This window comes from Ranitomeya imitator, chromosome 1, assembly GCF_032444005.1.
Source record: "Ranitomeya imitator isolate aRanImi1 chromosome 1, aRanImi1.pri, whole genome shotgun sequence".
Classification (NCBI taxonomy): Eukaryota; Metazoa; Chordata; class Amphibia; order Anura; family Dendrobatidae; genus Ranitomeya; species Ranitomeya imitator.
The window spans coordinates 1,245,170,692-1,245,459,049 of NC_091282.1; the positions used below are offsets into that span (position 1 = coordinate 1,245,170,692).

A 288,358-nucleotide genomic window follows, 5' to 3' on the forward strand; every position below is an offset into this window, starting at 1 on the left:
TCATGGCCAATCCCCAGAGTTGGATAAAACCCTGCTTCCTTTAGCCTTTAAAAGTGCTTACAGTAAGTCCCAGATTTGCCTAAAACAAGAAACTGCCTCCGCTTAAGATTTCTTGCTGAGACTTGCTCTTTTTCTTTGTCTTGGCTGCCATCCAATAATGGCAGCCTTCATCTGAAGGTATATTTTCTTGCCTCACTCACTATCAACTAACTCTCAAGAACTAACACACAGGTCCCTATTACTCCTCTGAAAACTTTTAACCGGCCCTTCAGTTAACCCTGTTACCCCTGACTAACAGGAACTGCAGCCTCCAGGAGGATCTCACACAAAACAGTACATTTTCATACTTTTAAAATAACAGGAGTCTTCAAAGAGGTGTTACATCATATTGCTGACATTCACAAATAGACAAGACAGAGTGCCAGGTTACTGAGGGTTCAGATTTAAATTACCTAACAATGTCTGTGGTAAGAAAAAAGTGGAAAAAGGAGAGAAGAGCTGAGCAAAATAGAGAGGCAGAGAGACTCTCACAGATGGTGCTACCCTGATCAGTACTCCAATATAGCATCCCTGCTGCTGCCTCTAGACATATGTTATATAGAGACAGGAGAGCGGAAATCCCTTGTGTCTGTGAGTAGTATCAATGGAAGACCTCATAGCAGCTAGTTTCCTCCTAGTTTCCTCCTACAAGCTCTGAAAACACTGAAAATTAGAGCTCAGTCACGTGCGCAAATAATACAGCTGACTGCTATCCCATGTTTTACCAGACAGCACTCAGACCAATGTTATACTATGGGGCAGTGCAGTTTTGCATGAGAAAAGATTTGCAGCATGCCGCGAGCGCATCTGATAATTGGACCTTGCACACCCATAGAAGTCTATGGCTGAGTGTTAAACATCGGAACTGCATTGGGATGTTATCTGAGTGCAATCCAATTTACGCTCACAGATTCAATGGAGAAGATGGAGAAATTTACTTCTCCGTCTTCTCCGCATTTCTGCTCTGATTCGGTCATAGGAGATAAATGGATCATACTAACAGGACACTTGCATCAAATTCTAGCAGTGTCATTAGCATATAACGGCCAGATTCTCTGGCATAAGACAGCATACAGTCATCTGACCACAGTTTTAAGGTACCTTCACACTGAGCAACTTTAGAACGATAACGATAGCGATCCGTGACGTTGCAGTGTCCTGGATAGCGATATCATTGTGTTTGACACGCAGCAGCAATCATAGTTAGTAAGGCCGAAAAAAGACATTTGTCCATCCAGTTCAGCCTATATTCCATCATAATAAATCCCCAGATCTACGTCCTTCTACAGAACCTAATAATTGTATGATACAATATTGTTCTGCTCCAGGAAGACATCCAGGCCTCTCTTGAACCCCTCGACTGAGTTCGCCATCACCACCTCCTCAGGCAAGCAATTCCAGATTCTCACTGCCCTAACAGTAAACAATCCTCTTCTATGTTGGTGGAAAAACCTTCTCTCCTCCAGACGCAAAGAATGCCCCCTTGTGCCCGTCACCTTCCTTGGTATAAACAGATCCTCAGCGAGATATTTGTATTGTCCCCTTATATACTTATACATGGTTATTAGATCGCCCCTCAGTCGTCTTTTTTCTAGACTAAATAATCCTAATTTCGCTAATCTATCTGGGTATTGTAGTTCTCCCATCCCCTTTATTAATTTTGTTGCCCTCCTTTGTACTCTCTCTAGTTCCATTATATCCTTCCTGAGCACCGGTGCCCAAAACTGGACACAGTACTCCATGTGCGGTCTAACTAGGGATTTGTACAGAGGCAGTATAATGCTCTCATCATGTGTATCCAGACCTCTTTTAATGCACCCCATGATCCTGTTTGCCTTGGCAGCTGCTGCCTGGCACTGGCTGCTCCAGGTAAGTTTATCATTAACTAGGATCCCCAAGTCCTTCTCCCTGTCAGATTTACCCAGTGGTTTCCCATTCAGTGTGTAATGGTGACATTGATTCCTTCTTCCCATGTGTATAACCTTACATTTATCATTGTTAAACCTCATCTGCCACCTTTCAGCCCAAGTTTCCAACTTATCCAGATCCATCTGTAGCAGAATACTATCTTCTCTTGTATTAACTGCTTTACATAGTTTTGTATCATCTGCAAATATCGATATTTTACTGTGTAAACCTTCTACCAGATCATTAATGAATATGTTGAAGAGAACAGGTCCCAATACTGACCCCTGCGGTACCCCACTGGTCACAGCGACCCAGTTAGAGACTATACCATTTATAACCACCCTCTGCTTTCTATCACTAAGCCAGTTACTAACCCATTTACACACATTTTCCCCCAGACCAAGCATTCTCATTTTGTGTACCAACCTCTTGTGCGGCACGGTATCAAACGCTTTGGAAAAATCGAGATATACCACGTCCAATGACTCACCGTGGTCCAGCCTATAGCTTACCTCTTCATAAAAACTGATTAGATTGGTTTGACAGGAGCGATTTCTCATAAACCCATGCTGATATGGAGTTAAACAGTTATTCTCATTGAGATAATCCAGAATAACATCCCTCAGAAACCCTTCAAATATTTTACCAACAATAGAGGTTAGACTTACTGGCCTATAATTTCCAGGTTCACTTTTAGAGCCCTTTTTGAATATTGGCACCACATTTGCTATGCGCCAATCCTGCGGAACAGACCCTGTCGCTATAGAGTCCCTAAAAATAAGAAATAATGGTTTATCTATTACATTACTTAGTTCTCTTAGTACTCGTGGGTGTATGCCATCCGGACCCGGAGATTTATCTATTTTAATCTTATTTAGCCGGTTTCGCACCTCTTCTTGGGTTAGATTGGTAACCCTTAATATAGGGTTTTCATTGTTTCTTGGGATTTCACCTAGCATTTCATTTTCCACCGTGAATACCGTGGAGAAGAAGGTGTTTAATATGTTAGCTTTTTCCTCGTCATCTACAACCATTCTTTCCTCACTATTTTTTAAGGGGCCTACATTTTCAGTTTTTATTCTTTTACTATTGATATAGTTGAAGAACAGTTTGGGATTAGTTTTACTCTCCTTAGCAATGTGCTTCTCTGTTTCCTTTTTGGCAGCTTTAATTAGTTTTTTAGATAAAGTATTTTTCTCCCTATAGTTTTTTAGAGCTTCAATGGTGCCATCCTGCTTTAGTAGTGCAAATGCTTTCTTTTTACTGTTAATTGCCTGTCTTACTTCTTTGTTTAGCCACATTGGGTTTTTCCTATTTCTAGTCCTTTTATTCCCACAAGGTATAAACCGCTTACACTGCCTATTTAGGATGTTCTTAAACATTTCCCATTTATTATCTGTATTCTTATTTCTGAGGATATTGTCCCAGTCTACCAGATTAAGGGCATCTCTAAGCTGGTCAAACTTTGCCTTCCTAAAGTTCAATGTTTTTGTGACTCCCTGACAAGTCCCCCTAGTGAAAGACAGGTGAAACTGCACAATATTGTGGTCGCTATTTCCTAGATGCCCAACCACCTGCAGATTTGTTATTCTGTCAGGTCTATTAGATAGTATTAGGTCTAAAAGTGCTGCTCCTCTGGTTGGATTCTGCACCAATTGTGAAAGATAATTTTTCTTGGTTATTAGCAGAAACCTGTTGCCTTTATGGGTTTCACAGGTTTCTGTTTCCCAGTTAATATCCGGGTAGTTAAAGTCCCCCATAACCAGGACCTCATTATGGGTTGCAGCTTCATCTATCTGCTTTAGAAGTAGACTTTCCATGGTTTCTGTTATATTTGGGGGTTTGTAACAGACCCCAATGAGAATTTTGTTACCATTTTTCCCTCCATTAATTTCGACCCATATGGACTCGACATCCTCATTTCCTTCGCTAATATCCTCCCTTAAAGTGGACTTTAGACAAGACTTTACATAGAGACAAACCCCTCCTCCTCTCCGATTTTTACGATCCTTTCTAAACAGACTGTAACCCTGTAAATCAGGATCCTGCTGTGACATCGCTGGTCGAAGCTAGAAGGCCAGAACTTTATTTCGTCGCTGGATCATCTGCTGACATCGCCGAATCGACGTGTGTGACGCCGATCCAGCGATGTCTTCACTTGTAACCAGGGTAAACATTGGGTTACTAAGCACAGGGCTGCGCTTAGTAACCCGATATTTACCCTGGTTACCATTGTAAATGTAAAAAAAAAACACTACATACTTACATTCTGGTGTCTGTTGCATCCCCCGGCATCAGCTTCCCTGCACTGTGTCAGCGCCGGCCAGCCGTAAAGCAGAGCACAGCGGTGACATCACCGCTCTGCTTTACGGCCGGCGCTTACACAGTGCAGGGAAGCTGACGCCGGGGAACGCAACAGACACCGGAATGTAAGTATGTAGTGTTTTTTTTTTACATTTACAATGGTAACCAGGGTAAACATCGGGTTACTAAGCGCGGCCCTGCGCTTAGTAACCCGATGTTTACCCTGGTTACCCGGGGACTTCGGCATCGTTGGTCACTGGAGAGCTGTCTGTGTGACAGCTCTCCAGCAACCACACAACGACTAAATAGCAACGCTGCAACGATCAGCATCGTTGACTATATCACTGCAGCGTCGCTTAATGTGACGGTACCTTTAGAGATAGAACATGGAAAAGGGAAAACTGGTGAAAATGCAGGATACATATCATGAAACACACAATTAAGGTTGTTCTTCATGTTCACATGTGCAGCAGTTTATTCTGTGATGTATAGTGAAATGAGGTCAAACACTGTGACCTTTTAATTACCACCATTTGGCTATTTAACCCTTCAATAATTTATGATGAAAATGTACTAGAGATGAGCTTATCAGGCAACATTGCCTGTTTGTGCAGATTGTCCCGAAAGATTCAATTTCCAAAGAAGTTATTCTCCGCAAATATGTCTCTCACACCACAGAACGTAATAAACAAAAGATGTAAAAAGTAAAAAAAAAATGCTCCAGCTCAGCTGCTCCTCATTGTCACCTGTCCGGTCTTCATTGCATCTTCTTATCACCACCACGAGCACTGAATCTCCGGACCTCCTCACAATAGGCCGGATTTTCCATCTCTGATGTGGACCAGAAGCGTTCGGCACAAGCAAGGTCATGACATCATGGAGTCATGCGACATGGCCTTGTGTGCACATATGTGGACATTAGTGCTCATGATACGAAGATATGTTGAAAACTGGATGGGTGATGGTGAGGTGCAGAGGAGTCAGAGAGGTAAGCAATAAGGTGCTAGTAAGGAGTGGTGTTAATAATTTTTTTCTGACTTTTTCAAGGCCCTTTACCGTTTAGAAAAATGAATGTCAGTGGCTACCACTTTGCTGAGTCTCCAAGGAAGAGAATTGCAAAATATCTCTGTTTTGGCTGAATATGGGTTTTTCTAAATGATGAGCGAATATACTCGTTACTCGAGATTTCCTGAGCATGCTTGGGTGACCTGCGAGTATTTTTTAGTGCTCGGAGATTTAGTTTTTCTTGCCCCAGCTGAATGATTTACATCTGTTAGCCAGCATAAGTACATGTGGGGGTTGCTTAGTTGCTAGGGAATCCCCACATGTACTTATGCTGGCTAACAGATGTAAAATCATTCAGCTGCGGCAAGAAAAACTAAATCTCCGAGCACTAAAAAATACTCGGAGGTCACCCGAGCATGCTCGAGAAATCTCGAGTAACGAGTATATTCGCTCATCACTAGTTTTTTATCAAACTCAAGTTGAATTCAATACCTTTCAATATATTTGCTCACCACTAATATTTACCAAATTTTTCAGTCTATAAGACTCGCTTTTGAAGGAGAATGCAGTAAATGGGGGGTATTTTACAGTCCAGATGTACCTGCTGTGGTTGTGAATGAGAGGGGTGGGAGATTAGCAGGTCACAGGAGGCAGGAGCCTGTTGTTAAAGAAAAAATTATATTCACTGATCCCCACACCCATTATGCCTCCCACGTCTATACATTGAAGCCAGCGCCGAGAGGTGAGAGGGACTATGGGCTTGTGGAGCAGTGAATATTAATTTCTCTTTAATAGCGGGCTCTTAGCCGCTTCCGCAGGCTTCCTGCAGCGGCTGGCGATCATGTGCTTGGAGTTTGTTACAATTTCTGTGTTTTTGTTTGTTCATTTGCTTTTGGCCTTCATTGTGTACAAGTAATATACTGGCTGTGTTACACTGCTAACATCTGCTTCCATAAGCAGCAATTGGAGTTTGTTCTTATAGAACAGTAGCTGTTAAACCCTTAAATACCAATATGAATCTCTGACAGCAGAATTTTAAGTATGCAGTCATGAATGTACTTTTCCATATGCCCATTAACTCCCTCTTTTACATACTTGTCCTGTCCATCTGGTCTATTCTCGTGGCCTTGTGGACTCTAGTGTGTCGAAGTCCTCAGACTTTTGCTTACCTTCCAGCCAACTGTCCCAGCGCACTGGGTCCATGTGTTCACCCTAACCTGCACCTGTGTGAATACACATCAACATGTTACCTTAACACCCACAATATGATTTCAGGGTGCCAATGGTAGTTAGGGACCTTCCTTGTTGCCACACCTGTGATGATGAGATGCAAGTGAAGGCTTCAAAGGAGTCCATTATTTTTACATCATACAGTGCTGATGAAATGTTGGTGAACTCTTCAGAATTGTCCATATTTCAGCATAAATTTGACATTAAACTGCATTAGATTATCCCATAAATCCTAATTGTAGATAAAAAGAACCAACTCAATAAATGATTCAAGGATGCTGGACTTTATTATATCCAAATTCCAATATTATATGTCTGTGATTGGTAAAAGTATGTGAACCTTAAGAATTAACAATAATAATTTTAATGTGAAATAAGAATCTGGTATTTTCAATATGTTGACAAACAGGTGTAAGTGGGCACCCTGTTTTCTCTCAAGAATAGAGATCAAAGTCTAATCTTCCGAGCTCATGTCTGTGTAAGTGTAGCAAGACAGGAGCAAAGGAGATTTCTGAGGGCCTCAGAAGAAGAGTTGTTGATGATTATCAGGCCAGCAAAGTTGATAAAACCATCTCTAAAGACTTTGAAATCTATTAACCACAGCCAGGACTAGGCAAGCAAAAAATGATAACTCCAATAGCAAGTCAAGTAATAGTCATCAGTCTCACAAAGTAACCAAAGGTAACCTCAAAGCAAATAAAGGCCTCTCTCTCTCATTGGTTTATGTTTATGACTCCACTTTTAGGAGGACACTGAACAACAATGGGTTGCATGGCAGTAATGCAGACACAACATTTCTGAAGATTGCTAAAGAGCACCTGGGCAAACAAGAAGGCTATTTAAGCATTGTTTTGTGGATGGATGAGAACAAGTAGAGCTTTCTAATTTAAAAGAAAAGAATTATATTTGGAGAAAGAATAATACTGCAATATTGGATGAAAAGTTTAATACCATCTGTGGAAAACGGTGGTGATAGTTAGGGTTGAGCGACCTTGACTTTTTTAGAGTCGAGTCGGGTTTCACGAAACCCGACTATCTCAAAAGTCGAGTCGAGTGGAATCGGCCGATTATCGCGAAAAGTCAGGGATCGACCGAAACACGAAACCCAATGCAAGTCAATGGGGGAGCATAGTCGGCAGTGAGTGGAGGCCAGGAAAACACCTACAGTGCCCATTTTAATGGCAAAAAACATAGATTCTTGTTACTGAAGCTTGTCAATCTTAATTTACCTTATAATAATAGTATGGCATTGGAAATTGGGGGTCATTTGGCTAAAGTTGTGGGGAGTAGGGCTGGTTCAAGTAATTAGTGGGCCCAGTAAATCTGGACCACGTCACGGCAGTGGAGCAGGGAGAGGTAAGTATTTCAACTTTGCAAGTGCTGTGATCCTGAGCAAGCAGGGGGGGCCCACTCGTTGGCATTGGCACTTGAACAGGGCCCCTCAAAGTACGGCGGTGTGTTTGCACGGCGGAGGCGCCTCCCACCGGCAGCGACACTTTTGCATACTATGAGGGGCCCTGTGCCAGTGACGTCGCCAACGAGTATTCCTCACCCCACCTGATGAAGGAACCTGCACCTTCATCTGCACCTTCCTCTTTGTCCCCATGTAAGGTGGTATGGTATGCGGGAAGGGGAACCTGACTTTCAGCAGGGTCACAATCTTGCAGTGTAGCATGCACGGGGAATGTTGCGTTATGGGTCAATGTACCAGCAGACTCATCTTTCACTGGCTGGGCAATGGGCAGGATGAGGGGGAAACAGATATGGGCCCAAAGAAGGAATCAATATCACCATTACACACTGAATGGGAAACCACTGGGTAAATCTGACAGGGAGAAGGACTTGGGGATCCTAGTTAATGATAAACTTACCTGGAGCAGCCAGTGCCAGGCAGCAGCTGCCAAGGCAAACAGGATCATGGGGTGCATTAAAAGAGGTCTGGATACACATGATGAGAGCATTATACTGCCTCTGTACAAATCCCTAGTTAGACAGCACATGGAGTACTGTGTCCAGTTTTGGGCACCGGTGCTCATGAAGGATATAATGGAACTAGAGAGAGTACAAAGGAGGGCAACAAAATTAATAAAGGGGATGGGAGAACTACAATACCCAGATAGATTAGCGAAATTAGGATTATTTAGTCTAGAAAAAAGACGACTGAGGGGCGATCTAATAACCATGTATAAGTATATAAGGGGACAATACAAATATCTCGCTGAGGATCTGTTTATACCAAGGAAGGTGACGGGCACAAGGGGGCATTCTTTGCGTCTGGAGGAGAGAAGGTTTTTCCACCAACATAGAAGAGGATTCTTTACTGTTAGGGCAGTGAGAATCTGGAATTGCTTGCCTGAGGAGGTGGTGATGGCGAACTCAGTCGAGGGGTTCAAGAGAGGCCTGGATGTCTTCCTGGAGCAGAACAATATTGTATCATACAATTATTAGGTTCTGTAGAAGGACGTAGATCTGGGGATTTATTATGATGGAATATAGGCTGAACTGGATGGACAAATGTCTTTTTTCGGCCTTACTAACTATGTTACTATGTTACTATGTAAATGCAGTTCAAAATTGGTAACAGGACTAACCAGGGGGCATTGCTTTGTTCAGTGGAGGACAACTGGAATGAGAGGCTGACACGGAGAGTAGGCCCAAATCAGTAAGTAGTCTAAATGCAGTTCAAAATTGGCAACAGTAGTAAACAGGCGGCACAGCTTTGTTCACTGGAGGAGAACAGCAACGAGCGGCAGACACCGATAGAAGGCCCAAACTGAACTAGTAGGCCCACTGCAGTTTTAAAATTCCGATAGGCTGAAAACCAGATAATTGTAGGTCATTTTTTGTAAAGAAGACAGCTGTATTGAGTGGCGCAGCCAGACACTACAAGTAGGCCTTACACCACAAAGTTGGCTCGACGCAGGTTTAAAAAAGGTTATATGGGTACACGGTCTGCATTGGTGTGCTCAGTGGAGGACAATTGGAAGGAGGGACCGCAGAAAGACTTAGTAGGTGTAAAATAACAAAATAGGCTCTATGCGGCTTCGACTATGTGGCAACCTGGAGAACACCTTGGAGCGGCAGACACCGTCTCTACGACCCAGACCCAACTTGGAGGCCTAATGTAGTGTTGTTTCAACAACTACTTAACACGAGCATGAAGATTGAAGCTATGGAGAGGCAACCTGTAGAACACCTTGGAGCGGAAGACACCGTCTCTACAACCCAGACCCAACTTGTAGGCCTAATGCAGTGTTGTTTTCAACAACTACTAAACGAGAGCTAGAAGATCGAAGCTATGGAGAGGCAACCTGGAGAATACCTTGGAGCGGAAGACACCGTCTCTACAACCCAGACCCAACTTGTGGGCCTAATGCAGTGTTGTGTTCAACAACTACTAAACGAGAGCTAGAAGATCGAAGCTATGGAGAGGCAACCTGGAGAACACCTTGGAGCGGAAGACACCGTCTCTACAACCCAGACCCAACTTGTAGGCCTAATGCAGTGTTGTTTTCAACAACTACTAAACGAGAGCTAGAAGATCGAAGCTATGGAGAGGCAACCTGGAAAACACCTTGGAGCGGAAGACACCATCTCTACAACCCAGACCAAACTGGTAGGCCTAATGCAGTGTTGTTTTCAACAACTACTAAACGAGAGCTAGAAGTTCGAAGCTATGGAGAGGCAACATGGAGAACACCTTGGAACGGAAGACACCGTCTCTACAACCCAGACCCAACTTGTAGGCCTAATGCAGTGTTGTGTTCAACAACTACTAAATGAGAGTTAGATGATCGCAGCTATGGAGAGGCAACCTGGAGAACACTTTGGAGCGGAAGACACCGTCTCTACAACCCAGACCCAACTTGTAGGCCTAATGCAGTGTTGTTTTCAACAACTACTAAACGAGAGCTAGAAGATCGAAGCTATGGAGAGGCAACCTGGAGAACAACTTGGAGTGGAAGACACCGTCTCTACAACCCAGACTCAACTTGTTGGCCTAATGTAGTGTTGCTTCAACAACTACTAAACGAGAGCTAGAAGATCGAAGCTATGGAGAGGCAACCTGGAGAACACATTGGAGCGGAAGACACAGTCTCTACAACCACGACCCAACTTGCAGGCCTAATGCAGTGTTGTTTTCAACAACTACTAAACGAGAGCTAGAAGATTGAAGCTATGGAGAGGCAACCTGGAAAACACCTTGGAGCGGAAGACACCGTCTCTACAACCCAAACCCAACTTGTAGGCCTAATGCAGTGTTGTTTTCAACAACTACTAAATGAGAGCTAGAAGATTGAAGCTATGGAGAGGCAACCTGGAGAACACCTTGGAGCGGAAGACACCGTCTCTACAACCCAGACCCAACTTGTAGGCCTAATGCAGTGTTGTTCTCAACAACTACTAAACGAGAGCTAGAAGATCGAAGCAATGGAGAGGCAACCTGGAGAACACCTTGGAGTGGAAGACACCGTCTCTACAACCCAGACCCAACTTGTAGGCCTAATGCAGTGTTTTGTTCAACAACTACTAAACGAGAGCTAGAAGATCGAAGCTATGGAGAGGCAACCTGGAGAACACCTTGGAGCGGAAGACACCGTCTCTACAACCCAGACCCAACTTGTAGGCCTAATGCAGTGTTGTTTTCAACAACTACTAAACGAGAGCTAGAAGATCGAAGCTATGGAGAGGCAACCTGGAGAACACCTTGGAGCGGAAGACACCGTCTCTGCAACCCAGACCCAACTTGTAGGCCTAATGCAGTGTTGTTTTCAACAACTACTAAACGAGAGCTAGAAGATCGAAGCTATGGAGAGGCAACCTGGAGAACACCTTGGAGTGGAAGACAACGTCTCTACAACCCAGACCCAACGTGTGGGCCTAATGCAGTGTTGTTTTCAACAACTACTAAACGAGAGCTAGAAGATCGAAGTTATGGAGAGGCAACCTGGAGAACACCTTGGAGCGGAAGACACCGTCTCTACAACCCAGACTCAACGTGTGGGCCTAATGCAGTGTTGTTTTCAACAACTACTAAACGAGAGCTAGAAGATCGAAGCTATGGAGAGGCAACCAGGAGAACACCTTGGAGCAGCAGACACCTTTAGTAGGCCATACCGAAGTAGTAGCCCCAATGCAGTTTTCAAATTCCTATAGGCTGAAAACCAGACTATTGACGCTCAGCTTTTTTCAGAGGAGGACAGCTGTATTGAGTGGCGCAGACATACACAGGTAGCAGGCCTTAAACAAAAAATTTGGCTCAATGCAGTTTAAAAAAGGTTACAGGGGTACACAGGCAGCATTGCTCTGGTCAGTGGAGGACAATTTCAATTATGGACCGCAGACAGACTTAGTACACCAACAATTAAAAAAAGGATGCTCTATGCAATTTAAAATAGGTTCCAGGGGTACACGGGCAGCAGTGGTCAGGTTAGTGGAGGACTATTGGAAGGAGGGACCGCAGACAGGCTTAGCAGGCCTAAGATAACAAAAGTTGGCTGTAGGCACTTTAAAATAGGTTCCAGGGGTACACGGGCAGCAGTGGTGTGGTCAGTGGAGGACTAGTGGAAGGAGGGACCGCAGACAGGCTTAGTAGGCCTAACATAACAAAAGTTGGCTGTAGGCACTTTAAAAAAGGTTCCAGGGGTACACGGGTAGCAGTGGTGTGGTCAGTGAAGGACAATTTCTATAATGGACCGCAGACAGGCTTAGTAGGCCTAACATAACAAAAGTTGGCTGGAGGCACTTTAAAAAAGGTTCCAGGGGTACACCGGCAGCAGTGGTCTGGTCAGTGGAGGACTAGTGGAAGGAGGGACTGCAGACAGGCTTAGTAGGCCTAACATAACAAAAGTTGGCTGTAGGCACTTTAAAAAAGGTTCCAGGGGTACACGGGCAGCAGTGGTCTGGTCAGTGGAGGACTAGTAGAAGGAGGGACCGCAGACAGGCTTAGTAGGCCTAACATAACAAAAGTTGGCTGTAGGCACTTTAAAAAAGGTTCCAGGGGTACACGGGCAGCAGTGGTCTGGTCAGTGGAGGACTAGTGGAAGGAGGGACCGCAGACAGGCTTACTAGACCTAAACTAACAAAAGTAGGCTGTAGGCACTTTAAAAAAGGTTCCAGGGGTACACGGGCAGCAGTGGTGTGGTCAGTGAAAGACAGTTTCTATAATGGACCGCAGACAGGCTTAGTAGGCCTAACATAACAAAAGTAGGCTGTAGACACTTGGAATTATCTTGCAGGGGTACACAGGCAGCATTGGTGTTGTCAGCGGAGGCCGATTGTAAGGAGTGTCTGACAGTTAGTACTCACCAAAAATAAATAGATGTTAATGTCTCGCAATACAATGAAACCAAAAGACAAAAGGGTGTCATACTTTGGTTCAGGGGTGGGCTCCTCTGCTGAGTTTCAGACCTAGTAATTTGGCGCAAAGTATTTACTGGTGTAAATATAGGACACTGCCCCTGACTATTTTAAGTAGCATCATACATGTCAACACATTGGTATTGTCAGTGCCAGGCATTGAAGGATGTCAGCGCATAGACTAAACATTGGTGGAGCTGTGAGAGATAATTTTGCAAGTGGTAGAGCACTGTTTGAGCTGGGGGGAACTCTCTTGTGGCCGGCGGTACAGGCCCAGGGCCCCTCATGTTACAACGGTGTGTCTGATGTTGGGTGTGCACCACCACCGCCAGAGACACTTTATTGTACAATGAGGGACCCAGTGGCCATGCCATCGACCAAAAGTGTGCACACCCACCTCTTCAGACAAACGGCACTCTCACGGGTGCTTGCGCCAAGTGGCGAGACCATGGCCCCGTGGGGGGAGTTTGGCCTTTTGGGAGGTGTAAACATGTCATATGCTGGACAAACAGCTGCTGCAAATTACGAGATTGGAAAAGTCAGTCAGAGCAGTCCACAAGCAAGACCTTTTCATAGGAAAGCTAGGTGCCAGTCGGGAAAGTTGGGGCAAAAGAATTAGAAATCCAGTTGTGGTTCATTTTAATGAAGGTTAGATCATCAACATTTTGGGTAGCCAGACGAGTCCTTTTTTCGGTTAATATTGAACCTGCAGCACTGAATACTCTTTCTGATAGGACACTAGCTGCTGGGCAAGCAAGCTCCTGTAATGCATATTCTGCCAATTCTGGCCAGGTGTCTAATTTGGATGCCCAGTAATCAAATGGGAATGACGGTTGAGGGAGAACATCGATAAGGGATGAAAAATAGTTTGTAACCATACTGGACAAATGTTGTCTCCTGTCACTTTGAATTGATGCTGCAGTACCTGTCCTGTCTGCGGTCATAGCAAAATCACTCCACAACCTGGTCAGAAAACCACTCTGTCCATCGCCACTTCTGATTTGTGCACCTCTAACACCTCTGGCCTGCTGCCCCCTGCAGCTTGTGTGATAACGCTCACCATCGCTGTGTGCTGAGAATGCCTGAAGCAAACGGTCAACAAGAGTTGATTGTTTGGTTGCTAATATTTGTTCCAGGTTCTCATGTGGCATAATATTTTGCAATTTGCTTTTATAGCGAGGATCGAGGAGGCAGGCCAACCAGTAATCGTCATCAGTCATCATTTTAATAATGCGTGGGTCCCTTTTGAGGATACGTAAGGCATAATCTGCCATGTGGGCCAAAGTCCCCATCATCCTCCTCTTCGCCCGCTACCTCGTCCTGTACACTGCCCTGACCAGACAATGGCTGACTGTCATCAAGGCTTTCCTCTTCCTCTGCTGCGGACGCCTGCTCCTTTATGTGCGTCAAACTTTGCATCAGCAGACGCATTAGGGGGATGCTCATGCTTATTATGGCGTTGTCTGCACTAACCAGCCGTGTGCATTCCTCAAAACACTGAAGGACTTGAAACATGTCTTGTACCTTCGACCACTGCACACCTGACAACTCCATGTCTGCCATCCTACTGCCTGCCCGTATATGTGTATCCTCCCACAAAAACATAACAGCACGCCTCTGTTCGCACAGTCTCTGAAGCATGTGCAGTGTTGAGTTCCACCTTGTTGCAACGTCTATGATTAGGCAATGCTGGGGAAGGTTCAAAGACCGCTGCATACGGCTGGAGTGTACGGGCGAACGGCGGATATGCGAGCAAAGTCCGCGCAATTTGAGGAGCAGGTCGGATAACCCCAGATAACTTTTCAGGAAGCACTGCACCACCAGGTTTAAGGTGTGAGCCAGGCAAGGAATGTGTTACAGTTGAGAAAGTGAGATGGCAGCCATGAAATTCCTTCCGTTATCACTCACTACCTTGCCTGCCTCAAGATCTACAGTGCCCAGCCACGACTGCGTTTCTTTCTGCAAAAACTCGGACAGAACTTCCGCGGTGTGTCTGCTGTCGCCCAAACACTTCATAGCCAATACAGCCTGCTGACGCTTGCCAGTAGCTGCCCCATAATGGGACACCTGGTGTGCAACAGTGGCAGCTGCGGATGGAGTGGTTGTGCGACTGCGTTCTGTGGACGAGCTCTCGCTTCTGCAGGAGGACAAGGAGGAGGGGGTGCGAACGGCTACAGCCAACTGTTTCCTAGACCGTGGGCTAGGCAGAACTGTCCCAAAATTGCTGTCCCTGTGGACCCTGCATCCACCACATTCACCCAGTGTGCCGTGATGGACACGTAACGTCCCTGGCCATGCCTACTGGTCCATGCATCTGTTGTCAGGTGCACCTTTGTACTCACAGATTGTCTGAGTGCATGGACGATGCGGTCTTTTACATGCTGGTGGAGGACTGGGATGGCTTTTCTCGAAAAGAAGTGTCGACTGGGTAGCTCGTAGCGTGGTACAGCCTAGTCCATCAGGGCTTTGAAAGCTTCGCTTTCAACTAACCGGTAGGGCATCATCTCTAACGAGATTAGTCTAGCTATGTGGGCGTTCAAACCCTGTGTACGCGGATGCGAGGCTAATTACTTCCTTTTTCTAATGAGAGTCTCATGTAGGGTGAGCTGGACTGGAGAGCTGGAGATCGTGGAACTAGCGGGGTTGCCGGTGGACATGGCAGACTGAGAGACGGTGGGAGACGGTATTCTTGCCGGTGCCCTAGATGCAGTGTTTCCTACTACGAAACTGGTGATTCCCTGACCCTGACTGCTTTGGCCTGGCAACGAATCCTGCACAGATACTGCAGGTGGTGCAGAAAATGGTGGCCTTACAGTGACGGAAGGGATGTAGCGTTGCTGACTAGCTTCATTGGCCGAGGGTGCTACAACCTTAAGGGACGTTTGGTAGTTAGTCCAGGCTTGCAAATGCATGGTGGTTAAATGTCTATGCATGCAACTGGTATTTAGACTTTTCAGATTCTGACCTCTGCTTAAGGTAGTTGAACATTTTTGACAGATGACTTTGCGCTGATCAATTGGATGTTGTTTAAAAAAATGCCAGACTGCACTCTTTCGAGCCTCGGATCCCTTTTCAGGCATTGCAGACTGAGCTTTAACCGGATGGCCACGCTGTCCTCCAACAGGTTTTGGCTTTGCTACGCGTTTTGTCCCATCTACGTGCCCGGCAGATGGAACCTGTTGCGATGTTGATGCCTGCTGCGGCCCATCCTCCTCCGCTTCAGAACTACTGCCGCCTGCACCCTGTTCCCCCAATGGCTGCCAATCGGGGTCAACAACTGGGTCATCTATGACCTCCTCTTCTATCTCGTGTGCAACTTCGTCTGCGTCACCGTGTAAGCCGGTGGTATAGTGTTCGTGACGGGGCACCATAGTCTCATCAGGGTCTGATTCTGGATCAGTACACTGCGAGGGCAATGTTGTGGTCTGAGTCAAAGGAACAGCATAGTAATCTGGCTGTGGCTGTGCATCTGTGCACTCCATGTCCGATTCAACTTGTAATGGGCATGGCCTGTTAACTGTTTCACTTTCTAATCCAGGAACGGTATGTGTAAAGAGCTCCATGGAGTAACCCGTTGTGTCGCCTGACGCATCCTTCTCTGTTGTTGTTTTTGCTGAAAAGGACAATGGAGCGACTTGTCCCTGAGCGTGAACATCCACTAACGACGCGCTGCTTTTACATTTACCAGTTTCAGAAGAGGAGGCAAAAGAGCTAGAGGCTGAGTCAGCAAGGAAAGCCAAAACTTGCTGTTGCTGCTCCGGCTTTAAAAGCGGTTTTCCTACTCCCAGAAAAGGGAGCATTCGAGGCTTTGTGTAGCCAGACGACGAACCTGGCTCCACAGCTCGAGACTTAGGTGCTATATTGTTTTTCCCACGACCACCTGATGCTCCACCACCACTACCATCATTACCAGCTGGCAATGAACGCCCACGGCCACGACCTCTTCCACCAGACTTCCTCATTGTTTTAAAAATGTAACCAAAGTAACGGTATTTGTTACTGTTAAACAACTTACAAGGTGAACTCAAACTTCTGTAGGATTTAGATATCCCTTTATATGTGGGTGAGACTGCAAGGAAAATCAGGCACAATGTTACACACTCGGTTTTCTGTGGCACAAAATGAGAGAGATGCCACACATGCAGGACTGTCACTCAAGCACAAATGCCAATATTAATCTCCCACTATTTCTTTTTTTTTTTCAGGGAGAATTTAAAAACCAAAATAAAAAAAAACAGACACTAGGCTTTCTGTGGCCCATAATTTTAGGGAGATGGCACAGACAGGACGGGCACAGAAGCACAAAGGCCAATATTAATCTCCCACTATTTTTTTTTTTTTTTCAGGGAGAATTTAAATACCAAAATAAAAAAAAACAGACACTAGGCTTTCTGTGGCCTACAATTTGAGAGAGATGGCACAGACAGGACGGGCACAGAAGCACAAAGGCCAATATTAATCTCCCACTATTTTTTTTTTTTTCAGGGAGAATTTAAAAACCAAAAAAAAAAAAAAAACAGACACTAGTTTTTCTGTGGCCCACAATTTGAGAGAGATGGCACAGACAGGACGGGCACAGAAGCACAAAGGCCAATATTAATCTCCCACTATTTTTTTTTTTTCAGGGAGAATTTAAATACCAAAATAAAGAAACAGACACTAGGCTTTCTGTGGCCCACAATTTGAGAGAGATGGCACAGACAGGACGGGCACAGAAGCACAAAGGCCAATATTAATCTCCCACTGTTTATTTTTTTTCCAGGGAGAATTTAAAAACCAAAATAAAAAAAAACAGACACCTGGCTTTCTGTGCCCCAAAATTGGAGAGAGATGGCACACACAGGACTGGCACTCTAGCAGAAATGCCAATCCTAATCTCCCACTACTTTTTTTGGTTAGGGAGAATTGCCAAGAAATCAGGGCCAATGTTACACACTAGGCTTTCTGTGCCCAAAAATTGGAGAGAGATGGCACACACAGGACTGGCACTCTAGCAGAAATGCCAATCTTAATCTCCCACTACTTTTTTTGGTTAGGGAGAATTGCCAAGAAATCAGGGCCAGTATTACACACTTGGCTTTCTGTGCCCCAAAATTGGAGAGAGATGGCACACACAGGACTGGCACTCTAGCAGAAATGCCAATCCTAATCTCCCACTACTTTTTTTGGTTAGGGAGAATTGCCAAGAAATCAGGGCCAATGTTACACACTAGGCTTTCTGTGCCCAAAAATTGGAGAGAGATGGCACACACAGGACTGGCACTCTAGCAGAAATGCCAATCTTAATCTCCCACTACTTTTTTTGGTTAGGGAGAATTGCCAAGAAATCAGGGCCAGTATTACACACTTGGCTTTCTGTGCCCCAAAATTGGAGAGAGATGGCACACACAGGACTGGCACTCTAGCAGAAATGCCAATCCTAATCTCCCACTACTTTTTTTGGTTAGGGAGAATTGCCAAGAAATCAGGGCCAATATTACACACTAGGCTTTCTGTGCCCCAAAATTGGAGAGAGATGGCACACACAGGACTGGCACTCTAGCAGAAATGCCAATCTTAATCTCCCACTACTTTTTTTGGTTAGGGAGAATTGCCAAGAAATCAGGGCCAGTATTACACACTAGGCTTTCTGTGCCCCAAAATTGGAGAGAGATGGCACACACAGGACTGGCACTCTAGCAGAAATGCCAATCTTAATCTCCCACTATTTTTTTATTAGGGAGAATTAAAAAAACAAACAAACAAACAAACAAAAAAAAAACAATTATAGACACTAGGCTTTCTGTGCCCCAGAATTGGAGAGAGATGGCACACACAGGACTGGCACTCTAGCAGAAATGCCAATCTTAATCTCCCATTATTTTTTTTATTAGGGAGAATTAAAAAAATAAATAAAAAAAAATCAGGGACTGTCCTACAATTACTATCTCCCTGCAGTAATCTCAGCCAGGTATGGCAGGCAGCAATAACAAGGAGTGGACTGCTGCACAAATTACATCAAAAGTGTGGACAAACAAACAAGATAGCTGTGCAGAAAGGAAGGAACAGCAGGATTTGTGCTTTGAAAAAAGCAGTTGGTTTGCACAGCGGCGTACACACAGGAATGCAGCTATCAGGGAGCCTTCTAGGGCAGCCCAATGAGCTACAGCGCTGAGGAAAAAAAATGTAGCTTCCACTGTCCCTGCAAACAAAAGGTGGTGTTGGACAGTGGAAATTGCTACAGCACAAGCGGTTTGGGGGTTAATTGACCCTGCCTAACGCTATCCCTGCTTCTGACGAAGCGGCAGCAACCTCTCCCTATGCTCAGATCAGCAGCAGTAACATGACGGTCGGCGGGAATGCCCCTTTATAGCCCCTGTGACGCCGCAGACAGCAAGCCAATCACTGCAATGCCCTTCTCTAAGATGGCGGGGACCAGGACTTATGTCATCACGCTGCCCACACTCTGCATCCACCTTCATTGGCTGAGAAATGGCGCTTTTCGCATCATTGAAATGTGACTTTGGCGCGAAAGTCGCGTACCGCATGGCCGACCCCACACAGGGATCGGGTCGGGTTTCATGAAACCTGACTGTGCCAAAAGTCGGCGACTTTTGAAAATGAACAATCCGTTTCGCTCAACCCTAGTGATAGTATCAAGGTTTTGGCCATAGAAAAATAAATTTTGAATTGTATTGGCAAATTCTAAAGGATTATATCAAGCAATCAGTCCATGAGCTGATTCTCAATAGAATATGGGTCACGCAGCAAGATAACCGCTCAAATCTCAAAAGCCATTTTACAAAAGAATGCTTAAAGAAGAATAAAGATAAAGTTTTGAGATGATCAATCTAAGCCCAGTACTGAATTCTTTAGAAATATTGTTGATGGACCTGAAGCTTTCTGTTCATGGGAGGATGCTCACCAATACAACAGGGTTGTAGATGTTTTGATAGGGAGGAATAGGCTAAAATTCCTCAAAGCTGATGTAAACCTACGTAATTAAAAACTACCAGAAATGTTTATATGCTGCAGAATTTTGCACCAAATACTAAAGGCAAAAGTTCAGATAAAGAGTTATATCTAGGGGTTCAGCTCAGGGGGCAAGATGTCTGAGTGGCCTTTAACCAGTAATCCTGACTACAACTATGGTGCACACTGATGTTACCTCCATAAGGTGACGTATCGCAATAGATACCTATCCTGGAGGACAAACAAGTGATTACAGTACAGCTACAGTCATGGCCGAAAGTGTTGGCACCATTGAAATTGTTCCAGAAAATGAAGTATTTTTCCCCAAAAAATATTTTTCAGTTACACACATTTTGTTATACACATGTTTATTTCCTTTGCGTGTATTGAAACAATGCAACAGATTTAAAAAAAGCAGACAAATTGAACATAATTTCACACAAAACCCCCAAAATGGGCTGGACAAAATTGTTTGCACCCTCATCTTCGTATTTGGTTGCACACACTTTTGAATAAAGAACTGCAATCAATTGCTTCATGTAACCATCAACAAACTTCTTAAACCTCTCTACTGCAATTTTGGACCATTCTTCTTATGCAAACTGCTACAGATTTTATGCAAAGTCTGATGTCCCCACAGCTCATGGTGGGCCCCTCTGACCATCTGAACCCCTTGTAGCTAATCTACTGTATACATACCTTTTCCACTCAGACGAGATATTGGATAATTTCCTCTATTAAAACATAATTTCTAATATATTTGACAAAATTGTTTGATTTGGTTTTCTTAATCTACTTTCAGGATCTATATAAAAATTGTTATGCACTTTTATTTCAGTTTTAATAAAAAATATGGAAAATTGTGAATGGTTCAAAAACGTTGAAACACCATTGTATATTGATCAAGTGATCAACTGGTCACAGATTCAAGTACCTATGATAAAAAAAATGAAAACAAAAAACAAAGCTTTTGAATACAATGGTGACCGATGGGTTGGCATGACAACCAGAGGTCTCCAGCAGACATTTATGGCTGTCATAGCCGGATTGGTATGAGTGCCGCCCCATGGTTGGCGCTCATCACATGTGAGCATTTCTGCTACACACAGGCGATTTGACCATCGCCTTTGTGTAGCAGGGCCGATCAGGTTATGGCAGCTTCTAGCCTCCTATGGAGACTATTAAAGCATGCAAAAAGTAAAAAAAAATATTAAAAAAATATAAAATTTCAAATCACCCCCCTTTTGCCCCATTCAAAAATAAAACAATAAAAAAAAAATCACACATACACATATTTGGTATCGCAACATTCAGAATCGCCTGATCTATCAATGTAAAATAATTAACCTGAACGATAAATGGCGTAACAAGAAAAAAAATAAAAACACCAGAATTAAGTTTTTTTGGTCAAAAGATCATATCTCCTCCAAAATGGTATCAATAAAAACATCAGCAGCACAAAAAATAAGCCCTCACCCAGCCCCAAATTCCGAAAAATGGAGATGCTACGGGTATCGGAATATGGTGCCATTTTTTTTTTTACCAAAGTTTGGATTTTTTATTCACCACTTAAATAAAAAAGTACCTAAACATGTTTGGTATTTATGAACTCGTAATGACCTGTAGAATCATAATGGCAGCTCAGTTTTATCATTTGGTGAACATGGTAAAAAAAACTACCCAAAAAACAACTATGGGATTGCACTTTTTTTGCAATTTCACCGCATTTGGAATTTTTTTCCCATTTTCCAGCACAAAATATGTTAAAACTAGTGTTGAGCGATACCGTCCGATATTTGAAAGTATCGGTATCGGATGGTATCGGCCGATATCCGAAAAATATCGGATATCGCCGATACCGATATCCGATACCAATACAAGTCAATGGGACACAAATATCGGAAGGTATCCTCTATGGTTCCCAGGGTCTGAAGGAGAGGAAACTCTCCTTCAGGCCCTGGGATCCATATTAATGTGTAAAATAAAGAATAAAAATAAAAAATATTGATATACTTACCCTCGGACGGGCCCTGGTTGTCACCGCTGCAATCGCCATGCTTTTCTTCCTAAGAATGAGCGTTTTAATGACCTTCGATGACGTCGCGGCTTGTGATTGGTCGCTGAGCGGTCATGTGACCACTCACGCGACCAATGACAAGCCGCAACGTCATCGAAGGTCCTTAAGAACCTCATTCATAGGAAGGAAAACATGGCGATTGCAGCGGTGACAACCAGGGCCCGTCCGAGGGTAAGTATATCAATATTTTTTATTTGTATTCTTTATTTTACACATTAATCTAAATTCCAATACCGATTCCCGATATCACAAAAATATCGGAACTCGGTATCGGAATTCCGATACCGCAAATATCGGCCGATACCCGATACTTGCGGTATCGGAATGCTCAACACTAGTTAAAACCAATGTTGTCGTTCAAAAGTACAACTTGTGCCGCAAAAACAAGCCCTCGCATGGCCATTTTGACTGAAAAATAAAATAGTTATGGCTATGAAAAGATGGGGTGCAAAAAATGAAAATACGAAAACGGAACATGGCCCAAGGATTAACCCCTTTCTGACCTCGGACGGGATAGTACGTCTGAGGTCAGATCCCCTGCTTTGATGCAGGGCTCCGCGGTGAGCCCGCATCAAAGCCGGGACATGTCAGCTGTTTTGAACAGCTGACATGTGCCCGTAATAGGCGCGGGCAGAATCGTGATCTGCCCACACCTATTAACTAGTTAAATGCCGCTGTCAAACGCAGACAGCGGCATTTAACTACCGCTTCCGGCCGGGCGGCCGGAAATGACGTCATCGCCGACCCCCGTCACATGATCGGGGTTCGGCGATGCATCAGGATGGTAACCATAGAGGTCCTAGAGACCTCTATGGTTACTGATCACCGGTGGCTGTGAGCGACACCCTGTGGTCGGCGCTCACAGCACACCTCCATTTCTGCTACATAGCAGCGATCAGCAGATCGCTGCTATGTAGCAGAGGCGATTGTGCTGTGCCTGCTTCTAACCTCCCATGGAGGCTATTGAAGCATGGCAAAAGTAAAAAAAAAAAGTAAAAAAAAAATATAAAAGTTTAAATCACCCCCCTTTCGCCCCAATCATAATAAATCAATAAAAAAAAAATCAAATCTACACATATTGGGTATTGCCGTGCTCAGAATCGCCCGATCTATCAATGAAAAAAAAACATTAACCTGATCGCTAAACGGCGTAGCAAGAAAAAAATTTGAAACGCCAGAATTAAGTTTTTTAGATCGCCGGAACATTGCGCTAAAATGCAATAACGGGTGATCAAAAGAACGTATCTGCACCATATTTTTTTCCTGTTTTCTAGTACATGATATGCTAAAACCAATGATGTCGTTCAAAAGTACAACTCATCCCGCAAAAAATAAGCCCTCACATGGCCAAATTGATGGAAAAATAAAAAAGTTATGGCTCTGGGAAGGAGGGGAGTGAAAAACGAACACAGAAAAACGAAAAATCCCAAGGTCATGAAGGGGTTAAAGGGTTATATTTCTAGGCTTTTAGCCCAAGAGAGGCATGTTTGATAAATGTTAGGCTTAGGGTCGCTTCAAGGAAAGGTCGCCTTGTTCTGTCTTGTGAGCTCTTGCGAAATGGCCAATTTGTGAGCTAAATGTCTTCATTTTATAACTGGGTTTTGCTGAGCAGTAATGTAATCCAAATTTGATGTATTTAATGTTTTCATACATCTTAGCACTTACAGCAGTCACACAGGCTTTAAGCTTACGATTGTCTATCAATTGCCCATTGATTCACAATAGTATTGTATTATAGATATTTTCATTGTATATAATCTTCATCTTGTACACAGTGCTGTATTTGATATTCACTGGTTCTGGATGGATTTTTTTTAGATGAATTTACATTTTTTCTGATAGATAGAAAAATAGATTCTGATAGGTAGATCGACTTTGTCGCAACTGGTGGGCTCTCACGGGTAGGCCAATTTATGCGCTAGGTACCTAACTTAATTCTTTAAGTACCGTAGATACTCGAGTATAAGCCGAGAATTTGAGCCCATTTTTTTAGGCTGAAATTGCCCTTCTCGGCTTATACTCGAGTCAAACCCAGGGGTTGGCAGGGGAGGGGGAGCAGCAGCTGTGTGATAATACACACCTGCTGCTGACGCGATCCCTGGTTCCCCCGGCGCTGCAGCTTCTTCCTGTAGTGAGCGGTCACATGGTACCGCTCATTACAATAATGATATGGACCCCACTCCACTCCCATAGGGGTGGAGCCACATATTCATTACTGTAATGAGAGGCACCATGTGACCGCTCAGTACAGGAAGAAGCTGTGGCGCAAGGGGAACCAGGGACTGGGCCAGGAGCAGGTGATTATAAGCAGTGCTTGATATTCACCTTCTCCTCGTTCCACCGCCGCCGGGAGCCGCCATGTCTTCCCCGTCCTCTGCACTGACACTCAGGTCAGAGGGCGTGGTGACGCGAATAGTGCACGCCGCCCTCTGCCTGATCGTCATTACAGAGGATGGAAGACACAGCGATGCCTGGTGGTGGTGGAACCAGGAGCAGGTGAGTATAGCAAGTGCCGGGGGCCTGAGAGGTGAGTATGTGATTTTTTTTTATCGCAGCAACAGCATATGGGCCAAATGACTGTATGGATCATGTTATGGGGCCATAAGCAACGTTTGTGGAGCGTTAGATGGGGCAAATGACTGTATAGAGCATCTTATGGGGCAATAAGCAACGTTTGTGGAGCATTATATAGAGCAAATATCTGTATGGAGCATCTTATGGGGCCATAATCAACTTTTGTGGAGCTTTATATGGGGCAAATATCTTTATGGAGCATCTTATGGGGCCATAATCCGCATTTGTGCAGCATTATATGGGACATATTTTAATATGGAGCATCTTATCTACTATATAATTGTCTAAGGGTCACTTCCGTCTGTCTGTCTTTCTGTCTGTCTGTCTCGAATATTCATTGGTCGCGGCCTCTGTCTGTCATGGAATCCAAGTCGCTGATTGTTATGGCAAAACGCCCATGGACCATTGCCACGACCAATCAGCGACAGGCACAGTCCGGAAGAAAATGGCCGCTCCTTACTCCCCGCAGTCAGTGCCCGGCATCCGCATACTCCCCTCCCGGTCACCGCTCACACAGGGTTAATGGATCGCGTTATGCCGCAAGTAATGCACTCCGTTACCGCTGCTATTAACCCTGTGTGTCCCCAACTTTTTACTATTGATGCTGCCTATGTGGCATCAATAGCAAAAAAAAGTATTGTTAAAAATAATAATAAAAAAAACCTGCTATACTCACCCTTCGTAGTCTGACAAGCCGCTCGCGTCGGCCGCCATCTTCCTTTCCTAGCGATGCATTGTGAAATTACCCAGAAGACTTAGCGGTTTTGTGAGACTGCTAAGTCATCTGGGAAATTTCGCAATGCATCCTGGTAACGGAAGATGGCGGCCGACACACGCGTATCGCCGGAGCTTCAGTGGATCCCAGTGGGTGAGTATATCACTATTTTTTATTTTAAATATTTTTTTAACAGGGATATGAGCCCACACTGCTGTATACTACGTGGGCTGTGTTAGATACCGCGTGGCTCTGTGCTGTATACTACGTCACTGTGTAATATACTACATGGCTGTGCAATATACTACGTGACTATGCAATATACTACATGGCTGGGCAATATACTACATGGCTGGGCAATATACTACGTGACTATGCAATATACTACATGGCTGGGCAATATACTACATGGCTGGGCAATATACTACGTGACTATGCAATATACTACATGGCAGGGCAATATACTATGTGGCTGGGAAATATACTATGTGGCTGGGCAATATACTACATGACTGGGCAGTATACTACGTGTCTGTTCTGTATACTGCGTCGCTGTGCAGTATACTATGTGGTTGGGCAATATACTACGTGGCTGGGCAATATACTATGTGACTGGGCAATATACTACGTGGCTGGGCAATATACTACGTGGCTGGGCAATATACTACGTGACTGGGCAATATACTACGTGACTGGGCAATATACTATGTGACTGGGCAATATACTACGTCGCTGGGCAATCTACTACGTGGCTGGGCAATGTACTACGTGACTGGGCAATATACTAAGTGGCTGGGCAATATACTACGTGGCTGGGCAATATACTACGTGGCTGGGCAATATACTACGTGGCTGGGCAATATACTATGTGACTGGGCAATATACTACATCACTGGGCAATATACTACATCACTGGGCAATATACTATGTGATTGGGCAATATACTCTGTGGCTGGGCAATATACTACGTGGGCTATACAATATACTATGTGGACATGCATATTCTAGAATACCCGATGCATTAGAATTGGGCCACCATCTAGTGGGGTCATAATCAGCATTTGTGCAGCATTATATAGGGCAAATGTCTGGATGGAGCATCTTATGGGGCCATAATCAACGTTTGTGGAGCTTTATATGAAAATATTATAATGTAGAGCATCTTATGGAGCCATCATAAACTGTATGGAGCATTATATGGGACGTATTTTGTATGGAGCATCTTATGGGGCCCATCATAAACTTTATGGAGCATTATATGGGGCTCCTGATTCAGTATGGATATTCAAAAACACTTAACCTACTGATGTCTCAATTAATTTTACTTTTATTGATATCTATTTGTATTTTTGACATTTACCAGTAGCTGCTGCATTTTCCACCCTAGGGGGTCGGCTTATACTCGGGTCGGCTTATACTCGATTATATACGGTATATTGCATATAGCAGACATGCAGTTGAAATTTCATATACGGTCCATGGCCCAAAGTGTTGGCACCCTTGAAATTATTCCATAAAATAAATGTCTTTATTTCCTTTCTGTGATCTGGAATAACAAAATTAAAAACAGAAAAAAGGCAAATTAGACATAATTTCAAACAAAACCACCAAAATGGTGTGTACAAAATAGTTGGCTTAATATTTGGTTGAACGCTCATTAGAATAAATTACTGCAATCAATCACTTCCTATAACCATCAACAAGCAGATAAATGTCCTACAAAAACCTGATTGATCTTCAGCTTGTGAACGTACTCTTATATGTCTGCAATCAGGTAAAACAGAAGTAAACGTATTTGCCCATGAGCTGTCGATTTCCTATTGTGTGGATGATGAGCGTTCCTGGTCTGTGTATTGTAGATCTATGAAGTGTCTGTATAGGGCTTCGACCGGCAGCGCTAGCACACACTCACCACGATACGTGCAGCAAAGTCCACTTAAACAGAGCGGCGTCACTCACGGGAAATTGTGTGTGATCCAGATTCTATCATCAACGCATTTCAAAAGAAACATCATTCTTCATCAGTCAGATTTAGGTAGGACATTGATCTGCATACTTACCAACATTACACATGCAGGATTCATTGCAGAAGTATTGTACAATTTGGTTTTAGTTTAGAAGAAAGAAAGAAAGAAAGAAAGAAAGAAAGAAAGAAAGAAAGAAAGAAAGAAAGAAAGAAAGAAAGAAAGAAAGAAAGAAAGAAAGAAAGAAAGAAAGAGAAAAGAAAGAAAAGAAAGAAAGAAAGATGATACCAAATGGAGGCAGCACACCAGTTAAATGGAACCTGGAATAAATATATAAATGGAGGGCACCGCAAAAATACAACAAAGATTGGAAGGTTCACTGTGGGCTTGTGATTAAACATGAAGAAAGAGCAAGAAAAAGATCATGCCCACATAGACAGGAACACCTCCATATATATACATCAGTATCAAAAATAGTTTTTATTAAATTGGCAAAAAACTCAAGATTGCACATAAGTACACACACAAAACAACAACACAAAACCCATTAAAAACACTTAAAAAATGCAAACATGCAAGAAAACATGCCTATATATATATGTCATATCCTAGAATGAGGAAAATGACAGCCCACAAAACATGTGCTTCCCACAATAATGTTATCACAAGAATCTGCCTGCACAAGCGAAGATAATGCAAGGATAAATGACCACTCCATGAAATGGGTGTGAAGATGTTAATATTGCAATACCATACATCCCTATAATAAGGCACATAATATGCGTGCAGGATACTTCAATAATATAGAAACTTTAGTCATATGGCAAAAAGAAAAAATGTAACTGATGAAAAAAGGCGTACAACATAAAATGGTGATGAATGAGACAGTAGAAAAAATAGAAAAGCATAAAAGATGTTAATATATGAAGTGTCTCAGTAATAGTACGCATAGGACCTGCGGGAGGGGGAGGGAGAGGGGGAACTAGACTATGCAAGAGCCCAAAACCTCAATCCCATGGGAAAAATAAAAAAAACAAAAAAACCTTGTCATACCCACAGTCCAAAGCCATAGAGAGAGATCTTGTGAAGTGGGGAAGCAGAATGTGGGATAGGCTCCCACGCGTATCGCCGCCTGACTAGCGGCTTCCTCAGGGAAAAGATATCATGTAGTGTGAGGCGTCCCATGTGGTAACATATATACATATCCCTAATGGTACTAAAGGTATTCACCTGTGTGGAGAGATCTCAAGGAGCACATGCATGCAATACAGCATGGTCGCGGCCATCTTGTTTGTGTTAAAATCCTGAATGAAGCAATAAAGTTTGATCACATAGCCAGTGCGCATACATAGAGGCGATGTGCACCGAAAACTCAGATATAAAGCGTCTAGCCATTGCTGCGCAAACCCAAGGGGGAAGTATCTGCGCATGCACACTGCATGGCACTGCCTAAGTATCACAGTACACGCTACAATTATTCTGCACATACCAAGTAGCCAATGTACCTGCGAAAATTAATGTACACAGTTCCCACTAAGTAAACAAAGCATGACCCAATTTTGTAACATTGATGGGGGGAAAAAAAAAAGAAAACAGCTTATGCTTGTGCGCATAGACATGGATGTCATATGCCAGTAACATGAAGCTGACCGACATGGTGATTGCTGCACAGACAAATGGAGATGGTACCAACGCTTGCGCTATGTGCCACACAACACCCATGCAAGACCACTCGCTGTGGGTATAGGCGCAAAAGATGCTGAGGCTTATTGGTGTAATAGAGAGAATATCAACATATATAGAAGCACATGCACAGCATCCAAGAGGATAAATGAATGAAAACACGCTCATTACATGGGGCTAAGTAGCCTGTACTGAAAATGAAAAAAGAAAAAGGTAAGTAAATGAAGAAATAATAATAAATAAATAAAAAAAAAAATGTTTGCTCAAAATATGGAAGCTATTAATCAACTATATTTGTAACAAATACTGTTGTAATACCACCATGCCCGACACAAGATACAGATGTTTCTGCGCCGTTGCGATCCTTTGTGCCTAAAGTACATAGTACAATTAAGGTGCATGCAATAGACTTAAGCGTATGGTACTGCATTATCAAGAAATGAAAAATCAAAAAATCTCTGAAAAACAGGCATAAACGAGACAGAGTAAAAAAAGGGGGAGTGGGGGGTTGTTGTCATCAGACCTAACTCGAAAATATATATGTATATCCAGTTGCAAACAATGCACACGCAAATAGGTTTCACACCATATATGTACATTTATACAACACGGCAATCCAGGCATCAACAGGATAACTATGACTATTATACAGATAGGCCCCCACATGAATATTTTGACAATGGTCCAATCTGGGATGCAAAATAAGGTCCAAATCAGCCATAAAATCCAGAGAACAAGAGTTCTTCATTTAGTCCGTTGGGCGATAAGCTTTTTAAATTGAAAATCCAACGGGATTCTCGACGCAATAATTCCTTAGTCCGATCTATTATTATTATTATTTCTTCATTTACTTACCTTTTTCTTTTTTCATTTTCAGTACAGGCTACTTAGCCCCATGTAATGAGCGTGTTTTCATTCATTTATCCTCTTGGATGCTGTGCATGTGCTTCTATATATGTTGATATTCTCTCTATTACACCAATAAGCCTCAGCATCTTTTGCGCCTATACCCACAGCGAGTGGTCTTGCATGGGTGTTGTGTGGCACATAGCGCAAGCGTTGGTACCATCTCCATTTGTCTGTGCAGCAATCACCATGTCGGTCAGCTTCATGTTACTGGCATATGACATCCATGTCTATGCGCACAAGCATAAGCTGTTTTCTTTTTTTTTTTTTTCTTTTTTTTTTCCCCCCATCAATGTTACAAAATTGGGTCATGCTTTGTTTACTTAGTGGGAACTGTGTACATTAATTTTCGCAGGTACATTGGCTACTTGGTATGTGCAGAATAATTGTAGCGTGTACTGTGATACTTAGGCAGTGCCATGCAGTGTGCATGCGCAGATACTTCCCCCTTGGGTTTGCGCAGCAATGGCTAGACGCTTTATATCTGAGTTTTCGGTGCACATCGCCTCTATGTATGTGCACTAGCTATGTGATCAAACTTTATTGCTTCATTCAGGATTTTAACACAAACAAGATGGCCGCAACCATGCTGTATTGCATGCATGTGCTCCTTGAGATCTCTCCACACAGGTGAATACCTTTAGTACCATTAGGGATATGTATATATGTTACCACATGGGATGCCTCACACTACATGATATCTTTTCCCTGAGGAAGCCGCTACTCAGGCGGCGATACGCGTGGGAGCCTATCCCACATTCTGCTTCCCCACTTCACAAGATCTCTCTCTATGGCTTTGGACTGTGGGTATGACAAGGTTTTTTTGTTTTTTTTATTTTTCCCATGGGATTGAGGTTTTGGGCTCTTGCATTGTCTAGTTCCCCCTCTCCCTCCCCTCCCGCAGGTCCTATGCGTACTATTACTGAGACATTTCATATATTAACATCTTTTATGCTTTTCTATTTTTTCTACTGTCTCATTCATCACCATTTTTGTTGTAGGCCTTTTTTCATCAGTTACATTTTTTCTTTTTGCCATATGACTAAAGTTTCTATATTATTGAAGTATCCTGCACGCATATTATGTGCCTTATTATAGGGATGTATGGTATTGCAATATTAACATCTTTACACCCATTTCATGGAGTGGTGATTTATCCTTGCATTATCTTCGCTTGTGCAGGCAGATTCTTGTGATAACATTATTGTGGGAAGCACATGTTTTGTGGGCTGTCATTTTCCTCATTCTAGGATATGACATATATATATAGGCATGTTTTGTTGCATGTTTGCATTTTTTAAGTGTTTTTAATGGGTTTTGTGTTGTTGTTTTGTGTGTGTACTTATGTGCAATCTTGAGTTTTTTGCCAATTTAATAAAAACTATTTTTGATACTGATGTATATATATGGAGGTGTTCCTGTCTATGTGGGCATAGTTAAATGGATCCTGTCATCAGGTTTGGCCAATACAAGTAATGGCCTCTGCCTTTCAGGGCTGATATACAGCATTCTGTAATGCTGTGTATCTGTCCCCAACCCAACCTGGAAGAACTGAGAAAAAACTTTTATTATACTCACCTGCTGGGCGATCCGAGGGGTGTCACTCTTCTTGGTCCAGCACCTCCCACCTTCTTGGGATTCCGTCCTCCTTCTTGGTTCGTGTGGATGACGCATCCCTGCATCATCCACACAGTCTCCCAGGCTTCGTGCTCCTGTGCAGGCATACTTATCTGCCCTGTTGAGTATAATAAAAGTTATTTTTCAGTTCTTACAGGTCAAGTTGGGGGCGGATATACAGCATTATAGAATGCTGTATATCAGCTCTGAAAGGTGGTGGCCATAACTTGTATTGGCCAAAACTGGTGACAGGTTCCTTTTAAAGGTGAAAAAGGTCCTGTTCAACAGCCCAAAATGTCGACATTTTGGCTCAGGGTTATGAGCCTTTTTGAAGCTCACAACCCCGAGCCGAAACATTGCCACTTTGGACTATAAAATAGCACCTTTTTTAAACTTTAAAAGGTTTGGTTGTTGCTTTGGAGGCACGGTACCCAGGTACGCTTTTGCCTGTTGCTTCTTTTCGCTCTTTTTCTCGATAGATAGATAGAAAGATAGATAGATAGAATATAAATGGAAAAGATTGGTTCAAACCACCCATACGTGTCATTAGAACCTCTTGCATACAAAACTCCCAAAAATTGGGACAGAACTCGAAAACTAGATTATGAAAAAAGGATTTTAATCATCCTGAGCATAAGTGAAGTTTTGGCAAGGTTTTACCTTTTTCTGAGCTTTTAGGTAAATACTCTAGATAAATATAAGTAGATTTAAACTATATATAAAATATGAATTTAAAAATAATCTCGATTCCAAGAAGTCTGATTCCATCTCTCTTATAAAGGAAGAGTAAAAATCACTTCAATAAACGTGATGCCATCCAGACACATCTTTCCCTCCTAATACACACTATTAATATTTAACAGTTAAAGGAGTGTAAAGTATTAGAAAGCCCTGTGGGCTGTTGATGTGAGAAATTGCAAGGGTACGGACTATGGAACCATATTCTTTATGTTTCACATAAATGGAAAAGCTGAGACAATCACCTTATGTTTTATTCTGTGATGAAGGTGACTGGGAAGAATATTCTAAATGCAAACGTCTTTATGCATAAAAGATCAAGGGACTGAATCTCGGGGCTGTAAAACACTGTTCTTGGAAGCCACATTTAAGACAATTATTTCTTCTCTATGGTGACATGTAATGAATATGATCCGTTCTTAAAGTTCCAGCTAGTACATAAACAGTACTTTTATTACAACATTATTCAACGTGGTCAACACTGAGTGCAGAATATTCAGAAATTCAAGGACTGTCTAATAATAAGGCCGGGGTCACACTCAGGGTAGGGAAATACGGTCCGTTTTTTCCAGGCGTAATACGCAGAAATTATCCCAAAACAGTGTTCCGTATGTCATCCGTAGGCAGGGTGTGGCTGCGTATTTTGCACATGTAAACCTCCATATGTAATCTGTATGGCATCCGTAATTCGTATTTTTCACGCAACCTTACAAAATGGACATTTAATGGTTTTGAGGCCTTAAATTAATTTAAATCATCAGCATAATCCTATTTAAGGCCTCTCCATCAGGTAGAACCCTCCCATATGGCCATTTTGTTGCTGTGCTTGTGTCGGTGTTTTGGTGGTACTTGGGCAACATGTGTGACCTCCTGCATTTCACACCAACTCAGCGGGTGTTATTTAATTGGGTCTTGTCATGCCACTTTTGGCAGCCATACCCCATGATACTTGACCACAAAGAAGGAGAAGAAGAATGTGGGTGCATCCACTTTTGCGCCAACACCTCACTAAAGGGCATTTTCACAGGCTCTATTCATCTCTGCGGACACATCCGGACAAATTCTTTCAGTACTGTCACATGACAATACCCACATTTGATATCTTGTTGGAGACAAGTACGTCCAGGAATAACGTATCAGGATACCAGGATGCGGAAATGCATATCTGCAGAGGAGCGTCTTCTCCTTACTTTACGGTATGTATTCACCATCCTCACATACTGTATGTTGATGATGTTTTTTCCCTATTTTGATTTTCCAAGCACCAGATTTAAATTATATTATTAATTTTAACAAAACCAGATACAAATATGTAGTTAACCCCTTCCCGACCTTTGACGCCACGTAGGCGTCATGAAAGTCGGTGCCATTCCGACCCATGACGCCTATGCGGCGTCATGGAAAGATCGCGTCCCTGCAGATCGGGTGAAAGGGTTAACTCCCATTTCACCCGATCTGCAGGGACAGGGGGAGTGGTAGTTTAGCCCAGGGGGGGTGGCTTCACCCCCTCGTGGCTACGATCGCTCTGATTGGCTGTTGAAAGTGAAACTGCCAATCAGAGCGATTTGTAATATTTCACCCATTATAACGGGTGAAATATTACAATCCAGCCATGGCCGATGCTGAAATATCATCGGCCATGGCTGGAAATACTAGTGTGCCCCCACCCCACCCCTCCGATCGCCCCCCCACCCCCCCGATCTGGCCGGTACACTGCTCCGGCTCCCCTCCGTCCAGTGCTCCGCTCCCCCCCGTGCTCGTGTCCGCTCCCCCCGTGCTCCAATCACCCCCCCGTGCTCCAATCACCCCCCCTGCACTCCGATCCACCCCCCCGTGCTCCGTTCAACCCCCCCGTGCTCCATTCCAGCCCCCCCGTGCTCCGTTCCACGCCCCCGCGCTCCGTTCCACCCCTCCCGCGCTCCGATTCCCCCCCCCGTGCTCCGATCCCCCCCCCCGTGGTCCCCCCCCACCCTATCATACTTACCGATCCAGCCGTGGTCCCGTCCGTCTTCTCCCGGGCGCCGCCATCTTCCAAAATGGCGGGCGCATGCGCAGTGCGCCCGCCGAATCTGCCGGCCGGCAGATTCGTTCCAAAGTGCATTTTGATCACTGAGATATAATCTATCTCAGTGATCAAAATAAAAAAAATAATAAATGACCCCCCCCCTTTGTCACCCCTATAGGGACAATAAAAAAATAAAGAATTTTTTTTTTTCCACTAATGTTAGAATAGGGTTAGGGTTAGGGGTAGGGTTAGGGTTAGGGGTAGGGTTAGGGTTAAGGTTAGGGCTAGGGGTAGGGGTAGGGTTAGGGTTAGGGGTAGGGTTAGGGGTAGGGTTAGGGGTAGGGTTAGGGGTAGGGTTAGGGGTAGGCTTAGGGTTAGGGCTAGGGTTAGGGCTAGGGTTAGGGTTAGGAATGTGCACACGTATTCTGGTCCTCTGCGGATTTTTCCGCTGCGGATTTGATAAATCCGCAGTGCTAAACCGCTGCGGATTTATGGCGGATTTACCGCGTTTTTTTCTGCGCATTTCACTGCGGTTTTACAATTGCGATTTTCTATTGGAGCAGTTGTAAAACCGCTGCGGAATCCGCACAAAGAAGTGACATGCTGCGGAATGTAAACCGCTGCGTTTCCGTGCAGTTTTTCCGCAGCATGTGTGCAGCGATTTTTGTTTCCCATAGGTTTACATTGAACTGTACACTCATGGGAAACTGCTGCGGATCCGCAGCGTGTGCACATACCTTTAGAATTAGGCTATGTGCACATGGTGCGGATTTGGCTGAGGATTCGTAGCAGTTTTCCATCACGTTTACAGTACCATGTAAACATATGAAAAACCAAATCCGCTGTGCCCATGGTGCGGAAAATACCGCGCGGGAACGCTGCGTTGTATTTTCCGCAGCATGTCAATTCTTTGTGCGGATTCCGCAGCGTTTTACACCTGTTCCTCAATAGGAATCCGCAGGTGAAATCCGCACAAAAAACACTGGAAATCCGCGGAAAATCCGCAGGTAAAACACAGTGCCTTTTACCCGCAGATTTTTCAAAAATGGTGCGGAAATATCTCACACGAATCCGCAACGTGGGCACATAGCCTTAGGGTTAGGGTTGGAATTAGGGTTGTGGTTAGGGTTAGGGGTGTGTTGGGGTTAGTGTTGTGGTTAGGGGTGTGTTGGGGTTAGGGTTGTGATTAGGATTATGGCTACAGTTGGGATTAGGGTTAGGGGTGTGTTGGGGTTAGTGTTGGAGTTAGAATTGAGGGGTTACCACTGTTTAGGCACATCAGGGGTCTCCAAACGCAACATGGCGCCACCATTGATTCCAGCCAATCTCGTATTCAAAAAGTCAAATGGTGCTCCCTCACTTCCGAGCCCTGACGTGTGCCCAAACAGTGGTTTACCCCCACATATGGGGTACCAGCATACTCAGGACAAACTGCGCAACAATTACTGGGGTCCAATTTCTCCTGTTACCCTTGTGAATCTAAAAAAATGCTTGCTAAAACATAATTTTTGAGGAAAGAAAAATGATTTTTTATTTTCACGGCTCTGCGTTGTAAACGTCTGTGAAGCACTTGGGGGTTCAAAGTGCTCACCACATATCTAGATAAGTTCCTTGGGGGGTCTAGTTTCTAAAATGGGGTCACTTGTGGGGGGTCTCTACTGTTTAGGCACACCAGGGGCTCTGCAAACGCAACGTGACACCCGCAGACCATTCCATCAAAGTCTGCATTTCAAAAGTCACTACTTCCCTTCTGAGCCCCGACGTGTGCCCAAACAGTGGTTTACCCCCACATATGGGGTATCAGCGTACTCAGGAGAAACTGGACAACAACCTTTGGGGTCCAATTTCTCCTGTAACCCTTGGGAAAATAAAAAATTCTGGGCTAAATAATTATTTTTGAGGAAAGAAAACGTATTTATTATTTTCACGGCTCTGCATTATAAACTTCTATGAAGCACTTGGGGGTTCAAAGTGCTCACCACACATCTAGATAAGTTCCTTTCAGGGTCTAGTTTCTAAAATGGGGTCACTTGTGGGGGGTTTCTACTGTTTAGGCACATCAGGGGCTCTGCAAACGCAACGTGACGCCCGCAGAGCATTCCATCAAAGTCTGCATTTCAAAACGTCACTACTTCAATTCCAAGCCCCGGCATGTGCCCAAACAGTAGTTTACCCCCACATATGGGGTATCACCGTACTCAGGAGAAACTGGACAACAACTTTTGGGGTCAAATTTCTCCTGTTACCCTTGGGAAAATTAAAAAATTCTGGGCTAAATAATTATTTTTGAGGAAAGAAAACGTATTTATTATTTTCACGGCTCTGCATTATAAACTTCTATGAAGCACTTGGGGGTTCAAAGTGCTCACCACACATCTAGATAAGTTCCTTTGGGGGTCTAGTTTCCAAAATGGGGTCACTTGTGGGGGGTTTCTACTGTTAAGCCACATCAGGGGCTCTGCAAACGCAACGTGACGCCCACAGAGCATTCCATCAAAGTCTGCATTTCAAAACGTCACTACTTCACTTCCGAGCCCCGGCATGTGCCCAAACAGTGATTTACCCCCACATATGGGGTATCAGCGTACTCAGGAGAAACTGGACAACAACTTTTGGGGTCAAATTTCTCCTGTTACCCTTGGGAAAATAAAAAATTGCAGGCTAAAAGATCATTTTTGAGAAAATAATTTTTTTTTTTATTTTCATGGCTCTGCGTTATAAACTTCTGTGAAGCACTTGGGGGTTCAAAGTCCTCACCACACATCTAGATTAGTTCCTTTGGGGGTCTAGTTTCCAAAATGGTGTCATTTCTGGGGGATCTCCAATGTTTAAGCACACAGGGGCTCTCCAAACGTGACATGGTGTCCGCTAATGATTGGAGCTAATTTTCCATTTAAAAAGCCAAATGGCGTGCCATCCCTTCCGAGCCCTGCCGTGCGCCCAAACAGTGGTTTACCCCCACATATGGGGTATCAGCGTACTCAGGACAAACTGGACAACAATATTTGGGGTCCAATTTCTCCCATTATCCTTGGCAAAATAGGAAATTCCAGGCTAAAAAATCATTTTTGAGGAAAGAAAAATTATTTTTTATTTTCATGGCTCTGCGTTATAAACTTCTGTGAAGCACCTGGGGGTTTAAAGTGCTCAATATGCATCTAGATAAGTTCCTTGGGGGGTCTAGTTTCCAAAATGGGGTCACTTGTGGGGGAGCTCCAATGTTTAGGCACACAGGGGGCTCTCCAAACGCGACATGGTGTCCGCTAACAATTGGAGCTAATTTTCCATTCAAAAAGTCAAATGGCGCGCCTTCCCTTCCGAGCCCTGCCGTGTGCCCAAACAGTGGTTTACCCCCACATATGAGGTATCGGCGTACTCGGGAGAAATTGCCCAACAAATTTTATGATCCATTTTATCCTACTGCCCATGTGAAAATGAAAAAATTGAGGCGAAAATAATTTTTTTGTGAAAAAAAAGTACTTTTTCATTTTTACAGATCAATTTGTGAAGCACCTGAGGGTTTAAAGTGCTCACTAGGCATCTAAATAAGTTCCTTGGGGGGTCTAGTTTCCAAAATGGGGTCACTTGTGGGGGAGCGCCAATGTTTAGGCACACAGGAGCTATCCAAACGCGACATGGTGTCCGCTAACGATGGAAATAATTTTTCATTCAAAAAGTCAAATGGCGCTCCTTCCCTTCCGAGCCTTACCATGTGCCCAAACAGTGGTTTACCCCCACATGTGAGGTATTGGTGTACTCAGGAGAAATTGCCCAACACATTTTAGGATCCATTTTATCCTGTTGCCCATGTGAAAATGAAAAAATTGAGGCTAAAAGAATTTTTTTGTGAAAAAAAAGTACTTTTTCATTTTTACGGATCAATTTGTGAAGCACCTGGGGGTTCAAAGTGCTCACTATGCATCTAGATAAGTTCCTTGGGGCGTCTAGTTTCCAAAATGGGGTCACTTGTGGGGGAGCTCCAATTTTTAGGCACACGGGGGCTCTCCAAACGTGACATGGTGTCCGCTAAAGAGTGGAGCCAATTTTTGATTCAAAAAGTCAAATGGCGCTCCTTCCCTTCCAAGCCCTGCCGTGCGCCCAAACAGTGGTTTACCCCCACATATGAGGTATCAGCGTACTCAGGACAAATTGGACAACAACTTTCGTGGTTCAGTTTCTCCTTTTACCATTGGGAAAATAAAAAAATTGTTGCTAAAAGATAATTTTTGTGACTAAAAAGTTAAATGTTCATTTTTTCCTTCCATGTTGCTTCTGCTGCTGTGAAGCACCTGAAGGGTTAATAAACTTCTTGAATGTGGTTTTGAGTACCTTGAGGGGTGCAGTTTTTAGAATGGTGTCACTTTTGGGTATTTTCAGCCATATAGACCCCTCAAACTGACTTCAAATGTGAGGTGGTCCCTAAAAAAAATGGTTTTGTAAATTTCGTTGTAAAAATGACAAATCGCTGGTCAAATTTTAACCCTTATAACTTCCTAACAAAAAAAAATTTTGTTTCCAAAATTGTGCTGATGTAAAGTAAACATGTGGGAAATGTTATTTATTAACTATTTTGTGTCACATATCTCTCTGGTTTAACAGAATAAAAATTCAAAATGTGAAAATTGCGAAATTTTCAAAATTTTCGCCAAATTTCCGTGTTTATCACAAATAAATGCAGAATTTATTGACCTAAATTTACCACTAACATGAAGCCCAATATGTCACGAAAAAACAATCTCAGAACCGCTAGGATCCGTTGAAGCGTTCCTGAGTTATTACCTCATAAAGGGACACTGGTCAGAATTGCAAAAAACGGCAAGGTCTTTAAGGTCAAAATAGGCTGGGTCTTGAAGGGGTTAATGTAAAATGTAAGAAGCCAGTGTACATTTTGTAAGGTACACTGGTATCCTGCCTTTTTATATCCTCATATTACTTTCCTTTACTATGGATTTTAACAAGCATTGTAACATTGCTAATATTTTATTTTTGTTGTGTGCTTTCAGATTCCTATCAACTGTAATGTCTTATGCCGGAATACATCTGGAATTTCTGATTGGGAGGTCCACTAATTCCGGCATTGTGCGTGATACATGTGTTCAAATATGGGACAAACTACATGAACTTGTGATGCCAGAGCCCAAAAGGGAGGATTGGCTGAAAATAGCTAGTGGATTTTATGACTCTTGTGATTTTCCTCACTGTATTAGAGACCTGGATGGGAAACTTATCAGGGTGCGTAAGCCGCCAAACTCGGGCTCCCTATTCTACAATTATAAGCAGTTTTTCTCTGTAGTTCTGTTAGCTGTAGTTGACATTAACAACAGATTTATAATTGTAGATATTGGGGCCTATGGGTGAACTGGAGACTCTAGACTCTTCAATGCGTCCATTATGGGTCGGCGACTACGTGAAAACCTGTTGGACCTCCCACCACCACCACAACTCCCAGGCTCCAATGCTGAAGCAGTCCCTTATGTACTTGTGGCAGATGAGGCCTTCCAGTTGACCAGGCATGTCATGAGGCCTTATCCCCGGAGCAACCTGGACCACCGGCGGCGGGTGTTTAACCCCTTCATGACCCAGCCTATTTTGACCTTAAAGACCTTGCCGTTTTTTGCAATTCTGACCAGTGTCCCTTTATGAGGTAATAACTCAGGAACGCTTCAACGGATCCTAGCGGTTCTGAGATTGTTTTTTCGTGACATATTGGGCTTCATGTTAATGGTAAATTTAGGTTAATAAATTCTGCGTTTATTTGTGATAAAGATGGAAATTTGGCGAAAATTTTGAAAATTTCGCAATTTTCACATTTTGAATTTTTATTCTGTTAAACCAGAGAGTTATGTGACACAAAATAGTTAATAAATAACATTTCCCACATGTATACTTTACATCAGCACAATTTTGGAAAAAAAAATTTTTTTTGGCTAGGAAGTTATAAGGGTTAAAATTTGACCAGCGATTTCTCATTTTTACAACGAAATTTACAAAACCATTTTTTTTAGGGACCACCTCACATTTGAAGTCAGTTTGAGGGGTCTTAATGGCTGAAAATACCCAAAAGTGACACCATTCTAAAAACTGCACCCCTCAAGGTACTCAAAACCACATTCAAGAAGTTTATTAACCCTTCAGGTGCTTCACAGCAGCAGAAGCAACATGGAAGGAAAAAATGAACATTTAACTTTTTAGTCACAAAAATGATATTTTAGCAACAATTTTTTTATTTTCCCAATGGTAAAAGGAGAATCTGAACCACGAAAGTTGTTGTCCAATTTGTCCTGAGTACGCTGATACCTCACATGTGGGGGGAAACCACTGTTTGGGCGCATGGCAGGGCTTGGAAGGGAAGGAGCGCCATTTGACTTTTTGAATGAAAAATTGGCTCCACTCTTTAGCGGACATCATGTCACGTTTGGAGAGCCCTCGTGTGCCTAAAAATTGGAGCTCCCCCACATGTGACCCCATTTTGGAAACTAGACGCCCCAAGGAACTTATCTAGATGCCTAGTGAGCACTTTAAACCCTCAGGTGCTTCACAAATTGATCTGTAAAAATGAAAAAGTACTTTTTTTTCACAAAAAAATTTTTCGCCTCAATTTTTTCATTTTCACATGGGCAATAAGATAAAATGGATCATAAAATTTGTTGGGCAATTTCTCCCGAGTACGCCGATACCTCATATGTGGGGGTAAACCACTGTTTGGGCACACGGCAGGGCTCGGAAGGGAAGGCGCGCCATTTGACTTTTTGAATGGAAAATTAGCTCCAATTGTTAGCGGACACCATGTCGCGTTTGGAGAGCCCCTGTGTGCCTAAACATTGGAGCTCCCCCACAAGTGACCCCATTTTGGAAACTAGACCCCCCAAGGAACTTATCGAGATGCATATTGAGCACTTTAAACCCCCAGGTGCTTCACAGAAGTTTATAACGCAGAGCCATGAAAATAAAAAATAATTTTTCTTTCCTCAAAAATTATTTTTTAGCCTGGAATTTCCTATTTTGCCAAGGGTAATAGGAGAAATTGGACCCCAAATGTTGTTGTCCAGTTTGTCCTGAGTACGCTGATACCCCATATGTGGGGGTAAACCACTGTTTGGGCGCACGGCAGGGCTTGGAAGGGAAGGCACGGCATTTGGCTTTTTAAATGGAAAATTAGCTCCAATCATTAGCGGACACCATGTCACGTTTGGAGAGCCCCTGTGTGTCTAAACATTGGAGATCCCCCAGAAATGACCCCATTTTGGAAACGATACCCCCAAAGGAACTAATCTAGATGTGTTGTGAGGACTTTGAACCCCCAAGTGCTTCACAGAAGTTTATAACGCAGAGCCATGAAAATAAAAAATAAAAATTATTTTCTCAAAAATGATCTTTTAGCCTGCAATTTTTTATTTTCCCAAGGGTAACAGGAGAAATTTGACCCCAAAAGTTGTTGTCCAGTTTCTCCTGAGTACGCTGATACCCCATATGTGGGGGTAAACCACTGTTTGGGCACATGTCGGGGCTCGGAAGTGAAGTAGTGACGTTTTGAAATGCAGACTTTGATGGAATGCTCTGTGGGCGTCACGTTGCGTTTGCAGAGCCCCTGATGTGGCTTAACAGTAGAAACCCCCCACAAGTGACCCCATTTTGGAAACTAGACCCCGAAAGGAACTTATCTAGATGTGTGGTGAGCACTTTGAACCCCCAAGTGCTTCATAGAAGTTCATAACACAAAGCAGTGAAAATAATAAATACGTTTTCTTTCCTCAAAAATAATTATTTAGCCCAGAATTTTTTAATTTTCCCAAGGGTAACAGGAGAAATTTGACCCCAATATTTGTTGTCCAGTTTCTCCTGAGTACGGTGATACCCCATATGTTGGGGTAAACTACTGTTTGGGCACATGCCGGGGCTCGGAATTGAAGTAGTGACGTTTTGAAATGCAGACTTTGATGGAATGCTCTGCGGGCGTCACGTTGCTTTTGCAGAGCCCCTGATGTGGCTAAACAGTAGAAACCCCCCACAAGTGACCCCATTTTTGAAACTAGACCCCGAAAGGAACTTATCTTGATGTGTGGTGAGCACTTTGAACCCCCAAGTGCTTCACAGAAGTTTATAATGAAGAGCCGTGAAAATAATAAATACGTTTTCTTTCCTCAAAAATAATTATTTAGCCCAGAATTTTTTAATTTTCCCAAGGGTAACAGGAGAAATTTGACCCCAATATTTGTTGTCCAGTTTCTCCTGAGTACGGTGATACCCCATATGTTGGGGTAAACTACTGTTTGGGCACATGCCGGGGCTCGGAATTGAAGTAGTGACGTTTTGAAATGCAGACTTTGATGGAATGCTCTGCGGGCGTCACGTTGCTTTTGCAGAGCCCCTGATGTGGCTAAACAGTAGAAACCCCCCACAAGTGACCCCATTTTTGAAACTAGACCCCGAAAGGAACTTATCTAGATGTGTGGTGAGCACTTTGAACCCCCAAGTGCTTCATAGAAGTTTATAATGCAGAGCCGTGAAAATAATAAATATGTTTTCTTTCCTCAAAAATAATTATTTAGCCCAGAATTTTTTATTTTCCCAAGGGTTACAGGAGAATATGGACCCCAAAAGTTGTTGTCCAGTTTCTCCTGAGTATGCTGATACCCCATGTGTGGAGGTAAACCACTGTTTGGGCACACGTCGGGGCTCAGAAGGGAAGTAGTGACTTTTGAAATGCAGACTTTGATGGAATGGTCTGCGGGTGTCACGTTGAGTTTGCAGAGCCCCTGGTGTGCCTAAACAGTAGAAACCCCCCACAAGTGACCCCATTTTAGAAACTAGACCCCCCAAGGAACTTATCTAGATATGTGGTGAGCACTTTGAACCCCCAAGTGCTTCACAGACGTTTACAACGCAGAGCCGTGAAAATAAAAAATCATTTTTCTTTCCTCAAAAATGATGTTTTAGCAAGCATTTTTTTATTTTCACAAGGGTACCAGGAGAAATTGGACCACAGAAATTGTTGCGCAGTTTATCCTGAGTATGCTGGTACCCCATATGTGGGGGTAAACCACTGTTTGGGCACACGTCGGGGCTTGGAATTGAGGGAGCACCATTTGACTTTTTGAATACGAGATTGGCTGGAATCAATGGTGGCGCCATGTTGCGTTTGGAGACCCCTGATGTGCCTAAACAGTGGTAACCCCTCAATTCTACCTCCAACACTAACCCCAACACACCCATAACTCTAATCCCAACTGTAGCCATAACCCTAATCACACCCCTAACCACAACCCTAATTCCAACCCTAACCCTAAGGCTATGTGCCCACGTTGCGGATTCGTGTGAGATTTTTCAGCATCATTTTTGAAAAATCCGCGGGTAAAAGGCACTGCGTTTTACCTGCAGATTTTCCACGGATTTCCAGTGTTTTTTGTGCGGATTTCACCTGCGGATTCCTATTGAGGAACAGGTGTAAAACGCTGCGGAATCCGCACAAAGAATTGACATGCTGCGGAAAATACAACGTAGCGTTTCCGCGCAGTATTTTCCGCACCATGGGCACAGCGGATTTGGTTTTCCATAGGTTTACATGGTACTGTAAACGTGATGGAAAACTGCTGCGAATCCGCAGCGGCCAATCCGCTGCGGATCCGCAGCCAAATCCGCACCGTGTGCACATAGCCTAATTCTAAAGGTATGTGCACTGTTGTGAATTCTGTGGCAGAGCTCCCTCCTGTGGTCACAAGTGGTACTTCGGCTGATTCTCTCTGGGAGCTTCCGTTTGTGGAGGAAACTGGTACTGCTGCTTCTGAGTTTCCTCCCTCAGGTGATCTGGTGAGGTCGTTAGGTGCTTCTCTACTTAACCCCACCTAATGCTTTTATTCATGCTTCCTGTCTATGATCCAGTGTTGGACTTGTGTTTCTCTGGATCATTCCTGTGGCCTGCTGCTCTGCATAGCTAAGTGCTTCTTTGCTATTTGTTGCTATTTTTTCTGTCCAGCTTGTCTATTTGTTTTGCTGGAAGCTCTGGGACGCAAAGGGTGTACCTCCGTGCCGTTAGTTCGGTACGGAGGGTCTTTTTGCCCCTTTGCGTGGTTTTCTTTAGGGTTTTGTGTAGACCGCAAAGTTATCTTTCCTATCCTCGTTCTGTCTAGAATATCGGGCCTCACTTTGCTGAATCTATTTCATCCCTACGTTTGTCTTTTCATCTTACTCACAGTCATTATATGTGGGGGGCTGCCTTTTCCTTTGGGGTATTTCTCTGAGGCAAGGTAGGCTTATTTTTTCTATCTTCAGGCTAGTTAGTTTCTCAGGCTGTGCCGAGTTGCATAGGTAGCGTTAGGCGCAATCCACGACTGCCTCTAGTTGTGTTTGGAGAGGATCAGGGATTGCGGTCTGCAGAGTTCCCACGTCTCAGAGCTCGTTCTATTATTTTGGGTTATTGTCAGATCACTGTATGTGCTCTGACCTCCATGTCCATTGTGATACTGAATTGCCTTTCAGAACAGTGCACACGCTGCGGAAAACGCTGCGGATCCGTAGCAGTTTCCCATGAGTTTACAGTTCAATGTAAACCTATGGGAAACAAAAATCGCTGTACACATGCTGCGGAAAAACTGTACGGAAATGCAGGGGTTTAAATTCTGCAGCATGTCACTTCTTTGTGCGCATTCCGCAGCGGTTTTACAACTGCTCAAATAGAAAATCGCAGTTGTAAAACCGCAGTGAAATGCGCAGAAAAAACGCGGTAAATCCACCATAAATCCGCAGCGGTTTAGCACTGCGGATTTATCAAATCCGCAGCGGAAAAATCCGCAGAGGAACAGAATACGTGTGCACATACCGAAACCCTAACCCTAACCCTAACCCTAGCCCTAACCCTAGACCTAACCCTAACCCTAGCCCTAACCCTAGACCTAACCCTAGCCCTAACCCTAACCCTACCCCTAACCCTACCCCTAACCCTACCCCTAACCCTACCCCTAACCCTACCCCTAACCCTACCCCTAACCCTAACCCTAACCCTATTCTAACATTAGTGGGAAAAATAATTCTTTATTTTTTTATTGTCCCTACCTATGGGGGTGACAAAGGGGGGGGTCATTTATTATTTTTTTTATTTTGATCACTGAGATATAATCTATCTCAGTGATCAAAATGCACTTTGGAACGAATCTGCCGGCCGGCAGATTCGGCGGGCGCACTGCGCATGCGCCCGCCATTTAGGAAGATGGTGGCGCCCAGGGAGAAGACGGACGGACCCCGGCAGGATCGGTAAGTATGATGGGGTGGGGGGGAGCACGGGGGGGATCGGAGCATGGGGGGGTGGATCAGAGCGCGGGAGGGGTGGAACGGAGCACGGGGGGTGGAACGGAGCATGGGGGAGGTGGAACGGAGCATGGGGAGGTGGAACGGAGCACGGGGGGTGGATCGGAGTGCAGGGGGGGTGATTGGAGCACGGGGAGGGTGATTGGAGCACGGGGGGAGCGGACACAAGCACGGGGGGAGCGGAGAACAGGACGGAGGGGAGCCGGAGCAGTGTACCGGACAGATCGGAGGGCTGGGGGGGCGATCGGTGGGGTGGGGTGGGGGCACATTAGTGTTTCCAGCCATGGCCGATGGTATTGCAGCATCGGCCATGGCTGGATTGTAATATTTCACCAGTTATAATAGGTGAAATATTACAAATCGCTCTGATTGGCAGTTTCACTTTCAACAGCCAATCAGAGCGATCGTAGCCATGGGGGGGTGAAGCCACCCCCCCTGGGCTGTACTACCACTCCTCCTGTCCCTGCAGGCCGGGTGAAATGGGAGTTAACCCTTTCACCCGATCTGCAGGGACGCGATCTTTCCATGACGCCACATAGGCGTCATGGGTCGGATTGGCACCGACTTTCATGACGCCTACGTGGCGTCATGGGTCGGGAAGGGGTTAATGTCAAACTTTCAAGGGCGCGGCGAATGGTGGAGTGCGCCTTTGGCATTATGGCATCCAAATGGCGTGTCCTCCTGTCTGCCATTCAGCTGAATGAGGCAAATGGTAATGAAGTCATAAAAGCTTGTGTTGTTTTACACAGCTTCACAAGAATGCATGAGTGTTCCTCAGCTGACAGTGGTAAAGGCATGTTGGCCAATGTGGGTAGGCCTACACCACAAGTCCTTCCTCAGTGGCGTCCCCTTTCTGGCCTAAAAGTTAGGGATATTTATGCAAATTATTTTCTTTCTCCTCAGGGTGCTACTCCCTGGCAAGATAATGTTGTTTCTATGTTGTAATTTTTTTTAAATAGAATTAGCATTTGATATATTTCAAAATTTAACATTTGTTTATGGTGTAATAATGATTTGTCAAACACAAAGAAATTGGCTTGTTAATGTTTGTTTAGAAATTATATGATGAGGCAAAAAAATTTTGGAAAACAACCATATTTACTTCATATGGCTTTTGGGGCCATTTTAACTTGGCCAAAGTGTAAAATAAAAAAAAACACATTGCTATCACAGCAGATTAAATAATTTTGGGAGATAACACAAAATTATTAATAAGAAAATATTTTTTAAAGATTCTGATACGTTGGTGGAGGTGATGGATGTAGTTTGGGTTGCTGCTCTTGTGGCCTTTGTAGGCCCAATTGTCCTTCACCCTGTAGGTGACTTCTCTGCTGGGCCTGCTCCCAAATCTGCCCATGCTCAGATTGACCGTAAGAGTACTGGCCATAAGTGTGGGTACTATGGGCATCATGACTAGAGTACACCTCACGGGAGTCATAACCCCCACCAATATGTCCATGTCCTCCATACCCAGGTTGGAACCAGCCTCCAACACTGGGTGTAGACAAGTGGCCATATTGGTAAGGTTGCTGGAAGGGATCCATTTGGTATGGAGTAGGCATTGGTGTGTTGTGTTGTGGAAAAGGCTGAGGTGTAGGCATTGGTGGGTTATGTTGGGGAAAGGGCTGAGGTGTAGGCATATGTGGAGGAGATGCTTCAAATCCCTCTTGAGCATGCACTGGTTGATTTTTTGGCATAGGCAGGACATTACTTGTTGACAGCTGCCACCTCTCAATGTACTGGAACAAATCATAAGGGCTATTTGGGGGTGCAAGCATCAAGAAGGATTTGAAAGCACCCTCTCACAAGTAGCCTCACCTCACGGGGTATGGTACGGAGATATTGGGCCAGTCTTCGAGAAAATGCCTCCTACCATCATCATGAGCAGCCCTGGCCAAATAATTTAAGACACCAGTGCCCACATTTCTTCAGGTTTCCAATAGCTCTCTCCTTCTGCCGCCACGGCATGAGGTCACAGCATTCTGTGGGGAGGCCTTCAGCGGAACAGTGGGGCTGCTGCTGTGGCCATGATCTTCTGGCATCCCTGAAGCTGGTGCATCTGTGGGTGGGGCTGCATCATCTGGCCCAGGTGGATGTTGACCATGAGGGGCAGCCAAAGATGGATCCAGAGGGTTGAACGTAGTAGAAGCCATAGATGGTCCATCCACCTCTTCTTCTACTTCCTCAACAGGATCAATAAATGGCTCCGATTTCGACCCTGTTGCCTCCCTCTCATTGAGGTTGGATTGTGTTCTGTTATGAAAAATTAAAAATGTAATTTGAAAAATCATCTATGAGCATTCCAAACATATGTGTAATGTGGTGTGAGGTTTGTACTTACGGTCTGAGATCCATACTGGGATCCAGAAAGGACAGCCGGTCAAAATATATACAGTGGGGCAAAAAAGTATTTAGTCAGTCAGCAATAGTGCAAGTTCCACCACTTAAAAAGATGAGAGGCGTCTGTAATTTACATCATAGGTAGACCTCAACTATAGGAGACAAACTGAGAAAAAAAAATCCAGAAAATCACATTGTCTGTTTTTTTAACATTTTTTTTTGCATATTATGGTGGAAAATAAGTATTTGGTCAGAAACAAACAATCAAGATTTCTGGCTCTCACAGACCTGTAACTTCTTCTTTAAGAGTCTCCTCTTTCCTCCACTCATTACCTGTAGTAATGGCACCTGTTTAAACTTGTTATCAGTATAAAAAGACACCTGTGCACACCCTCAAACAGTCTGACTCCAAACTCCACTATGGTGAAAACCAAAGAGCTGTCAAAGGACACCAGAAACAAAATTGTAGCCCTGCACCAGGCTGGGAAGACTGAATCTGCAATAGCCAACCAGCTTGGAGTGAAGAAATCAACAGTGGGAGCAATAATTAGAAAATGGAAGACATACAAGACCACTGATAATCTCCCTCGATCTGGGGCTCCACGCAAAATCCCACCCCGTGGGGTCAGAATGATCACAAGAACGGTGAGCAAAAATCCCAGAACCACGCGGGGGGACCTAGTGAATCAACTGCAGAGAGCTGGGACCAATGTAACAAGGCCTACTATAAGTAACACACTACGCCACCATGGACTCAGATCCTGCAGTGCCAGACGTGTCCCACTGCTTAAGCCAGTACATGTCCGGGCCCGTCTGAAGTTTGCTAGAGAGCATTTGGATGATCCAGAGGAGTTTTGGGAGAATGTCCTATGGTCTGATGAAACCAAACTGGAACTGTTTGGTAGAAACACAACTTGTCGTGTTTGGAGGAAAAAGAATACTGAGTTGCATCCATCAAACACCATACCTATTGTAAAGCATGATGGTGGAAACATCATGCTTTGCGGCTGTTTCTCTGCAAAGGGGCCAGGACGACTGATCCGGGTACATGAAAGAATGAATGGGGCTTTGTATCATGAGATTTTGAGTGCAAACCTCCTTCCATCAGCAAGGGCATTGAAGATGAAACGTGGCTGGGTCTTTCAACATGACAATGATCCAAAGCACACCGCCAGGGCAACGAAGGAGTGGCTTCGTAAGAAGCATTTCAAGGTCCTGGAGTGGCCTAGCCAGTCTCCAGATCTCAACCCTATAGAAAACCTTTGGAGGGAGTTGAAAGTCCGTGTTGCCAAGCGAAAAGCCAAAAACATCACTGCTCTAGAGGAGATCTGCATGGAGGAATGGGCCAACATACCAACAACAGTGTGTGGCAACCTTGTGAAGACTTACAGAAAACGTTTGACCTCTGTCATTGCCAACAAAGGATATATTACAAAGTATTGAGATGAAATTTTGTTTCTGACCAAATACTTATTTTCCACCATAATATGCAAAAAAAATGTTAAAAAAACAGACAATGTGATTTTCTGGATTTTTTTTTCTCAGTTTGTCTCCCATAGTTGAGGTCTACTTATGATGTAAATTACAGACGCCTTTCATCTTTTTAAGTGGTGGAACTTGCACTATTGCTGACTGACTAAATACTTTTTTGCCCCACTGTATATATATATATATATATATATATATATATATATATTTCCTTTTTGCAGGAGCAGATGACCCACTTCTGGACCGCTGCTGCCTTTCTCTCTGGTACTGGTCCCGAATGCTGCGCCAACGTCTCATAACATCTTCTACTACAATGACAGAGAAGCAAATAATGTATAAGGCCATTGTGCACAGTGGTACCACAAGGTGTCTGAGATTTCCCAGATTGTAATATGCCCTAGTAAGCTGAATTTCTTACTAAATATCATCAATAATCAAATTTTACACACAAATCCCACAATACCATAAAAGGGTAACACCATAGAATGTAAGTACACAAGGACAGGATCCTCTCCCCTCTGTACTAGTCTGTCTTTGTAAATTTACTTAGTGTAAGCGACATCTATAAATGCTGTACATAACCCCTTTGTCATGTCCAGCACCATTAAATAAATGGTGCAATATACATACAAAATCAGAATAAGATAAATAATAATATTGGTAAAATATTGTTCTTACTGCAGTTTTCAAAATTAAATACTTGATAAACATGAGTGTACTTACTTATCTGCCTCTGTCCCTCACGTGGCCGCTGCTCATAATCTGGGAAAAGGATCCCACAGATGCTCCTCCAAGCAGCCTCTTTCCTTGCCCGGTTAGCGTAGTTGGAATCATGTTGGTCCCATATTTCGGGCCTTTCTTGGACCAGGACCAGGAGCATATCAACATTGATTATGTTGGCCATGCTGCTTGCAACTCCGTGGAGGCGTGCGCCAGACTCCCGGGATGTCTGTCTGGCTTTTTCAGCTAATTAGCATGTCTGAGCTTCCTGATCGAGGGCTTGGCACATTTCCTGTCACCTGAAGATGTCTGGCGTATTTCTCGCAAGTCACACTGATGGTCCGTGTGTAATCCATATTTTTCTCGCACCCATAGACTTGCATTGGTTGATTTTTTGCACAGTATGCTGACAAACGCAGCATGCTGCCATTTTCTACGGCCGTAAAATACGGCTGTGAAATATATGGCAGATAGAAGCTGCCCCATAGAGAATCATTGGTCCGTGTGCAATGCGTTGTTTTTGCGCCTCTCATACGTCTGTAAAACTCTCTAGTGTGACCCCGGCCTAATGCTTTGTTGACACTGAAACTCAAATTGATCATCATTTTGCAAGGTCGCAGTGGCGGAGCGTCCTGCCGCAATGGAACCATATTCTATTGTTCTATTAATATTATAGGACGTGTTTCTATCTGTAACAAAATGAAATCAGCTTTTATTATAGCCTAGTAATTACCGGTACCTCCATGATTTGCTGATTACCATTATTTTGGATTTTTTTTTTAATGCTATGTGTCCTATTTATCTATCGATTTATCGCTTCTAATAAAGAAGAACCCCTTTAATATATTACCATGTGTAACAGCAGCACATTACACATTACAACCACTAAACTTACATTTTTAGTCATTGTAGCAAAATAGTGCACAATCTTTTTCATTTAAAAAATAAAAGTGATAAACTTGACAAATACATTATGAACCCAGTGCATTGATGAGAAGTATGATTCTCCATCTTTTCAAGCTCTTAATCAAATTTATCACCAAATTTCACAAAATGTTTTCACCTGATTAGACTGGTGTTCATATTTTGAAAATCTATATCAGTATGGCGGTATAATTCAGATATTAAGATAAATATTTTATGAGTCCTGCTATAAAAGGAAATAGCTCATGAGCCAAAGTGTATTCAGTCTCTCCTCACCCAACCTAACGGCCAACTGCAGCTTATAATGGCCAGTGTGAGATCTTAGAAGCAACAGGGAGGTGGCACCCTGAGGATGTATCAATGCAACCAGATTGGTGGAGATTGAGTTAACCTTTCATACAGGATTATATTGCCATTGATTTTCAAAGTAAATACATCAGGTCTAAGAGATATATTTAATAAAGATCTGCTTTATTCCCAGTGCACAAGAGCTTGTCAGTTACTGCAAGAAGTGGCGAGGCGAGGGGAGTGTTCACTGTACAGATTCACAGGACTAATAAATTACGTGTCCACTGTATTCTTGAAAAGCTCCCGGAAGCTAAATAGTACAACAATTTTGGTCAATGCTGGCTACTAGGAGTCTGTAGGACACTGTAACAGCCCTTCAGATATCTGTAGACAGATTTCTATTGCTAAAGCGGAAATTGGAAATACGCCAAAATATTAAAATGTTGTATTTTAACATGATTTTGATTCAAAAAGTTGCTGCAAGATCAATAAACCAGAGGCTGATTCTTAATAAGGTTTACATCTCTCAAAACAAATTTTAACTCTAAAACTTTTGAATGAAAACTAAAATTTTCAATAAAAGAAAGACAGGGAATCACATATTGTTTTATTAAAGATGAAGAAAGTGAACAAAATCCTGCATGAAATAATAAAAGACATATTTACATCCCCAGAGGGAGCTAAAAATGATGTTGCTCTAAGATTCTTCAAAAAATATACTACTCAATGTACTCAAACTGCTGACTGTCTTTTCTTCCACTGTTGAGAACTCATTGTTCTCCCGGGACCGAACGTCAAAGAACAGCAAAAGCCACAAATACATAACCTCAAATCTTCCTTTATTGTACAGTTATTAAGTGATAAAAACACACTTAGAAAGATCTAAAATCATGTTATAGTAAATTAGAGGAAAAAAAGATTTCTGTTTTTTTTTGTTTGGTATGCAAGAACTTTTTATGGAATATTAGGAGGCTGTTGGCTCTGGGGAGTGATAGCCTAGACTTTGTTTAAAGTCCAGTTGTCAGCTTTTGCTTGTGAGAAATCATTGGCCCAGACATTATATGTTCTTCAAAGTGCAACTATCATTTAAGAACACTTACTGAAGTGAGGTTGAAGGTGCTGAGACCACCAATGATCGCCAAAATAAAGGGTTTATAGCACTTATTTGAGTATTCAAAGCAATAAATACTTGGCACTCAGACGAACTTTTTGCATGATCAGAAGTGAATAATTCATTTATTTAGTGCATCCAGCTTAATTGTTAAACGTTTTCGGTCTACAAAGACCTTCATCAGAAACAGTTATTGGATTACTGAAATACATATATCAAAATACAAAGAAATGTTGTTAGAATAGGTAACATGATGCACAGTCTCAATATAGGCATATTTATAATATACTTGAGAAAATCAAATACATCAATAGAGAAATGACAAACAACGACTGAGGCGGACTAGGTGGATCCGGCCTGGTGTTCCGTGAGTCGTGAGCCTTGTTCAGGAGATCTATGGACTGTGAACGTGTATAGGAGAAGGATATAAGCAGGTGATGACCTCCAGTCCCAGCTAAGGATTAACAAAGTGGGCCAAGAAATGACCACCCCCACTTAAAAATAAAGGATACTGCAAATAAGGTGAACTCCCAATACGCGGGACCAGGGGGCTAGAGTGCGAGATGAGGTGCCTATAACACAGAAGCAAAAACCATGAGTACATAAAAGGAGCATAAAGAACCACATCAAAAATGCCATATGACGAGAATAGTGTAGGAGAACTAGTGGTGAAGCCTGAAAGGGCATGCTATATGATAAGACTAGTCCCAGTATGTGACCATCAGGAGCCTGTATAAAGGGAAATCAGATCTACGGATGCAATAGCACAGAGTAGTGTGGACCAGCGACCCTGGCCAGGATAGGCAAGAAATAAAACCAAGCTCAAGAAAATAAAGCTCAAGAAAATAGGAAGGCCCCCCTCTACTTATTAGAAGTACCTGAATGCCACGAAGAGTAAATGTGGGCCCACAGGGGTGCCAACAAACGGCAGAGTCCGGGAGAATATGGCGCCTGAGTAAAATATAGTACAAGGTGTAATAAAAAGAGTGAGTGGCTTAAGGCAGAAGGGTCCCCAATAGGGTTGCGGCGGTTACCTTAAAGAGCCTGGAGAAGCGGGAGCAGGGCGCTGTAGAAAGGCGAGAAGCTCGCAATGGCACAAGCGCTGTGGACAAGGAAAGCAATAAAGAGGTAACTAGGCAGAAGAAAATGACAGAAGGCAAAGGGATAAGGAGAGGGAGGGGAGGAGAGGACAGAGTGAATAGGACAGTGTAGCAAGGACAGAGCGCTACTGTACCTAAGACCTCCAATGGCACCGGCGCCGAACCGCTAGAGACGCGCACTCCCGGGACTGCTGACCGGCAGAGGCACTTCCGGGTTTAAGTGCCCGCTGCCTGAAGGTCAGCTGACGCGCCGCGTCACCAGGTCACATGACCGGCGGGGCCGCGCATGCGTGGAGCAGGGGGAGAGGCCGGGGAGGGGAGCCGGGGAGAGATAGCGCCTGCGCAAAGGAATGAAGTACAATCAATGGAGACAAGAGGAAAAGAGGCCATATAAAGCCAGGGTCGCAGCGCAGAGGATATCAGGCAGGACACCGGATATAAGCAGGGTGCTGGGGTTGGTAAGAAGGCAAAACGCATGGTGGACCAGAGAGTCAAAGAGAGAAACAGGTCCATAAAGTGGTGGTCACATCGGAACACTATATAGAGAAAAAGATAATACTCTATATAGAGATGGCATTGTGAGGGAATACTATACCATGTGAGAAAAGGCCAGTGCTCAGTGCGTGGGGTGCAATTAACGGTTCTGAAAAGAAAAGAGCATGAAACAGTTAAAAGCAAGACAAAAACAGGTCAATATACAATGTAATTACAATAAAAACGTACACAGTATCTTTACAAAAAAGCTGATACATCATAGTCCCTATTTAATCGCTTTGGTTCAAGGGTCTGTAAGGTATAAATCCAATATGCTTCCCTTTTCTGGAGCATTTTGGTGCGGTTTTGGCCCCTTCTAGGGATGTCAACCTGTTCAAGGACCTGGAACCGAAGTTGAGCGATATTATGATTTTTGGCGGAGAAACGGAATGGAAGGGGGAGGTGTGTCTTATTACATCGGATCGTAGATTTGTGTTGGGCCACCCTATCCCTCACCGTTTGTGTGGTTTCCCCCACATAGGCCAAGCCGCAAGGGCATTTGATAAGATAGACTACAAATGTCGACTCGCAGGTATAGAAACCCTTAATGGGAATAGCCTTGCCAGTCTGTGGGTGAAAAACAGAGGGACCCTTTTGTACATTACTGCATTGTAGACAATTTAGGCAAGGGAATGTGCCTCTTCTCTGAGTTTGAAGAAAAACCTGTTTGGGAATCAGGGTACCTAGACCAACATCCGCCTTTACTAACCTATCCTTGAGATTCCTAGCTCGCTTGAAACATGACAGAAATGGCAATTTGAACTCCGCAATGTCAGGATAACTTTTGGTTAGGATATTCCAGTGCCTCCGAATGGTCGACTGTACTAGGTCAGAAAAAGGGTGAAAAGTAGTGTTGAGCATTCCGATACCGCAAGTATCGGGTATCGGCCGATACTTGCGGTATCGGAATTCCGATACCGAGATCCGATATTTTTGTGATATCGGGTATCGGTATCGGAAGTGTAAAATAAAGAATTAAAATAAAAAATATTGTTATATTCACCTCTCCGGCGGCCCCTGGACATCAGCGGGAGGATCCGGCGTCCGGCACGGCTTCTTTCTTCAAAATGCGCGCCTTCAGGACCTGTGGTATGACGTCCCGGCTTCTGATTGGTCGCGTGCCACCCATGTGACCGCCACGTGACCAATCAGAAGCCGCGACGTCATTCCTCAGCTAAAGTCCTAGAATGAGCGCCTTTTAGGACCTGAGGAATGACGTCGCGGCTTCTGATTGGTCGCGTGGCGGTCACATGGGCGGCACGCGACCAATCAGAAGCCGGGACGTCATTCCACAGGTCCTGAAGGCGCGCATTTTGAAGAATGAAGCCGTGCCGGACGCCGGATCCTCCCGCTGATGTCCAGGGGCCGCCGGAGAGGTGAATATAACAATATTTTTTATTTTAATTCTTTATTTTACACTTTAATATGGATCCCAGGGCCTGAAGGAGAGTTTCCTCTCCTTCAGACCCTGGGATCCATGAGGATACATTCCGATACTTGATGTCCCATTGACTTGTATTGGTATCGGATATCGGTATCGGCGATATCCGATATTTTTCGGGTATCGGCCGATACTATCCGATACCGATACTTTCAAGTATCGGACGGTATCGCTCAACACTAGTGAAAAGTCGAGACGAATGGGATTCTTTTGGGCTTGTCCTTGGGTTTACTAATTGACATGTAACGTTTAGCCTCTGTCAGTATCCCCTGAGGGTACCCCCTATCAGCAAATTTGTGTTCCATCTCGATGAGTCTGGTTTTTTTTAAATTCTCATCAGAGACTATCCTGTCGACCCTATGGAACTGTGATTTTGGAATAGAGTTCTTAATGGAGGGTGGGTGGCAACTGGTGAAGAATAGGAGGCCATTGCGATCTGTCGGTTTAGTGTATAAATCGATCGCCAACTGACCCCCCCTCTCCTTATAAATCAAAGTATCCAAAAAGCTAATCCTGTGTGTGTCATGTTGTAAAGAGAATTTTAATTCAGGCCAGATACCATTGATATGTTGATCAAAAGGCAGGAGTGATTCAATTGGACCGTCCCAGATGCAGAATATATCATCGATATATCTCCGCCAAACCTTGCAGTGACTCATAAATAGAGGATGATTGTACACAAAATCTTGTTCAAAAATCGCCATGTACGCTATGGCGTAAGGGGGCGCTACGTTCGCGCCCATCGCGGTGCCTTGCTGTTGGGCATAAAAGGTGTCCTGGAACAAGAAATAATTTTCTTTGAGTACCAGGCCCAATAGGTCGGCACAGAGATGACGGATTTTGATGTCTACTTTGTTATCATGTAGGAGTCTATCGGTAGCTGCTAAGCCTTTCTCGTGGACTATCGATGTATAGAGGCTGTTGACATCCCAGGTTATCAAGAGGGAAGAAGGGGATATGGGGCCCAAAGACTTAATGACCTGAATGAAATCATTAGTATCCAATAAGAAAGAGCGGGTAGTTTTAACTAGTGGTGTGAGAATTTTTTCCAATACCATGGATAAAGGTGACAGAACCGAGTCGGTTAGGGACACAATAGGCCGGCCAGGTGGTTTGACTAGTCTTTTGTGTATTTTAGGCAGGATATAAAATATAGGGGTAATAGGATCCTTTTTAATGAGAAAATCTCTCATTTTTTTGTCAATGGTGCCTGCTTGGAAGTGGAAGTCTACGACGGGTGCGATTTTTTTGATCAGTAGGTTCAGAGGGTTATGTGGTATTATTTTGTATACTGTGGTGTCCCCCAGTTGTCTAAACACCTCCTCAAGATAGTCAGACCTATCCATAATCACCGTTGCCCCGCCCTTATCTGCTGGTTTGATAATTAAGGATTTATCCGATGAAAGTTGATCCAATGAGAGTCTCTCGGCATGTGTGAGATTGGAATGGAACTGGAACCTCCCCCGGTCCATCTCCCTAGTCAATGTGTGGATGTCCCTCTCGACAAGGGAAACGAAAGTTTCCACTGGTGGGTTGGATCGTGGTGGCATGTAGGAGCTAGGAGTCCATAACCCCAAATCCTGGAGTTCAAGTAGAGTCTTATCCTGCCTGGAGGAATTCAGTACGGCAGGTTGTTCCGAGAAGTGTACACGCAATCTGATGTTGCGATAGAACCTCTGCAGGTCCATGTTGAGTTCAAACGAATTGAACTTATACATAGGGCAAAAGGATAAACCCTTCTGGAGTACAGCCAGTTGATATGTGTCCAGGTTCTTGGAAGAGATGTTGACTACCAGCGGGAGGTCCTTACCTGTGAGCGTGTCGCCATCTGATTTCGGGGTTCCCCGGCGGCATTGGCCCCCCCGCCTCGTTTTCCCTTTGAACGGCCGCGGTTGTTCCCTAAAAAAGAATGGGAGGAAGAAGAATTTGAGGTGCCGGGCCTGCTGTCGATGGAACCAGAAGAGCTTAGCGAGCTGTGACGCCTGGTGGAATGCCGAGTATCTCGCCATTGGTAAACCCGGTTCTGTAAGTAGTCCTCGGTGTCTCTCAGAAATTTGGATCTTTTCCTCTTTTCCAACTCTACTCTGTGTAATCGTAATAATTCCTGATTCTTTGACTTGAGTTCCTGGAATTCTTCTTGAGGTAGGGTACTGGTCAGCTGGCTCTCGATCGCGTTGATTTGGGCATTCACCGTCTCCAGGTTCTTTTGAAGGTAGGACAGGGTTAAGGTCATAAGGTCTGCTGAACATTTGTTTAAAATGTGTTCAAACTTCGTGCAGTAATCTTTATCCTCCCTGAAGAAGGTCGGTTGTAAGGGGACCCGCAATCCCCGTGGGATTCTCTGGACACGGAGGTATTCAGCTATTGTAATAATGTGCAATTCTAAGTTAACTGCTCTTCTAGACTCGCGTTCCAAGTCGCGATTCTTGAGTTCTTTAGCAGGAATCTGAAGAAAGTCGCTGGGCGCGGTAACTTTGGAAAGGATTTCCGCCGCCTCTGTTGCATTGAAGGAGAAGGTCTCGCTCGACATCATCCAAGGTGCTCGTGGAAGGAATGAACATGTAGCAATATAAAGCACGGCACTCTTGGCTTCTTGGGGGTGCACAAGTTAGGTTTCCAACCCGTCAAATCAAAGCAATAAATACTTGGCACTCAGACAAACTTTTTGCATGATCAGAAGTGAAAAATTCATTTATTTAGTGCACCCAGCTTAATTGTTAAACGTTTTCGGTCTACAAAGACCTTTATCAGAAACAGTTATTGGATTACTGAAATACATATATCAAAATACAAAGAAATGTTGTTAGAATAGGTAACATGATGCACAGTCTCAATATAGGCATATTTATAATATACTTGAGAAAATCAAATACATCAATAGAGAAATGACAAACAACGACTGAGGCGGACTAGGTGGATCCAGCCTGGTGTTCCGTGAGTCGTGAGCCTTGTTCAGGAGATCTATGGACTGTGAACGTGTATAGGAGAAGGATATAAGCAGGTGATGACCTCCAGTCCCAGCTAAGGATTAACAAAGTGGGCCAAGAAATGACCACCCCCACTTAAAAATAAAGGATACTGCAAATAAGGTGAACTCCCAATACGCGGGACCAGGGGGCTAGAGTGCGAGATGAGGTGCCTATAACACAGAAGCAAAAACCATGAGTACATAAAAGGAGCATAAAGAACCACATCAAAAATGCCATATGACGAGAATAGTGTAGGAGAACTAGTGGTGAAGCCTGAAAGGGCATGCTATATGATAAGACTAGTCCCAGTATGTGACCATCAGGAGCCTGTATAAAGGGAAATCAGATCTACGGATGCAATAGCACAGAGTAGTGTGGACCAGCGACCCTGGCCAGGATAGGCAAGAAATAAAACCAAGCTCAAGAAAATAAAGCTCAAGAAAATAGGAAGGCCCCCCTCTACTTATTAGAAGTACCTGAATGCCACGAAGAGTAAATGTGGGCCCACAGGGGTGCCAACAAACGGCAGAGTCCGGGAGAATATGGCGCCTGAGTAAAATATAGTACAAGGTGTAATAAAAAGAGTGAGTGGCTTAAGGCAGAAGGGTCCCCAATAGGGCTGCGGCGGTTACCTTAAAGAGCCTGGAGAAGCGGGAGCAGGGCGCTGTAGAAAGGCGAGAAGCTCGCAATGGCACAAGCGCTGTGGACAAGGAAAGCAATAAAGAGGTAACTAGGCAGCAGAAAATGACAGAAGGCAAAGGGATAAGGAGAGGGAGGGGAGGAGAGGACAGAGTGAATAGGACAGTGTAGCAAGGACAGAGCACTACTGTACCTAAGACCTCCAATGGCACCGGCGCCGAACCGCTAGAGACGCGCACTCCCGGGACTGCTGACCGGCAGAGGCACTTCCGGGTTTAAGTGCCCGCTGCCTGAAGGTCAGCTGACGCGCCGCTTCACCAGGTCACATGACCGGCGGGGCCGCGCATGCGTGGAGCAGGGGGAGAGGCCGGGGAGGGGAGCCGGGGAGAGATAGCGCCTGCGCAAAGGAATGAAGTACAATCAATGGAGACAAGAGGAAAAGAGGCCATATAAAGCCAGGGTCGCAGCGCAGAGGATATCAGGCAGGACACCGGATATAACAGGGTGCTGGGGTTGGTAAGAAGGCAAAACGCATGGTGGACCAGAGAGTCAAAGAGAGAAACAGGTCCATAAAGTGGTGGTCACATCGGAACACTATATAGAGAAAAAGATAATACTCTATATAGAGATGGCATTGTGAGGGAATACTATACCATGTGAGAAAAGGCCAGTGCTCAGTGCGTGGGGTGCAATTAACGGTTCTGAAAAGAAAAGAGCATGAAACAGTTAAAAGCAAGACAAAAACAGGTCAATATACAATGTAATTACAATAAAAACGTACACAGTATCTTTACAAAAAAGCTGATACATCATAGTCCCTATTTAATCCCTTTGGTTCAAGGGTCTGTAAGGTATAAATCCAATATGCTTCCCTTTTCTGGAGCATTTTGGTGCGGTTTTGGCCCCTTCTAGGGATGTCAACCTGTTCAAGGACCTGGAACCGAAGTTGAGCGATATTATGATTTTTGGCGGAGAAATGGAATGGAAGGGGGAGGTGTGTCTTATTACATCGGATCGTAGATTTGTGTTGGGCCACCCTATCCCTCACCGTTTGTGTGGTTTCCCCCACATAGGCCAAGCCGCAAGGGCATTTGATAAGATAGACTACAAATGTCGACTCGCAGGTATAGAAACCCTTAATGGGAATAGCCTTGCCAGTCTGTGGGTGAAAAACAGAGGGACCCTTTTGTACATTACTGCATTGTAGACAATTTAGGCAAGGGAATGTGCCTCTTCATGACTCCTACATGATAACAAAGTAGACATCAAAATCCGTCATCTCTGTGCCGACCTATTGGGCCTGGTACTCAAAGAAAATTATTTCTTGTTCCAGGACACCTTTTATGCCCAACAGCAAGGCACCGCGATGGGCGCGAACGTAGCGCCCCCCTACGCCATAGCGTACATGGCGATTTTTGAACAAGATTTTGTGTACAATCATCCTCTATTTATGAGTCACTGCAAGGTTTGGCGGAGATATATCGATGATATATTCTGCATCTGGGACGGTCCAATTGAATCACTCCTGCCTTTTGATCAACATATCAATGGTATCTGGCCTGAATTAAAATTCTCTTTACAACATGACACACACAGGATTAGCTTTTTGGATACTTTGATTTATAAGGAGAGGGGGGGTCACTTGGCGATCGATTTATACACTAAACCGACAGATCGCAATGGCCTCCTATTCTTCACCAGTTGCCACCCACCCTCCATTAAGAACTCTATTCCAAAATCACAGTTCCATAGGGTCGACAGGATAGTCTCTGATGAGAATTTAAAAAAAAACAGACTCATCGAGATGGAACACAAATTTGCTGATAGGGGGTACCCTCAGGGGATACTGACAGAGGCTAAACGTTACATGTCAATTAGTAAACCCAAGGACAAGCCCAAAAGAATCCCATTCGTCTCGACTTTTCACCCTTTTTCTGGCCTAGTACAGTCGACCATTCGGAGGCACTGGAATATCCTAACCAAAAGTTATCCTGACATTGCGGAGTTCAAATTGCCATTTCTGTCATGTTTCAAGCGAGCTAGGAATCTCAAGGATAGGTTAGTAAAGGCGGATGTTGGTCCAGGTACCCTGATTCCCAAACAGGTTTTTCTTCAAACTCAGAGAAGAGGCACATTCCCTTGCCTAAATTGTCTACAATGCAGTAATGTACAAAAGGGTCCCTCTGTTTTTCACCCACAGACTGGCAAGGCTATTCCCATTAAGGGTTTCTATACCTGCGAGTCGACATTTGTAGTCTATCTTATCAAATGCCCTTGCGGCTTGGCCTATGTGGGGGAAACCACACAAACGGTGAGGGATAGGGTGGCCCAACACAAATCTACGATCCGATGTAATAAGACACACCTCCCCCTTCCATTCCATTTCTCCGCCAAAAATCATAATATCGCTCAACTTCGGTTCCAGGTCCTTGAACAGGTTGACATCCCTAGAAGGGGCCAAAACCGCACCAAAATGCTCCAGAAAAGGGAAGCATATTGGATTTATACCTTACAGACCCTTGAACCAAAGGGATTAAATAGGGACTATGATGTATCAGCTTTTTTGTAAAGATACTGTGTACGTTTTTATTGTAATTACATTGTATATTGACGTGTTTTTGTCTTGCTTTTAACTGTTTCATGCTCTTTTCTTTTCAGAACCGTTAATTGCACCCCACGCACTGAGCACTGGCCTTTTCTCATATGGTATAGTATTCCCTCACAATGCCATCTCTATATAGAGTATTATCTTTTTCTCTATATAGTGTTCCGATGTGACCACCACTTTATGGACCTGTTTCTCTCTTTGACTCTCTGGTCCACCATGCGTTTTGCCTTCTTACCAACCCCAGCACCCTGCTTATATCCGGTGTCCTGCCTGATATCCTCTGCGCTGCGACCCTGGCTTTATATAGCCTCTTTTCCTCTTGTCTCCATTGATTGTACTTCATTCCTTTGCGCAGGCGCTATCTCTCCCCGGCTCCCCTCCCCGGCCTCTCCCCCTGCTCCACGCATGCGCGGCCCCGCCGGTCATGTGACCTGGTGACGCGGCGCGTCAGCTGACCTTCAGGCAGCGGGCACTTAAACCCGGAAGTGCCTCTGCCGGTCAGCAGTCCTGGGAGTGCGCATCTCTAGCGGTTCGGCGCCGGTGCCATTGGAGGTCTTAGGTACAGTAGCGCTCTGTCCTTGCTACACTGTCCTATTCACTCTGTCCTCTCCTCCCCTCCCTCTCCTTATCCCTTTGCCTTCTGTCATTTTCTGCTGCCTAGTTACCTCTTTATTGCTTTCCTTGTCCACAGCGCTTGGGCCATTGCGAGCTTCTCGCCTTTCTACAGCGCCCTGCTCCCGCTTCTCCAGGCTCTTTAAGATAACCGCCGCAGCCCTATTGGGGACCCTTCTGCCTTAAGCCACTCACTCTTTTTATTACACCTTGTACTATATTTTACTCAGGCACCATATTCTCCCGGACTCTGCCGTTTGTTGGCACCCCTGTGGGTCCACATTTACTCTTCGTGGCATTCAGGTACTTCTAATAAGTAGAGGGGGGCCTTCCTATTTTCTTGAGCTTTATTTTCTTGAGCTTGGTTTTATTTCTTGCCTATCCTGGCCAGGGTCGCTGGTCCACACTACTCTGTGCTATTGCATCCGTAGATCTGATTTCCCTTTATACAGGCTCCTGATGGTCACATACTGGGACTAGTCTTATCATATAGCATGCCCTTTCAGGCTTCACCACTAGTTCTCCTACACTATTCTCGTCATATGGCATTTTTGATGTGGTTCTTTATGCTCCTTTTATGTACTCATGGTTTTTGCTTCTGTGTTATAAGCACCTCATCTCGCACTCTAGCCCCCTGGTCCCGCGTATTGGGAGTTCACCTTATTTGCAGTATCCTTTATTTTTAAGTGGGGGTGGTCATTTCTTGGCCCACTTTGTTAATCCTTAGCTGGGACTGGAGGTCATCACCTGCTTATATCCTTCTCCTATACACGTTCACAGTCCATAGATCTCCTGAACAAGGCTCACGACTCACGGAACACCAGGCCGGATCCACCTAGTCCGCCTCAGTCGTTGTTTGTCATTTCTCTATTGATGTATTTGATTTTCTCAAGTATATTATAAATATAACTAGAGGTACAGTAATGTATACACTAGCGGCGCTTGTGAGATGGATAGAGGTAGCTGCAGGTACTGCTCCTCACCACACCGAGGAGAAGGGGGAAAAAAATTTTACGAGACACAAAACTGTATATAACAGTATATGTACCTGCGCTTGACCTTATAGAGAAACTATAGTACATAAACACGATAGGTAGTTACCTTCAAGGTGGGAAAACAGTAATGGATACGTTTAGGGTGCATAAATTAAGACTGGAGTAGCTGGTATGCAGGGACTGACTGAAATAATCGGTGTGCCGGGACTAGAATGGGGAAAAACAATGGCAATGTTGCAATAAATATGTAAATAAAATCATACGAGTAATAACTAAAAACCCCGAGCAGTAAACAGCCTCATATAAATAGTGCGTATATATATGTGGTCTTACAGGCGGTACCTCCAATATAGTAGAGATCAAGTACCTGTCTTATGGTAAGCCCCGGGGAGGAAGTTAGAAAAAATAACACTAAAAGAAATCCGCAACTTGTAGGTAATAGTCGCACTGTAGAAACGTTGCACTTAGCTCAATTGAGCGTAACAGTGTAGAAGTTAGGAGCGTTGTACTTAGCTCAATGAAGCGATGTGGTTGAAGTGTCCTCAGGCGGCTAATGCAGGCGCCGTCCCGGCCGGTGACGGGCGCTCGCGCGGCCTGTGTGAAGTCCTGTACGATGCTGTGCAGGACCTGCGGTGACGTTCGGGTCACGTGCTAAGGAGTCACGTGGTGCCCTGGATGATGCTACGGAGCGCTGTGGGAGCCAAACCAACGCGTTTCGGAAAAAACTTCGGTTTCCTTCATCAGGGTAGGCTCCCCCTGCGCGTGCGGATCCTTCATGGTACAACACAAGGGGTTATTTACGTTCTGGAATGCCCCTGTGGGAAACAATACGTGGGGCGCACTAAACGTCCCCTATAAATACGGATCAATGAGCACCTCAGGAATATACGTAATAGATACGATGCACATCCCCTATCTAAACACTTTCTTATGTACCATGAAGGATCCGTACAGGGCATTAAAGTCATGGGAATAAAAGTGGTTCAACAGGATTGGCGTAATGGGGACTTTATTAAGCAAATGTCTCGGGAGGAAACTAGATATATATTTGAACTTGATACATTAAAACCAAGGGGTCTGAATAATGAGGTGGAACTCTTTGCTTTTAATTGAACCAATGGGAGAGGAGACCATCGCTATAAATAGCCAGCATGCGCAGGGGGAGCCTACCCTGATGAAGGAAACCGAAGTTTTTTCCGAAACGCGTTGGTTTGGCTCCCACAGCGCTCCGTAGCATCATCCAGGGCACCACGTGACTCCTTAGCACGTGACCCGAACGTCACCGCAGGTCCTGCACAGCATCGTACAGGACTTCACACAGGCCGCGCGAGCGCCCGTCACCGGCCGGGACGGCGCCTGCATTAGCCGCCTGAGGACACTTCAACCACATCGCTTCATTGAGCTAAGTACAACGCTCCTAACTTCTACACTGTTACGCTCAATTGAGCTAAGTGCAACGTTTCTACAGTGCGACTATTACCTACAAGTTGCGGATTTCTTTTAGTGTTATTTTTTCTAACTTCCTCCCCGGGGCTTACCATAAGACAGGTACTTGATCTCTACTATATTGGAGGTACCGCCTGTAAGACCACATATATATACGCACTATTTATATGAGGCGGTTTACTGCTCGGGGTTTTTAGTTATTACTCGTATGATTTTATTTACATATTTATTGCAACATTGCCATTGTTTTTCCCCATTCTAGTCCCGGCACACCGATTATTTCAGTCAGTCCCTGCATACCAGCTACTCCAGTCTTACTTTATGCACCCTAAACGGATCCATTACTGTTTTCCCACCTTGAAGGTAACTACCTATCGTGTTTATGTACTATAGTTTCTCTATAAGGTCAAGCGCAGGTACATATACTGTTATATACAGTTTTGTGTCTCGTATATTATAAATATGCCTATATTGAGACTGTGCATCATGTTACCTATTCTAACAACATTTCTTTGTATTTTGATATATGTATTTCAGTAATCCAATAACTGTTTCTGATGAAGGTCTTTGTAGACCGAAAACGTTTAACAATTAAGCTGGATGCACTAAATAAATGAATTATTCACTTCTGATCATGCAAAAAGTTCGTCTGAGTGCCAAGTATTTATTGCTTTGATTTGACGGGTTGGAAACCTAACTTGTGCACCCACAAGAAGCCAAGAGTGCCGTGCTTTATATTGCTACATGTTCATTCCTTCCACGAGCACCTTGGATGATGTCGAGCGAGACCTTCTCCTTCAATGCAACAGAGGCGGCGGAAATCCTTTCCAAAGTTACCGCGCCCAGCGACTTTCTTCAGATTCCTGCTAAAGAACTCAAGAATCGCGACTTGGAACGCGAGTCTAGAAGAGCAGTTAACTTAGAATTGCACATTATTACAATAGCTGAATACCTCCGTGTCCAGAGAATCCCACGGGGATTGCGGGTCCCCTTACAACCGACCTTCTTCAGGGAGGATAAAGATTACTGCACGAAGTTTGAACACATTTTAAACAAATGTTCAGCAGACCTTATGACCTTAACCCTGTCCTACCTTCAAAAGAACCTGGAGACGGTGAATGCCCAAATCAACGCGATCGAGAGCCAGCTGACCAGTACCCTACCTCAAGAAGAATTCCAGGAACTCAAGTCAAAGAATCAGGAATTATTACGATTACACAGAGTAGAGTTGGAAAAGAGGAAAAGATCCAAATTTCTGAGAGACACCGAGGACTACTTACAGAACCGGGTCTACCAATGGCGAGATACTCGGCATTCCACCAGGCGTCACAGCTCGCTAAGCTCTTCTGGTTCCATCGACAGCAGGCCCGGCACCTCAAATTCTTCTTCCTCCCATTCTTTTTTAGGGAACAACCGCGGCCGTTCAAAGGGAAAACGAGGTGGGGGGGCCAATGCCGCCGGGGAACCCCGAAATCAGATGGCGACACGCTCACAGGTAAGGACCTCCCGCTGGTAGTCAACATCTCTTCCAAGAACCTGGACACATATCAACTGGCTGTACTCCAGAAGGGTTTATCCTTTTGCCCTATGTATAAGTTCAATTCGTTTGAACTCAACATGGACCTGCAGAGGTTCTATCGCAACATCAGATTGCGTGTACACTTCTCGGAACAACCTGCCGTACTGAATTCCTCCAGGCAGGATAAGACTCTACTTGAACTCCAGGATTTGGGGTTACGGACTCCTAGCTCCTACATGCCACCACGATCCAACCCACCAGTGGAAACTTTTGTTTCCCTTGTCGAGAGGGACATCCACACATTGACTAGGGAGATGGACCGGGGGAGGTTCCAGTTCCATTCCAATCTCACACATGCCGAGAGACTCTCATTGGATCAACTTTCATCGGATAAATCCTTAATTATCAAACCAGCAGATAAGGGCGGGGCAACGGTGATTATGGATAGGTCTGACTATCTTGAGGAGGTGTTTAGACAACTGGGGGACACCACAGTATACAAAATAATACCACATAACCCTCTGAACCTACTGATCAAAAAAATCGCACCCGTCGTAGACTTCCACTTCCAAGCAGGCACCATTGACAAAAAAATGAGAGATTTTCTCATTAAAAAGGATCCTATTACCCCTATATTTTATATCCTGCCTAAAATACACAAATGACTAGTCAAACCACCTGGCCGGCCTATTGTGTCCCTAACCGACTCGGTTCTGTCACCTTTATCCATGGTATTGGAAAAAATTCTCACACCACTAGTTAAAACTACCCGCTCTTTCTTATTGGATACTAATGATTTCATTCAGGTCATTAAGTCTTTGGGCCCCATATCCCCTTCTTCCCTCTTGATAACCTGGGATGTCAACAGCCTCTATACATCGATAGTCCACGAGAAAGGCTTAGCAGCTACCGATAGACTCCTACATGATAACAAAGTAGACATCAAAATCCGTCATCTCTGTGCCGACCTATTGGGCCTGGTACTCAAAGAAAATTATTTCTTGTTCCAGGACACCTTTTATGCCCAACAGCAAGGCACCGCGATGGGCGCGAACGTAGCGCCCCCTTACGCCATAGCGTACATGGCGATTTTTGAACAAGATTTTGTGTACAATCATCCTCTATTTATGAGTCACTGCAAGGTTTGGCGGAGATATATCGATGATATATTCTGCATCTGGGACGGTCCAATTGAATCACTCCTGCCTTTTGATCAACATATCAATGGTATCTGGCCTGAATTAAAATTCTCTTTACAACATGACACACACAGGATTAGCTTTTTGGATACTTTGATTTATAAGGAGAGGGGGGGTCACTTGGAGATCGATTTATACACTAAACCGACAGATCGCAATGGCCTCCTATTCTTCACCAGTTGCCACCCACCCTCCATTAAGAACTCTATTCCAAAATCACAGTTCCATAGGGTCGACAGGATAGTCTCTGATGAGAATTTAAAAAAAAACAGACTCATCGAGATGGAACACAAATTTGCTGATAGGGGGTACCCTCAGGGGATACTGACAGAGGCTAAACGTTACATGTCAATTAGTAAACCCAAGGACAAGCCCAAAAGAATCCCATTCGTCTCGACTTTTCACCCTTTTTCTGGCCTAGTACAGTCGACCATTCGGAGGCACTGGAATATCCTAACCAAAAGTTATCCTGACATTGCGGAGTTCAAATTGCCATTTCTGTCATGTTTCAAGCGAGCTAGGAATCTCAAGGATAGGTTAGTAAAGGCGGATGTTGGTCCAGGTACCCTGATTCCCAAACAGGTTTTTCTTCAAACTCAGAGAAGAGGCACATTCCCTTGCCTAAATTGTCTACAATGCAGTAATGTACAAAAGGGTCCCTCTGTTTTTCACCCACAGACTGGCAAGGCTATTCCCATTAAGGGTTTCTATACCTGCGAGTCGACATTTGTAGTCTATCTTATCAAATGCCCTTGCGGCTTGGCCTATGTGGGGGAAACCACACAAACGGTGAGGGATAGGGTGGCCCAACACAAATCTACGATCCGATGTAATAAGACACACCTCCCCCTTCCATTCCATTTCTCCGCCAAAAATCATAATATCGCTCAACTTCGGTTCCAGGTCCTTGAACAGGTTGACATCCCTAGAAGGGGCCAAAACCGCACCAAAATGCTCCAGAAAAGGGAAGCATATTGGATTTATACCTTACAGACCCTTGAACCAAAGGGATTAAATAGGGACTATGATGTATCAGCTTTTTTGTAAAGATACTGTGTACATTTTTATTGTAATTACATTGTATATTGACGTGTTTTTGTCTTGCTTTTAACTGTTTCATGCTCTTTTCTTTTCAGAACCGTTAATTGCACCCCACGCACTGAGCACTGGCCTTTTCTCACATGGTATAGTATTCCCTCACAATGCCATCTCTATATAGAGTATTATCTTTTTCTCTATATAGTGTTCCGATGTGACCACCACTTTATGGACCTGTTTCTCTCTTTGACTCTCTGGTCCACCATGCGTTTTGCCTTCTTACCAACCCCAGCACCCTGCTTATATCCGGTGTCCTGCCTGATATCCTCTGCGCTGCGACCCTGGCTTTATATGGCCTCTTTTCCTCTTGTCTCCATTGATTGTACTTCATTCCTTTGCGCAGGCGCTATCTCTCCCCGGCTCCCCTCCCCGGCCTCTCCCCCTGCTTCACGCATGCGCGGCCCCGCCGGTCATGTGACCTGGTGACGCGGCGCGTCAGCTGACCTTCAGGCAGCGGGCACTTAAACCCGGAAGTGCCTCTGCCGGTCAGCAGTCCCGGGAGTGCGCGTCTCTAGCGGTTCGGCGCCGGTGCCATTGGAGGTCTTAGGTACAGTAGCGCTCTGTCCTTGCTACACTGTCCTATTCACTCTGTCCTCTCCTCCCCTCCCTCTCCTTATCCCTTTGCCTTCTGTCATTTTCTGCTGCCTAGTTACCTCTTTATTGCTTTCCTTGTCCACAGCGCTTGGGCCATTGCGAGCTTCTCGCCTTTCTACAGCGCCCTGCTCCCGCTTCTCCAGGCTCTTTAAGGTAACCGCCGCAGCCCTATTGGGGACCCTTCTGCCTTAAGCCACTCACTCTTTTTATTACACCTTGTACTATATTTTACTCAGGCGCCATATTTTCCCGGACTCTGCCGTTTGTTGGCACCCCTGTGGGCCCACATTTACTCTTCGTGGCATTCAGGTACTTCTAATAAGTGGAGGGGGGCCTTCCTATTTTCTTGAGCTTTATTTTCTTGAGCTTGGTTTTATTTCTTGCCTATCCTGGCCAGGGTCGCTGGTCCACACTACTCTGTGCTATTGCATCCGTAGATCTGATTTCCCTTTATACAGGCTCCTGATGGTCACATACTGGGACTAGTCTTATCATATAGCATGCCCTTTCAGGCTTCACCACTAGTTCTCCTACACTATTCTCGTCATATGGCATTTTTGATGTGGTTCTTTATGCTCCTTTTATGTACTCATGGTTTTTGCTTCTGTGTTATAGGCACCTCATCTCGCACTCTAGCCCCCTGGTCCCGCGTATTGGGAGTTCACCTTATTTGCAGTATCCTTTATTTTTAAGTTGGGGTGGTCATTTCTTGGCCCACTTTGTTAATCCTTAGCTGGGACTGGAGGTCATCACCTGCTTATATCCTTCTCCTATACACGTTCACAGTCCATAGATCTCCTGAACAAGGCTCACGACTCACGGAACACCAGGCCGGATCCACCTAGTCCGCCTCAGTCGTTGTTTGTCATTTCTCTATTGATGTATTTGATTTTCTCAAGTATATTATAAATATGCCTATATTGAGACTGTGCATCATGTTACCTATTCTAACAACATTTCTTTGTATTTTGATATATGTATTTCAGTAATCCAATAACTGTTTCTGATGAAGGTCTTTGTAGACCGAAAACGTTTAACAATTAAGCTGGATGCACTAAATAAATGAATTATTCACTTCTGATCATGCAAAAAGTTCGTCTGAGTGCCAAGTATCTATTGCTTTGATTTGACGGGTTGGAAACCTAACTTGTGCACCCCCAAGAAGCCAAGAGTGCCGTGCTTTATATTGCTACTTATTTGAGTATTGTCATAAATGTAATAGCAGAATAAGACCAATTTCATAGACAATCTCTTGATAGGGGATGTGACACCTCATTTTGAGCATTGAAGCATGGATTGTTAGGACTGGTGGAACGCACCAAATATAAATTAGAGGCGATATTGGTTGTGTTCGCAGTCCGGGGTCCACCGTGCAGAAAAGACACCTGCTGCTCGGTAATGATGGACTCTATGGCAGTGTTAAGAGAATACACACGTGTTAGCTTCACCTGGTATGAAGGAAGCGAACCCTGTTGCATCGTAGGGCCGCCACACCGCACAGAGAGTGCAAGAAAGAAGTCACAGAACTGTGCCCCGAGACTCAGGATGGAGTCCTTCTAGACTTCTTGCGCTCGACACCACAACAGATGTGCCAGGGAAAACTACACTAAAGATTTATTGCACAAGAATACGTGCAGAGCAGATCTGGCGGATGCCACTAACCACTCTAACTCAGGCCAGGAAGGCGCACTATTTGCGTATGGCGCGGCACTGGTGGTCGCTGCTAATAGATGCAGTCTCTTGTGCTAAATGTGTGGGATAGCACTGTCAGTCGCTAGGTAGCTCCACCATTCGCGAGCAGTCATCAACACTAGGAAGGGGAATGATTAGGAGCTTTCATACACTGACAGGCATACATCTACACACACATGTAACAGGTTTGCACTAGCGCATGGCCGAGTGGCCATGCAAACCTTTTATAGTAGTACTGCTCCGGGACCTTCCTGATGGTCCAATAGGAGCTGAAACAGGACCTGAGTATGTGACCCCCGACCTCCAATGTGAGGTCATCCAGTGGGCATGTTCAATATGGAAAAAGCAGGACCAAGTCCCTGCAACACCTGCTTGCTGCTGATCAGTGCTGGCTACAAAGGCAGAGCCTGGAAAGACAGCAGTAACCAAGCGCACAGTATCAGCTTGAGTCAGATGCTGGAATCGACGTCTCTGCTGAGCAGGTTCCACTGCGGCTGGAGGAGCATGGGAGACCGCAGTGGACATGGTTTGAGATTCCCAATGTGCAGCGGCAGGAACTCGACACCTAACATGGATTCATCAGAAACTGCTAGAGTAAAGAGAGCTAACATATCATTGCAATTCTTTATGGTACATCCTCCCATTGTGGACTGGTACTTGAAGTGGGTTATCAGATGGAGAGCAGACACAAAGTCTGTAGAAAAGGCTGGGAGGTTATACTTATCGCCTGAGGAGATTCCTGTATTTGAAATAATGATAGTCAGACATTCTGTCACCCATGTTCTGTTATGAATATGGAAGTGCATGTGGCAGACATAGATCCTGTAGTTATAGGATGCAAATTTTCGGCGTCGTGATGAAGTGACAAACATAATGCATTTACTTACATCACTGCGCAGTCTGCACATCAGCCCCAAATTTATATCGGCCAGATGGACAAGTTGAATATGCCATGTCTTCTATCGAAAGAAAGCTAAATCATTATAAGAAACATGTCATTAATATCTCTCGCCTGTTTCCTCCAGATGGCAAATATTCTAAAGGTTGGAGATCTTCTAATTTTTTGGAACCTAGTTCCATCCCAATTACGTGCCTTCAGCTAAGATCATCACAGTAGATAAAAGTAGATTCTGAATTATTATCATGGTCCAGTGCTGTGCAATATATCCTGCTGTAGGATGGTTCCATTTCCAACTGGAGAGCTCACCCTCCATAAAGATCTGGCGGCATCTCCATGACATCACGTCTAGTAATTTTCTTTTGAATACCCCTTTTATTTTATGTCATTGTATATATTGCATTGTTTTGTCCCCTTTTGTAGCATCTTTTGTATCTTTTTTTATAAACACTGTTTACCTGTCAGACTAAATTTATTAAATTCAATAGTTTTGTTCCTCTTGTTCTATAAACCACATCTCTGAAACCTTGTAAGACCTGTTAGGAGTCGAGTTTCCTCTGCTGCACAGGGGGAATCTCGATCCATCTCTGCTGCGGTCTCCCATCCTGCATCGGCTGCAGTGGGGTCTGCTCAGTGGAGGCGTCACTCCCAGCGTCTCGCTGGGACTGATTCTGTGCAAAGGGTTACTACTGCCTTTTCTGGCCCTCCTGTTGTACCATGCACTGATCTGCGGCGAGCGGGCTTCTCTGGGACTAAGTCCTAATTTACACACACTGAGCATGCCCAGGGCAAGATCTTCCGTTAGAGATTGAGGGTCTCATGCTCAGGTACTGCAGCACATCCCATTGGTCCTCCAGGAAGGTCCTGAAAGGGCAAAACTTTGGTAGCAGCTTCCTGTGCTGCAACTATATAAACTGCGCATGACCGCACGGCCATGCGCTAGTATTGTCTTGATATTATGTGTGTGTGTATGTTGAAGGATGAAAGCTCCTAAATATCCCATTCCTAGTGTTGTTGTCTGTTTGTTAATGGAGGTAGCTATCTAGCACCCGACTAGCCATCAGCACGTAACACACATTACAGCGTCCAGTTGCTGTGTCCGCCAGTACGGCGCCGTGCGCTTTCTCTGCGCTTTCCTGACCCAAGCCTGGGTGGTTAGTGGCGTCCGTCAGTGCGGCGCCGCACGCACTCTCGTGCCTTTATATATTATTATTTATGTTTCTCTGACACCCCAGTTGCGGTGTCGAGCGCATGAGGTCTTCTAAACTCAAATCTCCAGTCTGGGGTTTGAGATTAGAGACTCCTTTCTTGCGCTCTATGTATGGTACCGCGGTCCTGTGACGCAACAGGGTCGCTTCCTTAACACAGGGTGAAGTTAACCCATGTGTGTATTCTTATAGTACCGCCATATAGTCCGTCTCTACTAGCAGCAGGGTTTTTAACTGCACGGTGGACCTCGGACTGCGAACGCACCTAGTACCATATCATCTTATACTTGGTGCGTTCCGCCAGTCCTTAACATAATACTAGCGCCAGGGTCTGGCTAGTAAATGGCGGACATTCAGCAATCTTTGCGGTATATCCAGCAGCTGGAGGGTAGGTTGGCGGCTCTCGAGCCGTTTTCCAAGACTTTGTGAACGACATCTTCCGGGATATGCTCACCACCTCGGTCGTAGTCTATCTGGATGATATTCTCATCTACTCTCCAGATATTGACTCCCATCGGAGAGATGTTCGCAAAGTCTTCGACCTCTTATGGGCAAACTTCCTCTACGCCAAGTTGGAGAAGTGTGTGTTTGAGCAGGAGTCCTTGCCTTTCCTTGGTTATATCGTCTCTGCCCAGGGTTTGGCTATGGATCCTGCCAAGCTACAGGCTGTAATGGACTGGCAGGAACCCCATTCTCTTAAAGCGGTGCAGCGCTTTATGGGGTTCATTAATTACTATCGCCAGTTCATTCCACACTTCTCAACTTTGGTAGCTCCCTTGGTTGCCCTCACCAAGAAGGGAGCAAATCCCAAGTTGTGGTCAGAGGAGGTCTCCAAAGCCTTTCTCTCGATCAAGTCACACTTCGCTAGCGCTCCCATCCTACATCGCCCCGATGTAGATAAACCATTTATCTTGGAGATGGATGCCTCATCCGTTGGTGCTGGAGCAGCCCTTTTCCAAAAGGATGCTCAAGGTCGGAAGCATCCTTGCTTCTTCTTCTCCAAGACCTTCACACCAGCGGAGATGAATTATTGGATCGGGGATAGGGATTTGCTAGCCATGAAGTTGGCTTTTTCAGAGTGGAGGCACCTCTTGGAGGGAGCTCGCTTTCCCTTCCAAGTCTTCACTGACCACAAGAACTTGGTATATCTACAAACGGCCCAGCGGCTGAATTCTCGCCAGGCTAGATGGTCCCTGTTCTTCTCCCGGTTCCATTTTACTCTCCATTTCTCCATCGTCTCATTGGGGGACACAGGACTATTGCCGCCAGGAGGCTGACACTAAGTAGACAAAAAAAAAGTTAGCTCCTCCTCCATAGTATACACCTTGACACTGGCCCTGACAGCTCCAGTTTATGCTTAGTGTCTGTAGGAGGCACATCTCTGGGTTTTCCCAGATTCATTCTACCTTGAGGATAAGACAGGGGTGACGGACCTTTTTGAAGGGGTCCGATCTCCCCAAACCAACAACGGGCGAGCACGTGTGAGTGTCGCCTCTACGTATCCTTTCCCACGACGTGGGATTGCCGGACTTAAAACCTGACCACCCTGAGGTAACAAAACCCTAGGTTGTACAGGCATTCATGCATTGTCCGTGCAGCCTCCACTTCAATCACCAATGCATTGGACTACGGTGCTTAAAGGAGGCAGACGGTCCCTCTCCTCACCTTCTGAAAGGTGAAGGAGTTAGGGTGCCTGCACCGTCTTTTCCCATATGTATCTATGTATATATATATTTCTTTATATGGGATTTACGTGTATGCCTCTTTTCTAACCTTGTGTGTTGTCAGAGGCTGCGGGGGGGGCTCCTGCTTCATCGCGCGGTCTCAGGTGGTAAATCGCCATGCTGCACTCAGTGCAGTGCCGGATCCATCGTCTCTCCATAGCTAAAGCACGGGCGGAAGTCCCACCCCTAGCATCTTTCTTCCAGCGGCCCGCTGCATCATGGTCGCTGTAGTTTCCTGCAGGATCATGGGCGGAAGTTCCGCCCCTAGCGACTTTCCTCCGGCGGCCCGCTGCATCATGGTCCCTGCAGTTTCTTGCAGGGTTGTGGGCGGAAGTTCCACCCCCTTCGGCGGCGCGTACTTCCGATTTCGCGCTCCCAGCGTTTCTAGGAGAGCGCAGGTATGGGGAAAATCAAGTCCCCTGTTTTGGCCTTTTGCACGACCCTTATGGTGGCTCCTCCCCCTTTCATGATCTTCATAAGGAAGGTTTTCTCTGCTCAGAGCTCGGTTAGTGTGGTGCTCAGAACCGACGGGGACACAGGACTGGGGTAAGTGCTACTTCCCTCAGCCTGACAGCAGTCTTTTGCTCTAGACACAGTAGCTCATAAGGCGTTTCATAGCAGCAACAGCAGCAATAGTCATCATGTCTAGAAGGACTAAGTCTCACACCGTCCTGTATTCCTCATGCATTACTTGCCGGGCTTCTTTTCCGCATGCGCAAACTAGCCATTTCTGTGAAGCTTGCGACTCCGAACGCGTTCAGGAGCCCCCGCCTGCTACCCCGCCTGCTATTCTGCCGGGTATGCCTGTATCTGAGACTGCGGCATCTCCCCCTGAGTGGGTCGTATCCTTAACGCAATATATGGCGTCTCTAACGAAGGCGGTTGAGTCCCTTCAAGCCCCTGTCGGGGACGTTCATCTATCTGCTTTGGAAAGATTCTCCGATTCTCAGGACCCTCCGTCCTGCAGGGGCCGTACTCACTCTAGGCAGACGCGGGGGAAGCGTACCCATACAGCGTCTCCCGGTCCATCGGGTACATCTGCATCTGTGAATTCCGTCTCTCGGTCTCCCTCACCTGTGGGAGTGAGTGGACATGGTTCAGACGTTGACTCTGAAGGGTCTTTTGATTTAGAAGCTCCTGATTAGCAGGAATCAGTTGACAGTCTCATTGAGGCCGTTAACCAGTCTTTGGGAGTAGAGGATGAAGCCACCTTACCTTCAGGTCATAAGTAGTGTTGAGCGATACCTTCCGATATCGGAAAGTATCGGTATCGGATAGGATCGGCCGATATTCAAAAAATATCGGATATCGCCGATACCGATACCCGATCCCAATGCAAGTCAATGGGACCAAAATATCGGAATTAAAATAAACCCTTTCTTTCCTTGTAGGTTCATTCTACATGAAGGAAAACAACTAAGAATAATGCAGGATGTATTTGGGGAGGTGGCGGAGACATTAAAGTCATAGAGGTTTAGCCCAATCAAATAGAATAGCATGTTTTTTTTTTTTTTTAAAGACGTTCGGAGTGACAAAGATATTGACTATGTAAATTTTTTTTTTATTTTGTCAGATATTGATGTTTCACTATTCCACGCCCTTCCCCTTCTTTTTTTTTTACTTTTCCCACACTTTCATCTTCATCATCATCAGCATCTTTGACATCAACTTCTTCTTCACCTTATCCATCTTCTTCTTCATCCTTTACCATTTTTTTTTTTTTATTACATTCTTCATATTCATTTTATTCAACTATTATTATTCTTCCTATTCTACATATTCATTTTATTCAACTGTTATTATTCTTCCTATTCTACTTCTTCATCATATTCTCATTTGTGACAGGCATTCCCGTAGTTGTTATCTATAAAAGTTGGAAGATTACACCTTCCGTTCTGCAAGTCACAAAAGTTACATTTGTCCGCGTTCAGTTTGGCCTGCAGCATCAGGCTTTATCCAGGGGCACCACGAGGAGGAACGGACTCACCCCCATACACTGCTTAGTCTTCTTCTGCATATAATTTAGATAATATCTTTTGCTCTGATATTAAGTGTTATGCTTAATGTTCTTCTGCTCTTTGTTCTGCAGCCTCTTGTTCTTCTGCTTCTCGGTCTTCCATGTCGTCGTCTCCAGGGTCGTCGTCTCCAGTGTCGTCGTCTCCGCCGTCGTCGTCTCCGCCGTCGTCGTCTCCGCCGTCGTCATCTCCGCCGTCGTCGTCGTCGTCATCGGGGTGGTCTTCCGGGTCGTCGACGTTAGGGTCTTCAACTTGTAAATGTAGCAGAAGGTACAAGAAGGCTGAGAAAATGCCAAGAACCAGCTGATGGAACTGGAACTCGGATGGCTACCCGAAGGTTCAAGACAAGAGCATATGGAACTACCGAGGACCAGCTGATGTTACTGGAACCCGGTTACTAAGCAGGAGGTACCCGTGCTAAAAAGCACTACCAAGGACCGCCTGACGTTGGCGGAACTCGGATACCCAGAAGGAGGCACCTAAGCCAAAGGCTCTGCCCGGAACCAGCTGACGGTACTGGAACCAGGATGGGGAGCAGAAGGTACAAGAGCAAAAGACACTGCCGAGAACCAGCTGACAGTGCTGGAACCAGGTGGTGGACCCGAAGGCCCACAGGAGAGGAGAGAACAGCTAGGCCGCGAGGCAGCCGCAGTTACCGAACCCCAACAGTCCTACAGGGGGAGCTTGGCCTACTGGAACTACAGAACCAGCCTTGACTACCAATTCATGCAGCCCAAATAGGAAGCTCCTAAACTGGAGGCACCCTGGAGTTGGCTAACTCGACCGCAACACGACGGGGCAACGCAAAGGTGTCTCAGTGAGTTTGACAGTACCCAGAAACAGCTGACGGTGCTGGAACCAGGCTGGGCACGAGGGAGTACCCGTGACAAAAACACTGCCGAGAACCAGCTGGCGGTGCTGGAACCCAGATGCGTTGCCTCAGTGTGCAAGAGCCAACCCGGTTACTAAGCAGGAGGTACCCGTGCTAAAAAGCACTACCAAGGACCGCCTGACGTTGGCGGAACTCGGATACCCAGGAGGAGGCACCTAAGCCAAAGGCTCGGCCCGGAACCAGCTGACGGTGCTGGAACCAGGAGGTGGACCCGAAGGCCCACAGGAGAGGAGAGAACAGCTAGGCCGCGAGGCAGCCGCAGTTACCGAACCCCAACAGTCCTACAGGGGGAGCTGGGCCTACTGGCACTACAGAACCAGCCTTGACTACCAGGTCACGCAGCCCACATGGGAAGCTCCTAAACTGGAGGCACCCTGGAGTTGGCTAACCTGACCGCACCACGACGGGGCAAGCAAAGGCGTCTCAGTGAGCTTGTCACAACCCAGAAACAGCTGACGGTGCTGAAACCAGGCTTGGCACGAGGGAGTACCTGTGACAAAAACACTGCCGAGAACCAGCTGGCGGTGCTGGAACCCGGATGCGTTGCCCCAGTGTGCAAGAGCCAATGGCACGACCGAGGACCAGCTGACGGTGCTGGAACCCGGTTACTAAGCTGTAGGTGCCTGCGCTTAAAAGCACTAACAAGGACCGCCTGACGTTGGCGGAACTCGGATACCCAGGAGGAGGCACCTAAGCTAAAGGCTCGGCCCGGAACCAGCTGACGGTGCTGGAACCAGGAGGTGGACCAGAAGACCCACAGGAGAGGAGAGAACAGCTAGGCCGCGAGGCAGCCGCAGTTACCGAACCCCAACACTCCTACAGGGGGAGCTGGGCCTACTGGCACTACAGAACCAGCCTTGACTACCAGTTCACGCAGCCCACATAGGAGGCTCCTAAATTGGAGGCACCCTGGAGTTGGCTAACTCGACCGCAACACGACGGGGCAACGCATAGGTGTCTCAGTGAGTTTGACAGTACCCGGAAACAGCTGACGGTGCTGGAACCAGGCTGGGCACAAGGGAGTACCCGTGACAAAAACACTGCCGAGAACCAGCTGGCGGTGCTGGAACCCGGATGCGTTGCCCCAGTGTGCAAGAGCCAATGGCACGACCGAGGACCAGCTGACGGTGCTGGAACCCGGTTACTAAGCTGTAGGTGCCTGCGCTTAAAAGCACTACCAAGGACCGCCTGACGTTGGCGGAACTCGGATACCCAGGAGGAGGCACCTAAGCCAAAGGCTCGGCCCGGGACCAGCTGACGGTGCTGGAACCAGGAGGTGGACCGAAGGCCCACAGGAGAGGAGAGAACAGCTAGGCCGCGAGGCAGCCGCAGTTACCGAACCCCAACAGTCCTACAGGGGGAGCTGGGCCTACTGGCACTACAGAACCAGCCTTGACTACCAGTTCACGCAGCCCACATAGGAAGCTCCTAAACTGGAGGCACCCTGGAGTTGGCTAACCCGACCGCACCACGACGGGGCAAGCATAGGCGTCTCAGTTAGCTTGACACAACCCGGAAACAGCTGACGGTGCTGAAACCAGGCTTGGCACGAGGGAGTACCTGTGACAAAAACACAGCCGAGAACCAGCTGGCGGTGCTGGAACCCAGATGCGTTGCCTATTAAAGATTGTCTTCCTAGAGCCCCAACTAGCGGTGTTGGAGCAAAGGGTAAGCAGGGGGAGCAGAGTGTAGGCCGAAGCCTGCACTGGAGGCAGCTTTGTGTCTGCGTTGCGTTTGCAGGACACTTTGCCGGCTACACAGTGGGGGAACAGCTGGCGGTGCTGAACCCAACTAACACATTGGCTGGTGTTTTTCTCTGTGCAGCTAGCACTTCAGGGCAAAAACTAGCGGTGTTAGAGCCCAGGGTCAGCAGGAGGAGGAGAGGAGCAGAGTGTAGGCCGAAGCCTAGTTGAACCAATTTCAAAGGTATTCCTCAGGTGTTGCAAGGTACAAGAGCCACACCTTGAACAGCATTAATGCTGCACAAGTCAAAGGTTGCTCTCTTAATTTTGCTCCTTTCACACGCTGAATAAAACACGTACACTATTTAGCCCATTATACTGTCAAACAGTAGTGGAGGCGTGACTTGTCTTTTTAAGGAGACGCAGCACAGGTGTCAAAATTTACACCTAGGTACTGGGCGCAGATTCCTGAGCGTTGTTATTTGCAGTACAGGAGACTGCGCTCTTGTGTTATCCCTTGGCAATACCCTGTTAGTGCAGGCCGTCTTATGACCTCATTTCATGTTGGCCGGTGCGGTTAACGATGGCCATAAATCCCAGACCCACAGTGCCTTTTCATAAAGTCACACTGCGGTGCTGGGATTCGTGGCCTTGTGCAGTAAATATGTTCGCCGCTCACACATGTCCTTACACCTGCTTCAGACTGGGCGGCCTCAGCTGATCCCTTATCGCATGCCGCGGCCATGAGGCCGCACAGTCTGAAGAAGGTAAAAGCAAAGCAATATAACAGGGACCAAAAAAGAAGAAAAACATACACGGCAAAGAACTATTAAAAATATGGCTTTATTAAAGGAAATGCCAATGATTTACTCAAATAAAAACAGAAAAACCCCCTGACGAAGGTTTAATACCGAAACGCGCGTCGGGTACGCGCCGGCACAGGAGAGAGCCCCCACAGGTAGAGAGATCTTATAACTTTGTTTGTACAGCCGCACTTTATTCCATGCACATTCAGACAGGTGCTATTACTATGTTTGTCTGATAGTGATTTGCAGGAGTGCACTTTAACTATTTCTGAGTGGTGTGTCAGCACATTATCACTTTAATAATTTTTGCACCTTACTGGAGCTTTGGTGGTTATAGTATTGGGTTTTATTAACCCCCTGTTTTATTAAACCCCCCCTTTTTTTCTTGGTTTACACATTGTTTTTTTCACTTGGTTTTTTATGATGCATTATAAATGTATGGGATTTTTTGCAGTCAGGTGAAGAAATTATCTTCACTTTATTTTATTTTGTACACGACAATTTTCATATAAACATACTTTTTAACACACATATATAATTTATATATATATTTTTTTATATAATTTCACATTGAGAGATTTTATCCTTACATGCTATAGTGTTTGGTGTACAACTTGTTAACTATATATATTTTATATTGTGGGGGCCATATTGCTTTTTAATTTTTATAATCCTGTTGCCTCGCGGATGTGGTTTTACTGTTTTTATTTGAGTAAATCATTGGCATTTCCTTTAATAAAGCCATATTTTTAATAGTTCTTTGCCGTGTATGTTTTTCTTCTTTTTTGGTCCCTGTTATATTGCTTTGCTTTTACCTTCTTAAGCAGTGGTTTCACTGCAATCGGGCACAGCGCACCCTGGTGGTTGATTCTATATATTTATATATATCACTTTTGTGGATAATAGTATATTAGTGCAACTTATACACACCAATTTTGGGTATACTGTGTCATTTATCCAACAATCTGAAGAAGGCGGAAGGAGGGGAGTGAAGACATTCGAACATATGCACTGCTCGTGCCCATCAATCACACCCTCGCAGTCAAAATATATGAGACAACGAGGGGCGTTGTGTCGGGCAGGGCGGACGCACAGGCACAGCCAGCCAACCAATGATGTCAGAAGACGAGCAGCGCTAACAATGGGGGTGCTGCGTGTCATTAAAAAGGAAAGTCATACCTCTGGGACATTGTAATGGTCTCTAATGAGACACATTTTGTATGTGTTGAGTTCCACGTGGGCAAGGAGAAAAAGTCAGCCACCTTGTACAAATGCAGCAGTACTGCTGTACTAGGTGGCTGTTATACATAGAAACACCTGGGGGTGGGGGGCAGGCTCCCTTCAATTTCAGTTCATGTGCCTGCGTGGCGTTTTCAGGACACGTTGCCGGCTACACAGCAGGGGAACAGCTGGCGGTGCTGAACCCCACTAACACATTTTCTGGTGTTTTTCTCTGTGCAGCTAGCACTTCCGGGCAAAAACTAGCGGTGTTTGAGCCCAGGGTCAGCAGGAGGAGGAGAGGAGCAAAGTGTAGGCCGAAGCCTGCACTGGTGGCAGCTTTTGTTCTGTTGTGCCAGCGTGGCTTGTGCTGGACACGTTGCCGACTACACAGCAGGGGAACAGCTGGCGGTGCTGAACCCCACTGACACATCAGCTAGTGTTTTTTCTGTGTAGACAACACTTCCAGGTGGCAACTGACAGTGTTGAAACCCAGGGAATCAAAGAGGAGCAGAGTGTAGGCTGAAGCCTGCAGTGGAGCAAGTTGAAAGGGAACCTTTAACCCCCCCCAGGCATTTGTTGCTGAAAGAGCCATCTTGTACAGCAGTAATACTGCACATGGAAAATGGTGGCTCCGAAAACTATGCTCCTTGCAAACGCTGAAGTACACACTTATATAATGTGTCCCCTCACACCATCAAACCGTCCCGGAAGTGGGACTTTCCTTTGTAATGTGACACAGCACAGCCGTCATTCCAACCCCCTTGGTGCCGTGCGCCACCTCCTCAACGTTGTTTGGTTCTGTCACGGAGCCCGCGCTGTAATGTTATCCCTTGGCCATGCACAGTTAGCGGTGCCCGTCTTCTGACATCATTTAGGTGTCAGGCTGGCAGTGCCTGTGCGTCCAAGCTGCCCGAGATCCAACCTCGCAGTGTCATCTAATGTAATCCCACTGCGGGCCAGGGATCCATGGGCATGCGCAGTGCATATCATCGCCTCTCACTCACCTCCTTCCTGCTTCTTCAGACTGTGCGGCGTCACGGCCGTGGCATGCTATTAGGGTTCAGCTGACGTCGCCTAGTCTGAAGAAGCGTGGAGAAGGGGAGTGAGAGGCTAGTATATGCACTGCACATGGCCATGGATACCAGGCCCACTGTGGGATCACATTAGACGACACTGCGAGGTGGGATTTCGGGCAGCGTGGGCGCACAGGCGCAGCCAGGACGACAACAAATGATGTCAGAGGATGGGCAGCGCAAACTGTGCATGGCCAAGGAAAAACATAACAGCGCAGGGTCCATGACGGAATCAAACAACGCTAAGGAGGCAGCGCACGGTGCCAAGGGGGTAGCAATGACGGCTGTGCTGCGTCACATTACAAAGGAAAGTCCCACCTCCGGGACGGTTGGACGGTGTGAGGGGACACATTACATGAGTGTGTAGTTCAGCGTTTGCAAGGAGCATAATTTCAAGAGCGACCTTTTCCTTGTGCAGTATTAGTGCTGCACAAGGTGGCTCTTTCAGTAACAAACGCCTGGGGGGGGGACAGGTCCCCTTACATTTTAGTTGTGCCAGCGTGGCGGTCACATGACACGTTGCTGGATACACAGCTGGGGATCAGCTGACATTACTGAACCCCAATAACAGAGGAGCGACTGTTGACTGTGCAGACAGCACTTCCAGGCACCAACTGGCGGTGTTAGAGCCCAGGGACAGCAGGAGGAGCAGATTGGAGGTATTGCCGCACACACAGCTGGGGATCAGCTGACGTTACTGAACCCCAATAACAGAGGAGCGACTGTTGACTGTGCACACAGCACTTCCAGGCACCAACTGGCGGTGTTAGAGCCCAGGGACAGCAGGAGGAGCAGATTGGAGGTATTGCCGCACACACAGCTGGGGATCAGCTGACGTTACTGAACCCCAATAACAGAGGAGCGACTGTTGACTGTGCACACAGCACTTCCAGGCACCAACTGGCGGTGTTAGAGCCCAGGGACAGCAGGAGGAGCAGATTGGAGGTATTGCCGCACACACAGCTGGGGATCAGCTGACGTTACTGAACCCCAATAACAGAGGAGCGACTGTTGACTGTGCAGACAGCACTTCCAGGCACCAACTGGCGGTGTTAGAGCCCAGGGACAGCAGGAGGAGCAGAGGAACAGAGTGTAGGCCGAAGCCTGATTGGAGCAAGTTGAAAGGGAACCTTTAACCCCCCCCAAGACGTTTGTAGCTGAAAGAGCCATCTTGTGCAGCACTAAGGATGCAAAAGGAAAAGGTTGCTCTTTTAATTATGCTCCTTGCAAACACAGAAGTAAACACTAAAAATGTGTCCCCTTATACCGTTAAACCGTCCCGGAGGTGCGAATTTCCTTCGTAATGGGACACAGCACAGCTGTCATTCCTATCCCCTTGGTGCCGTGCGCTGCCTCCTCAGCGTTGTTTTAAGCTGTCACGGAGCCTGCGCTGTTCTGTTATCCCTTGGCCATGCCCAATTAGCGCTGCCTGTCTTCTGACATAATTTGGTGTCAGGCTGTCAGTGCCTGTGCGTCCACGCTGCTCCAGATCCCACCTCGCAGTGTCGTGTAACGTAATCCCACTGCGGGCCTTGGATCCATGGGCATGCACAGTGCATATCCTCGACTCTCACTCCCCTCCTTCCCTCTTCTTCAGACTGTGCGGTGTCACGGCCGTGGCATGCTATTAGGGATCAGCTGACGGCGCACAGTCTAAAGATGGCGGAGGGAGATGAGCGAGAGCCCGAGGGGAAGATATGCACTGCGCATGCCCATGGATCCCAGGCCCGCAGTGTGATTCAATCAGAAGACACTGCGAGGCGGGATCTCGGGCAGCGCGGCCGCACAGGCGCAGCCAGCCTGACACCAAATTATGTCAGAAGACAGGCAGCGCAGGCTCCGTGACAGCTTAAAACAACGCTGAGGAGGCAGCGCATGGCACCAAGGGGGTAGGAATGACGGCTGTGCTGCGTCACATTATGAAGGAAAGTCCCAGCTCCGGGACGGTATAACGGTATCAGTGAAAACATTTTATAAGTGTTAAGTTCTGCGTGTGCAAGGAGCTAAACTAAAAGAGCTACCTTTTCCTTGTGCAGCATTACTGCTGCACAAGGTGGCTCTTTCAGTAACAAACGACGGGGGGGGGACAGGTTCCCTTACATTTAGGTTGTTGTGCCAGCGTGGCGGTCGCAGGACACATTGCCGGCTACACAGCTGGGGATCAGCTGATGTTACTGAAACCCAATAACACTGGGTCGTATGTTTTTACTGTGCAGCCTGCACTTCTGAGCCGCAACTGGCGGTGTTGGAGCCCAGGAATAGCAGTTCAGGTGGTAGAAAGATGAACACAGCAGGAGACCTGGATGACACCCAATTACTTAATCAGGCAGAGGAGTGGCAAATTCCTGCGAGATCCAGGCCTGGTTCATTTTCAGGAAAGTAAGCCGGTCAACGTTATCGGAGGATAGTCGCATGCGACGGTCTGTTAGTACACCACCTGCGGCACTAAAGACACGTTCCGATAAGACACTAGCCGCAGGGCAAGCCAGCACCTCCAATGCATACTGGCTTAGCTCTGGCCATGTATCCAGCTTAGAGACCCAAAACTTGAACGGGGAAGAGCCGTCTGGGAGTACAGTAAGAGGGCAAGCCATGTAGTCTGTCACCATCTGACGGAACCGTTGCCTCCTGCTGACTGGAGCCGCCGGTGATGGTGTAGACATTTGGGGCGGGCACACAAAAGTGTGCCAGAGTTGTGCCGTACTGGGCTTGCCTTGGGCAGAGGCACTGCTTCTGCTCCCTCTTTGGGCAGAGCCTCCCCCACTGCCTCGACGCACTGAGCTGCTTTGTAAAGCACTAGCAGCACTCCTCTCAGTTGGACAGGAGAAGATGATGGAATTCACCAGTGTGTTGTGGTACTCCCGCAATTTACGCTCCCGGGTCAACGCTAGGATGAGGTTTTGGACGTTGTCCCGGTAGCGAGGATCGAGGAGGGTGAACACCCAATAATCAGGCATGTTGAGAATGTGGTCGATGCGGCGGTCGTTTCTCAGGCACTGCAGCATGAAATCCACCATGTGCTGCAGACTGCCAACTGGCCCAGAAACGCTGTCCCCTGCTTGAGACATGATCTCTGCCCGCTCGTCGTCACCCCACCCTCGCTGTACACACTGACCACTGGACAATTGTGTCGCTCCCTCCTCTGGACGGAGCTCTTCCTCCTCATCCTCCTCACAAATTGGCCCCTACGTACCCCTTTGTGAGGAACCACGTGGCGCTGACTCTCCAGAAGCTGATGGAAAAGGTGACTCCTCATCCTCCACCTCTTCCACAACATCATCCCTTAACCCTTGCAAAGTTTGCTGAAGCAGGCAGATAAGGGGGACAGTCATGCTGACTAGTGCATCATCTGCACTTGCCATCCGCGTGGAATAATCAAAAGGACGCAAAACCTGGCAGACGTCCTTCATAGTGGCCCACTCTGTGGTTGTGAAGTCTGATCGGCGCTGACTGCGACTTCTTTTTTTCACCTGATGCAGCTGGTACTCCATAACTGCTTGCTGCTGCTCACACAACCGCTCCAACATATGTAACGTGGAATTCCACCGGGTAGGTAGGTCACATATGATGCGGTGTTCCGGAAGGCGGAATCGGCGCTGCAGAGCAGCAATGCGGGATCTTGCCAAGCTGGAACGCCGCAAGTGAGCACACTCTAGGCGGACCTTGTGCAGCAGGGCATCAAGATCCGGATCGTCCCTCAGAAAACTCTGCACAACCAAATTGAGCACATGTGCCAGACATGGGATGTGAGTGAGGTTGCCAAGGGCCAAAGCTGCCACCAGATTTCGGCCATTGTCACACACTACCATGCCTGGCTGGAGATTCGCTGGCAGTAACCACACATCGCTCTCCTGCTTGATGACATTCCAGAGCTCCTGCACTGTGTGGCTTCGATTCCCCAATGAAACTAGTTTCAAGACGGCCTGCTGACGTTTGGCCACGGCTGTGCTCATGTCGGTCATAGGTAAACGTTCACGGGTCCATGTGGAGGTGGACTGTGACGGCTCCTGCAGAGATGATTCTGAGGAACTTGTGTAAGAGGAGGAGTCAATGCGTACAGACTGGATTCCTGCAATCCTTGGAGTGGGCAGGACACGTCCTGCGCCACTCGCACGATCTGTACCTGGCTCAACAACATTAACCCAATGGGCAGTGAGGGAAACGTATCGCCCCTGTCCATGCTGACTGGTCCACGCATCGGTGGTGAGGTGGACCTTGCTACTGACGGCGTTCAGTAGCGCATGTTTTATGTTTCCCTCAACATGCCTGTGCAGGGCAGGGACAGCTTGCCTGCTGAAGTAAAAGCGGCTGGGCACCTTGTACTGTGGGACTGCCAATGCCATCAAGTCACGGAAGCTGTCAGTCTCCACCAGCCTGAATGAGAGCATTTCCAGGGACAACAGTTTGGCAATGCCTGCATTCAGAGCCTGTGCTCGGGGGTGGTTGGCCGAGAATGCCCGCCTTTCCTCCCATGCCTGTACTACCGATGGCTGTAGAGTAGACTGGGAGTGTGAGGATGACTGGGAAGGTGGTGCTGTGGGTGGAATTACACAAGGTCTCTGGACAACAGTGCCAGAGGTTCTTCCATGGCAATCCTGGGAAGAAGCCAAACCAGCTGTGCGTGAGCTGGAGGAAGAGGCAACACGAGCTGAAGAGGTGGTGGCTGCCGCTGTTGGTTGGCCTACATCTTCAGTGTGTTTCTGTAACTCCCCGCGTGCCTGGTCCGCACATGTTTCCACATATTTGTGGTATTGAGGTTGCTGACATTTTTCCCTCTTTTTACTTTCTGATGACACAGCTTGCATTTGACAAAACAAATGTCATCTGCAACTGTGTCAAAAAAGGACCAGGCACTGCAAGTCTTGGGAGCGCCCTTTTTGGCTTTGGAAAGAGACTGGCTCCTAACAGGTGCCAAAGTGGAGGCTACAGGCTCCGCAGTCTTCCCCCTCCCTCTCCCTCTTTGGCCCATAAGGGGAATCTCTTCCTCAGAGCTGCTCCCACCACCTTCCTGTTCCTCACGCCACGATGGGTCAACGACCTCATCATCTCCACTACCCTCTGCCACCAACTGCTCCTCCTGGGTAGTCTCGGCAGCACAGTACACACCAGAAAGCGGCACCTGAGTTTCATCATCAGATGCGTACTGCGCTGTGGTCACCGGAGGCAGTGGCCCACCCGCCTCTTCAGAGTCAGAGAGACAAAGCTGTTGGGCATCACTGCACACTGCCTCTTCTTCCATTTCTCCAATGCTGCTTGGCTGGCCCCCAGTTTCCAAGCCAAGAGATTCAGAGAACAGAAGTAGAGACGGCTCCTGTCCTGGGCTCTCTGACTGCCTGGCCAATTTGGCAGGTGGTGAAGAGACAGATGGCTGCTCTCCAGTGCTCTGTGCCTGAGAGGATGTGGCACTAACTGAAGTCGATGCCGAGGCGTTAGCTGCCATCCACCCGACAACGGCTTCAATTTGGTCTTCACGCAGCAGCGGTGCACGGCGCTCTCCGACAAAGCTGCGCATGAAGGACTGTTCCCTGCTGAAACTGAGTGATGACGAGTCACCGGTGCCCGCAGCAGGCACAGAATCACCACGTCCTCTCCCTGCTCCTCTCCCTGCTCCGCGCCCACGCCCACGTGCCTTACTCCCTGCCCTCTTCATCTTGGTTGACAGATAAAGATAAGCAGAAAAGTACTAAGGCCTTAGTGTGCTTATTCCTGAAATGCTCCTCCTAACAGGTGTAAGAAACACTAATGTTGTAAAGTGTGGACTAAACTTTATTATTTTTCAAATGTGGCCTACACAAGTGTTGAGTTGTGTTTGGTGAACTTTCCTTTTTTTTTTTCTGCAGATCGGACTACAGAGCAAGTTTAACTCACACGGGGACCGTGCAGACAGCCGTAAACGGCGCTGCAAGGCCCAAAAACCCTCCTCTAGGTTATCCTATGTAGTGTTTTTCCACTATTTAGCTGGAGACGGGTGGAAAGACACTAATAGGAATTTTTTTTTTTTTATTTTAAACAGGCTGCACTATTTGAAAAAAAGGAAATTGTTTTTCAAGGTATGAGGCAGTAACGCACCCTGAGCTGAATCCAACCGGCTATGGCTGCACACAGACTACAGGGCGAGCTGCGCTCACACAGAGACCGTGCAGACAGCCGTAAACGGCGCTGCAAGGCCCAAAAAACCCCCTCTAGGTTATCCTATGTAGTGTTTTTCCACAATTTAGCTGGAGACGGGTGGAAAAACACCAATAGGACATTTTTTAAAAAAATTTTAAACAGGCTGCACTATTTGAAAAAAAGGAAAAATTTTTTCAAGGTATGAGGCAGTAACGAACCCTGAGCTGAATCCAACCGGCTATGGCTGCACACAGACTACAGGGCGAGCTGGGCTCACACGGAGACCGTGCAGACAGCCGTAAACGGCGCTGCAAGGCACAAAAACCCCCCTCTAGGTTATCCTATGTAGTGTTTTTCCACAATTTAGCTGGAGACGGGTGGAAAAACACTAATAGGAAATTTGAGAAAAAATGTGCAGCAGGCTGCACTATGAGCAAAAAAGGACAACTGTGTGAGGCAGTGTGAACCCCCCCTGAGCTGAATACAACCTGGTATATGGTTGCACACAGACTACAGAGTGAGCTGCACACACACACACACAGAGACCTTGCAGAACGCTGTTAAAACAGCGCTGCAAGGCAAGAGCAAGGTGAACAGTGAAGAACACACAGCGTTTTGCTAAATTAGCCTTGGGAAAGGAAAATAAAGCAATTAGCTATCTCAACTGGCCCTCAGTTAGAACACAGCGTCCTGTCCCTAACTGAAATCACAGCAGAGTGAGCGCAAAATGGCGGCAGCGCTTTTTATAGTGCAAAGTGACATCATTTCAGCAGCCAATCACAGCCTTGCCAGTACTTACATGCCCACCATGCTAAATAGGATGTGCCCACACTTCCAATCATTCCTCATTGGCTGCTGCGTTCAGTTTGAATTCTGGGAACTTCCGATTCCGGTATCCGATACGCGGGAAGTATCGGAATTCGGTATCGGAATTCTGATACCGCAAATATCGGCCGATACCCGATACTTGCGGTATCGGAATGCTCAACACTAGTCATAAGGTGTCTTTTAAAAGATTCAAGCAACCTCATAAGGTGTTTTCTTTTCATCCTGAGTTTGAGGATCTAGTTCAACGTCACATGGAGCGACCGGATAAAAGTTTCTTAGGCCAGAAGGCCCTGGGTACCAGGTATCCTTTTGCTCCCGAAATTTGTAAAAAATGGGCAGAATCTCCTTCTGTGGATCCTCCCGTGTCCCGTTTGGCCTCTAACACACTGCTGTCTCTTCCTAATGGGTCTGCTATTAAAGATCCAACTGATCGGCTCTTAGAGAGTCTAGCTCGGTCGGTGTTTGAGGCTTCAGGGTCAGCCCTCGCGCCGTCTTTTGCGGCGACATGGGTTGCCAAAGCTATGATAGTTTGGTCAGAGTCCGTCACTAAGGCTCTTCAGGATAGGGAGTCTCCTGTAGAAGTGATAGAGATGTCTAATCAGATATCCTTGGCTGGGAATTATTTGATTAATTCATCTTTGGATGCGGCAAATTGTTCAGCATTGGCAGCTGCAAATGCTATCGCTATCAGAAGGGCTCTATGGCTGAGAAATTGGCGGGCGGACTCTACTTCAAAAAAGTCCCTTACATCCCTTCCTTATCAAGGTGGCCGATTATTTGGCGCAAAGTTGGATCAACTTATATCTGATACCACAGGGGGAAAGAGTAATTTCATTCCACAACAAAAGGTTAAGCAACCTTTTCGTCGCCAATTTCAAGCAAGGTTTAAATCCTTTCGTAACACCCGGTGGTCTGCAGCACCAAGCTCAGGTCCTCCAAGTCGGTCTAACCAAGACAAGGAGCACCAGGTCTCATATAGAGCCAATCCATTCGCAAGAATGCGATATCAACCATCAAGATCTAGGGGATCTAGATATCCTCGGTCTTCGGCTAAATGACTGGAGGCAGCCTCATGTCGTCTTCAACAGAGTAGGCGGTCGCCTACTTCTGTTCCATCAGTCCTGGCTGTCAGTCGTGTCTGACAGATGGGTGAGAGAACTGGTGGTTTCAGGGTACAAAATAGAGTTTCTCTCCCTCCAAGCCGGTTTTTTCCGTCCAGTCTTCCCAGTTCAAGATCCCGTCTAAGGGCTTTATTCAAAGCAGTCGAGTCTCTTCAGTCCAACGGGGTCATTGTTCCCGTTCCAGGGGTAGAAAGGTTTCAAGGATTCTATTCCAATCTGTTTACGGTCCCCAAAAAAGACGGGACTGTAAGACCCATTCTGGACCTAAAGTGTTTGAACAAGTTCGTCAGCACTCGTCACTTCCGTATGGAGTCGCTCCGCTCGGTTATTGCGGCTATGGAAAAGGGAGAATTCCTAGCTTCCATAGATATCCAAGATGCCTATCTGCATGTTCCCATATTTCTTCCGCATCAAAGGTTTCTACGGTTTTCCATAGGCGAACATCACTTCCAATTCACAGCATTACCTTTCGGTCTCGCCTCTGCTCCCAGGGTGTTCACAAAGGTGATGTCAACAGTTGTGTCCATCCTGCACTCCCGGGGCATAGTCATTTTGCTATACTTGGACGATCTCTTGGTCAAGGGACCAACTTTTCAAGCATGCAAAGAAAACGTCAGCATCACTTTGGACACTCTGTCCCGACTAGGGTGGCTGGTCAATCTAAAAAAGTAATCTCTAGTCCCATCTCGAGAGATTTCTTTTTTAGGAATGATCTTCGATACTTCTCGGGGTCTGACTATCCTACCCCAGGACAAGGTACTCTGCCTTCGGCAGGAAGTGAAAATGCTGCAGCAGCCGAGTTTTCACTCAATCCGGTTTTGAATGAGGGTCTTGGGCAGAGTGGTGGCGGCCATGGAAGCAGTACCGTTCGCCCAATTTCATCTTCGCCCTCTCCAGCAGGCAATTTTGTCAGCCTGGAACAGGAGTCATGCTTCTCTCAACCTCCGGTGCCGTCTGTCTCCCCGGGTCAGGCAATCTCTCATATGGTGGATGAGGATCTTCTCTCTGCGGCAGGGGAAAGCTTTTTCTCCAGTCCATTGGCTGGTAGTCTCTACAGACGCCAGTCTTCTCGGTTGGGGAGCAGTGTTTCACCAACACACAGCACAAGGTTTTTGGTCTCCAGGGGAGTCAACTCTTCCAATCAATCTGTTGGAGATAAGGGCAATTTGGCTGGCTTTGCAGCACATTCACTATCTTCTGGCGGGTCACCCGGTCTGGATCCAATCGGACAATGCCACGGCTGTGGCTTACGTAAATCATCAAGGGGGCACCCGCAGCAGGTCAGCCATGTGCGAGGTAGGGCAAATCCTCCGCTGGGCCGAGAACAACCACTCCGTGATCTCTGCAGTTTACATCCCGCGCAAGGAGAACTGGGCAGCGGACTTTCTGAGCCGTCAGGGTCTTGCGTCCGGGGAATGGTATCTCCACCCAGACGTTTTTCGGCAGATTTGCCAACGCTGGGGTATCCCGGACGTGGATCTAATGGCATCCGGGTGGAATGCCAAGGTCCCCAGGTTCGTAGCTCGTTATCGAGATCCAAGAGCTCTCGCCGTAGACGCACTGGTCCTTCCTTGGAACCAGTTTCGTCTTCCATATCTGTTTCCTCCTCTGGCGCTCCTCCCAAGGGTAGTCAGGAAGATCAAGATAGAGGAAGCTCCGGCAATTCTAGTCGCCCCAGATTGGCCTCGGAGGTCATGGTACGCGGACCTCGTTCAGCTGATTGCCGGGGTTCCTTGGCAGCTTCCAATGCGGCCAGATCTTCTGTCGCAGGGGCCGATATTCCACCAGAACTTAGGGGCCCTGCGTTTGACGGCTTGGCCGTTGAATCTTGGATTCTGACCCAGGCCGTTTTTTCTCAAAAGGTAGCTTCTACTATGATTAATGCTCAAAAGACGGTTTCTGCACGCATTTACCACCACACCTGGAAAGATTTTTCTCTTGTGGTGCAGGAAGAAGGGTCTTCCTCCTTTACGGTTCTCCGTTCCTAATATTTTAGCCTTTCTCCAAGCTGGTTTAGACTCAGGTCTCGCTCCAAGTACCCTTAGGAGGCAAATATCAGCCTTATCGGTTCTTTTCCAGCGCAGGATTGCTACCATTTCACAGGTCAAGACTTTTTTGCAGGGAGTCTCTCACATGGTCCCCCCTTACAGAGCCCCGCTAGAGGCTTGGGACCTTAATCTGGTCTTGAGCGGTCTTCAGGAAACCCCATTTGAGCCCCTCCAAGAAGTTTCTTTAACATATCTTTCTTGTAAGGTTTTGTTTTTGGTAGCCATAACCTCCATTAGGCAGGTGTCAGAATTGGCGGCCTTGTCCTGCCAGTCGCCATTTCTGCAATTTCATCAAGATAAGGTAGTATTAAGACCAGTTCCCTATTTTCTACCAAAGGTAGTTTCCTCGTTTCACATCAATGAGGACATAGTCTTGCCTTCTTTTTGTCCTGCTCCTTCTCACCGTGTGGAAAAAGCTCTCCATACACTGGACCTAGTGAGAGCGCTGAGAAGATATGGTTCTCGGACCGCTTCTTTTCGACAGACGGATGTCCTGTTCGTTCTTCCTGTGGGTCACAAGAAGGGATTCGCAGCCTCTAGGTCGACCTTAGCCAGATGGATACGAGCCACCATTCAGGAGGCCTACCGCATCAAGGGTGCAGCCATCCCGGCTGGGATCAGGGCACACTTTACTAGAGCAGTAGGGGCTTCCTGGGCATATCGGCACCAAGCTTCAGCAGAACAGGTTTGCAAAGCGGCAACTTGGTCCAGCCTGCACACCTTCTCTAAGCATTATAATATCCACACTCAGGCCTCTGCTGATGCAAGTTTGGGAAGAAAAATTCTTCAGGCTGCGGTATCGCACCTATAGGCGGTAAGTGCCTAAGGGTTTGTTCCAGTAAGTCTTTTTTCCCACCCTGGGACTGCTTTGGGACATCCCACAGTCCTGTGTCCCCCAATGAGACGATGGAGAAACAGGGATTTTTGTGTTACTCACCGTAAAATCCTTTTCTCCGAGTCATTCATTGGGGGACACAGCGCCCTCCCTATTTCTTCTTGTTATTTTTCTACGGAGTTGTTCAGACTGTAGTATTATTCTAGACATGTTGTCTTTGCTCTAATGCTGTTTTGTTTTCTCTATCTCCTACTGCTTGTGCACCAAACTGGAGCTGTCAGGGTCAGTGTCAAGGTGTATACTATGGAGGAGGAGCTAACTTTTTTTTGTCTACTTAGTGTCAGCCTCCTGGCGGCAATAGCATACACCCACAGTCCTGTGTCCCCCAATGAATGACTCGGAGAAAAGGATTTTACGGTGAGTAACACAAAAAACCCTGTTTTCTCTCCGGGGAGAAGAACGTTCGTGCCGACGCTCTCTCCCGCTCCGTAGTGTCATCTGAGGAGGAGGAGCCTCGGCTTATTGTCCCTTCTGAGAGCCTGAGAACTGTAGCTCCGGTTTTGCTAGAGTCTGTGCCCCGGGGCAAGACTTTCGTGCCAGCTAACTTGCGACCGGAGGTTCTCTCTTGGGCTCACTCCTCCAGAGTGGGTGGGCATTTTGGGACCAAGAGGACATCTGAGCTTTTGGCGAGAACATACTGGTGGCGGCATATGGCCCGAGATGTCAGGGACTATATTCAGGCGTGCGTTTCTTGCGCCCAGAATCGGTCTCCTCGGCGACGGCCTGCTGGGTTGCTTTACCCTCTACCGGTGGCAGACAGGCCCTGGGAGATGGTCGGTATGGACTTCGTGGTGGGCTTACCCAAGTCACGTGGCTGCTCCATTATTTGGGTTGTCACCGACCATTTCTCTAAGATGGTGCATTTGGTGCCGCTTCCTCGGTTACCTTCTGCACGGGCCTTGGCGGTGTTGTTCATTAAGCACATTTTCCGATTGCATGGTATGCCTGATAAGATTGTCAGCGATCGGGGTCCCCAGTTTGCGTCTCGGTTTTGGAGCGAGCTCTGCCGTTTACTCAGCATAGAGTTGAACCTCTCCTCTGCATACCATCCCGAGACGAATGGGTTGGTGAAGAGAACCAACCAGACTCTGGTGACATATTTGCGACATTTCGTCTCTGCTAGGCAGGATGACTGGGCATCTTTGCTACCTTGGGCGGAATTTTCCTTGAACAACGCCGTAGCCGATTCCACTGGTCAGACTCCTTTTCTCCTTAATTACGGCCAGCATCCGCGTGTCCCTGTGCCCATGCCCGTGCCATCCACCGATTCTAGGGTGGCAGACTGGGCGGTGGAGGCGCGTGACATCTGGGACCGCACACAGGATGCCATCCGGGCCTCCAAGGAGAGAATGAGGGTTTCGGCTGATACACACCGGCGCCCCGCTCCGATCTTTGCTCCTGGCGACATAGTGTGGCTCTCCGCCCGTAACATCAGGCTGCGAGTTGAGTCCACTAAGTTCGCTCCTCGCTACATTGGCCCGTTTAAGGTTCTGGAACAGGTCAACCCTGTGGTCTACCGTTTGGCTATTCCTCCACGCCTTGGTATCACCGACACTTTTCACGTTTCCCTCTTAAAGCCCGTTCATTTGTCCCGGTTTTCTGAGTCATATGCTGGGACATCGGGTTCATCCACGGATGAGTTTGAGGTGAATGCTATTGTGGGGTGCAAGGTGGTACGTGGCAAGAAATTTTATCTGGTGGACTGGAAGGGTCACGGCCCAGAGGATAGAACCTGGGAGCCTGTGGAGCACATTCGGGCTCCGCTGCTTATTGCAGCTTTTGAGCGTAGTGAGGCTCAAGGAGGGGGGGCCCTAGGAGGGGGGGTAATGTTAGGAGTCGAGTTTCCTCTGCTGCACAGGGGGAATCTTGATCCATGTCTGCTGCGGTCTCCCATTCTGCATCGGCCGCAGTGGGGTCTGCTCAGCGGAGGCGTCGCTCCCAGCGTCTCGCTGGGACTGATTCTGTGCAAAGGGTTACTACTGCCATTTCTGGCCCTCCTGTTGTACCCTGCACTGATCTGCGGCGAGCGGGCTTCTCTGGGACTAAGTCCTTATTTACCCACACTGAGCATGCCCAGGGCAATATCTCCCGTTAGAGATCGAGGGTCACATGCTCAGGTACTGCAGCACATCCTATTGGTCCTCCAGGAAGGTCCTGAAAGGGCAAAACTTCGGTAGCAGCTTCCTGTGCTGCAACTATATAAACTGCGCATGACCGCACGGCCATGCGCTAGTATTGTCTTGATATTATGTGTGTGTGTAGATGGATGTATGTTGAAGGATGAAAGCTCCTAAATATCCCATTCATAGTGTTGTTGTCTGTTTGTGAATGGAGGTAGCTATCTAGCGCCCGACTAGCCATCAGCACGTAACACATATTACAGCGTCCAGTTGATGTGTCCGCCAGTACGGCGCCGTGCGCTTTCTCTGCGCTTTCCTGACCCAAGCCTGGGTGGTTAGTGGCGTCCATCAGTGCGGCACCGCAAGCACTCTCGTGCCTTTATATATTATTATTTATGTTTCTCTGACACCCCAGTTGCGGTGTCGAGCGCATGAGGTCTTCTGAACTCAAATCTCCAGTCTGCGGTTTGAGATTAGAGACTCCTTGCTTGCGCTCTATGTGCGGTACCGCGGTCCTGTGACGCAACAGGGTCGCTTCCTTCACACAGGGTGAAGTTAACCCATGTGTGTATTCTTATAGTACCACCATATAGTCCGTCTCTACTAGCAGCAGGGTTTTTACCTGCACGGTGGACCTCGGACTGCGAACGCACCTAGTTCCATATCATCTTATACTTGGTGCGTTCCGCCAGTCCTTAACAAGACCTTACACTACCAGCCACCAGTGTCCAATTGGACTGAAAAACTGATTGCTGGTGGCAGCTAATCTATATTGTTTTACTGAACAGCTTGAGAGTGACACTATCAAAGTGTATACATACAACTCTGGCAAAAATTAAGAAACCACCACATCAAAACCCTGTCATGGACAGCCCACCTTCCAGACCTGAACCCCATAGAGAACCTCTGGAATATAATCAAGAGGATGATGGATAGTCACAACTACTGTTAACAGGAGACTTTGTGCAGCAGGCCTTCATGGTAAAATAGCTGATAGGAACCACTGCTAAGGACAGGCAACAAGCAGAAGAGACTTGTTTGGGCTAAAGAACACAAGGAATGGACATTAGACCAGTGGAAATTTGTGCTTTGGTCTGATGAGTCCAAATTTGAGATCTTTGGTTCTATCCACTATGTCTTTGTGCGACGCAGAAAAGGTGAATAGATAGACTCTACATGTCTGGTTCCCACCGTGAAGCATGGATGAGGAGGTGTGATGGTGTGGGGGTGCTTTGCTGGTGACACTGTTGGGGATTTATTCAAAATTGAAGGCATACTAAACCAGCATGGCTACCACAGCATCTTGCAGCGGCATGCTATTCCATCCGGTTTGCGTTTAGTTTGACCATAATTTATTTTTCAACAGGACAATGACACCAAACACACCTCCAGGTTGTGAAGGGCTATTTGATCAAGAAGAAAAGTGATGGGGTGCAACCCCAGATGACCTGGCCTCCACAGTCACCAGACCTGAACCTAATCGAGATGGTTTGGGGTGAACTGGACCGCAGAGTTAAAGCAAAAGGGCCAACAAGTGCTAAGCATCTCTGGGAACTCCTTCAAGATTGTTGGAAGACCATTCTTGGTGACTACCTCTTGAAGCTCATCAAAAGAATGCCAAGAGTGTGCAAAGCAGTCATCAAAGCTAAAGGTGGCTACTTTGAAGAACCTAGAATATAAGACATAATTTCATTTGTTTCACACTTTTTTGTTAAATATATTATTCCACATGTGTTAATTCATAGTTTTGATGCTTTCAGTGTGAATGTACAATTTTCATAGTCATGAAAATACAGAAAAATCTTTAACCCCTCTGTGACCTTAGACGTACTATCCCATCGAGGTGCCCTGGGCTTATCTGACCCTGGACGGGATAGTAAGTCATAGCCGATCGGCCGCGCTCACGGGGGGAGCGCGGCCGATCGCGGCCGGGTGTCAGCTGCTTATCGCAGCTGACATCCGGCACTATGTGCCAGGAGCGGTCACGGACCGCCCCCGGCACATTAACCCCTGGCACACCGCGATCAAAGATGATCGCGATGTGCCGGCGGTGCAGGGAAGCACCGCGCAGGGAGGGGGCTCCCGCGGGCTTCCCTGAGTCCCCCGGAGCAACGCGATGTGATCGCGTTGCTGCGAGGGTCTCACCTCCCTCCCTGCTCAGTCCAGCTCCGGATCCAAGATGGCCGCGGATCCGGGTCCTGCAGGGAGGGAGGTGGCTTCACAGAGCCTGCTCAGAGCAGGCACTGTGAAGCCTGCAGCGCTGCATATCAGATCAGTGATCTGACAGAGTGCTGTGCAAACTGTCAGATCACTGATCTGTGATGTCCCCCCTGGGACAAAGTAAAAAAGTTTAAAAAAAAATTTCCAAATGTGTAAAAAAAATAAAAAAAAATATTCCAAAATAATGAAAAAAAAATTAAAATATTATTCCCATAAATACATTTCTTCATCTAAATAAAAAACCCAATAAAAGTACACATATTTAGTATCGCCGCGTCCGTAACGACCCAACCTATAAAACTGTCCCACTAGTTAACCCCTTCAGTAAACACTGTAAGAAAAAAAAAAAAAAAAACGAGGCAAAAAACAACGCTTTATTATCATACCGCCGAACAAAAAGTGGAATAACACGCGATCAAAAGGACAGATATAAATAACCATGGTACCACTGAAAGCGTCATATTGTCCCGCAAAAAAAGAGCCGCCATACAGCATCATTAGCAAAAAAATAAAAAAGTTATAGTCCTGAGAACAAAGCGATGCAAAAATAATTATTTTTTCTGTAAAATAGTTTTTATCGTATAAAAGCGCCAAACCATAAAAAAATGATATAAATGAGGTATCGCTGTAATCGTACTGACCCGAAGAATAAAACTGATTTATCAATTTTACCAAACGCGGAACGGTATAAACGCCTCCCCCAATAGAAATTCATGAATAGCTGGCTTTTGGTCATTCTTCCTCACAAAAATCGGAATAAAAAGCGATCAAAAAATGTCACGTGCCCAAAAATGTTTTCAATAAAAACGTCAACTCGTCCCGCAAAAAACAAGACCTCACATGACTCTGTGGACCAAAATATGGAAAAATTATAGCTCTCAAAATGTGGTATTGCAAAAAATATTTTTTGCAATAAAAAGGGTCTTTCAGTGTGTGACGGCTGCCAATCATAAAAATCCGCTAAAAAACTCGCTATAAAAGTAAATCAAACCCCCCTTCATCACCCCCTTAGTTAGGGAAAAATAAAAAAAAATGTATTTATTTCCATTTTCCCATTAGGGCTAGGGTTAGGGCTAGGGCTAGGGCTAGGGTTAGGGCTAGGGTTAGGGCTAGGGTTAGGGCTAGGGTTAGGGCTAGGGTTAGGGCTAGGGTTAGGGTTAGGGCTAGGGTTAGGGCTAGGGTTAGGGCTAGGGTTAGGGTTAGGGTTAGGGCTAGGGTTAGGGCTAGGGCTAGGGTTAGGGCTAGGGTTAGGGCTAGGGTTAGGGTTAGGGCTAGGGTTAGGGTTAGGGCTAGGGTTAGGGTTAGGGTTGGGGCTACAGTTAGGGTTAGGGTTTAGATTACATTTACAGTTGGGAATAGGGTTGGGATTAGGGTTAGGGGTGTGTCAGGGTTAGAGGTGTGGTTAGGGTTACCGTTGGAATTAGGGTTAGGGGTGTGTTTAGATTAGGGTTTCAGTTATAATTAGGGGGTTTCCACTGTTTTGGCACATCAGGGGCTCTCCAAACACGACATGGCGTCCGATCTCAATTCCAGCCAATTCTGCGTTGAAAAAGTAAAACAGTGCTCCTTCCCTTCCGAGCTCTCCTGTGTGCCCAAACAGGGGTTTACCCCAACATATGGGGTATCAGCGTACTCAGGACAAATTGGACAACAACTTTTGTGGACCAATTTCTCCTGTTACCCTTGGGAAAATACAAAACTGGGGGCTAAAAAATAATTTTTGTGGGAAAACAAAAAGATTTTTTATTTTCACGGCTCTGCGTTATAAACTGTAGTGAAACACTTGGGGGTTCAAAGTTCTCACAACACATCTAGATAAGTTCATTGAGGGGTCTAGTTTCCAATATGGGGTCACTTGTGGGGGGTTTCTACTGTTTAGGTACATTAGGGGCTCTGCAAACGCAATGTGACGCCTGCAGACCAATCCATCTAAGTCTGCATTCCAAATGATGCTCCTTCCCTTCCGAGCCCTCCCATGCGCCCAAACGGTGGTTCCCCCCCACATATCCGGTATCAGCGTACTCAGGACAAATTGGACAACAACATTTAGGGTCCAATTTCTCCTGCTAACCTTGGAAAAATACAAAACTGGGGGCTAAAATATAATTTTTGTGGAAAAAAAATATTTTTTATTTGCATGGCTCTGCGTTATAAACTGTAGTGAAATACTTGGGGGTTCAAAGCTTTCACAACACATCAAGATGAGTTCCTTAGGGGGTCTACTTTCCAAAATGGTGTCACTTGTGGGGGGTTTCTACTGTTTAGGTACATTAGGGGCTCTGCAAACGCAATGTGACGCCTGCAGACCATTCCATCTAAGTCTGCATTCCAAATGGCGCTCCTTCCCTTCCGAGCCCTCCCATGCGCCCAAACGGTGGTTCCCCCCCACATATGGGGTATCAGCGTACTCAGGACAAATTGGACAACAACTTTTGGGGTCCAATTTCTCCTGTTACCCTAGGGAAAATACAAAACTGGGGGCAAAAATATAATTTTTGTGAAAAAATATGATTTTTTATTTTTACGGTTCTGCATTATCAACTTCTGTGAAGCACTTGGTGGGTCAAAGTGCTCACCACACCTCTAGATAAGTTCCTTAGGGGGTCTACTTTCCAAAATGGTGTCACTTGTGGGGGATTTCAATGTTTAGGCACATCAGTGGCTCTCCAAACGCAACATGGCGTCCCATCTCAATTTCTGTCAATTTTGCATTGAAAAGTCAAACTGCGCTCCTTCCCTTCCGAGCTCTCCCATGCGCCCAAACAGTGGTTTACTGCCACATATGGGGTATCAGCGTACTCAGGACAAATTGGACAACAACTTTTGAGGTCCAATTTCTTCTCTTACCCTTGGAAAAATAAAAAATTGGGGGCAAAAATATAATTTTTGTGAAAAAATATGATTTTTTATTTTTACGGTTCTGCATTATAAACTTCTGTGAAGCACTTGGTGGGTCAAAGTGCTCACCACACATCCAGATAAGTTCCTTAGGGGGTCTACTTTCCAAAATGGTGTCACTTGTGGGGGGTTTCAATGTTTAGGCACATCAGTGGCTCTCCAAACGCAACATGGCGTCCCATCTCAATTCCTGTCAATTTTGCATTGAAAAGTCAAATAGCGCTCCTTCCCTTCCGAGCTCTCCCATGCGCCCAAACAGTGGTTTACTGCCACATATGGGGTATCAGCGTACTCAGGACAAATTGGACAACAATGTTTTGGGTCCAATTTCTCCTGTTACCCTTTGTAAAATAAAACAAATTGGAGCTGAAGTAAATTTTTTGTGTAAAAAAGATAAATGTTCATTTTTATTTAAACATTCCAAAAATTCCTATTAAACACCTGAAGGGTTAATAAACTTCTTGAATGTGGTTTTGAGCACCTTGAGGGGTGCAGTTTTTAGAATGGTGTCACACTTGGGAATTTTCTATCATATAGACCCCTCAAAATGACTTCAAATGAGACGTGGTCCCTAAAAAAAAATGGTGTTGTAAAAATGAGAAATTGCTGGTCAACTTTTAACCCTTATAACTCCCTAACAAAAAAAAAAATTGGTTCCAAAATTATGCTGATGTAAAGGAGACATGTGGGAAATGTTACTTATTAAGTATTTTGTGTGACATATCTCTGTGATTTAATTGCATAAAAATTCAAAGTTTGAAAATTGCGAAATTTTCAAAATTTTCGCCAAATTTCCGTTTTTTTCACAAATAAACGCAGGTACTATCAAAGAAATTTTACCACTATCATGAAGTACAATATGTCACGAGAAAACAATGTCAGAATCACCAGGATCCGTTGAAGCGTTTCGGAGTTATAACCTCATAAAGGGACAGTGGTCAGAATTGTAAAAATTGGCCTGGTCATTGACGTGCAAACCACCCTTGGGGGTAAAGGGGTTAAATGAGTAGGTGTGTCCAAACTTTTGGTCTGTACTGTATATATATATATCTATATATATAAGAGGCATCGTGATTACTCGCTAATACCGCCCCATGCACAGTAGCTCCGCCTCCCACCACATTACCACACACAATCCCGCCCCAACACATCACCACACATAATCCTGCCCCCCACCCCATTACTACACATAATCCTGCCCCCCTACACATCACAACATATAATCCCACCCCCCACCCCATTACCACACCTAATCCCACCCCCCACCACATCATCACACATAATCCTGCCCCCAACCCCATTACCACAAATAATCACACACCCCACCACATCACCACACATAATCCTGCCACCCACCCCATCACCACCCATAATCTCACCCCCCGACTCTATCACCACCCATAATCCCGCCCCCACCCCATCACCACCCATAATCCCGACCCTCACACCATCACCATCCATAGTCTCACCTCTCACACCTTCACCACCCATAATCCCGCCCCCCACCCCATCACCACACATAATCTTGCCCCCCACCCCATCACCACCTATAATCCCACCCCCCACCCCATCACCACCCATAATCCCACCCCGTACCCCATCACCACCCATAATCCCACCCCCCCATCACCATAATCACCACCCATAATCCCGCCCCCCCACCCCATCACCACCCATAATCCCACCCCCCACCCCATCACCACCCATAATAACACCCCCCCACCCCATCACCACCCATAATCCCACCCCCCCACCCCATCACCACCAATAATCCCAACCCCCCACCCCATCACCACCCATAATCCCGCCCACCACCCCACCACATCACCACCCATAATCCCACCCTCCACCCCATCACCACCCATAATCCCACCCCCCCACCCCATCATCACCAATAATACCGCCCCCCACCCCATCACCACCCATAATCCCACCCCCCCACCCCTTCACCACCCATAATCCCATCCTTCACCCCATCACCACCCATAATCCTGCTACCCACCCCATCACCACCCATAATCCCACCTCCCACCCCATCACCACCCATAATCCCGCCCCCCACCCCATCACCACCCATAATCCTGCCCCCCACCCATCACCACCCATAATCCTGCCCCCCCACCCCATCACCACCCATAATCCCGCCTCCCACCCCATCACCACCCATAATCCTGCCCCCACCCCATCAACACACATAATCCCGCCCCCACCGCATTACCACCCATAATCCCACCCCCATCATATTACTACACATAATCCCGCCCTACCACATCACCACACATAATCCCGCCCCACCCACCACATTACCACACATAATTCCGTCCCCAAACATTAAATTGTACCTGGTAGAAGTCACAGAAAGATCTTTGAAAATGACGAAAATAACTATACATTTAATTGTGTTTACAGAGAAATTTTAACTTAATTTATGTTTTGTTATGAAATTTGTTTAGATGCTGGAGAGAACAAAAAACGCACATCTTACTGAATCCAGTTTGTTTTTGATTTTACACTGTGAATAAAATGTATTAGTAGTACTATTCAGATTTTTAATGATTATTATTGTTATTAACTTCATTAAGTTAATTTACCACCTGCATAAGCGCTATTGAATGTTGTCATTATTTACTTTAGTTTAATCACCAGCAGCGTTAATTAGATAGCAATGAGTGTGCCGAGCGTTAGCTGGCTGGAACCAGCTAGAATATATATATATGGAGAGAGCAAGAGAGTCATGTTTTACATTTTAAAAATTAAAAAAAGGAAAATGTCTCAATGAAAAAGTTTGAGCATCCTTGGAGATTTATATACTCAGATAACCTCACCAAGGTTTCAGACCTTAATTAGCCTGCTAAGGTTATGGCTTGTTCACTGTCATCATTAGGAAAGGCCAGATGATGTAGATTTCCCAGCTTTATAAAAATCCAGCCTCCTCTAACCACTCACATTCAGCAATCTATGTAATTGCTCCACTCGTGCCAGGAAGTTGATGTCCTGTGCACCACTTCTCGTTCGGTAGGCTATTGGACTTAACTAACCTGCAGCAGTCAAAACGAAGAATGTTAAAGTAGGAAGACCATGCTTTTTCCTCTACCACAAGATTTAGCTGTAATAGTGTACACCCATACAGTTAAGAGTCTCAATCACCTGGAAATCTATGTGATCCCCACCATAGACTGTGGTATGTATAAGCTTGAGCACCCCTGGTCAAAATTACTGTTATTGTGAACAGTTACGCAAGTTAAAGATAAAGATTTACAAACGCTCACTTCACATAAGCACCACCTGCCATTTCTTGAGAGAGTAAAATGGTCGATAGATATCTATGGAATTGACTGTAAGGCAGAGATGAAACTTCCATAGTGTCCAATTAGTAAGTCTACTTTCACACTAGCGTTTTTTTAAATTCGTCACAATGCGTCGTTTTGCAGAAAAAATGCATCCTGCAAAAGTGCTTGCAGGATGCGTTTTTTCCCCATAGACTTCTATTGACGACGCATTTGCGACGGATTGGCACACTTCGCATCCGTCGTGCTTTGGCGGACCGTCGGGAGAAAAAAACCCTACATGTAACGTTTTTTTCTCCCGACGGACCGCTTTTTCCACCGCACATGCGCGGCCGGAACTCCGCCCCCACCTCCCCGCACCTTACAATGGGGCAGCGGATGCGCCGGAAAAATGCATCCGCTGCACCCATTGTGCAATGCAGCAAATGCTAGCATTGGAATCTCTCCCCGACGCACTGCGACGGGGAGATTCCGACGCTAGTGTGAAAGAAGCCTAAGTCCCTACAGTCTTCATTCAAAAAGATGGAGAGCGAAAGTTGATAACGTGGCAGGAAGATGGTCATTGTATTGAAAATAATAGAAAAGACTCCTGGTAGAATGATTTATATGCTATTCCTTCAGACTGAAATGACTCTATTTGTGTTAGAGAAATTAAAAGCCATACAAACAGCTCCAGAGAAGGGGGCATATCACCTTCACATTGAACATATGAGGAAGAGAGAAAACTAAATATAACCGAGGAAGAGAAAATCTAATCAAAACATGGGAAATAAGAGAGAGACGCTCCACCTACATGGAAGAAGTAGCCCCTTGCAGTGACCAGATAATTAAAATGGATAATTTGTTGGAAAAAAATACAACAAAACTGAGATTTGTTTATGCAGAGGAGGAGAACTATGCTCACCAGGTATAAGCATCCTATATTTTTGGTGTCATAGCAAAGGGACAAACAGAATGCAGTCACTCAAATCATTATAAGGCCGTTAGAACATCTTCAACAAAATATTGTAATACCCCCAAAGGTCTTTTCTGAGCATTTAAAAAAAAAATTTAAATAAATAAATAAAAAGCAGAAAAATAAATAATAAAAAAGCCAAGGCCAATCCAAACTGATATTATAAGTCTCGACTATATTGAAAAAAAATTACCAATCGTGTCCGATATATATAAAAATATTTGCTATTCCAAGGGTAGCAAAATGTAAAATTTATTTTATTGGTACTTTGTTTATATTTAAAAAAGAATGTGAGTGACTAGAGTTGAGTGATACCTTCCGATATTCAAAGGTATCGGTATCGGATGGTATCGGCCGATATCCAAAAAATATTGGATATCGCCGATACCCGATACCAATGCAAGTCAATGGGACACAAATATCGGAAAGTATCCTGGATGGTTCCCAGGGTCTGGAGGAGAGGAAACTCTCCTTCAGGCCCTGGGATCCATATTCATGTAAAAAATAAAGAATAAAAATAAAAAATATGGCTATACTCACCCCTCCGAAGAATCCTGGCTGTCACTGCTGCAAGCGTCTGCCTCCGTTCCTAAGAATGCAGTGAGTGAAGGAACTTCGTGATGTCGCGATCAGGTGACCGGTCACCTGAATGCTCACGTGACCGTGACGTCATCGAAGGTCCTTCACTCACTGCAATTCTCAGGAACTGAGGCAGACGCTTGCAGCGGTGACAGCCAGGGTCCTTCAGAGGGTGAGTATATCCATATTTTTTATTTTTATTCTTTATTTTTTACATTAATATGGATCCCAGGGCCTGAAGGAGAGTCTCCTCTCCTCCAGACCCTTGGAACCACACGCACCGCACACGCTGATTCCCATTTCCGATATCGCAAAAATATCGGAACTCGGTATCGGAATTCCGATACAGCAAATATCGGCCGATACCCGATACTTGCAGTATCGGAATGCTCAACACTGTGAGTGACACATTTCATCAATTTCATTTAAGAAAAATAAATTAATTAAAAAGAGAATGAAAATAGCATAAAAATACCACTAAAAATAGATGCAAAAGTTATTTGAATATCTTAACAAGAACAAAATTACAGCTCTTTAAATTGCATGTACTGTTCCTAGTCAGGAATGGAAATGAATGGCTTGGATTTAAAATGGTTAAGAAAATAAAAAACTAAGAGCAGAACAGGGGATAACTCAGAGAGAAGCCATGAAAATCACTTGTAACTAGAAGACTGTAACTGAAAATGGCAGCACAGTAATAACTACAGGAAATTAAATAGGGACTATACTTTTAAAATTATTCTTTATAATGTGCAGTTAATTTATTAAAAATCTAAATTGTTTTACTATATTTTTAAATTATTTTATTTTATTTACGTTGCTGAGTATTTTTATTGACTTATCAATTGTATTGATTTAATTTTTTTCCATTCGACATCCCCGTGGAGCCAATGCTGTGCCAACAATTCGGCGATTACAAGAGTCGCAAATAGCAGAGCAATCTGTTCTCTGGTATAGTGGCATAAATCACATTTATATTGAAATAAATTGTTTCAAATATAAGAAAAAAAAAATGTTCAAAATTTACTCGAATTACTCCAGGATGGGGTAAATGAAGAAAATGGTTTCAATATTTATGATGAACATCACAGTAACCATTTTGATATGTGGCAAATAAAAGAGAGAAGAAGGAAATATTCAAATATATGTCATTAAAAATCGAGTCAAGCTGGTGTTTTAGTACTTCGAGAAAGGGAAACATCGTGTTTCTTTTTTTTTCAAAGAATGGTTTACAGGGGTGTTAGAACTGATTTGTGCTTACATCTCCTCGGGGACAAGCTTTGATTTCCACCATTCTTTCTTGATTGCGCAGTAGGTTGCTGAACGTCAACTTGCAAAATGTCCCTTTCTCTTTTGTAATAAAATAAAAAAAAATAAAAAGCAACCAAAAGAATAGAATCACATAGAAATGTGTCATGTGCCGTTTCCCATGGAATTTTAGCTCTGCCTGGAATACTGATTGCATCACGGAATTAGTCATTAAAAGCATCATTTATTTTTCACAGATTTGTGACTAATCTTTATGCAAAAGACGTCCTAAGCGTGGCATAAGGGCAATAAAAATGGCACAGAGAAAGCAGTAGTGCTGTAATTGCTAAACATATGGCTCGCAGCCATGGATGGGGGCAGATGAGGTATTAACCGGGGACTGCTTGTGAGCACTTCAAAGCCTTACTAAGGAGGAATAGAAACATGTTTTCTTTGTTCTACTTTTTTTCTTATCACTTGAAGGAATAAATACTTTGAAAGATTGAATTAGAGTGTGAAATTTCTGAGAAAGATCATTACGCTATATAACAGATATGATGTTAGACCCAAATATTTGCACGTAAATTGAATGTTATCTTGTGAACACAATGTACAACATTCTATTCTTCTCATTCTTAGTTAGAACTTTGTGTTTCTGAAACAGGTCTCCAAATCTTCTTAATAGTCTTATATTGAAAATATTAAAGGGAACCTGTCACCCCCAAAATCGAGGGTGAGCTAAGCCCACCAGCAACAGGGGCTTATCTACAGCATTCTGAAATGCTGTAGGTAAGCCCCCGATGTATCCTAAAAGATGAGAAAAAGAGGTTAGATTTTACTCACCCAGGGGCGGTTCCGGTCCCGGTCCGGTCAGATGGGTGCCGCCGTCCTGTCCGGCGCCTCCCATCTTCATCAGATGATGTCGTCTTCTGGTCTTCACGCCGTGGCTTCGGCGCAGGCGCACTTTGTATGCCCTGTTGAGGGCAGAGCAAGCACTGCAGTGCGCAGGCGCCGGGCCTCTCTGACCTTTCCCGGCACCTGCGCACTGCAGTACTTTGCTCTGCCCTCAACAGGGCATACAAAGTACGCCAGAGCCGCAGCATGAAGACCAGAAGAGGACATCATCCTATGAAGATGGGAGGCCCCGGACCGGATCGCGACACCCACCGGTTCGGACCACTCCTGCCCGGGTGAGTATAATCTAACCTCTTTTTCTCATCTTTCAGGATACATCGGGGGCTTATCTACAGCATTGCAGAATGCTGTAGATAAGCCCCTGATGCCGGTGGGCTTAGCTCACCCTCGATTTTGGGGATGACAGGTTCCCTTTAAATCTTAATGCTTGCAGAAACCTCTGGACAGGTTTATGCTGTCACCTATCTATTACATTAAGCCGTTTTGCTTTCTGAACCTCATACAACCCAAACCGAGTTCAATTGATGGCAAAGCTGATATAAGATACATAAGCCGCCATGCCATCATGGTTTTTCACACTTTTGCTTCTAATCTCTGGTTACATGACACATTGGGATTTGGCCACTGCACTTGTCCGATGCAGCAACTGATGCACCAGACGGGGGAAATCTGTCCCGTAGCCAATAATTGGAATAGTTGCTTCATAAATTTCTATCCAGACATACACTGTGCACAATTATTTGGCAAGAGAATATGTTGACCTTATCAGATCAGATGATGTGTATTAGTGTAATGAGGGCAGAGCGGTCTAAAGATACAACGCTCTTTATCAGAGTGTGAAGAATTATTAAGCAGGCTAAATGGGTTAAAATGGATTAAATGGGTGTAAAAAAGAGACTAAATTCCAAATTGTTACCAGTCTTACAGAGGAATACAGCACTCATTAAATTGCTCAGATATTGGGAAGCGATCAGAGACTGATAAAAAGTTTTGTTTCAATAAACAGAGTCACAAAAAATGTATTAAGAAAAAATAGCATATAGATTACCATACATGCATACATACATACATACATCCATACATACATGCATACCACTTAGACCCCAGTCCAGAGCCTCTCACCTAGCCAAATCAGTTCTCATGCTTCGCACTGACGAGGGCCAACAGCCCGAAACACCGTGTCTGCGAATTGAGATACTGATTTGACTTTTATCCTAAGTCATATTGCACGACTCGTTAAAGGGTTGATTGTGACTTGTAGGATCGCTACTTCCAACAGGTGGCGCTATAGAGTTTAAGTCCTCTTTTTCTCAGAAGAGGCAATTTGCATATTATAAATTACCAAAGATTTGAGAAGAATCAAACGTGAATTGACCAGTATGCCATTATCCTCCAGTATTATCATATTCCAGAACTGCAATCTCCCTGGAGGCCCAGAAATACAAGGTGTTCAGTGCTCAGAGATATGGCTGAGGTGAGGAGGTCGACCACGACCACCAGTGAGGAAGATGCAGAAATAAAAGGTGTTCGGTTCTCAGAGACACGGCTGAGGTGAGGAGACTGAGCTCGACCACCTCAGAGCAAGACACAGAAGTACAAGGTGTTCAGTGCTCAGAGACATGGCCGAGGTGAGGAGACTAAACCTGACTACCACTGGGCAAGACACAGAAGTGCAAGGTTTTCAGTGCTCAGAGACATAGCCGAAGTGAGGGTGCCAGAGCCTGACCACCACTGAGCAAGACAAAGAAGTAGAAACGTTAACTCTGTTTACATACTCTATATAAAAAGACACGTATGCATGCTTTATTCAATATCTGAAATTAAATCAAAATAAACTTTTCCCATTTTACGTCAATTAGGATTATGATAATTATTAATATTTGCCAAATGCCAGAACAATGAGATAGATAGAATGTTTTAAGGCATTATTATTACTTACTGCAAAGTCAAAAATTTACATGCGCTAAGATTACTATGCCTTTAAACAATTCTGGACTGCCCATATGATGATGTCAAGATATGAGGAAGAGATTTGTGGACTTGCATCCTTGGATACAGTTTCAAGATACCTAAAGGTGCCTCGGTTATCTGTAAAAACAATTATACACAAGTACCAACAAAATGGGAATATCCAGCCATCAAACCGCTCAGGAAGGAGAAGGGTTTTGTGTCCCAGAGATGAATGTGCTTTGGTCTACATGTGCTTATCAACCCAAGGACAAAAGCAAAAGACCTTGTGGAGATGATGGCGGAAGCTGGTAAGATTGTGTTAGTTTCCACAGTGAAAGGCCACTCTGCCAGGAAGAAGTTATTACTCCAAAAGAAATATAAAAAAGCCAGATTCATGTTTACAAATGGACACAGGAACAAAGACCTTCATGTCTGATGAAACTAAAGTTGAACTTTTTGGTTACTAATGACCATCGTTACGTTTGGAGGAAAAAGGGAGAAGCTTGGAAACCTAAGAACACAATCCCAACTGTGAATTATGGGGGTGGCAGCATCATGTTGTGTGGCTGTTTTCCTGCAAGAGGGACTGGTACACTTCACAAAATAGATGGCATCATAAGAAAAGAAGATTATGTGGTAATACTAAAGCAATATTTCAAAAAAGAATAAAAGCAGATAGCACCGCCGATACTGCTTGGCTTATTTCCGTCAGGTGTACGGTTCAATGACACACTATATCTTAAGATTTCGGGTGCTTTTCCAGAAGAGACATGTAGCTCAAATCCACGATAATAGAAGAAAAAATGGGATTGCACTCACCGATCTTCAAAAGTCCATATCATGACTAGGAGAGTGAGGACAGGAGTATGCGGTAGCAGGTGCAGACAAGGTCTGTTAGAGTAGGACTGGCAAAGGTAAGGACCTTTGACGCGGGATGCCAGCTTACATATTATGGCCAGAATATCAACCAATACCTTACATATATTGATATGTTTTTTTGCATGTTGTATTTTTTTCGGGATGCAGTTTGGCCCAAATGGTTCTGTAAACTGTGGCCTCTGTTCACACAGGATGCTTCATAGTTAGCACTGGGCAGCCCGCCATAGGGCGTCATCAATAGGCTGAGAACCAGATGCTCTGCATTCCTTGTGTGAACATTGCCACATGCAGAGTATATTTTTTTTGCATTGTTGTGCCACACGGCCAATCCCTGATGGAAGGCTGGCTGTTTCATTTGGTATTATTGCACCCGTGCAGTTGCCATTTTACTTGGGTCCGCTGCACCATGTCAGTGCAATTGTATTTAGGCCCAGTTAGACAGGTAAGCATCTCTGCCTGTTTGTGTTTTTTTTCTTGAATATTGGAGGATTTTTTTTCTCTTTTTGTGGTTTTCATACCATACAATTTTCCCTGAACAGGATCTCTCAGGGTCATCAGTGTGTATGATTGAAAAGTGTCTATGTAAGACCAAAACGTCAAATATTGTACACACAGTGTGGACCATATAATATAATTTTCATCTTATTTCACCACAACTTGAGTGCTAGATTCTTTCTATTTATGTACCTAATCACTGAGGTCGGCCGGGAGAGGTGGGCGGGATTACGGATGAGCATAGTGGTGAATATTCATTTCACATTTACATACGCTTGACTTGTGAAAGCATGTATTTCTATGCAGCTATCACTCTCAGATCAGGAGAGCAGACAACCAGTACAATGATTGCGATTCAATCCTCGAGCGTACTGCAGAGTGACTGAATCAGAGACGCCAGTGCAGAGGCGTGAGTGGGATTATGGGTTGGGGAAAGCAGAGAGTATTAATTTGCAAATTATGCAACAATATATTTTTCCAGGACTTACAGGAGCACAACCGGGCCACGTATATCAGTGAAAGTTATATATATTAACCCCTTCATGACCGGGGGATTTTTCGTTTTTCCGTGTTCGTTTTTCGCTCCCCTCCTTCCCAGAGCCATAACTTTTTTATTTTTCCATCAATTTGGCCATGTGAGGGCTTATTTTTTGCGGAACGAGTTGTACTTTTGAACGACATCATTGGTTTTAGCATGTCATGTACTAGAAAATGGGAAAAAAATTCCAAGTGCGGTGAAATTGCAAAAAAAGTGCAATCCCACATTGGTTTTTTGTTTGGCTTTTTTGCTAGGTTCACTAAATGCTAAAACTGACCTGCCATTATGATTCTCCAGGTCATTACGAGTTCATAGTCACCTAACATGACTAGGTTATTTTTTATCCAAGTGGTGAAAAAAAATTCCAAACTTTGCTAAAAAAAAATAAATAAAAAATTGCGCCATTTTCCGATACACGTAGCGTCTCCATTTTTCATCATCTGGGGTCGGTTGAGGGCTTATTTTTTGCGTGCCGAGATGACGTTTTTAATGATAGCATTTCGGTGCAGATACGTTCTTTTGATCGCCCGTTATTGCATTTTAATGCAATGTCGCGGCGACCAAAAAAACGTAATTCTGGCGTTTCGAATTTTTTTCCCGCTACGCTGTTTAGCGATCAGGTTAATACTTTTTTTTAATTGATAGATCGGGCGATTCTGAGCGAGGCGATACCAAATATGCGTAGATTTGATATTTTTTTTATTGATTTATTTTGATTGGGGCGAAAGGGGGGTGATTTAAACTTTTATGTTTTTTTTATTTTTTTCACATTTTTTTAAACTTTTTTTTTAACTTTTGCCATGCTTCAATAGCCTCCATGGGAGGCTATAAGCAGGCACAGCACGATCGGCTCTGCTACATACAGTAGCAGCGATCTGCTGATCGCTGCTATGTAGCAGAATTGCACGTGTGCTGTGAGCGCCGACCACAGGGTGGCGCTCACAGCGACGGGCAATCAGTAACCATAGAGGTCTCTAGGACCTCTATGGTTACCATTCACAAGCATCGCCGACCCCCGATCATGTGACGGGGGTCGGCGATGACGTCATTTCCGGCCGCCCGGCCGGAAGCGGTAGTTAAATGCCGCTGTCTGCGTTTGACAGCGGCATTTAACTAGTTAATAGGTGCGGGCAGATCGCGATTCTGCCCGCGCCTATTACGGGCACATGTCAGCTGTTCAAAACAGCTGACATGTCCCGGCTTTGGTGCGGGCTCACCGCGGAGCCCTGCATCAAAGCAGGGGAGCCGGCATCGGACGGTATAGTACGTCCGATGCCGGTAAGGGGTTAAAAGGGCTGCCCAAGGGCTGATTCAGGATACTGTTATTACACTGCACAAAAATGATTTGACAAATCTCCTTTAAGAAACTGACAAACTCCTTGAATGAAGCTTATGACTATAATTTGCAAAGAAGGTTGGTATATCGGTTACTGATATTTTTGTTTTCTAAATGTTAGGAATCCATTTTGTAGATTTTAAGTTGTTGGTTATTATTGTCACTGTATCAGATGAAAATAAACAATTGATATGAGAAAATGTGTGTTTTTTAATTGTGACATAATAATTCTGTACACCAGTAGTTATCCAATAATTGCACACTGAGATGTTCTCCTAAGAAAGACTATACCTTGCGTTTACTTACTTTTATTTTCAGGGTTTTTTTTTTTTTCATCTTTTGGATTGAATGACGTCATTGGAATTGTTCAATAAAAAAAATTGTCATTAAAAATACAAAGTGCCTAATAATTGTTCCCCCAGTGTATATGCAGGGGACATTGGGAGATAAATACTGTATATGCAATTTCATAAAAAAAGGAATACAGTAAGCTTCTAAGCAACCTCTAGTGGTAACATCAGACAAACAGATAAAGTAAGGAAATTGTCATCTCATCATGCAGCTGTTATCCATAGGAATCCAAGGGAGCATGTTCAGAAAACTGAAGTGCTCTTAGTTACAAATTATAGAAGGAGCAAAACTTCCAGAAAACAGGTGTGAGATGTGTCGGCTCACCAGGGTGATATAAATGTGTATAGCTGTGTCCGCATCAGTATAATTCTGTGCCTGTTGTCAATATAGTTGATCATTTGGAGTAATGTTGTTATTCGATCACAAGAAATCGCTGTTGCCTAAGGCTGGTTTCACACTTGCGTTTTGATCTGCAGCGTTTTGAACTCATCTGCAAGTGCAGGAAAAAACGCATGTAAACGCGTACAAACGCAGCGGTTTTTTTAGACGCATGCGTTAACGCATGCGGCTAAAAAATGCAGCGTTTGTACGCGTTTACATGCGTTCTTTCCTGCGTTTGCGTTTTTGGTGCGAAAGAAGAGAAATTTCACAAGACAAAAATCAAGATAACCAGACACCACCAATGGGACTAGAGAGGGTGTATATGATGGGATCTCTATATATAGACCCTAGGGCTACTGAAATTTTAACAGCTTGCTACTGTATCATGTGTTATGATGGATCTTCTCATGGAGAGCTTTTATTTCATCCTGGATTTCAGCTTCAAGCTGTTTCTTGCCTGTGCTTTTGCTTGGGAGCAAGACCGAAATTGCGAAAGATGGAGAAGGAGACAACGTAGCCGTTTTTGGAGGCACCCCATTATTGAAGTGCGTGAGAGCCGTGGAGCCTATCACACGCTCTATGCCGAGCTGAATGCCAACCTGGAGAAATTCCAGGAGTACATGAGAATGTCGCAAGAATCATTCCGGGATTTGCTGTCTCGTGTCCAAGGAGCCATACGGTGACAGGACACCCAGCTCCGTAGAGCGATTCCACCCGAGGAACGTTTGCTGGTGACATTAAGGTACGTTCAAAATCTAAACCAATGACAGTCCAAATTTACGTTATTCTGAGATGTATTTTTTGTGTATTTTCCTTTTTTTAGGTAACCACACCATAATAAGAATAGATTGTAATGTTGTGTTTTTGTTTCTGTTTTTCTTCTAGATTTCTTGCCACAGGGGAGAGTTTATCATCCCTCCACTTCCAATACCGGCTTGGAATATCCACCCTGTCCGGAATAGTTGTGGACACCTGTCGGGCTTTGTGGAATGTACTCCATGATGAGTTTATATCCCTACCCACTGCGGACATGTGGCATGAAATTGCAGAAAAATTCTGGAATGTGTGTGATTTCCCCAACTGTTTAGGAGCGGTGGATGGAAAGCACATCCACATTATCAAACCTGCCAGAACCGGATCAGAGTTTTTCAACTACAAAAAATATTTTTCTGTAGTGCTCATGGCAATAGCTGATGCGGACTGTCGCTTCATTGCCGTGGACATTGGAGCTGTTGGCCGTGGCAACGATTCCCAGACTTTCAAGAGCTCGGATATGGGCCAGCGTGTGTATGGCAACAATTTCAATTTTCTCCACAGCCTCTCCCCAACACTCAAGGTCCACCGCTGCCATTTGTTATGGTTGGGGATGAGGCCTTCCAGATGTATGAAAATCTACTGAAGCCCTATTCCAGTCAGGACTTGGACCACACTAGAAGGATCTTCAACTACAGACTGACCAGGGCCCGGAGAACAGTAGAGTGTACCTTTGGCATTCTGGTCACTAAATGGCGCATTCTTGCATCAGCCATAAATCTAAAAGTGGAAACAGTTGAAGAGGTGGTCAAAGCCTGTGTGGTTCTCCACAATTACATAATTACTAAGGAGCGACCCAACATTGAACTGGATGAACCAGTTGCACACCCACTGCCTGATTTCCAGCATCACCCGCTGCGGTCAACTGCAGCCGTTGGTCTCATGCGGGACCAATTTGCTGCCTTTTTTGATTCAGATATTGGACGGGTGTCATGGCAGGACAATGTTGTGTAAATGTCCTGTTGGATCTTTATCTGTACCATTAATTTTCTACAATGAAAATAATATTTCACATTAATTAACTTTAGTGTTGGTTGTGTTGACCGTGTCTCCTATCTTTTTCCTCTCTAAACCAAGGTTGCACAAAACCTGGCAGTATTTGATCGGTATTTAATATCACTTTTTGTAATCCAAAACCAGGAGTGGGTGATACAAGCAGAGGTGCTAGTTATTATGTTATCATAATTTACCTATAATTTTTCCACTCCTTGTTTTGGTTTACAAATACTGATATAAAACACTGGCCACGTACTGCTAATAATGGCAGCCATGTTGCTTTATTGGTAAGCTTGTTGACGTTATTGCGTCATGTTTGTCTTCTCATGTATCCATTGGACACAAACTGAAGAGACAATCACTGTCACGCTATCTATTCTCATCAAGTCAGGTGTCAGAAATAATGAATTCGTGATAAACATATACAGGCTCATGAATTCACTATTTCTGACACATGGGCAGGTGAGCATAGATATGTAGCGTGTGACAAACATTGTGCCCTCAATTTGTGTGTAATAGATTATGCACAAGTCAGTTATCTACTCAACAGGTCAGGTGTCATAACTAATGAGTTTTTGACACCTGACCTGTTCAGTAGAGGACTGCATTGTATTTCCACCATTTTCTCTTCATACTGGCACACTAGGCATAGACAAAAAGAGAATATGGAGATACATGTTATATTTTTTGGCCCACCTCATGTCTGTATACTAAAGACACACAAAGCTGCAGTCTTTTTATTTTTAACTACTGGAGATATGATGTGGCCCAAAAAGTAAGTGTGTGGCGACGTTTCTTGGCGCACGGTGTGTGTTGCCGGCGGCGATAGACACAATAAACCAAACATAATTGTGGCAAATCAAACTTTTTTTTATTTTGTTAACAAACAACTGCAAAAATTTATTTTTTACTGCGTCGGCTTGGGGTATAGTGATGTAAATGGGGGGTGTGAAGAAATGAGGCCTGGCTAACCATGGACGACGCAGAGGTGGCAGGAGAAGGGGCAATGAAACTAGAAGGGTCTGGAAGTTCGAGGATGGGGCTTGACACATGAGAGGCTTGAGAAGCACTGGAAGGGTGAGACAAAACAGACAAGACAGACACATCGGTAGGTGAAGGGGGAGGAATACGAAGAGTTTTTTTCTGAGTTTTGCCTGGTAGGGGGACGTCTTGGTCGGCTCATATGCTGTAGCGTGGTGGCGGGTGACCCATCAGGGTCCGGCTGCACTGTCTCACAGTCCATAACGCTTGTCGAACGATCGGCCATGCCAGAGTCCTGCTGCGTCATGGTGGGGGGTACATAAAGCCCTGCCAGGGTACTGCTGCATCGTGGTGGGGGCGGTCCTGAAAGCCATGGCCATGGCCATGGCTTATCAGAGTCTAGACATGGTTATCTTAATTGAAACGCATGCATTCAAAAACGCAACCAAACGCATGTGCCTAAAAACGCATGCGTTTCCATAGACACCAATGTATTTTTTTGACGCAAATCAAATGCAAACGAACGCATGCGTTTCCATGCGTCAAAAAAACGCCTCTTAAAATTACTACATGTTGCATTTCTGCAATAGAACGCATGCAGCAAAAAAACGCATGTGTCGTTAAACGCGGCCAAACACTTCCAAAAAAAACTGCATGCGTTTTTAATGTTAAACATAGAAAAAAAAACGCATGTGTTTATATGCGGTACAAACACTGCAGATCAAAACGCAAGTGTGAAACCAGCCTAAGACATTACTGAAGGACTATAAGATATATACTAAATTTCAGAGTCCGAGCTATAATCTGAGGTGATGTGAAACACAGGAAGATGAAATGCGGCCATTTTATGGTCAGTCTGCAGTTAATGAGAACAGAGAGAGCATGTGCTGGAGGGGAAGACAATAACATCCTCTCCTAGAAGCATGCCACTGAGTACAAAGCAAAGTGGAGCTGTCCGTGACCAGAACCTATAAGATGTGAGGAGATTTCTGCCTGGAATGCTGCTCAGGGATGACGGAAAAGGCCTGGACCTTACATGAGAGGTGTTGAACTCTACTGAGGAAATAAGTCACCTGCTGGAGGGAACCGACATAGACCGATTATTTATCCGGAGCAGGTGCAGGTCGGTAAGAAAACTAAGGCCCATTGCACCACCGCAGTGGGTAATCGTGCACGCACATCACTATATGTTCATGCCAAAATACTCAACCCTGAAATAGAGTCTGTAGTTAGAGGGATAGGCATGTTGACTGTTACAGGCCACATTTATTGCAAAAATTAGTGTTCAGATTTGAACTTTTTGATTTGTTGCCATGTTTCGTGTTTGTTCCATAATTAAGAATCCTAATCCATGTCTAGGTCCTGTCATGGCATGCAATGGACTTTAGACCAAACTTGATCTTCTTTTTGTTTCAGGAGAGAGCTTCTGAGGAACATTATAGTTCAAGATAATTGTTAAACTTCGATAGACTTCGTTTACAGCTCAGTAGCCATCTTAGTTAGTTAACTGTTATGGTACTTTCGGTATAGTTGAGGATGGACTATTCCTCTGAGTCCATTGAAGTGGGGAAGGGATATTTGGTTGGGGGATAGAGGTAACTGATTGCAATATTGTAAACTGTTGTGCTGTAATGCAAGTGAGCCGTTACGTTACACTCATATACTTTTCCTAGTTTCCAGGGTGTAACAAGGAGCGGGTTTAGACCGGCACACCAGTTGGTAGATTTACAGAAAGTATAGTAGATACAAATTGTTTGAGAACCATGCTGTCTGTATGATGTTTTGAATGTTTTATATTTACTGATTGAGTCCGACATAACTGAGCAAAATAATTCCGGTGAGAGGACTTTGTAGGAGCTGTTATTTTTGCCTTTTGACTTTGCTGTATCCTGAGGAACATATTTCATGTGTATCTTTCTAACTTAAAATCTTTTTTCTCCTCTATGTCACCACTTTATGGCTGAACAAGCACTGTGCACCTTAAATTTGTATGCTATGGTGATTATACATTGATTTCAACAGTACTATTTTACTGAATGATGAATAACATTGAAAATTAGCACATTTATTAACTTCTAAAGGGTGCATATTATTTTGTATGAGGAGGTTTCCCCTTTTTTGAACTTTGGTCTCCTTGCGATCTTTAGTTGTTCCCTATACTATTGAACCTTTATTATAAATTGTTATATCACTTTATGATAAACAAGCATTAATGGCTTATTGACTCAATTTTGTTCTCAGACCTCTGAAGCATATTATTACTTTAAAAGATCTAATTATATAGGGTATACTACTCATTAATATTGGTTCATCCTAGGTCTATATATATATATGTTGACTTTCATAAGTACTAACTATATGATTTATTAGTTATTATTGGAAGATCTTGCATCTATGCACAGGCGTCGACTCTTATAAGCACTAACAGTGTGAATATTTATTTTAAAATAGATCTGCTTAATATTTCCTCTTCTCATATTTCAATCTAGTAATAGGAGGCCTATGTACATAAGGGAACTATGATTGTTATATTTACTGATATTCATATCTCTGTATCTCCAGATCCATTTGGTGTTCACCCATTGAAAAAATATACGTTCTTTTAAAATATGTATGTTCCTTCGTGTTCAATAAAGATTTGAATAACTTTTTAACTTATTTAGCACATGCTTCCTATGTGTTTACAACCGCAAATTTAGCGTTTCCTACACCTATACTACAGCTTCAACTCGACCCCTCTCTGTAGGTGTCCCTCAAGGCTCTGTCCTAGGGCCCTTACTCTTCTTAATCTATACACTCGGCCTCGGACAACTTATAAGCCCCTCTCTGTAGGTATCCCCCAAGGCTCTGTCCTAGGGCCCTTACTCTTCTTAATCTATACACTCGGCCTCCGACAACTTATAAGCCCCTCTCTGTAGGTATCCCCCAAGGCTCTGTCCTAGGGCCCTTAGTCTTCTTAATCTATACACTCGGCCTCGGACAACTTATATGGTCCTATGGCTTCCAGTACCATCTATATGCTGATGACACTCAGATCTACCTCATTGGCCCAGATGTCACTGTGCTGTTCCATGTATGTTGTTATATTTTACTCTGCTGCCACCCAATGGCCCTTTTCCATATGGCTGCTTGTTATTCATTAATTCTTGTGGGCATGTCATTCACTTCCGGTTCAGGGGTCAAGTCTTTTCAATTTCCGTTTACTTGCTGTTGTGAGAGGACACGCTTGAACCAGGCTTAGGAAAGCATCAGTCTTTTGACCTCTTGCTGTTCACTCTTACTACTCACACTTGCAGTCATACTTGGTGCTACATCTTACTATACCTTGTCTACACCTGCATTTCTGGAGAAAGTGCTGTATTACCAGTTATACGCTGTATGTCCAGATATCAAATAAACAAGTCTGGATTGCACAATCCTTGGTGAGCATCATCTTTCCGGACGCTGAACAGCATTGGTCCTGTCTGCCTCATATCGAGGAAATACTGAAAGTATGATTCTCTCTCACAACCCATATTAGTCAACGACACCTCCATTCGCCTCATGTGGGGACAGAACAGTCGAAAGACTGCCTTGAAGTCCGGCCAGAATCATCCTTATATCCCTATCCATGTGCCTGCACTCTGCCTGCACACATACTGCAGCCCTTCTCTGCTAAGAAATTTCGTGCAGCATCACCTCAGACCCCATTGTGCATAAAGAATCTCTGTTAGTGTTGAGCATTCCAATCCTGCAAATATCGGGTATCGGATGATATTTGCTGTATCGGAATTCTGATACTGAGATTCGATACTTTTAAGATATCGGATACCGGAATTGGAAGTTCCTATAGTGCAGTGATGAACTATAATGGAGTGTGGGCGGGGGTCTGTATGGGCCTGCCGGGGGTCTGTGCGGGCCTGCCAGGGGTCTGTGCGGGCCTGCCGTGGGTCTGTATGGGCCTCTTTGGGGTCTGTGCAGCCAACTGGGGGTCTGAACGGGCCTCTCAGGGGTCTGTGTGGCCTGCTGGGGGTCTGTGTGGCCTGCCGGGGGTTTGTATGGGCCTCTTGGGGGTCTGTGCGGCCTGCCGGGGGTTTTTGCAGGTGTGCAGGCATCGTCCGATGGGACTACAAGTCCCATCGGGCTATGCCTGCTACAATGGCAGTGATTGACACATTAGCCAATGATGGGACAGTAGTAGTCCCATCATCCGGCTAATGTGTTGAATGTAAAAAAAAAGAAAAAGATACATACTACATACATACTTCATACATACTACATACATAAAACATACTACATACATACATACTACATACATACATACATACATACTACATAAATACTACATACATACATCATACTACATACATACATACATGCTTACAACATACTACATGCATACTGCAAACATACATACAACATACATACTCCCTCCCTCCCATTTAACTCCCTCCTCCGCCCACCACTGCCCCCTCCGAGTTCCCTAATTGTTGCCAAGGACTTTGCCACGCACTTCAAAAATAAGATAGACCAAACAAGGCAAGTCTTTGTTGTCCAACCACCTCAACCCCTTTGTATGCCAGACCAATGCCCAAACCCCATAACTTCACTCTCCAAAATCTCTGAAGGGGAACTTGCTCATCTTCTCTCCAAATCACACCTCACCACTTGTGCACTTGACCCCATCCCATCCCACCTCCTCCCCAACGACTTACTTACAGCCAAAGCTAACAGACAATTCTCTATACTCCTCCTCCTAGACCTGTCCTCTGCCTTCGACACAGTTGACCACTGCCTCCTACTACAGATCCTCTCTTCTTTTGGTGTCAAAGACGTTGCCCTATCTTGGATCTCCTCATACCTTGCCAACCGCACATTTAGCGTTTCCTACTCCCGTACTATCATACAATTATTAGGTTCTGTAGAAGGACGTAGATCTGGGGATTTATTATGATGGAATATAGGCTGAACTGGATGGACAAATGTCTTTTTTCGGCCTTACTAACTATGTTACTACCTCTTCATCTCGCCTCCTCTCTGTTGGAGTCCCCCAAGGCTCTGTCCTAGCACCCTTACTCTTCTCAATCTATACACTCAGCCTGGGACAACTTATAAGGTCCTATGGCTTCCAGTACCATCTATATGCCGATGACACTCAGATCTATCTCTCTGGCCCAGATGTCACCTCTCTGCTCTCCAGAATCCCAGAGTGTCTATCGGCCATATTCTCCTTCTTCTCCTCTCGCTTTCTCAAGCTCAATGTGGACAAATCTGAACTCATTATCTTTCCTCCATCACGCATATCTTCCCTACCTGATCTATCTCTGATCTGCCTCTGTACAAATCCCTAGTTAGACCGCACATGGAGTACTGTGTCCAGTTTTGGGCACCGGTGCTCAGGAAGGATATAATGGAACTAGAGAGAGTACAAAGGAGGGCAACTAAATTAATAAAGGGGATGGGAGAACTACAATACCCAGATAGATTAGCGAAATTAGGATTATTTAGTCTAGAAAAAAGACGACTGAGGGGCGATCTAATAACCATGTATAAGTATATAAGGGGACAATACAAATATCTCGCTGAGGATCTGTTTATACCAAGGAAGGTGACGGGCACAAGGGGGCATTCTTTGCGTCTGGAGGAGAGAAGGTTTTTCCACCAACATAGAAGAGGATTCTTTACTGTTAGGGCAGTGAGAATCTGGAATTGCTTGCCTGAGGAGGTGGTGATGGCGAACTCAGTCGAGGGGTTCAAGAGAGGCCTGGATGTCTTCCTGGAGCAGAACAATATTGTATCATACAATTAGGTTCTGTAGAAGGACGTAGATCTGGGGATTTATTATGATGGAATATAGGCTGAACTGGATGGACAAATGTCTTTTTTCGGCCTTACTAACTATGTTACTATGTTACTATGTTACTATCTATCAAAATAAATGAAATCACACTTTCCCCTTCCCCAAAATCCGCTGCCTCGGAGTAACCCTTGACTCTGCCCTGTCCTTCAAACCGCACATCCAAGCTCTCGCCACCAGCTCAAAAATATTTCCAGAATCCGTCCTTTCCTCAACCCACACTCTACCAAAATGCTCGTGCATGCCCTAATCATCTCCCGCCTCGACTACTGCAACATCCTCCTCTATGGCCTACCTTCTAACACTCTCGCACCCCTCCAGTCCATCCTTAACTCTGCTGCCCGACTAATTAATCTCCCTCCTCACTACACTCCTGCTTCACCTCTTTGCAAATCCCTTCACTGGCTCCCAATTTCCCAGCGTATCCAGTTTAAACTACTAACACTGACCTGCAAAGCCATCCATAACCTTTCTCCTCGGTATATTTCCACACTAATCTCTCAATATCTTCCCTCATGGAATCTCCGGTCCTCCCAAGACCTCCTCCTTTCCTCCACTCTTATTCGCTCCTCACTCAATCGCCTCCAAGACTTCTCCCGCATATCACCCATCCTCTGGAATTCAGTGCCGCAACACATCCGGTTATCCACTACTTTTGAATCCTTCAAAAGAAACCTGAAAACCCACCTCTTCAAGGAAGCTTACAGCCTGTAAAGACCACACGGCCACCTCAACACCATTGGAGCTACTGCAACCCTCGACCTCCTGTCTCCTTCCCCATAATCCTGTAGAATGTAAGCCCGCAAGGGCAGGGTCCTCTTCCCTCTGTACCAGTCTGTCATTGTTAGTTTTGTTTACTGTAAGTGATATTTTTATTTTGATGTAACCCCTTCTCATGTACAGCACCATGGAATTAATGGTGCTATATAAATAATAATATTAATAATAATAATAATAATAATAACATACAACATACCACATACATACAACATACATACAACATACTAGATACTACATACATACATACAACATACATACTACATACATCCATACAACATACATCCATCCATACAACATACATATATACTACATGCATACTACATACATACAACATACATACTACATGCATACTACATACACACATACATACTACATACATACTACATACATACTACACACATACGACATACATACTACATACGTAGTACAAACATACAACATACATACTACATAGATACTGCATTCATACAACATACATACTACGTACATACAACATACATACATACTACAACATACTACATACCTACATACTACATAGATACAACATACTACATACATACATACTACATACAATACATTCATACATTACATACATATAGACATACAGTACACAGTACATGTAACATAGAGTACATTCTCACCATCACTTGTCATTTTGATCCCCGAAGCTAATGTCACGAGTGAAAAATATGAAAATAACAAACAAACACTATATTCCCTGATCCGCAGAAATCCACGAGTGTCCCACGACAATCTCCCGTGGAGAGCAGCAGCATCAGCTGATGCGAACGCTTTCTAGGGTCTCCAGGAACACAATGACATGAGGAAGGTATCCTTCCGCACTGTTTTCCTCCGCTGCTGTAAAAAATAGTACCTAGTCTGACTTTTGGCATTGCTGTGTGAGAAATTTTCCCACGCAACAATTGCCATAAAGTGAGACTCTGAACTCTAGTAACTTCTCAGTGATGCACTGCAGGAGCCATTGTCTCCTGTCAGTGTGTCACTGAAGGTCCTATAGAGCAGTGACATCACCTGATGTCACTGTTCTATAGGGGAGATCATCGTGGGACACTCATTATTAATTGGACTACGGCGGACAGGTTGTATAAGGTTTATTATTTTTCATTTTTTGCAGGCGCTGAAGTATGGAAAGTATGGTTAAATGAAGAATATTAAAATACTTTTTTCCTAATGTGTGTGTGTTTTGATAACCATTTGCTAGTATTGGATCAATAATGGATAGGTGTCTTATTGACGCCTCTCCATTACTAACCCTGCTTAATGTCACCTTGCAATAGCAAGGTGGCATTAACCCCTTATTACCCCATATCCCACCACTACACGGGAGTGGGAAGAGTTCAAGCAGCAGTCATTGGAATCTCCAGAGGTTAAACCACAGCTCAACCCTGCAGCAACATCATTTTACCCGAGAACAATTCACCCTTCTACACAACACAGCTTTTACACCCGAGGGGCACCACAAGCTAATATGGTAACAAGGAGTGAAGGATCAGACATGTCCGAGTTTGCCAGGTTCATGGTGAGCAGGGAAGCTAATCAGCACTAGCCTCTCAAAATTCGACGACCATGCCGAGAACTACAGAGCCTGGAAAGCAACCTTCAAGGCCGCCATTGCTGATCTCAACCTATCCGTGGGGCACAGGTCGAACTCATTGCAAAATGGTTGGGTCCTGAATCCATAAACCGTATCAAGAGTCTTAGGACTGTCTATGTGGGGCAGGCTGAAGCAGGTCTCCCTGCGACCTGGCAGAGACTTGAAAGAACCTACGGTTGCGCTGAAGCCATAGAAAAGTCCCTATTCAAGAGACTGCAGAACGTTCTAAGGATCAACCTCAAGGAAGCTTCTGGACTTAAGTGACCTGTTTATGGAGCTGGAACTTGCTAAAAGAGACCCTTGTCTGTCTGGACTGTGCTACCTGGACACTGCCCATAGGGTGAACCCAATCATCTCAAAGCTGCCACATACTCTGCAAGAGAAGTGGGCAGTGTGTGTCTCCAGGTATAAAAGGTCACATGATGTCACCTTTCCTCTGTTCATTCAGTTCTGCAAGTTCATTGACGAACAAGCCCAAATGAGGAGCGACCCTAGCCTCGACTTCCTGGAGTCTAGCACTGCAGCTCCAGCAACACCTTCATCAAGGTATGAAAGCGTCTCACATAGACGCAAGGACTCGAGGAACAGTGTAAGCGTCAGAAAGACTAACGATGAGCAGTACACTATTCCGTCGAGGGATAAGTCTTTCAATCGTGAGTGTCCCATTCACAAAAAAACACACTAACTGAACAAATGTAGAGGCTTCTGGTCCAAAACCATGCAGGAGCGGAAGAAAATCCTCAGCAAACTTGGGGTATGTTTCAAGTGCTGCGCTTCATCAGAACACATGGCCAAGGACTGTAAATCTGCCATTAAGTGTGAAGAGTGTCACAGCGACAGACACCCATCAGCCTTGCACCCAGCCTCAGCCACCAGCGATCCAGTCGCAGTTACCTCTAGTCCCGCTACAAGCCATAGCGGGGAGCCACAGAATCACGCCAAGTCCACCACAGCTGTTTCCTGCTCATGCTCAGAGGTATGTGGGGAGAATCAAAGTGCTAAATGCTGTGCCAGGATATGCCTAATCAGAGTTTATCCAGAAGGGCAACCAGAGAAGGCAGTAAAAATGTACGCCATCATTGATGATCAGAGAAATCGATCCCTAGCTGGACCTAAGTTCTTTGAAGCCTTTAGAATCAAAGGGACCAGCAACACCCTACGCTCTGAATACTTGCTTGGGGTGCATAGAGACTAGTGGCAGAAGAGCACAAGGTTTCATTGCTTCTCCTGTCAATGGAGACGTAGAAATACCCCTACCTACGCTAATTGAATGAGATCAAACCCCAGACCAAAGGGATGAGATTCCTACCCCGGAAGCTTCTTTCCACCAACCACACTTAAGGCACCTAGCCAGCGTTATCCCACCTTTGGACACAGATGCTAAAATCCTACTTCTGTTCGGCAGAGATAATTTAAGGATACATAAGGTCCGCCAAGAGTGTAATGGTCCTGACTACGCCACCTACACCCAGAGACTTGACTTGGAGTGGGTAGTCATAGGAAATGTATGCTTGGACCGAACAGGAGTCCATTCATTAACACCTACGTATGCCGGGACGGGACTACATTCTGCAAACCATGTCCTCATCACTATGAGGTGAAGGAAAAGCTTCCAGATCCTGTACAGCTGCCTGATGTTATCCCTTCTCCCTATGCAGATGACTTGGGAAGATCGGTGTTTCATACCACAATGGATGACAACAAAGTAGCCCTGTCTATGGAAGACAAGGAATTTGTCAGGATAATGGACAATGAGTTCCTTAAGCATGAGATTAATCACTGGGTTTTTCCCTTACCCTTCCGAGCTACCAGGGTAAGGCTCCCAAACAATCATGAACAAGCCTTGTCCAGATTCAACTCTCTCCAGCGCACACCGGAGATGAAAGAACACATCGTCACCTTTATGGGCAAAATATTCCATAACAACCATGCGGAGCCAGCGCCTCCCTCATTTGCAGTATATCACCCAAGGAAACCTAAGCAAATTAGAGTTGTCTTTGATTCAAGCGCCAAACATCAAGGCGTATCTCTCAATGATGTCCTCCTCACAGGTCCTAATCTAACAAACAACCTAGTAGGAGTGTTGATGAGTTTCAGGAAAGAGCCCATTGCCATCACTGCCGACATTGAACAGATGTTCCACTGTTTCATAGTCAGAAAGGACCACAGGAATTTCCTCAGGTTCCTGAGGTATAAGGACAATGATCCCAGCAAAGAGATGGTGAAGTATCGCATGCGAACAGCCCTTAACCCGCAGTACCAACCTATGGCCTGCAGAGAACCGCACTAGAAGGAGAGTCCGAGTATGGAACAGACGCCAGAGACTTTGTAGAGAAAGACTTCTACGCAGATGATGGACTAAAATCTCTACCCACAGAAGAAGCGGCAATCGACCTACTTAAAAGGACCCAACATGTGCTGTACCGAGCTAAGCTTAGACTGCACAAAATTGCTTCAAACAGCCTGGCTGTTATGAGAGCTTTTGAGTCAAGTGACCAGGCACCTTGATTCAATGAGATAGACCTGGGACCAGACCGTCCACCTGTGCAGAGAAGCTTAGGCCGGATGGTGGAACCTGTCAGCTGATGCCTTCGGTTTCCAAATCAACTCTGCAGACAAACCATTCACTAAACGTGGTGTCCTGTCAGTGGTAAATAGCTTATATGACCCACTGGAATTCGTAGCACCAATTACCATACAAGGTAAATCCCTTCTGAGACAGCTTTCCGAAACCGTCAAGGAATGGGATGCCCCGCTCCCTCCTGATAAGGAATCGAAATGGGAAACCTGGAAGCAGTCTTTGTGTGCTTTGGATGAAATCCGCATGCCGAGATGCCACGTCGGAATCTCACTTGCTGCTAGAACTAGGACGGAACTCCATGTGTTTTCGGATGCATCCACAGAGGTCATTGCAGCTGTTGCGTGCCTGAAGGTAACGGGATCCGACAATCAAGATCATGTTGGGTTCGTTTTCGGCAAAGCTAAGTTGGCTCCCAAGCCTGACCACACTATTCCCAGGCTTGAACTCTGTGGGACAGTGCTTGCAGTAGAACTTGCAGACTTTATTCAGCATGAGCTGGACACCAACATAGATTACATACAATACTACAGTGACAGTAAGGTTGTCTTAGGTTACATCTACAATTAAACAAGGTGCTTCTACGTGTACATCAGTAATCGCATTGAGAGAATAAGAAGGTCTACCTAACCTGAACAGTGGCACTATATCCCATATGAACTTAATCCAGCCGACCATGCCACTAGACCTATGTCTATAAATTCCTTTGTTAACTCTTCAGTCTTCTTTGCTTTCAGGTCCAAAGTTTCTGCTGGAACAGAAGGTAAGTGAATTTGTCCAGGAAGTCTTCAGTATCCAGGATTCGGATGATGATCCAAAAGTCAGCTCCGAGGTCAGTGCTCTGGCTTTGAATGCTAAACCAACCTCCACCCTTGGTTTCCAGTGCTTCGAACACTTCTCCTGTTGGATGAAACTCATTAAGACTATTGCAAGGTTAGTCCACATTGCGAGATCTTATCACAATTCACATGGAGACAAACACTGTCATGGTTGGCACGTCTGCCAAAAACCACACTCTGCTGAGGACATTTCTCACTGCGAGTCCCTTATAATACTTTATGTTCAGCAGAGTGTATTCAGTACCGAATGGGAATGCTTATACCACAAACAGCAGATCTCTCTGAAAAGCCCCTTTGCCCATTTGAATCCACTAATGGATAGCTTCAATTTGCTGAGAGTCGGTGGTCGATTAAATCAAGCCAAGCTAGAGCTTTCAGAGCAACATCCTTGCATCATTCCCAGTAGACATCACATCACCGATCTACTGATTCGTCACTTTGATGAAAAAACTGAACACCAAGGCAGGCAGATCACAGAGGGCAAGTTACGGTCTGCAGGACTTTGGATCATAGGCATGAAAAGATGTGTAGCAGGATCAATACATCACTGTGTGCAATGTCGCAAAGCTAGCGGAGAACAGGTGCATCAACAAATGGCTGACCTACCCTTCGACAGACGAGTGCTTAACATTGGCCTAGATGTCTTTGGGCTATTGATGGTATCTGCACGCAGGACTCGAGGAGGTCATGCCAACAGCAAACGTTGGGCAGTACTATTCACTTGCATTAGTGCCCATGCCGTTCACATGGATGTGACAGAATCTATGGACACATCTAGCCAGATTAACACTCTTCGGTGGTTTCTAGCGATCAGAGGACCAGCGAAACAATTAAGGTACGACCGCAGAAGCAACTTCATTGGTATATGTCGAGAGCTGGATATTGACATCAAGCGAATTCAGGGTCAACTGGCAGAGAGACGTTGCACCTGGATCTTCAATCCTCCGCATAGTTCTCACATGGGAGGTTCATGGGAAAGGATGATCGAGATCTCGCGCAACATCTTGAACTCTATGCTTATGGACATGAACTCTTCAATACTTACACATGAGACCTTGGTTACTCTTCTGGCTGAAGTTTCTGCCATAATCAACTCAAGACCCCTTGTCCCAGTGTCAATGGATCCTGAAATGCCAACTATTCTTACGGAGGCTACTCTTCTTACCCAAAAGATCGGGAACCCGCTAACAGTCAGTGGAGAGTTTACTCATGCAAACTCCTACCAGAAGCAGTGGAAAAGGGTACAGTACCTCGCCAATTACTTCTGGAACCGGTGGAGAAAGGAGTATCTTGTAGTTCTGCAAGGAAGAAGAAAATGGCGACAGAGTAAATCGAACTTGAAAGAAGGAGATATCATGTTAATGAAGGAACAACAAGCTCAAAGGATCAACTGGCCTATGGGAATCATTACAAAGACTTTCCCTAGTGAAGACGGTAAGTTCCGTAAGGTGGAGCTGAAAGTCCTTAGGAAAGTCCTAAGACATTTCAGAGGCCAATCCACAAGCTTGTATTGGTACTACCGATCGAGGACATTCCAGTAGGATAAACTATGAACAGAATACTGCACTATTACTTTGTCCATTGGATTACAGTTGGGTCAGAGATAGTTTAGCCTAGTGCGGCTTCTCTGATCCGAAGATGGATTATCTCAGGAACTGACTAAATTAATGTCTTATTTTGTTTAAAGTTGTTGTTATTGCATTGCATGTGTGTTTGGTTTCATTTTCTAGGTTGTTGGACGTTATTTCAATGATATTAATATAGCGAAATCCCTTACAGAATTTCAGACCGGGAGTGTGCTGTTCCATGTATGTTGTTATATTTTACTTTGCTGCCACCCAATGGCCCTTTTCCGTATGGCAGCTTGTTATTCATTAATTCTTGTGGGTATGTTACATAGTTACATAGTTATTCAGATTGAAGGAAGACTTTAAGTCCATCTAGTTCAACCCATAGCCTAACCTAACATGCCCTAACATGGTGATCCAGAGGATGGCGAAAAAAAACCATGTGGCAAAGAGTAAGCTCCACATTGGGGAAAAAAAAATTCCTTCCCGACTCCACATACGGCAATCAGACTAGTTCACTGGATCAACGCCCTATCAAGAAATCTAGTGTATATATCCTGTAACACTATACTTTCCCAGAAAGGTATCGAGTCCCCTCTTAAATTTAAGTAATGAATCACTCATTACAACATCATACGGCAGAGAGTTCCATAGTCTCACTGCTCTTACAGTAAACAATCCGTGTCTGTTATTAAGCTTAAACCTTCTTTCCTCCAGACGTAGAGGATGCCCCCTTGTCCCTGTCTCAGGTCTATGATTAAAAAGATCATCAGAAAGGTCTTTGTACTGTCACCTCATATATTTATACATATGTCTTTCACTTCCGGTTCCGGGGTCAAGTCTTCTCTTCCTCTGGCAGCCATTTCATTTTCAGTTTACTTGCTGTTTTGAGAGGACACCCTTGAACCAGGCTTAGGAAGGCATCAGTCTTTCGACCTCTCTTGCTGCTCACACTTGCAGTCATACTTGGTGCTACATCGTACTGTACCTTGTCTACATCTGCATTGCTGGAGAAAGTGCTGTATTAACAGTTATACGCTGTAAGTCCAGATTTCAAATAAACAAGTCTGGATTGCACAATCCCTGGTGTGCACCATCTCTCCGGACGCTGAACAGCATTGGTCCTGTCTGCCTCATATCGAGGAAATACTGAAGGTACGATTATCTCTCACAACCCTTATTAGTCAATGACGCCTCCATTCACCTCATGCTGGGACAGAACAGTCACCTTTCTGCTCTCCAGAATCCCAGAGTGTCTATCAGTCATATCCTCCTTCTTCTCCTCTCGCTTCCTCAAGCTCAATGTGGACAAATCTGAACTAACTAGATGGTGGCCCGATTCTAACGCATCGGGTATTCTAGAATATGCATGTCCACGTAGTATATTGCACAGCCCACATAGTATATTGCCCAGTCACGTAGTATATTGCCCAGCCACATAATATATTGCCCAGCCAGGTAGTATATTGCCCAGCTATGTAGTATATTGCCCAGCCATGTAGTATATTGCCCAGCAACGTAGTATATTGCACAGCTACGTAGTATATTGCCCAGCCACATAGTATATTGCCCAGTCACGTAGTATATTGCCCAGCTACGTAGTATATTGGCCAGTCACGTTGCGCACCTGGCAGCTCATTCCAAACTGTATATGCCCACAATCCCCAATCCTATAACTTTACATAGGACCATCAGATCTAATTTTGGTGTACCAGGGTGCACCAGCTATGTGCATGACAAATTTGTATTGGGAGGGTTGCTGAAGATGTCAACCTGTAGTGGGGTGGCATGTGAGATAGCCATCACAGTTGGTTAACTGTTAGAATATTTTCGGGATAGTTGAGGACGAACAATTCCTCTGAGTTCATTGAAGTCACATTGGTACAGGGAAGGGATATTTGGTTGGGAAATAGAGGTAATTGATTGCAAGCTTGTAAACTGCTGTGCTATGCCGCCGGTGAACCAGAACATTATACTCATATATTTGTCCCAGTTCCCAGGGTGTTAATAGATAACATGTCGCTGGATTAGACAGTCACACCAGTTGGTAGATTTATAAAAAGTATAGTAGGTACAGATTGTTTGAGCGCCACAATGTACAGAATAAGGGTCTGAATGTCTGTATAATTTTTTTGAATGTTTTCTATTTTCTGGTTGAGTTATCCACATATCTAGGTGATAAAATTAAAATAATTATGGTGAGTGAACTGTGTAAGAGTCTGATTTTCTGTGCACAACTTACACAAGTTCACTTGGATAAAATAGACATTTTTATTGATAATATTTAAAATTGTAAGAACACTGCAATTATTTATTTTATGCAATAATTAAGGACAGATGTCTGAAGCATACTAGTGGTATCGATTCGTGATGTTCACTTATGATTTTAAATACTGTATACGCAATATAATTTTTTTTTTTTATCCAAGTAGATCTGTTTGCTGGAAGCATTCCTCCCTCTACAAACAAGCAGGTTTATTGCTTCTCAAAGTGTACATGTCATTTAAGGTGACTGTTTAGAATAAAGCGCTTTCCACACTGCATTTACGGATTGTGTTCAGCGGCTTTGACTTGAGCCTCTGAAAATCAGGATTTAGATGAAACCCTTGACAGATACAAACACTAGAATTAGGTAAATGGAGCTCAAATGGACTGCATATGTTCTTTTTTCTTGATTTTGAACATCATTCCAACTCCATACCTCCGTGGGATATTAGTTATGATTTACATTGATAATTTTTAGGTTTTATTGTTCTCAACACATTCCACTATATCATGAATAAAGGTTTTCAAGTTGAATATTTCATTCATATTTTTCTATATATTATAGATAGACATTCCTTCTCTTCATCTGCAACCTAACTGCAAGGTACAAAATTACTTTTCTTGTTATATTATTCACTAGCTATTGAACCCGTTCTACGCCCGGGTGGCGAGCATTTATATCGGTATATGGTCTCCATCCTGGTATGTGCTGCTCCATCTTGCGTCCCCATCCTGTCATGTGCTGCTCCATCCTGCGTCCCCATCCTGTCATGTGCTGCTCCATCCTGCGCCCCCATTCTGTCATGTGCTGCTCCATCCTGCATCCCCATCCTGTCATGTGCTGCTCCCATCCTGCGCCCCTGTTCTGTCATGTGCTGCTCCCATCCTGCGCCCCCGTTCTGTCATGTGCTGCTCCCATCCTGCGCCCGTTCTGTCATGTGCTGCTGCCATCCTGCGCCTGTTTTGTCATGTGCTGCTCCCATCCTGCGCCCCTGTTCTGTCATGTGCTGCTGCCATCCTGCGCCCGTTCTGTCATGTGCTGCTGCCATCCTGCGCCCGTTCTGTCATGTGCTGCTGCCATCCTGCGCCCGTTCTGTCATGTGCTGCTCCCATCCTGCTCCCGTTCTGTCATGTGCTGCACCCATCCTGTGCCCCCATTCTGTTATGTGCTGCTCCCATCCTGTGCCCCCGTTCTGTCATGTGCTGCTGCCATCCTGCGCCCGTTCTGTCATGTGCTGCTGCCATCCTGCGCCCGTTCTGTCATGTGCTGCTGCCATCCTGCGCCCGTTCTGTCATGTGCTGCTGCCATCCTGCGCCCGTTCTGTCATGTGCTGCTCCCATCCTGCTCCCGTTCTGTCATGTGCTGCACCCATCCTGTGCCCCCATTCTGTTATGTGCTGCTCCCATCCTGCGCCCCCGTTCTGTCATGTGCTGCTGCCATCCTGCGCCCGTTCTGTCATGTGCTGCTGCCATCCTGCGCCCGTTCTGTCATGTGCTGCTGCCATCCTGCGCCCGTTCTGTCATGTGCTGCTGCCATCCTGCGCCCGTTCTGTCATGTGCTGCTCCCATCCTGCGCCCGTTCTGTCATGTGCTGATATTAGGACCATCCATAATTTGCATAGTTTTAGGCGCTCGCTCAAAACACATTTGTTCAGAGCGGCCTATCACGTTCACTAATCAAAGTCATTTTATGTTTGTGTGTGTGTGTAGCCCATTCACTATCCTCATCTATTCCCCAACCCCTGAAGATGGCTGGACCATCATTGTAAATACATCATTGTAAATACACACCTGTACTTTGCATCTCCCCCACCTCATTGTAGATTGTAAGCTCTCACGAGCAGGGTCGTCTTATTTTGCTTTAATTATTGTATTGTTAACGTTGTTACTTATGACTTTTGTGTTTGAAACTGTTAAACTGTAAAGCGCTGCAAAATATGTTGGCGCTATATAAAAAAAAATTATTATTATTATTATTATTATGTGCTGCTGCCATCCTGCGCCCGTTCTGTCATGTGCTGCTGCCATCCTGTCCCCGTTCTGTCGTGTGCTGCTCCCATCCTGCGCCACCATTGTATTATATGCCCCCCATAAGACGCTCCAGTGTGTATGCCCCCGTATGCTGCTGCATATAAAAAAAAAATAAATACCATACTCACCTATCGTCCGGCTCCACTGCAGGTGTGTCTTCAAGAAAATGGTGCCGGAAAGCGCGGACTGCGCAGGCGCCGATTCCGGCAGCAGGAATCGGCGCCTGCGCAGTCCGCGCTTTCCAGCGCCATTTTCTTGAAGACACACTCCGGCTCCTCTGCCTGTGACTGGTAAGTCAGAGGGCGGCGCCGGCGCGCATTAAGTGCGTCATCGCGCCCTCTGAACTGTCACAGCAGAGGAGCCGGGAGACGGAGCCGCACGCAGCGCTGGAACGGGGAAAGGTGAATATACTTACCCTCCTGGCGGTCCCTGACTCTCCGGTGGAGATCGCGGTGTGCGTTCAGTGCTTACGCATACCGCGATCTCCTGGGAGCGTCACTCTGTGGGGGCCAGACTGCACCGGCGCTTGCGCCTGCGCAGTCTATAAAGGCTTCGGACAGAGTGACGCTCCCAGCGTTATATTATAGACCTTATTGTACCCTGACCGGATCCATATCCCATCTTACCGGGTATCTTTTAACTGATTCTTATCTGTATCAATCATTGTTCCTGTAAGTGTAATTGAATGTAAATTTGCTGGTATTTCAATAAATATTATATTTTATTAGCTGTAATGACTCCAGTCCTCCAGTGTTTATATATTGTGTTGAGTTGCTAAATACAGGGGTGCACTGCTCAAAATGTTAAACTGGTATATATTTAAAATGACAAATGTAGTGTGAACTGGACCTACAGTGGGTTTGAACAGTATTCAGACCCCTTTAAATTTTTCACTCTTTGTTTCATTGTAGCCAATTCTTAAATTCAAAAAAGTTAATTTTTTTCCTCATTAAAGTACACTTTGCACTCCATCTTGGCTTGGAAAGACAGAAATGTAGTAATTTTTGGAAATTTTTGTTAAAAAAGAAAAACTCAATACTTTCGGTCCCCACTGTAAGATGTCATGCTTATATGTGAATAATATTACTTCTGACCATTAAATTACTTGACTCCTGCATGATTTGCCATTTTTCTTCTCTGCTCTGATTTTCAGTTGTCTCTGAGTCAGTGGGTGGAGACTTGCTGCTGAGATATTTTTCACACACAGTAGAGATGACGAGATCCTGCTTCCATGTCTGTAGCACTTTTTCAGCAGTAGCAGTAAGACTGAAGACATTATATAGCAGAACCGAGCAGCATAGCTGAATCCAGCTCTGGAGTGAGACAAAACACCTACTACAATGCTCAAGCACTTCCTGTGTCTCTCTGTAATTGTCCTTTACTTTGTTTCTCCACTTTTGACTTCGAAAGGCAGCTGTAATGTGATTCCTGAGTGACTTTAACAGCTTTTCACAAACTAGATGACGAGTAGATAAGTTGGAGGGAGAAGGGAAGTCCCTCACAACGTGAGAAAGAAGCAGATTTCTCTGAAAATATATATTTGTTAAATTGACAACGACCATTTTATTTAGTGCAGCTATAAATGTTAAAAAGTCCTGGTATGCTGAGGATAACTAATCATGGCCACTATTCCAATGGTCTATGCAAATCTCTGTGCATAATAATTGTATCACAATTATGTAGCCATACCCTGAGGACTGAGATCCTTTGAAACACGTTGGTCTCCTTTTGGCCACATTCCTTTGTCTTGTTCAGTGATGTCACACACTCTATCGAAACGTGAAGTACAGGTCTAGGCACGCTGCCGGCCTGTGCGTCCTGCACACTGGGATGAAAATACTAGAGAGAGTCGGAGGGATGCTCCCTCAACGCATCTTGAAAACAAGTTTCATTCATGCTGCTATACATAGTTATTAAGGTTCAAGGAAGACTTTAAGGCCATCTAGTTCAACCCATAGCCTAACCTAACATGCCCTAACATGTTGATCCAGAGGAAGGCAAAAAAAAACCAGGTGGCAAAGAGTAATCTCCACCTTGGGGAAAAAAATTCCTTCCCGACTCCACATACGGCAATCAGACTAGTTCCCTGGATCAACGCCCTATCAAGGAATCTAGTGAATCATAGTGAAGCTATGTATGGACTTCTCTTTATAAAAGACTTACCAAGCAATTGTCATCATCGCTCTACCGATGCTATTCAACTATACTGCAGATGCAGTTATTTCATTTGGTTTCAGCTAGTATTGCAGGGCTCATCCAAGCTCATTCATTATTACAGGATTATATTAATATGGAAATTTCATATCTATTGTACAATTTGTGGTCTTTTGTGCATATTATTTTCTTATGTACTTCCAGTTCGTCTCTGTGCTTGGCAGGAGTGTAGGTGGTAGCGCGATAATATATCCAGTTAAATATTTGATTTCAATGATGGGTCAGTAGAGAGAACCTGTTTTCCTACCAGCAGCCACAGAGCGCCAATGTGTGTGTTTACATTTCTCCTTAATTGATAAAAAATGGTGTCCTCCCAAAAACATCCAATAGGAGAGATGATGTAACTCTCAAGTGCACAGTATGTCTATATTTATGTGACACTAGTCACTTCTCATGGCTAAGCTGTGAGTCAGAGTGGTCAGGGAATCTAAGGTCAGAAACCAGGAGGGTACTTCATAAACAGAAGGAAGAGACAAAATCGTAACATTCCAAGGTCAGAGTACCGTGAGTATAACGAATCAGAACTGAAGGGGTTAAACAGGCGGATGGTCAGAATGAAGTCCAAAGTCAGGCAACAGATCAAGTATATAAAACTGAAGGCACAGGGAGCACAAAGCACAAACTTTACAAGATGAATGTACATCTGATAGTGGTCTGGGAGAAGCTGTTCAGTTAAAGGGAACCTGTCACCCCGAAAATCGCGGGTGAGGTAAGCCCACCGGCATCAGGGGCTTATCTACAGCATTCTGTAATGCTGTAGATAAGCCCCCGATGTTACCTGAAAGAGGAGAAAAAGACGTTAGATTATACTCACCCAGGGGCGGTCCCGCTGCTGGTCAGGTCGGATGGGCGTCTCCGGTCCGCTGCGGCGCCTCCCATCTTCATTACAAGACATCCTCTTCTGATCTTCAGCCACAGCTCCGGCGCAGGCGTACTTTGCTCTGCCCTGTTGAGGGCAGAGGATAGTACTGCAGTGCGCAGGCGCCGGAAAGATCAGAGGCCCAGCGCCTGCGCACGGCAGTACTTTGTCTGCCCTCAACAGGGCAGAGCAAAGTACGCCTGCGCCGGAGCCGTGGCTGAAGATCAGAAGAGGACGTCTTGTAATGAAGATGGGAGGCGCCGCAGCGGACCAGAGACGCCCATCCGACCTGAACAGCAGCGGGACCGCCCCTGGGTGAGTATAATCTAACGTCTTTTTCTCCTCTTTCAGGTAACATAGCGACGCAGCAACGATCCCTGACAGGTCGTATCGTTGTCGGGATCGCTTTAGCGTCGCTAAGTGTGACGGGGCCTTAATACAGATGGGCGAGGACCCTGCCCTTGCGGGCTTACATTCTACAGGATGGCAGGGAAGGAGACAATAGGTTGGGGGGTTGCAGCAGCTCTGGTTTTAGGGAGGGGATAGCTCTGGTGGTGGTGAGAAGGCAGCAGGGTAATTGCAGGCTGTAGGCTTTCTTGAAAAGGTGGGTTTTCAGGTTCCATATGAACAATCCGAATGTGGTTGATATTCGGACATGTTGGGGCACAGAATTCCAGAGGAATATTCGGGAGAAGTCTTGGAGGCGATTAGGTGAGGACCAAATAAGTGTGGAGGAGAGAAGGAGGTGTTGGGAGGACCGTAGATTACGTGAGGGAAGAAATCGGGAGATTAGGTCAGAGAGATATATGGAGGAGACAGGTTAAGGATGGCTTAGTAGGTCAGTATTAGTCATTTGAACTGGATACGCTGAGGGAATGGGAGCCAGTGAAGATATTTGCAGAGGGGAGAAGAGGAGGAGTAACGATGAGAGAGATGGATTAGTCGGGCAGAAGAGTTAAGGCTGGACTGGAGAGGTGCGAGTGTGTTAGCAAGAAGGCCACAGAAAAGGATGTTGCAGTAGTCAAGGTGGGAGATGATGAGGGTATGCACAAGCAGTGTAGTAGATTGAGGGTATGTGCACACGTCAGGATTTCTTGCAGAACTTTTCCTGACAAAAGCTGGACATTTCTGCCAGAAATCCGCATGCGTTTTTGATGCGTTTTGGTGCGTTTTTTGTGTGTTTTTTTCCCAAATGCATAGAATAGCGGGAAAAACGCAAATAATCTGCAAAATTAATGAACATGCTGCATTTTTTTCATGGAAAAAAACACATCATGTGCACAAAACATGCAGAATGCATTCTAAATGATAGGATGCATAATGTATGTGTTTTTTTATGAGTTTTTATAGTGTTTTTACCACGAAAAAACACGAAAAAACCTGAACGTGTGCACATAGCCTGGGGGTTGAGGAAAAGACAGATTCTGGAGATATTTTTGAGCTGGAGACAATAGAAGGTGGAAAGAGCTTGGATGTGCGGTTTAAATGACAAGGCAGAGTCAAGGGTTACTCCGAGGCATTGGCTTACACTAGTTTGATGGACTGTAGTAAATTCATGAGTTACTCATTGTATTCAAGTCCAGCACTGCAACTCAGTCTTTTCCAAGGTCTTTGTTGACAGACTGCAATGGTGATATCATGACAAAAAGAGTTCATGTAAGTGATGCAGCAAAACACAGAGCTCAGTTGATTGTGCCAGTTGTTGTAGCTCTTTTTGTTCTGACCAAGAATGTAGTATTTTATACCATTTACAGCAGTGTAGCTCAATGTTTCTCATGTAGCCCCCCCGTTACCCCAGGTCCATATGACTTTATTTACCATGTACCCAAAACATTTTTTTGCAGACTCTTGAAAACGTTGCATATGAGATAAGAAGTATGAAATCCTTGCATCAAAGACTATAAGGCTACAACAATATAAAAACAAATTCTAGCAAAAGAAGGAAAAACTTTAACCTTTCTGTATCACAGTCAATATGCAGTATACTGGCACAGCAGTGATAGCAACGCTAAATATGAAGAGGATGAGTAACACTTAAGTTTATTGTTTTAATCTAATGGAAGGCAATGTGGAGGAAAAGGTTATTCCCAGAAAACCCTTTTGAAGCCATGTTTCAACATAGTGTAACTTTATTTTTTATTCCCTGCATTTTTTTGTTTAGAAATTTAGCTGTGTTTACAGTTTAAGAAAAGTAGATATGATTTAACGAAATCTCTGCCCACTCTGCATTTAAGGACACTTCAGAACTGTCCATTTATTGGAATCATTTTCCCCATAGGCTTCTGTAGAGAGATTGAAAAATATGCATGTAACAAAATGCAGTTTTTAAGTGCAAAGTCACATTGCTTCTGCAATAAAAAAAACCATGCATGATAAAAACAATGCTATAAATCCGCACCAAAAATGCATCAAAAATGGTAAAATGCATTTAAAAAATGCATCAGAAATGCAGCAATCAGAGCTGATTGCTATTGAACATTTTCATGTGGAAAAGTTTCGCCACTGACTGTCTGTCTGCAGTCTCCAACATCATGTCTGCTCTCTATCTGAAACTCAACCTCTCCAAAGCTGAACTTCTGCTCCCACCATCTACAGTCATGGACAAAAGTTTTGAGAATGAGACAAATATTAATTTTTCCAAAGTCTACTGCTTCATTTTTTCTAATGGCAATTTGCATATACTCCTGAATGTCAGAGTGATCAGCTTAACAGCAATTACTGTACTTGCAAAGTCAATATTTGCCCAGAAAATGAACTTTAACCCCCAAAACACATTTCAACATCATTGCAGTCCTGCCTTAAAAGGAGCAGCTAACATCATTTTAGTGATTGATCCATTAACACAGGTGTGGGTGTTGATGAGGACAGGGCTGGCGATCAATCAGTCATGATTAAGTAAGAAAGACATCACTGGACACTTTAAAAAGAGGCTGGTTCTTGGTATCATTGTTTCTCTTCAGTTAACCATGGTTATCGCTAAAGAAACACGTGCAGCCATCATTGCACTGCACAAAAATGGCCTAACAGGGAAGAGTATCGCAGCTACAAAGATGGCACCTCAGTCAACAATCTATCGCATCATCAAAAACTTCAAGGAGAGAGCTTCCATTGTTGTCAAAAAGGCTCCAGGGCGCCCAAGAAAGACCAGCAAGTGCCAGGACCGTATCTTAAAACTGTTTCAGCTGCTGGATCGGACTACCAGCAGTGCCGAGCTTGCTCAGGAATGGCAGCAGGCTGGTGTGAGTGCTTCTGCACGCACTGTGAGACTGCGGAGACTCTTTGAGCAAGGCCTGGTTTCAAGGAGGGCAACAAAGAAGCCACTTCTCTCCAGAAAAAACATCAGGGACTGACTGATATTCTGCAAAAGGTACAGGGAGTGGACTGCTGAGGACTGGGGCAAAGTCATTTTCTCTGATGAATCCCCTTTTCGATTGTTTGGGACATCTGGAAAACAGCTTATTCGGAGAAGAAAAGGTGAGCGCTCCCACCAGTCTTGTCTCATGCCAACTGTAAAGCATCCTGAAACCATTCATGTGTGGGGTTGCTTCTCAGCCAAGGGAATCGGCTCACTCACAGTCTTGCCTAAAAACACAGCCATGAATAAAGAATGGTACCAGAATGTCCTCCAAGAGCAACTTCTCCCAACCTTCCAAGAGCAGTTTGGCGCCCAACAATTCCTTTTCCAGCATGATGGAGCACCTTGCCATAAAGCAAAGGTGATAACTAAATGGCTCATGGAGCAAAACATAGAGATTTTGGGTCCATGGCCTGGAAACTCCCCAGATCTTAATCCCATTGAGAACTTGTGGTCAATCATCAAGAGACCGATAGACAAACAAAAACCAACAAATTCTGGCAAAATGCAAGCATTGATTATGCAAGAATGGACTGCTATCAGTCAGGATTTGGTCCAGAAGTTGATTGAGAGCATGCCAGGGAGAATTGCAGAGGTCTTGAAGAAGAAGGGTCAACACTGCAAATATTGACTTGCTGCATTAACTCATTCTAACTGTCAATATAACCTATTGGTACTCATAATATGATTGCAATTATATTTCTGTATGTGATATAAACATCAGACAAACACTAATAAAAACCAGAGGGCAGCAAATCATGTGAAAATATAATTTTGATGTCATTCTCAAAACTTTTGGCCATGACTGTACTAACCTCTCTAAATCTGACATTTCCCTCTCCGTGGGTGGCACCATAATAACTCCCCGGCAGCAGGCGCGCTGTCTGGGTGTTATGTTTGACTCCGATCTCTCCTTCAGCTCCCATAGACAATCTCTTGCCCTCTCGTGCCGCTTACACCTAAAGAACATCTCTAGAATCCGCCCTTTTCTCACCATGGAAACAACAAAAACCCTCACTGTCGCCCTGATCCACTCCCGCCAGGACTACTGTAATGCTCTACTAATTGGCCTCCCCCTCACACGACTTTCCCCTCTCCAGTCTATCCTTAATGCAGCAGCCAGGGTCGTCCATCTGGCTAATCATTACTCGGACGCGTCCGCTCTTCGCCAGTCGTTACACTGGCTGCCCATTCATTACAGGATACAATTCAAAGTACTTGTTCTCACCCACAAAGCTCTCCACAGTGCGGCACCCCCTTACATCTCATCCCTCATTTCTGTCTATCGGCCTAACCGACCGCTGCGCTCTGCAAACGACTTTCAACTAACCTCTGCCCTAATCCGTACCTCCCACTCCCGACTCCAAGACTTCTCCCGTGCTGCGACGATCCTCTGGAATGCTCTACCCCAAGATATTAGGGCCATCCACAATTTGCATAGTTTTAGGCGCTCGCTCAAAACACATTTGTTCAGAGCGGCCTATCACATTCAGTAATCAAAGTTATGTTATGTTTGTGTGTGTGTAGCCCATTCACTATCTCCATCTATCCCCCACCCCCTGAAGATGGCTGGACCATCATTGTAAATACTTCATTGTAAATACACACCTGTGCTTTGTATCTCCCCCACCTCATTGTAGATTGTAAGCTCTCACCAGCAGGGGCGGCTTATTTTGCTTTAATTATTGTATTGTTAACTTATGACTGTTGTGTTTTAAACTGTTAAACTGTAAAGCGCTGCAGAATATGTTGGCGCTATATAAATAAAGATTATTATTATTAAGTTTCAACATTAGCAGCTGGTTGCAGGGACGCAGCTTCCCAAAGAAAATCGGTGAAAAGGTTCCAGCACTACACCAGAGCTGTGTCCTCTTCATTGTCTTGACCAAATGTTAAGTAATGACTGACTCTAACAATAGATGAAAATACTACTTTAATTTAAAGAAACCATATTTATATGTCAACTTAAATATAATAATAATGAACATGTGCCCCCAACTACGACCTCCTACGTAAAGTCGATAAAGAACTTAAAGTAAGATCTGTAAAAATCAACCCTTCCAAGCTGACTATATGGGCACATAGGTCATAGTAAGTTGAATAAAGTGATATTTTGACATCTGTGAACCATTATCTTGTTCCAGAGAAAACCATGTTTTTCTTATATGCAAATGAGCTGTTAAGATCTATGGGCTGAACACAGATCTTCCTGATAACCTGCTTTCAGAGCTTATATTAACCCCTTCAAGACCCAGCCTATTTTGACCTTAAAGACCTTGCCGTTTTTTGCAATTCTGACCAGTGTCCCTTTATGAGGTAATAACTCAGGAACGCTTCAACGGATCCTAGCGGTTCTGAGATTGTTTTTTCGTGACATATTGGGCTTCATGTTAGTGGTAAATTTAGGTCAATAAATTCTGCATTTATTTGTGATAAACACGGAAATTTGGCGAAAATTTTGAAAATTTCGCAATTTTCACATTTTGAATTTTTATTCTGTTAAACCAGAGAGATATGTGACACAAAATAGTTAATAAATAACATTTCCCACATGTTTACTTTACATCAGCACAATTTTGGAAACAAAATTTTTTTTTGTTAGGAAGTTATAAGGGTTAAAATTCGACCAGCGATTTGTCATTTTTACAACGAAATTTACAAAACCATTTTTTTTAGGGACCACCTCACATTTGAAGTCAGTTTGAGGGGTCTATATGGCTGAAAATACCCAAAAGTGACACCATTCTAAAAACTGCACCCCTCAAGGTACTCAAAACCACATTCAAGAAGTTTATTAACCCTTCAGGTGCTTCACAGCAGCAGAAGCAACATGGAAGGAAAAAATGAACATTTAACTTTTTAGTCACAAAAATTATCTTTTAGCAACAATTTTTTTATTTTCCCAATGGTAAAAGGAGAAACTGAACCACGAAAGTTGTTGTCCAATTTGTCCTGAGTACGCTGATACCTCATATGTGGGGGTAAACCACTGTTTTGGCGCACGGCAGGGTTTGGAAGGGAAGGAGCGCCATTTGACTTTTTGAATCAAAAATTGGCTCCACTCTTTAGCGGACACCATGTCACGTTTGGAGAGCCCCCGTGTGCCTAAAAATTGGAGCTCCCCCACAAGTGACCCCATTTTGGAAACTAGACGCCCCAAGGAACTTATCTAGATGCATAGTGAGCACTTTGAACCCCCAGGTGCTTCACAAATTGATCCGTAAAAATGAAAAAGTACTTTTTTTTCACAAAAAAATTCTTTTAGCCTCAATTTTTTCATTTTCACATGGGCAACAGGATAAAATGGATCCTAAAATGTGTTGGGCAATTTCTCCTGAGTACACCAATACCTCAAATGTGGAGGTAAACCACTGTTTGGGCACATGGTAAGGCTCGGAAGGGAAGGAGCGCCATTTGACTTTTTGAATGAAAAATTATTTCCATCGTTAGCGGACACCATGTCGCGTTTGGATAGCTCCTGTGTGCCTAAACATTGGCGCTCCCCCACAAGTGACCCCATTTTGGAAACTAGACCCCCCAAGGAACTAATTTAGATGCCTAGTGAGCACTTTAAACCCTCAGGTGCTTCACAATTTGATCTGTAAAAATGAAAAAGTAATTTTTTTTCACAAAAAAATTCTTTTCGCCTCAATTTTTTCATTTTCACATGGGCAGTAGGATAAAATGGATCATAAAATTTGTTGGGCAATTTCTCCCGAGTACGCCGATACCTCATATGTGGGGGTAAACCACTGTTTGGGCACTCGGCAGGGCTCGGAAGAGAAGGCGCGCCATTTGACTTTTTGAATGGAAAATTAGCTCCAATTGTTAGCGGACACCATGTCGCGTTTGGAGAGCCCCTGTGTGCCTAAACATTGGAGCTCGAACACAAGTGACCCCATTTTGGAAACTAGACCCCCCAAGGAACTTATCTAGATGCATATTGAGCACTTTAAACCCCCAGGTGCTTCACAGAAGTTTATAACGCAGAGCCATGAAAATAAAAAATAATTTTTCTTTCCTCAAAAATGATTTTTAGCCTGGAATTTCCTATTTTGCCAAGGATAATAGGAGAAATTGGACCCCAAATATTGTTGTCCAGTTTGTCCTGAGTACGCTGATACCCCATATGTGGGGGTAAACCACTGTTTGGGCGCACAGCAGGGCTCGGAAGGGATGGCACGCCATTTGGCTTTTTAAATGGAAAATTAGCTCCAATCATTAGCGGACACCATGTCATGTTTGGAGAGCCCCTGTGTGCCTAAACATTGGAGATCCCCCAGAAATGACACCATTTTAGAAACTAGACCCCCAAAGGAACTAATCTAGATGTGTGGTGAGGACTTTGAACCCCCAAGTGCTTCACAGAAGTTTATAACGCAGAGCCATGAAAAAAAAAAAAAATTTATTTTCTCAAAAATGATCTTTTAGCCTGCAATGTTTTATTTTCCCAAGGGTAACAGGAGAAATTTGACCCCAAAAGTTGTTGTCCAGTTTCTCCTGAGTACGCTGACACCCCATATGTGGGGGTAAATCACTGTTTGGGCACATGCCGGGGCTCGGAAGTGAAGTAGTGACGTTTTGAAATGCAGACTTTGATGGAATGCTCTGTGGGCGTCACGTTGCGTTTGCAGAGCCCCTGATGTGGCTTAACAGTAGAAACCCCCCACAAGTGACCCCATTTTGGAAACTAGACCCCCAAAGGAACTTATCTAGATGTGTGGTGAGCACTTTGAACCCCCAAGTGCTTCATAGAAGTTTATAATGCAGAGCCGTGAAAATAATAAATACGTTTTCTTTCCTCAAAAATAATTATTTAGCCCAGAATTTTTTAATTTTCCCAAGGGTAACAGGAGAAATTTGACCCCAATATTTGTTGTCCAGTTTCTCCTGGGTACGGTGATACCCCATATGTGGGGGTAAACTACTGTTTGGGCACATGCCGGGGCTTGGAATTGAAGTAGTGACGTTTTGAAATGCAGACTTTGATGGAATGCTCTGCGGGCGTCACGTTGCGTTTGCAGAGCCCCTGATGTGCCTAAACAGTAGAAATCCCCCACAAGTGACCCCATTTTGGAAACTAGACCCTGAAAGGAACTTATCTAGATGTGTGGTGAGCACTTTGAACCCCCAAGTGCTTCATAGAAGTTTATAATGCAGAGCCGTGAAAATAATAAATACGTTTTCTTTCCTCAAAAATAATTATTTAGCCCAGAATTTTTTATTTTCCCAAGGGTTACAGGAGAAATTGGACCCCAAAAGTTGTTGTCCAGTTTCTCCTGAGTACGCTGATACCCCATATGTGGGGGTAAACCACTGTTTGGGCACACGTCGGGGCTCAGAAGGGAAGTAGTGACTTTTGAAATGCAGACTTTGATTGAATGGTCTGCGGGTGTCACGTTGCGTTTGCAGAGCCCCTGGTGTGCCTAAACAGTAGAAACCCCCCACAAGTGACCCCATTTTAGAAACTAGACCCCCCAAGGAACTTATCTAGATATGTGGTGAGCACTTTGAACCCCCAAGTGCTTCACAGACGTTTACAACGCAGAGCCGTGAAAATAAAAAATCATTTTTCTTTCCTCAAAAATTATGTTTTAGCAAGCATTTTTTTAGATTCACAAGGGTAACAGGAGAAATTGGACCCCAGTAATTGTTGCGCAGTTTGTCCTGAGTATGCTGGTACCCCATATGTGGGGGTAAACCACTGTTTGGGCACACGTCAGGGCTCGGAAGTGAGGGAGCACCATTTGACTTTTTGAATACGAGATTGGCTGGAATCAATGGTGGCGCCATGTTGCGTTTGGAGACCCCTGATGTGCCTAAACAGTGGTAACCCCTCAATTCTAACTCCAACACTAACCCCAACACACCCCTAACCCTAATCCCAACTGTAGCCATAATCCTAATCACAACCCTAACCCCAACACACCCCTAACCACAACACTAACCCCAACACACCCCTAACCCTAACCACAACCCTAATTCCAACCCTAATCCTAAGGCTATGTGCCCACGTTGCGGATTCGTGTGAGATATTTCCGCACCATTTTTGAAAAATCTGCGGGTAAAAGGCACTGCGTTTTACCTGCGGATTTTCCGCGGATTTCCAGTGTTTTTTGTGCGGATTTCACCTGCGGATTCCTATTGAGGAACAGGTGTAAAACGCTGCGGAATCCGCACAAAGTATTGACATGCTGCGGAAAATACAACGCAGCGTTCCCGCGCGGTATTTTCCGCACCACGGGCACAGCGGATTTGGTTTTTCATATGTTTACATGGTACTGTAAACCTGATGGAACACTGCTGCGAATCCGCAGCCAAATCCGCACCGTGTGCACATAGCCTAATTCTAAAGGTATGTGCACACGCTGCGGAAAACGCTGCGGATCCGCAGCAGTTTCCCATGAGTGTACAGTTAAATGTAAACCTATGGGAAACAAAAATCGCTGTACACATGCTGCGGAAAAACTGCACGGAAACGCAGCGGTTTACATTCCGCAGCATGTCACTTCTTTGTGCGGATTCCGCAGCGGTTTTACAACTGCTCCAATAGAAAATCGCAATTGTAAAACCGCAATGAAATGCGCAGAAAAAAACGTGGTAAATCCGCCATAAATCCGCAGCGGTTTAGCACTGCGGATTTATCAAATCCGCAGTGGAAAAATCCGCAGAGGACCAGAATACGTGTGCACATTCCTAACCCTAACCCTAGCCCTAACCCTAGCCCTAACCCTAGCCCTAACCCTACCCCTAACCCTAACCCTACCCCTAACCCTACCCCTAACCCTAACCCTACCCCTAGCCCTACCCCTAACCCTACCCCTACCCCTACCCCTAACCCTAACCCTACCCCTAACCCTATTCTAACATTAGTGGAAAAAAAAATTCTTTATTTTTTTATTGTCCCTACCTATGGGGGTGACAAAGGGGGGGGGGTCATTTATTATTTTTTTTATTTTGATCACTGAGATATAATCTATCTCAGTGATCAAAATGCACTTTGGAACGAATCTGCCGGCCGGCAGATTCGGCGGGCGCACTGCGCATGCGCCCGCCATTTTGGAAGATGGCGGCGCCCGGGAGAAGACGGACGGGACCACGGCTGGATCGGTAAGTATGATAGGGTGGGGGGGGACCACGGGGGGGGATCGGAGCACGGGGGGGGAATCGGAGCGCGGGAGGGGTGGAACGGAGCGCGGGGGGCGTGGAACGGAGCACGGGGGGGCTGGAACGGAGCACGGGGGGGTGGAACGGAGCACGGGGGGGGTGGATCGGAGTGCAGGGGGGGTGATTGGAGCACGGGGGGGTGATTGGAGCACGGGGGGAGCGGACACGAGCACGGGGGGGAGCGGAGCACAGGGCGGAGGGGAGCCGGAGCAGTGTACCAGCCAGATCGGGGGGGTGGGGGGGCGATCGGAGGGGTGGGGTGGGGGCACACTAGTATTTCCAGCCATGGCCGATGATATTTCAGCATCGGCCATGGCTGGATTGTAATATTTCACCCGTTATAATGGGTGAAATATTACAAATCGCTCTGATTGGCAGTTTCACTTTCAACAGCCAATCAGAGCGATCGTAGCCACGAGGGGGTGAAGCCACCCCCCCTGGGCTAAACTACCACTCCCCCTGTCCCTGCAGATCGGGTGAAATGGGAGTTAACCCTTTCACCCGATCTGCAGGGACGCGATCTTTCCATGACGCCGCATAGGCGTCATGGGTCGGATTGGCACCGACTTTCATGACGCCTACGTGGCGTCAAAGGTCGGGAAGGGGTTAAATGAAAAAGGGCATAATCAGCATGAGACATGTAATAACGTATTCTTTTCTGTCATAATAACACACAGAGATGCAGTGAGACCAGCGCAAACACAATACAACAAAAGTGAAGTTTGGGTCATTAAAAACATATTTGCAGCAGCAGTGGTCCTCTCACAGTGCTTGAGCTTCCATCTCACAGGCAACGAACATTGAGGAATAACAGTACAACAGACCTAGCAGGTCTGAGAGAAGACAACTGTAAATGTTCTTGCTGTATTCTTAATGAGAAAAGGTTCTTGCATAAAGTGATATCTTGTATGGAGACCCAGACTGAAGAAGATTGACAGTCATCTTGGGTTTCTTCTATTTTCTTATAATTGTTCCAACTGTTGTTGCCTTGTCACCAAGCTACTTGCCTATTGTCCTGTAATCCACCCCAGTCTTGGGCAGGTCTAAAATTTAGTCCCTTGTGTCCTTAGACAGCTCTTTGGTCTTGGCCATGGTGGAGAGGATGGAGTGTAATTGATTGAGTGTGTGGACAGATGTCTTTTATATAGGTAATCAGTCAAAACAGGTGCAATTAATACCGGTAATGAGTGCAGAGTAGGAGGGCTTCTTAAAGAGAAACTAACAGGTCTGTGAGAGCTCGAATTCTTGCTAGTTGGAAGGTGATCAAATACTTATTTCATACAATAACATGCAATTTAATCATTTAAAAATCATACAATATGATTCTCTGGTTTTAATTTTCAGATTCTGTCTATCATAAAAAAATTTGCTGACCTCTCCATTCTTTGTAGGTGAGAAAACTTGCAAAATTTGGCTATATATCAAATACTTATTTTCCCCACTGTATATGTTATATCTGAGTTAAGCAACAGTGTAATAACAAATATTTGAAAATCTGGCATCTATCAAACCCTTTAGATTTTTACTGTATGTAATAAAAAATGATTCACTTTCCCTATATTTACTGACGGGTTTCATCTACATTTCATCAAGTTTTAACCAAGATACAAATATTTTCATGGGAGAACGAATAAGCAGCAAAGCGAGATGTAGCACAGAGACATATATTGTCCCAGCTCGGTCCTTCTGACACTTTTTATCTCTTTTTATCTCTATATTTGCGCACAGGTTCCCATAGATCTTGTCACCCAATATTGTTAAACTTTTCTGTTCGTCGTTTATATTCCTGAAAAGTTGTGAATCAATAAATATGTGTAAGATTTACGAGCTTCAAGTCATTTCATTGGTTGCAAGTCATCCGAAGTGTGAGGCCATGAATTTAATTTACAAACCGGTTGGCCAGACTATCAAAATCAAGACGTGCGATGTAATAAATTGCAAGCATCGGGGGCCGTTACGGTCTTCGTAAAGTTCTAGCTGTTAGGAAGTTGCTCTTAAATATACTTCAGAGCTAGATAGTGACTCCAAGGCGGCACGAAAAATATCCATCTACGTTACCCGTCAAATTTGCTTAATGCACATTTTATTCTCTCGTAAAGGTTGTTTACTGTTATGTCTGTGCTCTTCGGCATCTGCATATCCCGCGGGGGGGTGAGAAAAGACAGCAGAGGTGCGAAAACATCTATTAGAAAATCCAGAAATTTTTGAAAATAAATGATAATTGATGCTAAGTGGTAATGAAAGGGAGATTATTGCTGTATGCCTGTGGTTACTACATATTCGTGAGACAAATAATTGGAAAATTATCTCTAATCACATCCTTCTGCCTTGTAGGGATTTGGTAAGAGTGAGAAAAATGTAAGAGAAAGTTAATATTTCATCATGGAATTGTCGAAGATAGTTACTGCAGTACTCTTCTTTTTGAATGCAACAGTACTGAGTTTTTCAATTTGCACTTTCATTATTTGCTGTTCGGTGAGGACCCCCACCCCCACGATTAAGAAAATGGACCACTCAAATGTCCAATTTGGGACCTCCATAGATTGCATAGCACTGTACTCCACTTCTCCATTCTAAAGGGACATTTCAGAGATGACGTTTTATGATCAGAAGGGGTTCAGACCCCACCACAACCATCAAGCTTGATTACCTATCCTCTGATAAGTTACACAGTTGGAAATAACTTTTTATCTCATGGTGGTGTCAAGGTATAACAAGTTTTGCAATAATTTTTGTATATAACCAGGGGTGTAAGGGTACAGTCACACAGTGGCATTTTGATCGCTACGACGGCACGATCCATGACGCTCCAGCATCGTAACAATATCGCTCCAGCGTCGTAGACTGCTGTCACACTTTGCAATGTACGACGCTGGAGCGATAATTTCATGACGTATGTGCGATGTAGAAGCCGTTGGTTACTATGCGCACATCGTATACAATATCGTGCACACCTTTGTTACACCATGCGATCATGCTGCCACAGCGGGACACTAGACGACGAAAGAAAGTTTCAAACGATCTGCTACGACGTACGATTCTCATCGGGGTCCCTGATCGCAGGAGCGTGTCAGACACAGCGAGATCGCTGGAACGTCACGGATATATCGCTGGAACGTCACAAATCGTGCCGTCGTAGCGATCAAAATGCCACTGTGTGACGGTACCCTAACAATCGGGGTCACAGACAGTGCAATCGGGACAGTGCAAGAGTGGGGCTCACCTATGCCAGCAGCTATTTCAGCTGGATGTGCATTCCAGGATAAACATTCACCTGAAATGTATTGTGGCTCATAGTCCTGCCAGCTTCCTGCACTGCAAAGCATGCTTGCTGGCCAACCAGAGGCTGGCAGCTGTGCGTCTGTGTGCAAGTTGCAAGTTGCTGAAGTTATCTGCCATCTTCTGCAAATCGTGTAGTTGAGGAAGGTAAGTAGAATACATTTTTTTGTGTTTTTCTACATTTGCCGGAGAAGAGCTGAAGAGCAGAGACATTACTGAAAGATGGAGAACATTATACCAGCATAGGGGACATACATTACTGGAAGGGTCCCAATATGTTAGATATTATACAAGAATGGGAGATACATATTACTGGAAGAGGCCAAAAATGGTGGACATCATACCAGGAAAGGGAGACCTTATAGCCTAGTCTGCCCAGTCTGCGACTGGGCTGCAAAAGTCTCTAGACATCCATGACTTGTTCTTCTTGATGAAAGTTAGGGGGTCTAAAACTTTCAGGGGACAGCTGGATGTGCTTATTAGTGATGAACGAGTATACTCATTGCTCGGGTTTTCCCGAGCACACTCGGGTGGTCTCCAAGTATTTGTAACTGCTCAGAAATGTAGTTTTCATCTCCACAGCTGAATGATTTACAACTACTAGTCAGCCTGAGTACATGTGGGGTTTGCCTGTTTGCTAGAGAGTCCCCACATGTATTCAAGGTGGTTAGCAGCTGTAAATCATTCGGCTGTGGCGATGAAAACTAAATCTCCGAGCACTTACAAATACTCGGAGACCACCCGAGCAGCAACGAGTATATTCGCTCATCACTAGTGCTTACCTGTCAGGATACTACTAGCAGTGCTGCAGTCACATTCTGAAAGAACACTAGCTGCCGGACATGACAAAACATGCAAGGGATGACTGGTGAGCTCAGGCCACTCTTCTATTGTTGAAGATCAAAATATAAAATGGTCCAACTCCCCACCTGATGGCATCGATTTTGAACTTGAGATACTCCTGCACCATACAATCATTCACTATGTGTCAGACTTACACTCTGTTCTGCTGGTGCACGGTATGCTGTAAAAAATATGTGAAACTGTGTATCTCATTGTTGTCTTGGGGAAAACATTCTTAAGATTGTCTACAATCATGTTTTGATACTTCAGTATGCACGCATCCCTTTCTGGGGGAGGGAAGCATCTAGCTAAATTTACTTTTGTACCTTGGATCTAACAGAGCGGCAACCCAGTAGTCAGCACTATTTCTAATTCTAACAATACGTGCATCATGTTTCAGATAGTGCAACACGAAGGAGCTTATGAGGTCAAAGTACATGGTGTCTTTATGGTGGGGTAGCATTCAAGCTTGCTCCCTTCCCCTCCTGCCAACCATGGACAACAGAGAGCTGATCATTATCATCTTTATTTCCTGCATGTTGCACGCCCATTATCTCTTCCTCATTGTACTCCTCCATTTGTTCCTCGAATCCTGCACCTTTACTAACAGGTTGTCTAGTACCATGAGCCCCCATTGATCGCTGCAATTTATCCTCCCATGGCACCCGCCTGTGCGATAACAGATCAGAACTTTGAAATATTGTTATACATTTCGCATCCTCTGGGACAACCATCTCCACCCTTAGACCATTCAAAGTGTTCTCCTGCATGTAGATGACCAGACTAGTGATGCTAATGATGGCATCATCAGCGATAACGATCTTAGTAGCCATTTCAAAACTGCAGAAGAGTGCAGAGGTCCTTTACCTGTGCCCACTTTGCAAGCATGATTCCTGCCACGTCCAGACTGCTTTGTCCCAGGCTTTGCAAAATGTCATACTGCATGAGGGATCATTGCTGCTAACATATGCAGATTGGAATTCCAAATGTTTGGTCACATGACATATCAACTGTTTAACCGGTAGGCCGAAAAACCTCTGTAGTGATGCAAGTCAATGATCAGCAGAGTTGGAATGGCAGAATACAACACAGTGACTGTACTTTCTGCAGTAGCACATCCAGCACATCCAGCCACATAGTGGCGAAGAAATTGCTGTGCCATCATGTTGAAGACGTGAGCAATGCAAGGCAAGTGTGTGAGGTTGCCCCAGTGTAGGGCAAGCAACAATTTTGCACCATTATCTCAAACAGCCTTCCCAGGCTCAAGGTTCAGTTCAGACAGTCATGGCTCAAACTCAGCCTGGATTCATGTCCACAACTCTTGAGCTGTGTGATTGTGATCTCCAAGGGATATTAATTTAAGCACTGCCTGATTGCGGTGAGCCCTGACTGCACAGTATGTAGGTGGGAAGGATTCTCTCTGCACTGATTGAATGCATGTCTCATTAAGGGAGAGGTTAAGAGCACAGGCTGAGGCCTTAGAGGAGATGGCACAAGCAGTGGAGGAAGTGTTAGGCTCAGAGGTTTTGTCCAACAAGCCTTGGGGATTTCACGACTTGTGGTGCAGCCCCTTCCCCGCCTGCTCCCACACAAATAGCACAAAGGATTTAGATGATGAAATGTGGATTAATGGGTGGACCACACAATTAGAACAAAGGATTTTTATGCTGGAAGGTAGATTTCATGCAGTATCCTATCTATCTGAACTAGCAGAGAATACACCGCCTAGCTAGCTGTTGTGAATTCTGTGGCAGAGTTCACTCCTGTGGTCACAAGTGGTACTTCGGCTGATTCTCTCTGGGATCTTCCGTTTGTGAAGGAAAGTGGTACTGCAGCTTCTGAGTTTCCTCCCTCAGGTGATCTGGTGAGCTCGTTAGCTTCTTCTCTACTTAACTCCACCTGATGCTTTGATCTATGCTTCCTGTCCTGTCAATGGGCTGAAAGGTGGCAGATGAGGTTTAGCAATGATAAATGTAAGGTTATACACATGGGAAGAGGGAATCAATATCACCATTACACACTGAACGGGAAACCACTGGGTAAATCTGACAGGGAGAAGGACTTGGGGATCCTAGTTAATGATAAACTTACCTGGAGCAGCCAGTGCCAGGCAGCAGCTGCCAAGGCAAACAGGATCATGGGGTGCATTAAAAGAGGTCTGGATACACATGATGAGAGCATTATACTGCCTCTGTACAAATCCCTAGTTAGACCGCACATGGAGTACTGTGTCCAGTTTTGGGCACCGGTGCTCAGGAAGGATATAATGGAACTAGAGAGAGTACAAAGGAGGGCAACAAAATTAATAAAGGGGATGGGAGAACTACAATACCCAGATAGATTAGCGAAATTAGGATTATTTAGTCTAGAAAAAAGACGACTGAGGGGCGATCTAATAACCATGTATAAGTATATAAGGGGACAATACAAATATCTCGCTGAGGATCTGTTTATACCAAGGGAGGTGACGGGCACAAGGGGGCATTCTTTGCGTCTGGAGGAGAGAAGGTTTTTCCACCAACATAGAAGAGGATTCTTTACTGTTAGGGCAGTGAGAATCTGGAATTGCTTGCCGGAGGAGGTGGTGATGGCGAACTCAGTCGAGGGGTTCAAGAGAGGCCTGGATGTCTTCCTGGAGCAGAACAATATTGTATCATACAATTATTAGGTTCTGTAGAAGGACGTAGATCTGGGTATTTATTATGATGGAATATAGGCTGAACTGGATGGACAAATGTCTTTTTTCGGCCTTACTAACTATGTTACTATGTTACTATGTTTCAGTGTGGGACTTGTTTTTTTCCCTGGATCATTCCTGTGGCCTGCTGCTCTGCAAAGCTAAGTTTTGCTTATGGTATTTTGTTGCTATTTTTCTGTCCAGCTTGCTTTATTGGTTTTTCTCGCCTGCTGGAAGCTCTGAGATGCAGAGGGACCACCTCCGTACCGTTAGTCGGTGCGGAGGGTCTTTTTGTCCCCTCTGCGTGGTTTTTTATAGGTTTTTGTGCTGACCGCAAAGTTATCTTCCCTATCCTCGTTCTGTTCAGCTAGTCGGGCCTCACTTTGCTAAATCTGTTTCATCTCTATGTTTGTGTTTTCATCTTACTCACAGTCATTATATGTGGGGGGCTGCCTTTTCCTTTGGGGAATTTCTCTGAGGCAAGGTAGGCTTATTTTTCTATCTTCAGGATTAGCTAGTTTCTCATGCTGTGACGAGGCGCCTAGGTTCTGGTCAGGAGCGCTCCACGGCTACCTTTAGTGTGGTTTGATAGGCTTAGGGATTGCGGTCTGCAGAGTTCCCACGTCTCAGAGCTCGTTCTATTATTTTGGGTTATTGTCAGTTCACTGTATGTGCTCTGACCTCCATGTCCATTGTGATTCTGAATTGCCTTTCATAACAGTACAGGAAGCCAAAAGTGCTAATGATTCTCAATAGAGGGAAAAAAGACCATTTTTTTTTCTTTGCACTGTGTTTTGTCTTTTTTTTCCCCTAGACATTTGGGTGGTTCAGGACACAGGTGTAGCAATGGACATTAAAGGTCTGTCTTCATGTGTGGATCAGCTCACGGCAAGAGTTCAAAATATTCAAGATTTTGTGGTCCAGAATTCTTTGCTTGAACCGAGAATTCCTATTCCAGATTTGTTTTTTGGAGATAGAACTAAATTTCTGAGTTTCAAAAATAATTGTAAACTATTTCTGGCTTTGAAACCTCGCTCTTCTGGTGACCCAATTCAACAGGTTAGGATCGTCATTTCTTTTTTGCGCGGCGACCCTCAGGACTGGGCGTTTTCTCTTGCGTCAGGAGATCCTGCATTGAGTAAAATCGATGCATTTTTCCTGGCGCTTGGGTTGCTGTACGATGAGCCTAATTCAGTGGATCAGGCAGAAAAAAATTTGCTGGCTCTTTGTCAGGCTCAGGATGAGATAGAGGTATATTGTCAGAAATTTAGAAAGTGGTCAGTGCTCACTCAATGGAATGAATCTGCGCTGGCAGCAATATTCAGAAAGGGTCTCTCTGAAGCCCTTAAGGATGTCATGGTGGGATTTCCTATGCCTGCTGGTTTGAATGAGTCTATGTCTTTGGCCATTCAGATCGGTCGACGCTTGCGTAAGCGTAAACCTTGCACCATTTGGCGGTATTACCTGAGCTTAAACCTGAGCCTATGCAGTGTGATAGGACCTTGACCAGAGTTGAACGGCAAAAACATAGACGTCTGAATGGTCTGTGTTTCTACTGTGGTGATTCCACTCATGCTATCTCTGATTGTCCTAAGCGCACTAAGCGGTTCGCTAGGTCTGCCACCATTGGTACTGTACAGTCAAAATTTCTTCTGTCCGTTACCTTGATCTGCTCTTTGTCATCATATTCTGTCATGGCATTTGTGGATTCAGGCGCTGCCCTGAATTTGATGGACTTGCCAATGCTCCATCAGTGTTTCAGTCCTTTATGCATGACATCTTCTGAGAGTACCTGGATAAATTCCTGATTGTGTACTTGGATGACATTTTGATCTTCTCGGATGATTGGGAGTCTCATGTGAAGCAGGTCAGAACGGTTTTTCAGGTCCTGCGTGCTAATTCTTTGTTTGTGAAGGGATCAAAGTGTCTCTTTGGTGTGCAGAAGGTTTCATTTTTGGGGTTCATCTTTTCCCCTTCTACTATCGAGATGGATCCTGTTAAGGTCCAAGCCATCCATGATTGGACTCAGCTGACATCTCTGAAAAGTCTGCAAAAGTTCCTGGGCTTTGCTAATTTTTATCGTCGCTTCATCTGCAATTTTTCTAGTATTGCTAAACCATTGACCGATTTGACCAAGAAGGGTGCTGATGTGGTCAATTGGTCTTCTGCTGCTGTGGAAGCTTTTCAAGAGTTGAAGCGTCATTTTTCTTCTGCCCCTGTGTTGTGTCAACCAGATGTTTCTCTTCCGTTCCAGGTCGAGGTTGATGCTTCTGAGATTGGAGCAGGTGCTGTTTTGTCGCAGAGAGGTTCTGGTTGCTCAGTGATGAAACCATGCGCTTTCTTTTCCAGGAAGTTTTCGCCTGCTGAGCGTAATTATGATGTGGGCAACCGAGAGTTGCTGGCCATGAAGTGGGCATTCGAGGAGTGGCGTCATTGGCTTGAAGGAGCTAAGCATCGCGTGGTGGTATTGACTGATCATAAGAACTTGACTTATCTCGAGTCTGCCAAGCGCTTGAATCCTAGACAAGCTCGTTGGTCGTTGTTTTTTGCCCGTTTTGACTTTGTGATTTCGTACCTTCCGGGCTCTAAAAATGTGAAGGCGGATGCTCTGTCTAGGAGTTTTGTACCCGACTCTCCGGGTTTATCTGAGCCGGCGGGTATCCTCAAGGAAGGAGTAATTGTGTCTGCCATCTCCCCTGATTTGCGGCGGGTGCTGCAAAAATTTCAGGCTAATAAACCTGATCGTTGCCCAGCGGAGAAACTGTTTGTCCCTGATAGGTGGACGAATAGAGTTATCTCTGAACTTCATTGTTCGGTGTTGGCTGGTCATCCTGGAATCTTTGGTACCAGAGAGTTAGTGGCTAGATCCTTTTGGTGGCCCTCTCTGTCGCGGGATGTGCGTGCTTTTGTGCAGTCCTGTGGGATTTGTGCTCGGGCTAAGCCCTGCTGTTCTCGTGCCAGTGGGTTGCTTTTGCCCTTGCCGGTCCCGAAGAGGCCTTGGACACATATCTCTATGGATTTTATTTCTGACCTTCCCGTTTCTCAAAAGATGTCAGTCATTTGGGTGGGCTGTGATCGCTTTTCTAAGATGGTCCATCTGGTACCCTTGTCTAAATTGCCTTCCTCCTCTGATTTGGTGCCTTTGTTCTTCCAGCATGTGGTTCGTTTGCATGGCATTCCAGAGAATATTGTTTCTGATAGAGGTTCCCAGTTTGTTTCGAGGTTTTGGCGAGCCTTTTGTGGTAGGATGGGCATTGACTTGTCTTTTTCCTCGGCTTTCCATCCTCAGACTAATGGCCAGACCGAGCGAACCAATCAGACCTTGGAAACATATCTGAGGTGCTTTGTTTCTGCTGATCAGGATGACTGGGTGTCCTTTTTGCCTTTGGCTGAGTTCGCCCTTAATAATCGGGCCAGCTCGGCTACCTTGGTTTCACCGTTTTTCTGCAATTCTGGGTTCCATCCTCGTTTCTCTTCTGGACAGGTTGAGTCTTCGGACTGTCCTGGTGTGGATACTGTGGTGGACAGGTTGCAGCAGATTTGGACTCAGGTAGTGGACAATTTGACCTTGTCCCAGGAGAAGGCTCAACTTTTCGCTAATCGCAGACTCCGTGTGGGTCCCCGACTTCGTGTTGGGGATCTGGTTTGGTTATCTTCTCGTCATATTCCTATGAAGGTTTCCTCTCCGAAGTTTAAACCTCGTTTTATTGGTCCGTATAGGATTTCTGAGGTTCTTAATCCTGTGTCTTTTCGTCTGACCCTTCCAGATTCTTTTTCCATACATAACGTATTCCATAGGTCATTGTTGCGGAGATACGTGGCACCTATGGTTCCATCTGTTGAGCCTCCTGCCCCGGTTTTGGTGGAGGGGGAATTGGAGTATATTGTGGAGAAGATTTTGGATTCTCGTGTTTCAAGACGGAAACTCCAGTATCTGGTTAAATGGAAGGGTTATGCTCAGGAGGATAATTCCTGGGTTTTTGCCTCTGATGTCCATGCTCCCGATCTTGTTCGTGCCTTTCATGTGGCTCATCCTGGTCGGCCTGGGGGCTCTGGTGAGGGTTCGGTGACCCCTCCTCAAGGGGGGGGTACTGTTGTGAATTCTGTGGCAGAGTTCACTCCTGTGGTCACAAGTGGTACTTCAGCTGATTCTCTCTGGGATCTTCCGTTTGTGAAGGAAAGTGGTACTGCAGCTTCTGAGTTTCCTCCCTCAGGTGATCTGGTGAGCTCGTTAGCTTCTTCTCTACTTAACTCCACCTGATGCTTTGATCTATGCTTCCTGTCAATGTTTCAGTGTGGGACTTGTTTTTTTCCCTGGATCATTCCTGTGGCCTGTTGCTCTGCAAAGCTAAGTTTTGCTTATGTTATTTTGTTGCTATTTTTCTGTCCAGCTTGCTTTATTGGTTTTTCTCGCCTGCTGGAAGCTCTGAGACGCAGAGGGACCACCTCCGTACCGTTAGTCGGTGCGGAGGGTGTTTTTGTCCCCTCTGCGTGGTTTTTTATAGGTTTTTGTGCTGACCGCAAAGTTATCTTCCCTATCCTCGTTCTGTTCAGCTAGTCGGGCCTCACTTTGCTAAATCTGTTTCATCTCTATGTTTGTGTTTTCATCTTACTCACAGTCATTATATGTGGGGGGCTGCCTTTTCCTTTGGGGAATTTCTCTGAGGCAAGGTAGGCTTATTTTTCTATCTTCAGGATTAGCTAGTTTCTCAGGCTGTGACGAGGCGCCTAGGTTCTGGTCAGGAGCGCTCCACGGCTACCTTTAGTGTGGTTTGATAGGCTTAGGGATTGCGGTCTGCAGAGTTCCCACGTCTCAGAGCTCGTTCTATTATTTTGGGTTATTGTCAGTTCACTGTATGTGCTCTGACCTCCATGTCCATTGTGATTCTGAATTGCCTTTCATAACAGCTAGCTCTCTGACTACTTGCAGCAGTAGCCTCATCATGCTGTAACAGTCACAAAATGACACCGAAGCCACATGTCTGCTTTTTGCATGGAGATGGACTTGTGACTTTGGCAGCCAATGACACAGCCCGTTGTGTCTGGACATCGTAGATGTTTTTTTCACCCTGATTGGCTGCTGGAATCTCCACACCTCAAATCAATAAAAAAATTAAAAAAAGAATAACAGTCCTCCTTTCCTCTGACTTCTCCCCATTCCCTCCCCTCATCAAACACGTTCCCACGGTAATGTGCTGTTGCAGTGCAGTATAGAACAACCTCCACCAGTGGGTGCTGGTTAAAGAAATAGGTTGTACACACAGCGCAGCAACACTAAATAACAACACTGGTGTCACAGGTAATGAAAGAGACGTGAGACAAGCCAAGGTCATACACAGAGATAGCAGCGCGGTACAGAGGGGGCGAGCAGAGAATAGTCGGGGACAAGCAAGACGTCAGAACCTACCGGGAACGTGGTAACCAAAACATGAGATGAAAGACAGAGTCGGGGTACAAGCCAGAGGTCAGAACAAGTCATAAATGGGTGCAGGCAGTCAGAGGCAAACAGGAACCCTAGTACAGGTATGAGGTCAGGAGCTCAAACCGTGCAGCATGAACTATAGCTGACACTAGCCCACAGGCTGCAGAGGACTTAAATAGCTCAGCCAGCTTCAAAGTGAGGCAGAGAGGATTAACTCCCACATGACCAGACCAGAGACAAGACAGCTGAACACAACCTCAGAACTGGATCATGACACCCACCACTCAACATACAGCACCCACATCCTAGCCATAGTCCTAACAAAAGCATTAGTGGAAACTCAATAATTTACAGAACTTTGGCACAATTTTGCCCATTTTGAGCAAAATGCTTGGAAATCTGAACACGAATCTGAATGTGCAAGGTTTGTGACAAATTTGAGACTGGTGAACATTTTCAAAACAAATTCACTCACCTCTACTTGGGATAATTGTGCGGCATGGTGCTCTCATCCACCATCACTTAGTGCAGCAAGTACAGCCATGGAAAGTACATGCCTTTTATGGACCAACATGTTTAATATTTTGCAAGGCAGTGGCGGCAGTGCATCACCACTACATGGCTAGTACCTCCATGTTTGGGCAGGTCTGATTAGAACATCGGGCAGCACTTATCTACCTCTTTCACATCCTCCTAAATGGACATCTTGCTGTCCCCAAAAAGATAGAGTAGAATGTTGATTTCATATATAATAATACTAACAATAGTCTCTCCCTACTAAATATATGTATCTTAATAATCTCTACTGCACAAACCAATGTAAAAAGTGGGAACAAATTTAGATCTGAAATGCAGACAGTAGACTCATAAATTCATCCGGTGGCAACATTTAATGAGGTTCAGTGACCTGCAGGCGCATCTATTTCTCATGTCATGTAGAATATTAAATAACAACAGTTATGGTGATTGACACAGTAGAGTATACAAAGACACAGATCAGAGGTGAGAGTCTTCTGTTGAAAGTGATTTTAATTCGTATTTAGACTCTAATAAAATGTAAATAATACAAGTTAAGTTTTAACATAGGAATGTATGAAAATTAAGCGGTGTGGGAAAATGGGTTCTAGTTTGTAATAGGCAAATTTGTAATAAGTGTTAAAGTTTAAAACTCTAGTGACCGAGCAAATTTTGACCTTCATGACAAGCCGATTTTTACAATTCTGACCATTGTCACTTAATATGGTAATAACTCTGGAATGCTCCATCAGATTCCACTGATTCAGAGAATGTTTTTTGTGAAATATTGTATTTCATCACAATGGTAACATTTTGTTGATATGACTTACATTTAATTATGAAAAAATGAAAATGTGGCAAACATTTTGAAATTTTAACAATTTTTAAACTTTTAATTTGTATGCCCTTAAATCAGAGAGTTATGCCAAACAAAATAGTTCATAATTAACATTTCCCACATGTCTACTTTACGTCAGCATAATTTTGGAAAAAAAAATCTTTTTGTTAAGATGTGATAAGAGTTAAAAGTTGACCAGTGATTTCTCATTTTTCCAACAAAATTTACAAAACAATTTTTGACCCGCGAGTTCTCATTTTTCCAACAAAATTTACAAAACATTTTTTTACTTTACTTTACATTTAACTTTAGATCCAAAACCTTTTTATTTTCACAAGGGTAACAGGAGAATAATATTGCAAGCCCCACTTTTCAGTTTTTGAATTTCCACAAAAATGTAATACAACCAATACATTTCCTTCAACTTCACAATTGTGTTCCACTTGTTTTTGATTCTTCGCCAAAAATGTACATTTGGTATCTTTATGTTTGAAGCATGATATGTGGGAAAAGGTTGAAAAGTTCCAGGGAGCCGAATACTTTCGCAAGGCACTGTACATGTTTTTTCAGGCTGAAACAATACAACACATGTCTGATTTGTATGTTTTGTATTATTGTATTATTGTTTGTTGCAACATCTTAACCCCTTCGCGCCATGCGCCGTACTAGTACTGCGCTGCCGGCACTGCATTAGTGCCAGCAGCAGTACTAGTACGGCGCATCGATCACCGCGGTCTCGCGCTGAGCGCCGCGGTGATCGGGTGCGGGTGTCGCTGTATATGACAGCTGACACCCCGCAGCAATGCCCACGATCGGCGCTATCGCCGATCGCGGGCATTTAACCCCTCTGATGCCGCTGTCAGTAGTGACAGCGGCATAGAGGGGGATCGCGCAGGGACGGGGGCTCCCTGCGCTCTCCCACCGGAGCAACGCAATGAGATCGCGTTGCTCCGGTGATCCGGAAGGAGTCCCCGGATCCAAGATGGCCGCCGGACTCCTTCCGGGTCATGAAGTGACCTGGCTAGCCGGCGCCTGCTGAGAGCAGGCGCTGGAGAGCCAGCTAAGCTGCCTGTCAGATCGTTGATCTGACAGTGTGCTATGCACAGTGTCAGATCAACGATCTGATCTAATACAGAGATGTCCCACCCTGGGACAATGTTAGAAAGTAAAAAAAAAAAAAATAGAATGTGTAAAAAAAAATAAAAAAAAATCCCCAAATAAAAAAAAAAAAACATTTCCCAATAAATCCATTTATTTATGTAAAAAAAAAAAAAAACAATAAATGTACACATATTTGGTATCGCCGCGTCCGTAACGACCCGCTCTATAAAACTATCCCACTAGTTAACCCCTTCAGTGAACACCGCAAAAAAAAAAAAAAAAAAACAAGGCAAAAAACAACGCTTTATTATCATACAGGCGAACAAAAAGTGGAATAATACGCGAACAAAACGACGGATATAAATAACCATGGTACCGCTGAAAACGTCATCTTGTCCCGCAAAAAAAAAGCCGCCATACAGCATCATCAGCAGAAAAATAAAAAAGTTATAGCTCTCAGAATAATGCGATGCAAAAAACAATTATTTTTTTATATAAAATAGTTTTTATTGTGTAAAAGCGCCAAAACATAAAAAAAATTACATAAATGAGGTATCGCTGTAATCGTACTGACCCGAAGAATAAAACTGCTTTATCCATTTTACCACACGTGGAACGGTATAAACGCCCCCCCTAAAAGAAATTCAGGAATTGCTGGTTTTTGTTCATTCCGCCTCCCAAAAATCGGAATAAAAAGCGATCAAAAAATGTAATCTGCCTGAAAATGTTACCAATAAAAACGTAAACTCATCCCGCAAAAAACAAGATCTCACATGACTCTGTGGGCCAAAATATGGATAAATTATAGCTCTCAAAATGTGGTGATGCAAAAACTATTTTTTGCAATAAAAAGCGTCTTTTAGTGTGTGACGGCTGCCAATCATAAAAATCCGCCAAAAAAACGCTATAAAAGTAAATCAAACCCCCCTTCATCACCCCCTTAGTTAGGGAAAAATAATAAAATGTAAAAAAATGTATTTATTTCCATTTTCCCATTAGTGCTAGGGTTAGTGCTAGGATTAGGGCTAGGGTTAGGGCTAGGGTTAGGGTTAGGGCTAGGGTTAGGGCTAGGGTTAGGGCTAGGGTTAGGGCTAGGGTTAGGGCTAGGGCTAGGGTTAGGGTTGGGGTTAGGGTTTCAGTTATAATTGGGGGTTTCCACTGTTTAGGCACATCAGGGGCTCTCCAAACGCGACATGGCGTCCGATCTCAATTCCAGCCAATTCTGCTTTGAAAAAGTAAAACAGGGCTCCTTCCCTTCCGAGTTCTCCTGTGTGCCCAAACAGTGGTTCCCCCCAACATATGGGGTATCAGCGTTCTCAGGACAAGTTGGACAACAACTTTTGGGGTCCAATTTGTCCTGTTACCCTTGAGAAAATAAAAACATAGGGGATAAAATATCATTTTCGTGGAAAAAAAAAATATTTTTTATTTTCACGGCTCTGCGTTATAAACTGTAGTGAAACACTTGTTGGTTCGAAGCTCTCACAACACATCTAGATAAGTTCCTTTGGGGGTCTAGTTTCCAATATGGGGTCACTTGTGGGGGGTTTCTACTGTTTAGGTACATCAGGGGCTCTGCAAATGCAACATGACGCCTGCAGACCAATCCATCTAAGTCTGCATTTCAAATGGCGCTCCTTCCCTTTCGAGCTCTGCCGTGCACCCAAACAGTGGTTCCCCCCAACATATGGGGTATCAGCGTTCTCAGGACAAGTTGGACAACAACTTTTGGGGTCCAATTTGTCCTGTTACCCTTGGGAAAATAAAAACATAGGGGATAAAATATCATTTTCGTGGAAAAAAAAATATTTTTTATTTTCACAGCTCTGCGTTATAAACTGTAGTGAAGCACTTGTTGGTTCAAAGCTCTCACAACACATCTAGATAAGTTCCTTGGGGGGTCTAGTTTCCAATATGAGGTTACTTGTGGTGGGTTTCTACTGTTTAGGTACATCAGGGGCTCTGCAAATGCAACATGACACCTGCAGTCCATTCCATCTAAGTCTGCATTTCAAACGGTGCTCCTTCCCTTCCGAGCTCTGCCATGCAGTCAAACGGTGGTTCCCCCCCACATGTGGGGTATCATCGTACTCAGGACAAATTGGACAATAACATTTGTGGTCCAATTTCTCCTGTTACCCTTGGGAAAAAAAAAATTGCGGGCTAAAACATCATTTTGTGGAAAGAAAAAATGATTTTTTAATTTTCACAATGCTACATTCTAAACTTTAGTGAAACAATTGGGGGTTAAAAGTGCTCACCACACATCTAGATAAGTTCATTAGGGGGTCTTCTTTCCAAAATGGGGTCACTTGTGGGGGGTTTCCACTGTTAAGGCACGTCAGGGGCTCTCCAAATGCGACATGGCGTCCGATCTCAATTCCAGCCAATTTTGCATTGAAAAGTCAAATGGCACTCCTTCCCTTCCGAGCTCTGCCATGCGCTCAAACAGTGGTTTATCCCCATATATGAAGTATCGACGTACTCAGGACAAATTGCACAACAACTTTTGGGGTACAATTTATCCTTTTACCCTTGGGAAAATAAAAAATTTGGGGCAAAAAGATCATTTTTTGTGAAAATTAATAAAAAATTTTTTTTTACGGCTCTACATTATAAACTTCTGTGAAGCACTTGGAGGTTCAAAGTGCTCACCACACATCTAGATTAGTTCCTTAGGGGGTCTACTTTCCAAAATGGTGTCACCTGTGGGGGTCTCCACTGTTTAGGCACTTCAGGGGCTCTCCAATCGTGACATGGGCTCCGATCTCAATTCCAGCAAATCTTGCATTGAAAAGTCAAATAGCGCTCCTTCCCTTCCGAGCTCTGCCATGTGCCCAAACAGTGGTTTACCTCCACATATGGGGTATCGGCGTACTCAGGACAAATTGTACAACGACTTTTGTGGTCCAATTTCTCCTGTTACCCTTGGTAAAATGAAACAAATTGGACCTGAAGTAAAAATTTTGTGAAAAAAAAGTTAAATGTTCAATTTTTTTAAACATTCAAAAAATTCCTGTGAAGCACCTGAAGGGTTAATAAACTTTTTGAATGTGGTTTTGAGTACCTTGAGGGGTGCAGTTTTTATAATGGTGTCACTTTTGGGCATTTTCTGTCATATAGACCCCTCAAAGTCACTTCAAGTGTGAGGTGGTCCGTAAAAAAATGGTTTTGCAAATTTTGTTGCAAAAATGAGAAATCGCTGGTCAACTTTTAACCCTTATAACGTCCTAACAAAAAAAAATTATGTTTCCAAAATTGTGCTGATGTAAAGTAGACATGTGGGAAATGTTGTTTATTAACTATATTATGTGATATAACTCTCTAATTTAAGGGCATAAAAACTAAGAGTTTGAAAATTGCTAAATTTTCATAATTTCCGACAAATTTTTGTTTTTTTCACAAATAAATGCAAGTCATATCGAAGAAGTTTTACCACTATCATGAAGTACAATATGTCACGAGAAAACAATGTCAGAATCACCAGGATCCGTTGAAGCGTTTCAGAGTTATAACCTCATAAAGTGACAGTGGTCAGAATTGTAAAAATTGGCCCTGTCACTTAGGTGGAAACAGGCTTTGGGGTGAAGGGGTTAAAATTCATAAAAAAAAACATGCTGTTAATTAACACCGATTACAATCTATTCACACATAATCATATATGTTGAGGTCACAGAGCATGAAATGGGTGGGATACAGTCCTAGGATACCTCAGCGTGTCATACATATCTTGTGAAGGCCATTGTAAGCTATGCAGCATGTTTGATTTGTGACAAATTGATTTGGTTTGAATCAAATTTCTTTGCCAATCACACATGAAATGACTAATCACAGCAGAAACAAATTTCAGGACAGGTCAAGAAATTTCAGGACTTTGGTAATTTCTGTTGGTCTGCTATTGAAGCCAATCCATGTTGGACATTTGAAAGCATTAGTTGGACACTGGCGTTGAATTTGGATTTGGCTAACCTTCACTTAGTGTGTGTATCTGTGCATCAGAATGATCGCTAATGGCCATCGCAAGATCTGCTTTCGCTGAATGTTTTATCTTGATAACCATTCTCAACATCAATGTGCGAGAAAAGCCCATAAAAAGTTCACAGATGTTGAAACACTTGTCAATAGAGATAAGCAAATCTTTTGAAATTTGAACTTGCTGACTTTGCCAAATTTTTCCCAAAATTTAGATTTGTGCAAATATGAATTTTGATGAACTGATTGTTTGGAAATACATGCGGAGGAGAGGAGAGAAACGGAGTACCCACTCCTACTATATCATTGTCTAAGGGTCACTTCCGTCTGTCTCGGATATTCATTGGTCGCGGCCTCTGTCTGTCATGGAATCCAAGTCGCTGACTGGTCGTGGCAAAACGCCCACGACCATTGCCACGACCAATCAGCGATGGCCACAGTCCGGTGGCAATATGGCAGCTCTTTCCTCCCCGCAGTCAGTGCCCGCTCCATACTCCCCTCCAGTCATCCAGTCAGCCCTCAAACAGGGTTAATGCCAGCGTTACCGGAGCGCGGTGCAACGCACTCCGGTTATGCAGCTATTAACCCTGTGTGTTATGAACTGGTGGTTAGGAGCACCCGGAATGACCTGTTAAACCTCATACAGGACGAGCTCTGGGATGTGGGAGCTCTGCTGACCGCAAGCCCTAATCCTATCACACACACTAGAAATAGCCGTGGAGCGCTCCTGAGCAGACCTAGGCGCCTCGTCACAGCCTAAGAACTATCTAGCCCTAGAGATAGAAAATAAAGCCTACCTTGCCTCAGAGAAATTCCCCAAAGGTAAAGGAAGCCCCCCACATATATTGACTGTGAGTAAAGATGAAAGTCACAAACGCAGAAATGAAACAGGTTTCAGCAAAGGGAGGCCAGACTTACTAAATAGACAGAGGATAGGAAAGGTAACTTTGCGATCAGCACAAAAACCTACAAAAGACCACGCAGAGTGTGCAAAAAAGACCTCCGCACCGACTCACGGTGCGGAGGGGCCACTCTGCATCCCAGAGCTTCCAGCTAGCAAGATAAAATCATGAAAACCAGCTGGACAAGAAAACAGTGAACAAATAATGAGTATCAGGAACTTAGCTTCTGCAGGAGAAGGCAGGTCACCAGAGAGATCCAAGAGTGAACTGAACCAATGCAAAAACATTGACAGCTGGCATGGAGTAACGATCTGAGTGGAGTTAAATAGAGCAGTCAACCAAAGGATAAACCACGTCACCTGTGTAAGGAACCTCAGAAGCAGCAGCTTCACTCCTAGCCACCAGAGGGAGCCCATAGACAGAACTCGCCGAAGTACCATTCACGACCACAGGAGGGAGTTCGACAACAGAATTCACAACACCTGTGTGACCAAGTTTTTACTATTAATGCTGCATATGCAGCATCAATAGTAAAACGATCTAATGTTACAAATGATAATAATTAAAAAAACCTTTATTCTCACCGTCCGACGTCGCGTCCTTTCCGCCGGCAGGTTCCGATGCTAAGGATGCTATGGGAGAAGGACCTGCCATGACATCATGGTCATGTGACCGCGACGCCATCACAGGTCCTGCGCGCCTGTGCGAGAAGGACCTGCCATGACGTCATGGTCATGTGACCGCTGACGTCATGGTCATGTGACATCAACATCATCACAGGTCTTGCACGCCTGCGTGAGAAGGACCTGCCATGACATCATGGTAATGTGACCACAACGTCATCACAGGTCCTGCGCTCAGTCATACCAACCCTGGCTCCGGAAGCTGCCGTGTGCACCGTACACAGGAGCCAAGACTATGGTGAGCATATGTTTATTTTTTATTTCATGTCACTAACCAATATACTACATTACTGGCCAATATACTACGTGGCTGGGCAATATACTACGTGGCTGGGCAATATACTGTGTGGCTGGGCAATATACTGTGTGGCTGGGCAATATACTACGTGGCTGGGCAATATACTACGTGGCTGGGCTATATACTACGTGGACATGCATATTCTAGAATACCCGATGCATTAGAATCGGGCCAACATCTAGTTGACTATAAGAACTTACACTCTATAGGATCCTATTGAACTTAACAGTTTATACAGGAGAGACAGTGAGAGAAAGAGAGAGAGGACCCTGAATACCATAAGAGCTCAAACTTTTCAGGAGAAAGAGAGAGAACTCCACTGACCATAAGAGCATACACTTTACAGGAGAGAGAGCAGCCCACTGACCATAAGAGCTTACGCTCTACAGAAAACAGAGGACCACGCTGACAATAAGAGCTCACACTCTAAAGAAGAGAGAGAGTGCCTTGCTAATTTTAAGAGCTAACACTAAGAGCAAACACTGTACAGAAAAAAGAGAGGACCCCATTGACCATAAGAACTTACATTCTCCGATAGAGGAGATAGTAAGCTCATTCTGCTGGCCGAATGAGCTTACATTACAGGATAGAGAGAGAAAGAGAGAATTAAAGAGGATCCTACTGACCAAAAGAGCTTGCACTCTGCAGGAGAGAAAGACTTACCTTAGTGACTAGGGAGATGGAAAATAACTCTCCTGCTTACAAACAGTGCTCCCCTGGGAACTGCTGATCTCTGATGATCCAGGTACTGATCACCACTATACAAGGTATGATAATCTACTAAATGTCATAGCTGTAGGATATTTTTGGAGACTCATGAGATCATGCAAAAAGGCCTTTTGCCTACTCTCTGATGCTTCAGCAGTGTGGCATATGGAGCCAGACAAATTTCTTGTTTTGAGCACCACAGATCGAATTTCAAATTGTTTAAATTCGAGAGAAACCATGAATTTCAGGAAATTTTACTTGAACTTGATCCTTCATGGATCGATTTGCTCATATCATAGTCCTTGCTAATCTTTAAACAATGACCAGACCTTTCTGGAAGTCTCTCAAATTACTTGATACTACAATTGTAAATGATTCCATTTGATTTTATGTTGGACTCTAAAGGCCCGCTTCAAATACAGGGAAGCTCAAATCACAGCGAGCCAGCGCCTGTAATAAAATAGCCCTATAAATCCATAAGCGAGTAACTTTCCCAACTCCTGACTAATTTTCATTTCCCACCTAATTTGATAATGCCGCAATTCAATCACTACCGTCGTCCATGGCCTAATTGTTAACCTGGAGCTTCAGACATCAGGACTGATTACACATTACAGAAACAAGCAACGTTTCCATCCCCACCTTTCAGACAAAGGTTATTGTAGGCTTAATTTGCTGCTTAATTAAAAATATCTTTCTAAGGTTCTACCAATGACAGTGGAGTGCAATGTACCATGAGCTGAGGCGCTAATTGAATTTTCAAGCTTGTAAAGCTAAAATAAGTATGAAATTGAGATAAACTTCTATTCGGTTTTAGTAAAAGACAAACTTTGCCAGAAGGATAAAAATGTTATGGTGTGTTTAGCTCTTTCTGCTTCTTCCTTAAATTAGATCACAATAAATGAGGGTAATAATTAAATCCGTTTAGCATGTGTGGAGATTGCAGGAAAATGAATTTAAGCTGAAATATAATAGTATTATGATTGAATTATTTCCCATCAATTTTCGAGATATAATATGCAGCCACGTTTAGGGTAATGGAGGGGTAAAAATATGATTCTGCAGTGGATTTCAGCAATGCATTTCTTCTGTGGGGGTGTAGTATAGAAACAAGTTTTATTTGATATTTGGGTTCTAAAGTTATACTCTACTTCCTGAAGGACTAGAGAAGATAGGGTTAATACGGGTTGTTTCCGAAGTTTAGTGGAGACGGAGACCTGATGCATTCTGTACTATACACCTTTGACTTTTGCTGCGACAGAACCTTGTGATGCACTTCTCAACTACTTCAGAACATTCAAAAACACACCTTAGCTGCTGCAGAACCTCATAGTAAAAAAGCTCAGTTGCTGCAGAACATCATTCTACACACCTCAGCTGCTGCAGCACATCATATTGCACATCTCAGCTGCTGCCCAGCCTCATAACACACAGATGCCGAGACGGTTATGTTGGACTATCGGCTATAATTTCCTGCAGACTTTCCCGGTTCGTTAACAAGTAAACAAGTTTGTAGAAAGTGAACATAGTGTCTTGCCTCCTGATGGAGATAGATGAGTGTTGACTACTTTCCAGCATCTTGTCCTCTGGCAATCTGAATCCCACGTCGTACAACTTGTACTGTGGAACAAATTGTTTCCAAGCAGCGGGGCGATTCTTCCTGGCAGCTTTTCCAGATTGAGTCGCTGCTTCCTAGTTGCCTAAAGGCCTGACACATGTTTCACCAAACCGCCCTCCATGGATTTCACCGTAACTATTTATTTCTATGTCTGGAAATAGTCATCTGCATCTGTATAGCAAAATGTGCAAGCCATACAGAGTCCATCGGTCTGCATCTCTCTCTGTCAGTAACTTCATGCTGTAGTCTTCTGCATGTTTTGATGCAGCATGGAGGAACTTAAAGGAGCTAAATATTGTGTGTCTCATCTTCAGAATAGATAATCATTGTTTTGCGGGTGAGGTTTGTGGCGCAGCATTACGTCTCCTTAGGCTGGGTTCACACTGCGTTGTGTGAACCCGTTTAATGGACTATGTTACACCGCGGCATAACGCGGTGTAGCATAGTCCGTTAACGCCGCCATTACAAGCAATGGTGAGCGCATCGCTAGCGCACGCCCACAATGGGCGTGCGCTAGCGATGTGCCGTTATTGAGTGATGGACCCGAGACGTCGCCTGCAACGTTTCCGGGTCCGTCACTGCTAGCGTGCCGCTAGCGCAGATGGAGCTAACAGAAGCTCCATCTGCGCTAGCGCTGTGCAAGCGCCGGCACTTGCATTAGTGCAGTCCGTTTAACGAATATGTTGAATGGACTGCACTAATGTAGTGTGAACTAAGCCTTATCCACACAAACAACTGGGACTGTTACTGCTGATCTCATTTCACCGAATAAACACTGATGACGTAACAAAGGGGGGGTGACTCCAACTGCACCGCGCAATGGTGAATTTTAGGAATGAGGTTTATATGTTTACATGTACAGTATCTGTGCATATTTATGTCTGAACATGTAGATATGGTTATATGTCAGAAATGGTGTTCCTTTCATCATAGGCCTTGTTAACCTCTCCCCAAATGTAACGTTTATGGTTGTGGCCAAAAAGTTCCATTTTGGTCTCATCACTCAAGACTACCTTGTTCCAGACGTTTTGGGGCTTGTCTCTGTGCTGTTCTGCGTATTGTAGGAGAGAACCTTAGCGGAATTTGCACAGTAATAGCTTTCTTATGGTGACTCGACCATGCAGCCCATTTTTCTTCAAGTGCCTCCTTATTGTGCATCTTGAAACAGCCACATCGCTAGTTTTCAGAGAGTCCTGTATTTCAGCTGATGTTATTTGTGGGTTTTTCTTTACATCCCAATTTTTTTGCCAGTTCTGTATGACATTTTTGTTGGTCTACCTGACAGTGGTTTTGTTTCAACAGAGCCACTGATTTTCCATTTGTTAATCACAGTTTGAACGCTGCTGACTGGCATTATCAATTCCTTGGATATCTTTTTGTATCCCTTTCCTGTTTTATACAGTTCAACCACCTTTTCCTGTAGATCCATTAACAATTCTTATGCTTTCCCCATGACTCACAATCCAGAAATGTCTGTGGCTGGATGAAAGATGCAAGAGTCTGTCTGCATCCCAGAAACTCACTCAGCTTTTATGCACAAACACTGATTACATTCAAACAGGTCACAGGTGAGGATGTTACCTTTAGTAGCCATTCAAACCCATTTGTCAAATTCTGTGCATAATATCAGACCAAAATCACCAGGACATGTGAACTTTTGATGAGGCTCATTTGAATGTTTTGGGTTTTCATTATGATTTACAAAGAGAAAATACAGTAGTTTGACAATAAATAGCTTTTCCCAACCACTAACCATGAGTGGAGAACAAGTTTTGATGGTATCATTCATATTCTTTGGAAAAAAGGCCGGGAAAGCAAAAATTCTGCTGGGATATGTCAACTTTTCAGCACAACTATACACATATATATGTGCAGTATGTATATATATATATATATATATATATATATTTATTTATTTACAGTACAGACCAAATGTTTGGACACACTGTTAGGGCTAGCGGAATGCACCAAATAATTAGAGAAAAGGAATAAGGTGCGTTCGCAGCAGCCCGTGGTCCACCGTGCAGAGATGGAACCTGCTGCTAAGCAATGACGGACTATATGGTGGTACAATGAGGATAAACACACAGGTTAGCTTCATTCTGTGTGAAAGAAGGGAACCCTGTTGCTTCACAGGGCCGAAGTACCACACGTAACAGAAATAATAAATAAAGTAGCATGAGAATGCATGCGGTGCCGCACTGGCAGATGCCACTAACCACCCAGACTTGGGTTTGGAAAGCGTGGTGATAGCACACGGCGCCGCACTGGCGGTCACAGCAATAGACGCTGTTTGTGTACAAGTGTTGGTAACAAATCGGATGCTAGATTACAATCATCCTCCTTATGCGAGCATTCAAACACAAGGGAGGGGATGTTTAAAGAGCGACTTTTACTCACAGCACACATAATCAAGTGTATACTAGCGCATGGCTGTGCGGTCATGCAAACCTTTTATAGCTGCAGCAAGTTCAGGACCTTCCCAGAGGACCAATGAGAACTGCTACTGTAACTGAGCAACTTAAGGACCTTCCAAGAGGACCAATAGGAGCTACTACAGTGCCTGAACATGTGACCCCAGACCTCCACTGAGAGGTCTTCCTTTGGGCATGCTCAGAAAGGGAAAAGCAGGACTTAGTCCCAGAGACGTCTGCTCGCCGCTGATCAGTACAGGCTACAATGGCAGAGTCTGGAAAGGCAGCAGTAACCCTTTGCACAGAATCAGGCTGAGTGAGACACTGGGACCGACATCTCCGCTGAGCAGGCTCCACTGCGGCCGATGCAGGATGAGAGACCGCAGCAGACATGGCTCGAGATTCCCCCTGTGCAGCGGCGGGAGCTTGACTCCTAACACACACCTTCTCATTTAAAGATTTTCCTGCATTTTCCTGACTATGAAAATTGTACATTCACACTGAAAGCATCAAAATTATGAATGTGGAATTATATACTTAACAAAAAAGTGTGAAACAACTGAAATTATGTCTTATATTCTAGGTTCTTCAAAGTAGCCACCTTTTGCTTTGATGGCTGGCTTGCACACTCTTGGCATTCTCTTGAGTCTAAATCCAGAGATCACCTTACTGAGCATGTCCGTGATATGGGGTCCGTGATGTAGGGTCTTCTCATTGGTGGCCGGACATTAGCTGCGCTGGTGATGTGGCAGCTCTGGATTGGCCTGCAGGCTATGTCTCGGCCAACTGGGCATGAGTGTTTGGGGTTGAGCCTAGTGTATAAAAGGCTCTCAGTGGAGCATGCGGGCACGGTAGTGTCATTTATGTTTGGTGTGTGTGGGTGGCTAATCCACCACTCTGTCTGCACATTCGCGTATCTTTGATCAGAGACTGTACACGTTGGCAGGCAGGATGCACACTTATGTGGTTTAATACCCTTGGCTCAACACCTGAATCTCTAGTTTGCTACCTGCTTAGGGTGCCGGTCAGGCACAGGTTCAGTAGTGTCAGGACTGGACTTGCTAGCCGCTTGGCTTAGCATCTGTTTCATTCATGTGTGCAATTGGCACAGTTCAGTTATAGAGCAAGCTCAACCCTTATGCTATACTTCTCGGTGAAAGCGACAGGGTATTGTGTCTAGTGTGAAAGTGCCCTCACTCTTGGCTCAGCATATGCTTCATTCATGTGTTCAGTTAGCACTGTTTAGTTGCAGAGCTAGCCCAATCCAAATGCTATTATTCCTGTGATGTTAACAGGGAATTGCACTTTGCATACTCATGCCGTACCTCTCAGTGAAGTAATTGAGTTTGGTATGCTGTGTTCCATTCACACTGTGTGGCGTTAACTCAGTGTATCCAAGGTAACGCCTCCTGTATTGGAAGACTTCTGGTGGTCTCAAACTTCTTCCACTTAAGAATTATAAAATAAAACAAGAAAAGAATTGCTCCCAGAAAGCAGTATGCATGTATTTTAACGTGGTGATTTAGCACAAAAACCAAAGAGTGTTATACCTGCTACCCGTGTATAAGGACTGAGTGAAAAAAATGGACAGTCGGAAACTGAACTGCATACACCACCAACCGGAAAAACCAAAATACCGACCATATGTCCAAAATTATTAAATAACATGAAGTTTATTAATAAATCAGGTAGATTACAACAGAAAAATCAGTTCGAAAATAATGTAAATAGTACATAAAATATTGCAATTTAAAAACAAAAGAGCGCTACATCCGGTAGAAAATGGACACCCACAATTGCAACCTATTTCATCAAAGATATTAGCTACCACATTGTGTATTACTACTAAAAAATTATATATATAAAAAAGTGAAAGGCCAGAAATACACCAGTAGGTGTCAGTGTGTATGAGTCATATAAAAATGACAGAGAAGAAAGTGCAGGGAATAAAAGATAAAACCAAAGTTGAATGTAACTTACTAAGTGTTAGATACTCAGTCACCTGGATGGCGCCCTCCCCAACACACGTTTTGGTATGCTACGTTTGTCAGGGGGTGGTGCATTTAGGAGAGGAGTATGTTTAAATATATGAAGGGGCCAATCAAAAAAGGGGAGGTGATAAACGCTGTCAATAGGAGTAAAGGGGGGGGGTGATAAACGCTGCCAATAGGAGTACAGGGGATGTAGCCTTAAAACCAAACCGGGCATTGTGACAACATCCGGAGAACAGATGAAGTCTCTAAACTTAGTATGTTGCAAGCTGTGGATTGCGGGAATTCAGAGATGTCCAGAGGTGCCGAATCATGTGATGAAGTCAGATGATGTAGTGAAGCAAACAGTGTGGTGTACATGGCAATGGAGGTGGACAGGCCGGATTGATGAGAGCGTAATATGACGCTGAATTTTTCACTCTTTGTTTCATTGCAGCCATTTGGTAAATTCAAAAAAGTTCATTTTTTCCACATTAATGTACACTCAGCACCCAATTTTGACTGAAAAAAACTGAAATGTAGAAATTTGTGCAAATTTAATAAAACGAAAAACTGAAATATCACATGGTCATAAGTATTCAGACCCTATGCTCAGACACTCATGTCAGACCAAATGAGAATCATGAGGTAAAAGGAACTGGCCAAGGATCTCAGAGATAGAATTGTGGCAAGGTACAGATCTGGCCAAGGTTACAACAGAACTCAAGGTTCCGAAGAGCACAGTGGCCTCCATAATCCTTAAGTGCATGATGACCTGTTGAAGCGCAATGTAAGCGTGAACCGATCGCCGTCTGTATTTGCTCCACTGTTTCATCTGCCCGCTGTTGGTATGATGATGCCACAATAAAGGATTTTGTTGCACGGGACGGTATGTGCCAATCCGCTTTCTTTTATATGATCATACAGATTCTTTTTCTTTAGAAGTGGCACCCGTAATCCCTGGTGTGCGTGCAGCTTCATCAACCTGAGGTCATACAGCTGTGCTTTTGTCCTGCTTCTCTTCTATGGTATAGAAAAATTGCTTAAATTCCTTAAATTAGTCAGTAATAGTGTTGAGCATTCCGATACCGCAAGTATCGGGTATCGGCCGATACTTGCGGTATCGGAATTCCGATACCGAGATCCGATATTTTTGTGATATCGGGTATCGGTATCGGAAGTGTAAAATAAAGAATTAAAATAAAAAATATTGTTATATTCACCTCTCCGGCGGCCCCTGGACATCAGCGGGAGGATCCGGCGTCCGGCACGGCTTCTTTCTTCAAAATGCGCGCCTTTAGGACCTGTGGTATGACGTCCCGGCTTCTGATTGGTCGCGTGCCGCCCATGTGACCGCCACGCGACCAATCAGAAGCCGCGACGTCATTCCTCAGCTAAAGTCCTAGAATGAGCGCCTTCTAGGACCTGAGGAATGACGTCGCGGCTTCTGATTGGTCGCGTGGCGGTCACATGGGCGGCACGCGACCAATCAGAAGCCGGGACGTCATTCCACAGGTCCTGAAGGCGCGCATTTTGAAGAAAGAAGCCGTGCCAGACGCCGGATCCTCCCGCTGATGTCCAGGGGCCGCCGGAGAGGTGAATATAACAATATTTTTTATTTTAATTCTTTATTTTACACTTTAATATGGATCCCAGGGCCTGAAGGAGAGTTTCCTCTCCTTCAGACCCTGGGATCCATGAGGATACATTCCGATACTTGATGTCCCATTGACTTGTATTGGTATCGGATATCGGTATCGGCGATATCCGATATTTTTCGGGTATCGGCCGATACTATCCGATACCGATACTTTCAAGTATCGGACGGTATCGCTCAACACTAGTCAGTAAACATTGAGATAGTTTTTTTACCCAACAGGGTGGATCGAATCAATAGAATGGTGTGAGTCTAGACAGAACACAGTCGAAAAACAATGTAAGTCAATGTAGACTACTATTCTTATCAATCTCATGTGTAAATATCCATCCATTTATTGAAACCCACCAAAAGTAAAAATCAAATAAGTAAGATATGCAGCCTTTCAACAAGTTTTATTAGGATGATGAACCCGGACATAAAGTAAGTAGTCTGTGTTAGATGTTTGTATCGGACACTCAACGTTCGGTGCGAACCTCAAACTTTTCTAATTTAGTAAATTAAATGCAGCATGTACAGACAAGGGCGGTATCTCATCATTCTTTTAAAAACTACTCGATTATTATTTTATAGAAACATAGTCACACAAATGTTCAAATATACTCTTATACAAATGTGTTATATGTCTGCTTTTTTGTATGCATGCGATCTGTGTTTATTTTCTCCCTCCCTGATACTCTATGAGATTAAAAAAAATACTAAAACTCGTATTTGGCTGCACATTACTTAGTCTTTCAGGAGAAAAATGAAATATGTTGTTCATTAAAGTTAACAGTTGGAAAATAGCGCTAAATCATAGACTTTAGGAGAAGAACATTTAACTCAATGGAAAGTATATTTAATTTGTAGATCTCCTTTTTCGTTTCTTAATGCCAAAATACATGCACATTGTGACAAACAAATACATCTGAATAAATATCTGATAAAAAAATAGAAATAACCAAAAATGCATGTAAATGAAAATAAATACGAACAATAAAAGTAGAAAAATTATGAAAAAAAAATATATTGAAATCTCTGAAAACTGTCATCACTTCATGCAAAATGCTGAATGTGTCTGGTTATAAATTATGTTAATATCTGAGTCATTAAAGAGTTTATGAAAGTATTGATGTGAAATGAGAATGGATTACCATCCTGGGAACATTATGTGAAGCACAAGATCCATTTGATATTTTTTGCACAGTTTACCGAGTAGTGAGAGTAAAACAAGTTAAAGGGTGACTTTTTTTTGTTAGTTTATTTATTGGTTTCTTATTTGTTTTAATTAAAAATGAATATAAAAAAAGGAATTTTGAAAAAAATTGTATAGTTTATGCAGTGGCATGTAAAAGTTTGGGCACCCTTGTCAAAATTACGGTTACTGGGAACAGTTAAGCAAGTTGCAGATGAAATGATCTCTAAAAGGTCTAAAGTTAAAGATGACACATATCCTTTGTATGTTAGACAAACAATATACAAATATATACAACTTTGGCAAAAAATTAAGAGAGCACCAGAATAAAACCCTTTAATGGGCAGGCCAATCTCCAGACCTGAACCCCATTGAAAACTTCTGGAATGTAATCAAGAGGATGATGGATAGTCACAAGCCGTCAAACAAAGACGAACTGCTTAACTTTTTGCGCAAAAGCAGTTTGAAAGACTCGTGGAAAGCATGCCAAGACGCATGAAAGCTGTGATAGAAAATCATGGTTATTACGCAAAATATTGATTTCTGAACTCTTCCTGAGTTAAAACATTAGTATTGCTGTTTCTAAATTATTAATTACTAATCAGGACATCGCATAAATCCAGCAAGGAAAAAGAAAAAAGAAAGTGCACTCACCGGTCCTTCAAAGTAATATGCCTTTATTCAGAACATGTGCAGGAAACTAACAGGAGAACGTGGAATGACGGGCGATGGCCGTTTCGTGCTACTGCACTTCTACGGGTCCGAATGCTAACAGGAACCAGGAGAGCATCTATAAAGCGTCACCAAAACAGGAAACTCCCTGGATCCTGTAGCAACCAATGAGCGTAAAAACACCCATTTACCATAACCAGTGGCAAACAAACACAAACAAATCTTAAACAACAAAACTAAAGAGCACAAAAATACACAGAAAATTCAAGAAACAATATGAAACCATATTAATTATAAAAATACTGCCATGTCCATTTTGTCATTCAGACCCAGCGGGCCCATCGCATTCGTGCGTAAAATCCATCTACCTTCTGACCTCCTCGGGGAGGAAGAAACACTCGTTCTATCCCGGCAAAGCGCAAAGCGCTAGTATCCCCAGCATGCGTCTGACGAACGTGGCTGATCAATCTGGGAGCACCCTTGCCTGTCCGGGTGGAGCAAAAGTGATCCCTGATCCTGACAAACAACGGTCGGATAGTCTTACCGACATAGAAGAAGCCGCATGGGCAGAGGATAACATACACCACGTGTGTGCACCTACAGGAGATAAAGTGCCGCACGGTGTGAGGAACATCGCCAATTTGTAAGTAAGTACCTCTCAGGTGGAAATTACAGAAATTGCAGCGCCCGCATTTATGGTTCCCTTTTGGGATCCCCACCTCTAACCAGTTGCTTTTTTTATTATCGTACAAGAAACAATTTCTAGCTAGCAAGTGTTTGAGATTTCTGCTGTGGCGACAAGCAAACAAAGGGCCATTTTTGGTCATGTCAGACAAGTCAGCGTCTTTTTCTAAAATATGCCAGTTTTTGAGGATGGTGGATCTAATAAAGTTGTCCATTGGGCCAAATTTAAACGAAAAAACAAACCTTTTGCCTTTGTTGCTATACCTATTGGTGCCCCCCATAGAACCATCGGGTGTAGTGTTGGAAGCTCTTTGGAATGCTGAATCTAGTAAAGGATGAGGGTAGCTGCAATGTTCAAATCTCTTATAGAGATCACATGATTAATTTACAAAGCCTGATACAGTGCTATTAGTTCTTTTCACTCTTAAAAATTGACTAAAAGGTAACGCTTTTTTGGTGTAATATGGGTGGGCGCTTTGGAGGTGTAAGAGTGAATTGGACGCTGTCGTTTTGCGAAACACCTTTGTAAAATCAAACCTTCGCGTATGGACACTTTAACATCGAGGAACTCTAAAGAATCCCCCCCAAAAGTAGATGTGAATTTCAGATTCATGGTGTTAGACTGATTAAGGAAGGCCACAAAATGAGAAAAATACTCCATCGATCCGTCCCAGACAATGAAAATATCATCCAGTTTAATATTTTTTAAAAACGGGTTGCATGTCGCGTAAACAAATTTATTTTCAAAAACCGCAAGGAAGAGGTTTGCTACGGTACAAGCTACTGGTGTACCCATAGCGGTACCTTCCGTTTGAGCGTACCAGGTATTACCAAATTTAAACGCATTGTGCTTCAAGATGTAAATAAGGCCCTCACAAATGAAATTTTTTGTGTGCTCGTTCGTTGGAGTGTTGTCAAGAATTTCTTTTATCGCCTCTACACCCAATTCATGAGGAATTCTGGTGTAGAGGCTTTCCAAGTCTATGGAAGTTAGGTGGAAACTATCCTGCCATTCAAAGTGTCTCACCTCTCGTAGAAATGCCTTAGTGTCTTTAATGTATGAAGGGACATCAAGGAGTAATGGACGTAACAGCCAGTCCAAGTAGCGGGACAACGGCTCTGTAATAGAGCCAATGCCCGAAACTATTGGACGGCCAGGGGGGCAGCTGAGGGATTTGTGCAGCTTAGGTATATGATACCAATAAGGTTTCAACGGAAAATCAGGAAAAAGTTTTTCAGCTTGTCTCTCAGGAATAACACCTAGACTTATATATTTTCTCATGAAAGATCGTAATACATTTTTGTACTTTTTGGTGGGGTCAGATGATAAGGTGACATAAGTATTAACGTCCGACAGCTGTCTCAATGCTTCAGCCACATAATAGTCCTTGCTAAGTATGACGGTGTTACCTACTTTGTCTGCGATGCGGAAAACCGCATCAGCCCACCCTTGCATTTCTTTTAGCGCTGCCCGTTCCTTGGGATTTAAATTATAAGGAACTTTGTTATAAATCAGAGTCTCCATTTCTCTTATTAACCTGGGACTCAAAAATGTCTAAGGGGCTCCCAGGAGACACCGGTGGCATGAAAGTAGATTTAATACCACCTAAGAAAGGTTTAGCAACTACCGTACGGGGTTCACCCAAAATATCTGATGGATCAGTGAGGCTAAGTAACAACTGCGCATCATCTCTCACGTCTGAAGTGAGGTCACCTGATGCAAAAAAAACCATAGACCCCACCGGTTGCGGAACCTCAACTGGGGGTCGAGCTGTCGTTACCTCTTTATTGAAATTTTTATAAATGAATTTTTCTCACGGCTTTGAACAAATCAATCTTAAAGTCCACCAAATCGAAATATTCGGGCAAACAAAAATTTAAGCCTCTAGATAGAACTGAAAGATGGGCTTCATTAAGGACATAGTTAGTTAGATTAGCAACTGGACAAGATGATGTTTCTATTAGGTCATCGGTCTCCATGAAACCTGTTTCCTTTTTCTGTGATTTCCGGCTGGCGGACAATCTCCCACCGCGGCATGTCTTCTGACTAAAGGGTTAGAACTGGTAGGATTTTGAATGGTAGAAACGGATGCAACTGCTGCCCCCAGATTATCATCGGTGGCACTCGAGTCCGAGTCGGTGGTCAGATAGTCCTTCTTGTTTCTATGCTGGAACCGTTTATTCCTTTGATGACATCTCGTATTGTTACGGAAGGCTTGAGATTGATTATGCTTTCTCCAAGAAAAAATCTTGCCCACATCAAAGTCTCCTTTGTCTCTAATAAATTTGTCGTGTTTCCTTTGCTTGATTTCTGATTGTAAAACAATTAATTTGTTATCCAATCTTTTTTCCAAAACGGACCACTGAGATTCTGATAGTCTAGTTTTTAATTCTTCTTTCGTTTTAGCAAGGTCCAATTTGGTGCTTTCATAATTAGCCATGTTGTGTTGGAGAACCAAAGATAACAAGTCCTGGGAGCATTTTAACAAAATATCTTCCCACGCTTTGGAAAAGTGGATATTGTCCTGGAACTGCGACATTTCTTTCCACACTCTAAGACCTCGAGGAACCCTGCCGCAGACACAGTATGACTTAAGGGAATTGTTGGTCCAAAAAAGGTTGACTTCACGTTCAGCAATATTGAACAATTTGAACTCCAGTGATTTCGTGCTCAAAGAAAAAATATCATGAGTTTCACACTCAGAGAAATACGAAGCCACGTTCTCCCGGCCTGCTAGAAGTTCCACTGATAAAGGTAAGGCATCAGACTCCATAACGAAAAAAAGCAGCTGGTGAATAATCACCACTTGGCAACTAATGAAGCAGGTGGGACCGACACAGACAAGGAGCGTGCTCAGTGTGAATGAAACCAGTCCAGCAAAGCACAAAGCTAGCTAGAAATTGTTTCTTGTACGATAATAAAAAAAGCAACTGGTTAGAGATGGGGATCCCAAAAGGGAACCATAAATGCGGGCGCTGCAATTTCTGTAATTTCCACCTGACAGGTACTTACTTACAAATTGGCGATGTTCCTCACACCGTGCAGCACTTTATCTCCTGTAGGCGCACACACGTGGTGTATGTTATCTTCTGCCCATGCGGCTTCTTCTATGTCGGTAAGACTATCCGACCGTTGTTTGTCAGGATCAGGGAGCACTTTTGCTCCATCCGGACAGGCAAGGGTGCCCCCAGATTGATCAGCCACGTTCGTCAGGTGCATGCTGGGGATACGAGCATATTACGCTTTGCTGGGATAGAACAAGTGTTTCTTCCTCCCCGGGGGGTAATCTTAATAGGTTACTCTTCAGGTCAGAAGGTAGATGGATTTTACGCATGAATGCGATAGGCCCGCTGGGTCTTAATGACAAAATGGACATGGCAGTATTTTTATAATTAATATGGTTTTATATTGTTTCTTGAATTTTCTGTATATTTTCGTGCTCTTTAGTTTTGTTGTTTAAGATTTTTTTGTGTTTGTTTGCCACTGTTTATGGTAAGTGGGTGTTTTCACGCTCATTGGTTGTTACAGGATCCAGGGAGTTTCCTGTTTTGGTGATGCTTTATAGGTGCTCTCCTGGTTCCTGTTAGCATTCGGACCCGTAGAAGTGCAGTAGCACGAAACGGCCGTCGTCCGTCATTCCACGTTCTCCTGTTAGTTTCCTGCACATGTTCTGATTAAAGGCATATTACTTTGAAGGACCGGTGAGTGCACTTTCTTTTTTCTTTTTCCTTGCTGGAAAAAACAATATGTATTGCTTGGAAATTTAGAGACATATTTTCAGAAGCTTATAGACAAAAGAACAATTTACATTTTACTCAAAAATATCCCTATAAAGAGAAAAATCAGACAAACTGAACATTTTGCAGTGGTCTCTAATTTTTGCAAGAGCTGTCTGTATATATATATATATATATATACTGTATATATATATATATATATTCCTTTGACTTCAACAAAACCCCATGATTAATTGATTGATTCACACCCATGCTTTATGGTTGGCGAGATTTTCTTTTCCTGAAATGCTGTGCCTATTTTTCTCCACAATACCTTTAATCATTGTGACCAACCAGTTCTATTTTTACCTCATTGGTCCACAGGACTTGTTCCCAAAATGCATCAGGGTTGTTTAGATATTCTTGTGCATACATGAGATGCTGAATTTTATAGTGAGGAGGCAGGAGAGGTTTTCTTCTGATGACTCTTCAATGAAGAACACATTTGTGCAGAACTGGTGTCCACTCTTAAAGTATTGGTGGAGGGCTGTCCAGCTGATGTTTTCAGCTCCTTGCTTCAGCCAATTGGGGAGCTCCGCACCCAACTTAAATTCCGAGTTTACTACTGGAACTGTCAGATATAACCTTCTTCTTCTCCTCTGATGTAGTACTGTTTAATTAGCTCCTTGTTGTTATCATTGTTGTTTTTTTGTTTCTTCTTGTGTTTTTGGCTATTCTCATGGATTCTGATTTGGTACCTTACCTTATCTCTTGGTTGTGCCCTGACCACTCCTGTAAGCCTGCACCACCTATTATTCATGACCCCAGGCCAGTGGTCCCTTTTTAAGTCCAGATCTGTCTACTGAGCTTAATTCTTAATATCATCTGTATATTACCTGTGTGAACAGGGTTCAGAGAGGAAAAGTCCATGTGGACATGCTGAGTGGAACAGCTTTTGTGCAGATAGCCCAAGAGGAGTGGTGGGTAACTCCCTAGTCTTGTAGATACAAGAGAACAATTATGGAAACAGGAACACATGGGCTACTTGCACAGTGAACAAGTCTGTATCAACCAAATACCCTGTTTTTTTTTACATCTTTTTACTAGCACTTGCGGATTACTGTGATTTATTGAAACTGAGTATTTTTGGTTCTACTATGCTCCTTTGTGTCTTCAAATTTCTTGGTGGTGTGTGAGCATGTTCCTAGAGACTTGTTCACTGTGCAAGTAGCCCATGTGTTCCTGTTTCCATAATTGTTCTCCTCTGTCTACAAGACTACGGAGTTACCCACCACTCCTCTTGGGCTATTTGCACAAAAGCTGTTCCACTCAGCATGTCCACATGGACTTTTCCTCTCTGAACCCTGTTCACACAGGTAATATACAGATGATCAGGTTTTTAAATACATCAGATAGGGATTGCATACATCAGTTAGGACTGCTCTGATATGGGTATACCTTGACGTTTGGTGGAGCAGCTTAGTATACATTTTTTGCAAAAAACGTATCAACCAAATACCCTGTTTTTTACATCTTTTTACTAGCACATGCGGATTACTGTGATTTTTTGAAACTGAGTGTTTTTGCTTCTACTATGCTCTTTTGTGTCTTCAGGTTTCTTGGTGGTGTGTGAACATGTTCCTACAGACTTGTTCACTGTGCAAGTAACCCATGTGTTCCTGTTTCCATAATCGTTCTCTTGTGTCTACAAGACTAGGGAGTTACCCACCACTCCTCTGGGGCTATCTGCACAAAAGCTGTTCCACTCAGCATGTCCACATGGACTTTTCCTCTCTGAACCCTGTTCACACAGGTAATATACAGATGATAAGGTTTTAAATACATCAGATAGGGATTGCATACATCAGTTAGGACTGCTCTGATATGGGTATACCTTGACGTTTGGTGTAGCAGCTTAGTATACATTTTTTGCAAAAAAACGTATCAACCAAATACCCTGTTTTTTACATTTTTTTACTAGCACTTGTGGATTACTGTGATTTTTTGAAACTGAGTGTTTTTGGTTCTACTATGCTCTTTTGTGTCTTCAAGAATGTAAATTTAGGATATCAATATATGTGCCTCATATTTTTATTCAAAAACAAAAAAATGGCATATTTGAAAATAAAATAGTTATTTTTCCAAATCCAAATATAGCACTATCTTTCCAATAAATCTATAAATATGATTTATAAATAAATTACACTTTCTATATATGTTATAAATATTATACATGTATTATATTTCTTAGCTGTTACATGGATACAAAGTGTCCTTACACCCTTTAACAAATAAGTATTGGAGGACAATTTGATGGACAGAAACTATTGGAAACCTTCTACTGCATATCTATCACTGAGGAAATAAATGACCACTAGTTAAAATTCCAGAACACTATCTTCCAAACCACTAGATGGAAGAGAAGAAATATTTTGGACAGGATTGATGAAATGTCTTACTGAAAAGACTTTTATTATGATTTTGGAAATTGCCTTCCCCTCTTTCAAGTTTTTGCTGCGATTGCTGTGTAAAAACATAGTTTCATATAAATTAACAGATTTGTCAGAAGCTACAATAACCTTTCCATCAACTGATGTTCTTGTCTGTACATGAAAATTACACTATTCATGCTGTGAGAATCAATGCAGTTTCAGCACCTTGTAGTTTGCAGGAAGATCAATTGTAACATGAAGTATATGTATTAGATGAAATTTCTTAAAATACGTTAATTGGATCAAAACTAATCTACTACATTTAAGAAGAATCTTTTAACTACTGTTTCCTTGAAAGACCTGCAACATCTATTGTCATTTTGAATGATATGGTAGACAGCAGTGTGAGCAGCCTCTTACCTCAGCACCTCTTGTATCTCTAATATTAGATCAGAAATGCAGGGTGGACAGCAGTGTGAGCAGCCTCCTCTCTCAGCACCTCTTGTATCTCTAATATTAGATCAGAAATGCAGGGTGGACAGTAGTGTGATCAGCTTCTTGCTTCAGCACCTCTTGTGTCTCTAATATTAGATCAGAAATGTAGGGTGGACAGCAGTGTGAGCAGCCTCTTATCTCAGCACCTCTTGCATCTCTAATATTAGATCAGAATTGCAGAGTGGACAGCAGTGTGAGCAGCCTCTTATCTCAGCACCTCTTGTATCTCTAATATTAGATCAGAAATGCAGGGTGGACAGTAGTGTGAGCAGCCTCTTACCTCAGCACCTCTTGTATCTCTAATATTAGATCAGAAATGCAGGGTGGACAGCAGTGTGAGCAGCCTCCTCTCTCAGCACCTCTTGTATCTCTAATATTAGATCAGAAATGCAGGGTGGACAGTAGTGTGATCAGCTTCTTACTTCAGCACCTCTTGTGTCTCTAATATTAGATCAGAAATGTAGGGTGGACAGCAGTGTGAGCAGCCTCTTATCTCAGCACCTCTTGCATCTCTAATATTAGATCAGAATTGCAGAGTGGACAGCAGTGTGAGCAGCCTCTTATCTCAGCACCTCTTGTATCTCTAATATTAGATCAGAATTGTAGGGTGGACAGCAGTGTGAGCAGCCTCTTATCTCAGCACCTCTTGTATCTCTAATATTAGATCAGAAATGCAGGGTGGACAGTAGTATGATCAGCTTCTTACCTCAGCACCTCTTGTGTCTCTAATATTAGATCAGAAATGCAGGGTGGACAGCAGTGTGAGCAGCCTCTTATTTCAGCACCTTTTGCATCTCTAATATTAGATCAGAATTGTAGGGTGGACAGCAGTGTGAGCAGCCTCTTATCTCAGCACCTCTTGCATCTCTAATATTAGATCTGAATTGTAGGGTGGACAGCAGTGTGAGTAGCCTCTTATCTCAGCACCTCTTGCATCTCTAATATTAGATCAGAATTGCAGTGTGGACAGCAGTGAGAGCAGCCTCCTATCTCATCACCATTTGTATCTCTAATATTAGATCAGAATTGTAGGGTGGACAGCAGTGTGAGTAGCCTCCTCTCTCAGCACCTCTTGTATCTCTAATATTAGATCAGAAATGCAGGGTGGACAGCAGTGTGAGCAGCCTCCTATCTCATCACCATTTGTATCTCTACTATTAGATCAGAAATGCAGGGTGGACAGCAGTGTGAGCAGCCTCTTATCTCAGCACCTCTTCCATCTCTAATATTAGATCAGAATTGTAGGGTGGACAGCAGTGTGAGTAGCCTCTTATCTCAGCACCTCTTGCATCTATAATATTAGATCAGAAATGAAGGGTGGACAGCAGTGTGAGTAGCCTCTTATCTCAGCACCTCTTGCATCTCTAATATTAGATCAGAAATGAAGGGTGGACAGCAGTGTGAGCAGCCTCTTATCTCAGCACCTCTTGCATCTCTAATATTAGATCAGAATTGCAGAGTGGACAGCAGTGTGAGCAGCCTCTTATCTCAGCACCTCTTGTGTCTCTAATATTAGATCAGAAATGCAGGGTGGACAGTAGTGTGATCAGCTTCTTACCTCAGCACCTCTTGTATCTCTAATATTAGATCAGAAATGAAGGGTGGACAGCAGTGTGAGCAGCCTCCTATCTCAGCACCATTTGTATCTCTAGTATTAGATCAGAATTGCAGGGTGGACAGAAGTGTGAGCAGCCTCTTATCTCAGCACCTCTTGCATCTCTAATATTAGATCAGAATTGCAGAGTGGACAGCAGTGTGAGCAGCCTCTTATCTCAGCACCTCTTGCATCTCTAATATTAGATCAGAATTGCAGAGTGGACAGCAGTGTGAGCAGCCTCTTATCTCAGCACCTCTTGCATCTCTAATATTAGATCAGAAATGAAGGGTGGACAGCAGTGTGAGCAGCCTCTTATCTCAGCACGTCTTGCATCTCTAATATTAGATCAGAATTGCAGAGTGGACAGCAGTGTGAGCAGCCTCTTATCTCAGCACCTCTTGTATCTCTAATATTAGATCAGAAATGCAGGGTGGACAGTAGTGTGATCAGCTTCTTACCTCAGCACCTCTTGTGTCTCTAATATTAGATCAGAAATGAAGGGTGGACAGCAGTGTGAGCAGCCTCTTATCTCAGCACCTCTTGCATCTCTAATATTAGATCAGAATTGCAGAGTGGACAGCAGTGTGAGCAGCCTCTTATCTCAGCACCATTTGTATCTCTAATATTAGATCAGAAATGAAGGGTGGACAGCAGTGTGAGCAGCCTCCTATCTCAGCACCATTTGTATCTCTAGTATTAGATCAGAATTGCAGGGTGGACAGAAGTGTGAGCAGCCTCTTATCTCAGCACCTCTTGCATCTCTAATATTAGATCAGAATTGCAGAGTGGACAGCAGTGTGAGCAGCCTCTTATCTCAGCACCTCTTGCATCTCTAATATTAGATCAGAATTGCAGAGTGGACAGCAGTGTGAGCAGCCTCTTATCTCAGCACCTCTTGCATCTCTAATATTAGATCAGAAATGAAGGGTGGACAGCAGTGTGAGCAGCCTCTTATCTCAGCACGTCTTGCATCTCTAATATTAGATCAGAATTGTAGGGTGGACAGCAGTGTGAGTAGCCTCTTATTTCAGCACCTTTTGCATCTCTAATATTAGATCAGAATTGTAGGGTGGACAGCAGTGTGAGCAGCCTCTTATCTCAGCACCTCTTGCATCTCTAATATTAGATCAGAATTGTAGGGTGGACAGCAGTGTGAGTAGCCTCTTATTTCAGCACCTTTTGCATCTCTAATATTAGATCAGAATTGTAGGGTAGACAGCAGTGTGAGCAGCCTCTTATCTCAGCACCTCTTGCATCTCTAATATTAGATCTGAATTGTAGGGTGGACAGCAGTGTGAGTAGCCTCTTATCTCAGCACCTCTTGCATCTCTAATATTAGATCAGAATTGCAGTGTGGACAGCAGTGAGAGCAGCCTCCTATCTCATCACCATTTGTATCTCTAATATTAGATCAGAATTGTAGGGTGGACAGCAGTGTGAGTAGCCTCCTCTCTCAGCACCTCTTGTATCTCTAATATTAGATCAGAAATGCAGGGTGGACAGCAGTGTGAGCAGCCTCCTATCTCATCACCATTTGTATCTCTACTATTAGATCAGAAATGCAGGGTGGACAGCAGTGTGAGCAGCCTCTTATCTCAGCACCTCTTGCATCTCTAATATTAGATCAGAATTGTAGGGTGGACAGCAGTGTGAGTAGCCTCTTATCTCAGCACCTCTTCCATCTCTAATATTAGATCAGAATTGTAGGGTGGACAGCAGTGTGAGTAGCCTCTTATCTCAGCACCTCTTGCATCTCTAATATTAGATCAGAAATGAAGGGTGGACAGCAGTGTGAGTAGCCTCTTATCTCAGCACCTCTTGCATCTCTAATATTAGATCAGAAATGAAGGGTGGACAGCAGTGTGAGCAGCCTCTTATCTCAGCACCTCTTGCATCTCTAATATTAGATCAGAATTGCAGAGTGGACAGCAGTGTGAGCAGCCTCTTATCTCAGCACCTCTTGTGTCTCTAATATTAGATCAGAAATGCAGGGTGGACAGTAGTGTGATCAGCTTCTTACCTCAGCACCTCTTGTATCTCTAATATTAGATCAGAAATGAAGGGTGGACAGCAGTGTGAGCAGCCTCCTATCTCAGCACCATTTGTATCTCTAGTATTAGATCAGAATTGCAGGGTGGACAGAAGTGTGAGCAGCCTCTTATCTCAGCACCTCTTGCATCTCTAATATTAGATCAGAATTTCAGAGTGGACAGCAGTGTGAGCAGCCTCTTATCTCAGCACCTCTTGCATCTCTAATATTAGATCAGAATTGCAGAGTGGACAGCAGTGTGAGCAGCCTCTTATCTCAGCACCTCTTGCATCTCTAATATTAGATCAGAATTGCAGAGTGGACAGCAGTGTGAGCAGCCTCTTATCTCAGCACCTCTTGCATCTCTAATATTAGATCAGAAATGAAGGGTGGACAGCAGTGTGAGTAGCCTCTTATCTCAGCACCTCTTGCATCTCTAATATTAGATCAGAAATGAAGGGTGGACAGCAGTGTGAGCAGCCTCTTATCTCAGCACCTCTTGCATCTCTAATATTAGATCAGAATTGCAGAGTGGACAGCAGTGTGAGCAGCCTCTTATCTCAGCACCTCTTGTGTCTCTAATATTAGATCAGAAATGCAGGGTGGACAGTAGTGTGATCAGCTTCTTACCTCAGCACCTCTTGTATCTCTAATATTAGATCAGAAATGAAGGGTGGACAGCAGTGTGAGCAGCCTCCTATCTCAGCACCATTTGTATCTCTAGTATTAGATCAGAATTGCAGGGTGGACAGAAGTGTGAGCAGCCTCTTATCTCAGCACCTCTTGCATCTCTAATATTAGATCAGAATTTCAGAGTGGACAGCAGTGTGAGCAGCCTCTTATCTCAGCACCTCTTGCATCTCTAATATTAGATCAGAATTGCAGAGTGGACAGCAGTGTGAGCAGCCTCTTATCTCAGCACCTCTTGCATCTCTAATATTAGATCAGAATTGCAGAGTGGACAGCAGTGTGAGCAGCCTCTTATCTCAGCACCTCTTGCATCTCTAATATTAGATCAGAATTGCAGAGTGGACAGCAGTGTGAGCAGCCTCTTATCTCAGCACCTCTTGTATCTCTAATATTAGATCAGAAATGCAGGGTGGACAGTAGTGTGATCAGCTTCTTCCCTCAGCACCTCTTGTGTCTCTAATATTAGATCAGAAATGAAGGGTGGACAGCAGTGTGAGCAGCCTCTTATCTCAGCACCTCTTGCATCTCTAATATTAGATCAGAATTGCAGAGTGGACAGCAGTGTGAGCAGCCTCTTATCTCAGCACCTCTTGCATCTCTAATATTAGATCAGAATTGCAGAGTGGACAGCAGTGTGAGCAGCCTCTTATCTCAGCACCTCTTGCATCTCTAATATTAGATCAGAAATGAAGGGTGGACAGCAGTGTGAGCAGCCTCTTATCTCAGCACGTCTTGCATCTCTAATATTAGATCAGAATTGTAGGGTGGACAGCAGTGTGAGTAGCCTCTTATTTCAGCACCTTTTGCATCTCTAATATTAGATCAGAATTGTAGGGTGGACAGCAGTGTGAGCAGCCTCTTATCTCAGCACCTCTTGCATCTCTAATATTAGATCAGAATTGTAGGGTGGACAGCAGTGTGAGTAGCCTCTTATTTCAGCACCTTTTGCATCTCTAATATTAGATCAGAATTGTAGGGTGGACAGCAGTGTGAGCAGCCTCTTATCTCAGCACCTCTTGCATCTCTAATATTAGATCTGAATTGTAGGGTGGACAGCAGTGTGAGCAGCCTCTTATCTCAGCACCTCTTGCATCTCTAATATTAGATCAGAATTGCAGTGTGGACAGCAGTGAGAGCAGCCTCCTATCTCATCACCATTTGTATCTCTAATATTAGATCAGAATTGTAGGGTGGACAGCAGTGTGAGTAGCCTCCTCTCTCAGCACCTCTTGTATCTCTAATATTAGATCAGAAATGCAGGGTGGACAGCAGTGTGAGCAGCCTCCTATCTCATCACCATTTGTATCTCTACTATTAGATCAGAAATGCAGGGTGGACAGCAGTGTGAGCAGCCTCTTATCTCAGCACCTCTTGCATCTCTAATATTAGATCAGAATTGTAGGGTGGACAGCAGTGTGAGTAGCCTCTTATCTCAGCACCTCTTCCATCTCTAATATTAGATCAGAATTGTAGGGTGGACAGCAGTGTGAGTAGCCTCTTATCTCAGCACCTCTTGCATCTCTAATATTAGATCAGAAATGAAGGGTGGACAGCAGTGTGAGCAGCCTCTTATCTCAGCACCTCTTGCATCTCTAATATTAGATCAGAATTGCAGAGTGGACAGCAGTGTGAGCAGCCTCTTATCTCAGCACCTCTTGTGTCTCTAATATTAGATCAGAAATGCAGGGTGGACAGTAGTGTGATCAGCTTCTTACCTAAGCACCTCTTGTATCTCTAATATTAGATCAGAAATGAAGGGTGGACAGCAGTGTGAGCAGCCTCCTATCTCAGCACCATTTGTATCTCTAGTATTAGATCAGAATTGCAGGGTGGACAGAAGTGTGAGCAGCCTCTTATCTCAGCACCTCTTGCATCTCTAATATTAGATCAGAATTTCAGAGTGGACAGCAGTGTGAGCAGCCTCTTATCTCAGCACCTCTTGCATCTCTAATATTAGATCAGAATTGCAGAGTGGACAGCAGTGTGAGCAGCCTCTTATCTCAGCACCTCTTGCATCTCTAATATTAGATCAGAATTGCAGAGTGGACAGCAGTGTGAGCAGCCTCTTATCTCAGCACCTCTTGCATCTCTAATATTAGATCAGAATTGCAGAGTGGACAGCAGTGTGAGCAGCCTCTTATCTCAGCACCTCTTGTATCTCTAATATTAGATCAGAAATGCAGGGTGGACAGTAGTGTGATCAGCTTCTTCCCTCAGCACCTCTTGTGTCTCTAATATTAGATCAGAAATGAAGGGTGGACAGCAGTGTGAGCAGCCTCTTATCTCAGCACCTCTTGCATCTCTAATATTAGATCAGAATTGCAGAGTGGACAGCAGTGTGAGCAGCCTCTTATCTCAGCACCTCTTGCATCTCTAATATTAGATCAGAATTGCAGAGTGGACAGCAGTGTGAGCAGCCTCTTATCTCAGCACCTCTTGCATCTCTAATATTAGATCAGAAATGAAGGGTGGACAGCAGTGTGAGCAGCCTCTTATCTCAGCACCTCTTGCATCTCTAATATTAGATCAGAATTGCAGAGTGGACAGCAGTGTGAGCAGCCTCTTATCTCAGCACCTCTTGCATCTCTAATATTAGATCAGAATTGCAGAGTGGACAGCAGTGTGAGCAGCCTCTTATCTCAGCACGTCTTGCATCTCTAATATTAGATCAGAATTGTAGGGTGGACAGCAGTGTGAGTAGCCTCTTATTTCAGCACCTTTTGCATCTCTAATATTAGATCAGAATTGTAGGGTGGACAGCAGTGTGAGCAGCCTCTTATCTCAGCACCTCTTGCATCTCTAATATTAGATCAGAATTGTAGGGTGGACAGCAGTGTGAGTAGCCTCTTATTTCAGCACCTTTTGCATCTCTAATATTAGATCAGAATTGTAGGGTGGACAGCAGTGTGAGCAGCCTCTTATCTCAGCACCTCTTGCATCTCTAATATTAGATCTGAATTGTAGGGTGGACAGCAGTGTGAGCAGCCTCTTATCTCAGCACCTCTTGCATCTCTAATATTAGATCAGAATTGCAGTGTGGACAGCAGTGAGAGCAGCCTCCTATCTCATCACCATTTGTATCTCTAATATTAGATCAGAATTGTAGGGTGGACAGCAGTGTGAGTAGCCTCCTCTCTCAGCACCTCTTGTATCTCTAATATTAGATCAGAAATGCAGGGTGGACAGCAGTGTGAGCAGCCTCCTATCTCATCACCATTTGTATCTCTACTATTAGATCAGAAATGCAGGGTGGACAGCAGTGTGAGCAGCCTCTTATCTCAGCACCTCTTGCATCTCTAATATTAGATCAGAATTGTAGGGTGGACAGCAGTGTGAGTAGCCTCTTATCTCAGCACCTCTTCCATCTCTAATATTAGATCAGAATTGTAGGGTGGACAGCAGTGTGAGTAGCCTCTTATCTCAGCACCTCTTGCATCTCTAATATTAGATCAGAAATGAAGGGTGGACAGCAGTGTGAGCAGCCTCTTATCTCAGCACCTCTTGCATCTCTAATATTAGATCAGAATTGCAGAGTGGACAGCAGTGTGAGCAGCCTCTTATCTCAGCACCTCTTGTGTCTCTAATATTAGATCAGAAATGCAGGGTGGACAGTAGTGTGATCAGCTTCTTACCTCAGCACCTCTTGTATCTCTAATATTAGATCAGAAATGAAGGGTGGACAGCAGTGTGAGCAGCCTCCTATCTCAGCACCATTTGTATCTCTAGTATTAGATCAGAATTGCAGGGTGGACAGAAGTGTGAGCAGCCTCTTATCTCAGCACCTCTTGCATCTCTAATATTAGATCAGAATTGCAGAGTGGACAGCAGTGTGAGCAGCCTCTTATCTCAGCACCTCTTGCATCTCTAATATTAGATCAGAATTGCAGAGTGGACAGCAGTGTGAGCAGCCTCTTATCTCAGCACCTCTTGCATCTCTAATATTAGATCAGAAATGAAGGGTGGACAGCAGTGTGAGCAGCCTCCTATCTCAGCACGTCTTGCATCTCTAATATTAGATCAGAATTGCAGAGTGGACAGCAGTGTGAGCAGCCTCTTATCTCAGCACCTCTTGCATCTCTAATATTAGATCAGAATTGCAGAGTGGACAGCAGTGTGAGCAGCCTCTTATCTCAGCACCTCTTGCATCTCTAATATTAGATCAGAAATGAAGGGTGGACAGCAGTGTGAGCAGCCTCCTATCTCAGCACGTCTTGCATCTCTAATATTAGATCAGAATTGCAGAGTGGACAGCAGTGTGAGCAGCCTCTTATCTCAGCACCTCTTGTATCTCTAATATTAGATCAGAAATGCAGGGTGGACAGTAGTGTGATCAGCTTCTTACCTCAGCACCTCTTGTGTCTCTAATATTAGATCAGAAATGAAGGGTGGACAGCAGTGTGAGCAGCCTCTTATCTCAGCACCTCTTCCATCTCTAATATTAGATCAGAATTGCAGAGTGGACAGCAGTGTGAGCAGCCTCTTATCTCAGCACCATTTGTATCTCTAGTATTAGATCAGAATTGCAGGGTGGACAGCAGTGTGAGCAGCCTCTTATCTCAGCACCTCTTGTATCTCTAATATTAGATCAGAAATGAAGGGTGGACAGCAGTGTGAGCAGCCTCCTATCTCAGCACCATTTGTATCTCTAGTATTAGATCAGAAATGCACGGTGGACAGAAGTGTGAGCAGCCTCCTATCTCATCACCATTTGTATCTCTAGTATTAGATCAGAATTGCAGGGTGGACAGAAGTGTGAGCAGCCTCTTATCTCAGCATCATTTGTTTCTCTAGTATTAGATCAGAAATGTATGGAGAACATCAGTGGTAGCATCCTCTACTGAACTTAACACCCTGTAATCTCTAATATTAAATTAAACAGACTTTAGAAGCCTCTTTTTATCTCAGCATCCCTTGCATCTCTACTATTAGATCAGGAAAATGAGGTAGACAATAATGTTAGTTTCCTCTTCTTAACTCAGCCGCAGCCCTGGTATTTCCAGTATTAGATCAGATGGACTGGATGAACAGCAGTTTGAGTAGCCTCTTCTTACCTCAGCAATCCTGGTATCTACAGTATTAGATCAGATAAACATGGTGGACACCAGTGTGAGCAGCCTCTACTTTTCTCTGCATTTCTCTCAGCACTAATGATATCTCCAATATTAGATTAGAAATGCAGGATGGATAGCAGTGTGAACAGTTTCTTCTTGCCATATCACTCTGATATCTACAATATTAGATTAGATAGCATTTATTACTTTTTATCTTAGCTCTGCACCCCTTATATCTGTAGAATTAGATCAGAAAGACAGGGCTGACATTTGTGTGAGTAACTTCTTACCTCAGCTCCATGATAACTCCAATATCAGATCAGATAGACAGTGGACGGTAGTGTTAGTTATTCTTAACTAATCACTCCTTGTATTTCCAGGATGGACAGCAGTGTAAGCAGCCTCTGTTTATTTGAGCACCCTTTTGTGTCTTCAGTATTAAATCAGATACACATGGTGAGCAGCTGTGTGAGCAGCCTCTTGTTACTTCAATACCTCTGGATATCTCCAGTATTTTATCAGATGAACATGGTGGACAGCAGTGTGAGCAGCCTCTACTTACCTTAGGACACTGATATTTCCAGTATTATATCAGCTAGACATTGTTGAACTCATCTGACTTCAGAACTTCATGAATCTCTTGCATTAGATTAAAGACAAGTTTACCCTGATATCACTAGCATTAGAAAAGATAGGGTGGATGGTGAGCAGCCTCTTCTTATCTCAGCATTTCTGGTATTTTGAGTATTAGATCAGATACTCATGGTAAACAGAAGTGGGAGCAGACTCTTCTTGCATTACTATCCATGGTATGACCAGTAATAGATCAGATAGACATGGTGGACAGGAGTGTAGAAGCCTCTTCTTACTTCTTTACTCCTGATTTTCCTGTTTTAGATCATAAAGACAGGGTGAACAGCAGTGTAAGCAGCCTCTTCTTACTTTCGTACCCTTGGTTTCTACAATAATATGTAGCACCGGCATCCTTGCACTCTTCCACTCCTCCTCCCCCAGAGTCTTATTCACTGCATAGGTTGCACCAACTGTCCCAGCTCCTGCATCCCAGGGTCTGCACATACAGGTCCTCTGGCTGCGAGTTTATTGCACTCTCATGCGCCCTGTCTCTTACAGCAAAAGCTGTGAGACACGTACTACTTAAGGTACCTCCACCAGTTAGGAGGTGACTGAGCAATATTTGTGCTAGTTAGTCATTTGCCTGCCTGTTGTTAAGTCCCCTTGTTCACTTTGTTTGATCCTGATCCTATCTTGCCAACCTGTAACCTGCTTCCATAACTGTGGCCTTCCTGCCTGCCACCTAGAAGCTGCACAGTCTACACCAGTAACTATGGCCATTTTATTTGTTATCCGGAAGCTGCACAGTCTGTCCCAGTACCAGTGGCCGTCCTGTCCCCTATCCAGTAGCCACACAGTCTGTCCCAGTACCAGTGGCCGTCCAGTCTGCTATTCTCAGGCCGCACATCCTGAACTCGCACCAGTGACTGTCCTGTACTGTTTATGACACTCTATCTGAAACAGCGTCTCTGACTCTTGGGGTCAGCTACTACTGTTCTGGACTCTGCTCTGGAGTGGTAAGAGACGCTTCAGTTTGACTTCAACTATAGAGATTACAGTGAAAACCAGGTAGATAGTTAGTCACACCCCTCCCTGGTAAGCCCAGCCATTGGCACAGTTAGTCCATGGTCCACAAGTGTTACATATTATATCAGATAAATTTGGTGGAAAGCAGTGTGAGCAGCATCTACTTACCTCTGCACTTCTGATTTTTCCATTTTTAGAATAGAACTACAATGGTGGATAGCAGTGTGAGCAGCTTCTTCTTAACATAACACCATTATGTATCTCCAGTAGTAGATCATAGAATAATTCAAGTGTAAAAAGCTGTTTGCTGGAAATTACAGGACTTTGATCTTGTACTATATAACAGGCCTAGTAAATTTTGTTAATGTGGATGCATTTTCAAGAGTCCACTGTGTGGTGACAGAAGGTGAGTAACCGCATGGTTTTGGGAAGGGGGAAGAACATGGAAAAAATTTGGAGATAAAGTGGTGGATGGCAGGTATGTGTCACAGAGGCTTCTTACCTCTGTGATGTAAGTCTTGAAATATTGATACTCATTTATATAGTGCCATTAATTCCACAGCACTTTACAAACATTATTGGCACTGTCTTCATTGGGGCTCACAATCTAGAATCACCATCAGTATGTCTTTGGAATGTGGGTGGAAACCCTCGCAAACAGGAGAACATACAGATTCCTTGCAGATGTTGTCTTTATGACCATTGATGATGTTTCACTGAGTTAGTTTATTGAACTGAAGTTTGGTTTCAGGATTTAGGAGTAACTGAAGAGTGGGTAGATCACACCCATAATCCACAACAGTTTTATCTACCAGATCAGAAGCCTAATGTGTGACTGACTAGCCATGATTGATTAAAAGCAAGCTACCAGAGTGTGCTCATGTCTGCTCTACTGAGAGAATAAGTTCAAAGGGTCCAAAGATGGCACTGTACAAAGTGAAGCAACATTTTTGATCTGAGCCTGCAAAGTTTGGTGAGAAACATTGATTTATGTTCAAGTGACAAAGTTTGACATTAAGAACATTTATTTTCTGTTTTGCTGCTGTAGTAAGCCTGCTTCAGTTGCTGTTTTCTTTTAGATGTGTACAATAAATCCTGGACATTTGATCATTTATTGCCATTGTGTGCTGTTTGCTTGCCTATATACAGTGGATGTAAAAAGTCTACACAACCCAGTTAAAATGTCAGGGTTTTTTTCCCTTCAAAACTAATACCAGGAACAATAATGTCAGAATTTTTCCCACCTTTAATGTTGTTGATTATCTGTACAAGTCCATTTATAAAAAAACTGAAAATAAAAAATAAAATAAATGACATAACTGAAATATTGTGTTTGCATAAATGTGAACACCCTGTGATGATTATGGATGTGATTGTGTGCAGAATTAGTCAATCACATTCAGGGTATGTGCACACGCTGCGGAAAACGCTGTGGATCTGCAGCGTTTTTGCAGCTGCGGGTCCGCAGCAGTTTCCCATGAGTTTACAGTTCAATGTAAACCTATGGGAAACAAAAAACACTGTGCCCATGCTGCGGAAAAAAACGCGCAGAAAGGCAGCGGTTTACATTCCGCAGCATGTCACTTCTTTCTGCAGATTCCACAGCAGTTTTACAGCTGCCCCTGTGGAAAACCGCAGTTATAAAACTGCAGTGAAAACTGCAGAAAAACCACGGTAAATCCGTGATAAATCCGCAGCGGTTTTGCACTGCAATGCAAAAAAAAATCCGCAGTGGACCAGAATACGTGTTTTACAACAAAAGTCATGGTCTGTAAACAACTTACAACGCAGCAAAGGGATCTCAATCTTGAAAGTATCAATCAAAAGAAGGGTACAAAAACAATTTCAAGGCATTAGATAAACCATTAATCACTGTGAGAACAGTCATCAAGAAGTGGCTTACATTTTTTTTTTGCAACTGTGAATTTAGCTAGAACTAAAAATCCCTCAAAAATGTAAAAGAAGACAAAAATAAAATTGATTCCAAGACGTTTACAGGAAGCAGCTATGGGAATTTCTGTCAACTACTGATTGTGGGCTGCATGTTTCAACAATCGTTTGTATTTTCCATATGTTTGATCTGTGGTGTAATGTGGCAAGATGGAAGTCTTTTCTTTCAGTGAAAAACATCCAAGCCCGGCTATGTTATCTTAAAACCTACAGTTGTGCTCAAAGGTTTAGATACCCTGGTAAAATTTTTGCTTTCTTGGCCTTTTTTTAGAGAATACTAATGATAACACTGAAACTTTTTCTCCACTCATGATTAGTGGTTGGGTGAAGCCATTTATTGTCAAGCTACTGGGTTTTCTCTTAAATCATAATGACAGCCCAACACATCCAAATGACCCTGATCAAAAGTTCACATAGACCATTTCTTAATACCGTGTATTGCCCCCTCTAATATCAATAGCAGTTTGAAGTTTTCCATGGTAGTTGTGGATGAGGTTCTTTATTTTATAAGATGGTAAAGCTGCCCACTCTTCTTGGCAAAAGCCTCCAGTTCCAGTAAATTCTTGGGCTGTGTAGCATGAACTGCACACTTCAGTTCTCCCAAGAGTAGCTCAATGATATTGAGGTCAGGAGACTGAGATGGCCACTCCAGAACCTTCACTTTGTTCTGCTGTAGCCAATGACAGGTCGACTTGGCCTTGTTTTTATTCCTGGAAAAAAATAAATGTTTAGTGAAGATGCTATAAATTATATTTGTTGGCTCCTGGATCCTTATAAATCTTCACCACAGGTTGGGATTGTGATACCCCAAATGTATATAAAGATTAGGATTCTTGATTCATCCTGTTGGGTTATGAATTCTTCTGTCAGTTGAAAGTCGGTAGTTCTTTAAAATCCTTTTTAGAGTCTCCTTTGCATCTTCTGGTCTGTTAATAGGGATACTTTAACCCTGGTGAGGAATGAAGATTTTCGTGGGAAAACACCACCTGTAGGGGATCTCTTCCCATTTCAAAAAGGACGTGACATCCCCAAATGCACTTCTTGTTGCCAGTGTTTCTTTAGAAAAGTCTGAGAATATCTTACTGTATTTTTCGGATTATAAGATGCACTTTTTTCCCAAACTTTCGGGGGAAAATGGCAGTGCATCTTATAATGCAAATGTACCTTAACAGTACCGTTGCTGCAGGCCACAGGCTGGGATGAAGAGGTGTCTGGCGGTGTTGCAGGTGTCTGGCACTGCTGCCCAGTGCTCTGCTGGTGTCTCCAATGCTGGAGGTTCGCGGCTGGCACTGCCCGATGTTGCTACGGTGGTCTCTGGTGCTGCAGGGGCCCACCCCGGCAGTCCCATGGTTTCCTGTGGGGTGCACTCCTTGAAAATGGCAGCCAGGCGGGGCGGTGCATGAGCAGATGGAGATCTCGGCACTGCTGAAATCTCATCTCCCAAGATCTCGATGCAGAGATCTCTATCTGTGCATGCACTGCTCCCCCGGTGGCCATTTTACCAGAGACCACCACACAGGAAATCATGGGACTGCCAAAGCACTGTTCTTTCAGAAAATGTCAGCAGAGCCCCGGAATTACTGGAGACCACCATGGTAGCACCAGGCAGTGACATCTGGACACTCGCAGCACCGGAGACACCAGCAGAGTACCGGGCAGCAGCGCCGGACACCCACAGCAGGGCCACTGGACACCCCTGCAGCACCGCCAGGCACCAGAGACACCCACAGAGCAATGGGCAGCAGCGTCAGACACCAGCGGCACTGCCAGACACCCCTTCATCCCAGCCTGTGTCCTGCAGCATCACCCCACTCCTGCCTCCTCAAGCAGCGACCCTGGGGCCCCGCTTCACTGCAGCCACCATGCCCTGTAAGCAGTAAGACATATGGATTATAAGAAGCACCACCATTTTATTAAAAAAACATTTTTTCCTATTTTTCCCTCAAAATTTGGGGTGCGTCTTATAATCAGGAGCGTCCTATAAAGCGAAAAATACGGTTTGTGTAGGTTTGATTTTTTTTTATTGTTTTAATTTGAATGGGGCGAATTGGGGGTGATTTAAACTTTTGTATTTTTTTTTTCATATTTTTAAAAACTTTTTTTTTAATTTTTGGCATGCTTCGATCGTCTCCATGGGAGGCTAGAAGCTGCCACAACTTGATCGGCTCTGCTGCATACAGGCAATGCACAGATTGCCCGTATGTAGCAGAATTACTGCATTGCTATGAGCACGGAAAACAAGGTGGCGCTCATAGCTATCTGGCATCAACAACCATAGAGGTCTCAAGGAGACCTCTGGTTGTTATGCTAATGCACCGATGACCCCAATCACATGACTGGGTCACGGGTGCATGCATTTCTGGTCAGATTGTGGGAAGCGCTTGCTAAATGCCAGCATTTAGCGGCATTTAACTAGTTAATAGGTGCGGTCAGATCGTCCTATTGTGGGCACATGTCAGCTGTTCAAAACAGCTGACATGTCCCGACTTTCCCGGCACTAAAATGGTTTAATTAAAAACGTCAGCTCGGCACACAAAAAATAAGCTCTCATCTGACCCGAGATTACAAAAAATGGATATGCTATGAGTATCGGAAAATTGTGTATTTTTTTTTTTACCAAAGTTTGGATTTTTTTTTACCACTTAGATAAAAAAGAACCTAGACAAATTTGGTGTCTATGAACTTGTAATGACGTGGAGAATCATAATGGCAGGTCAGTTTTAGCTTTTAGTGAACCTAGCAGAAAATCCAAGCAAAAAAATAAGTGTGGGATTGCACTTTTTTTGCAATTTCACTGGACTTGCAATTTTTTTCCTGCTTCCTAGTACACAACATTGTAAAGCCAAGGGTGTTCTTCAAAAATACAACTCGTCCCGCAAAAAATAAGCCCTCATATGGCCATATTGACGGAAAAATAAAAAGTTATGGCTCTGGGAAGGAGGGGAGTGAAAAACAAAAATGCAAAAACGAAAATACCAATGGTCATTAAGGGGTTAAAATCTCTAATTTTAGCCCATATCTTAGATTCATCTCTTCAATTGCCATAATTTCCATCGCTACAAACTTCAATTAGATCATGGAAACTACTAAACAAAAAACTAATTGACCATCCCAACCAGGAAAGAATAAAAAAATATTCCAATAAGGATTCTTGAATCGTCTTTACTATGTGTAACATTAAAGGAATGGAAAAAAAAATGGTGTCAATCACTTAAATGACATATATCAAGAAAGAACTAAAGAACTATTATGTTTCTATACTACAAGAAGAATGTAAATTGTATGATATAGAGTTCATAAAATGCTTGGACATCAAATGATACGTAAAAAAAGAAGAAGAAAAAACAGAACCAGAGATTACAAATACCTAAACCAATAATCACTTTGATCAAGGAACACAAGAATAAAATAAAATGGAAAATATGTAGTATATAAAAACTTTTTAATATTGACACTGATCTTAAAAAGACAAATAAGCTGATAAACTGGGAGAAAGATCTGAACTTTACTCATGATTCAGAACAATGGGAAAAATCTATTAAAACAGCATATAAATCCAAGACATGCTGCATGAAACTTATTATAAACAACATGTTGCTTTACCCCAGTTAAACTTAATAAAATCTTCCCAGTACAGTCACCATTGTGCTGGAAGGAATATGGAAAAATGGAAACAACAAGCATATATTTTGGGAATGTCTCTCGATTAAAGAAATATGGAGAAATGTGGAACAAACGATAGATTTTTTTTTACAGCATTTATTCCAGTTTTTATCGTAGATTTGGATATATCAATTTACCCTTCTAATCCCCCTCCTTAATAAAATTTGCTTTTGTCCTTCTTGTCCTTCCCATGCCTATCTCTCCCATTACAATAAATAATATGTCTTAAGTACTGTATAGTAAAATATTAAGAGAAGATATACTTAAAATATAGAAATGATAAGCCACATGCACAGATTGGTATTGTTTTGTTTTTTTTTTCTTTTTGGAAAAAGAAATAAAAATCTATTGCAACGAAAACAACAGCCAGGGGTGAAGACTCAGGTATAAGAATAGATTCACATTAGGCGTGAGATTTAGAGAGGTAGCATGACTTAACGTGGTAAATGTCAAACTACACAATCTGAAAGGATTTTAACACATATATAGCATAAGACGAGATGAAGTGCATACATATTAGTTGTAGACTGTGAGCCCTCGCGGGCAGGGTCCTCTCTCCGCCTGTACCAGTCATGAATTGTACTGTCTAAGATTATTGTACTTGTTTTTATTATGTATACTCCTCCTCACATGTAAAGCGCCATGGAATAAATGGCGCTATAATAATAAATAATAATATTAACCAACAGTGTCACAATTACTATATAAATTCCAGGTGTCCTAAACCAATACCCAGAGTGTATCAAATAGGTACAGTAAAGACAATGTGAAACAATGTCGATCTGAGATAAAAAAAAAAGTAAACCAGCTCTTACCAATGACTCTAGATCTCCAAATGTGCACCTGCAACTCCAACGGTCGTCTCTCTCTTGTGATTTTTGTGGGAATTGAATGTGTACATCTGGACTTTTAGAGTAAACCGTATATATGGAGGAAATCTCAAAGTATGAAACCCCCCACCAATTTATATAATTTATATATATATCATTTAAAATGATCTATGGAGGCCGATTCTTGTGGAGATCTTTGTCCAAGCCATACATTTAAAGAGCTCATTTTCATATTAAGGAAAGTGGGGATTTCTCTGGAAGAAGACATCACAGCGCAGTTGTCAATGTAATTTTTTATTCAGATTTCTATGACCTGCATGAAGAAATGCACAGTTTCGCAGAGTTGCTCCCACTGACAGATTCCTTTGAACACCTTAACAACCTATGATGTGTATATTCATCAAAGTTGCATCCCCCTCTTTGGTACAGACTTTGGCACTGAGTAAGTATCTTTTACTGCCCATGAGAGCTGAGCTGATCAGCTGTTATATGCTCCTAACAGCCGTGGGTGGAACTGTGATCCACCTGCGGCTGTTAACTCGTACAAACTGGATGCATGATTTAGCTCCACCCATCGTAATTGCGAGGCATAGATGGGATGAAATGACAACCCTGGGTTTGCAGGAGAGACCTGTGGTTGTCATTGCCAAACTGCTATGAGCGCCAACCAGGCATGCCAGGATAGGGATGAGGAGGCCATGCATACCAGGATGGGGATGAGGAGGCCATGCATACCAGGATAGGAAAGAGGGGGCCATGCATACCAGGCTTATACTCGAGTCAATATGTTTTCCCAAATTTTTTTTCGTAAAATTAGGTGCATCAGATTATTTTCAGGTTGGTTTATGCTCAAGTATATACACGGTAAATATCGCTGTAAATCTCTGACAAAAGCATTTAACTCATGCAAACCAGACGTGCATCTCAGATTCGCCCATTGATGCCACCGTCATATGACCAAGGAGCGCAGATGGGTTGGCATGACAACCCTGGGTCTGCAGGTGAGCCCTTTGGTTGTCCATACTGAACTGCGTTGAGCACGGCCCAGTGGTAGACACTCATAGCAGATGAGCATTTTTGTTAAACACAGCAGGGCTGCAGCCGTGCTATGTGTAACCCAAGTGGTCAGAAGATCGCAGCTTCTAGTCTCCACTGAAGATTATTAAAGCAAGTAAAAAAAAAAGTTTTTTAAAAAATATAAAAGTTCAAATCACCTCCCTTTTTCCCAATTCAAAATGAAACAATTAAAAAGCAAACCTGTAAATGGCGTAACGAGAAAAAAATAAAAATTCCAGAATTTCATTTTCTGATCTCTGCCATATTGAAATGAAATGCTATAATGGGTGATGAAAACATTGTATTTATTACAAAAACAGTAGCAATAAAAATGTCAGCTCGACGCGGAAAAAATAAGCCCTCACCCAACCAGCAGGTCTCGGAAAATGACAACTTTTTTGACAAATTGTGGATTTTTTTCACCACTTAAATAAAAAAGAACCTATACATGTTTGGTGTCTATGAACCTGAGGAATCATAACTGCACGTCAGTTTTAGAATTTAGTGAACGTGGTAAAAAAAATAAATAATTGTTGAACTGCACTTTTTTTTGCAATTTTACTGCACTTACAATTTTCCAGCACAAGATATGGCAAAACCAATGGTGTCATTCAAAAGTTAAACTTGTCCCTCAAAAAACAAGCCCTCGCATGGCCATTTTGAGAAAAAACTAAAAAAGTTATGGCTCTGGGAAAAAGGGGATGAAAAAACGAAAAAGGAAATACCCATGGTCTTTAAAGGGGTTAGCAAAATTAAGTCATTGAGTGCCAAATAATTTAAATAATTTGATTGTTAATATCACTGAAACAGAGAGGTGAAAAAAAATTATAAAAAATGTTTATTTTATTCTGCCACCGCTATTACATCATGTGTCCTGTTCCAAATGAAAAAGCTAATGAATGGTCCAAACGCAAAAAAAAAAATTCTAAAATTTAAAAAATAAACTTTTATATACTTCAAATTATTGAACTCGTGCTGACCTGGAGAATCATATTACCTGGTCATTTTGAAAACATCATGAACATTGTAAAAATAAAACCTAAAAAAAGACTACGGGTTTTTCCTACCACGTAACCCATTTTTTCATTATATAGTAAAATGAACGGCATAATCCAAAACGACAACCTGCAAAAAATAAGACCTTATATGTTGACGCAAAAGTTTTAAAAGTTAGGGCTCTTTGAACAGAACAAGGGTAGAAAAAAAATGAAACTGCAAGAATAAATCAATTAATAAATCGTAATATCAATATTTTTACTCAACAAGGTTTTTTAAAATATTTGTTTTATATTTAATTTTTATTCTTTGAGTAGAGTTATCCTTAAAATCCATTTCTGAGTAAAAGCCAGTCATGATACACAGATTTTTTTTTTCTGTTTATAATTTAACTTTGAAAATAATAATTCAAGGTGACATCTCTGCTTCAAGCACAATTTGCTATGCCAATATGACATGTCATAGAAGAAATGTTTTAAATCTTGTTAGAAAAGATTTCAAGTAAACACATGCTGTAAATATGTTTTGCTCCAGAGATTGGAGATTTATAGAAATATTTCTACAACTTGAAATTCCCCCAGCCTTTTCAGCCCATGCATTTCTTTTGTAAGAGATGTAATTTGCGGTGTTCGGAATGTTCTGCTTTCCCGTGTGTCTCTACAGCACAATTATCATGGTGACATTTCGGTATAAATAGACACATTTTGACCAATCATTTTTTCCCCATCAATCTGTTTACACCATCAGCGCTTATAATATAAAACACTCCCTTATGGGACCAATCTTTATACGGTACTTAGTTAAAGTGTTATACTATCATTTTAACATATAGTACACACTGTATGTCACAAGTGAAAATATTACTGGCTCCCGATGGTGACATTTTTATTGCATCTAGCTGAGAAAAGTAATACACGATGAACCACATGATGTGGAAGCTGAATTTGGCTCATTGCTTCATGTTTTTAGATCCCTTATAATGACAATTTATGCTGTAAGTTCTCTAAGGGGAATAGTATTGTATGCCTTAGTTCTATATATGACTAAAGCCATGTGAAACATTCCCATTTTGCCCTAAAGATGTCTTAAAGGAACCTTGATTTATGCTGCCCAATCCAAGGCATAGTTTGAAGGGCTCTGCTCCTCCCGATATGCTCACTGTGATGCAAATCACTTCTCATGGATGAGGCTGGGTAGTCAAGAGGTCCGGGGTTAGATACCAAGAGGTGTAATTATAAATAAAAGGATAAGGCAAAGGTGTAGTCGTCTCACAGTCCAAGGTAAGTATTCCGGAAAGAAAAAGGGGCAAAGCAAACAAATAGTCAAGGCAAGGTACAAGGTCGGCCAACAAAGATCAAATACAGGAACAAAAAGAACAGAGCAAGCACACACCATTTGAGCAAAGCTACAACTGGCACTAATTGGAGGCGAAGAGACAGCTAAATAGCCAGGTAATTACTCGAATAGCAGACAGATGGATGAAACCATGGCACGTCACTCATCATACTGAGATATCAGCATGCCCTAGCCTCCGATTGGACAGCTGAGTTGCCCATCATCATATTGACAGCTCAGAATGCCCCTGTCCTAGATTGGATGACTGAACTGTCACTTAAGAAAAAAAATTCCTCCTCCAAGATGGATTTTTTTTTTTACTATCAGGATAACCTCAACCACATTTATTATTAACAAAGTACACATGCGATTATGCTGCAGTGCAGGTGCCTCGGCTGACACCTGCCTGCAGAAAGGTTTTTTTAGTATGTACATGTATTCATAATGTAAACTAGGGGGCAGGTCACTGAAGGATCAGTGACCTGTCAGCAGTCTGCATTATGAATAGCTAATTTTTACTTATATACAGGGTGGGCCATTTATATGGATGCACCTAAATAAAATAGGAATGGTTGGTGACCCAGATTGGCGCACTGAATTTGCAGAATGGGCAAAACAAAAATTGGAACAGGACCCTCAGTTTACACAGAACATTATGTTCAGTGCTGAGGCAAACTTTTTTGGGTTGGCCATTTATATGGATACACCTAAATAAAATTCGGTTCTGCGTTCACCAAACATCAACACAATTTCTATCCATTCCTCACGTGTTAACCTCTGCGACGACATGTCAATGGCTGTAAACAAAGAGAAACTTGTAAATGACTCATGAAAGAACAAAGTTACATTGAAACCATGTGTTTTTCTTGTGAAATTCTCAATAAGTTTGAAAAAAATAGTTGGATCTAAAATGGCCAACTTCAAAATGGCCACCATTGTTACCACCCATCTTGAAAAGTTTCCCCCTCCCATATACTAATGTGCCACAAACAGGAAATTGAACCACCAACCATTCCCATTTTGTTTAGGTATATCCATATAAATGGCCCACCCTGTAGTTACAGCAGGGTACTTTGTTTATTTTGTTTCCTGTAGATTTTAAATGCTTTATGGCCAATGTGAACATGCGTTTATGTGCTACATGTATACTAACTTAATCCAAGCTGAATTTTTCTGTTTGTTTCTTTGTTTGTTTGCATTTTGTGCAAGCCGGGATGTGGCATTCCTCTCCTGAGCTGTTTTCCGTACTCTGCTCTCTCAGCACAGCAGCCAGCTCTCGGTCCCGCAAATGTGGTCACGTATAAGAATATTTCCTCCTACACATGGCAAAGCTAAGAGCTTGAACTCCACCATCGCCAATCTATTAGCCACATAAATGCTGCCTTTCCACCTAGTGGATACATATGGTTTCTAATAGTCTATGGCCATCGCAGTCCCCCAGTACCAGTTGCCCAGTCGCCATTACTTTTTTAAGAAAGCTGTGCCTGCCCTACACCAGCATCTCACAAACAACATTACCCATTCCTTGACTAAATGTATGTCTGCCAGGGTGCATTTCACCACTGATACCTGGACAAGCAAACATGGGCAGGGGTCTTACATCTCGCTGACTGGGCACTGGGTGACTGGTTTCTGTGTGGGGTGGCGTTAAAGGGGCTGCTTCATAAGTCTTTAAATCACCAAGGCTTTTGGTACCACTGTATTTAACAGTTATTCTACTGCTTCTGGCTTCTCCAGCTCCTCTAGGGCCTCGAACTGTGCTCTCAACCTGCCATGCACAGTGTAGGAAAGATTACCTGCAACACGAAGAGAAAAGAAGAAGGGAACCCAACATTAAGGAAGGGGGAAATGGAGACCACCAGGCAGATCTAATGTCACCCTGTCTGCCCTAACGTCCCTATATAGGTTCTGCCCTTGTCTCCAAGCAGGATACCTTATCCCTGCCTGACCCTAACAGTAAGCCCTGCATAGGGAAGGACAGGATTACACTAGTTAATCCCCACTACCACTAAAGACAGATGGGATACACAAACAAGAAAACAAAGGGAACACTTAGCTTGAGTAGACTGAGGGAGAAACACAGACATCTTCCAAACACCAAGGAGGAAGATAGCTGACTGCTTATAGCTCCAAGTCTCAACAGGTAAATGTAAATGAAAATATCACCAGCAACTCCCACCAACCAGCTGGGAGTTATAAACACCCAGGTCCAGGTGTGTAAACTAGAGCCGGAGGAGGTTGCCACTAAGTCCTAAAGACAGAAGGACCAGAAAGAAGTCTGCAAAGCAAACTTTTGAGACTTAGGACTTTTTCACAATGTCACTCGGTCCAGTGATATGAATGGGCACTACCACTCCTTCGTCATGTGTCTCTGGGCTTGTTTGCAATTTGTGCACGTGGAATAAATCCTTTTTTTTTTTGCTTCTTTGAAACGGAGTCTGCCGTGGATTACTGTCTACATATTGCAGGAATTCGATATCCCATTCCACCAGCACCTCGAAGACTTAACTGTGAGCACGTCAATCTTTCTGCCTTACTCAATAGCTTCATACTCTTTGATCTATCTCTGTATTCATCCAATCAATTGGGTGTGTCTTGTTTTTGTTCATTTCTCCATTTACATCATGTCTGTAACACTGTATGCAATAATTGTAATGTGCCTGGAACCTTTTCACCTGTGCTAAAAAATGGATTAAGTTTTAAAATACAAAGAACGTGATACCTTTGCTTTGTATACATCTCAAGCCAAGTAGGGGCTTCTACTTTGTGTGCTGAGGATCTTCACAGCCAATCTACGGGAGCTTTGCACTTTTTGCTCATCTGAGTCATGTTGCCCATGGTTTGCTCAGCATAAGTTGACCGACAGGGTCCTTTATAAATTTTAAAGAAGTTTAAACTGTAAAATATGCCGTATCCTTACTAATTCCTGGGGATCTGACCAGTAGGATCCTCACTTATTCTATGATTTGGGCTCTGCAATGTAACATCTATATAGATCAGATTGAGCAAGTGCTTCTTCACTCCATTCAATATTTATGAGTCCGCTGAAGATAGCTGAGTACATTGCCTTTTTGGGGAGTAGTTCCTCTATTCCAATCGTGCATTTCATTGCACCATTCTATGGATGGATTAAGGACATAGCATGGACCACAATTTATTCTAAGACGTCATTCAGACATCCAACTAGGGATTGGGGGGAGGGTATTCAATTTATAGGAGGGGAAGATAGTGCAGGCAGAGACCTGGGCACAAATAAGGAAGTTGGGGGTGGCGGTGGCATGGGGGTGGGGTTAGAACAGTTAATAATTTAAGAAAGAACAGAGGTACAGAGAGGAACATCAAGTGCATGTATACTAATGCTAGAAGCCTCGCCAACAAAATGGGTAAATTAGAATTAATGTTGTTGGAGCATAATTATGACATGGTGGGGATATCTGAAACGTGGCTGGATGAGAGCCATGACTGGGCTGTTAACTTGCAGGGCTATAGCCTTTCCAGAAATGACCGAACAGATAAGCGAGGGGGAGGGGTGTGTCTGTATGTAAAATTGTCCTTACAACCCATCCGGCGTGATAATATAGGTGAATCTAATGAAAATGTAGAATCTCTGTGGGTGGAGATAAGGGGAGGGGGAAAAAATAATAAATTACTGATAGGGGTTTGTTATAAATCTCCAAAAATAATGGAAGCAATGGAGAATATCCTCGTAAAGCAAATAGATGAAGCTGCCACTCAAGGAGAAGTCATTATTATGGGGGACTTCAACTACCCTGAAATAGATTGGGGAACAGAAACCTGCAGTTCCAGCAAAGGTAATCGGTTTTTGACAACTATGAGAGACAATTACCTTTTACAACTGGTTCAGGACCCAACAAGAAGGGGGGCACTGCTAGACCTAATATTAACCAACAGGCCAGACCGCATAGCAAATATAAAGGTTGGGGGTCACTTGGGGAATAGTAATCACAAAATAATAAGTTTTCATGTATCCTTTAATAAGATATGTAGTAGAGGGGTTACATGGACACTAAACTTCAGGAGGGCACATTTCCAACGGATGAGAGAGGATCTTGGTGCAATTAACTGGGATATCCTGAGACATAAAAATACACAAAGAAAATGGGAGACGTTTATTAGCATCCTGGATAGGACCTGTGCACAGTATATACCGTATGGGAATAAACATACTAGAAATAGGAGGAAACCAATATGGCTAAATGGAGCTGTAAGGGGCGCAATAAGTGACAAAAAGAAAGCATTTAGAGAATTAAAGGAAGTAGGTAGTGATGAGGCAATAAATAAATACAGAAAATTAAATAAATTATGTAAAAAGTAAATTAAGGCAGCAAAAATTGAGACAGAGAGACTCATTGCCAGATAGAGTAAAAATAATCCCAAACTGTTCTTTAACTACATAAATAGTAAGAAACTAAAAAATGATAGTGTTGGCCCCCATAACAATAGTCTGGGTGAAATAGTGGATGAGGATGAGGAAAAAGCCAATATGCTAAATGACTTTTTTTCATTAGTATTTACAAAAGAAAATCCCATGGCAGACAATATGATCAGTGATAACAACAATTCCACATTAAGTATCACCTGCTTAACCCAGCAGGAAGTACGGCGGCATCTAAAAATCACTAAAATTAACAAATCTCCGGACCCGGATGGGATACACCCCCGAGTACTGCATGAACTAAGTAAAGTCATTGATAGACCATTATTTTTAATCTTTAAAGAGTCCATAACAACAGGGTCTGTACCACAGGACTGGCGTATAGCAAATGTGGTGCCAATATTCAAAAAGGGGACAAAAACTGAACTCGGAAATTATAGGCCAGTAAGCTTAACCTCTACTGTGGGTAAAATCCTGGAGGGCATTCTAAGGGATGCTATACTGGAGTATCTGAAGAGGAATAACCTCATGACCCAGTATCAGCACGGGTTTACTAGGGACCGTTCATGTCAGACTAATTTGATCAGCTTCTATGAAGAGGTAAGTTCCGGACTGGACCAAGGGAACCCAGTAGATGTAATGTATATGGACTTTTCAAAAGCTTTTGATACGGTGCCACACAAAAGGTTGATATATAAAATGAGAATAATGGGGATAGGGGAAAATATGTGTAAGTGGGTTGAGAGCTGGCTCAGGGATAGGAAATAAAGGGTGGTTATTAATGGAACACACTCGGACTGGGTCGCGGTTAGCAGTGGGGTACCACAGGGGTCAGTATTGGGCCCTCTTCTTTTTAACATTTTTATTAATGACCTTGTAGGGGGCATTCAGAGTAGAATTTCAATATTTGCAGATGACACTAAACTCTGCAGGGTAATCAATACAGGGGAGGACAATTTTATATTACAGGATGATTTATGTAAACTAGAAGTTTGGGCTGATAAATGGCAAATGAGCTTTAATGGGGATAAATGTAAGGTCATGCACTTGGGTAGAAGAAATACGATGTATAACTATGTGCTTAATTCTACAACTCTGGGCAAAACCGTCAATGAAAAAGACCTGGGAGTATGGGTGGATGACAAACTCATATTCAGTGACCAGTGTCAGGCAGCTGCTACAAAGGCAAATAAAATAATGGGATGCATTAAAAGAGGCATAGATGCTCATGAGGAGAACATAATTTTACCTCTATACAAGTCACTAGTTCGAACACACTTAGAATACTGTGCACAGTTCTGGTCTCCGGTGTATAAGAAAGATATAGCTGAACTGGAGCTGGTGCAGAGAAGAGCGACCAAGGTTATTAGAGGACTGGGGGGTCTGCAATACCAAGATAGGTTATTACACTTGGGGCTATTTTGTGTTATGACCTGGTGGTTAGGAGCACCCGGAATGACCTGATAGTTAAACCTCATACAGGATGAGCTCTGGGATGTGGGAGCTCTGCTGACCGCAAGCCCTAATCCTATCACACACACTAAAAATAGCCGTGGAGCGCTCCTGACCAGACCTAGGTGCCTCGTCACAGCCTAAGAACTATCTAGCCCTAGAGATAGAAAATAAAGCCTACCTTGCCTCAGAGAAATTCCCCAAAGGTAAAGGAAGCCCCCCACATATATTGACTGTGAGTAAAGATGAAAGTCACAAACGCAGAAATGAAACAGGTTTCAGCAAAGGGAGGCCAGACTTACTAAATAGACAGAGGATAGGAAAGGTAACTTTGCGATCAGCACAAAAACCTACAAAAGACCACGCAGAGTGTGCAAAAAGGACCTCTGCACCGACTCACGGTGCGGAGGGGCCACTCTGCATCCCAGAGCTTCCAGCTAGCAAGACAAAATCATGATAACCAGCTGGACAAGAAAACAGTGAACAAGTAATGACTATCAGGAACTTAGCTTCTGCAGGAGAAGGCAGGTCACCAGAGAGATCCAGGAGCGAACTGAACCAATGCAAAAACATTGACAGCTGGCATAGAGTAACGATCTGAGAGGAGTTAAATAGAGCAGCCAACCAAAGGATAAACCATGTCACCTGTGTAAGGAACCTCAGAAGCAGCAGCTTCACTCATAGCCACCAGAGGGAACCCATAGACAGAACTCGCCGAAGTACCATTCACGACCACAGGAGGGAGTTTGACAACAGAATTCACAACAGTACCCACCCCCTTGAGGAGGGGTCACCGAACCCTCACCAGAGCCCCCAGGCCGATCAGGATGAGTCAAATGAAAGGCACGAACAAGATCGGCAGCATGAACATCAGAGGCAAAAACCCAGGAATTATCTTCCTGACCATAACCCTTCCACTTGACCAGGTACTGGAGTTTCCGTCTCGAAACACGAGAATCCAAAATCTTCTCCACCACATACTCCAACTCCCCCTCGACCAACACCGGGGCAGGAGGATCAACGGAGGGAACCATAGGCGCCACGTATCTTCCCAACAACGACCTATGGAACACATTATGGATGGCAAAAGAAGCTGAAAGGTCCAAACGAAATGACACAGGATTAAGGACTTCAGAAATCTTATATGGCCCAATGAAACGAGGCTTAAACTTAGGAGAGGAAACCTTCATAGGAACGTGACGAGATCACAACCAAACCAAATCCCCAACACGAAGTCGGGGACCAACACAACGCCAGCGGTTAGCGAAACGTTGAGCCTTCTCCTGGGACAATGTCAAATTGTCCACATGAGTCCAAATCTGCTGCAACCTGTCCACCACCGCATCCACACCAGGACAGTCCAAAGGCTCAACCTGCCCTGAAGAGAAACAAGGATGGAAACCAGAATTACAGAAAAAAGGAGAAACTAAAGTAGCCGAGCTGGCCCGATTATTAAGGACGAACTCAGCCAAAGGCAAGAAGGACACCCAATCATCCTGATCAGCAGAAACAAAGCATCTCAGATATGTTTCCAAGGTCTGATTGGTTCGTTCGGTCTGGCCATTAGTCTAAGGATGGAAAGCCGAAGAAAAAGACAAATCAATGCCCATCTTAGCGCAAAAGGACCGCCAAAACCTCGAAACAAACTGGGAACCTCTGTCCGAGACGATATTCTCTGGAATGCCATGTAAACGAACCACATGCTGGAAAAACAATGGCACCAAATCAGAGGAGGAAGGCAATTTAGATAAGGGTACCAAATGGACCATCTTAGAGAAGCGATCACAAACCACCCAAATGACCGACATCTTTTGAAAAACAGGGAGATCAGAAATAAAATCCATGGAAATATGCGTCCAGGGCCTCTTCGGGATTGGCAAGGGCAAAAGCAACCCACTGGCACGAGAACAGCAGGGCTTAGCCCGAGCACAAGTCCCACAGGATTGCACAAAAGAACGCACATCCCGTGACAAAGAAGGCCACCAAAAGGATCTAGCCACCAAATCTCTGGTACCAAAGATTCCAGGATGACCAGCCACAACAGAACAATGAATCTCAGAGTTAACTCTACTAGTCCATCTATCAGGGACAAACAGTTTCTCCATAGGACAACGGTCAGGTCTATCAGCCTGAAACTTTTGCAGCACACGCCGCAAATCAGGGGAAATGGCAGACAAAATTACCCCTTCTTTAAGAATACCCGCCGGCTCCGGAACACCCGGAGAGTCAGGCACAAAACTCCTTGACAGGGCGTCAGCCTTCACATTCTTAGATCCCAGAATGTATGAAACCACAAAATCAAAACGGGAGAAAAAGAGCGACCATCGAGCCTGTCTAGGATTCAACCGTTTGGCAGACTCGATATAAGTCAAATTCTTGTGATCCGTCAAGACCACCACGCGATGTTTAGCTCCTTCAAGCCAATGTCGCCACTCCTCGAATGCCCACTTCATGGCCAACAACTCCCGATTGCCCACATCATAATTGCGCTCAGCAGGCGAGAATTTTCTAGAAAAGAAGGCACAGGGTTTCATCACCGAGCCATCAGAACTTCTCTGTGACAAAACAGCCCCTGCTCCAATTTCAGAAGCATCAACCTCAACCTGAAAAGGGAGCGAAACATCTGGCTGGCACAACACAGGGGCAGAAGCAAAACGACGCTTCAACTCCTGAAAAGCCTCTACAGCCGCAGAGGACCAATTGACCACATCAGCACCTTTCTTGGTCAAATCAGTCAACGGTTTAGCAATACTGGAAAAATTAGCGATGAAGCGACGATAAAAATTAGCAAAGCCCAGGAACTTCTGCAAGCTCTTCACAGATGTCGGCTGAGTCCAATCGTAAATGGCCTGAACTTTAACAGGGTCCATCTCGATAGTAGAAGGGGAAAAAATGAAACCCAAAAATGAAACCTTCTGAACTCCAAAGAGACACTTTGACCCCTCCACAAACAAGGAATTCACACGAAGGACCTGGAACACCATTCTGACCTGCCTCACATGAGACTCCCAATCATCCGAAAAGACCAAAATGTCATCCAAATATACAATCATGAATCTATCCAGGTACTCTCGGAAGATGTCATGCATAAAGGACTGAAACACAGATGGAGCATTAGAAAGCCCGAATGGCATAACCAGGTACTCAAAATGGCCCTCGGGCGTATTAAATGCCGTTTTCCATTCATCACCCTGTTTAATTCGCACAAGATTATACGCACCATGAAGATCTATCTTGGTGAACCAACTAGCCCCCTTAATCCAAGCAAATAAATCAGACAGCAGCGGCAAAGGATACTGAAATTTGACTGTGATCTTATTAAGAAGGCGGTAATCAATACAAGGTCTCAAAGAACCATCCTTCTTGGCCACAAAAAAGAACCCTGCTCCCAATGGTGACGACGACGGACGAATATGACCCTTCTCCAAGGATTTCTTTATATAGCTCCGCATAGCGGTGTGCTCTGGCATAGATAAATTAAACAGACGGCCCTTAGGAAACTTACTACCAGGAATCAAATTAATAGCACAGTCGCAATCCCTATGAGGAGGTAGGGCACCAGATTTGGGCTCTTCAAATACATCCCGGTAATCTGATAAAAACTCAGGGACTTAAGAAGGAGTGGAAGGCGAAATTGACAGCAATGGAACATCACCAGGTACCCCCTGACAACCCAAGCTGGACACAGACATAGATTTCCAATCCAACACTGGATTATGGACCTGTAGCCATGGCAACCCCAAAACGACCACATCATGCAGATTATGTAACACCAAAAAGCGAATATCCTCCTGATGTGCAGGAGCCATGCACATGGTCAATTGAGTCCAGTACTGAGGCTTATTCTTGGCCAAAGGCGTAGCATCAATTCCTCTCAATGGAATAGGACACTGCAAGGGCTCCAAGAAAAAACCACAGCGCCTGGCAAACTCCAAGTCCATCAAATTCAGGGCAGCGCCTGAATCCACAAATGCCATTACAGAATAGGACGACAGAGAGCAAATCAGAGTAACGGACAAAAGAAATTTAGACTGTACCGTACCAATGATGGCAGACCTAGCGAATCGCTTAGTGCGCTTAGGACAATCGGAGATAGCATGAGTGGAATCACCACAGTAAAAACACAGCCCATTCCGACGTCTGTGTTCTTGCCATTCAGCTCTGGTCAAAGTCCTATCACACTGCATAGGCTCAGGCCTATGCTCAGAGAATACCGCCAGATGGTGCACAGCTTTGCGCTCACGCATGCGCCGATCGATCTGAATGGCCAAAGACATAGACTCATTCAGACCAGCAGGCGTGGGAAATCCCACCATGACATCCTTAAGGGCTTCAGAAAGACCCTTTCTGAAAATTGCCGCCAGGGCACATTCATTCCACTGAGTAAGCACAGACCACTTTCTAAACTTCTGACAGTACACCTCCGCTTCATCCTGACCCTGACACAAAGCCAGCAAGATTTTCTCTGCCTGATCCACTGAATTTGGTTCATCATAAAGCAATCCAAGTGCCAGAAAAAAACGCATCAACATCACGCAATGCAGGATCTCCTGGCGCAAGGGAAAATGCCCAGTCTTGAGGGTCACCACGCAACAAAGAAATAATGATTTTTACCTGTTGAACGGGGTCACCAGAGGAGCGGGGTTTCAAAGCTAGAAACAGTTTACAATTATTTTTGAAATTCAAGAACCTAGATCTATCCCCAGAAAACAAGTCAGGAATAGGAATTCTAGGCTCTAACATAGGATTCTGAACCACAAAATCTTGAATGTTTTGTACCCTTGCAGTGAGATGATCCACACAAGAGGACAGACCTTGAATGTCCATATCTACACCTGTGTCCTGAACCACCCAAAGGTCTAGGGGAAAAGAAAGACAAAACACAGTGCAAAGAAAAAAAATGGTCTCAGAAGTTCTCTTATCCCTCTATTGAGATGCATTAATACTTGTGGCCAGCTGTACTGTTATGACCTGGTGGTTAGGAGCACCCGGAATGACCTGATAGTTAAACCTCATACAGGACGAGCTCTGGGATGTAGGAGCTCTGCTGACTGCAATCCCTAATCCTATCACACACACTAGAAATAGCCGTGGAGCGCTCCTGACCAGACCTAGGCGCCTCGTCACAGCCTAAGAACTATCTAGCCCTAGAAATAGAAAATAAAGCCTACCTTGCCTCAGAGAAATTCCCCAAAGGTAAAGGAAGCCCCCCGCATATATTGACTGTGAGTAAAGATGAAAGTCACAAACGCAGAAATGAAACAGGTTTCAGCAAAGGGAGGCCAGACTTACTAAATAGACAGAGGATAGGAAAGGTAACTTTGCGATCAGCACAAAAACCTACAAAAGACCACGCAGAGTGTGCAAAAAGGACCTCTGCACCGACTCATGGTGCGGAGGGGCCACTCTGCATCCCAGAGCTTCCAGCTAGCAAGACAAAATCATGATAACCAGCTGGACAAGAAAACAGTGAACAAATAATGACTATCAGGAACTTAGCTTCTGCAGGAGAAGGCAGGTCACCAGAGAGATCCAGGAGCGAACTGAACCAATGCAAAAACATTGACAGCTGGCATGGAGTAACGATCTTAGAGGAGTTAAATAGAGCAGTCAACCAAAGGATAAACCACGTCACCTGTGTAAGGAACCTCAGAAGCAGCAGCTTCACTCATAGCCACCAGAGGGAGCCCATAGACAGAACTCGCCGAAGTACGATTCACGACCACAGGAGGGAGTTCGACAACAGAATTCATAACAATTTTGTTTGGAAAAACGAAGACTAAGAGGTGATCTTATTTTAATGTATAAATATATGAGGGGACAGTACAAAGACCTTTCTGATGATCTTTTTAATCATAGAGGGGCAAGGGGGCATCCTCTACGTCTGGAGGAAAGAAGGTTTAACCCCTTAATGATTGCCAATACGCCTTTATTGACCTGACATATAAGAGAATGGCCTCCCCATACAGATGACAATCCAGCATCTGTTGGTTGTACACTATAGCTGACAACTTGCTGTATCAGCCATGATCAGTATTTGCACCTTCTAAATCTGTTTAACCCCTTAGATGCTGCTGTCAATAGTGACTACATCATTATAAATGGTTAACAGAGTGTGGGGGCTTCTTCTTTATCCCAATTGGTGCCCTCAGATCATGATTTTGTTGTCCTGATGTTTGCGATGGCAATTCATGACCAAATAGTGGCCTTAGAGTCTGACGGCTGTAGTAATCTGTTTAGAAGTTAGCAACATTTAGGTAGTAAAAATACACATTTTCATTTCTGTCATGTCACTTTGCATTAATTCCTGTAAAGCACCTGAATGGTTAATAAACTACCTGACAGCAGTTTTCAATATGTCAGGGGGTGCTGTTTTTAAAATGGTATCACGTTTGGGGGTTTCCCAATATATGGGACCCCTAAAGTCACTTCAAACATGGATAAGTCCCTAAAAAAATAAATGTGGTAAATTTCTTTGAAAAAATGAAAAATTGCTGCTACATTTTTAAACCTCCTAAAATGCTAACAAAATAAAATAACATTTTACAAATGGTGCTGATGTAAAGCCGACATGTGGGAAATGTTATTTATTAAAGGTTTGCTGTTGTATGACTATCTGGATTAAAGGGATAATCATTCAAATTTAGAAAATTGCTAATTTTTTAACATTTTTCTCAAATTTTTTATATTTTTTATAAATAAACACAAAAAATGTTGAACTAAATTTACCATTATCATAAAGTATAATGTGTCACGAAAAAACAATCTCAAAATCACTGGGATTTGTTGAAGCCTTGCAGAGTTATTACCACATAAAGTGACACTGGTCAGATTTCAAAAATTTGGCTCGGTCACTAAGGGGTTAAGCATAATAACAGACGCGGATTCTTTACTGTAAGAGCAGTGAGACTATGGAACTCTCTGCCGTATGATGTTGTAATGAGTGATTCGTTACTTAAATTTAAGAGGGGACTGGATACTTTTCTGGAAAAGTATAATGTTACAGGGTATATACACTAGATTCCTTGATAGGGCGTTGATCCAGGGAATTAGTCTGATTGCCGTATGTGGAGTCGGGAAGGAATTTTTTTCCCCAATGTGGAGCTTACTCTTTGGGGTTTTTTTTGCCTTCCTCTGGATCAACATGTTAGGGCATGTTAGGTTAGGCTATGGGTTGAACTAGATGGACTTAAAGTCTTCCTTCAACCTTAATAACTATGTAACTATGTAACTATGTATGTATGTAATCTTCACACACAAGCTCTACCCGTGGTTTTCACGAATAGCACTTTTACCTATGATATTCTATGGGGCCATTCACATGTTCAATTTTGATCTGGGGGTTTGATCAAAATGAGCAATGCAAGTCTATTGAGCCGTGAAAAAAATCAGATCACACTCCTTTGCCATCTGAGTCCAGTCTGATTTCCGCAGACTGTCACATAGGTGTAGGAGGAGAACATATTTATTTTTTTCTCCACGTAAGAGAAAAATGGATGACACTCAAACAAAACTGTGATCAAGCTCTGATAACATTCTCCTTAAAATAATCTATTCTGTCATCTGAATGAGGCCTAAAAGTGATGACTCATTGATGACTGGCATTTTTTTTGTTCCCACTCTGGCTTAACATTTTCATTTTCTCGTTGAAGTAGTTGTATGTGGAATTATTTATGCTGGAAATATTGCATTATTCTGCAGTTCTGTCGTATTATTATTATTATTTATCATTATAGCGCCATTTATTCCATGGTGCTTTACAGGTGAGGAGGGGTATACATAATAAAAACAGGTACAATAATCTTGAACAATACAAGTCACAACTGGTACAGGAGGAGAGAGGACCCTGCCCGCGAGGGCTCACAATCTACAAGTCGTATCATTATTTTATTGTAAGTGGGGCACTGGGCTGACGGCTACCTCTGTGTCCCTAAACACCTTACATAAAGGTCTCTGGGCGTGTGCATGCAGTTGCGATACTGTTATGGTTTCTGCTGGTGACACCTTCACTTCAAGATCTTCCACAATTTTGGGGACGCTGGTAGCCTTTAGCTCAACAATGAAGAAAAGATGTGCAAAATTAAAGTCTTGTTTACTAGGACTCGAACATATGTCAAAGGGGTAGCAGGAACAATGCTTAAGACTTTCATCTGTACAGTATGACAGACGTTCACTCTTGATGTTTACAGATGGCGACATATTACCTGTGAAGACCGTTTCGTAGGAATAACAGGCTATACTGAAGGTCTACCTATCCAGGTATCTTTCTTTTTCTTTAACTCAACCAAGACTATTGATAAAAACAGGAACTGACCATTACTGCCCATTACTCATCCTCAACAATGGGATGGTCCTACAGTTTACACTCTCGCCCCTTAATAACAGGAAACTGCAGCCTCCATAGGATAAAACACAAAAACAAACACGTCACATTACATATATCGATAGTGGTCTTCAGAGAGAGTGTTCGGCCAACTTCTCCAACTTTACATTGTAGCACTATTTGCAGAAAAAAAATCTATTTTAGACATTTTTTTTAACATTCTAGTTTTACATTGAATGAGGAATTCAATTATTTTTAAAGGAGTTTGCCACTTCTAAAGGGAAATAGTACATAGGCTTCCCAATTTAAAATCCAAAATTGTTGTATTCACCAGCTGCTGCTCTTCCTCTGTGTTTGTTGATAAAGCTGCATTGGCTGTGTCATGTGTGCTTTAGAAAACAAGTTGGCAAGAGACCGCTGAGCCCAGTTATTAGCTGCAGTGGTCATGCACAGCATGTCATGACATGGTGTTTTTTAGGGCTTCGGACATCCGCTTATTATTTTTAACTCCTTCCATCTTATTTGTTTGTTTTGCTTTATGGTCTGGAAAGACCTCAGCATATAACAAAAAGTCATTTTTGAACAATTTGATTAATGTCCAGAAGCAAAATTGAATAGCAGCAGAGAGTGATGGCAACTGAACAGATTACACAGACAATTAAGTTCTCTTCTCCTTGGTATGGTACCAGGTGGGTACAATTCAGCTTTACACCGGAGAAAGCTTCAAACCAACATTGTCTGACTGAAAGGATCATTCAGTCAAAGTATCATATTGAGCTTCGAAGAGTGGGCAGAGACTGGAGATATAATCACGGGGGTGGAACATGTGTTGAGAAAGCACTGAAATAACAACTGTAGCTCTCATGTCTCTCAATTTCATTGAGCATCCCTGCAAATGAATTGTCAACCAAATCAATTATTACCATGGACAGACATCTTTTGGAGTTAAGGTACCGTCACACTCAGCAACTTTCCAACGATCACGACCAGCGATACGACCTGGCCGTGATCGTTGGAAAGTCGTTGTGTGGTCGCTGGAGAGCTGTCACACAGACAGCTCTCCAGTGACCAACGATGCTGAAGTCCCCGGGTAACCAGGGTAAACATCGGGTTACTAAGCGCAGGGCCACGCTTAGTAACCCAATGTTTACCCTGGTTACCATTGTAAATGTAAAAAAAAAACACTACATACTTACATTTCAGTGTCTGTCACGTCCCCCGGCGTCAGCTTCCCGCACTGACTGTGAGTTCCGGCCGTAAAGCAGAGCACAGTGGTGACGTCACCGCTGTGCTTTACGGCCGGCGCTCACAGTCAGTGCAGGAAGCTGATGGCGAGGGACGTGACAGACACCGGAATGTATGTAGTGTTTTTTTTTTTTACATTTACAATGGTAACCAGGGTAAATATCGGGTTACTAAGCGCGGCCCTGCGCTTAGTAACACGATATTTACCTTGGTTACCAGTGAACACATCGCTGGATCGGCGTCACACACACCGATCCAGCGATGTCAGCGGGGAGTCCAGCGACGAAATAAAGTTCTGGCCTTCTAGCTCCGACCAGCGATGTCACAGCAGGATCCTGATCGCTGCTGCGTGTCAAACACAACGATATCGCTATCCAGGATGCTGCAAAGTCACGGATCGCTATCGTTATCGTTGTAATGTTGTTCAGTGTGAAGGTACCTTTACTTTAGTTTTGGGCTAAATTTATTTGGACTAATTTGAATCTGTGTGCCAAATTGGTTATGTAATACCAAAACAAATTTTGAGCAATTTGCTCATCTTCATCTGTTTGCTGTAAGCAACTGTAAGTGGCTGCTGTGGATAGATATAATTTTTTTCATTGAACTGGATAGCAGTATGAAAGGAAGCTGTGAATTTACAGTTTTGTACGTAAAAAAAATTAAAAAAGCATTGACCTATATAAAAAACAGGAAATTGAAATCTGTGTAGGTAAAACCCTAAACCCCATGTCCATACTAGAAACAGATGTGTCTTTCCTTACCTTTCTTGAAAAAAACCCAAAACGTGAGTTTGGTGCAAGCCACTTTGCAATTTACCTCTGGTTTAAAACAATCTCTTCTCAAAAAGGAGGATATTTTTCATTCTATTGTGTACAACTTGTTACTTAGCTTTCAGATAATCTCATAAGTCTACTGGAGGTAGTTGATCTCTTAGGATACCGTCACACTAAGCGACGCTGCAGCGATACCGACAACGATCCGGATCGCTGCAGCGTCGCTGTTTGGTCGCTGGAGAGCTGTCACACAGACCGCTCTCCAGTGACCAACGATGCCGGTAACCAGGGTAAACATCGGGTTACTAAGCGCAGGGCCGCGCTTAGTAACCCGATGTTTACCCTGGTTACCATCGTTAAAGTAAAAAAAACAACCACTACATACTTACCTACCGCTGTCTGTCCCCGGCGCTGGGCTTCTCTGCTCTGGCTGTGAGCGCCGGGCAGCCGGAAAGCACAGCGGTGACGTCACCGCTCTGCTTTCCGGCCGCTGTGCTTACAACCAGTACAGGAGGAGTGCAGAGAAGCTGAGCGCCGGGGACAGACAGCAGTAGGTAAGTATGTAGTGGTTGTTTTTTTTACTTTAACGATGGTAACCAGGGTAAACATCGGGTTACTAAGCGCGACCCTACGCTTAGTAACCCGATGTTTACCCTGGTTACCAGCAAAGACATCGCTGAATCGGCGCCACACACACCGATTCAGCGATGTCAGCGGGAGATCCAGCGACGAAACAAAGTTCTGGACTTTCTTCCCCGACCAGCGACATCACAGCAGGGGCCTGATCGCTGCTGCCTGTCACACTGGACGATATCACTAGCCAGAACGCTGCAACTTCACGGATCGCTAGCGATATCGTCTAGTGTGACGGGGCCTTTAAGCAAGAAGCGCTGTGCTTGCCAGGATTTTACAATATGGCTGAAGATGATATCTGGCTAGCTCCTCTGCTGCGGCAGTGGCAAAGTTGCCTCTATTAGGTAAGGTTCACATTTGCGTTGTTGGGCGCAGCGTCGGCGATGCAACCAACAACGCAGCGTTTTGCGATGCATGCATTGTCATAAGATCGTACAGAGCAGGAATTTTGTCGCAGGGAAAACACTACAAGTAGCATCCTCTGCACCCTGTCTGTGCGTCAATATGACGCATGCGTCGTAAAACGCAATACAACGCATACCGGTGCATGTCCATGCGCCCCCCATGTTAAAGATAGGGGCGCATGACGCATGCGTCGGTATGCGTCGAAGACGCTGCGCCCAACAACGCAAATGTGAACGTAGCCTAAATAGTATTTGCGAGCATGCAGTTCATGCCAACAAACTCAACCATGCCATCAGTTCCAACCAGCAAACTTCAGGAGCACTCCAAACCTTGGAAACCAGCAATTTGAAAGACAGGGAAGCTGTGCACTCCTGAAGACATAAGATTAAAGCAATCAAACAAATTTAAGAAAAGGCTCAGTAGCACACTCAAAACATATAGAAATTTACGGTATTGACTGTTCAGATATAAGAGCAAATTTAGGTAAAAATTTGGAAAGTAGTAAACATTGAAAACCAGTGTTTAAAAAATGGAAATGGACTTAATGAGGAAGGAGAAGTTTTTTGGCATCTCAGTTGTGTACACCGACAATTTGGAATGACCGTCACATTGGTTGACCTCAAGTTACCCTACAACAGATATTAATGACTTTTGATGGCATTTATTACAGTGTTATTTTCCAGCAATTTTATGTTGAAATTGCTGCTACGTATGTAATAAGCTTTTAATTCTGTAGCACACTGCATGTCGGAGTTTTTCGGAATACTCAGGGACATCAAAAAATATAATCTCCTTAAGAATTCTGTAAACAAGCTTAAAAGGCAGAAGACTGGATCATTAAGAAGTTTAACTATAAATGCTGCTCGGGATAAAATATCATTACTTTTGGCTTTTAGCTGAATGTTTTCATCTTAGCTATTCCAGATTTTATGACGGTTTGGAGATAAATGATTTATCTTGTTACATGTGACGCCCAGGAGACCGGGATACCCAGCACCGGACCAATGGAGTCTGTCTCTTGAGGGGGATGTCACGGGTGGCTTGACCCGGTGCTGTGGCCTCAGGCAATGCACAGTGTAAGGGGTATCATGAGGGGACAGGCACTTACTTGATCAGCAGCAGGTTCTCCCAGCGGTGACGATCTCGATCCTGGATAGATGGCTATTGCCCAAATGAAAGACTGAGGCACTGAAACGTTTAACCAGTTTACTTTAACATAAAAGGATTTACAACCAGTCCTGTCACCGGAGTCTGTATGGGAACTCTGAGTTACTTTGACCCTGCCGGGGTCTTCGCCTCTTATTGTGCGCAATTTCTGTGTGGCCCTGCTGCTGTATGTGAACTGGCTGCCGGCCCAATCTGTCCCCTCCGGGTCCTGGTTCGACGGGCAACCCGAGTCCTTTTATCGGTTTACCCCCTCTGGGAGTACCGCTGAACTCTGTGTCTGTTGCTGCATCCGACCCTAGTGAAGCTGATATCACCTCACGTTTTTCCGGTTGCTGTATTATATATAATGAATACAGCCACGGATCCGGCATCCGTCTTTGCGCCTGTTCTGGGTAGTGATTAATGCTACCCGGTTCTCACAATGTCCTTTTTCTCTATCCCTCTTCTCCTCAGGCCGGAGATTTAGGCCTGGTAACAGTCACAGGGCTGTTAGAGATTCAACTGTATGACCTCTCACTATCAGCTCCTTGGCCCAACTGCTATTTCTTCTCTCAGACCAGAATGGATCAAGGGGAGTCTCTGGAGCTCCCCCTTCTGGCCGGAGGTGGTAGTGCAGTCTTGCTATTTTAGTATTTGTACTTACTGTCAGTAACTATTTTTGTGGCAAATACCCCTAGGGGTGCCACATTCCCCCTTAGTTAAGAACAGTACTCCGGGACTGTGGGACAATAACATTTTGAAATAACAATTAATATGTACAGAGTCTTAAAAATGAAAAGTTACAAAAACCACTCAAGGAAACAAAAATAGAGTTCTGTAAAAAGTCACTTCAAATAGCGTCCATTAATACAGTTCTATCCTTGAAGGTATTAGGAACGGCACTGTACTTAGTGTCCAGGAATTTAGTTCCATTTTTCCAACGGAGTTATCAATATAAAGTCTAAAGAAAGTTCAAAAAGAGCAAAAAGCAAAGTTCAAAAAGCAGTCTTTCCGGAGCTTTGATTTAGTGCCTCCGGGCTGATAAAAAGTTCAAGAATATGCAATAAGTTCATACAGACAAGTCTCTGTAGGCACTGGGCTTAAACGTTGCAGACTGATAGCAATGACTATACTACATTTTCTGTTTAACTATATACGGCATAACATATATACAATTCACATTATGAGCTTTATAGTTGGTAATCTGCATACCTGGCCGGTAATTGACCCTGGGTACTACGCTGTGATCTACGTAATAGCGGTGTCTCTTCATGTGGTGTACTACTGTCTACTGCGGATATAGTATCTGCCCGCTCTGCTAAAGATAATTCCACGACTATGGAGTTGGCAAGTCCACCGTGAATGGGATTACTCTGACCAGGAATCTGTTCTTCCTGGCCTGGAACCTCCTGTAGTACGGGGTCAGCCTCTTCCTGTCTTGGGACTTCTGGTATTGGGTTCGGTGTTGGGTAAAAGGCCACCATGGGAACCACTACTGCACCATGGTATGTTAGTAGGGTTTTGGGAAAGTCTCCTATACAGGTGTGATACACTTCCTCTTCTTTTTCCTTTACTGGTTGAACCTGTATGGGTTGAATAACTTCTGGTTCTGGCTGGACAACGTCTGGCTCTTTCAATGCTTCCGGACATAATTTAAGATTGTCTCTTGACACTAGTATAGATGTTAAGCCTCCGTTTTTGCTAATGAGACACATTTTAGGATTATCCACTCTTGTTGGTAAAACTGTGTAGGGTACGGCTTCCCACTGATTGTCCAGTTTATTGGTTCGACGATTTCTCTTGAGCACTTGGTCACCCGGTCTTAATGGGGTCGCTAGAGCATTCTGGTTGAAAGTTCGCTCTTGTCTTTCTCTAGTTTGCTGAAGGCTTCTTTCCACACTCTCTTGCACTTGGCGATACTGCTTTTGCCGTATGATATCCCAATTGGAGTCTTGAACTTCTGCGTCTGGTTTCAGAATTCCCATTTCTAGATCGATTGGTAATTGGCCGGGTCTTGCACGCATAAGGTAAGCTGGGGTGCAGTTGGTGGAGCTCACCGGGACATGATTATACAGATCCACCAAGTCAGGCAATTTCTCTGGCCATTGATTCCTTTCTGTCTCAGGTAAAGTCTTTAGTAGGTCTATTACAATATGGTTCATCTTCTCGCATAAGCCGTTTGTTTGTGGATGATAGGCCGTCGTCCGGATCTTTTTGCAACCATACATATTACAGAATTCTCTGAAGATCTCTGATTCAAAGGCTGTACCTTGGTCGGTGAGAACCTGTTCCGGATATCCATGGGGTCTACAAAAGTACGTTTGGAACGCTTTGGCTCCTGTTTTTGCTGTCAGATCTTTTACGGGTACTACTACCAAGAAACGTGAATAATGGTCCACGATGGTCAAGGCATAGACATAGCCGGACCGGCTTGGTGTCAACTTCACGTGGTCCATGGCTACAAGTTCAAGTGGTTGTTTGGTGATTATGGGCTGCAGTGGTGCTCTTTGGTTCTTTTGATCGTTTCTTCTGAGGTTACACGGGCCACAATTTCTGCACCACTGTTCGATTGATTTTCTCATCCCGACCCAATAAAATCTTTCTCTTAGAAGTACTTCTAACTTTTTCCAACCGAAGTGACCAGCACCATTATGGTAAGCTTCGAGGACCATCTTCACATCTTGTTTAGGCACAATAATCTGCCAAACCAATTCATGTGTTTTCGGATTGGTGTATCTTCTACAGAGCTTCCCTTGATACAGGAACATTTTGCCTCTCTCTTTCCAGAGTTGATGCGTCTCTTCTGGGGCATCCTCATAGGGATATGCACTTTGCTCAGTCAACAGTTCCTTCACCAACTTCACAGCCGGATTGCTGTCTTGGGTGTCAGCCCATCTATGGTGTGCTAACGGATTAAAATTCACCTCTTGTTGTTTCTGATAGGTACTTGACTGATGATGTTTTGCCTTGAGACGATGGAAGGCTGGTAGTTCAATTTCTTCAAGCTCCCCCGTTTCCTCTTCTACATCTCTCAAGTGTGGCATCCGGGATAGGGCATCGGCATTTCCATTCTTGCGACCTGCTCGATACTTGATTATGAAGTTGTAATTAGATAACCGGGCTATCCATCGCTGTTCTAACGCACCTAATTTGGCTGTGTCCAGGTGGGTCAACGGATTGTTGTCAGTATAGACAATAAATTCTGCAGCGGCCAGATAGTGTTTGAAACGCTCCGTCACAGCCCAAACTACTGCCAGTAGTTCCAATTTGAAGGAGCTGTAATTTTCTGAATTTCTTTCAGTAGGCCGGAGCTTTCTACTTGCAAAGGCGATGACTTTCTCCCGACCTTCTTGCTTTTGTGACAGCACCGCTCCTAGTCCCACATTACTGGCATCGGTGTAGAGGATGAAAGGTTTATGGTAATCTGGGTATGCCAGAACCTCTTCTCCGGTTAGTGCCTTCTTTAGTTGTTCAAAGGAGTCTTCCCTTTCGTCGTTCCACTGAAAAGGAGGGTTTCGGTTTGAAGGTTTCTTCGTCTGCCCTACCAAGGTGTCTTGCAAGGGTGCTGCCAACTTGGTAAATCCTTTTATAAATCTGCGATAGTAACCCACCAATCCCAGGAATTGTCTCACTTCTTTTGCGCTGGTAGGTCTTGGCCAATCCCTTATGGCGCTTATTTTCTCGGGATCTGGTGCTACTCCCTCCGAACTCACGATGTGTCCCAGGTACTGTACCTTTGGCTTGAGAAGGTGACATTTGGATGGCTTGACTTTCATGCCATACCTGGATAAGGCTTCGAACACTTCTGCCAGGTCTATTAAGTGTTGTTCGTAAGTCTTTGAGTAGACGATCACATCATCTAGGTACAGGAGGACGGTCTCGAAGTTCTTGTGTCCGAGGCAGCATTCCATCAGCCGCTGGAAGGTACCGGATGCGTTGCAGAGTCCGAACGGCATGCGATTAAATTCACATAGACCCATTGGTGTGGTGAATGCCGTCTTTTCCTTATCTCTCTCAGCCACAGGGACTTGCCAATACCCGCTTGTTAAGTCTAAGGTGGAAAAATAATTAGCAGATTTCAAAGCAGTTAAGGACTCTTCTATCCTAGGCAAGGGGTAGGCGTCTTTATGGGTGATGTTATTAATCTTCCGGTAGTCTACGCACATTCTCATGGTTCCGTCCTTTTTTTTGACAATCACTAGAGGGGCCGCCCAGGGGCTACAGCTGTCTCTTATTACCCCGGCCTGTTTCATTTCCCTCAGCATATCTTTTGCACATTGATAGTGAGTGGGCGGTATGGGTCTATATCTTTCTTTTATTGGGGGATGGTCACCTGTGGGGATTGTGTGTTCTACCCCTTCTATCCGTCCGAAGTCCAATGGGTGTTTACTGAAGACTTGTTCATATTCCGTCACTAGCCTATACACCCCTTGTTTTTGATGGGTAGGTGTTGAATTTATGCCCACGTGTAGCTGTTGGCACCAATCCTCCATTTCTCCATCTGAGCCATTGCCTTCCACCTGACAGGTTGGTTCTAAGGGCTCAATGGTTGTGATGGCATTGTTGTCAACAGTATATAGCTTTGCCATTGTAGCATACCTTGGCAAAGTGACCTCTTCCTCTCCACAGTTCAAAAGTCGTACCGGCACTCGTCCCCGGTGTACCTCGACTATCCCTCGTGCTGTGAGTATAGTGGGCCTGCTGTCGGTGTACACTGGTTCTATTAAGGCTTGATAATCTCGTCCCTTAGTACCAATGGCTGCTCTACACCATACCAGCATTTCTGTTTTTGGTGGGATTACAATAGACGTTGGATCACTTACCCTCACACTGCCGATTTCTCCACCTGCAACTTCTACCTGTTGCCTTAACATCAATACTTTTATTTCCCTCCGGAGAACTCTCTGCTGGCAGGATTGGGCAGTTTCAGCAATTTGCTGTAAGACAGAAATGACTTCGGAAAAGCAGTTCTCTAACACATTCATTCCTATCAATACAGTTGGTTCACAGTTCCGCCGGTCAACATCAACAACAATTATACCCTGTTTCTTCAGTTCTACTTTACCAATCTTTATGGTCATCTCCCTGAATCCTAGTTTCGGTACCAACTTACCATTACTGGCCCATATATCTAGTTCAACATCAGAGGGCCCTTTATCAATATCTGCATCAGCCCAGTACCTCTTATAAAGGATATACGGTATAGATGAAATCTGGGAACCTGTGTCCAGCAAAGCGTTGAGGGGAATTCCGTCCAGCACGATAGGGATAATGGGTCGTCCTCCGATGTACCTGTCGTGCCAGGGTGTTGGGCCTTGAAAGTTCATTCCTGCGAAGCGGCCCGCATTCCCAGGGGATTCCCGTTTAAATCACAATCTCGTGCAAAGTGGCCCGGCTGCTGGCAATGGCGGCAAATAGGCTGTCCATCCGGTTGGTAGCGGTCGCGGGGTCGTCCTCTCCATGTCGGGTATCTCCGGGGTCTCATCCATGGAACATCCTCTCTACAGTTTGCCAACTCCATCTTGTGTCCTCTCATCTCCTGCATGGTTTTAGCCATTGAAGCAACAACATCAGCTAAAGAGTCAAGCTTTTGTTGAAGAGCCTCATTAGTACTGGGCCCCAGGGGCTTAGCAATGGCCCCAGACATAGCTGATGTCGCTGGCACTCCCTGTTGTTGAGGTGCCTCTGCCATGGGTTGCGCAGGATCCTGATCCCGAGGTGCCTCTGCCAGCTGGAGACGTATAGCGCTCTCCTTTAATTGGGCAAATGTCAATTCAGGGTTCTTAAAAACAAGCATGCTCACATGCCCCCGGTGAGAAGGGGTGTAGAGTCCCTCAATAAATTGATCTCTTAGCAGTTTATCCGCTCCGGTGTTAAAAATGGGTTCAGCCAGTGTAAGTGATTTAAGGGCTTCCTGCAGGTTTAAGGCAAAGTCTCTCACGCCCTCATTAGCTTTTTGTTTGCAACTAAAGAATCGTATTTTAGCTTTGCTGCTGGCCGTGGTTTCAAATGTAGCTTTTAATCCAGCAAATATGCGTTCAACAGTGCCTTTTAGATCAGCTGCCCATGCTGTGACTTCTCGCTTAGCATGGCCACTTAACTGCATCATCAGGAGACTAACACGCTGAACTTCACCCACAGGGAACATGTCAAAATGGGCCAGCATCTTTTCTCTGAAATCGTCAAGGGTATTAGGCTCACCTTCATACATTGGAAGCCATGGGCCACCCGGGGTATATGGCATCAGCACCAGCATGATGGGCGCCACTCCTTGCACCGCTGCGCTGCCGGACTCTCTATTGACACTCTGTCTTTCAGCTGCATTAGCGTTGCCGAGTGTTGCGGCGTCTCCGTGCTGCGACATACTGTGCCCCCTTAGTTAATCCGGACCCTTCCGGTCCTCCGCTTCCGTCGGGATAGTGTAGATTCGTTCCGCTGTGCAGCAGGATCGATTTTCCCCTTGCTCTGATGTCAGAGCGCTCAGCTTGGTGCCGCCCACAATGACACGCCCCCTGCTGCTCCCACCCACCGCGCTCTGTAATGGCGGATTCTGAAGTTTTTCAGTTAGACTGGGGCTCAGGTGATGGTGTAGCTCAATTAACAGTCTCGTGCCTAACGGTTATGAAGTGATTACCTCAGGGGATGGCGGCCATCTTTACTCCATTATAACCAATGGGGAAAAGTCACTTTCAATAGTTTTTAATGGGGAATGGATTTTTCTTTAATAAAGTCAATTTTCAAGATTTTTCATCCCAGTTTTCACAGTTTTGGGCTCCAATCACGGCACACAATACCCGGTATACGGGCTGGCTAGATCCTGTTCGTGACGCCAATTGTGACGCCCAGGAGACCGGGATACCCAGCACCGGACCAATGGAGTCTGTCTCTTGAGGGGGATGTCACGGGTGGCTTGACCCGGTGCTGTGGCCTCAGGCAATGCACAGTGTAAGGGGTATCATGAGGGGACAGGCACTTACTTGATCAGCAGCAGGTTCTCCCAGCGGTGACGATCTCGATCCTGGATAGATGGCTATTGTCCAAATGAAAGACTGAGGCACTGAAACGTTTAACCAGTTTACTTTAACATAAAAGGATTTACAACCAGTCCTGTCACCGGAGTCTGTATGGGAACTCTGAGTTACTTTGACCCTGCCGGGGTCTTCGCCTCTTATTGTGCGCAATTTCTGTGTGGCCCTGCTGCTGTATGTGAACTGGCTGCCGGCCCAATCTGTCCCCTCCGGGTCCTGGTTCGACGGGCAACCCGAGTCCTTTTATCGGTTTACCCCCTCTGGGAGTACCGCTGAACTCTGTGTCTGTTGCTGCATCCGACCCTAGTGAAGCTGATATCACCTCACGTTTTTCCGGTTGCTGTATTATATATAATGAATACAGCCACGGATCCGGTATCCGTCTTTGCGCCTGTTCTGGGTAGTGATTAATGCTACCCGGTTCTCACAATGTCCTTTTTCTCTATCCCTCTTCTCCTCAGGCCGGAGATTTAGGCCTGGTAACAGTCACAGGGCTGTTAGAGATTCAACTGTATGACCTCTCACTATCAGCTCCTTGGCCCAACTGCCATTTCTTCTCTCAGACCAGAATGGATCAAGGGGAGTCTCTGGAGCTCCCCCTTCTGGCCGGAGGTGGTAGTGCAGTCTTGCTATTTTAGTATTTGTACTTACTGTCAGTAACTATTTTTGTGGCAAATACCCCTAGGGGTGCCACATTCACATTACAGATTGGTTTACTTCGGTCTTGGAGAAATTTGTGCTTTAATTTCTTAAGATCCTCTCTTTGAGTAATTAAAGGGTTTTCTATTAAATTGTTTTTGTTTCTTTAGAATGATTATTACTTGCAAAATGTAGCACCAATTATCTTAACTTGTTTGTTCCATTAATAGAGACACTTTTTCTTTTCTAAATATCACTAATATGTGTATAAGAACCTATAGGAGTTTTACAATTTCAGAAAATCGCTGTCACCTGAGTGCAGTTTGTTAAAAAAAACCTGTGCTTTACTTAACATCTCCAGGACTAAGGATGATTTCTAAGCTGCCCTTTTGTCTGCAGCTCTTATGCTATGTTGGCACAACTGCAGCCAATCAGTGAGCTCAGAAGTTTGTGCTGTCAAATCAGGCAGAACTGCTGAGCTCATTTATTGGCTTTAGTGCTGCCGATGTGACCTGTAAATGCAGACAATAACAACCCCTGGAAGCAGCAGCAGAGACTCAGCACTGGATCTAGCGACAATGAGTAAGTACAGGTTTTTTTGCATTAAACAAGCTACATCTGGTAGTGAGGGGTTGTATGAAACTGGAAAATCTCTTTAATTCTTTTGTTTGGTTACAGACATGCAATTTATCAAAGAACTCTGTATGCAAAATTTTAAGTACCACGGAAAACATCTACCACTGAATGTTTCTGAAGTTGACAAAATGACTCCGCCCTCTGTGACATCACTTCCTGATCTGTAGCTATTGGCTACAGTTGCACCATACTGACTTCCTGCTTCACCTACCTGAAAAACAAATGTTGAGCTCTCTCTACTCCCTTTCAGATAAAAAAAACTCAAATAGAGAGCACAAACCACCAAGAATCAAAGAGTAAAAAATGTACAAACTTTATTATAAACAAATCCATAAAAATACAGGGGATGTGACAGAGGTAAGCCAAAAATGGATGGGAATACACAAAAGCACCAGGCAACAACAGGTGTATGTGAATTTAAAGATTAAATAGATTGCTCCATAATTAGTGTGTACCCAATATTGGTAATAATACAAAATCCAAAGTAAAAGTTCACACACCAGAGCAAAGAGACTCCACGAGGGCTGTGTACCACATCTAGAGATTAGTGAAAAGATATCCAAATCTTGATCATACAATCATGGTATTTACCAGAAGGTGCCTGGAGCCTTGCAAAACCCACCGTCCCCAACGCGCGTTTCGGTGCTCAAGCCTTCTTCCGGGGAAGTGGCTTCCAGAACAAAGAGCTGCCTTAAAAAGCCGGGCCAGCCAATCATTGTTTCCCGTCATTTGGGGAGCTGCTTAGCAACGGCGCATGTAGCGCCGGCATACCCGGAAGTCGGGGTCGCCGAAGACATCAAATAGCAGGACGGTCCACGTCAGAGGCCACGCCCACGTGTGTCACGTGAGCACAAACCCTGGACACAGGACCCGCCCAGCCTAAGAGGACACCGTCAGCGGCGCCGGACATACTGGAGCCAGCCTACATGCGCACAAGCAGGAGGGATCCAATACCAAAGGATTGTATGAACAACAAGGTGCAACGAACAGCAAATATTTAAATAGTAAGAAAGGTATGCCTTACCAAAGGGTTATACAAATAGTAAAGTGCAACAAGCAGCGAGTATTTAAATAGAATAATATATGAGCACAATGAATAGGAAAAAGGTGCAAAAGCAGTGAAAAGGCAACTCCCATTGCCAATAAACTCACTTAATCAAGAATAAAAATGTACATAGTAAAAATAAAAGAGATAGATACATATGCAAAATACAGACCATATAGTGCAAATATGAATATTAAAAAACATGACAATATCTCAAATTCATGGAAGTGAAAAATGGCTGTGATAAGTAAGAATCTGTCCCATTAAGTGCTGTTCATCAATGAAAAGAGGATTGAAATCCATGTCTGTAGATATGTATCCCAGGGACCACACTTGTATCAAAGATTCAAAAAAGGTCACCCGACGATGAGGTAGAAGATATAAACCTAAGAATATACGAATAAAATTAATGATAAAAATAAAAAAGACATAAAAATTACAAACTGGGAAAGACACAAATTAAAAAGCACAGGCAGAGGTGGATATTTAAAGGAAAGGGGAAAAGCTTAAAATCTCATTAAGGCCCTTTCAGATAGTTTACTCTACTTTCTGTCCCAAATTCAAGAGAAATCGTTATATATCTCACCTGGTGAGGTGGATTTTTGAAGCTCTTGGTCCCGAAGAGCAGTTGTAAAGACTCTTTGACAGATCACGTTGATGCAGCGAGATGCACCAGTAGGAGAAACAGAAGCTGCAGAGGTCAAATTAAAACAGGTAAAACAACAGACACTATAGAGTGAGGAGACCGAGGAAGCAAACTGCAAATTCAAGATGGCTTGGCAATGTGCTGTGGCAAGTTAAACAAGGAGACTCATTGAAAACATGTAGCTGATTTGAGAAGGTCCGGAGACTCACTGTAGTGATGAAACAGAATCCAGCAATGTAACAGACATGGGCAACTAAGTATATACTCTGTGGCAGCTTTTGAGAAAGCTGACCACGAAACGTGCGTCAAGGGGCCGCCTGTGGAACAGGGAGAATCATCCATACAGTATATATGGGTAAGCTGCATGATGTGATTATATAACAGTTACTGATTATGTGGGTGGGTTTGCACTGTGGCACTTTACTTTGTTATGGAGCCATATAGGATCATGGAATCCATCTCATAGGTCTCTAGTACTTTAATACATCGCAAGCAGCACCTGGGATGTAATATATTTCTCCTTTTGTTCCTCAGCATACCATACGTATCTTCCACACCTTGTTTTGGCATACAGTCATGGCCAAAAATTTTGAGAATGACACCAAAATTATATTTTCACATGATCTGCTGCCCTCTGGTTTTTATTAGTGTTTGTCTGATGTTTATATCACATACAGAAATATAATTGCAATCATATTATGAGTACCAATAGGTTATATTGACAGTTAGAATGAGTTAATGCAGCAAGTCAATATTTGCAGTGTTGACCCTTCTTCTTCAAGATCTCTGCAATTCTCTCTGGCATGCTCTCAATCAACTTCTGGACCAAATCCTGACTGATAGCAGTCCATTCTTGCATAATCATTGCTTGCATTTTGCCAGAATTTGTTGGTTTTTGTTTATCCACCCGTCTCTTGATGATTGACCACAAGTTCTCAATGGGATTAAGATCTGGGGAGTTTCCAGGCCATGGACCCAAAATCTCTATGTTTTGTTCCATGAGCCATTTAGTTATCACCTTTGCTTTATGGCAAGGTGCTCCATCACGCTGGAAAAGGCATTGTTGGGCGCCAAACTGCTCTTGGACGGTTGGGAGAAGTTGCTCTTGGAGGACATTCTGGTACCATTCTTTATTCATGGCTGTGTTTTTAGGCAAGACTGTGAGTGAGCCGATTCCCTTGGCTGAGAAGCAACCCCACACATGAATGGTTTCAGGATGCTTTACAGTTGGCATGAGACAAGACTGGTGGTATCGCTCACCTCTTCTTCTCCGAATAAGCTGTTTTCCAGATGTCCCAAACAATTGAAAAGGGGATTCATCAGAGAAAATGACTTTGCCCCAGTCCTCCGCAGTCCACTCCCTGTACCTTTTGCAGAATATCAGTCGGTCCCTGATGTTTTTTCTGGAGAGAAGTGGTTTCTTTGCTGCCCTCCTTGAAACCAGGCCTTGCTCAAAGAGTCTCCGCCTCACAGTGCATGCAGAAGCACTCACACCAGCCTGCTGCCATTCCTGAGCAAGCTCGGCACTGCTGGTAGTCCGATCCCGCAGCTGAAACAGTTTTAAGATACGGTCCTGGCGCTTGCTGGTCTTTCTTGGGCGCCCTGGAGCCTTTTTGACAACAATGGAAGCTCTCTCCTTGAAGTTCTTGATGATGCGATAGATTGTTGACTGAGGTGCAATCTTTGTAGCTGCGATACTCTTCCCTGTTAGGCCATTTTTGTGCAGTGCAATGATGGCTGCACGTGTTTCTTTAGAGCTAACCATGGTTAACTGAAGAGAAACAATGATACCAAGCACCAGCCTCCTTTTAAAGTGTCCAGTGATGTCATTCTTACTTAATCATGATTGATTGATCGCCAGCCCTGTCCTCATCAACACCCACACCTGTGTTAATGGATCAATCACTAAAACGATGTTAGCTGCTCCTTTTAAGGCAGGACTGCAATGATGTTGAAATGTGTTTTGGGGGTTAAAGTTCATTTTCTGGGCAAATATTGACTTTGCAAGTACAGTAATTGCTGTTAAGCTGATCACTCTGACATTCAGGAGTATATGCAAATTGCCATTAGAAAAAATGAAGCAGTAGACTTTGGAAAAATTAATATTTGTCTCATTCTCAAAATTTTTGTCCATGACTGTACATGCTATTTTTGTATTATTATGTTATCTGCCTTTATTGGTCAAAATAAAATTTTTATTTTTCATTAATATGATCTTTGGGATATTTATACTCTCTTGTTCAATATGTATTTCGGACTTCCTGGATTTGTCCTACAGATTTGGACAATAGTATTGGGGGAGGTATACTATTTTCCTCCCGGCGACAAACTGACTATACGTTTTCTGAGTTTTGTGTTGTGTCTGTGGCAATGTAGCAGAGCCCATTGATGTAGCTGTGTAGCGTATGTCAGGAGACATACTATGCAGGAAAAATCTGAGGAGCAAAAAAGCACGACAGGATTTTATCATTGGCAAAGAACAATAATGTGAAAGAAATTACCCGCCTGTTAAAGTTGTGAATCACACAACAAGGATCAAGCTTAAATTTGTCGACTCCTGTAGTCACATGGGTTAAAAACCTTTGAAAGGCCAAAAGAGAAACATATGATGGGCCATCTACACTGCTGGTGAAGATCCAAAAGAATGGCACAGGCTACAAAGTAGATTTGATGCGTTTTTTATACCAATGTGATTTTATCCTGATGAAGAAGTCTGAAGACTTCGAAAGGCATTGATAATAAAACAACATCAAGTCTACTTTGTATCATGGACCATTCCTTTGGTTTTCCATCAGCAATACATGCGACCCACCTAATGTTTCTCTTCTGACAGGTGTCACCACAAAAACAGAATTGAGAAGTGGTGATATTTAGTAGCGACATGGATACCAACTAAGTGAATACTCAGACAGTGAGTTGCTATCGTAACAAGCCTATAGGGCCTAGAAGCGTTATCTCAGAGATGAGTACCAGGTTACCATTGTAACTTGATGAAGCAGAAAACTGGATGAGCGCACCTTTGTAGGTATCTACAATCGCATAGATATATGCAGGTCCTGCAAGCCCCTCGGCCATGGCAATAAATCCAAATTAAAGACAAAAAACGGCATCTCCGATAACATCTAGGCAGCTTTATTACACTTTAATTAAAATCAAGTCGCAAACAGGACAGTGCTCTGGTGTTGACGCATTTCGATTGGAAGAGTCCTAATTGTAACATAATGGTAACTTGGTGCCTACAGGAACAAAGAAACTTGGCTCCTTGGGAAAGAAGATGGAGAGGACAACACTGGAGCCATGATTGAAAGTGATATAAAGAAGCTATTACAAAGAGGAGAGAACTTAGTATTACGGGTATATTGATCAACGTGCACTAAGGCGGCCATAAGAGCATGATGTTTCTTTTGAATATAATCAGTGTCATTTTGAATGATGTTTTTATGGAAATATTTAAATTAAATAATATCTATTCTATAAAACTTTCTAAAGAAAACAACGGTTTTATCACTTTTGCTTTATAAGCTGCTGCAGATACATTTAGGTGGTGGCTGAAGATACAGGGCGGCCATCGTGGCTTTCATAATCCCTCCATACATGGGCCCTAATAAAAGTTAGAAAATAACCTCAATCCAAGAGCCAGAACACTGGAAACCTACCATTTACATTCCAATAATTCCTCATGTTTGAGACCCCTGAGGTGTCAGAAATATCGAGATGAGACCTGTAGCAGCCTTTTTATTTACTTTACAATTGTTGTTGTATTTGTCGCATATTGTTCTATCTGATCTATTATTTTGCTAAACTCAGTGTCACATTTAATTTATTTTCTGGTGCGCGTCTTCTCTGTATGAGAAAGCTTATAAAAAATAGGTAATGAATAATTCAATAAATAAAGTCAACCTAAACAAAATAATTACTCGCTGTCTGCACTTTCTGGCTGGTGATTGTCAGGTAATAAAGTCAAATATTATCAATTGTCTGTTTCGCACAGTTTATTCTTGTTGTAAGGAACTTCCCAGAATGAGTAGATTACTGGAAACTGCACTGCTGGAACCCCCTGAAAATCTGTAATCTTTGGGTAAAACTAACAACATGTGTTAAATTTCCCCAGCAGCACCTTCACCAATGAAATAAATCATTGCACAGTTCTTATTGAAATTAGTTGTCTCTCCATGTTATGCAGTAAATGGATGTGTGGGGTCATACTTTATAGGAGATGGTCCATGTAGCTTTTATATACTCTGGATAATAGAATCCGTTTGTAACACTAAAAATTTTCCAAAAGGAAACTTAGATATGGCCCTTCAAACAAGACATACAGTTAAAATAATGTTACTTCTATGAAAGTCTACTCTTGAAAAAAGATATAGTATGAGTTGTAGCTGGAACAGTCTGTTGATAAATTGACATTGAAATAGTTAGTAAGTTAGCCTGGCCAGAGGAGCTGGTGGGCAGAAAAGTAGTTGGGAAGCTACGTTAAAACCAGAAGGTCACGAACGGGAGCAACATCATCAGGTAGAAGCAAAGTCAAACTACAGCTTGAGATCAAGGAACAGAAATCAAATACACCAAGAAGAGGTACCCTAATCACGCTATCAACTATTAAGCAAACCTAGAATTGTCAGCCAGGGAATGACCACTGGTGGATATAATGGGGAGCAGCGTCACTTCCAGCTCCTGCAGAAAACTAATTATATTATGACTAGATGGTGGCCTGATTCTAATGCATCGGGTATTCTAGAATATGTATGTATGTATGTACGTTGCGCTTACCACAGCCACGTAGCATATAGCATAGCCACGTAGTATATAACACAGACAGCCACCTAGAATATACCACAGCCACAAAGTATATAGCAAAGCCACATAGTATATAGCACAGCCACATAGTATATAGCACAGCCACATAGTATATAGCACGGCAACATAGTATATAGCACAGCCACATAGTATATAGCAGCCACATAGTATATAGCAGCCACATACTATATAGCACAGCCCACGTAACACAGACAGCCACATAGTATATAGCACAGCCACGTAGTATATAGCAGCCACATAGTATATAGCACAGCCACGTAGCATATATCAGAGCCACATAGTATATAACACAGACAGCCACCTAGAATATACCACAGCCACAAAATATATTGCAAAGCCACATAGTATATAGCACAGCCACATAGTATATAGCACAGCCACATAGTATATAGCAGCCACATAGTACAGTATATAACAGCCACATAGTATATAGCAGCCACATACAATATAGCACAGCCCACATAACACAGACAGCCACGTAGTATATAGCACAGCCACATAGTATATAGCAGCCACGTAGTATATAGCACAGCCCATGTAGTATATAACACTGCCCACATAGTATTCAGCAGCCAGGCCGTATGTAACACAGCCCACATAATATATAGCACAGCCCACGTATATATAACACACATCAGGTATTCTAAAATATGTATGTATGTAAGTCGCGCTTAGCACTACCACGTAGTAAATAGCACAGCCACATAGTATATAACACAGCCACATAGTATATAACATAGCCATGTAGTATATCGCACAGCCACTTAGTATATAGCGCAGCCACATAGTATATAGCACAGCCACATAGTATATAGCACCCACATAGTATATAGCAGCCACATGGTACTGTATATAGCACAGCTCATGTAACACAGACAGCCACATAGTATATAGCACAGCCACGTAGTATAGAGCAGCCACATAGTATATAGCACAGCCACGTAGTATATTACACAGGTCACGTAATATATAGCACAGCCGCATAGTATATAGCACAGCCACGTAGTATATAGCACAGCCACGTAGTATATAGCAGCACATAGTATATAGCAGCCACATAGTATATAGCACTGCCCACGTAACACAGACAGCCACACAGTATATAGCACAGCCACATAGTATATAGCAGCCACATAGTATAGAGCAGCCACATAGTATATAGCACAGCCACGTAGTATCTAACACAGGCCATGTAATATATAGCACAGCCCACGCAGTATATAACACAGGCCATGCAGTATATAACACAGACCATGTAGTATATAGCAGCCAGGCAGTATATAACACAGCCCACGTAATATATAGCACAGCCCACGTAGTATATAACACAGCCCATGCATTATATAACACTGCCCACATAGCATATGGCAGCCAGGCAGTATATAACACAGCCCACATAATATACAGTGGGGCAAAAAAGTATTTAGTCAGTCAGCAATAGTGCAAGTTCCACCACTTAAAAAGATGAGAGGCGTATGTAATTTACATCATAGGTAGACCTCAACTATGGGAGACAAACTGAGAAAAAAAAATCCAGAAAATCACATTGTCTGTTTTTTTATCATTTTATTTGCATATTATGGTGGAAAATAAGTATTTGGTCAGAAACAAAATTTCATCTCAATACTTTGTAATATATCCTTTGTTGGCAATGACAGAGGTCAAACCTTTTTCTGTAAGTCTTCACAAGGTTGCCACACACTGTTGTTCGTATGTTGGCCCATTCCTCCATGCAGATCTCCTCTAGAGCAGTGATGTTTTTGGCTTTTTGCTTGGCAACACGGACTTTCAACTCCCTCCAAAGGTTTTCTATAGGGTTGAGATCTGGAGACTGGCTAGGCCACTCCAGGACCTTGAAATGCTTCTTACGAAGCCACTCCTTCGTTGCCCTGGCGGTGTGCTTTGGATTATTGTCATGTTGAAAGACCCAGCCACGTTTCATCTTCAAAGCCCTTGCTGATGGAAGGAGGTTTGCACTCAAAATCTCACGATACATGGCCCCATTCATTCTTTCATGTACCCGGATCAGTCGTCCTGGCCCCTTTGCAGAGAAACAGCCCCAAAGCATGATGTTTCCACCACCATGCTTTACAGTAGGTATGGTGTTTGATGGTTGCAACTCAGTATTCTTTTTCCTCCAAACACGACAAGTTGTGTTTCTACCAAACAGTTCCAGTTTGGTTTCATCAGACCATTGGACATTCTCCCAAAACTCCTCTGGATCATCCAAATGCTCTCTAGCAAACTTCAGACGGGCCCGGACATGTACTGGCTTAAGCAGTGGGACATGTCTGGCACTGCAGGATCTGAGTCCATGGTGGCGTAGTGTGTTACTTATGGTAGGCCTTGTTACATTGGTCCAAGCTCTCTGCAGTTCATTCACTAGGTCCCCCCGCGTGGTTCTGGGATTTTTGCTCACCGTTCTTGTGATCATTCTGACCCCACGGGGTGGGATTTTGCGTGGAGCCCCAGATCGAGGGAGATTATCAGTGGTCTTGTATGTCTTCCATTTTCTAATTATTGCTCCCACTGTTGATTTCTTCACTCCAAGCTGGTTGGCTATTGCAGATTCAGTCTTCCCAGCCTGGTGCAGGGCTACAATTTTGTTTCTGGTGTCCTTTGACAGCTCTTTGGTCTTCACCATAGTGGAGTTTGGAGTCAGACTGTTTGAGGGTGTGCACAGGTGTCTTTTTATACTGATAACAAGTTTAAACAGGTGCCATTACTACAGGTAATGAGTGGAGGAAAGAGGAGACTCTTAAAGAAGAAGTTACAGGTCTGTGAGAGCCAGAAATCTTGATTGCTTGTTTCTGACCAAATACTTATTTTCCACCATAATATGCAAATAAAATGATAAAAAAACAGACAATGTGATTTTCTGGATTTTTTTTTCTCAGTTTGTCTCCCATAGTTGAGGTCTACCTATGATGTAAATTACAGACGCCTCTCATCTTTTTAAGTGGTGGAACTTGCACTATTGCTGACTGACTAAATACTTTTTTGCCCCACTGTATAACACAGCCTACATAGTATATAACACAGCCCACGTAGAATATAACACTGCCCATGTAGTATATAGCAGCCAGGCAGTATATAACACAGCCCATGCAATATATAGCACAGCCCACGTAGTATATAACACAGGCCACACAGTAAATAATACAGCCCACGTAGTATATAACCCTGCCCACATAGTATATAGCAGCCAGGCAGTATATAACACAGCCCACATAGTATATAACACTGCCCATGTAGTATACAGCAACCAGGTAGTATATAACACAGCCCACATAATATATAGCATAGCCCACGTAGTATATAACACTGCCCATGTAGTATACAGCAACCAGGTAGTATATAACACAGCCCACATAATATATAGCATAGCCCACATAGTATATAACACAGCCCACGCAGTATATAACACAGGCCACGCAGTATATAACACAGACCATGCAGTATATAACACAGCACACACAGTATATTATACAGCCCACGTAATATATAGCTGTGTGGGCACCATATCCCTGTTAAAAAAAGAATTAAAATAAAAAATACACTGTGTGCAGAATAATTAGGCAAGTTGTATTTTAATCACATGATACTTTTTATACATGTTGTCCTACTCCAAGCTGTTCAGGCCAACTACCAATTAAGTAAATCAGGTGATGTGCATCTCTGTAATGAGGGTGGGTGTTGTCTAATGACATCAAAACCCTATATAAGGTGTGCTTAATTATTAGGCAACTTCCTTTCCTTTGGCAAAATGGGTTAGAAAAGAGATTTGATGGGCTCTGAAAAGTCCAAAATTGTGAGATGTCTTGCAGAGGGATGCAACAGTCTTGAAATTGCCAAACTTTTGAAGCGTGTTCATCGAACAATCAAGCATTTCATGGCAAATAGCCAACAGGGTCGCAAGAAGCGTGTTGGGCAACAAAGGCACAAAATAACTGCTTATGAATTGACGAAAATCAAGCATGAAGCTGGCAAGATGCCATTTGCCACCAGTTTTGCCATATTTCATAGCTGCAACGTTACTGGAGTAACAAAAAGCACGAGGTCTGCGATACTAAGGGACATGGCCAAGGTAAGGAAGGCTGAAAAACGACGACCTTTGAACAAGAAACATAAGATAAAAAGTCAAGACTGGGCCAAGAAATATCTTAAGACTGACTTTTCAAAGGTTTTATGGACTGATGAAATGAGAGTGACTCTTGATGGGCCAGATGGATGGGCCAGAGGCTGGATCAGTAAAGGGCAGAGAGCTCCACTCCGACTCAGACGCTAGCAAGGTGGAGGTGGGGTACTGGTATGAACTGGTATGATCAAAGATGAACTTGTGGAACCTTTTCGGGTTGAGGATGGAGTGAAGCTCAACTCCCAGACCTACTGCCAGTTTCTGGAAGACAACTTCCTCAGTCAGTGGTACAGGAAGAAGTCGGTATTGTTCAAGGACAATGCTCCATGACATGCCTCCAACTACTCCACAGCATGGCTGGCTAGTAAAGGTCTCAAAGAAGAAAAAATAATGACATGGCCCCCTTGTTCACCTGATCTGAACCCCATAGAGAACCTGTGGTCCCTCATAAAATGTGAGATCTACATGGAGGAAAAACAGTCCACCTCTCGGAACAGTGTGTGGAGGCTGGGGTGGCTGCTGCACGCAATGTTGATCATAAACAGATCACGCAACTGACAGAATCTATGGATGGAAGGCTGTTGAGTGTCATCATAAAGAAAGGTGGCTATATTGGTCACTAATTTAGGGGGGTTTTGTTTTTGCATGTCAGAAATGTTTATTTCTAAATTTTGTGCAGTGATATTGGTTTATCTGGTGAAAATAAACAAACAGATATGCTCCTAAGATAGCCAAATCAAAAAAAAAACCCACTCCAACTTCCAAAAATATTAAGCTTTGATATTTATGAGTTTTGGATTGATTGAGAACATAGTTGTTGTTGATCAATAATAAAAATAATCCTCTAAAATACAACTTGCCTAATAATTCTGCACAGTGTAGTTATATACTCACCCTCCGTCGTCCACCGAATCTGTCCCAATGCGCGCGATGCGGCCGCCAGCTTCCATTCCCAGAGATGCATTGCGAAATTACCCAGATGACTTAGTGGTCTCGCGAGACCGCTAAGTCATCTGGGTAATTTTGTAATGCATCTCTGGGAACGGAAGCTGGCAGCCGCATCTCGTGCATCGGAGGATGTCAGAAGGTGAGAATAGCAAAAATTTTTTTTTGTTATTATTTTTACATTATATCTTTTTACTATTGATGCTGCATTGGCAGCATCGATAGTAAAAAGTTGGTCCGGGATGGGGCGACACACTGGCACTGACTGGAGGGGAGTAGGGAGGGGGCACTGACTGGAGGAGAGTAGGGAGGGGCCAATTCGTGACCAGACTAAGCCTGTCGCTGATTTCTGTTACAGATAGACAGAAAGACAGACAAACAGACGGAAGTACCCCTTAGACAATTATATAGATAGACTATTAAGCTCAATGGAGGACCAAAAGAAAACTAGCCAGAGGGACACAAGTCTCAGCAGTACTATAGTTTGACAGAAACACACCTGTGTTACCCAGGGGCAACCTCAATGTAAAGAAAGTGCTGCACCACCCAGCAACAGGCATCAAGGCAGCCAGAGCATGTTCAAAAATGGATGTTATGTTGAAAAATATTTTACTCTTTGCGGTTTCAGAATGCAAAAAAAGTTTCTCCACCTTAATATGAATCCGTAAAATTGGACTGCTCTTGGATGATATCTGAGTGTGGCCTGATGCTCGATTCTTTGAAGCAAACAGTGCATGATGAGATTTTTTCCTTGGATCATTGGATCAACCTGGTCCAACTAAAGAGTCCGACAAATGCACAGCCCCTTAGTAAGACACGGGAGTGAGCGTTGTCAAAAAGAAAGATTGCACTCACCCGAGTTATAAGGTCATCTGCACAAGCCTTTGATGTTTAATCTCTAATGATTTCGTGAACACTGGGGAAAGAGGAGTAGCGAGTGATCAAAATGATTTTCAATACATGGGCTCTCCTCCCTAGCCTTCCTTCATTCTGAGTCTTCTCCATCCACCTGGTAAGAGGCATTTCGCTTAGTGTGCATATACTAGCATGCATTTGCAATACCACTTGACTTACATCTCCTGTCCACATCCATGCCGATGTGCCTCTTGTTCACTCAAGCACGCTTCTGTGCAATCATTGTATAAGTAATTCCCAGTGGATGGAGTGATCTCTGGCTGATACTGTCTTTGTCTATCTTTGCTGTATTACATATATCTTTTTGTACTTGTTTTAGTATTACCTGTTTTATTGTTCAGTCACATATTAAAAATCATTTTGATCATTCGCTACTCCTCTTTCTCCAGCTTTTCCATCTGCATGCATGTAGCTAGTTTTTCTGGGTGGTGGCACCCGTTTGGTGCCGTGCCCCATATACCCAATGTTTCTGGGATTTCTTTTACTCTCTTATGATCTCTGAAGAAATTAAGGGTGTTTGTACAAGTAAACTATTGTACTTAAGGCAAATGGATTCCTCCATGGAACAGACAATGTTCTATGTACCCGTTGTGACCAAAGTGCAGATGTGTCTTAGCTCACCGTTATACTTGACTTACTAAGGTATGGTAAAAGGATTTTGCAATACTATTGAGATGCTTTTGCGAAATATGTCTTTCCATGGCTACCCAGTGGTTGTGATGTGGATTGCTGTCTATTAAAGGGTTGCCACTCCTGGACAATCAAAATAATATTAAGAAGAGGAAAAAGGAAAAATCGTAGAATCATAGAACAGTAGAGTTGGAAGAGACCTAACGCTTCATCCCATTGCTTCTAGACTTCCCTTGTGCAAATGAGAATAAAGCTGGTTCCTCTACAGTGTGAGATATTCGTAGACAACTATTAAGTCTCCTCTCAGACTTCTTTTTTGCAAGATAAACATTCCCAAATCCTCTAACCGTTCCTCATATGACATTGTTTGTAGACCGGTCACAATTCTGGTCATTTTTCTCAGAACTAGCTCTAGTATGTTCATGTCTTCTTTAAAATGTGGTGCCTTCATTAATGAAGGAGGGTACAAGGTGCAGATATCTCCAGGCAGGTTCCTGGGTCAAGTATGCAAGGAAAAAGGGGCTCATCCAGCAGCAGGACTAACACAGTTTTCTCCTGCACTACTGGACAACACCAGCCTAATAACGTTGGGTCCCTATATAAAATAAAATCAGCAGATACCTCCACAGAGATGCCATTCTAGCACTTTTATTACCACTATTCCAGAAGGGTCACACAACATCTGATCAGCTTTAGTTCCTCAATATTCAGGTCAGACATCTGCTCTGATGAGATAGTAAGGGATGCAATGAACCAGATGGGCTCCAACAGACACATAACACAACAATGTCACGTGACCCATGAATTTGGACATTTAAATAGCTCTAAAGTCATTAAGTTGGGGTTGTTCCGTAGTGGACAACCACTTCAGGGTATTGCTTGGAAAAATATCTTACAATTGTATTTTATTAAATATGAGATTTAAAAATAATTCAGAGAGGAAAGGGTAGACACATCTGTACAAGAAAATAAATTTGAGTTAGGAGTCATAGACCCTTTTAAATCCATTAGAATATAATAATATATCCATTTGTAAATAGTCAAGATAATGTCCTACTTCTTCCATGGATTCCGTACTAATGGAATTTTAATGTCATGTATATGAGGGAAAAATTGGAGCAAATGATGGGAAGAACAAAAGACACATTTATAAGCACCGATACTGAAACATTGACTAATAGGATGTTTGAGTTCTCTGTAGGTTTTACCAAATAGAAATGTTAATTCAGAAGACAAAAGAGAAAACACTAAGCGAGCAAGCTGTATTAATAATATATACCAGATCATTTGAGGATAAAAGCACAAAAACACGAAGAAATGAGGCAGACTGGGAGCTGGTGAGTAATTATATTAAATCTATGGATGTGTTGAGAAACAAGTCAATTTGCTTAGAAGGAAGTCTTGTAATCACATTCTTTATGGGGTTTTATTCTAATGTGAATTAGCAGCAAAATATAAAGAAAAGGGAGAAAATGCCACTTCTGACTGTAGTGATTATGCACAAACAAATACTAAAGAACATAAAGGCAGGAATACTAATGACCAAGTGCGGATAAAAAGTTAAAGCTAACGTCACACTCAGCAACTTTGCAAAGAGAACGACAACGATCCGTGACGTTGCAGCGTCCTGGATAGCGATCTCGTTGTGTTTGACACGCAGCAGAGATCTGGATCCCGCTGTGCCATCGCTGGTCGGAGCTAGAAGTCCAGAACTTTATTTCGTCGCCAGGTCGGCATGTATCGTCATGATTGACATCAAAAGCAACGATGCCAGCAATGAGCATAGGGCCCCTAGATGTGTGTCGGATCGGTACACTCCGGCTGTTTGACATGGAGCTAACAATCAGCGAGAACGAGAAGTGAGTCGCCGTTACGTCACTGGATCGCTCCTGCATCGTTCTGGAGTTGCTGAGTTTGATGTCTCTACAGTGACCTAAACAGCGACGCTCCAGCGATCTAGTTTAGGTCGGCTCGCTGTCTATATCGCTGCAGCATCGATGAGTGTGACGGTACCTTAACTCCTGAAAGCGGCTGCCAGCTTCAGACAACAGATTTTTGTTAAAAGAGTCCGCTACGACAGGTTAGTCATATTGTATCCCAGCCATCAGCTGTAATATATCTGTTCAATTTCCCTGCAGCGCCACCGTAGGACAAATAAACTATTTCATGGTGTCCATTGAATTCAGTATGCCATCTTGAGATATAAAACTTTCTTTGATTAATGTCCAAATGAATAAAATAAACCAATGTGCTTTAATTCTGAATTCCGCACTTTTACCATTTTCAAGGATGGGGAACCTCCACTTTCTCTCGTGTTCTGATACCAACTGCGAGATCCCCCCACTGTGTCTGTAATACTGTATCATGGATTATATCAATGTGTTACCATTTCCATTTCATGATACCATCCTCTTTATTGAAGTAGCCATAACAGAAAACACCCTTCCCCAAAACATTGTAATAAGCTCAATTGGATCCTTTGGTAGAACATGCAGTCCAACAGATTTATGTAATCATCTCGACAGATTTTGCCGAGATCTTGTTGGGACAAAAAGGCACAATATTGTGTGAAAGCGACAAAACATAAAAATGCTAAAAATGTGGTATCAAATACTGAATATACATGTGACAGTCACTGATGAGGTGATGGAGGGGAGATATGGAGCGCCCGCTAGGGCCGTGGGGTACTCAGGCTGGAGTTGGCGGTACTTAAAGGGGTGGTCACAGTAGCAGTGACCCAGTCCAAGTCCATAGGCTTCCACTTAAAGGGGATGAATGGAAGTGGAGGATAAAGTCTATAAAGGATAATTCGTGATGCCACCTGTGGTATTCGGCCAGGATGGCCAACGCTGCTTAAAGGAGTCCCCTGGGGCTGATGAAGTTGCAGCAGAGTTGGTATAGCTCCCCACAGGTAGAGCTTAGTCCCCAGGACTGACGATGATTGACGGTGGGGTGCAGGACTGAGGGTGCAGGAAATAATTGAAGGGCACAGGGATAGCAGTTTCTATTACCTTTTACTGATGAAATGCAGGTACAGTCCAGGGTACAGGTAGCAGGTGGAGATGGGGTCCGAGCAGCCTGGAAACAACTTGGGTTCCAGCTAACTAGGTGGGTTTGGAGGCCTTCCTTCTGCGCTTTGTACTCTGACCCTTGCTGCCTGAAGCTCTGCACAAGTCCTCTCAGTGTCTGTACTTCCAATCCGTATCGCTGACAGCCTGAGCCTGCCTTAGACACTGCCTTCTTTCTGGCAGCCCCAGGCTCATGACCTGCTGTGAGCCTCCAGATGTCAGGTGGGGCCAGGAGACTTGGAATCTCCTGCCCTCCGGATTCGGTGTCTGAGTACGAAATCCTCTCACCACCATGGACTCCGATGTCCAGTCTCTTTGCGCTTTATCTTGTGGTGAGTCCAATTGCAGCTCCACGCCCCAGGCTCCTCTCTTGCTTCCTTTCCCTTCAGTGTCTCACACTCAACTCACTAACCCCACCTCCAGACAAGAACTTATAGGGAAGCTACCATGAAACCGGGCTTAAAGCCCCCCCTTCTGGTCTGGAGTTAGTAAGGTGTTGTATGCTTGTATTACCTGATTAGGGAACCCCTCCTTGCATCCAGGCATGACATCACCCCTCCCCCGTGAGGAAGGCAATGCCATTGTGGCAACTGGACTCCAGAGGTGACACAGATACGTGTCACTGGGCATGATGGCATCAGTGATGTAAAACCAGAATAGTTTCCTCCTGCACACTACGTGTTTATAGAAAGTTATATTATGAGCTGGTTTTAGTGGACGATCATAGAGCGGGAGGAAGAATGTCCACGTATCTCCACCTACAGTGTCCTGAAAGGACCTGTGTGATATTGAGATCATGCGATCAATCACATGATGGAAGAGTCACATGGTATGGGTTTAAATGGCTGCCTGACAAAAGCTTTCAGTGGTCAGTGTGTGCCTGGAGACAGAGCACTACAGGAAAGTGTGTGCTAAATTTGAACTGAGGACATTGCTGCCTGTGAGCGGGACTGATCCCTGCTAGGAAAAGAACTGTGTTTCTCTTTGTTTCTTTGTTTTACTGTTTTGCCCAGAGGGACATGTTTACTTTTCCAAGCTTGGCTTGTGTTGTCTCAAAAAACCAAGCATTTTATTAAAGACGCAGTGTTCCGGTTACACCTCTGTGTCCCACTGAGTGAGTCGCTGTCACAACACAGCTGTCATATGACCCGGGAACAGGGGCTCCTTTCCTTTCTCTAACACTAAGGGGCATCATAGCTTGCCCTACTCCTTGGGATACTTCAGAATGTGAAGATGTCGGGGCCTCTGCCCTTCCATTATCTTCTAAGTTAGCCCTTTGTCTGTTCTCTTCTCCCCCCCCCCATGGAAGAGGGGGCGCTACTGTGCACCACAGTACACCAACTCTACAAACAGGGCAACTTTGATAGGGGTTAGCAGAAAACTCCAGACATACAAAATATTCACTCACATATGACAGAGGAATCCACTGTGGTCTGCAGGAATGGTGAAAACAACAAAATAGAGGATAAGGAATTACTACATGTAAAAACCAAGCAACAGTCACTACTAACTCCTCCTTCTTATGCCAACTCCTTTCCCTCCGTTAGGCATGCAGCAATAAAGCTAGCATGGGGCAGCATGGTGGCACAGTGGATGGGGCAGCACGGTGGCTTAGTGGATAGCACAGCAGCCTTCCAGCGCTGGAGTCCTGGGTTCAAACCCCACCAAGGACAACATCTGCAAAGAGTTTGTATGTTCTCTCCGTGTTTGCATGGGTTTCCTCCCACATTCCAAAGACATATTGATAGGGAATTTTATATTGTGAGCCCCAACGGGGACAGCGATGATAATGTGTGCAAACTGTAAAGCGCTGCGGAATATGTTAGCGCTATATAAAAATAAATATTATTATTATTATTAGCTCTGATGAGGATTAGTAATAGAGCCCAGAATATAAAAGTGGAAAAAGAGAGGCCAGCTGAGCACAGGGATTTCCAACATGACCAATTAACCCTTGTTCTGCCAGAAGAAATGCACATTTAATATGACGGAGAAGTGATTGTTCTCAGCGCCAGAGTAGGAGCAATCAGATGCTGTGGCGGTCTTCTGGCTCCGCACTGTCTCGGTAACCCCTTGACAGCCGCTCTACCACAACATACATATATAAACATACATATACATAAAAAAGATAGAAATCTGCTAAAGCTGTAATCGCACCGGCCCAAAGAACAAAGTCGTCTAATGGCACAAGATGAGCAGCATGAAAAATAAATAAAATCAGTTCTTGACCTGCTTTTGATTTGTTCATTCTACTTCAGAAAAATTGGAGATGAAGGGGTTAAATAAAGGGTACAAAACAGAACATTCTGTACTATACTGTACATTCTCATAGGTAAAGAAAGAAAAATAAAATAATAAACATGCATTAACCTCTTCCCCACATATCATGCCATCATGCCATTTACATCAAATACTAGCTCACTGACTTTGATAATGAGACACTGATGGGTTGTCATGATGGTGGGGTGGGGAGGGGGGTGCTGAAATGCCCTGTGCCTGTCATCTTGTGAATGCCAACATGTAGTTGGTTTTCTTAGGAGATATAGTTTTTGTTATACATAGCAATACCATAGTGCAAACAATTGGATGATCACAAGTTAAAATCCTCTAAGGGGACTAAAAAGTACAGCGGAAAGTGAAAAAAAATTGTTTTAAAAAATATGAAAAAAATAAAAATGCAAATCAACTTCTTTTTTCTCCATTGAAAATAACCCTCCTAAGGAATTTATATTGGCATGTAAGGTTATAGAACTTGAAAAAATCCTTCCAAAACATTTAAAAAATTCACTGATTCATCCATACACTGTAACGCGGTTCTTGTTATATTACTATGGTATATAAACCTTGAAAAAATCCTTCTAAAACTTTTTATGGATGCAATGATTCATCCATACACTGTAATGCGATTCTTGGTATATTATAGTATTTTTCAGGATTCAATTAGTCATCCGTAGAGTATTATATGCTCTCGGCTAAATTTTGGTGGTATATATCATTCCCAAAAATGTAGAAAAAAATTTCTGAATCCAATTAGTCATCTGTGATTTGATAGGCCCAATAGTGGTTAGTGGTGAACCAGCCAGCCAAATACAGTCAAAAGGCATAAATTCCAAACACATAGCAAGGCATCAGAATATTTTAACTTATCTGCAGCCTCTGTCATGCAAATCACTTCCACGTCCGTCATATAGTTCCTCAGGAGGCTCATGGAACAGACAGTGTCCAGAAGACATCCGTAATAGGTTGTGGCCTTGTTGCAGATCTGTGTTCTGAGTGTTACTAGTTGTCTAAGTATCCCACCCAGAGAAGATTGGCGGTATGATGATAGGAGCAAATAACCATGTCTCTTGAAATATGGGGACCTCTGTGAGGTCACTCCTAACACAGTGAGGAAAAGCCTCACGGTGCTGCGGTGAGTTCAAATTTCAAATTTCTCTTATTCTCCTGGTGAACTCTCTGAGCTCAGCACTGTACCATGAGACTATTTCTCACAGTGCTAGCAGTGATCTCACTGAGGTCCCTGCAGTTCAGGGGCCTTGCCGGGAATGTAGCTTCAGTGACTGGCGGTAACCTCAATGACATCAATGTTACTAATGAGGCTGACCTCGCAGCAGCTCATTCAGTCTGGATGGTCTTATCTTGGCACCGTCCAGGTTGAAAACTGTTTATCCCCAGGCATGGGTTACGTTACAGCGTGGGACATAATGACGGACAGGCAAGGGATATGGTTGCTTTATTGCAGGAGATGAGGACTTTAATGGAAAGAGAATTAGGTTAATATAACTGTTTGTTAGTTTGAAATAAAACTGGAATAGTGTGCTTTTATTTCAGATATAGGACTTTAAACTTGTGTGTTTTTTGGGTGACTGCGGGCTGCTATTTTTAGGCTGGGGGGCCAATATCCATGGCCCATTACCAGCCTGAGAAAACCATCCCCCATATGTCTGCTTTACCTTGGCTGGTTGTAAAAAATGGGGGGGCATGCCTTTTTCAAAAATAATTTATTTAAATCCTTTTTTAAAAAAAATGGGGTGGGGACTCTATTCTTGGTAATCAACCTTGCCAAAGCTAACAGCTGAGGGTTAAAGCTCGCTGACAGCTCGCCCCCAACAGTAATGAGATTAGAGCCGCCAGTAAGATAACAGCCTTAAGGTACCTTCACACATAACGATTTCGTTAACGATATCGTTGCAACGTCACGCTTTTTGTGAAGTATCAACGATATCGTTAACGAAATCGTTATGTGTGACAACGACCAACGATCAGGCCCCTGCTGGGAGATCGTTGGTCGTTGGGGAATGATCAGGACCTTTTTTTGGTCGTTGATCACCCACTGTCATCGCTGGATCGGCGTGTGTGACGCCGATCCAGCGATGTGTTCACTTGTAACCAGGGTAAACATCGGGTTACTAAGTGCAGGGCCGCGCTTAGTAACCCGATATTTACCCTGGTTACCATAGTAAAAGTAAAAAAACACTACATACTCACATTCCGATGTCTGTCACGTCCCCCACCGTCAGCTTCCCTGTGTGTTTTTTTTTTTACTTTTACAATGGTAACCAGGGTAAATATCGGGTTACTAAGCGTGGCCCTGCACTTAGTAACCCGATGTTTACCCTGGTTACACGGTGACTTTGGCATCGTTGAAGAAAGTTTCAATGATGCCGAAGTTGTTCCCCTGATCGTTGGTCGCTGGAGATCTGTCTGTGTGACAGCTCCCCAGCGACCACACAACGACTTACCAACGATCACGGCCAGGTTGTATCGCTGGTCGTGATCGTTGGTAAATCATTAAGTGTAACGGTACCTTTAGTGGAAACTTGATCATTTATCAAATTCAGGAATCTGAACACAAATCCAAATGTGAAATGTCAATGTTTTTGAGACTGGCAAACGTTTTCAGAACAAGTTTGCTCCTTTCCACTGATGACTCCATTATCAGCACAACTATCTCACTTCTGTTCCTACTTAAGCATTCACTGCTGACAGTTAAACATGAATCTTTAGGGTACCGTCACACTGAAACGACGCTGCAGCGATACGACAACGATGCCGATCGCTGCAGCGTCGCTGTTTGGTCGCTGGAGAGCTGTCACACAGACCGCTCTCTAGCGACCAACGATCCCGAAGGCCCCTGGTAACCAGGGTAAACATCGGGTTACTAAGCGCAGGGCCGCACTTAGTAACCCGATGTTTACCCTGGTTACCAGCGTAAATGTAAAAAAAACAAACATTACATACTTACATTCCGTGTCTGTACTCTGGCGCTGTGCTTTCCTCTGCACTGTCAGCGCCGGTCAGCCGTAAAGCAGAGCGGTGACGTCACCGCTGTGCTTTCTGGCTGGCCGGCGCTGACACAGGATGCAGGAGGAGTGCAGAGAAGCAGAGCGCCGGGGACAGACAGCTGAAGGTAAGTATGTAATGTTTGTTTTTTTTATGTTTACGCAGGTAACAGGGTAAACATCGGGTTACTAAGCGCGGCCCTGCGATGTCAGCGGGAGATCCATCGACGAAATAAAGTTTCAGACGATCTGCTACGACGTACGATTCTCAGCGGGGTCCCTGATCGCAGTAGTGTGTCAGACACAGCGAGATCGTAACGATATCGCTGGAACGTCACGGATCGTGCCGTCCTAGCGATCAAAGTGCCACTGTGTGACGGTACCCTTACATGCAGACCAGGTTGACATGGCAGAAGACATGAGTCAGAGAAATGCTACCCACATCAGCCTTATCTCATCTGCTCAGCCCAGATTGGGTACCAATGATGAGCTGGAGGCTGAAAAAGCTGAGGATCAAAAGGACCTGGTATGTACACACACAAGCTTCGTCCCGTCTCTCCTACATAGATAGGCTGAAGAGGGGAAAGAGTAGGAAGAGATACAGGAGGAGGAGATGGAGATCAGTCGTCATTGTGGAGACAGGAAAGTGTAGGCTGCAGGGAGTTTGGCACATGTAGCAGACTTTATGTACTGCTGCCTTTCCCGTGACCCTCTCGTTACATTAATGTTGGCCAAAAAATAATACTGTTTTTTCCCTGCTACAAGGTGACCTTTGTATCTCTTCTTCCTGTAGCGAATAGGTCTACTTAAATGGTGCTATACTAGAAGGCCACTGTGGAAAATATGCTGAAAAAATTCCCATAAGACAACTCTAGCCCAATCAAGGAGGAGAGGTGAGGGAGACACACACCAGGTACAGCAGAGACAGGTGTACACTGTCAAAGGCCTGAATCAATTTCATGACACCCTCTCAGCATCCATGCCCTGATGACATGGTATAGTTTAAAATGAGGGGAAAAGTTTTTGAAAGATTGACAAGCAATACCTGGCTGATAAAACCAGCATACTCAATAGTTGCTCTGTGACCTACAGCTGTTGGGTATCAAAGCTGGAAACCTGGCATGACCTGTCCCTCTATTCCTTGGAGGTGTTGTGCTGCTCTGCTGGTAGCATTTTATCTTATCGGGCTTTTATCGCAGCCGGTTTTAGATGAACGACTCCAGAGACACCGTCTCTTTTGTTTTAACTTTATTTTGTCCAGACGCCATAATGATGCCTCTCCCATAGCTCATCTCCACAGTCTTCCATCTTCTCTGATCTTGTACAGCACATCCCCACACGACGAGCTTAAAGATTCCAGTGTCATTAAAATGCTCCCGAATAAAAATATCTGCCATATGCTGAGCCTCTGAATAAATAATTGCCCCTCACTATATTCTCTGTACAAAATATGACCCCGACACTGTCCCTCTTATGATACGTGCCCGCCACACTGCCCTCTCCTTTCTATATTGGGGTTCCTATTCACTCTCTGTCTCCTCCTATAGGGCTCAGTCTCTATACTGTGTCCCCACACCACACTCCCCCTCCATGGCTGTGAACTTGCGCTTTTCCCCATGCTACCTCACCACACTCCTCAGCCTTTATTCTGTGCCCACTCACACTCCCCATACTGTCTCCTCACATTATTCCCCTCAATAGTCTCCTCATACATTACCCCTTGCCTTCTCATTCTGTCTTCTCTCACATCCCCCCTGTTAACCATACACCTCACAAATCCCTCTGACTCCCCATACTGTGTCTCCAACCATGACCCCATTCTGTGTCTGCACCAATCCCCCACTACTGTGTCTGCTCCTATCTCTCCCAATCACCATACTGTGAATGCACCTATCCCCCACTTGCTCCTCATACTGTGGTTTCAAATCTTTCCCGTTTTCCATATTGTGTCTGCACCTTTCCCTTGCTCCCCAAACTTGTGTCCTCAAATCACTCCCCCTGTTAAACAAAATCTTCCTCCCACAGAATAAATCTTCCTCCCACAGAATAAATCCTTCTTTACAGAATAAATCCCCCCCATAAAATATATCCTACTCACAGAATAAATCCCCCCACAGAATATATCCTCCTCACAGAATAAATCCCCCCACAGAATAAATCCACCTCAGAGAATGAATCCCCCACAGAATATATCCTGCTAACAGAATAAATCCCCCACAAAAAAATCATCCTCGCAGAAGAAATCCCCCACCCCCAAAGAATAAATCCCCCAACAGAATAAATCCCCCACTCCCAAAAAATATATCCTCCTCACAGAATAAACCCCCCTCACAGAATGAATCCTCCACAAAATAAATCCCTAAAGAGTAAATCTTCCCCCACAGAATCCTCCTCACACAAAAAATCCTCTGCACAGAATAAATCCCCCCACAGAATATATCCTCCTTACAGAATAAATCCCTCTAACAGAATAAATCCCCCACCATCACCCATCCACCCCCTGACCTTGCTCCTCAACCACAGGCCTCAATTTACTCCCCCTGCTCCCTATCCATGTGTCTGCAGCCATCCCCCAATCCTACTGTTTTCTCACACATTTCCTTGCACTGACTCCATATAGTGTCCCCGACCCCAACCATCCCTTTCTAGGCTCCAGAGCATGTCATTAAATTTCCACCATTAATCTTAGGTGTCTTCAGCTCCATTACCCTGTCTGAAGCACTTACCACCAATCATAACGCTGTGCCCTGTGCCTTCGCCTCTGTCTGAAGAGCCGGCGAGTGACGCCAGCACCGTGATCATATGACCTGATCATGCTGCTGGCGTTTAACTGCCGGCGGCCGTCAGGGCTTAGTTCAAGTGTACTCGCGTTTGAAGACGCTAGTACAAATCTCTGGGAACTGACATGCAGCACTTTCTCTGAGCCGGCTCAGAGAACTGCAGAATCTCAGTGTGGGGGCGGCAGAATGCAGCCGACGGGGAGCTTCTTCCTTGGACTGCCTCATCAGGCCGCCTGATGGTGTTCCCCTGTTGGCTGTGCCCGGGGCACAAGCCCCGGCTGACCCCCTGGATATGCCTCTGGAGGAAGATCCTGATTTGAGAGCCAACATTTACAAATCAAGTACTAATTGGATAATGAAATTGCTAAACTGGGTAGACTACATTTACAAAAGTTTATCAGTGCATTTCAAATCGAAACTGAAGAAACTATGCCAACTCTCTTGATTAAAACTCACTTAGCAATTCATGTCTGCAGCTTCAATTCCGATCTGTGTCTCCATAGGAGCAGACTACAAGCAATCCTATACCCAAAAAAGGTAAGTGCACAACCCAAGGTAAAATAAAACTATTTTATTGGTATGTTGATTAAAAACAGAAATATTAAAAGGAGATAATAATACAAGTAGGTGCTTGAAAAAATTGGCATAGAACAAGACAGAGTGACCTCCAAACAGCCAAAATCGTAGAAGACCAAGTAAAACAAGAAGTACACAAAAATAGAGATATAGTAAAAGTAGCCACAAATAGTATATTTAATAACAGCATAAATCAAATGGGTATATTAAATTTGAAGCAGCTGTGGCAACAAAGTAAGACATGAGTAAAAAAGTACACCAGCAGTCACTAAAATGGCGGATGAATGTATTCAAGGATCAAGAGAATAATAACTAGCATGTTGCAAATAAAGAATCAAAATGGAGTAATCCACACAGGATGAGAACGCAGTGTGATAAAGTGCAAGCGCATAACAAATGAGGATACCCAAGTACACAATGACCATTGCAACAATGGGATCTAGGAACACAAATGAAAAGATAAAGTAAACGGTGAAAGTGCTGCCAGTACCTGCATGGTTAAGGTTGCGCAGGAGGGAAAACAAGGTTCCTGGATCCTACTGTTGAAGGAAAGATGAATGCAGCACGCTATCAGCAAATATTGGAGGCAAATTTGCAAACATCAGTCTGGAAGCTGCGCATGGGACGTACTTGAATGTTCCAACATGACAATGATCCAAAACGCAAGGCCAAGTCGACCTGTCATTGGCTTCTATAGAACAAAGTGAAGGTTCTGGAGTGGCCATCTCAGTCTCCTGACCTCAATATCATTGAGCTACTATCAGAGATCTCAAACTTGCAGCTCATGCTAGACAGCCCAGGAATTTACAGGATCTGGAGGCTTTTTGCCAAGAAGAGTGGGCAGCTTTACCAGCTGAGAAAATAAAAACCCTCATCCACAATTACTACAAAAGACTTAAAGGTGTCATTGATGTTAGAGGGGGCAATACACGGTATTAAGAAATGAGGTATGTGAACTTTGATTAGGGTAATTTGGATGTTTTGGGTTGTCATAATTTAAAAATAGAAATCACAGTAGTTTGACAATAAATGGCTTCACCCAACCACTAACCATGAGTGGAGAAAACGTTTTGGTGTTATCATTCATATTCTCTGAAAAAAAGGCCAAGAAAGCAAAAATTCATCCATTTTTAATGGTAAATGCATTAAACAGCAAAACAAAAATATTATAGTTCAGGATATTTTTTTAATCTTGTTTTACCCAAGCTGTTTTCCACAAAATATTACAAAAAGCCATTAAGTGACAATAAAAATTACTCTAACTTGGTTTATGAATTCATAGTAGTACTAATAGGAGCGAACATTAATTACAGTAAACAATATCCTTTGTCTAAGTGTATTAAGTGCCTGGATATAAAACTTTGGAGCCTTTTAAAATGTCAGCTAATTTACTAGGATTTTGTCTTGCTGCCAGTTTATGTTCCAGTCTGTTGGCTGAATTGAAGTATTTACTACTAATAACTTTTTATTGCCTTACCATGGGGATGATTTCACATGTCCTGTTCTTGCACTTTGTGAAGGGATAGAATGCCATGGCTCATTAAGTTCTAATCAGCCCACTATTCATCCAAGCTATGATGAGGTGCTGATGCTGCTGATAAGCACAATGGTGCCATCCACCAGAGTCAGTCCCACCTGATAGGATTTGTTGGGTTTTACAATTTGGCATGGCTCAAATGCAATAAGAACGCCAACGTGTAGCCTTTAAAGGAGTCGTTTTGGGCAGGCTGCTTATTATATGAGATACAAAAAGTATTGTTCCATCATATATTTAACCCATGTAGATCATCTATCTATCTATCTATCTATCTATCTATCTATCTATCTATCTATCTATCTATCTATCTATCTATTTATTATCTGTTATCTATTTCTATTATATAATTACTATCTATCTATCTATCTATCTTATACCTATCTATCTATCTATCTATCTATCTATCTATCTATCTATCTATCCATTATTTATCTATCTATCTATCTATCTATCTATGTCTGTCTATTGTTCTATCTATCCAAGGTGAAGGCAGTCAATTTCTGATTAATTGACAGCAAACTAATTGAACCACAATGTAAATTAGAAAATGTATAAAACATTACATTTATATAGAGCGTACGAAATGAAAACTGTAAAACTCCCTTTACCTACACCAACCATGAAAAATGTTTCCACTAGTCCAAGCCGAAGCCATTTAACCCCGCTTCTGACTAAGCACATATTAGGTTGGTTTTGTTTCATGCATGGCTCTGTCCTAGGGCCCCTACTTTTTTATCTTCTATACCCATGGCCTAAGATAACTCATAAAGTCCCATGGCTTCCAGTACCACCTGTATGCGGACGACACTCAGATCTACCCCTCTGGCCCAGATGTCACCGCTCTGCTGTCCAGAATCCCGGAGTGTCTGTCAGCCATATCCTCCTTCTTCACCTCTCGCTTCCTAAAACTCAATGTAGACAAAACCAAACTCATCATCTTTCCCACATCTCGCGTATCCCCCATACCTGACCTATCTATTATGGTAAACGGCATCACGGCAATAAGTGGGGACATCACACACCAGTTGGTTAGCCGGAAGCTGCAAACACTGCTGACGCACGGCAACAGCGGAGGAAGTGGTAGCTGACTTTCTAAAATGGGTACACAGGTGGCATACTTTGACAAGCATATCGAGCAGCTCTAGGTAGGTTTTCAGAAACCTCTTAACCACGAGGTTTAGCACATAGGTCAGGCATGGTGCATGTGTGAGCTCGCCTCGCCTCAGAGCCACCACCATGTTCCAGCCATTGTCACGCACGACCATGTCTGGCTGTAAATTCAGCGGTGTCAGCCACAGATCTGCCTGCTCTTTCAGAGCTCTCCACAACTTTAAAGCATTGTGCGGTGTGTCACCTAAGCATATTAGATTCAGCACAGCCTGTTTCCGCTTGACTGAGGAAGTGCTGCAGTGTTTCCAGTTTTCTGACAGTCATTATACAGAATGATCTATTTGAAGTGTTTATTTCTGTTAATGTTGATGATTATAGCTTACAGCCAATGAAAATCCAAGAGCCATTATTTTAGTAAATTTGAATAATTAACAAAAAAAAAACCCTGCAATTCTTCCTAAGAGTTTAAAAAAGGTCCCTTAGTCTGTTTCAGTAAGCTCCACAATCATGTGGAAGATTGCTGACTTGACAGATGTCCTGAAGGTAGTCATTGACACACTCCACAAGGAGGGTAAGACACAAAAGGTCATTGCTAAAGAAGCTGGCTGTTCACAGAGTACTGTATCCAAGAAAATTAATGGAGAGTTGAGCGGAAGGAAGAAGTGTGGTAGAAAAAGGTGCACAAGGAACCGGGAAAACCACAGCATTGAAAGGATTGTTAAGAAAAGGCCATTTCAAATTTTAGGGAAGACTCTCAAGGAGTGGTCTACTGCTGGAGTCATTGCTTCAAGAGCCACTACACACAGCCATATCCAGTACATAGGCTATAAGTGTTGCATCCCTTGTGTCAAGCCACTCATGACCAATAGACAATGCCAGAATGCCTGGGCCAAGGATAAAAAGAAATAGACTGTTGTTCAGTGGTACAAGATGTTGTTTTCAGATGAAAGTATATTTTGAATTTCATTTGGAAATCAAGGTCCCAGAGTCTGGAGGAAGATTGGAGAGGCACACAATCCAAGCTGCTTGAGGTCTAGTGTGAAGTTTCCACAATCAGTGATGGTTTGAAGAGCCATGTCTGTTATGAACAGGTAATTCAGAACCACAATGGACATTGAAGTTCAGAGCACACAAAGTGACCTGACAATTACCAAAAACAAAGGACGAGCTCTGAGACGTGGGAACTCTGCTGACCGCAATTCCTAATCCTAACACACCACACTAGAGGTAGCCGTGGATTGCGCCTAACGCTCCCTATGCAACTCGGCACAGCCTGAGAAACTAACTAGCCCTGAAGACAGAAAAGTAAGCCTACCTTGCCTCAGAGAAATTCCCCAAAGGAAAAGGCAGCCCCCCACATATAATGACTGTGAGTAAGATGAAAATACAAACACAGAGATGAAATAGATTTAGCAAAGTGAGGCCCGACTTACTGAATAGACCGAGGATAGGAAAGATAGCTTTGCGGTCAACACAAAAACCTACAAACAACCACGCAGAGGGGCAAAAAGACCCTCCGCACCGACTAACGGTACGGAGGTGCTCCCTCTGTGTCTCAGAGCTTCCAGAAAGCAAGAAAAACCAATAAAGCAAGCTGGACAGAAAAAATAGCAAGCAAAAAATAGCACCAGCAAAACTTAGCTTATGCAGGATAGACAGGCCACAGGAACGATCCAGGAGGAAGCAAGACCAATACTAGAACATTGACTGGATGCCAGGATCAAAGCACCAGGTGGAGTTAAATAGAGCAGCACCTAACGACTTAACCTCATCACCTGAGGAAGGAAACTCAGAAGCTGCAGTACCACTCTCATCCACCAAAGGAAGCTCATAGACAGAACCAGCCGAAGTACCACTCTCGACCACAGGAGGGAGCTTGGCCACAGAATTCACAACAGTACCCCCCCCTTAAGGTGGGGTCACTGAACCCTCACCAGAGCCCCCAGGCCGACCAGGATGAGCCACATGAAAGGCACGAACCAGATCGGCAGCATGGACATCAGAGGCAAAGACCCAGGAATTATCTTCCTGACCATAACCTTTCCACTTAACCAGATACTGGAGTTTCCGTCTCGAAACACGAGAATCCAAAATCTTCTCCACTATATACTCCAATTCCCCTTCAACCAAAACCAGAGCAGGAGGATCAATAGATGGAACCACAGGTGCCACGTATCTCCGCAACAATGACCTACATCATAATTTCGCTCAGCAGGCGAAAATTTCCTGGAAAAGAAGGCGCATGGTTTCATCACCGAGCAATCAGAACTTCTCTGCGACAAAACAACCCCTGCTCCAATTTCGGAAGCATCAACCTCGACCTGGAACGGAAGCGAAACATCTGGTTGGCACAACACAGGGGCAGAAGTAAAACGACGCTTCAACTCCTGAAAAGCTTCCACAGCAGCAGAAGACCAATTGATCACATCAGCACCCTTCTTGGTTAAATCAGTCAACGGTTTGGCAATGCTAGAAAAATTAGCGATGAAGCGACGATAAAAATTAGCAAAGCCCAGGAACTTCTGCAGACTCTTCAGAGATGTTGGCTGAGTCCAATCATAAATGGCCTGAACTTTAACAGGGTCCATCTCGATAGTAGAAGGAGAAAAAATGAACCCCAAAAATGAAATCTTCTGAACACCAAAGAGACACTTTGACCCCTTCACAAACAAAGAATTAGCACGCAGGACCTGGAACACCATTCTGACCTGCTTCACATGAGACTCCCAATCATCCGAGAAGACCAAAATATCATCCAAGTATACAATCAGGAATTTATCCAGGTACTCTCGGAAGATGTCATGCATAAAGGACTGAAACACTGATGGAGCATTAGAAAGTCCGAATGGCATAACCAGGTACTCAAAATGGCCTTCGGGCGTATTAAATGCTGTTTTCCATTCATCGCCCCGTTTAATACGCACAAGATTATACGCACCACGAAGATCTATCTTGGTGAACCAACTAGCCCCCTTAACCCTGCTGTTCTGTTCGGTCTGGGGAGACCTATTTTGAACTTTGGTATTTTTTGGGGTGTTCAAGATGCGGTTCTGAAACTTGTGGTTGATTGACTTAAATGAGGATGGGTCGGTCGGACACGGGTTTCAGAGCCGCATCTTGAATATTTTAAAGAATATTGAAGTTCAAAGTCGGTCATTTTTGACCAACAGAACAGCAGGGTTAATCCGAGCAAACAAATCAGACAGCAGCGGCAAGGGGTACTGAAATTTGACCGTAATTTTATTTAGAAGGCGGTAATCAATACAAGGTCTCAGGGAACCATCCTTCTTGGCCACAAAAAAGAACCCTGCTCCCAATGGCGACGATGACGGGCGAATATGACCCTTCTCCAAAGACTCCTTCACGTAACTCCGCATAGCGGCGTGCTCAGGTACAGATAAATTAAACAGTCGACCCTTAGAAAACTTACTACCAGGAATCAAATCGATAGCACAATCATAATCCCTATGCGGAGGTAGGGCATTGGACTTGGTCTCATCGAATACCTCCAGGTAATCAGACAAGAACTCTGGGACCTCAGAAGGGGTGGATGATGAGATAGACAGAGATGGAATATCACCATGTACCCCATGACAACCCCAGCTGGACACAGACATTGATTTCCAATCTAATACTGGGTTATGGACTTGTAGCCATGGCAACCCCAACACGACCACATCATGCAGATTATGCAACACCAGAAAGCGAATATCCTCCTGGTGCGCAGGAGCCATGCACATGGTCAGCTGGGTCCAATACTGAGGCTTATTCTTGGCCAAAGGCATAGCATCAATTCCTCTCAATGGAATAGGACACTGCAAGGGCTCCAAGACAAACCCACAGCGCCTAGCAAACTCCAAGTCCATCAAATTCAGGGCAGCGCCTGAATCCACAAATGCCATGACAGAATAGGAAGACAAAGAGCAGATCAAAGTAACGGACAAAAGAAAATTCGACTATACCGTACCAATGGTGGCAGACCTAGCAAACTGCTTAGTGCGCTTAGGACAATCGGAGATAGCATGAGTGGAATCACCACAGTAGAAACACAGCCCATTCTGACGTCTGTGTTCTTGCCTTTCAGCTCTGGTCAAAGTCCTATCGCACTGCATAGGCTCAGGTTCATGCTCAGATAATACCGCCAAATGGTGCACAGATTTACGCTCGCGCAAGCGTCGACCGATCTGAATGGCCAAAGACATAGACTCATTCAGACCAGCAGGCATAGGAAATCCCACCATGACATCCTTAAGGGTAGGGTTGAGCGAAACGGGTCGTTCATTTTCAAAAGTCGCCGACTTTTAGCAAAGTCGGGTTTCATGAAACCCGATCCGACCCCTGTGCGGGGTCGGCCATGCGGTACGCGACTTTCGCGCCAAAGTCGCGTTTCAATGACGCGAAAAGCGCCATTTCTCAGCCAATGAAGGTAAACGCAGAGTGTGGGCAGCGTGATGACATAGGTCCTGGTCCCCACCATCTTAGAGAAGGGCATTGCAGTGATTGGCTTGCTGTCCGCGGCGTCACAGGGGCTATAAAGGGGCGTTCCCGCCGACCGCCATGTTACTGCTGCTGATCTGAGCTTAGGGAGAGGTTGCTGCCGCTTCGTCAGAAGCAGGGATAGCGTTAGGCAGGGTCCATTAACCACCAAACCGCTTGTGCTGTAGCGATTTCCACTGCCCAACACCACCTTCGGTGTGCAGGGACAGTGGAAGCTACATTTTTTTTTTTCCTCAGCGCTGTAGCTCATTGGGCTGCCCTAGAAGGCTCCCTGATAGCTGCATTGCTGTGTGTACGCCGCTGTGCAAACCAACTGCTTTTTTCAAAGCACAAATCCTCTTGTTCCTTCCTTTCTGCACAGCTATCTTGTTTGTTTGTCAACACTTTTTATTTAATTTGTGCATCAGTCCACTCCTTATTGCTGCCTGCCATACCTGGCTGAGATTACTGCAGGGAGATAGTAATTGAAGGACAGTTCCTTTTTTTTTTTTTGTGGGAGATTAAGATTGGCATTTCTGCTAGAGAGCCATCCCTGTCTGTGTCATCTCTCACTCAGTGGGCCATAGAAAGCCTATTTATTTTTTTGCTTGATTTGGGTTCTAAAATCTACCTGAAAAAATCACTACATCAATCAGTGGGAGAAAAATATTGGCACAAGGGCTTGTGTGCCACTCCTTACTCCTGTGTGTGCCATCTCTCACTCAGTGGGCCATAGAAAGCCTATTTATTTTTTTGCTTGATTTGGGTTCCAAAATCTACCTGAAAAAATCACAACATCAAGAAGTGGGAGAAAAATATTGGCCTCAGGGCTTGTGTGCTACTCCTGACTCCTGTGTGTGCCATCTCTCACTCAGTGGGCCATAGAAAGCCTATTAATATTTTTGCTTGATTTGGGTTCTAAATTCTACCTGAAAAAATCAATAAATCAATTAGTGGGAGATTAATATTGGCCTTTGGGCTTGTGTGCCAGTCCTAAGCGTGCCATCTCTCTCTCTCAGATAGTGGGCCATAGAAAGCCTATTTATTATTTTTTTTATTGGGTTTATAAATTTTCCCTGGAAAAAAAAAAAAAGTGGGAGATTAATATTGGCCTCTGGGCTTGTGTGCCAGTCCTGAGCGTGCCATCTCTCTCACAAATAGTGGGCTATAGAAAGCCTATTTATTTTTTTGGTTGATTTGGGTTTTAAATTCTACCTGAAAAAATCAATAAATCAATCAGTGGGAGATTAATATTGGCCTTTGGGCTTGTGTGCCAGTCCTAAGCGTGCCATCTCTCTCTCTCAGATAGTGGGCCATAGAAAGCCTATTTATTATTTTTTTTATTGGGTTTATAAGTTTTCCCTGGAAAAAAAAAAAAAAAGTGGGAGATTAATATTGGCCTCTGGGCTTGTGTGCCAGTCCTGAGCGTGCCATCTCTCTCACAAATAGTGGGCCATAGAAAGCCTATTTATTTTTTTGGTTGATTTGGGTTCTAAATTCTACCTGAAAAAATCAATAAATCAATCAGTGGGAGATAAATATTGGCCTCTGGGCTTGTGTGCCACTCCTGACTCCTGTGTGCGTCCTCTCTCACTCAGTGGGCCCTACAAAGCCTATTTTTTTTTTTATTTGTTTTCTAAATTCTCCCTGAAACAATCATTTTATTTTATTTGGTTTCTAAATTATTCCTGAAAAAATCATTTTTTTTGTATTTTTTTTTCTAAAGTCTCCCTGAAAAAAAAAAAAAATCAAATCAGTGGGAGATTAATATTGCCCTTTCTGCTTGTGTGCCAGTCTTGACTCCTGGGTGTGCCATCTCTCTCTCTCCAATTGTGGGCCATAGAAAGCCTATTAATTTTTTTGCTTGATTTGGGTTCCAAAATCTACCTGAAAAAATCACTAAATCAATCAGTGGGAGATAAATATTGTCCTCTGGGCTTGTGTGCCACTCCTGACTCCTGTGTGCGTCCTCTCTCACTCAGTGGGCCATAGAAAGCCTATTTTTTTTATTTGTTTTCTAAATTCTCCCTGAAACAATCATTTCATTTTATTTGGTTTCTAAATTCTTCCTGAAAAATTCATTTTTTTGTATTTTTTTTTCTAAAGTCTCCCTGAAAAAAAAAAAAAATCAAATCAGTGGGAGATTAATATTGCCCTTTCTGCTTGTGTGCCAGTCTTGACTCCTGGGTGTGCCATCTCTCTCTCTCTCTCCAATTGTGGGCCATAGAAAGCCTATTTATTTTTTTTGCTTGATTTGGGTTCCAAAATCTACCTGAAAAAATCACTAAATCAATCAGTGGGAGATAAATATTGGCCTCTGGGCTTGTGTGCCACTCCTGACTCCTGTGTGCGTCATCTCTCACTCAGTGGGCCCTACAAAGCCTATTTTTTTTTTAATTTGTTTTCTAAATTCTCCCTGAAACAATCATTTTATTTTATTTGGTTTCTAAATTATTCCTGAAAAAATCATTTTTTTTGTATTTTTTTTTTCTAAAGTCTCCCTGAAAAAAAAAAAAAAATCAAATCAGAGGGAGATTAATATTGCCCTTTCTGCTTGTGTGCCAGTCTTGACTCCTGGGTGTGCCATCTCTCTCTCTAATTGTGGGCCATAGAAAGCCTATTAATTTTTTTGCTTGATTTGGGTTCCAAAATCTACCTGAAAAAATCACTAAATCAATCAGTGGGAGATAAATATTGGCCTCTGGGCTTGTGTGCCACTCCTGACTCCTGTGTTCGTCATCTCTCACTCAGTGGGCCCTACAAAGCCTATTTTTTTTTTAATTTGTTTTCTAAATTCTCCCTGAAACAATCATTTTATTTTATTTGGTTTCTAAATTATTCCTGAAAAAATCATTTTTTTTGTATTTTTTTTTTCTAAAGTCTCCCTGAAAAAAAAAAAAAAATCAAATCAGAGGGAGATTAATATTGCCCTTTCTGCTTGTGTGCCAGTCTTGACTCCTGGGTGTGCCATCTCTCTCTCTAATTGTGGGCCATAGAAAGCCTATTAATTTTTTTGCTTGATTTGGGTTCCAAAATCTACCTGAAAAAATCACTAAATCAATCAGTGGGAGATAAATATTGGCCTCTGGGCTTGTGTGCCACTCCTGACTCCTGTGTGCGTCCTCTCTCACTCAGTGGGCCATAGAAAGCCTATTTTTTTTTTATTTGTTTTCTAAATTTTCCCTGAAACAATCATTTCATTTTATTTGGTTTCTAAATTCTTCCTGAAAAATTCATTTTTTTGTATTTTTTTTTCTAAAGTCTCCCTGAAAAGAAAAAAAATCAAATCAGTGGGAGATTAATATTGCCCTTTCTGCTTGTGTGCCAGTCTTGACTCCTGGGTGTGCCATCTCTCTCTCTCTCTCTCCAATTGTGGGCCATAGAAAGCCTATTTATTTTTTTGCTTGATTTGGGTTCCAAAATCTACCTGAAAAAATCACTAAATCAATCAGTGGGAGATAAATATTGGCCTCTGGGCTTGTGTGCCACTCCTGACTCCTGTGTGCGTCATCTCTCACTCAGTGGGCCCTACAATGCCTATTTTTTTTTTTATTTGTTTTCTAAATTCTCCCTGAAACAATCATTTTATTTTATTTGGTTTCTAAATTATTCCTGAAAAAATCTTTTTTTTTGTATTTTTTTTTCTAAAGTCTCCCTAAAAAAAAAAAAAAAATCAAATCAGTGGGAGATTAATATTGCCCTTTCTGCTTGTGTGCCAGTCTTGACTCCTGGGTGTGCCATCTCTCTCTCTCCAATTGTGGGCCATAGAAAGCCTATTAATTTTTTTGCTTGATTTGGGTTCCAAAATCTACCTGAAAAAATCACTAAATCAATCAGTGGGAGATAAATATTGGCCTCTGGGCTTGTGTGCCACTCCTGACTCCTGTGTGCGTCCTCTCTCACTCAGTGGGCCATAGAAAGCCTATTTTTTTTTATTTGTTTTCTAAATTCTCCCTGAAACAATCATTTCATTTTATTTGGTTTCTAAATTCTTCCTGAAAAATTCATTTTTTTGTATTTTTTTTTCTAAAGTCTCCCTGAAAAAAAAAAAATCAAATCAGTGGGAGATTAATATTGCCCTTTCTGCTTGTGTGCCAGTCTTGACTCCTGGGTGTGCCATCTCTCTCTCTCTCTCCAATTGTGGGCCATAGAAAGCCTATTTATTTTTTTGCTTGATTTGGGTTCCAAAATCTACCTGAAAAAATCACTAAATCAATCAGTGGGAGATAAATATTGGCCTCTGGGCTTGTGTGCCACTCCTGACTCCTGTGTGCGTCATCTCTCACTCAGTGGGCCCTAGAAAGCCTATTTTTTGTTTTATTTGTTTTCTAAATTCTCCCTGAAAAAATCATTTTATTTTATTTGGTTTCTAAATTATTCCTGAAAAAATCATTTTTTTTGTATTTTTTTTTCTAAAGTCTCCCTGAAAAAAAAAAAAAATCAAATCAGTGGGAGATTAATATTGCCCTTTCTGCTTGTGTGCCAGTCTTGACTCTTGGGTGTGCCATCTCTCTCTCTCTCTCCAATTGTGGGCCATAGAAAGCCTATTAATTTTTTTGCTTGATTTGGGTTCCAAAATCTACCTGAAAAAATCACTAAATCAATCAGTGGGAGATAAATATTGGCCTCTGGGCTTGTGTGCCACTCCTGACTCCTGTGTGCGTCCTCTCTCACTCAGTGGGCCCTACAAAGCCTATTTTTTTTTATTTGTTTTCTAAATTCTCCCTGAAACAATCATTTTATTTTATTTTGTTTCTAAATTCTTCCTGAAAAATTCATTTTTTTGTATTTTTTATTCTAAAGTCTCCCTGAAAAAAAAAAAAAAATCAAATCAGAAGGAGATTAATATTGCCCTTTCTGCTTGTGTGCCAGTCTTGACTCCTGGGTGTGCCATCTCTCTCTCTAATTGTGGGCCATAGAAAGCCTATTAATTTTTTTGCTTGATTTGGGTTCCAAAATCTACCTGAAAAAATCACTAAATCAATCAGTGGGAGATAAATATTGGCCTCTGGGCTTGTGTGCCACTCCTGACTCCTGTGTTCGTCATCTCTCACTCAGTGGGCCCTACAAAGCCTATTTTTTTTTTAATTTGTTTTCTAAATTCTCCCTGAAACAATCATTTTATTTTATTTGGTTTCTAAATTATTCCTGAAAAAATCATTTTTTTTGTATTTTTTTTTTCTAAAGTCTCCCTGAAAAAAAAAAAAAAATCAAATCAGAGGGAGATTAATATTGCCCTTTCTGCTTGTGTGCCAGTCTTGACTCCTGGGTGTGCCATCTCTCTCTCTAATTGTGGGCCATAGAAAGCCTATTAATTTTTTTGCTTGATTTGGGTTCCAAAATCTACCTGAAAAAATCACTAAATCAATCAGTGGGAGATTAATATTGGCCTCTGGGCTTGTGTGCCACTCCTGACTCCTGTGTGCGTCCTCTCTCACTCAGTGGGCCATAGAAAGCCTATTTTTTTTTTATTTGTTTTCTAGATTTTCCCTGAAACAATCATTTCATTTTATTTGGTTTCTAAATTCTTCCTGAAAAATTCATTTTTTTGTATTTTTTTTTCTAAAGTCTCCCTGAAAAGAAAAAAAATCAAATCAGTGGGAGATTAATATTGCCCTTTCTGCTTGTGTGCCAGTCTTGACTCCTGGGTGTGCCATCTCTCTCTCTCTCTCTCCAATTGTGGGCCATAGAAAGCCTATTTATTTTTTTGCTTGATTTGGGTTCCAAAATCTACCTGAAAAAATCACTAAATCAATCAGTGGGAGATAAATATTGGCCTCTGGGCTTGTGTGCCACTCCTGACTCCTGTGTGCGTCATCTCTCACTCAGTGGGCCCTACAATGCCTATATTTTTTTTTACTTGTTTTCTAAATTCTCCCTGAAACAATCATTTTATTTTATTTGGTTTCTAAATTATTCCTGAAAAAATCTTTTTTTTTGTATTTTTTTTTCTAAAGTCTCCCTAAAAAAAAAAAAAAAATCAAATCAGTGGGAGATTAATATTGCCCTTTCTGCTTGTGTGCCAGTCTTGACTCCTGGGTGTGCCATCTCTCTCTCTCCAATTGTGGGCCATAGAAAGCCTATTAATTTTTTTGCTTGATTTGGGTTCCAAAATCTACCTGAAAAAATCACTAAATCAATCAGTGGGAGATAAATATTGGCCTCTGGGCTTGTGTGCCACTCCTGACTCCTGTGTGCGTCCTCTCTCACTCAGTGGGCCATAGAAAGCCTATTTTTTTTTATTTGTTTTCTAAATTCTCCCTGAAACAATCATTTCATTTTATTTGGTTTCTAAATTCTTCCTGAAAAATTCATTTTTTTGTATTTTTTTTTCTAAAGTCTCCCTGAAAAAAAAAAAATCAAATCAGTGGGAGATTAATATTGCCCTTTCTGCTTGTGTGCCAGTCTTGACTCCTGGGTGTGCCATCTCTCTCTCTCTCTCCAATTGTGGGCCATAGAAAGCCTATTTATTTTTTTGCTTGATTTGGGTTCCAAAATCTACCTGAAAAAATCACTAAATCAATCAGTGGGAGATAAATATTGGCCTCTGGGCTTGTGTGCCACTCCTGACTCCTGTGTGCGTCATCTCTCACTCAGTGGGCCCTAGAAAGCCTATTTTTTGTTTTATTTGTTTTCTAAATTCTCCCTGAAAAAATCATTTTATTTTATTTGGTTTCTAAATTATTCCTGAAAAAATCATTTTTTTTGTATTTTTTTTTCTAAAGTCTCCCTGAAAAAAAAAAAAAATCAAATCAGTGGGAGATTAATATTGCCCTTTCTGCTTGTGTGCCAGTCTTGACTCTTGGGTGTGCCATCTCTCTCTCTCTCTCCAATTGTGGGCCATAGAAAGCCTATTAATTTTTTTGCTTGATTTGGGTTCCAAAATCTACCTGAAAAAATCACTAAATCAATCAGTGGGAGATAAATATTGGCCTCTGGGCTTGTGTGCCACTCCTGACTCCTGTGTGCGTCCTCTCTCACTCAGTGGGCCCTACAAAGCCTATTTTTTTTTATTTGTTTTCTAAATTCTCCCTGAAACAATCATTTTATTTTATTTTGTTTCTAAATTCTTCCTGAAAAATTCATTTTTTTGTATTTTTTATTCTAAAGTCTCCCTGAAAAAAAAAAAAAATCAAATCAGAAGGAGATTAATATTGCCCTTTCTGCTTGTGTGCCAGTCTTGACTCCTGGGTGTGCCATCTCTCTCTCTCTCTCCAATTGTGGGCCATAGAAAGCCTATTAATTTTTTTGCTTGATTTGGGTTCCAAAATCTACCTGAAAAAATCACTAAATCAATCAGTGGGAGATAAATATTGGCATCTGGGCTTGTGTGCCACTCCTGACTCCTGTGTGCGTCCTCTCTCACTCAGTGGGCCATAGAAAGCCTATTTTTTTTTTATTTGTTTTCTAAATTCTCCCTGAAACAATCATTTCATTTTATTTGGTTTCTAAATTCTTCCTGAAAAATTCATTTTTTTGTATTTTTTTTTCTAAAGTCTCCCTGAAAAGAAAAAAATCAAATCAGTGGGAGATTAATATTGCCCTTTCTGCTTGTGTGCCAGTCTTGACTCCTGGGTGTGCCATCTCTCTCTCTCTCTCCAATTGTGGGCCATAGAAAGCCTATTTATTTTTTTGCTTGATTTGGGTTCCAAAATCTACCTGAAAAAATCACTAAATCAATCAGTGGGAGATAAATATTGGCCTCTGGGCTTGTGTGCCACTCCTGACTCCTGTGTGCGTCATCTCTCACTCAGTGGGCCCTACAAAGCCTATTTTTTTTTTATTTGTTTTCTAAATTCTCCCTGAAACAATCATTTTATTTTATTTGGTTTCTAAATTATTCCTGAAAAAATCTTTTTTTTTGTATTTTTTTTTTCTAAAGTCTCCCTGAAAAAAAAAAAAAAATCAAATCAGTGGGAGATTAATATTGCCCTTTCTGCTTGTGTGCCAGTCTTGACTCCTGGGTGTGCCATCTCTCTCTCTCCAATTGTGGGCCATAGAAAGCCTATTAATTTTTTTGCTTGATTTGGGTTCCAAAATCTACCTGAAAAAATCACTAAATCAATCAGTGGGAGATAAATATTGGCCTCTGGGCTTGTGTGCCACTCATGACTCCTGTGTGCGTCCTCTCTCACTCAGTGGGCCATAGAAAGCCTATTTTTTTTATTTGTTTTCTAAATTCTCCCTGAAACAATCATTTCATTTTATTTGGTTTCTAAATTCTTCCTGAAAAATTCATTTTTTTGTATTTTTTTTTCTAAAGTCTCCCTGAAAAAAAAAAATCAAATCAGTGGGAGATTAATATTGCCCTTTCTGCTTGTGTGCCAGTCTTGACTCCTGGGTGTGCCATCTCTCTCTCTCTCTCCAATTGTGGGCCATAGAAAGCCTATTTATTTTTTTGCTTGATTTGGGTTCCAAAATCTACCTGAAAAAATCACTAAATCAATCAGTGGGAGATAAATATTGGCCTCTGGGCTTGTGTGCCACTCCTGACTCCTGTGTGCGTCATCTCTCACTCAGTGGGCCCTAGAAAGCCTATTTTTTGTTTTATTTGTTTTCTAAATTCTCCCTGAAAAAATCATTTTATTTTATTTGGTTTCTAAATTATTCCTGAAAAAATCATTTTTTTTGTATTTTTTTTTCTAAAGTCTCCCTGAAAAACAAAAAAAAAAATCAAATCAGTGCGAGATTAATATTGCCCTTTTTGCTTGTGTGCCAGTCTTGACTCCTGGGTGTGCCATCTGTCTCTCTCCAATTGTGGGCCATAGAAAGCCTATTAATTTTTTTGCTTGATTTGGGTTCCAAAATCTACCTGAAAAAATCACTAAATCAATCAGTGGGAGATAAATATTGGCCTCTGGGCTTGTGTGCCACTCCTGAATCCTGTGTGCGTCCTCTCTCACTCAGTGGGCCATAGAAAGCCTATTTTTTTTATTTGTTTTCTAAATTCTCCCTGAAACAATCATTTCATTTTATTTGGTTTCTAAATTCTTCCTGAAAAATTCATTTTTTTGTATTTTTTTTTTTTAAGTCTCCCTGAAAAAAAAAAAAAAATCAAATCATTGGGAGATTAATATTGCCCTTTCTGCTTGTGTGCCAGTCTTGACTCCTGGGTGTGCCATCTCTCTCTCTCTCTCTCCAATTGTGGGCCATAGAAAGCCTATTTATTTTTTTTGCTTGATTTGGGTTCCAAAATCAACCTGAAAAAATCACTAAATCAATCAGTGGGAGATAAATATTGGCCTCTGGGCTTGTGTGCCACTCCTGACTCCTGTGTGCGTCATCTCTCACTCAGTGGGCCCTACAAAGCCTATTTTTTTTTTTTTATTTGTTTTCTAAATTCTCCCTGAAACAATCATTTTATTTTATTTGGTTTCTAAATTATTCATGAAAAAATCTTTTGTTTTGTATTTTTTTTTTCTAAAGTCTCCCTGAAAAAAAAAAAAAAATCAAATCAGAAGGAGATTAATATTGCCCTTTCTGCTTGTGTGCCAGTCTTGACTCCTGGGTGTGCCATCTCTCTCTCTAATTGTGGGCCATAGAAAGCCTATCAATTATTTTGCTTGATTTGGGTTCCAAAATCTACCTGAAAAAATCACTAAATCAATCAGTGGGAGATAAATATTGGCCTCTGGGCTTGTGTGCCACTCCTGACTCCTGTGTGTGTCCTCTCTCACTCAGTGGGCCATAGAAAGCCTATTTTTTTTTTTATTTGTTTTCTAAATTCTCCCTGAAACAATCATTTCATTTTATTTGGTTTCTAAATTCTTCCTGAAAAATTCATTTTTTTGTATTTTTTTTTCTAAAGTCTCCCTGAAAAAAAAAAAAATCAAATCAGTGGGAGATTAATATTGCCCTTTCTGCTTGTGTGCCAGTCTTGACTCCTGGGTGTGCCATCTCTCTCTCTCTCTCCAATTGTGGGCCATAGAAAGCCTATTTATTTTTTTGCTTGATTTGGGTTCCAAAATCTACCTGAAAAAATCACTAAATCAATCAGTGGGAGATAAATATTGGCCTCTGGGCTTGTGTGCCACTCCTGACTCCTGTGTGCGTCATCTCTCACTCAGTGGGCCCTACAAAGCCTATTTTTTTTTATTTGTTTTCTAAATTCTCCCTGAAACAATCATTTTATTTTATTTGGTTTCTAAATTATTCCTGAAAAAATCTTTTTTTTTGTATTTTTTTTTTCTAAAGTCTCCCTGAAAAAAAAAAAAATCAAATCAGTGGGAGATTAATATTGCCCTTTCTGCTTGTGTGCCAGTCTTGACTCCTGGGTGTGCCATCTCTCTCTCTCTCTCCAATTGTGGGCCATAGAAAGCCTATTTATTTTTTTGCTTGATTTGGGTTCCAAAATCTACCTGAAAAAATCACTAAATCAATCAGTGGGAGATAAATATTGGCCTCTGGGCTTGTGTGCCACTCCTGACTCCTGTGTGCGTCCTCTCTCACTCAGTGGGCCATAGAAAGCCTATTTTTTTTTATTTGTTTTCTAAATTCTCCCTGAAACAATCATTTCATTTTATTTGGTTTCTAAATTCTTCCTGAAAAATTCATTTTTTTGTATTTTTTTTTCTAAAGTCTCCCTGAAAAAAAAAAAAATCAAATCAGTGGGAGATTAATATTGCCCTTTCTGCTTGTGTGCCAGTCTTGACTCCTGGGTGTGCCATCTCTCTCTCTCTCTCCAATTGTGGGCCATAGAAAGCCTATTTATTTTTTTGCTTGATTTGGGTTCCAAAATCTACCTGAAAAAATCACTAAATCAATCAGTGGGAGATAAATATTGGCCTCTGGGCTTGTGTGCCACTCCTGACTCCTGTGTGCGTCATCTCTCACTCAGTGGGCCCTAGAAAGCCTATTTTTTGTTTTATTTGTTTTCTAAATTCTCCCTGAAAAAATCATTTTATTTTATTTGGTTTCTAAATTATTCCTGAAAAAATCATTTTTTTTGTATTTTTTTTTCTAAAGTCTCCCTGAAAAAAAAAAAAAATCAAATCAGTGGGAGATTAATATTGCCCTTTCTGCTTGTGTGCCAGTCTTGACTCTTGGGTGTGCCATCTCTCTCTCTCTCTCCAATTGTGGGCCATAGAAAGCCTATTAATTTTTTTGCTTGATTTGGGTTCCAAAATCTACCTGAAAAAATCACTAAATCAATCAGTGGGAGATAAATATTGGCCTCTGGGCTTGTGTGCCACTCCTGACTCCTGTGTGCGTCCTCTCTCACTCAGTGGGCCCTACAAAGCCTATTTTTTTTTATTTGTTTTCTAAATTCTCCCTGAAACAATCATTTTATTTTATTTTGTTTCTAAATTCTTCCTGAAAAATTCATTTTTTTGTATTTTTTATTCTAAAGTCTCCCTGAAAAAAAAAAAAAAATCAAATCAGAAGGAGATTAATATTGCCCTTTCTGCTTGTGTGCCAGTCTTGACTCCTGGGTGTGCCATCTCTCTCTCTCTCTCCAATTGTGGGCCATAGAAAGCCTATTAATTTTTTTGCTTGATTTGGGTTCCAAAATCTACCTGAAAAAATCACTAAATCAATCAGTGGGAGATAAATATTGGCATCTGGGCTTGTGTGCCACTCCTGACTCCTGTGTGCGTCCTCTCTCACTCAGTGGGCCATAGAAAGCCTATTTTTTTTTAATTTGTTTTCTAAATTCTCCCTGAAACAATCATTTCATTTTATTTGGTTTCTAAATTCTTCCTGAAAAATTCATTTTTTTGTATTTTTTTTTCTAAAGTCTCCCTGAAAAAAAAAAAATCAAATCAGTGGGAGATTAATATTGCCCTTTCTGCTTGTGTGCCAGTCTTGACTCCTGGGTGTGCCATCTCTCTCTCTCTCTCCAATTGTGGGCCATAGAAAGCCTATTTATTTTTTTGCTTGATTTGGGTTCCAAAATCTACCTGAAAAAATCACTAAATCAATCAGTGGGAGATAAATATTGGCCTCTGGGCTTGTGTGCCACTCCTGACTCCTGTGTGCGTCATCTCTCACTCAGTGGGCCCTACAAAGCCTATTTTTTTTTTATTTGTTTTCTAAATTCTCCCTGAAACAATCATTTTATTTTATTTGGTTTCTAAATTATTCCTGAAAAAATCTTTTTTTTTGTATTTTTTTTTTCTAAAGTCTCCCTGAAAAAAAAAAAAAAATCAAATCAGAAGGAGATTAATATTGCCCTTTCTGCTTGTGTGCCAGTCTTGACTCCTGGGTGTGCCATCTCTCTCTCTAATTGTGGGCCATAGAAAGCCTATCAATTATTTTGCTTGATTTGGGTTCCAAAATCTACCTGAAAAAATCACTAAATCAATCAGTGGGAGATAAATATTGGCCTCTGGGCTTGTGTGCCACTCCTGACTCCTGTGTGTGTCCTCTCTCACTCAGTGGGCCATAGAAAGCCTATTTTTTTTTTTATTTGTTTTCTAAATTCTCCCTGAAACAATCATTTCATTTTATTTGGTTTCTAAATTCTTCCTGAAAAATTCATTTTTTTGTATTTTTTTTTCTAAAGTCTCCCTGAAAAAAAAAAAAATCAAATCAGTGGGAGATTAATATTGCCCTTTCTGCTTGTGTGCCAGTCTTGACTCCTGGGTGTGCCATCTCTCTCTCTCTCTCCAATTGTGGGCCATAGAAAGCCTATTTATTTTTTTGCTTGATTTGGGTTCCAAAATCTACCTGAAAAAATCACTAAATCAATCAGTGGGAGATAAATATTGGCCTCTGGGCTTGTGTGCCACTCCTGACTCCTGTGTGCGTCATCTCTCACTCAGTGGGCCCTACAAAGCCTATTTTTTTTTATTTGTTTTCTAAATTCTCCCTGAAACAATCATTTTATTTTATTTGGTTTCTAAATTATTCCTGAAAAAATCTTTTTTTTTGTATTTTTTTTTTCTAAAGTCTCCCTGAAAAAAAAAAAAATCAAATCAGTGGGAGATTAATATTGCCCTTTCTGCTTGTGTGCCAGTCTTGACTCCTGGGTGTGCCATCTCTCTCTCTCTCTCCAATTGTGGGCCATAGAAAGCCTATTTATTTTTTTGCTTGATTTGGGTTCCAAAATCTACCTGAAAAAATCACTAAATCAATCAGTGGGAGATAAATATTGGCCTCTGGGCTTGTGTGCCACTCCTGACTCCTGTGTGCGTCCTCTCTCACTCAGTGGGCCATAGAAAGCCTATTTTTTTTTATTTGTTTTCTAAATTCTCCCTGAAACAATCATTTCATTTTATTTGGTTTCTAAATTCTTCCTGAAAAATTCATTTTTTTGTATTTTTTTTTCTAAAGTCTCCCTGAAAAAAAAAAAAATCAAATCAGTGGGAGATTAATATTGCCCTTTCTGCTTGTGTGCCAGTCTTGACTCCTGGGTGTGCCATCTCTCTCTCTCTCTCCAATTGTGGGCCATAGAAAGCCTATTTATTTTTTTGCTTGATTTGGGTTCCAAAATCTACCTGAAAAAATCACTAAATCAATCAGTGGGAGATAAATATTGGCCTCTGGGCTTGTGTGCCACTCCTGACTCCTGTGTGCGTCATCTCTCACTCAGTGGGCCCTAGAAAGCCTATTTTTTGTTTTATTTGTTTTCTAAATTCTCCCTGAAAAAATCATTTTATTTTATTTGGTTTCTAAATTATTCCTGAAAAAATCATTTTTTTTGTATTTTTTTTTCTAAAGTCTCCCTGAAAAAAAAAAAAAATCAAATCAGTGGGAGATTAATATTGCCCTTTCTGCTTGTGTGCCAGTCTTGACTCTTGGGTGTGCCATCTCTCTCTCTCTCTCCAATTGTGGGCCATAGAAAGCCTATTAATTTTTTTGCTTGATTTGGGTTCCAAAATCTACCTGAAAAAATCACTAAATCAATCAGTGGGAGATAAATATTGGCCTCTGGGCTTGTGTGCCACTCCTGACTCCTGTGTGCGTCCTCTCTCACTCAGTGGGCCCTACAAAGCCTATTTTTTTTTATTTGTTTTCTAAATTCTCCCTGAAACAATCATTTTATTTTATTTTGTTTCTAAATTCTTCCTGAAAAATTCATTTTTTTGTATTTTTTATTCTAAAGTCTCCCTGAAAAAAAAAAAAAAATCAAATCAGAAGGAGATTAATATTGCCCTTTCTGCTTGTGTGCCAGTCTTGACTCCTGGGTGTGCCATCTCTCTCTCTCTCTCCAATTGTGGGCCATAGAAAGCCTATTAATTTTTTTGCTTGATTTGGGTTCCAAAATCTACCTGAAAAAATCACTAAATCAATCAGTGGGAGATAAATATTGGCATCTGGGCTTGTGTGCCACTCCTGACTCCTGTGTGCGTCCTCTCTCACTCAGTGGGCCATAGAAAGCCTATTTTTTTTTAATTTGTTTTCTAAATTCTCCCTGAAACAATCATTTCATTTTATTTGGTTTCTAAATTCTTCCTGAAAAATTCATTTTTTTGTATTTTTTTTTCTAAAGTCTCCCTGAAAAAAAAAAAATCAAATCAGTGGGAGATTAATATTGCCCTTTCTGCTTGTGTGCCAGTCTTGACTCCTGGGTGTGCCATCTCTCTCTCTCTCTCCAATTGTGGGCCATAGAAAGCCTATTTATTTTTTTGCTTGATTTGGGTTCCAAAATCTACCTGAAAAAATCACTAAATCAATCAGTGGGAGATAAATATTGGCCTCTGGGCTTGTGTGCCACTCCTGACTCCTGTGTGCGTCATCTCTCACTCAGTGGGCCCTACAAAGCCTATTTTTTTTTTATTTGTTTTCTAAATTCTCCCTGAAACAATCATTTTATTTTATTTGGTTTCTAAATTATTCCTGAAAAAATCTTTTTTTTTGTATTTTTTTTTTCTAAAGTCTCCCTGAAAAAAAAAAAAAATCAAATCAGTGGGAGATTAATATTGCCCTTTCTGCTTGTGTGCCAGTCTTGACTGCTGGGTGTGCCATCTCTCTCTCTCCAATTGTGGGCCATAGAAAGCCTATTAATTTTTTTGCTTGATTTGGGTTCCAAAATCTACCTGAAAAAATCACTAAATCAATCAGTGGGAGATAAATATTGGCCTCTGGGCTTGTGTGCCACTCATGACTCCTGTGTGCGTCCTCTCTCACTCAGTGGGCCATAGAAAGCCTATTTTTTTTTATTTGTTTTCTAAATTCTCCCTGAAACAATCATTTCATTTTATTTGGTTTCTAAATTCTTCCTGAAAAATTCATTTTTTTGTATTTTTTTTTCTAAAGTCTCCCTGAAAAAAAAAAAATCAAATCAGTGGGAGATTAATATTGCCCTTTCTGCTTGTGTGCCAGTCTTGACTCCTGGGTGTGCCATCTCTCTCTCTCTCTCCAATTGTGGGCCATAGAAAGCCTATTTATTTTTTTGCTTGATTTGGGTTCCAAAATCTACCTGAAAAAATCACTAAATCAATCAGTGGGAGATAAATATTGGCCTCTGGGCTTGTGTGCCACTCCTGACTCCTGTGTGCGTCATCTCTCACTCAGTGGGCCCTAGAAAGCCTATTTTTTGTTTTATTTGTTTTCTAAATTCTCCCTGAAAAAATCATTTTATTTTATTTGGTTTCTAAATTATTCCTGAAAAAATCATTTTTTTTGTATTTTTTTTTCTAAAGTCTCCCTGAAAAACAAAAAAAAAAATCAAATCAGTGGGAGATTAATATTGCCCTTTTTGCTTGTGTGCCAGTCTTGACTCCTGGGTGTGCCATCTGTCTCTCTCCAATTGTGGGCCATAGAAAGCCTATTAATTTTTTTGCTTGATTTGGGTTCCAAAATCTACCTGAAAAAATCACTAAATCAATCAGTGGGAGATAAATATTGGCCTCTGGGCTTGTGTGCCACTCCTGAATCCTGTGTGCGTCCTCTCTCACTCAGTGGGCCATAGAAAGCCTATTTTTTTTATTTGTTTTCTAAATTCTCCCTGAAACAATCATTTCATTTTATTTGGTTTCTAAATTCTTCCTGAAAAATTCATTTTTTTGTATTTTTTTTTTTAAGTCTCCCTGAAAAAAAAAAAAAATCAAATCATTGGGAGATTAATATTGCCCTTTCTGCTTGTGTGCCAGTCTTGACTCCTGGGTGTGCCATCTCTCTCTCTCTCTCTCCAATTGTGGGCCATAGAAAGCCTATTTATTTTTTTTGCTTGATTTGGGTTCCAAAATCAACCTGAAAAAATCACTAAATCAATCAGTGGGAGATAAATATTGGCCTCTGGGCTTGTGTGCCACTCCTGACTCCTGTGTGCGTCATCTCTCACTCAGTGGGCCCTACAAAGCCTATTTTTTTTTTTTATTTGTTTTCTAAATTCTCCCTGAAACAATCATTTTATTTTATTTGGTTTCTAAATTATTCCTGAAAAAATCTTTTTTTTTGTATTTTTTTTTTCTAAAGTCTCCCTGAAAAAAAAAAAAAAATCAAATCAGAAGGAGATTAATATTGCCCTTTCTGCTTGTGTGCCAGTCTTGACTCCTGGGTGTGCCATCTCTCTCTCTAATTGTGGGCCATAGAAAGCCTATTAATTTTTTTGCTTGATTTGGGTTCCAAAATCTACCTGAAAAAATCACTAAATCAATCAGTGGGAGATAAATATTGGCCTCTGGGCTTGTGTGCCACTCCTGACTCCTGTGTGTGTCCTCTCTCACTCAGTGGGCCATAGAAAGCCTATTTTTTTTTTTATTTGTTTTCTAAATTCTCCCTGAAACAATCATTTCATTTTATTTGGTTTCTAAATTCTTCCTGAAAAATTCATTTTTTTGTATTTTTTTTTCTAAAGTCTCCCTGAAAAAAAAAAAATCAAATCAGTGGGAGATTAATATTGCCCTTTCTGCTTGTGTGCCAGTCTTGACTCCTGGGTGTGCCATCTCTCTCTCTCTCTCCAATTGTGGGCCATAGAAAGCCTATTTATTTTTTTGCTTGATTTGGGTTCCAAAATCTACCTGAAAAAATCACTAAATCAATCAGTGGGAGATAAATATTGGCCTCTGGGCTTGTGTGCCACTCCTGACTCCTGTGTGCGTCATCTCTCACTCAGTGGGCCCTACAAAGCCTATTTTTTTTTTATTTGTTTTCCAAATTCTCCCTGAAACAATCATTTTATTTTATTTGGTTTCTAAATTATTCCTGAAAAAATCTTTTTTTTTGTATTTTTTTTTTCTAAAGTCTCCCTGAAAAAAAAAAAAAAATCAAATCAGTGGGAGATTAATATTGCCCTTTCTGCTTGTGTGCCAGTCTTGACTCCTGGGTGTGCCATCTCTCTCTCTCTCTCCAATTGTGGGCCATAGAAAGCCTATTTATTTTTTTGCTTGATTTGGGTTCCAAAATCTACCTGAAAAAATCACTAAATCAATCAGTGGGAGATAAATATTGGCCTCTGGGCTTGTGTGCCACTCCTGACTCCTGTGTGCGTCCTCTCTCACTCAGTGGGCCATAGAAAGCCTATTTTTTTTTTTATTTGTTTTCTAAATTCTCCCTGAAACAATCATTTCATTTTATTTGGTTTATAAATTCTTCCTTAAAAAATCATTTTTTTTTTATTATTTTTTTTTTCTAAAGTCTCCCTTTTAAAAAAAAAAAAACAAATCAGTGGGAGATTAATATTTACATTTGCGCTTCAGTGACAGTCCTGCGTGTGTGGCATCTCTCTCATTTGTTGCCACCAACAACAGAGTGTGTAACATTGTGCCTGATTTTCGTTGTGGTCTCACCCACCTGTAAAGGGGTAGCTAAATCATACTGAAGTTATAGCTCACCGTGTAAGTTGTGTGACAGCAACAAATACCGTTAGTTTGGTAACGTTTTTAAAACAATGAGGAAGTCTGGTGGAAGAGGTCGTGGCCGGGGGCGTTCATTGTCAGCTGGTAATGAGGGTAGTGGTAGTGGTGGAGCATCAGGTGGTCGTGGGAAAAAAAATATTGCACCTAAGTCTGGAGCTGTGGAGCCAGGTTCGTCGTCTGGCTACACAAGGCCTCGAACGCTCCCTCTTCTGGGAGTAGGAAAACCGCTTTTAAAGCCGGAGCAGCAAGAGCAAGTTTTGGCTTATCTTGCTGACTCAGCCTCTAGCTCTTTTGCCTCCTCTCGTGAAACTGGTAAAAGTAAAAGCAGTGCGTCGTTAGTGGATGTTCACGGTCAGGGACAAGTCGCTTCCTTGTCCTCTTCAGCAAAAACAACAAAAGAGAAGAATGCAGCAGGCGACACAACGGGTTACTCCATGGAGCTCTTTACACATACCGTCCCTGGCTTAGAAAGTGAAGCAGTTAAAAGTCCATGCCCATTACAAGTTGAATCTGACATGGAGTGCACTGATGCACAGCCACAGCCAGACTACTATGCTGGTCCTTTGACTCAGACCACAACATTGCCCTCGCAGGGTGCTGATCAAGAATCAGAGACTATGTTGCCCCATCACGAACGCTATACCACCGACCGACACGGTGACACAGACGAAGTTGCACACGAGCTACAAGAAGAGGTAATAGATGACCCAGTTCTTGACCCCGATTGGCAGCCATTGGGGGAACAGGGTGCAGGCGGCAGCAGTTCTGAAGCGGAGGAGGAGGGGCCGCAGCAGGCATCAACATCGCAACAGGTTCCATCTGCCGGGCCCGTATCTTGCCCAAAACGCGTGACAAAGTCAAAACCTGTTGGAGGACAGCGTGGCCATCCGGTTAAAGCTCAGTCTGCAATGCCTGAAAAGGTATCCGATGCTAGAAAGAGTGCAGTCTGGCATTTTTTTAAACAACATCCAATTGATCAGCGCAAAGTCATCTGTCAAAAATGTTCAACTACCTTAAGCAGAGGGCAGAATCTGAAAAGTCTCAATACAAGTTGCATGGATAGACATTTAACCACCATGCATTTGCAAGCTTGGACTAACTACCAAACGTCCCTTAAGGTTGTAGCACCCTCGGCCAATGAAGCTAGTCATCAACGCAACATCCCTTCCGGCAGTGTAGGGCCACCATTTTCTGCACCACCTGCAGTATCTGTGCAGGTTTCTTTGCCATGCCAAAGCAGTCAGGGTCAGGGAATCACCAGTTTCGTAGTAGGAAACACTGCATCTAGGGCACCGGCGGCAACAATACCATCTCCCACCGTCTCTCAGTCTGCCATGTCCACCGGCACCCCCGCTAGTTCCACGATCTCCAGCTCTCCAGTCCAGGTCACCCTACATGAGACTATGGTTAGAAAAAGGAAGTACTTAGCCTCGCATCCGCGTACACAGGGTTTGAACGCCCACATAGCTAGACTAATCTCGTTAGAGATGATGCCCTACCGGTTAGTTGAAAGCGAAGCTTTCAAAGCCCTGATGGACTACGCTGTACCACGCTACGAGCTACCCAGTCGACACTTTTTTTCCAGAAAAGCCATCCCAGCCCTCCACCAGCATGTTAAAGAGCGCATCGTCCATGCACTCAGGCAATCTGTGAGCACAAAGGTGCACCTGACAACAGATGCATGGACCAGTAGGCATGGCCAGGGACGTTACGTGTCCATCACGGCACACTGGGTAAATGTGGTGGATGCAGGGTCCACAGGGGACAGCAAGTTTGGGACAGTTCTGCCTAGCCCACGGTCTAGGAAACAGTTGGCTGTAGCCGTTCGCACCCCCTCCTCCTCCTCGTCCTCCTGCAGAAGCGAGACCTCGTCCACAGACCGCAGTCGGCCAACCACTCCATCCGCAGCTGCCACTGTTGCACACCAGGTCTCCCATTATGGGGCAGCTACTGGCAAACGTCAGCAGGCTGTATTGGCTATGAAGTGTTTGGGCGACAACAGACACATCGCTGAAGTTCTGTCCGAGTTCTTGCAGAAAGAAACGCAGTCGTGGCTGGGCACTGTAGATCTTGAGGCAGGCAAGGTAGTGAGTGATAACGGAAGGAATTTCATGGCTGCCATCTCCCTTTCCCAACTGAAACACATTCCTTGCCTGGCTCACACCTTAAACCTGGTGGTGCAGTGCTTCCTGAAAAGTTATCCGGGGTTATCCGACCTGCTCCTCAAAGTGCGTGGACTTTGCTCACATATCCGCCGTTCGCCCGTACACTCCAGCCGTATGCAGACCTATCAGCGTTCTTTGAACCTTCCCCAGCATCGCCTAATCATAGACGTTGCAACAAGGTGGAACTCAACACTGCACATGCTTCAGAGACTGTGTGAACAGAGGCGGGCTGTTATGTTTTTGTGGGAGGATACACATACACGGGCAGGCAGTAGGATGGCAGACATGGAGTTGTCAGGTGTGCAGTGGTCGAAGATTCAAGACATGTGTCAAGTCCTTCAGTGTTTTGAGGAATGCACACGGCTGGTTAGTGCAGACAACGCCATAATAAGCATGAGCATCCCCCTAATGCGTCTGCTGATGCAAAGTTTGACGCACATAAAGGATCAGGCGTCTGCAGCTGAGGAAGAGGAAAGCCTTGATGACAGTCAGCCATTGTCTGGCCAGGGCAGTGTACAGGACGAGGTAGCGGGCGAACAGGAGGAGGAGGACGAGGAGGATGATGGGGATGATTATATTTTTAATGAGGAAGCTTTTCCGGGGCCAGTGGAAATTGTTGGCGCGGCAAGGCCGGGTTCTGGTTTTTGGAGGGACACAAGTGACGTGGATTTGCCTGAAACTGCCCCTCAACCAAGCACAACCACAGATTTGAGAACTGGAACTTGGGGCCACATGGCGGATTATGCCTTACGTATCCTCAAAAGGGACACACGCATAACAAAAATGATGAACGATGACGATTACTGGTTGGCCTGCCTCCTTGATCCTCGCTATAAAGGCAAATTGCAAAATATAATGCCACATGAGAACTTGGAACTAATATTAGCAACCAAACAATCAACTCTTGTTGACCGTTTGCTTCTGGCATTCCCTGCACACAGCGCCCGTGATCGTTCTAACACGAGCTGCAGGGGCCAGCAGACCAGAGGTGTTAGAGGGGCAGAAATCAGAAGTGGCGTTGGCCAGAGGGGTTTTCTGACCAGGTTGTGGAGTGATTTTGCTATGACCGCAGACAGGACAGGTACTGCAGCATCAATTCAAAGTGACAGGAGACAACATTTGTCCAGTATGGTTACTAACTATTTTTCATCCCTTATCGACGTTCTCCCTCAACCGTCATTCCCATTTGATTACTGGGCATCAAAATTAGACACCTGGCCAGAATTGGCAGAATATGCATTGCAGGAGCTTGCTTGCCCGGCAGCTAGTGTCCTATCAGAAAGAGTATTCAGTGCTGCAGGTTCAATACTAACAGAAAAAAGGACTCGTCTGGCTACCCAAAATGTAGATGATCTAACCTTCATTAAAATGAACCACAACTGGATTTCGAAATCTTTTGCCCCACCTTGCCCGGCTGACACCTAGCTTTCCTATGTAAAGGTATTGCCTGTGGACTATTCTGAACGACTTTTCCAATCTCGTAATTTGCAGCACCTGATTGTCCAGCATCCGACATGTTAACACCTCCCTAAATGGCCAAAGTCCCCACACGGGGCCGTGGTATCGCCACTTGGCGCCAGCACCCGTGAGAGTACTGTTTGTCTGAGGAGGTGGGTGTGCCCGCTTTTGGTCGACGGCACTGCCACTAGGTCCCTCATAGTACAATAAAGTGTCTGGCGGTGGTGGTGCGCACCCAACGTCAGACACACCGTTGTAATATGAGGGGCCCTGGGCCTGTACCGCCGGCCACAAGACAGTCCCCCCCCCAGCTCAAACAGTGCTCTACCACTTGCAAAATTTTCTCTCACAGCTCCACCAATGTTTAGTCTATGCGCTGACATCCTTCAATGCCTGGCACTGTCAATACCATTGTATTGACATTTTTCTTATGTTAGGCCTTCGAAGCCTGTCTGCGGTCACTCCTTCCACTAGGCCTCCACTGACCTGTCTACTGCTGCCCGTGTTCCCCTGGAACCAATTTTAAATTGCCTACAGCCCAATTTTTGTTATGTTAGGCCTTCGAAGCCTGTCTGCGGCCCGTTCTTTCCACTACTACTACACTGACCAGGCCACTGCTGCCCGTGTTCCCCTGGAACCAATTTTAAATTGCCTACAGCCAGCCCAATTTATTATGTTAGGCCTTCGAAGCCTGTCTGCGGTCCCTCCTTCCACTAGGCCTCCACTGACCTGTCTACTGCTGCCCGTGTTCCCCTGGAACCAATTTTAAATTGCCTACAGCCAGCCCAATTTATTATGTTAGGGCTTCGAAGCCTGTCTGCGGTCCCTCCTTCCACTAGGCCTCCACTGACCTGTCTACTGCTGCCCGTGTTCCCCTGGAACCAATTTTAAATTGCCTACAGCCCAATTTTTGTTATGTTAGGCCTTCGAAGCCTGTCTGCGGCCCGTTCTTTCCACTACTACTACACTGACCTGGCTACTGCCGCCCGTGTTCCCCTGGAACCAATTTAAAATTGCCGACAGCAAGCCCAATTTATTATGTTAGGGCTTCGAAGCCTGTCTGCGGTCCCTCCTTCCACTAGGCCTCCACTGACCTGTCTACTGCTGCCCGTGTTCCCCTGGAACCAATTTTAAATTGCCTACAGCCCAATTTTTGTTATGTTAGGCCTTCGAAGCCTGTCTGTGGCCCGTTCTTTCCACTACTACAACACTGACCAGGCCACTGCTGCCCGTGTTCCCCTGGAACCAATTTAAAATTGCCGACAGCAAGCCCAATTTATTATGTTAGGGCTTCGAAGCCTGTCTGCGGTCCCTCCTTCCACTAGGCCTCCACTGACCTGTCTACTGCTGCCCGTGTTCCCCTGGAACCAATTTTAAATTGCCTACAGCCCAATTTTTGTTATGTTAGGCCTTCGAAGCCTGTCTGCGGCCCGTTCTTTCCACTACTACTACACTGACCTGGCTACTGCAGCCCGTGTTCCCCTGGAACCAATTTTAAATTGCCGACAGCAAGCCCAATTTATTATGTTAGGCCTTCGAAGCCTGTCTGCGGTCCCTCCTTCCACTAGGCCTCCACTGACCTGTCTACTGCTGTCCGTGTTCTCCTGGAACCAATTGTAAATTGCCTACATCCCAATTTTTGTTATGTTAGGCCTTCGAAGCCTGTCTGCGGCCCATTCTTTCCACTACTACTACACAGACCAGGCCACTGCTGCCCGTGTTCCCCTGGAACCAATTTTAAATTGCCTACAGCCAGCCCAATTTATTATGTTAGGCCTTCGAAGCCTGTCTGCGGTCCCTCCTTCCACTAGGCCTCCACTGACCTGTCTACTGCTGCCCGTGTACCCCTTGAACCAACATCAGAAAATATAAAAATAAGTATTTTGCTTATAAAAAAGAAAATACTGGAGAGATATCAAATGCAGACATTTTAACATTAAAAACAAACACATACAACAAAAATCTGGTACAGTACTAAAAATGGCCACCAGCTACAATAACTTTCTCCTGCAAGTAGTTAACTGAAAGTTTTTTTCAATTTAAAACACAGATATGGCATCCACCGAGTGTTGTCCTGTCGCGTCTTCTTTATATTATTGCCAAGAAGATGCAAAACAATGAAAATAATAAAATCATTATTTACCAAAAAATAGAGTAAGTCAAAACCACATTGCAAATAAACATTCATTACAAATAAAGAAGCAGGGCGCGTC

At 43.7% G+C, this 288,358-nt stretch overlaps 2 long non-coding RNA genes across 2 annotated transcripts; one reads left to right on the forward strand and one right to left on the reverse strand.

The window, feature by feature from the left end:
• Positions 1-52,354: 52,354 nt before the first annotated feature.
• On the reverse strand, positions 52,355-57,224 carry LOC138658402 (uncharacterized). The gene is made up of 4 exons (XR_011317490.1): positions 57,134-57,224; positions 53,944-53,991; positions 52,761-52,820; positions 52,355-52,649 (listed from the first exon to the last, which is right to left on the reverse strand). It is a non-coding gene; the product is annotated as an uncharacterized lncRNA (long non-coding RNA).
• An 8,814-nt stretch (positions 57,225-66,038) lies between these two features.
• LOC138658403 (uncharacterized) lies at positions 66,039-70,083 on the forward strand. The gene is made up of 4 exons (XR_011317491.1): positions 66,039-66,087; positions 68,447-68,494; positions 69,618-69,677; positions 69,789-70,083. It is a non-coding gene; the product is annotated as an uncharacterized lncRNA (long non-coding RNA).
• The last annotated feature ends 218,275 nt before the right edge of the window (positions 70,084-288,358 follow it).